This window comes from Pelodiscus sinensis, chromosome 3 (genome assembly GCF_052426305.1).
Source record: "Pelodiscus sinensis isolate ZL-2025 chromosome 3, ASM5242630v1, whole genome shotgun sequence".
NCBI lineage: Eukaryota > Metazoa > Chordata > Testudines > Trionychidae > Pelodiscus > Pelodiscus sinensis.
The window spans coordinates 77806101-78094458 of NC_143054.1; the positions used below are offsets into that span (position 1 = coordinate 77806101).

Here is a 288358-nt window from a genome sequence, read left to right on the forward strand (position 1 = left end):
ATGGGGCACTGTGTTCCCCTCAGCCTGGAGAAGGACCAAAACAACCCCCTGTCTTACCCAAACCTTGCCCTTACTCTGCTCCGCCACTTTCTCTATCAAAGGCATCCTGAGGGACTAACTAGACACCCCACCCCTGTCACTGACAGCAGGGAGAAGGAAAGCACAACAGGATGGCCCCAGCTCACACTGCTCTCTAGCCATGCCACTCGGCTTCCAGGAAGTGCTGGGTCAGAGGGGACACAGACTGTTGCTACCAGCGCTGGCCCTCCAGCATCACTAGTCCAGGGCCACCTCAGCTGGAGGAAAAGGTTGCTATGTCACTCCAGGAAATGGGCAGGACTGGAAGCAGCACAGCTGGAGAGCAATGCAAGCTGGGGCCACTTTGTTACACTTTCTCCTGCCACAGCGCTGCCAGAGAGTACGGGGAGGGGGTGGGGTATAAATCATTGCTGCCAGCACTGGCCCTTCAGCTTCACTAGTTCCCCCTACCGACTATTGGCTGGTCCCTCCCACCTTGGGAATGGCTGTTACTCGTCGTACCCTCCCCACACGTTGTCCCTGTATGGCAGGATGATGCGCCATCTAGATTAGTAGAGCTTTTAGCTCTTTCCCCATTGGTTGGGGTCAGGCTTGCACCCCTATCAAACAAGAATTCCAGGAAAATTCTATGAATCATAAACGTGAAGTTTCCTTGTCCATGTGCATCATAGGGGAACAATCTGGTTAATAGAATATGATGTACTTGCAATTCTGTCTTGTAGCCACCAGGTGTCTATCATGCTGTTTCCATTAAAGTTTGACTTGCAGAGTTCAAACAGTAAGCAAAATTACAATTGAGTTTTGTGGTATTAGCTGAACAGTGGATATCTAAAGGTATATGTAGCTGTTTTTCCAAATTTAACATTTTTTTACTTTAAAAAAAATTTCTTAATTTGATGTATTAAGGTTTTATTTAAAAAATAGCTGTTACATTTATGTGATGGAGTAAGATTCAGTATTTATAATCTATTTCTACACAGAGCTAGCACATACTAAATATAGGTTAGGGATGTAAAATCCCATTTAATCTGCTAACTGGTTAAACGTTATGTTTAATTGTTTGAGCATTTAAATGGGATCCTGCGGGCATGACATTGCTCCGGCCAGGCCTGGCCTGTTGCATGTGGAGGCTGCCCTGGTTGGGTTGGCGCATCCTCCATCTACAGCGAGCCTGGCTGGGCTGTTGGGTAACCAGTAAGCATCACCCGGTAACCACTGACATCCATAATATGGGCCAATATAGACAAAGACAGGGCAAGAATGTGATTTTGGTTAACACACAGAGGTAGGACACTCAAGAATGGTCAGTTCCTAACTCTGGAAGGGTATGTCTACACTAGCCCGCTAGTTCGAACTAGGGAGGCTAATGTAGGCATTCAAAGTTGCAAATGAAGCCCAGGATTTAAATATCCCAGGCTTTATTTGCATCTTCCCGTCCGGGCGCCATTTTTAAATCCCCTTAGTCCCAACTAACTGCCCGCAGCTACACACAGCAGTCAAACGTTAACTCGAACTAAGTCTAGACATACCCTAAGAGTCCCTCAGCCTGTAGGTATTTGCCTACCTCATAAATCCTAATACAATACTCAAATCAGACAAACATAGGCATTCCCAACCTTTCTTACTTACGGGGCCTGATATTATGGGCATGCTACATAACTCCACAATGCCCTTTGTAGGTGACACACAGAATCTGTATCTTAGGCCACATCTCCATTTACCAGAGGATCAACACTCTGGAGATCAATCTTCCATGCTTCCATTTAGCAGGTCTAGTAAAGACCCACTAAATCGAATGGTGAGGGTGCCTCTCATCAGCGCTGGTACTCTTCACTGTTGCAAGTAGTTAGGGTAGTCAACGGGAGCATTTCTCCCATCGACCTCCCACTGTAGAGATGGCGCTAAGCTCGGCTTAAGGTACATTGACTCCAGCTACGTTATCTATGTAGCGGGAGTTGCATACCTTAAGCCAACCCTCCACCCACCCCTACCATGTAGACCTGGCCTTAGTTCCCCATCTGTAAAATCGGAACAATAGGTCCTTATTCCATGAAAGTGTTGTGAATTTTAATTCATTCACAATTGTAAGGTACTGAGTACTAGGATTATGTTATCTAAATACCTACATGGATAAAAAAATAAAATCCCTCATACATCACCTGAATTCACATTCCTATTTGCAATCTCAACAGAGACCAAAAAGGGAATGGAGATGGAAACTGAACTACTTTCTCACCCTTACTACCTCCAGATCCAGGTTGAAGCAAAATGGTAGGATTACATCTCTTTTGGCTAAAATGTGTGCCTCTTCCGTGGCTTAACAGACAATTGCATTGTCTATAGCAATTAGCCTGGCACCTCTGCAGGTATTCACTAAAAATATAAAATATGTGAATAGTGAAAAATTGACAGTCCTTGAGAAAAAATAAGAACTCTTGAACTTAGAAAAGCTATACAAAGAATCTCAAATTGCTCAGTCAACACTAATGCATTAAGCCTCACAACATCCCTTTGAGGTAAATAAGTTAATGATGATCTTAAGACCAATTACACAAAATTGGAGTCAGCCATAACAACTTAACTGACACAATTGGGATTCAGTTGTGAAACTCATAAGCCTGATAGTACTGGACAGAACACTACATAGTGAAAAACTCCTTAATCAATTCATGTAATAAAACCATTTACGAGAAGAGGCTGCAGTAATAAGAAGGATTATCATGTGGATATTTGAAGTACTATTTTTATTACATTCTGACTGAAAGATACAGTGGGATCTGAAGCCTAGTTCATGAAGTGCCTTAGTTACAATCTTTTATTTTATCCTTTTAACATCTGTCCAATCTGAACCAGCCATAAAAAAGCATTCAGCAAGAGGACAGAACAGGTAAAGCTATCTTTATAGTCTAATAACCTCACTTTTTCTGTCAGACTGAGAAGCAAGTTTAAGCATGATTGTGAGGGTTTGTCCTGCTCCCCCTCCTCTTCTTCCCTTTTTGTCTCTTAGTCACAATCCCCTTTTTCCCGTGTCGGTATGCCTACAGCCATGGAACTGCGGGGAGGGGGATCCGGGCCCACCCTCTCTCCCGGACCCCAGCCCAGGGTCCTAAGGACAGACTCTCAAGGACCTGTCCCACCGGAGGGGTAACGACCCTCAACCCACCGGTGCGCCAGCTCCTTGCCCTGCCCTGGGCTACTTCCACCCCGCTTGGCTTACCTCAGCTTCACCTATTCTTTCCTCCTGCTCACCCCCCCCCCCTTCTCTTCATTCCCCCCCTTCTCGGCTCCTCCGTTCCTCCATTTAAACTCCCCGCGGTTGCGACGGGGACATCTGACATCACCGCTGTCGGCTGACGTCAGCCCCCGGGGCCCCGCCCCCCTTTCACCTCCTGCTGAGAGCTCCCTTGCGGCGCCCTCTGTTCTGCCGCTCAGTTGAGCTGCCGCCGCGCTACAAGGCGCGCATGCTCCTACCGAGCCCCGCACCGCCCCCAGGAGTGACAGGGCGATCGCGGGGTCAGTGCGGGGTGGGCCCGCTTCACCGGGGTATGCGGGTCCCGCCCCGTCACAATGATCTTTTCTCTCATACAAACTTTTTAATATCAGGCTAGTCTCTATTTAATTATATAAATCATCCCCTAAATATATGTTATTTTCTGCTGTTACAGGATACTGGTCCTTTTAAAAGAGAGTGGGATTCAGTGTTCCTGGGCTGATTTTACTGGCTGCACAGTAGTACTTAAAAGGATGGCACCTGGGCTGTATAAAGGGGAGACAGCAGCAGATAGTTGCTAGCCCATGTTTACAGAGAATAGGAAGGCTTCTGCTAGGCTATGAGTGAGCAGATGATAGGCCTGTGGAGTAGGCTAAACTCTAGGTAAGACCTTCTGGGAGAGCAGGACGATAGACCATCAGTAAGGTGGGATGGTGTGCAGCTTGGGAGACACCAGACCCCTGTGCAGGAGAGGGGAAGATCTAGCTCCAAGCTGGGTGGAGACTTCATAAGTTAAACTGGACTCAGGAACGGGAAATATTTTGAGTATCTGGCCTGCATGGACTTCTTAAGGGGCTATGAGCAATGGGAAAATGGAGGCAGGTCTTAGCAGAGTCACATTTAACCAGGAGGGATTGCTACTACAGAGCAGGCATGCCGTTTGCATCTGCCCATTTTGAAAAGCGTATTCAGGAATGGTATTCACAGAGAATCAGCTGCCTTAGTGTGCATTTTCTACCTGACTTAAACAACACTTCTTTTTCTTATGTAGTGTTATAAAAACTAGCTCTAGTGTAGCTCTAGTGTCTTGATCTAGGGAAGTACTTAAATACATGCTTATCTTCAAGTATGTAAGTAAAGTATGTATTTGTGGAATATCGCCAAGCGTGGAATATCGCCAAGCCTCATTTGCATACCTAATGAGCCACCACTTTGCAGAAGGGGCTCTTGAGCCAGAAGGAGCTGTCTACACTTCCCCTTCTTGCGCAAGAAAACCCTCTTGCGCAATGCCACTGCTCTGATTATTTTCAGGAATAATGGCATTGCGCAAAAGGGTTTTTCTTGCGCAAGAAGGGGAAGTGTAGACAGCTCCTCCCAGCGCAAGAGCCTCTTCGGCAAAAATGGCTGCTCATTAGGTATGCAAATGAGGCTCGGCGATATTCCACGCTTAGCTTCATTTGCATATTTCTTCAAAGCCTATGGGTTTTTTTCAATTTATTTAATTGAGAACAAGTGTGATGAATGGGAGGGGTACTACCCTCTGTCCCTCTTTCCTCCACAGCCTAGCCTATTCAGACAGGAAAGCATGGAGGGAGAAAGAGCCCTACAACTCATGGCAGGTCCACTCTATTATAGTCTATTCGTATAATTACTTGTGAGCAAGATTTCATTGGAATATTGTTTACCAATGCACTTAATCTTTTATTCTAAGATGAATAAATACAATCCTACATACAACTCTTGAAAAGTTGCAATCTCTGGCTAGTGGCCAGTTTACTAGAGAGCAGACACCCAAAACATTCTTTGTTCTGCCACGATTAAGGCAGTGCCTCATCTGGCCAGCCAGAAAATAGAATTGAATTCCACTAAGAAGTAACTGAAGTCACAGCATCTTTATGTTGTGTATTACTTCTAGTTATGTGCTAAAATTAACATAGTTTTATTCATTTTCACTTGCATTCGGGTTAACAATTGGTACATCACATTTAAAAACTCTAGTTGAAATAAGCAGCTTCACAATAAAATGTTTGGCCAGAGACATGGGTGGTGGTAAATGGAAGGAACTGAATATGCAAACAGGGGACACCAACATTATAAACTGCTCCTGGTCCACATCAAACAATCCAATGCTGATAGTGCCAAAAGGCTTCTATTAAGTTTAGGCCAGATTTTTCCACTAATCCTCATGCTACTTTACTCAATGGCTACGTCTAGACTGGCATGATTTTCCGCAAATGCTTTTAACAGAAAAGTTTTTCCGTTAAAAGCATTTGTGGAAAAGAGCGTCTAGATTGGCATGGACACTTTTGCACAAAAGCACTTTTTGCAGAAAAGCGTCCGTGCCAATCTAGACACGGTTTTGCACAAGAAAGCCCTGATCGCCATTTTCTCCATTGGGGCTTTTTTGTGCAAAACAGTTTTTAGCTGTCTACACTGGCCCTCTTGCGCAAATACATTTGTGCAAGAGAGCGTTTTCCTAAACAGGAGCAGCATAGTATTTGCGCAAGAACACTGACAATCTTACATTAGATCGTCAGTGTTCTTATGCAAATTCAAGCGGCCAGTATAGACAGCTAGCAAGTTTTTCCGCAAAAGCAGCTGCTTTTGCGGAAAAACTTGCCAGTCTAGACGCAGCCAATGAAGTAGCCACTTTCTCAATGGAATTATTTGCAGAATAACTACTACTTAGTGAGAATAAGGTTGGCAGAGTCTGGCCCTTTCATATTGGCAAAATACTTTAATAATCTATCGGAGGGATAGCCATGTTAGTCTCAATCTGCATAAACAACGAGAAGTCCTGTGGCACCTTATAGACTAACAGATTTATTGGAGCATAAGCTTTCATAGGCAAAGACCCACTTCGTCAGATGCAGAAAGCTTATGCTCTAATAAATCTGTTAGTCTATAACAGTCTCGTTGTTTAATAATCTAGCTATTCTACTAGTGGCACTAATCTAAGAAATGGAAGGTAGACCATCTTCTACAGCAGAAAAAGATCGAAGGTCAAGTTAAGAGTAGCCTCCACTAGCTAATTCTCAATTCTGCTTCACAAATCAATTCAGACCCTTATAAAAATGAAACACCCTGAAAATCCAGGTTCTGACATTCAAGGTCACAGAGCAAATTTAGAAATGTTTAAATGTTCATCAACACACTTCTTGTGAGCGCTCTCATAACATCTGCACCGGACATTATTGTTCAGCAATGGAAAAACTCTTCTGACACGTGGATCACTGGGTTAATGCTATTCTTATGTTTTATAATTTGAGACACGTACATAACCCAAAACAAAAGGATGGACTCCTCCCTAAGTATCTGAAACCCTTTGAACAATTTTTTTTAATTAGAATGAATAAGCAAGAGCCTAATTTAAGCATATTATCCAACACCAGTAACATATTATAAGGAGTAGTAATAGAGAGGTAGCCGTGTTAGTCTGATCTTGCTAAAACAAAAGGAAAACTATGTAGCACTTGTATCTTGGTAGTCTTTAAAGTGCTACATAGTTTTTCCTTTTGTTTTATACTATAAGGAGTTGAGACTTGCTGGAAGTAAAGTTCCCCAAAGTTCTAGTGTGTTGAAACAGATAATAAATCCAGGTTTTAAATATTATGTGAAAGTTTTTATAAACTAAAGGTAGCACTTTAGGGTTGTCAAGAGCCCACTGTTAAATTTTACCACAAAACTAAATGATTTCATTGTCTCTGATGCAGTTTATTCCCTCTCTGGATACTAGTCAGTAATCCATGCTAGAGACTTTTCCCCTTATTCCAGAAATATAAAGACATTTGTTTGTTTGTTTTTTGGTTCAGAACTGGGCCAGAATGCATTAAATGACCAGTATTTTCAGAAAGTTTAGTTAAGCTGAAGATTAAGGATGTCAGCACGTAATCAAGTACATGATTAACCAATAAGCCTAAACTTAATGGTTAATTTTATTGAATACATGCATTCCCCACCCTTGCTGCCTCTTTATTAGAAGGAAGGGGAGCAGAAGCTGGTACTGTGGGGAGCCGGCTTATAAATTGGCTCCCCACAAACACTGTGAGTGAGCCATTTCCATCCTGACTTGATTAGCCTCATTTACACATGTACCCTCTTTCTTCTGTTGTCTTTAGATACATACATGCCACTGTAAACTCCACTCCAATTCATTTGATGAAGTGGGTTTTACTCACAAAAACGTATACCTTAATAAATCTGTTAGGGTATGTCTACACTAGCCCTCTAATCCGAACTAGGGTGGCTAATGTAGGGATTCGATCTTGCAAATGAAGCCCGGGATTTAAATATCCCGGGCTTCATTTGCATGTTCCCTGGCGGGCGCCATTTTTAAATCCCCTTAGTTCGAACTGACTGCTTGCAGCTACACGCAGCAGTCAGAAGTTAATCCGAACTAAGCTCTTAGTTCACATTAACTGTTACTCCTCCTGCAAAGGACTTAGTTCAGATTAGCTGTTACACCTCATTGCAGGAGGAGTAACAGTGTAGACATACCCTTAGTCACTAAAATGTCACAGGACTCCTTGCTTTTACATAATAAGAGTTGTGTACGTGTAACAGAGAAGAAATATAACAAACCTGAAGATTTGAATTTTATGCAGATTTGTTTTGCAAACATAAATATTCTTACATTCCTCTGAATAAGGAGACTTCTACTTAAAAGAATAATGACAGTGAGCAGCACAACCGTCTTTTTAATTCTGAACTGCACTATTGAACCAAAGAAATGAGTGAAACAAATTCATCCCTTATTGAGTCCACTGACAGTAGTGAAGTCATACCACAGATGAATTTGATCTGAAATCATAGTTATGAATTTTGAATCGATGCATTCTTTTAACAGGAAACTGTGAACTGTCTGCTCCATGTAGTAACTATCAGATGTGATAAATACATAAATAATGGGCAGGAATCTCCACTGATGTAAAATGCCATAGCTCTGTTGACATAAATGGACCTTCATGATTTGTACAAGATATTTATATCTACTGAGGCATGGGTGGGTGAACGCTCAACTGGGGAAGGCAAATGCCTAATCCCACGCATTCTGCATGAGGCCTGCCCCTTTTGCAACCTCCCCTTCCCAGGATACTGCCCCTAGCCCCCTGAACATCGATTTCCTCCGCACCCCCCCCCCCCCGGTGAGGAAGAGAGGGTACTTCAAAGTGGTAGTGTCGTGTGGAACACAGGGTCAAGTGGGGACACCCTAGCTGACCCTGGGCTCAGTGCAGCATTTCCAAGGAGCCCGGGGGTCAGCTGGGGAGTCCCCCGCTGACCTGAGGCTCCATGAGAGCACTTTCTCTTTGAAATGCACAAGAGGCCCTGTTGGGCAGCCATGCTGTGACCTCAGTCCTCCTAACCGGCTGCAGAGCCAGGCAGCTGTGCCATCGCCCCAGCCCTTCCGGGTAGCCAGAGAGCTGGGTGGCCCCAGTGTTCCCCAGCGGCTGGAGAGCTGGCGGAGGGGGCAGGGAAGCAGTCCAGGCAGCAGTGGGGGCTGGCTGCCCCAGCCCTGCCCTTTCTGCCCGAGGCCCCACCCCTTCCACGTGTGTGGAGCTGGCTTCCCCCCTTTTCCCAGGAGCCCATCAATCCTATCAGCTGCCCTTGGTGTGAGATAGGGTTGGGCTCTTGCTGGGGTGCAGGCTGTCGGGATGAGGGGTTTGGAGCTTAGGAGAGGACTCGGGGTTGGGATGTAGGAGAGGGTGGAGGGTGCCAGGACAGAGTTTTAGGGAGCGGGGCCAGAGCACTGGGGTGCAGCTCTGGAAAGGAATTATGATGCACAAAGGGATCCCAACCTGGTACAGGAGGTTGGGGTGCAGGAGGGATATTGGGGCATGAGCTCCAGCCAGGTGGTATGGACCTCAATTGGCTCCCAGTAAGCAGCACAGCAGGATAAGGCAAGGTCCCTGCAGCTCCCAGGAGTGGACGGTATGCCAGGGAGCTGTGCGTGCTGCCCGTAGCTTCCATTAGCCATGGTTCCCAGTAGGGATGTGAGTAAGTAGTCAACTACTCGACTACCAGATAAGCACAAGCTTATTGGGTAATCAAACGGAGCACTTGACTACTCACTTCCCCCCTCCCTCCACTGCCTCTGTATGAGAGGCAGCAAGGGGGGGAAACATGAGCTGGTGCTGGGGGGAGCCGGTTTAAAAGCTGGTTCTGCTAGCACCATCTCCGTGATGCTGCCTTTCCTTCGCCCCACTGCTGCCTCTATCTGATAGAGGAGGCTGCTGTGAAGGAGCCTCTGCCTGTGGTGGGCCAAGGCTCACCATGGGCAGAGACTGTTCCAGCAGCTGCCCCTGTTCATGGTAGCCCAGCCTGGCCAGGGGCAAGGGCTGCTGTTGGAGTAGGCCCTACCCACACGCAGTACGGGCCACTGTGAACAGGGGCTGCTGGACCCGGCACGAACCAGGACCAAGCAGTCCCGACTTGTGCCGATCCAAGACCACTGCACCTTTGCATTTTAAATGTAGTAAAAGCTTGGGGGCTCCAGGAACCATCTGTGCTATGGGTCTACATTGTACATGTAGTAAGAGCCCCATAGCTCCTACCACATTTAAAATGCAGAGCTGCAGAGTTCCAGAGCTTGTGCAAGTCAGGACTGCTCAATACTGGCTTTGAGCTGGTTCTGGGAGCTACCCCTGCTGTATCAACTACACGATTAGCCAAAGAACCACCCCTTAACATCTTTAGTTCCTGTGGCGCCAGTGCAGGCAACACATGGAGCCCCTCTGATTGCCTTCTGCCCAAGAGCCGCAGGGGCCATCCACTTTTGGGAACTGCGCAGAGCCAGGGGATGTAAAAAGCCTGCCTCATCCCCGCTGCACTGCCAACCGATCTTTTAATGGCAGAGCTTTTTTGCGCAAAACAGTACTGTGCTGTCTACACTGGCTCTCTTGTGCAAATGATTTGTGCAAGAGGGCTTTTGCCTGAACGGGAGCAGCACAGTATTTCCGCAAGAACAGTGACAATCTTACATGAGATCATCAGTGTTCTTGCGGAAATTCAAGCAGCCAGTGTAGACAGCTGGCAAGTTTTTCCACAAAAGCAGTGATTTTGCGAAAAAACTGGCCAGTCTAGACACAGCCCAACAGTTTAGGGAACCAAATAACATCATGAACAGGTGAGAAAGAACAACCACCATTTTAACTCTCCCTTTGCTCCTCCTTTGCCTCCAACAGCTTTAACCCTTAAGCAATTCCTACATATCAGCAGAAATATGTAGGAACAGCTCTGCATTTGCAGACTCATATACTTAAGTGATAGAAATGTAGCCGTGTTAGTCTGGTGTAGCTGAAACAAAAAATAGGACTATGTAGCACTTTAAAGACTAACAAGATGGTTTATTAGGTGATGAGCTTTCGTGGGCCAGACCCACTTCCTCAGAAAGTGGGTCTGAGGAAGTGGGTCTGGCCCACGAAAGCTCATCACCTAATAAACCATCTTGTTAGTCTTTAAAGTGCTACACAGTCCTGTTTTTTGTTCCATGTACTTAAGGTGTCAGTTGCAGATTCACCAATACCTAAACAGTTTACTTAAGACTCGACAGCACTGAATTTAATCAGTGTAGATTCATATCCTTTAAGTATTTATTCAGTCATACTAGCATATAAATATTTAGTTTATTACTATTTTTCTATTTAGACTGTATATTCTTGAAGGCAGGGACCCGTCTTCTTCCATGAGCTTCTAGCACATCTATGACTGTAATAAAACAACAGTAAATTATTCATATTTTGTTGCTAAAGTCTCTAATGATAAAGCAAATATTTGTAAGAATTTTCTGTGTATGTGAATCAACTAGTTCTTTTTTAAAATTTCCAGAGTAGCTTCTGAATTAGTTATTTTGAACTAAAAGTAGGAGACATTTCAAGTCCTAAAACAAGCTATTTTGGATAATTAAAGTCCCTAACTAAAAGGTGAAAACTTGTTAAATATAGTTTATCCTATGATTCAAAATTAGTATAATTTATTTCAATCTTAAACAAAAATCCTTCTCTGACTTAAAATACCACGAGAATCTAAAGAATGACAGAAGAACACTAGTTAAAACCAAAATTATGAGATAATAACCATGGTATGATAGAACCCCAAGTACAATATATACATTAATTACAAGGAAATAATTTGAAAAAATGGGAATGAAAATAAGAAACAAAAAAAATATTAAAAGTACCATAAAATTAGTCTCTCTGTACAGTATATAATATAAGGTGATTTATAAGAAAAAACGAGTTTTTTCTGAACATAAATTAGGCTTTCACTCAGGAAAACATTGAAGCAAGTATTTAATTTCAAGATGTGCCTAACCACTTTCCTGAATAATGGCCTTACTCTATAAATATTAGGTATATATAGGCTATGAACAAATTATTTGGAAGTAGTGTGTGCAATTTTTGATGTTCCTGTCAATGTATCATTAAACTGCAAGAACACAACAGAACTTGAAATGAAATTAGAATGGCAATATTAGAATTTAGGAATATTTCTTATATCCAATTATCAGAGGGGTAGCCGCGTTAGTCTGGATCTGCAAAAGTGACAAGGAGTCCTGTAGCACCTAAGGGTATGTCTACACTACAGAGTTAGTTTGAACTAACTGACGTTAGTTCGAACTAACTTTGATAGGCGCTACACTAGCGCTCCGCTAGTTCGAACTTAATTCGAACTAGCGGAGCGCTTAGTTCGAACTAGGAAAACCTCATTTTACGAGGATTAAGCCTAGTTCGAACTAGCTAGTTCGAATTAAGGGCTGTGTAGACCCTTAATTCGAACTAGTGGGAGGCTAGCCCTCCCCAGGTTTCCCTGGTGGCCACTCTGGCCAACACCAGGGAAACTCTATGCCCCCCTCCCGGCCCCGGACCCCTTAAAGGGGCACGGGCTGGCTACGGTGCCCGTGCCAGGTGCAAGCCTGCCAGCACCCAGCCAGCAGACCCTGCACCTGGCACGGATCGAGCCACCCACCCGATGCCCCTCCAGCCCTCCCCCTCTTCCCAGGACCAGGCTGGCGGCTCCCGGGAGCTTGTCCGGGACCGCAAGAAGCGGGCACCCGCCTGGGCTAGTGCGGACATCGTGGACCTCGTCCACGACCTCCGCACTAGGCACAGGAAAGTGGCCGGCTTGGGCAGGAGAGCTGCCAGCCTGGCCACCCAGGAGCAGGTGTGCATGAAGATCAAGGGGGTCCACTGAGACCCCCGACCCTGAGCCCTGAGCTTACAATGGCCGTCCTGGGTCAGACCAAAGGTCCATCTAGCCCAGTAGCCTGTCTGCCGACAGCGGCCAACCCTAGGGACCCTGGAGGGGATGGACCGAAGACAGTGACCAAGCCATCTGTCTCGTGCCATCCCTCTCCAGCCTTCCACAAACCTTGGGCAGGGACACCACTCCTACCCCCTGGCTAATAGCACTCCATGGACCCAACCTCCATGACTTGATCTCACTTCCCTTTAAATTCTGTTCTAGTTCTAGCCTTCACAGCCTCCTGCAGCAAGGAGTTCCACAGGTTGACTCTTTGCTTTGTGAAGAGCAACTTTCTGTTACTAGTTTGAAGCCTGCTACCCATTCCTTTCCTTTGGTGTCCTCTAGTCCTTCCTTAGGGGAACTAATGAAGAACTTTTCTGTATGCACCCTCTCCACCCAACTCCTGCTTTTAGAGACCTCTATCCTGTCCCCCCTCCATCTCCTCTTTTCTAAGCTGAGAAGTCCCAGTCTCTTTAGCCTCTCTTCATATGGGAAGTGTTCCCAACCCCTGATCATTGTAGTTGCCCTCCCCTCTCCCAGCCTCTCTCTTCCCCTCTCCCACCTCCTTTTCCCAGTCTCCCCCAGTTTTGTTCAATAAAGAGAGATTCTATTTTTGACCACAATTGTCCTTTATTTTGTACTTCAAGAAAAGGGGCTAGGGAAGGGTAAGTGGAAGGAGGTGAGGGAGGAATGGGGTACGCGCCCCCGATGGGGAGGACTGGGCTGGCTCTGCGGGCTTCTGGGGGTGGAAGCTCTCCTGCAGCCCTCCAATTGCCCCCTCTCCCCAGATGGCAGCCTGCGGTATGTGCAGCCGGTCTGATGGCCGAGTGGTGTGATGTGCCCAGTGTGGGCACTCCAGGCACTCCAAGCCAGGACTGGTTTTCAAGCGGGGCACCCCTGAGAACTGTCTGTCCGGGGTGGGGGTCGGGTCCCTTTAAGCGCAGCCCTCGGCTAGCCTGAGGCAGCAGCTCCACACTCTAAATCCTAATCTGATGCCCTGCCGGCACTGCTTCCGGCCATCCTTAAGCCCTGTTCAGGGTCCGACATGCTAGTTCGAATTAGCAAAACGCTAATTCGAACTAGTTTTTAGTTCTAGACGCGTTAGTTCGAATTAGCTTAGTTCGAATTAACTAATTCGAACTAAGCGACGAGGAGTCCTGTGGCACCTTATAGACTAACTGAAGTGTAGGAGCATAAGCTTTCGTGGGCAAAGACCCACTTTGTCAGATGCATGTAGTGGAAATTTCCAGAGGCAGGAATAAATATGCAGGCCAGGATCAGGCTGGAGATGACCAGGTGGATCCAATCAAGGAGGATGAGGCCCACTTCTAGCAGCTGATCTGGAGGTGTGAATTCTAAGGGTATGTCTACACTACAAAGTTAGTTCGAACTAACGGACGTTAGTTCGAACTAACTTTAATAGGTGCTACACTAGCGCTCCGCTAGTTCGAATTTGAATCGAACTAGCGGAGCGCTTAGTTCGAACTAGGTAAACCTCATTTTACGAGGACTAACGCCTAGTTCGAACTAGCTAGTTCGAACTAAGGGCTGTGTAGCCCTTTAGTTCGAACTAGTGGGAGGCTAGCCCTCCCCAGGTTTCCCTGGTGGCCACTCTGGCCAACACCAGGGAAACTCTATGCCCCCCTCCCGGCCCCGGACCCCTTAAAGGGGCACGGGCTGGCTACGGTGCCCGTGCCAGGTGCAAGCCTGCCAGCACCCAGCTAGCAGACCCTGCACCTGGCACGGCACAGAGCCACCCACCCGATGCCCCCCAGCCCTCCCCCTCTTGCCGGGACCAGGCTGGCGGCTCCCGGGAGCTTGCCCTGGACCGTAAGAGGCGGGCACCTTCCTGGGCTAGTGCGGACATCGTGGACCTCGTCCACGATCTCCGCACTAGGCACAGGAAAGTGGCCGTCTAGGGCAGGAGAGCTGCCAGCCTGGCCACCCAGGATCAGGTGTGCATGAAAATCAAGGGGGTCCACTGAGACCCCCGACACTGAGCCCTGAGCTTACAATGGCCGTACTGGGTCAGACCAAAGGTCCATCTAGCCCAGTAGCCTGTCTGCCAACAGCGGCCAACCCTAGGGACTCTGGAGGGGATGGACCGAAGACAATGACCAAGCCATTTGTCTCGTGCCATCCCTCTCCAGCCTTCCACAAACTTTGGGCAGGGACACCACTCCTACCCTCTGGCTAATAGGACTCCATGGACCCAACCTCCATCACTTTATCTCACTTCCCTTTAAACTCTGTTCTAGTTCTAGCCTTCACAGCCTCCTGCAGCAAGGAGTTCCACAGGTTAACTATTTGCTTTGTCAAGAACAACAACTTTCTCTTACTAGTTTCAAGCCTGCTACCCAGTCCTTTCCTTTGGTGTCCTCTAGTCCTTCTTTATGGGAACTCAGGAAGAACTTTTCTGAATGCACCCTCTCCACCCAACCCCTGCTTTTAGAGACCTCTATCCTGTCCCCCCTCCGTCTCCTCTTTTCTAAGCTGAATAGTCCCAGTCTCTGTAGCCTCTCTTCATCTGGGACCTGTTCCCAACCCCTGATCATGTTAGTTGCCCTCCCCTCTCCCAGCCTTTCTCTTCCCCTCTCCCACCTCCTTTTCCCAGTCTCCCCCAGTTTTTTTTCAATAAAGACAGAGTCAATGTTGGAAGAAACGTTATCTTTATTTTGTACATCAATAAGAAGGGGGGCTAGGGAAGGGTAAGTGGAAGGAGGTGAGGGAGGAATGGGGTACGAGCCCCCGATGGGGAGGACTGGGCTGGCTCTGCGGGCTTCTGGGGGTGGAAGTTCTCCTGCAGCCCCCCAATTCCCTCTCTCCCCAGATGGCAGCCTGCGGCAAGTGCAGCTGGGCTGATGGCCGAGTGGTGTGATGTGCCCAGTGTGGGCACTCAGGGCACTCCAAGCCAGAACTTCTTTGCAAGCGGGGCACCCCTTAGAACTGTGTGTCCGGGGTGGGGGTCGGGACCCTTTAAGCGCAGCCCTCGGCTAGCCTGAGACTGCATCTCCTCGCTCTAAGTCCTCCTTTTATGCCCTGCCGGCACTGCTTCCGGCCATCCTTAAGCCCTGTTCAGAGTCCACTCAATGTGGACTTGCTAGTTCGAACTAGCAAAATGCTAGTTCGAACTAGTTTTTAGTTCTAGACGCGTTAGTTCGAACTAGCTTAGTTCGAATTAACTAATTCGAACTAAGTTAGTTCGAACTAGCGCTGTAGTGTAGACGTACCCTCAGAGAGCAGAAGCTGCTTTTGTAGTTAGCAAGCCATTCACAGTCTTTGTTTAATCCAGAGTTGATTGTGTCAAACTTAAAGATGAACTGTAGCTCAGCAGTTTCTCTTTGAAGTCTGGTCCTGAAGTTTTTTTGCTGCAGGATGGCTACTTTTAGATCTGCAATTGTGTGTCCAGGAAGATTGAAGTGTTCCCCTACAGGTTTTTGTATGTTGCCATTCCTAATATCAGATTTGTGTCCATTGATTCTTTTACGTAGGGACTGTCCTGTTTGGCCGATGTATATAGCAGTGGGACATTGTTGGCACATGATGGCATATATTACGTTGGTGGATGTGCAGGAGAATGTACCAGTGACAGTATGGCTGATCTGGTTAGGTCCTGTGATGGTGTTGCTGGTGTATATATGTGGGCAGAGTTGGCACCGAGGTTTGTTGCAAGGATTGGTTCCTGAGTTCGAGTTATTATGGTGCGGTGTGTAGTTGCTGGTGAGAATATGCTTCAGGTTGGCGGGTTGTCTGTGGGCAAGGACCGGCCTACCTCCCAAGGCCTGTGAAAGCGAGGGATCATTGTCCAAGATGGGTTGAAGATCACTAATGATGCGTTGGAGAGGTTTTAGCTGGGGACTGTAGGTGATGGCCAGTGGTGTTCTGTTGGTTTCTTTCTTGGGCTTGTCCCGTAGCAGGAGGCTTCTGGGTACACGTCTGGCTCTCTCAATCTGTCTCCTCACTTCCTCGTGTGGGTATCGCAGTTTACAGAATGCTTGTTGAAGGTCTTGTAGGTGTAGGTCTCTGTCTGAGGGGTTGGAGCATATGCGGTTGTACCTCAGTGCTTGGCTGTAAACAATGGATCGTGTGGTGTGTCCGGGATGGAAACTGGAGGCATGCAGGTAAGTATAGCAGTCGGTAGGTTTTCGGTATAGGGTGGTATTGATATGACCGTCACTTATTTGTATCGTGGTGTCCAGGAAATGGACCTCCCGTGTAGATTGGTCCATGCTGAGGTGCCCAGAACTGAACACAATACAGGCAGTCCAGATTCAGCCGCTGGCCCCCCAGCAGATCAGGGAGACGCGGAGCAGCTTTTCTCGCCCCGGAGGATGCAGGCGGCGGGACCGCGGCGCGTCTGGGTGGTCCTGCCGCCCGCGTCCTCTGGGGTGAGAAAAGCCCCGTTCATACGTACGGATCCGACATAAGTCGGATCCGCGTAACCCGGGACTGCCTGTACTCCAATTGAGGCCTAACCAGTGCAGAGTAGAGCAGAAGAATGACCTCATGTCTTGCTCACAACACACCTGTTAATGCATCCCAGAATCATGTTTGCTTTCTTTGCAACAGCATCACACTGCTGACTCATATTCAACTTGTGGTCCACTATAACTCCTAAATCCCTTTCTGCCGTACTCCTTTCCAGACAGTCGCTTCCCATTCTGTATGTGTGAAACTGATTGTTCCTTCCTAAGTGAAGCACTTTGCATTTGTGTTTATTAAACTTCATCCTATTTACCTCAGACCATTTCTCCAATTTGTCCAAGTCATTTTGAATTATGACCCTATCCTCCAGATTAGTCGCAACCCCTCCCCCCCCAGCTTGGTATCATCTGCAAAATTAATAAGTGTACTTTCTATACCAATATCTAAATCGTTGATGAAGATATTGAACAGAGCCGGCCCCAGAAGAGACCCCTGCAGAACCCCACTTGTTAAACCTTTCCATCAGGATTGTGAACCATTAATAACTACTCTCTGAGTACAGTTATCCAGCCAGTTATGCACCCACTTTATAGTAGCTCCATCTAAGTTGTATTTACCTAGTTTATTGATAAGAATATCATGTGAGACTGTATCAAACGCCTTACTAAAGTCTAGGTATACCACAGCTACCGCTTCTCCCTTATCCACAAGACTCGTTATCCTATTAAAGAAAGCTATCAGATTGGTTTGACATGATTTGTTCTTTACAAATCCATGCTAGCTGTTCCCTATCACCTTGACACTTTCTAAGTGTTTACAGATGATTTCCTTAATTACTTGCTCCATTATATTCCCTGGCACAGAAGTTAAACTAACTAGTCTGTAGTTTCCTGGGTTGTCCTGATTTCCCTTTTTATAGATGGGCACTATATTTGCTCTTTTCCAGTTCTCTGGAATCTCTCCTGTCTCCCACGATTTTTGCAAGATGATAGCTAGAGGCTCAGATACCTCCTCTATCAGCTCCTTGAGTATCCTAGGATGCATTTCATCAGGCCCTGGTGACTTGCAGGCATCTAACTTTTCTAGGTGATTTTTAACTTGTTCTTTTTTTATTTTACCTTCTAAAACTACCCTCTTTCCACTAGCATTCACTATGTTAGGCACTTGTACAGACTTCTCAGTAAAGACCGAAACAAAGAAGTCATTGAGCATCTCTGCCATTTCCAAGTTTCCTGTAACTGTTTCTCCCTCCTCACTGACCAGTGGACCTACCCTCTCCTTTGTCTTCCTCTTGCTTCTAATGTATTTATAAAATATCTTCTTGTTTCCCTTTATTCCCGTAGCTAGTTTGAGCTCATTCTGTATCTTTGCCTTTCTAATCTTGCCCCTGCATTCCTGTGCTGTTTGCCTATATTCATCCTTTGTAATTTGTCCTACTTTCCATTTTTTATGACTCCTTTTTTATTTTTAGATCATGCAAGATCTCGTGGTTAAGCCAAGGCGGTCTTTTGCCATATTTTCTATCTTTCCAACACATCGATTCGCTGGCTTTTGGGCCCTTAACAATGTCCCTTTGAAAAACTGCCAACTTTCCTCAGTTGTTTTTCCCCTCAATCTCGATTCCCATGGGACCTTACCTATCAGCTCTCTTCTTACCAAAATCTGCCTTCCTGAAATCCATTGTCTCTATTTTGCTGTTCTCCCTTCTACTCTTCCTTAGAATTGTGAACTCTATGATTTCATGATCACTTTCACTCAAGCTGCCTTCCACTTTCAAATTCTCAACCAATTCCTCCCTATTTCTTAGGATCAAATCTAGAACAGCTTCCCCCCTGGTAGCTTTTTCAACCTTCTGAAATAAAAAGTTGTCTCCAATGCAGTCCAAGAACTTTTTGGATAGTCTGTGCCACGCAGTGTTATTTTCCCAACATATATCTGGATAGTTGAAGTCCCCCATCACCACCAAATCTTGGGCTTTGGATGATTTTATCAGTTGTTTAAAAAAAGCCTCATCCACTTCTTCCACCTGGGTAGGTGGCCTGTAATAGACTCCTAGCATGACATCATCTTTGTTTTTAATCCCTTTTAGCCTAAACCAGAGACTCTCAACACTTCCGTCTCCTATGTCCATCTCCACCTCACTCCAAGTGTCTTAATTTTTAATGTATAAGGCAACACCTCCTCCCTTTTTTCCCTGTCTATCCTTCCTGAGCAAGCCGTCCCCTTCTATACAAACATTCCAATCATGTGTATTATCCCACCAAGATTCTGTAATGCCAACAATGTCATAATTGTACTTATTTATTAGCACTTCTAGCTCTTCCTGCTTATTTCCCATATTTCTCGCATTTGTATATAGGCATCTAAGATCCTGATTTGCTCTGACCCTCCTTTCTCTCTGCCATTGTAGCCCACGCTTCCTCCCATTTCCGACCCATCTCCCAGGTCTCCATGTTCTACACTTACCTGTGGGCTTTGCTCACCTGTCCCCGTTGAACCTAGTTTAAAGCCCTCCTCACTAGGTTAGCCATCCAAATAGGGTCTTCCCCTTCCTCGAAAGGTGAACACCATCCCTGCTTAGCAGTCCTTCCTGGAATAGCCTCCCATGGTCAAGGAAGCCAAAGCCCTCCTGGCAACACCATCTTCGCAGCCAGGCATTCACCTCCAGGATGCACCTGTCTCTGCCAGGGCCCCTACCTTCGACAGGAAGGAGTGAAGAGAATACCACCTGCGCTCCAAACTCCTTCACCCATACTCCCACAGCCCTGTAGTCACTCTTGATCTGCTCAGTGTCACACCTCGCAGTATCATTTGTGCCCACATGGATGTGTAGCATGGGGTAGTAGTCAGAAGGCCGGATAATCCTCGACAATGCCTCCATAACATCTCGGATACGAGCCCCCAGCAGACAGCACACCTCCTGAGATGAAATGTCAGGGTGACATATGGGCGCCTCCGTCCCCCTCAGAAGAGAGTCTCCGACCACCACTACCCTACATTTCTTATTTGCAGTGGTGGCAGAAGACTTCCCAGTCTTGGGGGTATGGGGCTTCTCCTCCTCTGGTGTAGGGGGTGATTGCTTATCTCCTGTATAAAGAAGAGCATAACGGTTTCCTAATACCACGGAGGGTGGGTTCGGAGCAGGGGTGGAGCAGTGCCTGCTGCCAGAAGTAATCAGCTGCCACTGCCCACCCTGAGCCATCTCCTCCTCCATCAGTGGTGTGTCCACAGTCCTGTGTACCGGGACAGCTACCTCAGTTGTCTCCCCATGAACACGGTCCAGGAATTTCTCATGGATGCGGGTGCTCCTCAACCTAGCCGCCTCCTCCTCCTGTTGTGTTTTTGCATCTCACTTGTGTGGTCCCCCACTGATTTTTCTGTGGGTCAGTGACCCCTGACCCAAAACAGGTTCCCTGCCCCTCTTATAAATGCTGAAACATTTTGTGTTGGACATAATATTTTATTTAAAAATGAAGCCTGGCCAACAAGCCCCCAATTGGGGCCAAGCCCACATCTGGCTGACACATCATAACACTCATGCACCCCCACAGACCCCAATCCTGAGCCTATCATACATTGAATTCCCTGCCTTGAGCCCCTCACATCCCCAAATTCCTGTACCCCCATATCCCCAGTCTTCTGCCACAAAACTCCTGCACCATCCAAACACTGCAAATCTGTCATGAGCCCATCATACTCCCAATCCCCTATCCTAAGCCCCACATGCACCCCAGCCCAAACTCCTGCACCCTCACATCCACAAGCCTGCGGCTTGCTCAGCACCCAAACTTCCATCTGACCCCAAAACTCTCCAGCCTGGAGCCCCCTCCCTGAGTCACATCCCCTTCTCCACGTCCTCCTGCACCCAAATTTCCTCTCAGAGCTTGTACTTCTCATCCCTTCCCACACCCAAATCCCTCATTCCCACCCCAGAGCCCACACCTCCTGTCTCAACCCAGTGAAAGTGAGTAAGGGCAGGGAACAGCAAATGATGGGTAGGAGGGGAACGAAGAGGGTGGAGTGCTGCAGCGCCAATCTCCAGATAAGTGTAGACCTGCCCTATGTGGGTTTGCCTTAATTCACAGCAACTACATGGCACTTTTACAAACATTAATATCCAATCCAAGTTCAGACACAGGCTCTGTACATAGCAAATATTTCATGTTTATATAAATCTATATTAACTATGTAGATAAATCAAAGAAGCATAAAGGTACAAATGTTGTTGGAAGCATTGTGAGTTTTAAAAGGCACAATTTATCCTTTTGCAGAGGGTCCGAATAATGGTAATTCCTAATGGCTGGGCAAAATATGGCCTGGGGACCGGATCCAGCCTGTAGGCCACCTTGCCGGAACCCTCAGCACGACAGCTGCCGCAGTTTAAAGCATAGTCCATGGGCTCTCTGCTCTGCAGGGAGGGGGAGGTTTCATGTGATCTCCCTGGCCCCAACCCAATCCTCAGCTCCTATTGGCTGGAAACAACCAGTCAATAGGAACTGAGCATTTGGTCTGGTGGCTGCGCAAGCCTCTCCCAGAGCTGAGAGCCACATGGAGGGAATAGCCTGCAGCTTAAAGTGATCTGGGGCTACCAGCCTGCAAATAACTCGAGAGCTGGAATCCATCATAAGCAGACAATGCTCTCTCTGCCAGTCCTGAATGGAAAAGATGGTGTTTGCACTAAAAAGGAGATCACAAAAATAAACCGGCAAGCCTATTGTTTTAATTAAACTATGATCATTTTGTAGGTTAAACAGACTGCTGGCATTCTGGATTTTCAGCCTGCAGTTTAAAGTGATCAGGGGCTACAGCAGGGAGTCCAGCCTGCGTTGGGGGTGCTGCAGAGATCCTGGCTAGGAGACACTTAAGTAAGCGCCTACCAGCCAGAGCCTGCCTCTGGCACCCAAGCCCTTCCTGTACCCCAACTCCCTCCCTCAAGTTACCATCCAAACTCTCTGCACCCCTCAGCCTCAGGTTACAACTCCTTCCCAGACTCTGTTATCCCTCCTACTCCCCTCCCCAAGGCCAGAATCCTCTCCTGCCTCCAAACACCCTCCCAGCCCCAGCCCCCCATTCTCCTGCCCCAAGTCATCACCCAAACCCTCTGCAGTCTGCACCGCCTTTTCCCCTTCTCTCAGGTCACAATTCCCTCCCAGACTTTGTACCTCCTCCAACAGCCTCTCCCCCTGGCCAGAATTGTCTCCTGCACCCATAATTCCTCAGTGACCCTACACCCCAATCCCCTGACCCAGGTCACAACCCCCTCCTTTACCCAAACTCCCTCTCAGACCTCACACCATCTCCTATACCCCTGTCACTTAACCCATGCGCCCTTCTGCACCCAACCTCCATTCTAGACCCCACATCTTCTCCACAGAAAAGCGTGGCTCTTGGCCACTTTTCAAAATCTTGGAGTGCCCCCAGCACCAAAAATGATTGCCCATCCTACCATTTAAGTCCTTAAAATAAGTTTGAAGTGGAACTTGAGTATTGTACAGAACTTGTGCTAGCACTCTGCATTGTGGTGAATTTCACCCAACGATAGGAGAAGATTGACTTTGGGAATGACATAGTGAGGAAAGAACTGAATATGCAGCACAGGAGGAAGCTGCCCGGGCTTTTTCTTGACGGTAATTTCTTGCTATAAACTAACTGGATGAAAAGTTAAGAAGTAAAATCAGATTTGTGTGCTTTACAAACTAGCAAAAATAAAATAGAATACAGACTAGTGTAGTTTCCTTGGAACTCCCAAACCTTGCCTGACTGACATGTTTGTACACCCTGCATGGACTTTGAGGGCTGCACCTAATTTGCACTAAGTTGAGTAAATTACTCCCACTGCAAGGATCAAGACAGAGTGTGGCATGTTGGCAGCTGTAGTCTGTGTGGGAGGCACCGACTATATTAGAAAGAAGGATGGCTCTGAGCTACACTGTAGAACTCCATGGTATATATATGGCTTGTGAGCCACACTTTGGCCTCTCCCAAAGGAGGGAGCTGCTTTTTTTGCACCTCCAAGCATATATGCTCCTCAAGTGGTGGGATACCAATGCAAGAGCCTTCTGTGTAGACAGATCTTTTCCCTTTTGGGGCACGATACCAGATTTCAGGAACTTGAGTTTATTTTGCTTTCTATGAAGCAAAGGGGCTCCTATACAAACTTTACAATGATTTCACAGCACCAAAATGGAAAACTATTTTCATAAGCTTGATTTTTGTTTTACAAATTCTATTCAGACCTCTCCACAATCAGCCACATCTTTTTAAAGGACTAGTGCTAACTGAACTCTTTACTCTGATAAAATTCCCTCTAGCTTCTTCAACAGGAATATTACCTAGCTAAGGACTGCAGGCCCTATGTAAAATAATTTGCACAAGAGTTACTAGTATATAAATGGATGAAATCCTGGCCCAGCCGAAGTCAATGGGAGTTTTGTTGTTGACTTCAATTGTGTGAGATTTCACACAAGGATTTTTAAGCGTTTCTTGATGGACTCTGAAAATGCATAATTAGAATTTAAAAAGTAAATTGTAGCCTTCATATATAGCTTATTGGAAGAGCTAAAACAGAAAATTCAGTGGTAATTTATTATGATGAATTATTATGCATACAGTGCCAATATATGTACACAATATTTTACAGACTGACAAAGCAATGTTTCTTCCATAATGGTTACAATCTATTTTTTCATTGGAATTTCAGGTTATTACATAAAATCACCTTGAAGACTAACAAAACATGTAGATGGTATCATGAACTTTCATGAGTGCAACTTCTTCAGATGTCATCTGAAGAAATGGGTTGCACCCATGAAAGCTCATAATACCATATACATGTTTTGTTAGCCTTTAAGGTGCTATTTGTCTATTGTTGTTTTTTAAGTTTTTCCTGTTACACACTAACTCGGCTACCCCTCTGAAGCTTTTGTACATTAAATCAGTTTATGGAAAACAGAACAGTGTTGATGATCCGGAATTACAGTAAGGAAGATTCAATAATTATGAGTAATTCATGCCTTCTCACGTCTAAATTATTTAGTTCCTGACACAGTTCTGAAAATTTTTAATTTTGTCTTAATGATTGATTTTAATCCTAAAATATTTGTGTAAATCTAATTATATGTTCTAGTGTAGACAAGCTAACAATGCTATCCAGCCATCCAGTTCTAGTCTGAAAACTTGGAGAGAAAAGAGGAATATCTACTTGGTGTTTTGCATCTTACTGAATAAGACTGAAGTGAAAGGTGATAGAAAACTGTTAGCCAAAGAATCCTGATCCACTGATTTCTAATCCAGCAATTCTCAAACTGTGAAGTCAGGATCCTAAAGTAGGTCCCAAACCCATTTTTATAAAGTCAGCAAGGTGGTGGGACTGAGCCAACTCAGGCTAAGTTTGAGAATCCGATTGATTTATTGCATACTCTTTTTTGGAATTAATTCAGTGTAACTATTGCAAAACTAAATTGGGTTAGACAAAATCTACTGATTTGGTTCATGCACATAAATGTCAAAAATGTCATTCTGACTTGACCATCACTTTAGTGTTCATAAATAACTAAAATCTATGGCTTTCCTTAGTATCTATGGTATTCATAAAATTATTTTGGAAAGAAAAATGACTATTTCTTCAAACTAAAGTTTGGATCCTATCCATATCAGAAAATAAGCTTAATTTTCAGAAGTGCTTAGTGCCCACAAATCATAATATGTTTAGGCCATTTCGCATTTGAAAATCAGGCCATTTAACATTTAGGTGCAGAGTTACATCTAGGCCTGGGTAACTTCAAAAATTTTGGCCAATGTTAAAAAATAGCTAAGTCTGTTGGACAATTATAGTTCCCACCAGCCTAAAGCACTAATAGTAGATGATAAATAAATCTCAAAGTTGATAGATTTGGCAGTCTCATTTGCTATCTTCAGTGCTCTCTTGTGCTGCAGAGCCAAATCTCTTTATCTTGGGTGGTAGAAACTTACCTTGTGTGTACAGTGGTGGAGCAAGCTGTCAGAGCACTCGTTGCATAAGCGAGTGACACAGGGACCTGGGCAAACGGGCTCAGCAGACAACAACAAGATAATATATAATTTGCACCCTACACACAGGTAATGCAAACCTCTCCCTTCCTGTGCAATAGACGGTGGCTCTGCTACTGTGCTGCTTCTTCAGTGGGGAGGGGTTTAGACGGCGGTGGTTTGAGAGGAGAGAGGCGGGAGCTGCCTTGTTAGGCAAACAAACAAATCAAAATCAGGAAATCGTTGCAGCTCGCTTTGCGCTGCGGGACAGTTGGGAACCGCAGTGCCTGGGAGAAGACGGGGAGGGCGGGGTTTGCAGCATCAGCTGCTGCGAGAAGCTCGGAGCTCCTGGGGCAGCCCAGAGCTGGTCCTTAGAGGGTGCTGCGGCTCCCACCCGTCTGCGCGAAGGCAAACGGACTTCCCCCGCCCTCACTCGCTGGCGACCTCCCCGCCAGCCGCGCTCGGCATGGAGAAGCGGGGCCTCCGGCGGCTCGGGAAGCTCTTCCACTGGAGCGAGTCTGAGGACTCGGAGCCGGAGATGGGCGCGGAGCCGCCGTCCCCGCAGCGGCAGGGCGGGAGCAGCCCCTCGGAGAGGGAGCCCAAGAAGCGCTCGGCCTTCAGCCACTGGCGCCTGAAGAAGCAGCAGCCGCAGCAGCAGCACCTGGGGCCAGGGGACGATGACAGGTCTCCCCCTTCAGCCCTCTGCGCCAGCGCGGAGCCCGGGCACGCCACAAGCAGGTATTGCGCGTCCTGCCCTGCCGCTCCCCCCCCTGCCCTGCCACCCCCCCGCCGCTCCCCCCCTGCCCTGCCGCTCCCCCCCGGCCCTGCCACCCCCCCGCCGCTCCCCTCACCTACCGCCCGTTCGCACCCCTCCTCCCCGCAACCTACCGGCTCCCTCCTGGGCAGCCGCCCCCAGGCGCTGCGGAGCCTCACCCTGTGTGCCAGTCCGCCTGTCCCCTGCGCACCCGCGGCCGTGCCTCGCCTCGCCTCCATCAGCCCAGAGCCTGGCATGGGGAGAGAGCCCACCCGGGGCTACAGAAGGAACTTTGAATCGCCCGTAGTTCGGTCGGGCAGCGCCCCGCCGTTGTGAAACTCAAAGCTGGTTGTGTGTGTGGGGAGGGGGAGGTGATCAAAATACTATTTACAAGTGAGGGTAGGTTGCTTGTTTGCACAATGTTCATATTTACAAATACAGCTGGCTTCTCTTGGCTCACATTCAGATCCATCGAGTCACATACACCTTCTCTTCCAGAAACAAAGCCCTTAACATTTCATCTGAAAGATAGTTGCCTACTTTCAATAATCCCCTGCATAGAAACAGGGACTGCTAGTGTCAACATGTTTTGTGTGTAAATCAATAAATTTATTAATGGGCATAAAAGTAACAGTCACCCTGTGCCTGCGGCAGAAAGAAACTTCCTGGGTAAAAAGGAGTTCATAAAATGCACATGATGTGTTTTCAGTAGCTGCCTTAACTGTTGGTAACTTGCTCCACATTCGTGCTCTAGTTCTTGGGCTCAGCACGGAAATGGGAAAGGAAGAGAAAGGGGTTTAAAACCTTTTTTTTCATGGCAGTTCCTCATATTTTCTGCCTGCAGTGTGAGTTGGGGCAAGCTTCAGGGCACCTCCAGCCCTCAGAAGGCTGCCACTGGAGAACAGTCCGAGTGTGGCATACTCCAGTCATGCCCCCCTTCCCTGTTTACTGGAACATCTTTATGATGGAAATATTCCTTGGAGCCACTTACAGCCCCTTTATGCTGCTGGAGTTGTAGGGTAATTGAAAATCAGGTCTCTTATGTATTTAATGAATTTGTGGGCAATTACTGTAAATTTGAGTGAGTGCTCCAGACAATGCTGTTCAAATGAGCTCTAAGTCTGAAATTTAATGTCTAGGCAGTTGAGAATTAGTAGTATTAGTATTATATGGATTCAGAAGTGTCTAAAGTTAAATATACATCTCTTAATTATAGATAATTCAAAATCTTAGTTATGTTTACATATGGGAGGAGTTTGTCTTTGTACGTGTAATATTTTTACAAAATTAAGGGTAGTCCAGTGTATGTATTAAAATATTAATTACAGAAGTTTGTATATGAGGGTGTGTCTAGACTACAGGGTTTTGTCGACAAAAGTCCACTTTTATAACTATACCTGCGTCTACACTTCCGCCGAGTTCTGTTGACATAACGTGGACAGAACTTGGCAGTTTTGTAAACCTCATTCTACTAGGAATAACGCCTTTTGTCAACAGGGTTGTTGCATCTACATTGTCATTTGCGTCTACACTCTCATGTCGACAAAGCAGCTTGCTTTGTCGACAGAACTGGATGTAGTCTAGACGCTCTTTGTTGACAGAAGCTTTGTCGACAGTATCTGTTGACAAAGCCTGTAGTCTAGTCGTACCCTGAATGTGTATATGGAACAACTTTCAATATTTTTCATATATTTATACAAATTCTAAAAAGTCCCTTGCAGAATGATTGAATTTTAAAACTAATGTGTTCTATAATGCTTTTTGACAGCCAAACTGAACTTAATGTTCATTGATGAGAAACACTTGCAACAACACATACTGTGCTCACTTTCTTTCACTCCACCTCCAAAAGGCAAAACCCTAAATACAGCTATTTTATAACCAGGGAAAGAAGAGTAAAATATTCAATGACAGCAAGTCCCTTGCTATGAGAAGTGTACAGGTAACAGGCTCAGGGATACCAATACAAAGCCCAAAGAAAATAAATAGATGAGATTAAAAAGTAGAAACACAACAGTTAGGCTCCTAATATCATATACCTAGCAAAGTCAGTGAGAGTTTAGCCTGCATAGTAAGTAAGGAACATGATAATGACAAAGCATGAACAAAACTCACTAATTACTACACTTTGAAATGACAGGTTTATGAATATCACACAACAGCACAGCTTTTTGTTTTCAGTTCTTAGGCCACTAATTTTTCTATTGAGTGCAGTGTGGGACAGATTGGGTTTGTCTACACCGCAAAGTTATTTTGGAATAATGGCCATCATTCCGAAATAACTATTATTTCATTATTGCAAAATAATTTTGAAATAATTAACAGCTTATTCTGACTTCTGCAAACATCATTTTATGAAGAATAACGCCTATTCCAAAATAGCTATTTTGAAATAAAACGCTCCACTTCTGCTATTTTGAAATAGCCCCTCACCAGGGCCATTCTAAGTTACTCCTCCTGGGGCTCTAACTCGAGATAGCACATCTATATTAGGGAAGCCTGCCTCAGACTAATTTTGAGGCTTCCCTGCAGTGTAGACGTGCTATTTTGAACTAAGCTATTTTGGAATAACTATTCTGGAATAGCTTGTTCCGAAATAACTGTTCAGCGTAGACGTAGCCATTAGGTCCTTAGACATTGCAGAGCTACTAGGAAAGATTTTTTGTAGACATCTTTTAATAGAAATGTACATGTTTATGTCGACAACACTTCCTGAAAGAACATGGACTTTTAGAAGATTCTAAATACTTGTTCCATTAACCTGTAGTTTTATATCATCACCACACCAAAAAAGAAAAAAAAAAAAAGGAGGCGTGGGGGTGAAGCAAGGAAATTGTTATAATTTTGAGTGGTGTTGCCTAAAATGTATTGCTTTTTACAATCTGTCTCAATTATAACTTTTGTTTTCAATATATTTTGTGCAAGCATTAGATTCTTATTAAGTATATTGGTTAGCCATGAAAGGTATATCCACAGTAGCCTAAATGGAGACTTTATATATTTCATTAAAGTATACATTAGAGCTCATTTTAAACATTAGAATGCTTAGCAAACTGTCACATTTTGGTATGATATGCGTGTTCATCCAACTAACTACAAATGTGAAGGCTTGATGTTCAAAGGTACCTATTCAAATAAGCATGGGAAGTTTACAGTTAAATCTAGTTTAAAAAAATAAATAGTTGAATGGCAGTTGCAAGGAGTGTTATAATTGTGCACAATCAGGATACAGAAAAATGTTAATTTTTTAATGATTTTTGCTTAGCTATAATTTTTTCTTACTTGGGTCATGTCTACACGGGGGGGGGGAGGGGGGGCGGATTTAATATAAGATACTCAACTCCAGCTACGAGAATAGCATAGCTGGAGTCGATGTACCTTAAATTGAATTTCTGTGGTGGCCCCACTGTGAGAGGTCGATGGGAGAGTTTCTCCTATCAACTTTCCTTAGTCCTTGCAAACCAGTACTGGGTCAACCGGTGCCATTGGCATTTGATTTAGCAGGTCCTTTCTAGACCTGCTAAACAGAACCCCAGAAGATTGCTTTTTAAAACCCCAAGGCGGCAGCTGCACAGCTGATCCTTTAAAACGCCACTTCTGTGGGAATTCAAAGGGGGCAGCCCTGGAGCCTGGGGTCAGCTGATCCTGGGGTCAGCTGAGCCTGGGGTCAGCTGAGCCTGGGGTCAGCTCCCCACGGCATTTCCCCGGAACCCAGGATCAGCTGGGGAGTCCTCAGCTGACCCAGGTTCCACACGGCACTTCCCTGGAACCCGGGGTCAACTGGGAGTCCCCAGCTAACCCCGGGCTCCATGGCTGCCCCTTGGAATTGTGCAGAGGCAATGTTTTAAAGGAGCAGCCTGCCACCTCCACGTGATTCAAAGGGGCAGCTGCAGTTGAGCCCGGGCTCGGCTGGGGACTCCCAGCTGACCCTGGGCTCCCCGCAGCATTTTCCCAGGACCTAGGAAGTATCACATGGAACCTGGGGTCAGCCCAGGCCCCCCTGTTCCTCCTCTGAATCGCAGGGAGGCGGCAGTTTCAAAGGGGCAGGGGAGCCCATAACATGGAGCCCGGGGTCAGTGGTGGACTGTGAGCCCCTGCTGACCCCGGCCTCCATGGCTTTGAAATGCACAAAAGCCCCTGCTGGGGACTTGTGTGCATTTCAAAGCTGGCACTCTGCATGCAGCCTGGAGTCAGTGGGACTTCCCAATGGTCCCGGGCTGTACGCAGAGTTCTGTGTTCCTCCTTTGAAATGTACAACATCCCCAGCAGGATTTCAAAGGAGGAATGCGGATGTGCCTGTCAACTAGTGGATGGAAATTCCGTCAACTAGTCAATTAACCGCATTTTAACCTCCTTAGTAAGGAGAGGACAACTACAGAAGTGGATATGTGACAGTTGGTTCAGATAGTACCAATTCAGAAGCTTGAATGGAAAAAAATGCTAGAGAACAGTAAGTCTTACTGTGTATGAAGAAGAATGAAAATATTAACAAACCAAGCTATACTAAGAAGTCTACATTTGCTTGGGAGTACTGCAACTGTGGAGAGTACATAATGGGGATGTAAATAGTTAATTGGTTTTGGTAACTGTTAAGCATCACTCAGTGATGCTTACCGCAAAATGCAGGACAATGTAGCACTTTAAAGACTAACAAGATGGTTTATTAGATGATGAGCTTTCGTGGGCCAGACCCACTTCCTCAGATCAAATAGTGGAAGAAAGTAGTCACAACCATATATACCAAAGGATACAATTAAAAAAATGAACAAATATGAAAAGGACAAATCACATTGCAGAACAGAAGGGGGATGCGGGGGGGGGGGGAAGGGGGAGGAAGGAAGGTAAGTGTCTGTGAATTGCTGATATTAAAGGTAGGGAGAGTGGGATGTTTGTGAGTTAATGGTATTACAGGTGATAATTGGGGAAACTGTCTTGGTAATGGGTGAGATAGTTCAAATTCTTGTTAAGTCCTTGTTGGCAAGTGTCGAATTTTAACATGAATGACAGTTCAGAGGATTCTCTTTCAAGTGCAGATGTAAAAGGTCTTTGTAGCAGAATGCAGGTGGCTAAGTCATTTAGAGAGTGTCCTTTCTGGTTAAAGTGGCAAGAAACTGTTTTCTCTTTGTGATCTTGTCTGATATCTGTTTTGTGGGCATTAATCCTTTGGCGAAGTGTCTGAGATGTTTGTCCAATGTACATAGCAGACGGACACTTTCGGCACATGATAGCATAGATTATATTTCTGGATGCGCAGGAATATGTGTTCTTGATCTTATAACTCACTTGGTTAGGTCCAATAATGGTATCAGCAGAATGAATATGTGGACAAAGCTGGCAACGGGGTTTGTTGCAAGGGAAGGTACCAGGGTTGGTATTAGTGTGGTATGTCCTGTGGTGGTTGGTAAGAATCATCTTGAGGTTAGGTGGTTGTCTATAGGAGACTCTGGGTCTGTCTCCTAGAGCCTCTTTGAGTATGGTATCTTGTTCCAATATAGGCTGTAGTTTATTGATAATGTGTTGGACAGGTTTAAGTTGGGGGTTGTAGGTGATGACAAGTGGTGTTCTATTGTTGGTTTTCTTGGGTCTGTCTTGAAGTAGATGGTTTCTAGGTATTCGTCTGGCTCTTTCAATTTGCTTTTTTATTTCTCTGGGTGGGTAGTTGAGATTTATAAATGCTTGGTAGAGCTCCTGAAGCTTCTGGTCTCTGTCAGTGGGATTAGAGCAGATGCGGTTGTATCGAAGGGCTTGGCTATAGACGATGGATCGTGTGGTGTGTTCTGGATGGGAGCTGGATGCATGTAGGTAACTGTATGAGTCGGTGGGTTTTCTGTAGAGAGTGGTGTCTAATTTTCCATTGTTGATTTGTACGGTGGTGTCCAGGAAGTGGATCTCTCGTGTAGAATGGTCCAGGCTGAGGTTGATGGTGGGGTGTAGGTTGTTGAAATCTCTGTGGAATATCTCCAGTGTTTCTTGGCCATGCGTCCAGATCATAAAGATGTCATCGATGTACCGTAGGTAGAGGAGGGGTGAAAGGGGACGGGAGTTGAGGAAACGTTGTTCTAGGTCAGCCATAAAGATGTTAGCATACTGTGGGGCCATGCGTGTACCCATGGCTGTGCCGCTGATCTGGAGGTATAAGTTGTTCTCAAACTGGAAATAATTGTGGGTGAGAACAAAGTTACATAGGTCTGCTATCAGGTTGGCATTAGTGTCCTCTGGGATAGTGTTTCTAATTGCTTGTAATCCGTCTTCATGTGGGATGTTGGTATATAGAGCTTCTACATCCATGGTGGCAAGGATGGTATTATTGGGGAGGTTATCGATGTTTTGTAGTTTCCTTAGGAAGTCAGTAGTGTCTCGGAGATAGCTGGGGGTATTGGTTACGAAGGGTTTGAGAAGAGTGTCTACATAGCTGGATAGACCAGTAGTGAGCGTGCCAATACCAGAGATGATGGGACGTCCGGGGTGCCCAGGTTTATGGATCTTGGGAAGTAGATAGAACGATCCTGGTCGGGGGTCAGAAGGTGATTCTGTGAGGATTTGTTCCCGAGTAGCTGTGGGGAGGCTTTTAAGGAGACAGTGTAGTTTCTTTTGGTAGTCCAAGGTGGGATCAGAGGGGAGAGGTTTGTAAAATGTGGTGTTCGAGAGTTGTCTGGTTGCCTCCTGGTTATAGTCGGCCTTATTCATAATGACCACAGCACCCCCTTTGTCAGCTGGTTTGATTACAATGTCCAGGTTGTTTTTGAGACTCTGGATGGCATGGTGTTCAGCGCGGCTAAGATTGTGTGTCGCTTGTTGTCGTTTGCGAATAATGTCAGTCTGTGCGTTGTTGCGGAAGCTGTGTATATAGAAATCCAGATTGTAATTCCGACCGTCAGGGGGAGTCCATATAGAATTATTTTTCCTTTGGTTTTGGTAGGGGGGATCTGGTAGGTCAGATTGATGTTCAGTGGTGGTTTGGAAATATTCTCGGAGACGGAGGCGGCGAAAAAAAGCCTCAAGGTCACCACAAAATTGTATCCAGTTTGTGGGGGACGTGGGGCAGAAAGAGAGACCCCGGGACAAGACAGACTCTTCTGCTGGATTGAGTTTGTAGCTGGAGAGGTTAACAATATTATCCGGTGGGTTGAGGCAGTTGCTGTTGTAGCCAGTGGTATGGAGCAGGTTAGAAAATTTATTGTCTTTTCTTTGTTGTAGGGAATAGAAGTGTGTATAGTAGATTTCTTGTCTGGTGGAACAAAAGTCTTGCAAGGTGTCAGTCGGTGTGGATGTTTGTCTTGAGATGAGACGATCTAAGTTAGAAATGTCATTCTTGATGGTTTTCTGTTTCTTGTATAAAATACTTATCAGGTGGTTTCTTAATTTCTTGGATAGTGTGAGGCAGAGTCTTTCACTGTAGTCAGTGAAGTATGTTGATCTTAGTGGATTGTTCACTTTCAGTCCTTTGGGTACGATGTCCATTTTCTTGCACTTGGATAGAAAGATGATGTCTGTCTGTATCTGTGCGAGTTTCTTCATATGGTTGATGGATTTCCATTCCAAACGGCTAAATGTAGTGCCTTGCATGTAGAATAGTGATAGAAATGTAGCCGTGTTAGTCTGGGGTAGTTGAAGCAAAATTTACCGGTTACAGTTAACCAGCAGGGGCTGGAGCAGTCCCCATCTGCGGCAGGCCCGGCCCAGCTCACCATGGGCAGCGGCACTTTAGCTCTCCCTTGTTAAATCAGTTAACCAGTTAAATATAATGTTTAACCAGATAACTAATTAAATGGGATTTTTTATCTCTAGTAGATATCCAAGGCTACGTCTAGACTGCAAGCCTCTTTCGAAAGAGGCTTTTTTGAAAGATACTTTCGAAAAAGCCTCTTTCGAAAAAGAGCGTCTAGACTGCAAGTAGTACTTTCGAAAAAGCAAGCCACTTTTTTGAAAGAGAGCAAGCACCCAGGCAGTCTGGATGCTCTTTTTCAAAAAAGCCCTGTTTGCATTCAAGAACGCCTTTTTTCGAAAGAGCACTTTCGAAAAAAGGCGTTCTTCCTTGTGAAATGAGGAGTACCGCCGTCGAAGGAAAAGCCACATTCTTTCGATTTAATTTTGAAAGAACGCGGCTGTAGTCTAGACGCAGGTGAAGTTTTTTCAAAAAGAGGCTACTTTTTTCGAAAAAGCCCTGCAGTCTAGACACAGCCCAAGAGATGACAGGGGGTATGTCTACACTACCCTGCTAGTTCGAACTAGGAGGGTAATGTAGGCATACCGCACTTGCAAATGAAGCCCGGGATTTGAATTTCCCGGGCTTCATTTGCATAAGCGGGGCACCACCATTTTTAAATCCCCGCTCGTTCAAACCCCGTGCCGCGCGGCTACACGCGGCACGAACTAGGTAGTTCGAACTAGGAAGCCTAGTTCGAACTACCGTTACTCCTCATTCCACGAGGAGTAACGATAGTTCGAACTAGGAAGCCTAGTTCGAACTACCTAGTTCGTGCCGCGTGTAGCCGCGCGGCACGGGGTTCGAACGAGCGGGGATTTAAAAATGGCGGCACCCCGCTTATGCAAATGAAGCCCGGGAAATTCAAATCCCGGGCTTCATTTGCAAGTGCGGTATGCCTACATTACCCCGTTAGTTCGAACTAGCGGGGTAGTGTAGACATACCCAGGGTTACTATCAACTCTTAGACATTGGATAGCAAAAATGACCTTATTTTTATAGAGATTACAGAATTCCATCTCTGAAACTGATTAGGGCAGAGAGTGACTGAAATATCTATACCATGACAGAGGAAATAATTAAATGAATTTTCTTTAGCCTATATTAAGCATCATTAGAAAATGCAGCTAATCAATTCTGAATTATAATACAGGCTAGCATAATAATTGGTCTAATGATTCACTGTTCATGAGGCAGATGCTAATTAGAACATACCTGCTCAATATACGTTATTTCTGTCGTGCTTTACACTTCTGCAATTTAAAACAGCCTTTATTTGAAATAATTTGAATGAATGTGTTTTGCATATCCTTTCTGAATGAGGATATGCTGAGGTAGATACAATTGCCTGCAAAAGTGTACATTTGCATATTTTAAGGATATGAGCACACACAAAAAACTTGCTTGGGAATTTGCAAGGCATCCATCATTTTTAGCATCCTGGTCCTGGAATAGAAAAATGTATAGTAGCATAACCCTGAATCCCAAAGGTACCATCCAGCTGTTTGAAAGCTCTTTTTCTACTTTCTAATGTTCTTTAGTTACTGTCACTGAAGAAGTGTCAGTGCAAAAAAGTAAATTTTGCATCCAGATCTTAAGATGGTTGGACATGGGCTCAATCCTCATTAAGTAGGGAGTTCCACAGAGAGAGCCTTTATTGAGAACATCTGTTTTCCACATCACCCCACTCTGAGTAGCAATCTCTTTGGGTCTCAACAGAGGGCGTGGTTTGTAGGGAAGACTGATCCCAGCACACTGAAAACTTTAAAAATCAGGAACCAAACCTTAATATGACTCAAAAGTAGACAGGGAGCCAATGGAAATCATGCACCCTTGGTGTTGTGACTGTTTGGCAATGTTGATAAATGGGCCAACAGATAATGCACAGACTCTGAAGTTTGTGTCTGGCCCTGATTGTCAGCTGTAGGTATGAAGACTTACAATAGTGCAGTTATGATCCAACAAATGCCCAGGTTACAGAAGCAAGGGTCTTTTCTGAATGCAATGGAAGTAGTCATTTGCCAAGTTTGAGGAGTTGAGATGTTACTGCTGTTACTTCACACAATGGTAACTTATAATAATAGAGACTTAATGGTGTATTGACAATTTCAGGGTAGATAGAAGTCAGAAATCTGAGTAGCTTCTCTGATTGTTTGCCTTTCTGGTCTATTACTTCAATTTTTATCTAAATTAAGCTTGATCCAACTGGTCTTTGTCTAGGTGCTGAATTCTTGCAGGAAGAGTGGCATCTGTCCATATGTATGGAGAGGTCATCCCACAGTATCTTGACAAGGAGAAAAACAGTTAATTAAGGTGTATTAATGACATGAAATTAAGTAAATGAAAACTCAGGCCAAATATCACGAAAAATATTCTAAATTTTTAGATTATGGAATATACTTTACCCCAGAGAAGAACAACAACTCAGCAACATATGTAGGACTGTCAATTAATAGCAGTTAACTCATGTGATTAACTCAATCTGTTTGCCAGAAAATGGGAATGAGTAATAGAAAATGGATCACTTGATCTGTTCTGTTAATTCCTTCTGAGTTACTTGTTGGAAGACAAGATACTGATCTAGATGAACCTTTGGTCTGTCACAGTACAGCTGTTCTTAGGTTCTTAAATGTATCTAAGCTTGTTTGTTTGAGTGATTGGCTGAAGAAGTGAACTTGTAGGCTCTAAAGATTTTACATTGTTTTGTATTTGAATGCAGTTATTTTTGTACATAATTCTATATTTGTAAGTTCAGCTTTCATGATAAAGAGATTGCTCTACAGTACTTGTACAGTAATGAGGGAATTGAAATGTTTTTTACAGTGCAAATTTTTGTGATAAAAATAAAGTGAGCATTATATACTATGTATTCCGTGTTTAATAGGGATGTTACATTTTGATTAATCAACTAATTGAGTAATTGATGGTATTTCCATCAACTACTCGATTAGTTGATAAGGGGAGCACTGGCTATCTCTCTGTGCCTCTCCCTTTGAAGTGTACAAGAACCATAGGCAGCTTTCTTTACCCTCTGCCTTCTTTACCCTACCTTTCAAGCCATCTCACCCCAGCACCAACTCCTGCTCTTCCCTGATAGAAGCAGTAAGGGAGGGAAGCGACTAGTCGACTCACTACTTGACTCGACTAGTCGCTTACAATCCTAGTGTTTAACACATTCTGTTATTGATTATCAGCACAATTAATTGTATGGTGAACCATGATTAATCGTGATTTTTAATCATATGATTAATTGTGATTAACTTTTTTAATTGCTTGACAACTCTAGTTATATGGAGAAATTCTGTACTGGCAGAGGGAGACAAAATGATCTAATAGTTCTCCATATACAGTAAACTTCCGATAATCCGGCACCTTTAGGACCCAGGGGGTGCCGGATTATCAGATATGCCGGACTATCAGAAGGGGGGGCTATGAGGGGTCTGGAGTGGGGTGGGGGTATGCTACCCCAGACCCCCTCATAGCCCTCCCTTCTGATAGTCCGGCTCTGCCCCAGGAGTCCCCGATTCAGCCGCTGCTGGTCAGTTTCAGCAGCGGCTGAATCGGGGACGCCTGCAGCAGAGCAGCTGGGGTGCTGCTGGGTTGGTCCGGTAGCGCCGACCCTTGGTGCCGCGAGACCAACCCGTCAGCACCCCAGCTGCTCTTGGGGACGCCTGGGGCAGAGCAGCTGGGGTGCTGACGGGTTGGTCCCGCAGTGCCGCTCCTCGGCGCTACTGGACCAACCCAGCAGCACCCCAGCTGCTCTGCCCCAGGTGTCCCCAAGTCAGCCGCTGCTGATACTGATCAGCGGCTGACTCCAGAAAGCCAGAGGCAGAGCTGCTCTGCCCCGGGCTTTCTGGAGTCAGCCCTGGTCAGTTTCAGCAGCGGCTGAATCAGGACGCCTGGGGCAGAGCAGCTGGAAGGCTGCTGGGTTGGTCCCACAGCGCCGAGGAGCGGCGCTACTGGACCAACCCAGCAGCACCCCAGCTGCTCTGCCGCAGGTGTCCCCAAGTCAGCTGCTGCTGAAACTTATCAGCGGCTGACTCCAGAAAGCCAGAGGCAGAGCAGCTCTGTCTCGGGCTTCCTGGAGTCAGCCGCTGGTCAATTTCAGCAGTGGCTGAATCCGGGACAGCTGGGGTGCTGCTGGGTTGGTCCCGCAGCCCCGAGGGGCAGTGCTACTGGACCTACCCAGCAGCACTCCAGCTGTTCTGCCCCCTGCTTCCCAGATTCAGCGCTGGTCAGTTTTAGCAGCGGCTGAATTGGGGAAGCTGGGGGCAGAGCAGCTCCAATGGTCCGGCTGCCCGGAGCACTTCCGGGTTCCTGATGGTGCCGGACCATCAGGAGTGCCGGACCGTCAGATGCCGGACCATCGGGGTTTTACTGTATAATTTATTTAACTTAACTTTTTACTATTCTTTGCTTTACCATCTGTGGAGAAGTGTGTGAACCATGCTTCAGGATATGTATATTATATAGCATTTGTTGATTAATTGGAGTTTGTTACTTGCTGACTTTTACCCTTATCTTAAACAAGAAGTTTTAATGATACAAGTCTTTTTACTGATTGCAATTTTAATAAATTGTAACACTCTTAACGTTAAACTAAATATAATAAAATGTATCCCTAATTCTGCAAACATTTAATGAGGCATGTAAAATTACATTGTGACTCATCCAATTGCAGTCAGTGAAACTATTCACATGAATAAAGTTATGCATGTACTTGTTTGCAAGATTGGGCTTAAATGTCTAAAGGTGTTCCAGTTATGTTCACTTTGCAACACCATGAGAATGAAAAAGGGATAATTGTATAATAAACTATTCAGAACCATGCCAAAGTATGCACAGTGCTTTGGTAATACAAATATACTGCTAGTATTGTCTTATAAAGGAGGGGAAAAAAATCAGTTCTGATAAAATGTCAAGATATATCTCATGAATCAAATACTTCATTTTTTCCCCAAATATAGTGTAATGTTGTCACTGGGTGAAGCATGTATGCTTTTAAAATGCATGTTTCTGTAGAAAGATACTAAAATAAGGGGCAAGCTGGAACAAGCGCTCATTACCTTCCATACAGTAATAATTGGACTGAATTCATAAAGGGTGAAATGTACCCACTTGTAAAAGACTTTTGTAAGGATGCCTGTGCCTTGACACCCTGCAGTAAGCTTTCACAGGATCAGGATCACATGGGGAGAATGGCCTTGTGTAGAGGCTTTTATGCCTCATTTGTGCTAGGGTTAGGTTGTACAGTGACCCTGAATAGGCTAGTGGGAAGTGCAGCATGATGCTTTTGACTTATATTATTTAATTAAAATTGGCATTAATGTTTGGTATTTATTCAGTGGGGGGGTGCTTTTTTTGTAAATGTGGGCCGCAAGTGTGTGAATGCACCCCTATGGTCCCCCAAGTAAGCAGGAAAATCAAACCGCAGCCTTCCCCCAACCGGCCACACCATGAGGGACAGAGGCTCGGGCAGCATGCCATTCCTGCCTTCCCCTGGCTGGCTGGAGTACGCTTATTTGGGAGACCATGGGAGGGGGTGCTTTCACACTCTTTGCACACACCCCCACCCCCACCCCCACATACAGGCCTGCCACGTCAATGGATCTTAATCTTGTAGTTGTTTTTTGTGCTGTTAACCTGTTAGTCAATACTGCAAGCACATTTTTATGCATATTTAACACCAACAAACCCTGGTTGTTAGGAGGAATTGAACCTGGGAACCTCCAAAGCAAAATGCATGAGCTTCTACTACATGAGTCCTGTGAATCTTCTGTAGAAGACTCATTAGTCCCTAAGGGTCTGTCTAAACTACAGGGTTTTTTTCAAAAAAGTGACCTTTTTTCAAAAAAACTTCCCCTGTGTCTAAGACTGCTGCCGCATTCTTTTGAAATTAAATCAAAAGAATGCAGCAGTTTTTTTCGACCGCAGTAAACCTCATTTTACAAGGAAGAATGCCTTTTTTCGAACGTGCTCTTTTGAAAAAAGGTGTTCTTGAATGCAAACAGGGCTTTTTCGAAAGAGAGCATCCGGACTGCGTAGGTGGTCTCTTTCGAAAAAGCAGCTCACTTTTTTGAAAGAAGTGGTTGCAGTCTAGACACTCTCTTTTGAAAGAGGCTTGTAGTCTAGACGTAGCCTAAGTGGTCTCGGTACTACTAAAGGATATTCACCAGCACACCCAGGAGATGAGTGAGTTACACTCACTTGGCCTTTATGCAAGTTGATGAGAACTAGGATGACAATCTGGTTCCACTAAAATGAATAGGAGATTTGCCTTTAACTTCACTGAGGCGAGGATTTCACATGTTTAGGTGATGGGGCAATTTTTGTGTTGATTTGATTTACTATTAACATTCCCTGAGACAATCACCATTTTTGCTTGCTTCAGTTTTGGAAGTGAGTTTCTCTCATTCTTTCTTCATGAGAAGGTGCAATATTTGGACAACAATCTGTGGAACTATAATTGCAATGTGAGGAAGTCCAGACTTCTCCTTTTTTGACATAACCATTTCATTATATTCCCCTTGGAAATTATCTAATTCAAATACCCTACTCTTTTCTGTTATTTTATAAAAAGAAAATATTTTTTTAATCTCAAAAGTTGAGCTGTATCAGTATAGGACTAAACTGATTTTTCTAAACAAGGCTGCTCCTTTCATCTCCACAAATTTTTCTTTTGAAAACACTGTACAATTTCATTCATTATATACATACATTTGAAAGATAAACAAAAATTGCCCTATGTTAAAAGAATTAATTTACAAAGTCCAGCCCTTAGAAGTTAAGAAGTGCCTGAATTAAGTTGCCTATGGACCCTTAATGAGACCAGACCCCATTGTGCACATACATTATGATAAAGCTTTGTCTATAGAATCAACTGCTTCTTTTGTTACAGAAGCTGGAAGGTATGTGGTGAGTGAAGCAGTGAACTGCAGGTGACTGTCGCGTTATTGGCCAGTGTGATCGGATCCCTAGGGACCACTGTGAACTGTAGGCAGAAAAAGGATGGTAATTGAATGCAATAATGGAGAATTGGATTCTACTTTGGTCTCTGCTATAGAGTTCCTCTATGATGCTGGACAAATCATATAATCCATAGTTTTTACTAATGACCCCTGTGTGTTCCTAATTTTTTTGCACCCAAACTAAGATTCATGCTGTCTGATTTGTGAAAGTACTAAGCACTCACAAGTATAATTTGGATCAATAGAAGCTCTGTTCTCAGTATATAAAATGTTATAAAATACTGAGTATGCCATAAAATCTAGTCCATGTCAGGTGTCTGCATCAGGCTAATATTTAAGAGTAAATGGTATCACCATTTTTCAAATATATTATGGGGGAAAATTAGGGGGCACTTAACAATTTTGGCATTAAACTCTGCTCCCAAGCTGTAAAATGGGAACAATAATATCACCTCAACTCACCGGAGTGTGGTGAATATTGATTAATTAATGTTTGTAAAAAATGAAGATACTATGATGAAAACACCATTAAAAAACCCACAGGGAAATTAATAAATGTGTATTAAGTGCAGGGTGTGGATGGTTTGTTTGTAAATAACCGAACACTAAGGATAAAAAAAATTAAATATCTACCTATCTTGTGAGCACTGTCCAGCCAATGTCTTCCTTTCCTTTCTGCTCCTATCTGTCTCCTATCTTTCTCTCCCCTTCTCTCACCTCATATCTCCCTCCCCCTCAACGCCTCCTATCCTTAAGCTCCTTCACCCCCTTTCCCTCTGAACTCTGTGTGCAAACAGGGAGAGAACTGATAATACCAGAGAGCCTCCCTGATCTTGGTCTCTGTGCCTTGTGTCATATCAGTACCTGGCAGCCAAGAAAACAGTCATAGAGAGAAAATCCTGCTCAGTTTCTGTACCCCTGGGTAGACTAAGCTTAGTGCAGATGGAATCTTCAGAGAACTGAGCTGTCAAACTCTAACAGATTCCTCTACTGAGCATGTCCCAACTGTGATTGTTTTTTCAGTAGGTCATCAGGTGTGTAGACAACTTTTTTGATGTGGAGGACTAGATACAATATATCTTTTCAAGTATCAGAGGGGTAGCCGTGTTAGTCTAAATCTGCAAGAACAACGAAAAGACCTGTGGCACCTTGTAGACTAACAGATGTATTGGAGCATAAGCTTTTATGGGCAAAGACCCACTTTGTCAGATGCATGTAGTGGAAATTCCAGAGGCAGGTATAAATTCCAGAGGCAGGTATAAATATACAGGCAGGTAGAAAAGAGTTCCAATCAAGAGTAAGGCTAGAGATAACGAGGTCAGTTCAGTCAGGGACGATGAGGCCCACTTATAGCAGCTGATGTGGAGGTGTGAACACCAAGAGAGGAGAAACTGCTTTTGTAGTTGGCTACCATTCACAGTTTTTGTTAAAACCTAAAGTGATAGTATCAAATTTGCAGATGAATTGTAGCTCTGCAGTTTCTCTTTGAAGTCTGTTCTTGAAGTAGTGAGGGATCATTTTCTAGGATAGGTTGTAGATTGTTGATAATGCTCTGGAGGGATTTAAGTTGGGGGCCCTAGGTGATGACAGATGGTGTTCTGTTGTTTTCTTTGTTGGGCCTATCTTGAAGAAGCTGATGCATGGGTACGCGTCTGGCTCTATCAATCTGTTTTTTCACTTCTCTGGGTGGATTTTTAGTTTTCAGAATGCTTGATAGAGATCCTGTAGGTGTTTGTCTCTGTATACGGGATTGGAGCAATTCTGCTTGTATTTTAGGGCCTGGCTGTAGACAATTGATTGGGAAATGTGTCTTGGATAAAAGCTAGAGGCATGTAGGTAAGTGTAATGGTCAGTAGGTTTCCAGTATAAGGTGATGGAAATATGGCTGTCGTGTAATTGTACTGTAGTGTCAAGGAAGTGGATCTCTTGAGTGGACTGGTCCAGGCTAAGGTTGATGGCGGGGTGGAAGTTGTTGAAATCCCTATGGAATTCTTCAAGAGTCTCTTTCTCGTGGTTCCATATAATGAAAATGTCATGTAGAGTATGTAGAGTAACAGTGCTAGGGGGCGAGAGCTAAGGAAATGTTGTTCAAGGTCAGCCATAAAGATGTTGGCATATCGTGGAGCATGCAGGTGCCCATAATTGTGCGGCTGACTTGAAGATATAAATTGTCTTCAAATTGGAAATAGTTGTGGGTGAGGACAAAGTCCCAGAGCTCTGTAACCAGGTGTGCAGTGGCATCATCAGGGATAGTGTTTCTGACAGCCAGTAATCTATCATCGTGTGGAATGTTGGTATAAAGAGCTTCTATCCATGGTGGCCAGGATGGTGTTTTCAGGAAGATTACTGATATTCTGTGGTTTCCTCAGGAAGTCGGTGGTGTCTCGAAGATAGCGAGGAGTGCTGATAGCATAGGGTATGAGGAGAGAGTCAATATAACCAGATAATCCTGCTGTAAGTGTGCTGATGCCTGAGATGATGGGTCATCTGACATTTCCAGGTTTGTGGCTCTTGGGTAGCAGATAGAAAACTCCTGATCAGGATTTGGGATAGTGTATATGTAGATTTGGTCCTGAGTTGTAGCAGGGAGTTTCATGAGTAGGGTTACCAGGTGTCTGGTATTCACCCAAACAGTCTGGTATTTTCGCCTCCTGTCCAGTAAAAAAATTCAGAGAATACCAGACACCTAAAATGTCTGGTATTTTCTGATTTTTTTCCCCAGCCAGGAGGCAAAAATGCTGGGCACCTGGCAACCCTCAGTGGCTGGCCTTCCCCCCCGCCCTGAGTCCTCCCATGGGGTATGACTACACTACAAAGTTAGTTCGAACTAACGGACGTTAGTTTGAACTAACTTTCATAGGCGCTACACTAGCGCTCCATTAGTTCGATTTTAATTCGAACTAACGGAGCGCTTAGTTCGAACTAGGTAATCCTCATTCCACGAGGATTAAGCCTAGTTCGAATTTACTAGTTCGAATTAAGGGCTGTGTAGACCCTTAATTCGAACTAGTGGGAGGCTAGCCCTCCCCAGGTTTCCCTGGTGGCCACTCTGGCCAACACCAGGGAAACTCGTCTGCCCCCCTCCCGGCCCCGGACCCCTTAAAGGGGCACGGGCTGGCTACGGTGCCCGTGCCAGGTGCAAGCCTGCCAGCACCCAGCCAGCAGACCCTGCACCTGGCACGGCTCGAGCCACCCACCCGATGCCCCCCAGCCCTCCCCCTCTTCCCGGGACCAGGCTGGCGGCTCCCGGGAGCTTACCCGGGACCGCAAGAGGCGGGCACCCGCCTGGGCTAGTGCGGACATCGTGGACCTCGTCCACGACCTCCGCACTAGGCACAGGAAGGTGGCCAGCTAGGGCAGGAGAGCTGCCAGCCTGGCCATCCAGGAGCAGGTTTGCATGAAAATCAAGGGGGTCCACTGAGACCCCCGACCCCAAGTCCTGAGCTTACAATGGCCGTCCTGGGTCAGACCAAAGGTCCATCTAGCCCAGTAGCCTGTCTGCCGACAGCGGCCAACCCTAGGGACCCTGGAGGGGATGGACCGAAGACAGTGACCAAGCCATTTGTCTCGTGCCATCCCTCTCCAGCCTTCCACAAACCTTGGGCAGGGACACCACTCCTACCCCCTGGCTAATACCACTCCATGGACCCAACCTCCATGACTTGATCTCACTTCCCTTTAAACTCTGTTCTAGTTCTAGCCTTCACAGCCTCCTGCAGCAAGGAGTTCTACAGGTTGACTCTTTGCTTTGTGAAGAACAACTTTCTGTTACTAGTTTGAAGCCTGCTACCCATTCCTTTCCTTTGGTGTCCTCTAGTCCTTCTTTATGGGAACTAATGAAGAACTTTTCTGTATGCACCCTCTCCACCCAACTCCTGCTTTTAGAGACCTCTATCCTGTCCCCCCTCCGTCTCCTCTTTTCTAAGCTGAGAGGTCCCAGTCTCTTTAGCCTCTCTTTATATGGGACCTGTTCCCAACCCCTGATCATTGTAGTTGCCCTCCCCTCTCCCAGCCTCTCTCTTCACCTCTCCCACCTCCTTTTCCCAGTCTCCCCCAGTTTTGTTCAATAAAGAGAGATTCCATTTTTGACCACAATTGTCCTTTATTTTGTACATCAAGAAAAGGGGCTAGGGAAGGGTAAGTGGAAGGAGGTGAGGGAGGAATGGGGCACGAGCCCCCAATGGGGAGGACTGGGCTGGCTCTGCGGGCTTTTGGGGTGGAAGCTCTCCTGCAGCCCCCCAATTGCCCCCTCTCCCCAGATGGCAGCCTGCGGCAAGTGCAGCCGGGCTGATGGCCGAGTGGTGTGATGTGCCCAGTGTGGGTACTCTGGGCAATCCAAGCCAGGACTGCTTTGCAAGCGGGGCACCCCTGAGAACTGTCTGTCCGGGGTGGGGGTCGGGTCCCTTTAAGCGCAGCCCTCGGCTAGCCTGAGACAGCATCTCCACGCTCTAAGTCCTCCTCTGATGCCCTGCCGGCACTGCTTCCGGCCATCCTTAAGCCCGGTTCAGGGTCCACTCAATGTGGACATGCTAGTTCGAATTAGCAAAACGCTAATTCGAACTAGTTTTTTAGTCTGGATCCGTTAGTTCGAATTAGCTTAGTTCGAATTAACGTTGTAGTGTAGACGTACCCATGGCTCCCAACACCCCCTGTCTCCCGACCCCGGCTCCCATGCTTACCTGGTTCCGCAAGGCTGCTGGCACAAAATGGCTGCCGACCAAGGGGAAGCCTTCCCCTGGGTCTTAGTGCTCAACTTCTCCCATGCTCCTATCCCTGCACTCACTCTTAAAGGGGACATGCTGTTTTAATGCTATTTTATTTTATTTTATTTTATTTTTGCTTAAGTCTTGGAGTCCTTTTTTTTCTCAACAACTTTGGTCTCCGCCCCCTTTTTTTCCCCTTTCGACAGAATTTTTCACAGTGGTTTTTGTGTGTGTGGGGAGGGGGGGTGTTTGGTATTTTTGTTTCAACCATCTGGCAACCCTATTCATGAGCATATGGTTTCGGGGATTTTTTTGGTATTCTTTAGTGGGATCAGAGGAGAAAAGCCTGTAGAATCTGGTTTTGGTGAGTTGTCTGGCAGCCTCCTGTTCATAATCTGTTCTGTTCATGATGACTACAGCATCCCCTTTGCCAGCCTCTTTGATTATAATGTTAGAATTGTTTTTGAGGCTGTGTATAGCATTGCATTCTGCATGGCTGAGGTTATATGTTACGTGTTGTAGTTTGCTGACAATGTCAGCCCATGCACATTTGAAGAAGCAATACAAAAACATTTTATGTTTATTCTGTTCTTATTGAGCAGACTTGGATTAGAGTCCAGCTCTCTTCATCTGCACATACTTCCTGATAAAGGAGAAAGCACACAAGTTATACTAATGTTACAAAAAGAAAACTGCTTTAAAAGAATATTGTTTATGTTGCCAAGTCAAGCACTAAGAAGGTAGAAAATGCCAGATTTAAGGTTGCCTGTACCCTCTGGTGCATTGTAATTAAGGACTGTATCGTAGTATGTTATTAGAATTCATTTAAGCAAGCACCACCCTCACAGTCACAGCCTGAAAAGTCACTCCCACACTCACATTTCCTCCCTTCTTTCCAGATATGTTTGTGGGATGTTTTACCAACGTGGTGTTGTGCCTAAGATTTCTGATCCAAATTGCACTAGCATAAGTGAATATCTTTCCATTCTTTGTAATAGGAGTTGATCAGGCATAGGCCAATAACTCAGGAGAGGATGTTTAATAGAGATGATCCAGTGGATACTATTATTTTCCATCTGCTTTATGGTCTGCTTCAGGTTGCTACAATGACTCACTGCTCAGGAACTGTGGCAAAGTCACAACTGAGTCCTAAGTAATAACAATGGGAGCAAGAGCAGGACTACATTTATCAATAAGAATTTCATTGTCATTTGTGAGGAAATATTGCTTAATTTTTCCTATAAAAGTCTCACTGAAAATCTGCCTTATCATAGCCAGGGGATTGAAGTGGTGTCCCTGGCCTCTGTTTGTCGGAGGCTGGAGAAGGATGGCAGGAGACAAATCGCTGATCATTGTCTTCGGTCCACCCTCTCTGGGGCACCTGGTGCTGGCCACTGTCGGCAGACAGGCTACTGGGCTAGATGGACCTTTGGTCTGACCCAGTACGGCCGTTCTTATGATACAACGCAATGTTTCATAGTAAATAAAGTAAAAATGGTGGCCTTCCAGGTATTCATGTAGTGGGGCTGTTCTGGCAGTATTCCTAGAAGGTTGGTCCTTGGTCTTACATTCTTCATATGCTTATTAATGATATAGATGATAATAATATAGTACCTTTGCTGGTAACATTTTCAGATGACAACAAAGAATAGTAAATAATCAGAAGGACAGATTGCTGCTACAGACTGATCTGAATCACATGGTTAATTGTTAGAATCTAACAAAATCTTATCTATCTATCTATCTATCTATCTATCTATCTATCTATCTATCTATCTATCTATCTATCTATCTATCTATCTATCTATCTATCTACTTTAGAGTGCATCTGTTTGCCCATTTGTTTATGAACTTCTCCTAAACCGCAGGAGCTAGGACCACTAAATTTGCAATGCAGCTTCCTCTTACACTAACTTAAATCAAGGTCGGGGTTGGTTGTGCCTGGAAAATGGCAAGTGCCAGGAATGGGAATATTTCCCATAACATGGAAAGGGAGGGGGCAGAGAGAGCAGGAATGTGAAAGGGAGGGGCACAGACAGGGGAGGGATGCGATACTGACCACTGGGGGCAGCAGTAGCAGCAAAAGAGTGTCCAGCAGGGCTGGAACTCTGCCATCATGCCTGCCAGCGCACCGATAAGGAGCCCCCCTGCCCCAAACCTGGAGCCTGCCCCTTCTGGGAGAGTCAGCGGGGTGCTGGAGGAGGGTGCAGCCGCCGGAGCCTGGCCTCTTCCTAGATAGCCTGCAAGTCACAAAGGGCTGTTGGAGGAGGGGGAAGCCCCCAGAACCGCAGGCCGCAGCAGCGGGGAAGTTGCTGCTAGAGAGGGCAGCCCCTGGAGCCTCGTCTCTCTCCAGATGCCCTCCCCATGGCTTGCAGGCTCACTCGGGGAGCCCACTGGCAGGGAAGCCCTACCCTGTCCCTCTGAGAGGAGTTGCCGCTGGAGCAGCACCACCCTCGCTGCCACAGGTAGCCCCATAAAGCCTCCCTCCCCCACCCTGCATCCTGCACCTCCCACCTGCCTTTACTTCAGCACGCCCTCACCCTGCCCTGAGCCCCTCACACTTCCCAACCCTCTGCCCTAAGCCATCTACTCCCTGCCCCTCCTCACTGCCAATTCTAACTCCAGCCTTCATTTTCCTTCATGTTTTTTGTATTTTTTTAAAAATAGCCATTCAAATAACACATGTATATTTTTCATTTATTAAAAAAAAATAAAAATACCTTCAGTTACATAACCGAGCAACGCCGGGTACATCTGCTAGTTAAAATTGTTGTCTGTGCACATGTTATTTGGTCTCTTCTATCTGGTAGAAGTGTTTTGATGGTCAACCCTAAGTCCCTTGTTGTGTTCTGGTAAAAGGTTAAGGATTTTTTTTCAGTGTCATACTTATTTGTTTTAGGCTGTCCTTGACAAAATTGCTACTGTGTATCTTATTTGTGATTATTCCATTGTTAAGTGCAGAAGATCAAACAAAACTGAAAGGTAAATGGGAATTGACCTGCTTGAAAGTCAATAGGAGGAATCTCTCCATTCAGAGAATATTTGTGTGCTTTGCTGGTGACACAGAGCTTGTTTATATATATTACACAGAAGAAATGAGAACTGGGCACTGTTTAAACTAGACAGGCATATTGTTGGTTTCTGTGGAAATTCAACATGCACAGTTCTCAGGTTACTGTTATGGGATCCTCAGGGTTTGTAGGTGGATCCAGTGGTTAATTCCATGGGAATCACTTTTCTCTGCCATCTGCTAAATGGGGACTTTCTCTTACATGTATATCACAATGGAGCCCCAATTTTGACTAAAGCCTCTACATACTATTGTAATGCAAATAATATTTAATAACAATGATTTTGGTGTTCACGGCTGTTAACCCGGCACTTTTTACAAGCAAATATTTGCACAACATTTTATTTAAAAATGTGTCTGATTAAAAATAAGAAATTCATCAAGTTTTGAAATTTTTGTATAATTTTAAAAGATATTTATGATACAAGGTGGAGTTGGGAGGCAAGAGCTTCAGACCTGTATTAAATTCCCGAAAGCAGACATGCTTTTGTTAACAGTGCATTTGATAAGCCAGTTACTTACTGATGACAAGTCTGTTCATGTGAAATGAGCCATGTAGTTCTTGCTAACTGACCTAATACTCCAATGTGGTGAAAATTACAATTCCTGTGTCATTCAGTGTGGCTTACAAATGCTCAGCTCCTTGCATAAGATACTCAACATATCCCCTATTTGGACATATGTCTGGTAATGTTTTAAGAAAACGAAAGCTATCTTCAAAATATGATTTAAAAACAATAACATCCCTCCAAATTATCAGGAGGATTTAATTATTGTGTATAGTGTGGATCAGAAATAATCCTGTAGTGTGCCGCATGTATTGTTTTTAATGGATTGTTACTTTCCTAGGAAAACTAACAGTGGAATGCAAATGCTTGCAAATTGATCTGCTTGAAAGTCAATAATTTCACTCTGTCCTCTTGAGGAACATGCTTATGCTTTTCTGGAGACTAGGAGCAAAGGTTATTGTACGTAAAATTTCTCAGCAGGGGTAGAGATGTTAATTTAGATTAACTGGCTAATCGAATAGTCGATGCAATTTGCATCAACTATTTGATTAGTTGATAAGGATGCCTCCACCTTTGAAGTGCAGCAATAGCCTGGAGGCTGTTGCTACACTTCAAAGATGAAAACGCTCTGGGCACCATGAGGCCAAGCAGTCCCCAGTGGCCCCATGCTCCCTGTAGCATTTCAAAGTGCAGTCCCTCCTTTTCAACCCCTCCCCCTGCTGCCTTTTTCCGACAGAGACAGCAAGGTGGGGGAAGCAACTAGTCAACTAGTCATTCACATCCTTAAGCAGGGGTGAGAATTATGCAATAGAACTATTAAAATTGATCAGCCTTACTCTTATTTTCAGTGAAAGTTCAATATGCTGATTCATCAATTAAGCTAACAAGTTATAAATTAGAACTGTGTGGGATTACCATATTCCTTTTAGAGCAACCATAAAACAGCATTATGGTAGGAATGGTTTCCTTCAGTGTGAGTAAGAAAAGGGAAAAGCTTTTCATGCAAGCTCTTGTGGATTTTAAATTAGCTAAACTTCCTGTTGGACCAAACTCAGTGGGACAAAGATGGTGTTTTTACTGCAGTTTGTTAAGAATGGAATAGACAAGAGTGGGTAGGGAGATTTCTAGCTGCCTCGCCAAATTAATTTACTTGAAAATAGAAATATAATTTAAAACCTAGATGTCAGTTTTTTTTAATCTTTTGACTGCTTCTTGTTAAACCGTAGCATCTTAAATAAGTATTTGTTAGTGCCAGAGACTCCAGTTTGTCCACTATTTAGTATATAAAGTGGTCCACTATTTACCGTATTTTCCGGCGTATAGGGCGACTGGGCGTATAAGACGACCCCCCTATCTTTTTAATTAAAAGATAGGGTTTCATCTTATACCCCAGCGCCCCTCCGCCTCCTTTGCTCCCGGTGTCCCTGGTCTGCTGGAGATGGTCCCCAGCAGACCAGAGGCACCGGGAGCAAAGCCGCAGCAGCTTTGAAAGCCTTGGGGGAAGCCGGTGGGGGGGCATCCCAGGCGCGCCTGGGCTGCTCCCCGCCGGAGCCCCTCCGCGGCTTTCAAAGCCTCGGGGGAAGCCGGCGGGGGGGCATCCCAGGCGCGCCTGGGCTGCTCCCCCGCCGGAGCCCCTCCGCGGCTTTCAAAGCCTCGGGGGAAGCCGGCGGGGGGGCATCCCAGGCGCGCCTGGGCTGCTCCCCCGCCGGAGCCCCTCCGCGGCTTTCAAAGCCTCGGGGGAAGCCGGCGGGGGGGCATCCCAGGCGCGCCTGGGATGTATACCCGGCGTACAAGACGACCCCCGATTTTTGGGGGATGGTTTTTAACATCAGAGGTCGTCTTGTACGCCGGAATATACGGTAGTATATAAAGTGTTTAGTATGAGTCAAAACAAATAAGAGTTCTTGACCCAAACAACTTGTGTGTGTGCTAAGGCTGAATGACACATTTATAACCCTTAATAATTACTTCTTTGTTAGCAACAAGAAACATCTTCTATGAAAAATAGTAATGGTGCTGTATTTACTTTACAATAAGGCTACCCTTGTTAAGATATAGTTTACCCAGGTAACTCATCTTTATCATGTAAAAATAGAGTATTTTTCCTTTATTTCCCATAAGGAATAATAAACATAGTGATATAATAGGCGTTAGATTTATAAACAAAACAATTAAGTAACTCCAGCTCTAGTATACTGCCTTTATCAATGTAAAATGAAATTAGTATTGCAGTATGACAAGGGTACAACAAAGGCCTAAATATTTTATAAATGATTTTTTTCATAATTGCATTTATAAAGCGAATGTTATATTTTTAAGTACATTTTTTGTGATGACATATTATGTTACATTGTATAAGAACCTAGATGGGTTATTTTATTTTCAGTGTTGTCTGCACTAAAGAAATACGCAGGTAGTAACTGAATTAAAGGGATTGCACTGGTGATAACAGCAATGGTGTAGTGCTCACACTACAGTATTTTACTGATGACCAAAGCAAGTTTTGTGATTATTTAAAGGAAACAGAGCTTCTGCTGCTGTAATATAGCCTGGCTGTATTCTCTAAGTTAGTTTCTGCAACTGGTGCCCTACTATGTGTGTAAGAGTCTGAATGAAAAGGATGTGTGGCAACTTTAGATTCCCTGACAATGCTTAACCCTTGTGGCATGCCCCCCTTACATTCCCTGTCTGAACATGTTCTAGCTAGCAAATACAGTGATTGAACATTACATAGCTATATTTTTATAATAATATAAGCTATTAGTATTATGCTTATTTTATTATGCAACAGGAATTTGTTCTTTGCTGTTTCGGGAGTTATCTGTTGTAGAATCATTAGTAGTCTGTTTAGTCTCTTCCATGTAGTCTGAAATAAGATAAGTCCATAAAGAGTCCTCGCCCCCATCCTGTGCATCAATTCTCAAATCACTCTCCTTGTTTAGCTGCTCATTTTCTTCCTTGGGTGCGTTCTCAGGTACCTCTACAAGGTGTTTGTTTCCTACTTTGGTGTTGACTAAATATGAATGAGATGACATTTCTTCAATCATAGCTTTTTTGGCAGTGACTGTCTTGTGAAACTCCAGCATTCTTTGTTTCTTAACTTGTGTATTTCTCTTGTCTAATCTTTTATCTAAGATCAGAGTTGTCAATATATATATAAATGTGTATAGGTATGTTTTACAGAAGTTCTACAGTGATTTTCAGAAGTTTACAGTGACTACAGGTTGTACCTGCATGGTCTGGCACCCTCAAGATATGATCAATTCTGAACCAGGAAATCTGCTGCACCAGAAGAGGTCAATAATTCCCCCTCTGCTGCTGCCGGCTGCAGGGCTCCACTTTGGCAGCAGCACAGGAGTCAGCATTGACTGAGCAAGAACTGGATGGGGGGATTAGGTGAAGAGGTAGGGTGACTTCTGAGCCCCATGGCTGGGAGTCAAGAGCACAGTCCTGTGGGGCTCCACAGCCATCTTGCCTCTTCCCCTTTCCCACTCCCGTCCCTGCATCTCTCCTCCCTCCCTGATCTAGAGCACTTGTAGACATGTTTTTAATGAGTTTCGTACAACACCTGCTACAGTGAGGCCCTGATCCCTTATTGGTGTCTCTAGGTGCTACTGAAATGTAAATATTAAAAATTAAATACTAATACTTTTCAACCATTAATTCCTGTTAAAAACTTTATTCATCACCACTTACCTTCCTGTTACATTGTAATGGCTTGACTTGTGGAACTCTTCACACAAAATCATTAACTCTGGTTAGCATAATAAGGACATAAAGGCACAAGCACAGAGCTCAAAAGTTTTGATTTGTACAATTTTGCCCCACAATGTTTGCACAAGTTCACAGTTTCTACAGCTACTTTCCCCTTCCTCCAAAAGTAACAAATGTACATTATTTTTCAAAATCACTTTTAGAGTTCTTAAAAACATTGGTATCTATTGTTAGGGCAAAGTACAAAGTGTCTCTTTCCATTTTTTTAAGAACACCTCTGCTCATCTGCTGCCCCTGAGAAACCTCATTCTTTTCTCAATATCATCACTGTAACGCTTTAAAGCTACTTCCCAGTGCCTGGAACAATTTCCCTTGTCTAACATGCCAAGCAACTTTGCTGTTCTGTAAAGTTCTTCTCAAAAACCTTTTCAGATAGCTTTCTACTATCAGCACTTCTCTCATACCTCTCCATAGTCCTTTAACCGAGATCAGATTAGAATTTAATATTTGTAGGGAAAAACCCACCTCCTTTTGGAAGTAAGACGATGCATGTCAGACATAAAATTCATGTCAGTCACTTTTCCCCTTTCCCTATTGTTGCCTATAGTTTTGTCTGTTTAGAATACAGGCATTGAGAATGGAACTTTGCACTGTACACAGATGTAACAAGACATTCCACAGCAATGGCACTGTATAAATAATCCACCTTTTATGTCTGAGATCTGGAATGGAGCCTTGCTTTAATTAAATCTTCATGTTTTTTTCCTGGGAACTGGCAAAGTCTTTATAACAAAGGTAACTTCCTGAATGTCTGCCAAGGCTTCTGTAGAAAGTCTACTTTTAAAGCCAACTCTTGATTGTTTGCTTAGTACAATTGTAAAATTAATGACTGAATAAATAGAATTAGGTTAAAAAACAGCGGCGTTGAATATAAATAATTTATTTCCATCTCATTTCTATTTCATCCATCTTTAATATTGCAGTGTTGTAAGAAACCACTTACTGATCTCTCTATATATAATGCTTAGGTGGCTATGTTGCTTTTATTCATACACTTCATTTTAACAGACAGAATGTTGCTTCTCATTATAGTTTTATTTTTTATTTAAATATTATGCTTATGAAAATGTAAAGGACTTGCAATAATATAATGGGAAAATAAAGTTTTCGGTGGAGGGCTCCATTAGGACATTTTGAAGTAACAGGTTTGATGTGAAATGAAAGTTTCTAATTCCGAATTTCTGTGTTTAAAAGCTCTGTTGCCTGACTTGTGGGGGCATTTATTACATAAATCAAGGATTAACTCAGTTTTCACCAGCTCTTGTAGCTCACCTTTAATGGAGGAGGAACAGGAAGGTCTAGTTACATAAATAAGGGCAGTGGACACACCTTCATTTTTGGGACAATATGGTCCCATGCACAGTCATTAATTGTTTTCTAAGTATATATAAATGGGAGCTAGGATGTTAGACAAGCTAATAAGCAAAGTCAAAGATATTAATCAGCTCCTGTGTCTTTATTGTACTGTAGTGTCTCATCAAATAATGTAAGTAGATTCTGTTACTTTTTCCTTCTGAAAGAGATTTGTAATAGCTCAGAGTGACATTCCAGATGGGAGTGTTATCTTCTGAAACTTTACTCTGATAAAGGATTTCAGTGCAGTCTTTGTCTGTGTGGAAGTGTTCTGCAGAATAGTGTTTTAATTTTCAGATCTTCAATTTATTAACCTAGAACATCAAAATAAATAAAAGAAGGCTTAACTCCTGAAAGATGGTCCTTATTCATTTAAAAATTAATAATCACTCGTTTGCTCTATTTCTGGTTTTGTACCTCCTTTGAGTGCTGTTACATAAAAGGACAGGTGAACACTAGAATCTCCATCACAGGAGATATTTAAGAACGGATTGGATAGACATGTCACAGGGATGATCTAGATCAGTGGTTCTTAACCTGGGGTGCATGCACCCCCTGGGGGTTTGAGACATGCCAAATTATTATGATATATCTTAGGTTTAAATAACTGACCTACTTCAACGATTTTTAATAAGGGATGCGAGAACATATTTGAGAACCAAAGGGGTGCTGGCTGCAGTAAGGTTAAGAACCACTGATCTAGATGGTGCTTGGTCCTGCTATGAGGGTAGGGGACTGGACTTGATGATCTGTTTAGGTTTCTTCCAGTTCTAGTATTCTATGATTCTGTTATTCTAGGAAAAAAATACAATTCTGTGTTGCATCTAATCAGTATCCTTTTCAACAGAGATTTCAGAGACTGACCTCTCCAAAGATAGTCTTGCGTGGAGAAATTTGCAGCCTTAAAGGGATGTTGTCAGGTTAAACATATTTCAAAATACAGACTATGTTATTTATAACAGCTTTGAGTAATAAGCCATGTCTGCAGTACAAGATAAGGTCGAATCTATTACGGTTGATTTCTGAGCACCTGATTTTGCAAAGTTGAAGGTCCATGTCCTCACTGGGGGGAAGAATCGAATTTAGTCTGAAGTAATGCATCCCCATTAGAAGCCTGCTGTAGACTCAGAGAGCAATGCACTGTGGGTGGCTTTGCATTCTGAGCGATGCTCCCAGTGCCCTCTGGGACCAAAACTCTGCAAGGGGTAATTCTCCATTGTGCTGCCTCTTCAGAAAGATGCACAGAGGAAGTGGCAGAAAAATCAGAATCGGAGAGGCGGAAAAATGCCTATTGTGATCCTTGGCGACTTAGCCTACCTTTTGCTCCTGTGGCTTATGAAGCCGTACACAGGCAAGCAAGCCGTACCCTAGCAAGGAGCATTTGAACTACAGGCTGAGGAAATACAGAAATGGTGGTTAAATGTACATTTGGACATTTTAAAGGGCAGGTTTAGGAGTGTCCTGACTTGGTCTGACCTCAGCCTGTTGTGTGTTCCATAATCTTTGCAAGAGCATGGTGCAAACTTATCTGGCAGGGTAAGGTGCTGAGGCAGAACAACTAGTCAGAGAATTTGAGCAGCTGGACGCCAGGGCGAAAAGGAGAGCAAAGTGCGGGGCAGTACAAATCAGAGGCCTTAAAGGACAGTTTTATGAATGGACATTTTTGAGACACTTTGACATTGCTCTCAACAAGTTGCCCCTGCATTCCCCATGTTTGTCTTTAATCCCATATCCCACCCCTGCAGTACAAGCAATAAAGAGAGCATTGTTAAAAAATGAGTTTTTATTTACGGAAAACAGCAGGGAAATGAAAGAAAAGGGAACCTGACGTGGGAGGGGGATTCAGAAATGTGTGAGGGACAGCCTTTTGCCTCCTGAGGTCCTGGAGGGGAAGGCTGTTTTTGAGTCCCCCTGCTCCATGTTCTGGGACCCTGGCAAACCCTGGGGACCATTGGGATAGAAGCAACAGAGCTGAGAGAGGAGGGACTGGTGTTGTCATCAGGGCAGACATGGTTCTGGGAAGAAGCCCTCTCCAGATATGCAGCCAGGTGCTCCATCACAGCTGCCAGGGAGGCAAAGATGGTCTCTTGCTGCCTTGCCTGCTGCTCCCTGCAGGCTCTCCTCTCCTGGTGTTCAGTGATCCGGTCCTGGCACTCTGCCCTCATCTCCTCCACGGGGGTGTTCATGCACTCCATCTGCTCCCTGAACATGTCCTCCCTTGTGCCTTTTCACCTGTGGATCTGAGCCAGGCAGACAGATGATGGAACAGGGGAAGTATTCAGTCAGCTGGCTGCAGTTCCAGCCACAATGAAAAGTTATAAGGACACACATTACAGGATATATATTGTGTTAAACTTAATGCTAATCTGTTAGCCTACACCAAAGGTCTCTCTAAAGACAAGGAAGATGTGTTCTGTGCAAGGCCAAATTTTTGCTTTTAAAGCAGGCACCATACAGCAGGTGCACAGAGTTCTCAGGGGAACATCTGGACTCGTGTTCCCCTGAGAGGATCCAGTAAGGCCAGGAGTCTTCAGGCAGGAGGAAGGGGGATAGGACAGGATGGCTTTCCTTTGTGCCTGGCACATACTTGGTCTGGCTTAGCTTTCCGGGATAGTGCTACTTTCCTAGCCCACAAGTAGGGAAGGGAAATGCATGTCTGACACACACAGTCTCCCTGGGGGTATTTTTGTCTGGCACATGCAGCCTCCTGGGGAGACTGCTAATAGCTTCCCCTCCTCCTTCATCCAGGTTGCCTTGAGTGATACCAATCTTCTCCAAATCACACAGAGTAATCAGGAGTGGATGCTGACTGAATGTGGCCTATCTCTGGATATTGATCACGTTTACTTTTTTAAAACTTTTTAAAGTTTTCATGAGTCCTATTGTTGTGATTGTGCTTTGAAAGGTGGTCAGAATAAAGTGCTTTCTAACCTCACACTATTTGATAGGACCCAGCTATGAAAAATGTCTTGCCCCAGATCCTGAGTGGCTATCTCTGGGTTGCTCTAACTATGTTGTGGCATGCAGTTGCTTCAGATTTTTCTTTTTTTTCGTAATACAAGTTGATATATATGATAATCTGGTTGTAGTCTACTGATGTAAAAATATTTTCAGAAGGTTAAAAGTGGGTTAAAGAAGGGTTTAGAATGGAATAAGACATGCAGCAGATAACCACAGAGTTTCTAACAGGAGACTCCATAACAAGCCATTCTAAATAATACATTTTAGAAGACTGCAAGGGTGGTCTTGTCTCTGGCTCTACCATTACCCCGATAGTTTTTATTCTATTGACATTTCACTGATAAAACTCATGCTTCATAGCTCATCTGTTTTGAAACTGTGGCTATGTCTAGACTTTTCTGGGAGGTATCCCAGAAAAACTCGACCATATCCAGAGAACTCTTCTGTTCTTCTGACTTTTTTTGCATGCCACGAGGAAGAAGGGTCTTCCGAAAGAGGAGGTTTTTCCAAAATATGGCCCAGTGTAGACAGGCCAAATTTCGGAAAAGCCTCTTTCTACCAAACTATTGGAATAGGCATGTAGCCCACGGCCTGTTTGTTTGCAGTTTGGGTACATATAGTCCGTGGGTAGGAGCCAAAACAAAAAAAGTAGTCAATATAATGGTCTTCTGATGATATGCGTTTTAGTAGTTAAATTCATGGACTGTCATTGCTCATTAAAAGTGCTGTCATGTGGTTGGAAATCAGGTAAATACTGTATTTTATTAATATCAGCAGAACTGACTTAAATGGGGCTGCATGATGTGTAGTTGTGCCTTAATCTATGTATTCATGCATGTCAGTGTGAAAAAATCTATTTGCATATATTTGCATATATATTTGCATTAATATGTAGCCACGTTTAAGTCGTGGCCCTCGGCATGTGCTATAAGTATCATTGTGGCTCCTGGAGCTTCCAAAGTTGAGTAGCCCTGTGGAAGACCAACTGAAAATTCAGTGAAAAAGTATACATACAGCTTTCTTTCTCAGATTCCTGAAGAAATACACCCTTTTGATCACTCCATGCATATTTTAAAATTCCAGAACGTTTACATGACACATTCGTTTATGAGCATAAGTGGGAACATGAAAATACACAACAATATTAATATATCTACCTCTTTTGGATTGCTCATTCCTTCTTGTTTTTTTTACCACATTCCTTAATTCCTTTTTCCAGAATTCAGTCTAGTTTTCTCTTCAATATTAGTTAATTAATCCTTCATCCACATCATTTATTTTATTTAGTATGATGTGGATCTTCCTGAGTTTTCATTTCCTTGTTTCCGAAATTATAGACTAGTGTTCAGAAGGAGTAGGCCATGACTGTGCATGTGTAATTTAAAAAGTGTGAAAGCTAGTGATCAAATTCAAGGACTCTCTGAAAAAAATATTCCACAAGCCAATTCCATAAATACACAGAGAAGGGTTGGAACTTCACTTCATTCACAAGTTTAATTGTTATGCAAATGGTATGAATAGGGACATCAGCTGGCTAGCACACTACCTCCCACATCCTAATGACTTAACCAACCAAACCAACAATGGAGGTGCTAATTGTTCTTATCAGCCTCTTGAAACTATTTGATCCATCTACTTTACTGTCTCTCTTTTTTCCCTCCCCTCCTTTTTTTCTCCTTTTTTCCCTTCTCCTCTCCTTCCCCTTCCCTTATTTATTCTTGGATCTGGACTTCTAATACTACTGTCATCTGAAGAAGTGGGTTGTGCCCATGAAAGCTCATGATACCACCTACATGTTTTGTTAGTCTTTAAGGTGCTACTAGACTATTTGTTGTTTTTTAAGTTTTTCCTGTTACAGACTAACTTGGCTACCCCTCTGAAACCAAAGGAACATGCAAGACACCCCATCATTTATAGGAATCCCTTCTCATGGAAGTTTGTGGATTTTGCTGCATCATGTTGCAATGTGTCACTTTGCAACGTTACGTTTATCTGGAGGTTGTTTTCATTATTGTTTAATATCCATCTACTGACAATTTTTCTGGGTGTTGACCCTCGCTGGTTTCGATGGGATTTGTTATCTTCACACATAGGAAGTGCTTGCTTCTAACTTCAGGGTCGTCAATCTGCTCTCATCATAATGGGAATGTTTATATGATCTTGTGGTTCCTCTGAGATCCCAACTCCCCTGTCTTGGTACATCTGAGTCTAGAAACAACCTTCAAATGTATCTAATTAATACACGCATTCTCCAGTCATACCAAAACACTATTACTACACAGTACAGAATTGTTTGTAATGAAAAATCACAACATTCTATAACATCTGTAAGTTACATCGGCTAACCCTGTAACATATGGTGACCATAATTAGTCACTAGGGCTGTTCTGGTCTGTTCCTGCCTTGACAACAATAACAGACACAGACAACCTGTTAGTTGCATCTTTACTAATGGCACTATTCCGTTCCTTCCTGTTAATCAGAAAAGGTGGCTGGCAGAGTACACTGAGGCACATAACATTGCATAAGGCTTATTATATTCTTATACAAACACTAGACTACTACATTTTAACTACATGGCTGGAGAATTTCTTTTTTAGTAAAAGGCCTGAAATTACTCGAATTGGTATTTGCTAAAATACGAGGATTAAAAACTTATATTGTGAAACAATGTCATGGGATCTTTTAATAACCACAGGTGTTGAGGATTATACTGTTCAGGTATACTATCTGAATCATGGTAAAAAACATTAAATTGCATTTATTCAACTAATCAAGTAGTTGATAGAATTTCCATTGACTGCTCGATTACTTGATAAGGGGGGCGAACCGCTGCACCTCTGCTCTCTTCTGCCCCTCCCCTGCAGAGATGGTGCTGCGGGGAACCAAGTGATAGAGGCAGCAAGTAGGGAGAGAGAAGCAACTAGTTGAGCCTAGGTTTATCAGCTAGTTGACTATTTGACTAGTCACTTACATCACTAAATCATTGTACCTTCAGCAGTACAATGTCACCTAGCAGTTTGCCTGACTATCGGTTCAGTGATGAAACACTTTACCGGCTTATCACTGGTACAGTAAACGGCAGACACCAACAAACACTTTCATCTAGGACAAACAAGGCCGTCTATTAACAACAGAAGAGGAACAAGAAATGTGCTGGACAGAGCATTTCAAAGAATTGATGAATGGGGAGCCACCGAAAGAGGAAACAAACATCCAGGAAATAGAAGATCTTGATATCAACAGACACTCCAACTAAAGAACAGATCCTTCAAATCCTTAAAAAATGGGAAAGCTTTTGGCAAGGATAACATAAATGCAGAATTGGTCAAGGTAACTCCTGAGTTAGCAACGTCTATCATGGCCCCTCTATTTATATCAGTTTGGGAAAAGGGAAAAGTGCAAGATGAGTGGTCCAATGGAGTTGCAGTGCAGATACCAAATAAAGGGACTCTCAGTAATTGTAATAACATAATCCAAAGCTTCTATTTCAACTGTACATACAATGTTGATCACAATGAGCTCAGTTTTGAAGTCAAAACAGAAATATGTCAGGGGTGTGTCATGTCTGCAATCCTCTTCAATGTTGCCATCAACTGGGTAATGGAGTGTACAACAGAAGACATGACAAGAGGCATTAAATGGAGACTTTTCTCTTCCTTGACGATCTGAACTCTGCAGATGATCTTATTCTCCTGTTACACATCCAGTACCACATACAATAAAAAAACAACTTGACTCAATGTATTCAGTCTGCAAATTGGACTGAAAATCAACCACAATAAGACATATATAATGGCCATTAATATTGCCTCACCATCACGAGTAGGGATTGAAGACTATGTTCTCATCAATGTAGAAACATCCACATACTTGGGCAGCACCATAAGCCAGGATATCTGGAACAAAATAAAAAAATTCCAGGCACATCTTCAGAAGCTTAAATGCAGTCTGGAAATCATCAAAATACAACACCAAAACCAAACTCAAGATTTATCAGAGTTGTGTACTTCCAATATTACTTTGTAGTCCAGAATGCTGGGGAGTGAGAAACTCTGACATGTCTTCATTCCATACAACCTGCCTCAGAAAAATCATCTGTGTCTTTTGACCCGGAACCATCTCAGACTAGGTGCATCCTAGAACATTTGAGTGCCATCATTGCCATGAGGCACTGGTGATGGATTGGCCATGTGCTTCAAATGGAAGTTGATTTAATCACCAGAGTAGCAATAAATTGGACACCTGAAGGGAAATGAAAATGAGGCCACGCGAAAACAACATGGTGAAGAGTGGTGGAAGCCAAGCTGAAAAAACTGGGGCACGTCTGAGGAACCATTGCGAGACTTGCCAAAAACGGAGAAGAGTGGTGGAGCTTCATCATTGCCCTAAATGCCATGGGCGTAATGGGAACATGGTAATAATGATGATGAGTGTTACTTAATGAGTCACCAACACCATTTCCTTCACCTGTTGGGTTTTCCTTCAGAGTTTCCAGCTAAGTGCTGATCAGGTCAAACATTGTTTATTAGATCAGAAGTATTTATAGCCCAGGGTAGCATGGCTGAAGGCCAGTGAGAACAAGTTAACTCCCTTAAAGATATTCCTTATAATTTAGATTCTTTTTATCATTTTCATGGTTCCCTTCTTCACCTTCTCCTTAACAGCAATATACTTCCTATAGCATTCTGAGTGAAACAACCAATATGTCCAATTCATCTCTGTATGTATTTGATTCCTAAGCCTGTAGTTTGTTAAATCAGAATTGTGGAGCTGTCTGTCTTATGCCAAGAACTATAGCTACACCACAAAACAGACAATGCTTTGCATATGAGCTCACAAAATGAACGGTCACTTAGCCCTCTAACAACACAAAAGATGAATTATTTCAGGAGTATGCATTTGTTTGCCAAATGAACAAGGACAATGGAAGAACCCTATGAAAGTTGTCAGAGATGAATGTAGTTTTGGAATTGAATTATTAAGGAAGGAAATAAATTACTTAGTACCATGCAGTCTTGATAAAAAAACAAAGTAAAACATGCACATTGAAACAGTGTAGAGAATTTATTTCATGTATTTATTTATTTGTTTATATCAGTGACAAGAGGAGCTAAATCTGAATTTGGTCTCAAAAGATACAGTGTTTTCTCTCCTATGAGTAGGTTAGTTTCAGAAGCAATTCTGATCAGCTCAGATTAAAAGAATGGGTGAGTCTGAAGGTAACAGCTTAACTCTTATAGAACGCATAAGTAATTTTGTTGCTTCTGACTTTGTAGTCACTGTAAAAAGAGGTTTGTTTTTATATCAAGATAGCTATCTCACTGTAAAATCCTAGTGAAGATGAGCCATCGTTTTTCAATTCAGTATAGCTAATTAAGATAATCTAGAGCTGGGGTTATTAGCTATTTGAGGTCAATCTTTATTGAAAGAGTTTATATCTATGCCTTATATACAATACTACTTTACACCAAGATAGCCATCTCACTGTGAAGCACACTTTTTTTGTGTGTGTGAAAGCAATACCTCTGTTTACTTTCCTGTGTAACTGAAGTTTAGCATAATTGACACAGTCTCCATCCCATGTACTTAATGTAATTTACTTGTTGGTATTTCCTGTTCAGAAGATAATTATTGTGTTCAAGCATGAATAAACCTAGGATAAGATGTTTATAACAAATAGTCCCTGAGATAGAATGCGTCTGAATACCTTAGAGTTTATTAATCCAGAATAGGGCTATTCTTTTGTTAACAGGAAGCATCCTTAAATTGTTGTACTGGTTTTATTAATGAAACATTCACATTTTTAAATTACAAAAAATTGCACTGTGAGCCTACTGAAAAACAAAGTTAATCTTTTTCACTTCCCCTTTCCCTTCCCCAGCCAATATAGGTCATTTGAAATAACTATTTCAAAATAGCAGTAGCATGGAAGCTCCGGTGCTGCTATTTCAAAATAATTGACTCCGGAGGCCTCTCACCTCTACCTGCTCTGGCCACACCTGGCATCTCCACTGCTCCCCTCCTCCTGCGGAGCTTAAAAGTCCCAGAGCAGGAGAAGGGCTTCTCACACATGGCCAGCTTTGAATGCCCCGTGCGAGACAGCACCATCAGAGGCAGCCATGACCAACCCCAATGCTCCCTCAGACCCTCCATGGCTGCCAGCACTCCCATGGTTCCCTTGGCTGCCACTGCAGACCAACCTCCAGGATCGCCACACCAGGAAAAGGAATACCGAAATCTATGGCCAGATCGCCGCTAGCATGGCCGACAAAAGGCACACCTGGACCCTGGACCAGTGCCGGATGAAGTTCAAAGACTCTACAGACCTACCTCAAGGCCAGGGAAAAGAGCAGACATTCTGAAGAGGCACCCCAGAGCCGTTGGTATTATGTCCATCTGGATGCCATCCTGGGAGGGCGGCCAGTCACATCCCCCGCTGTCGTCATCGAGTTCAGCCAAGACAAGCCCAGCATCGGCCTTCAGGAGGATGGGATGGTGGAGAAGGAGGAGACCAGCCAAGCAATCATGCCTGTCAGCCAGGAGCTGCTCCTCACTCTGGAACCAGCCCCTCCCCTTCACCCCAGGATTGCTTCTGAAGTGTAATCATGACAATTTAAATCAAATAACATTTAGAGCTTCGGAGTCTACAACTCCTTATTTCTTTCATCTAGCTCCTGCTCTTAAAGGCCTTTGCTGAACAGATATGATATATTCAAACTTTGCTGGTTTTCGTTTCCCCCATCATACAGTGAATACTTTCCATGATTTTTCCCAACTCGCTATTCTTTCATGCTCTAGTTTAGGATGTCTTTTGTCTCACTTTAAATGGCCAATAGACTATAGGAAATATGAAAATGCATTTTTAAAAATGGAAAAAAATCCAAAATAGATTTGTCTCCAATATCCAGATTCTATTTGAAAAATAGAAATTGTACTGAAATAACTTCTTTAAACATAGCAACAAATATGTAGAACAACATAGTGTTTACGTATCTATGGTCATGAGGCTTTATTCTGAGCTTGTCCTCCCCAAATTGTTTTGAAGTTTTGTGTTTTAGAGAATTGTCATCTTGTTAATGCTAGGGTACAATTCAATCTTCATACAAAAATGCTTAGCACAGAAATACGTAGAGAACTTGAATTAAAGTAGCTAGTGGTTTATCAAGCCAAAGTTGTTGTTATATTTTTTTTTACAAATTCTTACTAAAATCTCTACAATTGATAATATATATCTAATGCCAATATCATGTCCATATGTATAAAAGTTAGGCAAATACAACAATGCACACTATTTTGGTGGTAAAATATGTTGTTTAAAATCGGCAATCAAACAATCCATTATAAAATCTGGGACCAAGAACAGAAAAGCAGTATAGTTTATATTGATTACTGTCATGGTACCTGAAGATTATGTATTATAAAAACTGAATATGTAATTTAAAAGTTTACCACACCACATTGTAATAAATTTTTTTTCCCACTTAAATCTCAGTGAAGTCTTAATAGGCAACTTTTGAAAGCTAGATTTCCATTTCTATATTATAACTGATACCTTTACATATCCTGGCATCCATGAAAAAGAGTATTTTAAAACTCTTTAAAATTTTCTAGTGTGAATTGGAATCGTTTTCTCAGTATTCTAAATGTCTAGATTACTGAAGTTCAGAAAAGTAGTGATTATCCTTTATTTACATTCCTCTTGTTGTGATGCACAATTCACAATTAAATTGGTGATAAAATCACACTCCCTGTTTCAGAACTTTGTAAATTATTTTCTTGAGGCAGACAGCTCTTTTTTTTTTTTTCCTGCCGAAGACTTGGGTTTCAGTTGGGCCTACCCCAAATTCATCACATCATCTCTGTGCAGAAGAGCACTGTCACTGAAATAAAAGGGTGTTGCTTATCAGGATGTTGGCGCATTGACAAAGTGATGTGATAGTCTTGCTAAGCACCTGCCCACACACTGGCTCCCATGCAGTGTGTATCATCTCACTTTCTCATAAGCACTTACATTATTATAAGAACTTAAGAGTTTTCTGATTGCTCTTGGTACTAAAACAATTTTAATGGTATCCAAATTAATGTGATTCTGAAACTGGACTCACTCTAAGCAAAAATAGTTACTCTCAGAAGTTTTTAAAGAATACAGTAATTCAGATACTAGTTTTTTAGCTACCCATTGCATTTTTAAAAGGTTCAAATAATATTGCAGAGGGAAGGAATTTTGTTTGTGTGTCTGTGGAGGTTAAAAATCAAATGAACATCTTTTCTGACCTTAATGTCTTAAGACACATCACTGATACATAAATATCTACTCAAATATATCCCTGCATATAGGGGTAACTTGATCAATGGAGGGGAAAAAGTACAGGAAGCAGTACTACTATGTGGTATAGTAGGAGTAAAGGTGGCATTTCTAAGAATATCATCGGATCATGGCTGATCAGTAATACAAATGTGAAACAGCATAGGTTACAAGAATAGGGTTTCCAGGTGTTCGGTATTCACCAGGACAGTCCGGTATTTTCACCTCCTGTCTGGTAAAAAAATTCAGAGAATACCAGACACCGGAGATGTCCGGTATTCTCTGAATTTTTCCCCGGCCAGGAGGTGAAAATGCTGGGTGCCTGGTGACCCTACAAACACTCAGTACCTGGCATCTCCTCCCCCCAGTCCTCAAGAGCCTCAGCCCCCATGCTTACCTGGTTCCCCAAGGCTGCCGGCACAAAATGGCTGCTGGCCAAAAGACCTAGGGGAAGCAATGCTTTCCCCTGGGACTTAGTGCTCAACTGCTCCCATGTTCCTATTCCTGCACTCACTCTTAAAGGGGACATGCTTTTTTATTTTATTTTATTTATTTATTTTTTTAGCTTAAAAAGTCCTTAGAGTCTTTTTTCTTTTGCTCAACAACTTTGATCATCTGCCCCCCCCCCTTTTTCCCTTCAACATAATTTTTTCCCGGTGTTTTTTTTGGGGGGTGGGGTGGGTGGGGGGTGTTTGGTATTTTTGTTTCAACCATCTGGCAACCCTATACAAGAATGAGTGAGAAATTTGACTCAGAACTCCTGACTAGGGATGTAAAATCCTGTTCAACTGGATAACTGGTTAAAACGTATGTTTAACCGGTTAACTGATTAAAGGGCGAGCAGCCCCGCTCTGCTGCAAACAAGGGCTGTCCCGGCCAACCAGTTCAAGGAGCCCCTGCCTGCAGCGGGGGTGCCGGGGCAGGCCTGCCACAGAGAGGGTCTTCTCTGGTTGGTTAGTCGGAGCAACACCTGCCTGCAGTGGGCCCTGCAGGGCTGGAATTCCAACCCCTATTGGTTTACCAGAACTAGTAAGCTTCACCCAGTAAGGGTGAAGCCTACTGGTTAACCATTCACATCCCTACTCCTGACTCCTCTTTCCTTGGTAAAATTACTTCACCTCACTGCCTTAATTCCTCCATATGTTATGTTGAGATATTCCTCTACCTAGCCTAGATTGTGAAGATTATTGTTCATACAATGCTTTGAACATATAGCGCACCATGAACTTTTCAAGATTATTATTATTATGATATCCAAGGGCTGTTGAGTGTAGATTTCTGCACAGTTAAAGTATGATGATTTACGTTAACAAATGTAAAGAGCAGGTACAAGTGAGCTCTGTAGATGGAGGAATGTATCTTATATAGCTATTTATACATTGCCTAATACTTAGGGCTCTGACCCTGATTGGGGCTTTTGCATGCTAACATAAAAAGTAGTAATGCCAAGAAGGACTCCAATTTGCTTTATGCCTGCAACTGGTATTAATTCATTGTAATATCTTCAATATCAAGACATTTGATTATAGCAAATATAGAACATTTTCTAGATAGCTGCAAATAAACTTTCGGATAATTTAGTTTTCGTGCACTTAAATATGATTTGTTCTCCCCAACATTGCAAGTAGAAAAATTACAATAAAAAATCCACATGTACTTGCAAGAGTAGTTGAGTAACTAAAAACCTCACTGCAGACACCTACTCATTATCTCTGCCTCACCTAAACTGAATTGTACTTAATAAGGAGATAGTGGAATCACGTGGTTGTGATACAAGGGGAATGATGGTTATGGATAGGATTTATGATATGGGTAGGATTTGGATAAATCTTGCACCACAGTGAATGTGCCACCCAGTGGCAAACTTTGTAACAAATCTATATATTGAAATTCAAAAATCTAACTGAGGATGTAGAGAAGAGAATTTTGGATACGCAGAACATTGGAATGACTTCTGGGATAAGAATTTTTTCATTGGATGGTCATTACTGAAAAATAGTAACTGATAGGGTTTGTTAGGTGGACTTATAGGGGATAAAATGGAAGGCTGAACTAACTCAAATAGTCTGCTAGAGAATATTAGATAAAGCAAAGATTAAAGAAGTCATGTATTAATATTTTAAAGTATTTGTACACTAAAGCAAAGCATATAGGAAACAAATAAGAACTAGAAATGCTACTAAAGGATGCTGATTATGGTTTGATGGCATAAATAGAAATCTGGGATGGTTCTCCTAATAAGAAAGTCAATATAGATTTGTAAAGTCTATATAGTATAAAGGGAAGAAAAGGTGCAGTATGATGTTATAAGTGTGCGCAATTTGCAATCTTTTATTGCAATGGTAAGAGCCTAATGCAGTTTTTAATTGCATACAAAAAAAATCATGTAACAGAGAAAGAGGTAATAAATCTTCTATATAGAATTGATATGTCTGCACCTAGAATATGTGTTAATTTCTGGAACCTCAGTACTGGAAAGATATTGACAAATTGGAGGTAATTCAGAGAAGAACAAGAAAAATGGAGATGAATCTGGAGCAATTAATTTACAATGGAAGTTAAAGAATTTGCCAAATGGCGAAACATGGTTAAAGTCTACAAATATTTTTAAAGTGAAAATTCAACAAGCAGGAGGAATAGTTATTTGAAGTTGCATAGTGGAACATTACTAAGAATAACAACATGAAATTAAGAACATGTAGGCCAAGTATCAGGAAAAGCTTAATGGTGTGAGTTCTATGGGCAAAACACTTTCATGTGACCAATAAGAAATTACTGTGCCATGGCAAGGAAATGAGATCATGGGTAGTTTTCATTGGTGCTTTACAGCTCTCGGTTCTTTGAAAAGTGAACATAAAAAGTTATGAATGGTCCTGTAGCACCTTAGGGTAGGTCTACACTGCATGGCTATGGAATCCCGAAATAGCTACTCAGCATCTACCCAAGCTATTTGGCCATCCCTGTAAACCTCGTTGCACGAGGGTTAAGGGATGGCTTGAAATAGCATGTTATTTCAAAATTTGGCGCTGTGTAGACATGCCAAATTTCAAAATAAGCTAATTTGAAATAGATTCGAAACAAGATATGCAATTTGCATAGCACAAATTGCTTATCTTATTTCAAGTTTAGGGTGCTGTGTAGACGCACCCTTAGACACTAACCAAAAAATATAGATAATATCATCATGAGCATTTGTGAGCACAACCAACTTCTTAAAATTGTTTAATTACAGACTAACAAGGTTATCCCTCTGAGACATAAGTAGTTATGTTTATGAATCTACAATGTGGCCAGTAGGTGGCAGAGTTCTGGCATAGAGTGTTTATACTTTACTGTGACTGCTTGTTAATATTCCACTTTGGAGTTACAGTAAAACCAGGACTCATACAAACTAGAATTTTATGTCTCTTACTTAGTTTTCCTTAAACAAATAAATATAGTAAGCATCTGTCATTTATGCTACAAAACTGGTATGCCTAGCACCCAATTATTTATCATTTCAGGACAGCTTCTCTTACATTTTGCAAATTATAAATACATTCAGCCTTGAGGCGATAGTGGTAGAGGTGGAGAGAGAAAGTGAGTTTCTTTCATGTTTCATAAAAATCAATCCAGATTAGGAGTTAAATATGCAAAAAGATCTAGTGGGCATAGTCTGAAGACTGTGCTATTAAATAACAGACAGTAGGTGGAAGAGTGATGTAAACAGGTAATCCACCTCTATAAAAATTGTGACAGTTGCTAGCCTATTAAACATTATTAATTTATGAGTAAAACCGTGATCCAGTTTTTTATACTGAACAGTGTGCCATGTGTTTTGTTGACAGTATATTATCAGTCTTTTCCAACTGCGAATTTACTTGTTTGAATAGTGTTCATGTCTATTATCTTAAATACTTTTGTTCACTGTTAAATTTTCTTACAAAACAAAAGAAAGGTAGTAACTGCTAGGCTGAAGGGCATTGTCTCTAACATATACCTCTAATTTCAAATTGTATTTAATGACTTTTGTCTACTGTATCTGTTGTCAGCTCTTCCATTGTTCAGTAGTAATTTCTTGGTAAACAGAATCTTCTGCCTCTGCATCTCACATCTCCTAAAGCCTTTAGAGACTAGTGTTTCTTCATGCTTTGCACCGCTGTCATGCCACCCTATGGCAAAGTTGTTCTTCCTTTGCTCCAGCTCCACTGTTGTAAGATTGATTGAATTGTATTTTTATTATTTTGATTAACTGTGCAACCAGATGTCAGCCTATCAATAATGTCAGTGTAAAGGGCTCAGATAAGCACCCATCCCATGCTCCGGTTGCCTTTAGAATAATTAACTTTACAACCTTATCTTCAGACATATAATAGCAAGTAATAATGGCTCACCATCACCCGCAAACACCTTGTCCCCCTGTCTCCTGGTTAAACTGCCACCCTGGGTGTCTGAGGTAATAAATGGGCCTTGCAAACAACTATGAGGATTTAGTAACCTTCATGACATATTGCAAATCCTATTTTTTCTTTCAGCCATTTGGTATTTTGACATACCAAGACAGGAAGGGTATTCCAGAATTGAGGTGATTTTTGGAAGAATGCTCTGCTACCTGCTTCCCCCCTGTTGTTTTTTTAAAAGGATTGTTGCTTGACTATTTTTGATTATCTAAGCTGTGACTGTGTGGCATGGAGAGAGAGGGATCATTTCCCATGTCACCTGGTCTTTAAATCACTCTGAGATTTAAAAGTTGTAAACCATAACTTTATATTCCAGTCAGAAACTCCTAAGAGCTTGTCTATACACTAGCAAATTACTGTGCTATAACTTTCTCACTTAACTTTGCTGTGTAGACACACTCTATTTCGGAATAATGGATGTTATTCCAAAATAACTATGTGAGCGTCTACACAGCCATAACATTATTTTGAAATAATTTCGAAATAACGGGAGGCTTATTCCAACTTCTGTAAACCTCATTCTACGAAGAATAACACCTATTCCAAACTAGTTATTTGGAATAGGGGCTGTGTAGCTGCTCCACTTCTGCTATTTCGAAATAGCCCCTCTCCAGGGCCATTCTAACTTATTCCTCCCCAGTGCCTCCAGGGGCTCTAAATCGAAATAGTATATCTACATTAGGGAAGACTGCCTCGGACTAATTTTGAGGCTTCCCAGCAATAGCTATTTTGAAATAAGCTATTTCAGAATCACTGTTCTGGAATCTTATTCCAAAATAAATGTGCAGTATAGATGTAGCCTTAGAGTGTGGAAAAAACACCCCCACTCTGACCATAGTAAATTACAGTGCTATAAAGTGACAGTGTAAGCAGGTTCCCGGAGCTGTGAGATGTGCTTCCAGCACTGTTAGCTCCTCCCCTCAGGGAGGTGGTTTACTTAGAGTGCTGTAAGAGCTCTCTCCCAGCACTCTTACCATGACCACACTGCTGTGTTTAAGCACTGCCATGGTAGTGCTTTAAATTTGAATGTGTAGACAAAGTTTGAGTATAGTTCTTGAACAGATAAACTGTGTACTCCTGGCGTGAAGCTCTGTTCATTAAGATTGCTGCCGTATTTTCCACCAGCTCTAGTTTTTGAGTGGAATAAAGATGAATCCCTAGGTATTTGTCTGGAGTTTAAATGGTATCTGAAATAAACTCAGTTGCCTCATCAATAGGTGATAAAAGGACCTAAACATCAAACCTGAATCACAAATGGTGACTTCCCTCATGCCAGGAGTGTACTTGTTCATTTTTCCTGCTGTTCTCATTAATGCCTCCTTAATGCTATATTGGGCCTTAGCCAGTTAGTCTGCATCTAGATCCTGATCTCCTACTGACACTGGGTCTTCTGTTCTGCTGCATTAATAAGATCATTTGGACATGAAGCAGAGTGGCACCAGGGTACTGAAGACATCTTGCACCATATATCTGGAGTAGCCCCACCAGAGGCCTCATATCCATGGTAAACAAAAGTGGGGCATAAAAGAACCTTCTAGCATCTGACATGAGTAGACCTTCATCCACATGAGCAGTTGCCCTTGATCACCTTCTGGATTGTCTCTTATAGTGAGTGGAGCTAATTTAAAGTAGTTAAATGCTGTGGGCAGTAGGCATGTTAAAATAATAGAATTTTAGGGTTAGACGGGACCACAAGGATCAAGTTGAACCCCCTGTCAAGATACAGGATGTATTGTGTCTAAACAAGGGATGTGAAAGGTTAACAGGTTGATCTTATGGTCACTTGAATGGGTGATGCTTAGTGCTTCCAGTTAACCAGTGTGGGCTAGAGTAGCTCCCACCCACCATGGGGAGTGGGCTGCTCCAAACCTGTGGGGCCAGCCGTGGACAAGGGCTGCTCTGGATGGCTGAAGCAGCCCTGTCTGCAGCAGGAGACTGGAGCCAGGCTGGAGCAGCCCTTCCCACCAACACTATTTAATCGGTTAACCTTAAACATTATGTTCAACCAGTTAACCAATTAAACATGATTTGTCATCCCTAGTCTGAACCATTGAAGACAGATGGTTACCCAGCTTCCTTTTGAAAACATCCAGTGAAGGAACTTCCATGACCTTCTGAGGCAGTCTGTTCCATTGCTCTGCTGTTCTTACCATTAGGATCTTTTTTGTGAGAGCCAGTCTAAATCTTTTATGCCGTTGCATCTTGTCCTGCCCTCTGTGGCAAGAGAGAGAAACTTTTCTCCATCTATTTATATGGCAGTCTTTCAAGTATTTAAACACGCTATCATGTCTCCTCTCGATCTCCTCTTTTCTAAACTAACAGTGGTGCCACTTTGAAGGAGTTCTAGACACCCCCAAAAGAAGCAATACATGGGGACCACAAAGTGTCACGTGTACCCTCGTCCAAATCCATGAGGGGAGAGGGGCAAGCGCCAGTAGCTGTCAGGAAGTGTCCTGTTTGTCCAACTGCTTTCAGCCCAGTGCTTTGAGGGGCCTTGCTGGGGCCCAGAAGACTTTAACAGAGGGTCTGGCACTGGCAGTAGGGGTCAGCCCCTCCACCCACATTCACTGGTGGTGGCAGGAAGTGCAGTGATCAGGTTCCAGTCCACTCCACTCCCCTGGGTCTCAACCATGTAGCTCTGCATCTCGCTGTTGGTGAGTACAGAAGGTCCTCTCAAGTTCTTTGCCCTAGCAATATGGCCTGGGAGAAAAGCAGGGGAGGGGGGCCTGTTGCAGGCTGCAGGGGTTGGGAGGCCTCCCGCACATTCCAGCAGTGGGAAGGGAAGTGACCCAGTCCCAGTCTTTTGACGTCAGCATCACTTACAGAAAACGAGCTTAAAAAAAAAAGGAAAAACAGACTAAACATTAGAGTTTCTGAAAAAAATCACCTATATTCTCTCCCACACCTGTCACACTTGGGAAGGGAAACTTTTATTTTGTTGATAAAGCAGCATAATTGCAGAATCTGCTGATATCCAAAGGCTAAGGTGTGACTTTGCTGTAAGCCCAAAGAATGAAGCATTGTTTCACAGCTCTAGGAGCAACTTGGACAGAAGAGTGACTCAAAAGCATCACAGTCTCCTTCTCAGTTCCTATACTGCTCTGAGGCAGGGACAGGAGGAGGAGGGAGTAAACTCTGCCAGGTATAGACAAAGCACAGCCTGTTACACCAAGTGCAACTGTGCTGACTCAAAACCTTCTTGCCCTGCATAGAGGGAACATAACCACTCTGTGAAGCTCTTTCCTTCCTGCCCACACAGGGACATATGAGGGTGCCTCACTAGCCAGATTCCAAAGATGCACAAAAGCATCTCATGTTACATGAGTCACATGTTTTTATGCTGAATTTATTTCAATTTTTTAAAATGTCTCATTTCTCCTTTAGTGGGGCACGGTGAAATGAAATGTAAGTCCTCTTGGTTCAGAATTTTGAAATCAAGCTAATGATATGGGATGTAAGTATACTGGCAAAATTGGGTCCATTTAAGTTTTATATTTTATTGTATGTGAAACTGAGTCACCTGCTTGGTTCAGTTTTTACTTTACTTTATGACCATGTGCACAAATGACATACCATCATGCTCATCTTGGGCCAATCTCTCTTCACGTTAATAGTCCCACTTTTTGATGAGACTGCTTGTAAGAGTGAAGTGAGCAGAATGTGCAGTGCATGATGGATCCAAAAGCCCTGTGCAGTGTTGTGCTGTGTACATAGTGGTCACATCACAGAACAAGGAGATAATGTTTCTTCTCAGGTATGACTGCCTCCACTGAATATTGCAGTCACTTGTAGGCATCTTGTTACCAGAAAAGTGATAGAAATGTAGCCGTGTTAGTCTGGTGTAGCTGAAACAAAATACAGGACTATGTAGCACTTTAAAGACTAACAAGATGGTTTATTAGATGATGAGCTTTCGTGTGAAATGTGATTTGTCCTTTTCATATGTGTTCATTTTTTAAAATTGTATCCTTTGGTATATATGGTTGTGACTATTTTCTTCCACTATTTGATCTGAGGAAGTGGATCTGGCCCACGAAAGCTCATCATCTAATAAACCATCTTGTTAGTCTTTAAAGTGCTACATAGTCCTGTATTTTGTTACCAGAAAAACACTGATGAATTAGAAGTCCAAAGATGAGCAACCAAAAATTATGGGCTGATGGGAATACTTTTGAGAAAACATTAGAAGACTTAAATAAAAATGATTTCCTTGGCTAAAAAACAGCATGGAATGTACAAATATCTGAAGGATGTAAACAGTAACAGGGATAAAAATTATTTTAGCAGGCTGTATAAGAAGGCATATTTTAGGGTACGTCAACACTAAAAGCTCTACAGCGACAGAGCGGCAATGTACTGCAGGTTTTTGCGCAAGAACTCTTGCGCAAAGAGCGCGTCCACACTGCCACGTGCTTTTGCACAAGAGATGTGCTTTTGCGCAAGAGAGTCCATGGATGCTCTCTTGCGCAAGAAAGCTCCCATGGCCATTTTAGTCATAGGGGTTTCTTGTGCAAAAAGGCTCTTGTGCAAAAAGGCTTATTCCTCATGAGTGGGGAGAAGAATAACTCTTGTGCAAAAAGCCCTCTCTTCTGACTATCTACTGCAAACTTTCTTGTGCAAGAAGGGGCTTGTAGTGTGGCTGCTTTGCAAGTTTTTGTGCAAGAATGGCCATTCTTGTGCAAGAAGCCTGTAGTGTAGACATAGCCCCAGTGTAGACCAGCTATGGACAATCTAGGTTAGTGAGTGGGGCACGTGAGTGGCTCTCCTTCATCTCAGTGGGCTATAAGATTGTTATAACCAAAATGGTCTCCTGGGATAGGGTAGTTTTGCTATCTGTGTCTGCATATCTAGAATTTGTGTGCCAGTTGATTCATGCCAGTGCTTTGACTGGATGCAGAGGGAACATATGTCTCTCACAGTCACTTTTGTATGAAATCAGCATGCACTTCACTTCACATGCATGTCATTTTAGTAATACTGGTAAGCAGGGGCAGATGACGATTTTGCGGGGCCCAGGGCAGCACAATTTCACACCCCCCCCCCTTTGACACAGCGCATGCGCGGGGCTTCTTGAAGCGCAGGGCCCGGGGCGACTGCCCCGCTCAACCTACCCTATATCCACCCCTGCTAGTAAGAAAAACATCTGTGTGAACTGAAACCAGCAGAATCTGGCAACCTGGCCCTTGGGCAACAGTAAACAATATATTTCACATGTCACACATAGGTGGGCTTCATGCAGCCCACAAACTGCAGGTTGCCCACCAGTGGTGCAGACATTTTCTTTAATGACCAAACCAGTTTTTCTGTCATAAATTTACCCTCTTGAGAGGTGGAAGCTAAATCAACAGAATTCTTCCATCATTTACATAGAAGATTAACAAATTCACACTCGAGACGTGTAGTTGTCATATCCAGCAGTGACCTGGATAGGTCAACCTACATTTTAGATGTAGACCAGGCCTAATAATAGAGCAGAGGAAGTATATCATGGACTTTATTTTATTAGCATTTATTAAAAATCCAATGTTTTCTCTCCTTTCAGATATTCTGAAATATCAAATAAGCACTATGTTGCTCAAGACAACCAGTTGTCTTCAATACCATATCCAGATTCCCAGTCTTCTCCAACTCCCTCAGCAATTTCAATATCTATCACTGCACTACCAATAATGTCAAAAAAGGTAAGGGGGCATCAAAAACATTTCACTGGAAGGATGATCATTTGGGGGAAGAAAGGATTATAATATTTAATGTTTTCTTAACTTTACTGTAAAAAAGAAACATGTTTGTGAACTCATCGGCTAACTTGCAGAAGTATTATACATTGTAATAATCTAGGAACAAATGTTGTTGGGGAGAGGGGGGTGAAATGGCTTGAGGAGATCTTCCATAGAGAGACACATACCATATGACTTTTTCTCCTTTTAGATTGTATTTTCATGAAATATGTATAAGCCAACAAATACAGGTATAGTAAAGTGGCACACTTGCAATAATGCATTAACTAATTGGCATGTATTGTTTCCTACAAAAAAAATTTTCCAGGGAAGGAAAGTAGGGAGTGTATTTGCTTTTTCATGTTCATTTCTCCAGTAGTGTTACTCATCTGCTTGTCATGAGTATTGTTGCATGCCAGCAAGCTGGTGGAAAAAAAAGAAGCTAATTATTTCTGTCTAGTGTGAGAACTATATCTCAGCTATTAGATTACAGTCAAGATTGTGTAATGCCTTTCTTGTCATAACTTATTTTAAAACTATCTGGCTCAGCAGAGAAATTAATTTTCCCATAGCCAGAACTAAACAGCAGTCTACTACTTGAAAAGAACTGAATTTTCCTAGTTGTAGTACTTATATGTATTTATTTAAAATTCTAAAATTCATAGTGTGTGTTTTTTAAAGTCCAGAAACAGCTATTTTGATCAGCAGGCAGAAAAGAACGTCACTACTTGTGGCGTCACTGTCTTTGTTTTCTATGAAATTAGTACGCTAAAATCTCTCTTACTGTGAAATTTACATATCAGATTGCTTTCTTGCAGGATGAGAGAATGATAAAGTTTTAATATTTAATACGCATTTTTTACATATTTAAAAGTTTGTTATTTTTCCCCTTTATGGAACAGTGCTATAACTAGATATGAAAACTGTCAAGTTAGTTGTTAATGCCTGGCAGGATATCAGTTAAAATGTTGGCGTTTCATTCTTCACAGGAACTCAATCCTGTATTTTAAAACAAAAAACCACCCTGCAGCTGAAACACCCTAAAAAGTTACAAAGCAGCTCCATAATTGTTATATAACAAAATGAAGACATAAAAAAGCAAAGTCTGACTTTTGTAATTTAAATTGCAGAAGTCAAGAAATTAATTTTTTTTTGGCAGGAGTCATGTGTATGTATCTAACAGTTCAGTATTATTGAGGTTGGCCTTTAAATGTTACTAAATACATTTTAATATATTAAAGAAAAGCATGTTTTATTCAGATTTCATTTACAAAGGTGTAAATCAGGAATAATCCAGTTGAAATTAATAGAGTCATACAAGAGAAAAACTAGCGAGAGATTAGAATCATATTCATATGCTTATGGGAACTATCATCTGAATTTTTTCTATTCTACATGGAGTTGTTAACAATGATGCTGGTGTAACAGTTTGTCAATGATTTTCCTTTTAAAAAAATCTCAAAAAATCCAGCATGTGATTGATTGTATATAAAGCAACTATACCAGACTCCTTGATTCCAAGAACAAAGATCTCACTTGTACAGGTACAAGGGGAAAGGAGCCAAGCAGGCAAGTGGCAAAGAGTAAGTTCATCAGTCAATAACATACTATTGTTTTCTGGGCTCCAGTTGAACCCTAATGACAGAATGCTAGAGATATCTTTATCCATTAAGCCTACCTCCCACCTTTTGTTTTTCCTATGGTTCTTGGCAAAGCCAAGAACTTTATCAAAATCAACGAACAGTACATTGAAATTCAAGACAGCAACTTAATAAATTCAGCAACTCAGAATAAATTTAGAGTAGGCATAATGACATAGAAAATATAAAGCTTTCCAAAAAATACTTCACTTTTTGTCAGGAAATCATTTTCTTGATTAAAAATAAAGGTTATTTGAATGCTTTATAAGCTAATTATGATCTGGAGAAAGGGGTAAGCAGTGAGGTGGTAAAGCTTGCGGATGATACCAAACTGTTTAGGATAGTCAAGACAGAAGCAGACTGTGAGGGACTCCAAAAATATCTCACCAAACTGAGTGACTGGGCAACAAAATAGCAAATGAAATTTAATGTGGATAAGTGTAAAGTAATGCACATTGGGAAAAACAACCCCAACTATACATACAGTATGATGGGGGCTAATTTGGCTATGACAAATCAGGAAAGAGATCTTGGAGCTATCGTTAGGGCTCGACAAATATACTCACCTGCTCGCCCGTGGTGAGTAGATTTTACCAGCTGATGAGTGGAGGGGCGGACTGATGCGGTGGGCTGTTGTGATGGGCTGGCCGAAGCCCGTACTATGGGTGGCGCAGCCACATCTGATCCGCCGGCCAGCGGAGGAGCAGAGCGCCGCCGGGGAGGGGGAAGTGCAGCGATTCTTGCCACCAGGATGCCTGCATTAGCTCTGGCGCGAGGAGGCGGGGTGCGAGCCAGAGGGTGGGACGCCGGCAGGACATGGCCCCGCCGATTTTAAAGGGCCGCGGCAGCTCGGATCTGGCCGCATGTCCCTGGGAGCTGGCTGCGGCGCCACGGCCCCAGCCCACTTGCTGGCGAGAGACTGCTCCTTGTCAACCTCCCGGCTTGCTGTGCCTGCTCCGCACCCCTTTGTCTCCGCACCACCTGTTCCCCATGCTGCCTCTGCTCCCCTGCACCCCGGGCCCCCTGCTCTCCCTCTTCCCTGCAACTCTCTGGCTCTGTACCACCCTTGCACCCTGCTCCCCCCGATCCCTGTCCCCCAGTTCTGTGCTGCCCGTTCCTTGCACTGCCCCTAGACCCCAATTCCTCTGCCCCTCCCGTTCCCCGTGTCCCATTCCCTGAGCCTCCACCGCATCCTGCCCCCGATCCCTGCCCCCCCCAGCTCTGTGCTGCCCGTTCCTTGCACTGCCCCTAGACCGCGATCCCTCTGCCCCTCCCGTTCCCCACATCCCATACCCCGTGCCTCCACCACACCCCGGACCCTGCTCCCCCCAACCCCTGCGTCCCTCTGTGCCTCCTGTTCCCTGTGCCACCCCTGTACGCCCCCGCTGTTCCCTGCACCCCTCTGGCTCTGTGGCTTCCCTGCCCCCCCTGTGGGTCGGGAGTGAGGAGTGCTTGTCCATAGGGAGGGGCTGGACAGGGCAGGGAAAAGGCTGCTGTGACCCAGCAGCAGTGAAAGGGGAAGTTCACTTGAAGCGCCTTTGCCTTTATGGAAAAAAACGAATGAATATGCTATTTGCTATTTATAGGGCTAAAAAGGGGGCTGCCAAAAAATGTTTTGCTTGGGGCAAAAAACCTAGAGCTGGCCCTGGGGGAGGGGAAGGGGCTGGGCTGGGCTGAGGGGAGGGGAGGGGAGGGGAGGGGAAAAATATGGGGAAGGGGCTTGTGCTGAGGGGAGGGGAGGGGGTCAGGAGAAGAAGAAGAAGAAAGGGGAAGGCACCAAGGGATAGGGGTACAGGAGAGACAAATCCCAGGGATCCGAGTGCAGACAATTAGGAAAAGGGCAGGAGTGGAGGTGGAGGTGGGAGGGGGGACAGGGTGATGCTGGGAGAGGAGAGGGTAAGGGCACTGGGGGCTAGAGGGGAGAGGGGGAAGTGCTGGAAGAAGGCTTGAAAGAAGGGGTGGGCATGAGGAAGGCAGGGATGGAGCAAGGCATGCGTAAGGACACAGGGGCATGACGGGAATGGGGGCAGAGGGTGGTGAGGGGGTGTGTATCAGGGAAAAAGAGGGCAAAGGGGGCAGAGGCAGTGAGGGAAGGGGGAGGCACCAGGAGGGTGCAGGTGCCAGGGGATTCTGGGGGTGAAGCAGAAGGGCAGACACCTGCAGGGGAGGGACCAGCACCAGAGGAGAGAGGCAGGGCAGGTGTGTAGAGGGAGGTGTTAGGAGCGGGGATGAGGAGGTGTAGCTTGCATGATCAGAGTGGGACTACTGGAGGAGTGGGCACAGGGGGGAGAGAAGGGCTGGTGGAGCGGGGCAGGTCTCAGGAAGGCTGAGGGAAGTGAGAAGGGCAGGAGTCAGGACAGCAGAGGAGGGTGAGAGGTTGGGGGGCAGCAGGCACCAGGGGAGCTGATGGAGCAAGGGGAGGAGACATGGCAGCAGAGGGAAAAGGTAGAGGTTTATAAGATATTTATTAATAACTTGGGTAATATTTATTAATAACTTATTAGTAATTATTGTTCTTATTCTTATTAGGAATTTATGCCATTAAAAAACACTTTTTGGGGGGGAGGGTGGCGAGTCCCTTTTTTGTCTGGTTTTCCATAATTTGTTGAGCCCTGGTTATCGTGGATAGTTCTCTGAAAAATTCCACACAGTGTGCAGCGGCGGTCAAAAAGGCAAATAGGATGCTAGGAATTATTAAGAAAGGGATAGAAAATAAGACACAGAATATCTTACTGCCCCTGTATAAAACTATGGTACGCCCACATCTGGAATACTGTGTACAGATGTGGTCTCCTTACCTCAAAAAAGATATTTTGGCCTTGGAAAGGGTTCAGAAAAGGGCAACTAAAATGCTTAGGGGTTTGGAACGGGTCCCATATGAGGAGAGGTTAAAGCGACTGGGACTTTTCAGTTTAGAAAAGAGGAGACTGAGTGGGGATATGATAGAGGTATATAAAATCATGAGTGGTGTGGAGAGGGTGAATAAAGAAAAGTTATTTATTAGTTCCCATAATAGAAGAACTAGGCTGTGTCTAGACTGCAGGCTTCTTTCGAAAGAGGCTCTTTCGAAAGCATCTTTCGAAAGAGCCTCTTTCGAAAGATCGCGTCTAGACTGCAGGCGGATCTTTCGATAGAGGAAATCCGCTTTTTCGAAAGAGAGCACCCAGCGAGTCTGGATGCTCTCTTTCGAAGACGGCCTCTTTACATTGAAGAACGCCTTCCTTCGAAAGAGGAACTTTCGAAGGAAGGCGTTCTTCCTCGTGAAACGAGGTTTACCGCCATCGAAAGAAAAGCCGCGTTCTTTCGAAATAATTTCGAAAGAACGCGGCTTGAGTCTGGATGCAGGGGAAGTTCTTTCGAAAAAAGGGTACTTTTTTCGAAAGAACCCCTGAGTGTGGACACGGCCCTAGAGGACACCAAATGAAGTTAATGGGTAGCAGGTTTAAAACTAATAAAAGAAAGTTCTTCTTCACACAGCGTGTAGTCAACCTGTGGAACTCCTTGCCAGAGGAGGCTGTGAAGGCTAGGACTATAACAGAGTTTAAAGAGAAGCTAGATAATTTCATGGAGGTTAGGTCCATAAAAGGCTATTACCCAGGGGATAGAAATGGTGTTCCTGGCCTCTGTTTGTCAGAGGCTGGAGAAGGATGGCAGGAGACAAATCGCTTGATCATTGTCTTCAGTCCACCCTCTCTGGGGCACCTGGTGCTGGCCACTGTCATTAGACAGGCTATTAGGCTAGATGGACCTTTGGTCTGACCCAGTACGGCCGTTCTTATGTTCTTATGTAATTCATAAATAAAAAGAATAATGCACCAGAAAATCTATTTTTTCATGATGCTTATGTTGTCTAGTGATGAAAGTATAGGTTGTGTAATTCTGTGCATGCAAAAGGCAAGGTTTAGGTGACTGAAAATGCATAATGCACACAATAGATCTTAAAGTTTGTGTGTAAGTGGGAGCTCCATTGAAAATTAATTGCAAGTAAACAATCCCCCCACAAGGGTAAAGTGCCTTTTTATTTAGTTTGTTGACTGTACTGTAAGTTGATTAAATTACATGATAGTATTTGTTTTATAAAATTAGTGAAGTTTTAGTAAATACAAGACTTCCGAAAAAGACTAATCTTTGCTTAGATATAGGGCAGTTGGCCTTCTACCATTTTTGTGCAAATAGAATGTGTGGATTAGGGAAATCCTACTGAATACAACATTTGGATAAAGTAGTAACATTCATTTCTAGCTGTCAGTCCTACAGACTATTCCAGGAGTCTGAAAGTGAAGCTGGGCAATTTCCTTTCCTTACATCACCAGTAATAAAGATTCTTCAGATCGAATTCTGCACTTTGATACCTCTGTGCAATCCTGTTTTGTTCCCTGGATTGCACAGGAGTGGCTATTTGTTTTCAGTGAGATTGTACAGAGCAAAGTAGGGCAGAATTTGTTCCCACTTATAAGTCTTTGAGATAAAATCTGAGTTTTCTGGACATTAGACCACACATGCTGGTAAAAGCTGTTCTGCATTTAAGTTGACTCATTTGAACTAATCTGTATGGAAACCAAGGGCTCATGTAGACAGTCCTTTAAGATTGCAGGATCTGATCATCTTGTAACCTACGCTATATGAAATTTACTGTTCTTTCGATATTTTTTTCAAAGATCATAGGAACGGTGTGGTTCATTGTAAATAACATAGACTAAGAAAGAACGCCCTGAATGTTTGATTCACTCATATCATTCCTGCTGAAGAATAAATCGCCTCTAGGACCGTGCCATGGATCAAAACAAGTTATTTTCAGTCAAAGTTAACTCAGCAGTGACAAAATGGTGGCCACGTAAGAACATGAAGACCATACTAGGTCAGACTAAAGGTCCATGTAGTCCAGTATCCTGCCTTCTGACAGTGGCCAATGCCAGGTGCTCCAGAGGGAATGAACAGAACAATCAAGTGATCCCTCCTCTGTCACCCAATTCCCAGCCCTCACAAACAGCGGCTAGGGACATAATTCCTGCTCATCCTGGGTAATAGCTGTTGATGGGCCTATCCTCCATGAAATTTATCTAGCTCTTTTTTGAACCCTGTTAAAGCCTTGGCCATCAGAATGCACCTGGATAATTAGGGAGCTGCATCCTAGCATAGGAGGGAACCTAGGTTTATATAAGCGACGAGGAGTCCTGTGACACCTTATAGATTAACAGATTTATTGGAGCATTAGGTTTTGTGGACAAAGACGAGGCTTAGGTTTATATAATGACCAGGTCACATCATCATAAAAATGTTAAACTGTTAAGAGGGAAGTTGTAATTGAGTTCACTTAACTTGACTGAAAAGGTTTTTTGTTTGTTTTTTTAGTCCACATAAACCTGGTCCTACAGGGGGCTGATACTTCATTGGGAATAAAATGAGTACATTAAGCATTCAGAGAATTCTTCCTGAGTCTTTCACAACATGCATAAGTTCCTGTTCAGTTTGAACAGAGATTGCAGAAACCATAAACTGAGGCAGCTGCACCTTAAGCACTCCAGTTGACACACCTAGTTCTGAGCAACTTTTTCTAAGTAGCCACTATTTGCCTCCTTGTACCATCCCCTCTGTGTTAATTTCCACTGAAGACTGGTATCAGAGGGGTAGCCGTGTTAGTCCAAATCTGCATAAACAACAAGAAGTCCCGTGGCACCTTTTAGATTAACAGATTTATTGGACCATAAGCTTTCGTGGGAAAAGACCCACTTCGTCAGTTGCATCTGTCAAAGTGGGTCTTTGCCCACGAAAGCTTATGCTCCAATAAATCTGTTAGTCTACAAGGGTATGTCTACACTACCACCCTAGTTCGAACGAGGGTGGTAATGTAGTCAACCGGAGTTGCAAATGAAGCCCGGGATTTGAATTTCCCGGGCTTCATTTGCATGTTGCTGGGTGCCGCCATATTTAAATGTCCGCTAGTTCGGACTCCGTGCCCCATGGGTACACGCGGTACGAACTAGGTAGTTCGAACTAGGAAGCCTGCACAAAAAAGTAAAAATTCTGAGCAGGATATTTTACATTTCTGCAAAATTTTGCACATTTCATTTATCAAAACAACATAGTATAATCATAACATTTTCAGTTATTTTGATGGTTTTTCAAAATACCTGGCAGCAAGCATGTCTGTACTAACACAGAAAGGGTATGTCTACACTACAGCGCTAATTCGAACTAACTTAGTTTGAATTAGTTAATTCGAACTAAGCTAATTCGAACTAACGCGTCTAGAACTAAAAACTAGTTCGAATTAGCGTTTTGCTAATTCGAACTAGCATGTCCACATTAAGTGGACCCTGAACAGGGCTTAAGGATGGCCGGAAGCAGTGCTGGCAGGGCATCAGAGGAGGACTTAGAGCGTGGAGATGCTGTCTCAGGCTAGCCGAGGGCCGTGCTTAAAGGGACCCGACCCCCACCCCGGACAGACAGTTCTCAGGGGTGCCCTGCTTGAAAACCAGTCCTGGCTTGGAGTGCCCAGAGTGCCCACACTGGGCACATCACACCACTCGGCCATCAGCCCGGCTGCACTTGCCGCAGGCTGCCATCTGGAGAGAGGGGGCAATTGGGGGGCTGCAGGAGAGCTTCCACCCCCAGAAGTCCGCAGAGCCAGCCCAGTCCTCCCCCTCGGGGGCTCATGCCCCATTCCTCCCTCACCTCCTTCCACTTACCCTTCCCTAGCCACTCTTCTTGATGTACAAAATAAAGGACAATTGTGTTCAAAAATGGAATCTGTCTTTATTGAACAAAACTGGGGGAGACTGGGAAAAGGAGGTGGGAGAGGGGAAGAGAGAGGCTGGGAGAGGGGAGGGCAACTAAAATGATCAGGGGTTGGGAACAGGTCCCATATGAAGAGAGGCTAAAGAGACTGAGACTTCTCAGCTTAGAAAAGAGGAGACGGAGGGGGGATAGGATAGAGGTCTCTAAAAGCAGGAGTTGGGTGGAGAGGGTGCATACAGAAAAGTTCTTCATTAGTTCCCATAAAGAAGGACTAGAGGACACCAAAGGAAAGGAATGGGTAGCAGGCTTCAAACTAGTAACAGAAAGTTGTTCTTCACAAAGCAAAGAGTCAACCTGTGGAACTCCTTGCTGCAGGAGGCTGTGAAGGCTAGAAATAGAACAGAGTTTAAAGGGAAGTGAGATCAAGTCATGGAGGTTGGGTACATGGAGTGGTAGTAGCCACAGGGTAGGAGTGGTGTCCCTGCCCAAGGTTTGTGGAAGGCTGGAGAGGGATGGCACCAGACAAATGGCTTGGTGACTGTCTCCGGTCCATCCCCTCCAGGGTGCCTAGGGTTGGCCACTGTCGGCAGACAGGCTACTGGGCTAGATGGACCTTTGGTCTGACCCAGGACGGCCATTGTAAGCTCAGGGTCGGGGGTCTCAGTGGACCCCCTTGATTCTCTTGCACACCTGCTCCTGGGTGGCCAGGCTGGCAGCTCTCCTGCCCAAGCCGGCCACTTTCCTGTGCCTAGTGCGGAGATCGTGGACAAGGTCCACGATGTCCGCACTAGCCCAGGCGGGTGCCCACCTCTTGCGGTCCCGGGCAAGCTCCCGGGAGCCACCAGCCTGGTCCCGGGAAGAGGGGGAGGGCTGGGGGGCATCAGGTGGGTGGCTCGATCCGTGCCAGGTGCGGGGTCTGCTGGCTGGGTGCTGGCAGGCTTGCACCTGGCATGGGCACCGTAGCCAGCCCGTGCCCCTTTAAGGAGTCCGGGGCCGGGAGGGGGGCATAGAGTTTCCCTGGTGTTGGCCAGAGTGGCCACCAGGGAAACCTGGGAAGCCTTAGCCTCCCACTAGTTCGAATTAAGGGTCTACACAGCCCTTAATTCGAACTAGCTAGTTCGAACTAGGCTTAATCCTCGTAAAATGAGGTTTACCTAGTTCGAACTAAGCGCTCTGCCAGTTCGAATTAAATTCGAACTAGCGGAGCGCTAGTGTAGCGCCTATTAAAGTTAGTTCGAACTAACGTCCGTTAATTCGAACTAACTTTGTAGTGTAGACATACCCAAAGAGAGATTCAGGAAATGGTATTTGACAAAGTTTCCTTAATAGTATCTTTAGAACATCTGTATGGCTACACAGAGCAGATAATGCTAATATACCTATGTATGTCAAGCACAGAACACTTTAAGGGTCTCCCCAGCAAAGAAAACCCCACAGCTGTCCCAAGCAGTTTGACTAACTGGTTGTTTAATTGCTGTGCAGGCTTCTGGACTCAGATTAGAGCCAAAGTTCTGAGATCCTCCCATCCTTAGATGCGTCTTAGATGCATGTCCAGCCCTGCTCCTCAATGCAGATATGGGGCAAATAGGCTCAGCCTGGCAGGATCCAAGTGTGGAAGGGCTTTGTGTGGAGGAGAGATTCAGGGTGGTTGAAAAGGTATGTGTGAGGCAACCTGGGTGTGGACAGCTTGGTCTTGAGATCTGGAACTCGGGTGGGGATTCCAGATGAAGAGAGTTTGAAGCTCAGCAGTGTATTTGACTCCCTAGTCCTCCCTACACATCACCAATGATTGTTACCCTTCAAAAATGGCTCATCATGATTAGTTCTCTGAAAACTTGTAGCCAGACAGGAACCCCTCCCTCCCCCGTAACATCAATCTTTGCTTGCCTGGAAGCATACAAGGGCACACAGTGCAGTAAGATCAGCATAGTCTTTGAAGCCTTGACAGGAGGCCCGGATATGCTGGCTGCTGTGACCCTGGATGGCTGTAAACAGAGATATGCCAATTGTTGACCTTGAGGCTGCGAGAACTGCCTTGACTGAAACCCATATTGATATGAACACACACTTGTCCGGGGGGAGGAATCTCCCACCCAATAAAGAATGTCCAGTACTCACAATTTAGTTATCTCTCTTGCAAGTGTAAATTAAGTGGAAACTCCCTTGTAAGAACTGGCGTCACAAAGACGGACCAACACAATTTGCCATCTTAGATAAGAAAGAGGATACGGGCCCCTATGGGTATAAAGATGGGTCCAGCAGCACACTTACTCTGAGCATTTACACTGTCATTTAACAAAGTAGGGTTCTCCTAATGAAATTAATAGGCAGCAGGTTTACAACAAAGGAAAGGAAATACTTCTTCACACAAGAAGTCAGTCAGTGGAACTCATTGCCAGGGAGTGTAGTGAAGGCTAGAAGTATAACAAGTATAACTTAAAAGCTTCAGAGGGGTAGCTGAGTTAGTCTGTAACAGGAAAAACTTAAAAAACAACTAATAATCTAGTAGCACCTTAAAGACTAAATAGTTACAAGAGGTTGATACGATCCATCAGTTTGCACTTGGAAAGGAAGGTGACCATCACCAGATTCTACACAGACATCAAGAACCATTAGCACCTTCATTGGTTGGTTGGTTAAGTCATTAAGATGTGGAAGATAACGTGCAAGCCATCCGATATCCGGGTTCATACTATTTGCATAAGAATTAAACTTGTGAATGAAGTTAAGTTCCAACCCTTCTCTGTGTATATGGCTTGTGGAATTGGTCTGAAACAAAACAGCGACTTGGAGATCCATTAATGAGTGTCCAGGAAGATTAAAGTGTTCACCATCAGGTTTTTGTATATTGCCTTTCGGATATCTGATTTGTGTCCATTAATTCTTTCCCGTAGCGAAAATAACTCTATGGGAGTATAACTTAGTTCAAAAAAGAGTTGGATAAGTTCATGGATCCATGAATGATGATGATAGGATATCACTCATTGCCAAGTCTGATCATCTTCCATGCAAGTTATGGACCCTCAGGTGACTGATAAAGCTGCTCCTTGAACCACACGTTCTATTACAGTGAGGACAGATGTTTCCAGGTACAGCAGGAGGTTGTTGACCATGATTAGAAACCAGTCTCTCTTTCCTCCTGTGTCTCTTCTCCTCTTCAGCATGCAGGTGGGAAAATTCAAAATGCAGGGAGCCATCGCGTAGGACAGTTTGAGAGATCCTGGGTGAGTGTCTTCCAAGTGTCAGTGTCAATGTTGCATTTCTTTAAGTTATCCTTTAGCATGTCCTTAGAACACTTCTGTTGTCCTCCCATGTTATAGTATTCTTCTTTCTTTTGAGAAAATAGGACCTGATTTGGGAGGTGATGGTCTGGCATCCAAACAACGTGGTCCAGTGAAGTTGCTGATAGATGATCATTGTTTCAGTACTGGTGGTTTTTGCCTCCTCCAAAACACTGATGTTAGTGCACTTATCTTCCCATTTGATCTTCAAGATCTTGCAGAGGAAGTGTTTGTGATACCTCTCAAGGATTGTCAAGAGATGTCTGTAGGTTGTACAGGTTTCAGACCTATATGATACTGCTGGGAGAATGATGGCTTGATAGACAAGAAGTTTGGTGTCTGTTCAAATGCCATGAGCTTCAAAAACCCTGTGGGCTACGTCTAGATTGCATCCTTTTTTCGTAAAAGGGATGCAAATTAGACGTATCGCGATTGCTAATGAAGCGGGGATTTAAATCCACTGCCACTTTTTTTCAGCACGGAGCTTTGCCGGAAAAAAGTGCCAATCTAGACGCGGATCTTGCGGAAAATAAAGCCTTTTCTGAAAGATCTCTTATCCCTCTTAAAAATAAGGGATAAGAGATCTTTCAGAAAAGGCTTTATTTTCTGAAAGATCAGCGTCTAGACTGGCGCTTTTCTCCGGCAAAGCTCCTTGCTGAAAAAAGCGGCAGCCATTTTTATGCTAATGAAGCGCGGGAGATTTAAATCCCCGCTTCATTAGCAATTGCGATACGTCTAATTTACATCCCTTTTATGCAAAAGGGATGTAATCTAGACGTAGCCGTGCTGTAAACAAACGAAGGCTGCACTGGCACAGCTCAGACGATGTTTGATTTCTACATTAGTATTTGCCTTGGAAGAAAGATAACTTCAAGGTAGAGAAAATGATCAACATTCTCCAATGCTTCTCTGTTGATTTTAATAGATGGGATGCATGGTTCCTCATTTGGAGAGGGCTGGTGGAGCAATCTGATTTTCTTGATGTTGAGGGTGAGACTAAGACATGCATAAGTATCAGCAAACACGTTTAAGATAGCCTGAAGATCTTTCTCAGAGTGGGCAAAAACTACATTGTCATCACATACTGAAGTTCCACGATAGATATGGCGGAAATCTTACTCTTGGCTTTCAGTCTGCTAAGCCTAAACAGCTTTCCAGCCATTCTGTAGATGATTTCAATGCCAGTTGGGAGCTTCCCAGCAGTTTGGTCGAAAATGACAGTAATAAAGACTGAAAACATGGTTGAGGTGATGATACAGCTCTGTTTGATTCCAGTTTGTACTTTGAAAGGTTCACTCTGAGAGCCAGTGCTGCTCAGAACAGTCATTTTCATGTTGCTATGAAGCAACTTTAGGAGATTGATGTATTTATCACAACATCCAATCTTCGAAAGTACAGTCCAAAAGGCACAGCGATTCACTGAGTCAGAAGCTTTAATTAGATCAATAAAAACCATGTACAGTAGTCGGTTTTGCTCCTGACACTTTTCTTGCAGCTGCCATGCAATGAAGATCATATCTGCAGTTCCACAACATGGTTGGAAGCCCCTCTGTGACTCTGGCAAAATTTCTTCTGACAGGGGCAGAAGATGGGTTGTAAAGACCCAGGCCAGGACTTTGCCTGCACAGCTAGGAGAAAGATACAACTATACTTTCCACAGTCTGCTTTATCCCCTTTTTTAAAGAAGGTAACAATCAAGGCATCCCTCATTTCACTGGATATCTCCTCCTTAATCCAGATTTTAAGGATAAGCAGGCTAAGGTACCAAATTAACTCTGGTTCACAGTCTTTAAAGATTTCAGCGGGGATCCTGTCTGGACCTGTTGCCTTTGTTCTTCATCTGCTTAATGGCATTGTATACTTCATACAAATTGGGAGGGTCTGTGAGTTCATCCGTAAAAGGTTTTTGGAGAATTTGCTCAGGAACTTCATCTGCAACCATGGAATTATGAAGATCTTCAAAATGTTTTTCCAGTAAAAATTAATGACTTCATTGTCCTTCAAAAGTGTGGTTCCATCCTTTGAATGAAAGGGGTTCATATCATGACAAGTTGGCCCATAAACATCCGTAATAGCACTTAAAAAACCTATGTCTATTACGGTTATCCACAAAATGTTGGAATTCTTGTGCTTTCTCAGTCCACCATTTCTTCTTGAGTTCTCCGTTTTTATGTTGGACTTCTACTTTCGCCTTAGCATGGACTTCTCTCTTTGTCTTGCAATTTATCATTCTGCCAAGCACGAAATGCCATTCTCTTCTCACTGATGGCGCTGCTCCATTTCAACATCATTCTCATCAAACCCAGTCCTGATGCTGTCTAGTGTGGTAGCCAATAGTTTCCTCACAGTTATTGATGATTGCTGCTTTCAGCTGGCTCCAACGTTCCTTAATTTCTTCTGGAAACTCTGATGGAAACTTTTCTTCTAAGACTTCTTGGAAGCTATCATGCTTAATAGAGTCCTTCAGACCATGAACATTCAGCTTGTGCCTGATCTGTTTCTTTTGCAGCCTCCATTTAGGACTGATCTTAACTTTCATTGTGGATCGAATGAGGCGATGACCAGTCCAGCAGTCATCAGCACTTGTCATTGCTTTTGTGAGAAGTATGTCACTACGATCTCGAGGACAAATAATGGCACAGTCGAGAAGTTCCCAGTACTTTGAACATGGGTACCTCCAAGATGTTTTTAACTTGTTCCTTTTTGTCAAAAAAGGGTGCTTGTGATGATACGTTCATGTTGAGCACACTTGGTCAGGAGCAGGATTCCATTTGAGTTGCTTTTTGCCAAGTCCTTTTTTCCCAATTGTTCCTTTCCACAGGACTGAGTGTCTTCCAACTTGTGCATTGAAATCTCCCAGAAGAATTATCTTATCCTCTTTATGGGTCTCTGATAAAATGATTTCCAGTTAACAATAGAAATCTTCCTATACATCCTTATCAGCATCCATTGTTAGTGGATAGGCGCTCACAATAGTTACCTGTTGGTAAGCCTCAATCAGAATGGCATAAGCCGCCCATTGATGCCTACTGGCAGCTCAGAGAGGCACCTTACGAGGCACCTTGTTCTTAATAGCAAAGTCACCCTATTCCATACAATTAAGGTTCATCTAAAGGTTTTTCCCTTCCATAAGTAGGTGTATCCTCCTTTCTCCTCCCTCAATTGTCCTTCATCAGCTCTTCTAATTTTGGACAAGGCAGCTATATTGATGTTAAACCAATTCAGTTCATGAACAATGATAGTTGTACATTGGTCTAGTCACTGAGGGTATGTCTACACTACCACCCTAGTTCGAACTAGAGTGGTAATGTAGGCATACCGCACTTGCAAATGAAGCCCGGGATTTGAATTTCCCGGGCTTCATTTGCATAAGCCGGCCGGCGCCATTTTTAAATGCCGGCTTGTTCGAACCCCGTGCCGCGCGGCTACACGCGGCACGGGCTAGATAGTTTGAACTAGCAAGCCATTCCGAACTATCTGTACGCCTCGTGGAATGAGGTGTACAGATAGTTCGGAATGGCTTTCTAGTTCGAACTATCTAGCCCGTGCCGCGTGTAGCCGCGCGGCACGGGGTTCGAACAAGCCGGCATTTAAAAATGGCGCCGGCCGGCTTATGCAAATGAAGCCCGGGAAATTCAAATCCCGGGCTTCATTTGCAAGTGCGGTATGCCTACATTACCCCGCTAGTTCGAACTAGCGGGGTAGTGTAGACATACCCTGACTGTTGTTCATCAGGGTACATATGTTCCAGGTTCCAAAGTTGAAAATTCCGTACATTTTTGACCACTGGGGTGGTGATCCTGCTGGATGCAGATATCCAGCCAGGAGAGAAAGAGGCTAGACTACTTTTAGGGCACTTTTTCTAGTCCCCTCCCCACATGGGGTGAGCAGAGTGGGTGCTAAAGAGGACTGCTCAGTTATGGGTGCAGCAGCCAAGATGCCAACCTGCCTCAGTCCTCGAGCAAGACTGAATCATGCACCCACTGCCTGCGTTTCAGTGACTAGGAACTTCCAGATCTCACTATCCTGTTCCTGTTGCCACTGGACTTTTGACTTGTGCAGGTGTTGTTTTCCCAAAAATTGGAAGATGCCTGTGCGGGACTTCTTTTAAAACAGGGAGACTAGTGCACAACAGTCACCATTCTGTCCTTGACAGATAGAGGGCTTGAAACCAATGGCATAGACACCACAACGATTGGAGCTTGTCTATCTGCTGCAGTCTTCATCCGCCTTTACAGCCGCTGTAACATTACACAACAGTTTCAGCTCCGCTGTGCAGTTGTCCTCTGATGCTCTTCCATTGAGGACTTCTTGGATCACACTTTGTCTGGAACCTCGCCCTTGACCGTTCTGCCATGGGTGACCCTAAGGGAGTAGATGACTCCAGGCAGGGCCACTCTCCAGGGTCATTGGAACACGCAAGCCTCTCCACCACTACAAGGTGATGATTGATGGAGAGGAGGTCCATGAATAGCTTTTAGCCAATATAGTAACAGGCATAACTCCATGATTGGGGTATTCCTAAACCTATGATTGCCAGAAACTGAGACTGGACAACAAAGGATAGATCACTTGATAGATTTCCCTGTTCTGTTTATTACTTCGGCAGCATCTGGCATCAGCCACTGTTGGAAGACTGCATGCTGCTCTAGATCGGGGTGAGCAATAAGCGGTCCATGTGCCAGACATGGTTCACCAGGGTTAGTTGGTGGTAGGCCACCAGACACTTTATTTATCTTAGCATCTGCAGGTATGGTCGCTTGCAGCTTCTGTTGGCCATGGTTCATTGTTCCCAGCCAATGGGTACCATATTCCCTTGTTAATGGAGCGGAGCAAAGGGGGCAGCTGCCCTGGGATCCAGTAATTTAAAAGGACCCAGTGTTCCTGGCTGCTGCTACAGCAGCCACAGCAATGGCATAGCTCCCAGCCCTTTTAAATTGCTGCTGGGGTCCCTGGCCATGTGATCCAGGCAGTTCAAAAGGGCTGTTGTTGAGAGACTAGCCCCAGCCCACCCCTTCTGGAAGGGCCCAGAGCAGGATCCCCCACCTTTTCCAGAGGCCTGACATTTCCTGTCCTCACCGGTGGTGCTTTATAGCAGTGCATATTGCCTTATGCTTCCTTCTTTGCACACTGCACTATATTGGGACCTGTGAATGTATGTGTAATCTATCACTTTGTATCTTTAGTTGCAATAAAATAATCACAACGAAAGGATTGCTTGTATTTCCAATATCCATTCCAGTCTCTTGTTATGAAAAAATGATTGATCTTCATGTTCTTATTCTATTCACTTGATAACTGAACTATTACTTTATAAACAGAGTACATTTTCATTTATTTCTTTGAAACAAATATATTATGTGTCACTGTTGAAGGCATGCCCCGAGACATTCTTTCTAGTCCTCATTTGACATAACATTTCCTAAATTATTCTTTGAGTAAGATGTCAAAATGGGGATGGTGATGAACAAAAGAAGGTTCTTGGATACAAGAAAATCTCCTCCATTGTTTTGTTCATTAAGATAATTTTCAACATCTTGACAGGCAACAATTAGACAGATAAATAGAGGCTCCTAAAATCAGTTTGTAACTACACAAATCTGTCCTTAAATCAGGATTTAACTTTAACATAAATACATTTTGCGATGTAAACCTAGTTTTATTTGATCAGAATAATTGCATCATACTTTCTTGTAAATTACATCCTAAAAATGCATTAATATGAATCTGACTTTTCTCTTTATTGCTCTCATTCTTACCCATTTTTCCTTTAAGTTTTCTTCATTTAACATAATTCTTGAGTGGGAAAGCTGTTTCTTTTTGTGTCTTTAAGTTTAAATTCACTAGAGTGGGAAATCATTGTTTTGGTGCAAAGAATAAGTAGATTGGCATGTGAGATTTGGTGTATTATCATTGAGCCCCCAAAGATGGCAGTAATAATGGTAATGGATTGCAATTGCCATGTCTCCAGGGATGTAACAACACTTTAGAAACATGAGAGAATTTTAAAAATTAACTTGTGCCAGTTAAAATATTTTAAACGTTTGTTTCGGATTTGGAGAGGGGTTGGTTTGGGTTTGGCTGGTTTGTTTGTTGGAGAAGAAGTTATGTTTTTGTTTTTGTATCTTTAGAAGTATCAGTTCAATCAAGCTTTCTGCTGATTTTAGGGGAGAATCACTTGGGCATCTGAGATCTGAATTAAGGAACCTTAATACCTTTATAGAAGGATTAGGGTGATAATTTTTTGACAAAAGCTTCCTTTCTCCAGAGTGCTGTTTACTTAATATTATTGAATTTTATTTGCTCAGAAAAACAGCTGGGAATAATACTCCTTGATCTGGACTCCTCCTTGCTTGAATCACCAAATCAGACCTGCAGTTTATATAAATTAGTATCATGACACATATATATTTTGTAAGAACTCTGTGCTATCTTTGTTAAAACAAAAGCATACTATTTTCTTATGCTTTTATAGTTTCAGAATGAAAATGTTTATTTTAAGCTTACAGAGCTTTGTTTTGATTTTGGGTGATTTGGGAGACTGGTTAATGGAATGCAGACTTTTTCCTCTTATGTTATCATTTAGATCCAACACATACACATAATTCCCTCCTCCTCCTAAGTGATAGTAATCTCAGTCCAATTTCTAAAAGAATCTCCCTACATTTATTTAATGTATTTATTTAAAAATAATAACTTTAAGCTAATACAGCTTTTGAGGCCCTGACTCATACTTTTTGAATTGGCAATACGGAAACATATCTTTAGAATAGACTATGGTTTGTTGGTTTGTTGGTATGTTTGTTTCATTTTGGGAGTTTGTATTGTTTGGTTTGATTTTTTTTTTCCCTTCAGCCTTAAGAATTCATTTTTAAGAGTGAATTTTCTAGCCCTTGCAGTTGCAAAGCTAGCCTCCAATGATGACTAAGTCAATCAATGAAATGCAGCATCTCTGAGGTAAAGTGACCAGATAGCAAGTGTGAAAACTCAGGACAAAGGATTGGGAGGGGGGGGGGAAGGGAATAGGCACCCATATAAAACAAGGTCTCGAATAGCAGAACTTTTTCTATAAAATCAGGACATTTGTAAGGATGTCAAGAGGTAGGTAATTGACTAATTGTGTAGTTGATACAATTTGTATCGGCTACACCAGCATTTCCCAAACTATGGGCCGCGGCCCGCTACCAGGCCGCGGGAAAAAAATACCGGGCCTCAGCATGGCTGCTGGTAGGGGAGCAGAGCGGGGCGGGCTCGGAGGAGGTGGCGGCGGGGGGAATGGAGAACCGGCCGCCGGGAAGAAGGGTTCGGGGCAGCGGGGCTGTCCGCGAAGATCAGGGCAGGCGAGTGGGCGGCCGGTGGAAGCAGGGTTAGGGGTAGCAGGGCTGTCCTGTGGAGATCTAGGTGGGTGGGCGGCGGGCGGCGGAAGCAGGGTTGGAGGCAGCGGTGCTGTCCCATGGAGATGGGGGGGGGGGCAGGCGGACAGGTGGAGGAAGCAGGGTTGGGGGCAGCAGGACTGTCCTGCGGAGATGGGGGGGGCAGGTGGCAGAAGCAGGGTTGGAGGCAGTGGGGCTGTCCAGCAGAAATCGGGGAGGGCAGGTGGTGGAACCAGGGATGGATGGGGGGCAGGAGGGCTGACCAGGGGAGAACAGGAGGAAGATGACGGGAGAACCAGTTGCAGGAAGCAGGGCTGGATGAGGGCAGCTGGGCTGGTTGGGGGGAGGGGTCGTTGGGGGAGCAGGGCTGACCGGGGAGATAGGTGGGGAGTGAGGGGAACTGGCCGCTGGAAGCAGGGATGGACGGAGCAGCAGGGCTTGACTGGGAGATCAGGAGGAGAAGGGGGAGGGAGCGGTACTGACCTGGGCACATGCAGATGCTACAGACCCTGGCAAAGGAGTGAGTCTGCCTGGGGATGCCATTTTGCCCCCCTCCCCCCATCCCATACTCTCCCTCTAGTAGTTGCGAACTGCCTGGCAGGTAGTCACATTCAGGCAGCGTGAGCACATCTTCTATCCAGGCAGTTCGCAGCTAAGGACTGATACACCTGATTATAATAAAACTTACCTAATTAGAAAATACCAGACATTTTATATGTCTGGTAATTTCTCAATTTGTTTCTCAGGCAAAACCCTCAAATAGCAGATTGTCCGGTACAAAACCGGACACCTGACAACCCTACCCTTCCTTGCACCCTCCCTCCTAGACAGCTACACTACCCCCAGTCTGCTCCTGCTCCCTCCTCCTGGAGTGCCCATGCAGCGCCGGGTCCCCCAAGCCCTGGCCCAGACTGGGTGGAGGATGCAGCTGGGTGAAAACTGAAAATGTATTCATTTTTCATTCTTTTTTTTATATGTGTTTATATTTTTGGGCTGCAAAAAACAGTACTAAAAAAACTGGGTTCCAACTAAAGTAAAAAGTTTGGGAAACCCTGGTCTAGCCAGCTTTTTATCCATCTTACAGTCCATTTATCCAATCCATATTCCCTTAACTTGCTGGCAAGAATATTGTGGGTGACTGTAGCAAAAGCTTTGCTAACGCTGGCACTGGGGGCTTTGGGAGGACCAGAAACAACTTATTTGAATATTCATCATTTGCTTAATGAATATGCAAATATGCAAATGAATGCTACTGGTCCTCCAAAAGCTCGTGAATGGATTTACTGGTCCCCGTGTCAAAAAGTTTGGGAACCCCTGGGCTACACTATTAGTCGATAAGGGAAGGTGCTCTGTCCCTGGGCTCTCACCAGTCCAGGAGCTACCCCTGCTGTGGCTCTGCAGTTTAAATGGTAATGGGAGCCAGTCTTACTCAGTCCCGGCTTGCGCTGGGTCCAGCAGCCTCCTCTACCCTCTGTGCCCCTGATAGAAGCAGCGGCATGGGAGGAGGGGCAGGTGGCACTGCAGAGATGATTCTGCGGGGAAACTGGCTTTTAAGCTGGCTCCCCCAGCACTGGCTCCTGTTTTTCCTCCCCCTTGTTGCTGCTGATACAGAGGCAGCAAGGGGTGGGGAAGTGAGTAGTCGAGTAGTTGACTTGGCTACCCAATAAGTTTAGACTTATCTGGTAGTCGACTACTTGCTTACATCCCTAGACATCTGGTCACCCTCCGAGGGTAAGCTACAGTTCCAGCTCTAGTATGGACATCACTTGCTTTGGCTTTTCTAAGCAGCAGCACAGGGGAATTGAAATGAACCAGCCTGGTCACTGATGCTACTGAGAGCCTTGTTGAGAGCTCTGAAACTGATAAAATATTTCAGTTTCATTATTCTGGGGCTTGGAAAGCTGAGAGCAGCAGCAGAGGCCTGCACTGAAACTATTCACAGGGCGAAATATTTTTTTTAAATGTTAGCTGGAGGTGTTGTGTAGAGGAGGGCCTGCAGAGTACCATTTAAAGTTGGAGGGCCATAGATTTCACCACCGTCACCTGAGCCTCCACTTCTTCCAGAGGCCCATCCCTCCCCCACAAACACCCTGGCCCATGAGAACCTGCACCCACCCCCTCCATATCTGAGTGAGTGGTGCTGTGATGCCCCCTTGCAATATCACTCATTCAAATTTAGCCTTGTTGTCATAGAGGGGCTACCAGGCCAAACCTGAGTGGCGCTGCCACCCCAAAAGGCAAATTGCAACACTCAGATTTTTCCTAATTATCCCCTATCATGATGGAGGGGCAGCTAGACCATGGCCTGGGTGCCCCCTTCCCCTGACTATGACGCCTATAGTTAGGCATGGCAGATTTCTGTTTCTATTTTATAATTTTGATGGATAATGACTATTTAAGAGGCTTTTTTATATTTTGACTTATTTAAAAGTTTACAGTTGTGCACAATTATGGGGCAATAATTACTTAATAAGAGTAGGTTTTGAGAATCAATATATTACAGATTTATAACTGTTAAAACACAAACTGTCAGAATTGTTTCACAGTATTCAGTAAATATCCTTACATCAAACTTTAAAGTTCTCAAGGAGCATTTTTCTTCCTTTGCTCGTCTGTATTCATTATCGATGAAAACATTTTTTGTTGGTGTTTGGGAGTATGATAAAATTGATGTTTACTGGGGATGTTAAATATTGAGTAACTGAATAATCGAATAAAATGCATCGACTAGTCGATAGGGCACCTCCGCCTTTGAAGTGTAGCTGTCAAAGTCAGACACGGTACTCACAGATTTGTCCAACCGCTCTATTTATTAGCAAAGCCGCTCTGCTAATACACCCAGAAAATGTGAGTACCATACAAGGCTCAAACCCCTTAGATTTATACAGTCAAAAGAAAGCCAACTTAACAAGATTAAAAGGTGGCAAAACTTCACATGATTAGTATGAGACTAGTCAAGTATCTTCATTTCCACATCAAGCACACAGCAATCTCCTGTCCATATCTCCCTGGTTACCTCAATTACTTTCTGCCTAACACCTAATGTTCCTTTTCCTGTTATCCCAGGCACACCTGGCTTCGTTCTGATCTGCATACCTACAAACATATTACAGTATAATTCATCTTTCTCTTACAATATAATTCTTTCTACTTCCACACTACACTTGAAAAGCAAAAGCGCCACGTGGCGCCTGAGGTCAGCTGGGGACTCCCCCACTGACGCTGGGCTCCATGCGGCTCTGCCACTTTTAAATGGCATTAGGCTGCACGCGGTGTTTCAAAGCGGCAGGACTGCACGGAGCCTGGAGTCATCTGGGGACTCCCCAGCTCATCCCGGGCTCTACACAGAGCTGCACGCGGCATTTCAAAGTGGCAGCGCCGTGTGAAGCCCCAAGGTCTGGTGCCAGGCTCCACACGGCGTTGCCGCTTTGAAGTAATCCCTCGTCTGCCTCCCCCCTTTGCTGCCTCTTTCTGATAGAGGCAGCAAAGGGCGGGGGGGTAAGCGACTAGTTGACTAGCCTGTTGACTAGTCATTCACATCCCTAATGTTTAACATTTTCTGATAAAAATCTAATGCTTGGGAGGGGGACAGTAGTGTAGTAGTAAGATGGTACCTACACTTTCTCCTCCTAGCAGTTAGAGAAAAGACAAAATTCAAATGTATTAGATGCCTGCTGGTCTTCAGTAAGAATCCCAGCACCCTCCCCTTTCTCAGCAGCTGAAGGACAGAGGGATTGTGTAGGGTTTACTAGAGTGTTGTCCTTGAGCCTTGCTCCCCTTTAGCTTATCAGGTTCTCTTGAATAAGTGTCTAGGAAATACTTCAAGCCATGCAATAGAGCTGTGGTAGTTAGAGCAATATTTACTCAATTATGTTGACTCTAAGGATTAACTTAGAAGTTAACGTTGTAATGCCTTTTGTTGTAAACGACAGAAGTTAATGCTGATCCAACAATATTTTGTGTTGCTTTCCAGCTAAAACTAATTCTTATAAGAAATTCAAATGTAACACTAATCTGTTCATGGATACCAACACTCCCAGAAAGTATCAGAAATGCATATATTTATTAATCTACAGGTTGAACCTCCCAAATCTGGGATTCTCTGGTCCAGCAACACCTGTGGATGTTGTTGGACCAAAAGGGAGCAGAAACCAACCCAGGAGAAGGCAGGGCTGGGGAGACCCAGCCTGGCTGGGGAACCTCTGGCATCAGCAGGGCCAGGCGGGGTTCTGGAGCTCCGCGCCAGCTAGAGAACCCCCTGCAGCACCAGGGCCAGGCAGTGGCCAAGCACCCCCGGGCCAGGGAACCATAAGGGAAAGGATGTTAAAATGCAATTATCTGGCTAATCGTATAGTTGATACAATTTGTATTGACTATACATTTAGTTGATAAGTGCTGCTGTGCAGAGCTGCAGTGGAAGTAGCTCCAGGAGCCAGCTCCAGAACCACACACACTGCTACTCTGCATTTTAAATGCAAAGGTGCAGCAATTCACATCAGCTGGGAGTGCTCGGTCCCGGCTTGCATTGAGTCCAGCAGACCCTGTTCGCAGTGGATGGTGTTGGAGGAGTCTCTGTTCATGGCGGCCACCACGGCCATCGCAAACAGACTGCTCCGGCACCAGCCCCTGTTTGCGGCAGCCAGGGCAACAGAGTTCAAGTGGGGCTGTCGGTGGCTGGGCAGTGACAGTGACAATCTCCAGTGACAGTGAGGCTAGGGTGGCTAGGCAGCCCCGGCCAGAGAACACCCGGTGGCAGCGGGGCCAGGTGACAGTAGGGGAGCTGTGGCCTGGGAGCCCTGGGGAATCCCCAGCAGCAGCAGGGCGGCAGAGTCTAAGTAGGGCTGGTGGTGGCCAGATGGCCCTGACAGGGGAACACCTGGTGGTAGCAGAGTGGGAGTCCCAGCCGCAGAACACCAGCAGCAGAGTGGGAGTCCCAGCCTTGGGAGCCCAGGGTAGGGCAGCCAGCAGGGGAGTATTGACCTCCCCTGGTCTGGCAAACTCCCTGTTTCAGGACTGCTCAGGTCCCGAGGGTGCCAGACCAGGTAGGGCCAACCTGTACTACATTCCTGCATTAGTCTTCATTTGTAAGAGGTGCAATCTTGATATATGGGAACACGTTAGAATGTTCTTTAAAAATAGCAGCTGGGAATGTGTAGTTTATATAGCCTATCCTCTGATAACACTAACGAGATCTTTAATACTATTGCAAATTAATATTTCTCTAGCACAGGGGTCTCCAACCTTTTTAAGCATGAGATCGCTTTTTGAATTTAAGTGCAATCCAAGATCTACCTCAAACCCAAATACCTTTTCCCTGCCTCCTTTGTTCCCCTTCTCTGAGGCTGGTTCACTCTATCCTCCTTCCCTTCCTCATCCTCCCTCACTTTCACCAGGCTGCGGCAGAGAGTTGGGGTGCAGGCTCTGGTATTGGATTAAAAGGGATTTGGAGTTTGAGAGGGGCTGAGCTTGGGGCAGGCAGTTGTGGTGTTGGAGGGTGTTCTAGGTCCAGGCTCTGGGTAGGCGTTTGGATGCAGGGATGCTCGGGGCTAGGACAGGGGCTTGGGGTGTAGGAGGGGTTCATGACTGGGGTAGGGTTTCGGGACGTGGGCTCCAGCTGGGCATCGCTTACCTCAGGTGTCTCCTGGATGGTGATGCAGGGGACGCTAAGGCAGGCTCACCCCTGTCTTTGCCCTGCACCAGTCCCAAAAGCAACCAGCAAACTCCCACCCAAGTCCTGTTGTGCCCCCTCTCTGCTCTGTGGAGATAGGATATAGAGTGGGAAAGGGGACACCTTGACATTATCACCTCTCCTCTCCCCCCTTGCCCTGCACAGAAAGCAGGAGGGTCCTGAGGGGATAGCTCCAAGGCAAAGGGCAGGATATGTGCAGCATTGAGGGGAGGGGCAGCTGAAGTGCCGCCACTTGATAGCCTCTTGACCAAACCAATTGAATCACCTGTCAGAGGCTCCAAAATCCACCCATAGATCCTGAGCTACTGGTTGGTGACCGCTGCTCTAGCAAATAACATTCAGTAGCCAATACTTTTTTACAAATTGCTAATTTAAGAGTCTTAATTGCATGAAAACATAAATAATAAGATCCATAATTTTCTTCAGCTCTAAAATAATACATATTTCCAGGAGACAAATGCATAATTTATTCTAATATATTTTTCTATTAATTTTTTTTACATTTTATACACACACACACACACACACACACATCTCATAATGCATAAACATAATATTATTTGTATGCTACTTGTGTGTGTTTTGAGGCATATTTTATTTTTGGCTAACAGTATGAACACATATTTTTGCAAAATTTTGTGTTAGAATTTTCCATTATTTTATGGTAAATGCTAGGCACTATTAATCTAATTTTGGGTCTCTAGCATTTTTTAACATTTCTTTGGAAAAATTTCACATAGGAGTATTCCACATGAATAATTTTGTCTGATTGGAAGGAAGTCAGATCCTTGAACCCAGATCCCCCCCCCCCCCCAAAAAAAAGTAGGTAGGCTCCTAAACCCCAATTTTAGGTGGGCAGCTGATCCAGTCCCTACCAGTTAACCAGATCCAGTAAGCCTCACCCAATTCTAATTTATCTTTTTTGAGATGGGGCTACCAGATCTGCTTATGCTTATCATAGTCGACTATTCGCTTACATCCTAGTTGCTTACATGTTTACCATGGATGTTTATGGAGGCAAAATAATATCATTGCAAGATGGATAGATGGATGTCTTTACAGATGCTGTGGGGTTGCAGGTTTATAGACCCAGGTTCTACACCCAGTGTACCTTACACGGGGTAGGAGATATTTATCCTTTTTGTCCTGTCAAGTGTTTATTGTGTGTACCACAACTATGGTGGAGACTTATTTATATTGGTGAACCAGATGCCACACAAGGAGAAAGCTACAGGGGAGGAAAAAAGAGCAGGAACATCTCCTGTTTGAGTAAAGGGAATAGGCGTTGAAGATATAACTGGGGATACTGAGGTACACCCTGTATCCATCACTAAGGAGACATCACTTTAAGGAGTTACATATCTATAGTGAGAACTGTTCAGAAAGTATGTAAGTTGCAGGTCATCAGAAGATGATAAACAGGTTCTGTTCAAGGAGTGCCATTGTCCTGACGACAGCAATCATGCTATGACCTCAGGTCAGAACAATGTCAAACCTGAGGCTGGGAGTAGCAAAGGAGTTTATAGTCAGATTCTAAGCCAGGGTTGAGGTCAGCGTACAGTTTTGTACTCTGGTGCAAATGTTATGAGTTTGGTATGTGTATTGTGTTGCTGTAGGTGTCTGAAGTGCATGAGCCTTACTTAAGGAGGGGAAGAATCCAACTGACTTTACTGAAAAGTATTTATTGGCCAGTTTTACTCATGCTTACAATTTTTTAACTGACCCACTTAGATTTTTAATGGCTTTTTCTTGTTTTTTCATTCATAATTATTTACAATAAATTATTCATTCCTTTGTCATAATAAATTGATTACTGGTTGCTTGGGCAATAAACTGGTGCCTCTCGTGGGTCTTGCAAATCTTCTGAAATGCTGTAAGACCTGCTCAATATATTTTCAGAATAATTACATAGCTGCATTGACAGCAAAAATTTAAAATGGAGGGGATAAATCAGCAATGGCTTTGATAGGTTCCTCTGAAAGAATGTTTCTAGTGAGTTACAGATTACTCTTTAGTACAGACATTTATACTTCACAGCTTTAAGAGATACCTATTTTCCTACCTTCCTGCCTATAAAAATTATACAAATTGGTTTTCTTTGAAGAGTGCCATTTTTTAAAAATGGGACTGAATTAGACTTCCTGCTCTAATTCCAGACTAAAATTATGTTGCTATTTTGATTTAAAAGCTTAAAATAAGATAATGTAATCTCACAAAATGCAGAAGAATGAAATACCTGCAGACAGCAATATAGAACACATGTGTATTAGATTCTTTGCCACCCCCTGATTTGTATTTAGAATTATGAGGGAGATGGATTGTGTTTAATGGATCTGTCTTAAGGTATATCATCAGACTTAGGATTTCAGCCAAGAACATTCAACGAAATGTTTTATTAAATCTGCCCTGTCTTGTTTCACAGGGTGAATGTTTAAATAGTTGTCTCTTTTTATAGAGAAAGTACACTGAGAGAGATTCTTTTTCCCTTATTGGATCAAGAGGTTCTAATATTTACTGCAGTCTTTACAGGAAGCAAACTTTATGTATATTTGTTTTGCCTAAAGAAGTGCTAGATAATCTGACACACAGATAGTTAATGTGGTTTTTTTGGTTCTGTTGTTTGTTTTTGTTTTGGGGTTTTCTGTGTGTGTTTTGTTTTACTTTTTCATGTAGGAGCTACTAAATGCAGTAATTGTTCAACTGTTATTTTTCTAGTAAAATTTTATCTCTGGAAATCTTAAACTTCACTGGACTTGAAATATTCCCCTAGTTTCATTTCTCTGACTTTGCATTATCCTTGCTTCTAGCCATATTGTTCCTGTATTCTGCTTTTTAAATTCTAATACTATATTACTTGGTGGTGGTTTCCATTAGACCATGGAAAAAAATATGTATCTATTGATATACTTATTCAGGAGCTGAATAAAAATGGATGTCAGTCTGGCTCAATCTCTTTTTGGACAAGGGCATATGTGCCTTAAAGGGAGATCAGTAAACTTAAATCAAATTTGTGAGAACAAAGTTATGTTTTTTCCCCTTGCATTGCATGTCTGCATTCTTGTATCTGTAGGCTAATTAATAATACATTTAAGGATCTGAGAAAATGCCTCCTTAATTCTTTACAGTAGGTCCTGCCCTTTTTGATGTTACACCTATGAAGGGATTCACCTCCTTAATTAACCCTTAGAAGCCCAAGTGTCACAATTGTAATTGAGTCGCTCACACAGATGTCATTTTCTGCTTGCCAGAAGAGCTCGGTCCAAATATTATTTTCTTTTTAAAAACTGGATACTCCTAAGACAAAGGAGGAGTACCGGGGAGGGAGAAAGTTAAGGTGTGAGACTCAGAGAGAAATAGAATTATTTTAACATATACAGGACTTCGTCTCATAGTCTGCTTGATCTTTTGTAAAGATCTAATCAAAAAAGGATTATCATCATCATGGTAAGGCAAACAATGTTTTATTTTCTCTCTTTTTTTAAACTTCCTTTGGGTTAAGATGTAATCAATTTTTTATTTAAATTCATTAAATCAATTTGAAGCTTGGCACTCGATTTGATTCTGGGAGTCTGCCTTTAAAAATCAAAAGCTGCTGTTGGCAAAATGGGGGATAAGAATTTCAGTATGGTGAAATTCTTTTCTTTAGGGATGAGAACAGGCATGTTTTCTTTTTCTGCTGTGTTTGCTGTTTTGTGTTCAGAAGCCTTTCCCAAACGCTTACATAGAACAGGATCTGCTTAATTTTTATCCATACTTCACATGTACTGAACATTTTTGCTTCGTGGAAATACTTAATAATTTTCAGCTCTGTGAAGTTTAAAAAATTCCTGAGTCCTATGTCTTTGACTTTGCAGAATCCCTTCTTCCTTTGTCACTTTGTGTGTGTGTATTCCAATCTGTAAAACTTTCTGCCTCACACTTAGGACAGAATGTAGAAATTGGACCCCATGTTCAGGCTTCTTGAGCAGGGCTGGTCTTATGATGAGGTGTGAACAGAGGTGGCTGCTCAGGTGCCAGACTGGGGGAGGGGGGGACACTAGGACCCAGAGTGTAGAAAATTGTGTCTGCTGCTGGTGCATATGTATTCTCTCTGTTCTAGATGCACAGAGATGGTGGAGTGCCATGAGAGGAGTAGAACAGGAAGAAGGCAGAATTGAGACCTTTCAAAGTTTTGGCCCAAGCCAGGAGGCATGGGGGCATCATTTGAGCTCCCCGCCTCCGGTGCCAAAATGTTGTGAGCCGGCCCTGTAATTGAGATTTGCAGTTTCCCTCCAAAATTCAATCAAACATATATGCTGTGGGATTTACATCTAATTTCAGTAGAACATAAGCCCTGTGTTCTGCTGCGTGGTGTTGTTACAAAAATCTTTCTACTGTGCACATTCTATAACTCATTTTCATAAGCTGAAAAAACATAGTTCTAGTAAAATAGGTTATGGGGAAATTGAGAGGTTTTGGAGATGCACGTTTCTTACCGAAAAAAGCCCGAAATACTAGAAACGGAGAAACTGAAACTTACAAACCAGTGACCATAAAAAATGTGAAAGTTGAGAACTTCTAGTTTATCTGCTTCTTTCTTTCAGGAAAAAGGTTGTCAGAATGTATTTCTAGAAGTGTAGCTCAGAAAAAAAATGTGTTAACAAAATTTCCCCAAATACTATAATTGCATTGCATGTTTCCAGAGTTCAGAGAAATGTAGTAGTTGTGCCCTAGACCTTATGATGATTGGTGTAATCTCAAAGTGGAGGATGATGGAGAAGGAAAAGACCTACAAGGGAGTTTAGTAATGTAATTGTTGGAGTTAGAGCTTGTTTTGCCTACATATCTGAAATGGACTCTGTCAAACTGAAACCTAGTCCATTTTAAATAGTTAAAATATTATGTACAGCACCTGTCCCCAAGTTCCACCACTATTTCTGTTGGATTTTTTTTATAACTACGCCTTCCAGTTGTCTAATATAATATTCCTCCTAGATTGCTTAATGAAAGACAAACTGCTTATAATGAGCAGCAAAATTAAGGTGCCAAATGCACAAAATAAATAAAACCTCAAAAATTGCTCTAATTTTCACTTATAAATGTTGCTTTTGCAATAGTTGGTTAAAAATGGTTCAGTACAGGTTTCTTGCTCTTGTTATCTTTAATATTTTTCACTTTTCTGCATTTACATTTAGTTTTTAATTAACTTTTCAATGTTTTCTCCATATTGTCATTCTGTTATCTCCTCTCTCTGCATTATACTTTATCCATTTTTTATCTTTCCCCATTATACTGGCTATTTTGATTTATAATGTTGTGTTCCCTTAGATTTTTTTTTTATTTCATTCTTCCTGTGTCAATTTTTCCACTCTCCAGTAGAGGCTCCACACTGCTTCAATAGTTGCTATGTCCTAAAAATTCTAGTACTCTAGCATTTGAATAGTTGAACATCAATCACAATAAAGAATGGAACAACTCATTCCACTATGGCCACTTCTGTGACATCACCAGAACCCCATTCTGATGCTTTCTGTTTCCCACATACTTTTAGCATTGTGACTTGTAATTTAAAGGTATCCAAAACCCCATAAACCACCTGTCCTGATCTAAAAATACACTCCGTTATATAATTAGAATTGTATTAGATAAAGATACATTTCTTTTTACTGATAAAACAAATTGAATTTTAAAGAATTGTGAAAGTCAAATTTAGAGTTTGCAGCTTATTCTGTTTACTTTTAAGGTAGTGCGTAGGGTTTACTTCAACCAGCTAATGTGTTAAAACTATAAATGTCTTTTCAACACTTTGATTTTATGATAAAATGGTAAAAATACACCTTTTCCCCCAAGTATGGACATGCTGTAAGAGGGCTTGTCAATCATATTAAGTTAACTCAATTAAACATCCCTTTAGTCCCTTAGTTCTGGGTTCAGCATAGCATTTTAGCATGTGCTTAAATTCAACTGAAATCAAGATTAGCAGATGTAAGTGTTTTGCTGAATTGGGATTTGGCTGTATTGGCTCTGCATTGCTCAGTCTAACAGGAGTACTTTTGATTAAGAAGGTGGCAGTTTTACATAGTCTTCAAACCAGAACTAGGGATATAAGCAACTAGTTGAATAGTGACTTGACTAGTCACTTCCTCCCCCTCTCCCCCTTGCTGCCTCTATCAGAGGGTATGTCTACACTACCCTCCTAGTTCGAACTAGGAGGGTAATGTAGGCATACCGCACTTGCAAATGAAGCCCGGGATTTGAATTTCCCGGGCTTCATTTGCATAAGCGGGGAGCCGCCATTTTTAAAACCCCGCTGATTCGAACCCCGTGCAGCGCGGCTACACGGGGCTCGAACTAGGTAGTTCGAACTAGGCTTCCTATACCGGTGGAACGAGGTGTACCGGTAGTTCGGAATAGGAAGCCTAGTCCGAACTACCTAGTTCGAGCCCCGTGTAGCCGCGCTGCACGGGGTTCGAACCAGCGGGGTTTTAAAAATGGCGGCTCCCCGCTTATGCAAATGAAGCCCGGGAAATTCAAATCCCGGGCTTCATTTGCAAGTGCGGTATGCCTACATTACCCCGCTAGTTCGAACTAGCGGGGTAGTGTAGACATACCCAGAGAGAGGCAGCAAGGTGGGGGGAGCTGGAGCCAGCACCAGGGGGAGCCGGCTTAATAACCTGTTCCCCCCAGCATCATCTCCGTGGGGGTAGGGAAGGCAGAATTTCAGGGGACCACGTGTGTGACGGGAATTAGCTGTCCCGGCTCACGCCCTGTCCCCCTCATTGCACCTCTGCCTTCTAAAATGTATTAAGAGCTGGTGGAGGTGAGGGGAGAATGTGCATAGCCAAGAATCATTTGATTCCCTGCTCATGCCTGGTCCCTGAGCTACACCACAGCCTCTTAAATGGATTAAGAGCCTGGCATTTAAATGGATTAAGAGACTTTTAAATCCATTTAAAAGGCAGAGCCACAGTGGGGCTAGCTCCCGAGGCCGGGAGCTAACCCTGCTGCAGTTTTGCAGTTTCCCCCCTTTTCAACTAATTGAGTAGTCAATGGCAATTCCATCAACTACTCAGTTAACTGATTACATGCAAGTTAACATCCCTAAATAGAACATCATCTTCATAAAAAATGCTTGCAGTACACTTGGAAAAGCCTCCCGCTCCCTATGCAGTGTGGTCTTCAGTTCACCTTCAAAGTCATTCTAAAAACATATCAGCTTTCCTGTGGTTCCCTTGCCACTAATTCCATCTTTGATCCGGGTTTTAAAAAATTATTACTGATTTTGGGTGCCTGTTTTTCGATGCACTGAAACACGTTAAATGGACCTCATTTTCAGAGGCTGGGTTCTTAGTACTTTCTGTAAACTAGCCCCCTCTGTGGTGTTCCAAGCTTTGTACCCCAAATCATTAGCTATTATAAAAAACTATTGCCTTTTAGGTCTTCTTGAATTTCACTGTTGTTCTACATATTCTATTTGTCTGAATTAAAATATGAGTTTTTCAGGGCAAGAACTTGGCCATAACATAAAAAGTAGGGGTCACCAAATGAAATTAATAGATAGCAGGTTTAAAACAAACAAAAGGAAATATTTCTGCACATAGTTAACTTGTGGAATTCCTTGCCAGAGGATGTTGTGAAGACCAGAACTTTAAAAAGGGTTCAAAAAAGAACGAGATAAATTCATGAAGGATAGCTCAATCAATGGCTAATAGCCAGGATGGATAGGAATGGTGTCCCTAGCCTCTGCTTGCTAGGAGCTGGGAATGGGTGACAGAGGAGGGATCATTTGATTACCTTTTCTGTTAATTCCCTATGGGGGCACCTAGCATTAGCCACTGTCAGAAGACAGGATACTGGTCTAGATGGACCTTTGGGCTGACCCAATATGGCTGTTCTTAGGTTCTTGTGTTCCTTGAGTGTTTTGTAAGTGTTGTGTGTAACTGATGCTCTGTTACTTCAGTATAATTAACACGGGGTTTGTTTTAGGGATGTTAAATATCAGTTAATTGAATAGTCGAGTAACCTCATGCATTCTTATCGGTTAGTCAACTATTCTATAGTCCCTGGGGGTGGGGCTGGCAACAGCACAGGGTGCCAGGCAGGAGCTAGTCTATGCGGGGAGCCAGTTTAAAAACCAGCTCCTCTTGCGGACCGGCTGCTTGTCACTCTATGCTGCTGCCTCTGCTAAAAAGGCAGCAGTGCGGGGTGGCAGCAGCCCCTGTTTGTGGGGGGCAGGTCTGATCTCCTGGACCTAGCGCAAACTGGAACTGAGCCAGGCTTCCTGCCCACCTGACTCCTAATACACTTTAAATGTAGAGCTGCAGCAGGGATAGGTTCCGGACCCAGCGTGAGCCAGGACTGAGCAGGGCTGCTGGCCTGACTGCTAAAAATTTACTGGTAGGGGGTGGAGAGGGAAATGCATGTAGTTTATAGCATTAACCTATAAGCTTTTGCTAATCAGTTATTTGACTAAACTATTGCAACCCTAGTTGGTGTTTCAGGATCAAGCAACAGTTTTCTTGCATATGTGCATCTGTTTATCTAGACATGAAACAAATTCAAACTTTAGTAAGAGAGTAAAACTAGATTTTGAAATACTGCATGTCAAACATATTTAGCAAGTTATGCAAGATAATTGCACATAGCAGTTCTTCACAGGTACAGTCTTGCAAACCAACTCAACAATGGGACTTAACATGCACTACAGGCAGTCCCCGGGTTACATGGATCCGACTTACATCGGATCCCTACTTACAAACAGGGTGAGGCAACCCCGCACTAGCTGCTTCCCCCCAGCAGACCAGGGAGACGCAGAATGGCTTTTTTCAGCAGACACCTCAGCTTGAGAATAAAGGACTGAGGGAAGTGAGGTATGGGAGAATAAAACTGAGCTCTGGAGAAATGTTTGGCTAGAGTTTCCCCTACAATATGTACCAGTTCCGACTTACATACAAATTCAACTTAAGAACAAACCTACAGTCCCTATCTTGTACATAACCCGGGGACTGCCTGTATATGAAAACGTAACCCAGAATGCTTTTCAATAACTCAGAAATCTTTTTTCATGCCAATACATTATGGAAGTGCTACCATGACTCAATAGTTAAGGTTGAATTTAGCTCTTTTTAATGCATGAATAATATAGCATATAAAAAAATAAAAATGACCGGACTGAGTCAGGTCAAAGGTCCTTGTAGCCCAGTATCCTGTCTGACAATCACCAATGCCAGCTGCTTTGGAGGGACTAAATAGAGCAGGTAATTATAGAGTGATCCATACTCTATTACTCATTTTCAGCTTCTGGCAAACTGAGGCTAGGGACACCATCCCTGCTGTTTCTGGCTAATAGCCATTAATGAACCTATCCTTCATGAACTTAACTAGCTCTTTTTTTAATCCTGTTATACTCTTGGCCTTCACAACATCCTCTGACAAAGAGTTCCACAGTATGACCGTGTGTTGTGTGAAGAAATACTTCCTTTTTCTGTTTTAAACCTGCTATCTATTAATTTTATTTGACCCCTGCTTTATGTGTAATGGGGAGTAAATAACACTTCATTTCCTTTCTTCACTCTGGTTTTATAAACCTCTATCATATCCCCTTCTTGTAATCTCTTTTCCAACCTGAAAAGTTTTAAGTCTCTCTCAACTCTCCTCATAAAGATGCTGTTCCATACCACTATTTTTTTGTTACATTTTGTATCTTTTACATTTCCATTATGTCTTTTTTGAAACTGGGCAACCAGATCCACACACAATATTTATGATGTGAGTATGTCATGGATTTATATAAAGGCAAAATGATATTTTCTAACTTTATTGTCTTTCCCTTTCCTAATGATTTCCAAAAGTCTGTTCACTTTTTTTGACTGCCGTTGCACATTGAGTGGATATTTTCAGAGAACTATCCACAGTTACTTGAAGATCTCTGTCTTGAGCGGCAACAGCAGAGACAAAGTTTCTTGATACCTTAAATGACTGCTTCTTGGAGTAGCTAGTCCTAGAACCTACAAGAGGAGAGGCAATTCTTGATTTAGTTCTAAGTGGCACATAGGATCTTGTCCAAGAGGTGAATATAACTGAACCACTTGGTGTAAGTGACCCTTACATAATACACTGTAATATGTGTTTGTGGGGGAGGAAGGAAATTCCACAGAAACCCACCCACCATGGTGCCATTTAACTTTAGAAAGGGGAACTACACAAAAAAAGAGGAAGTTAGCTAAACAGAAATTACAAGGTATAGTGTCAAAAGTGAAATCTCTGCAAGCTGCATGGAAACTTTTGAAAAACACCATAATAGAAATTCAAATTAAATATATACCCCCTAATTTAAAAAAAATAAAGAACCAAAAAAGTGCCACCGTGGCTGACCAACAAAGTAAAAAGGCATCTGTCAAAAAGTGTTATTGTAAAGGAAAATCATGCCTCATCGAGCTACTACAATTCTTCGAGAAGAACAATATTGTGGACAAGGGTAATTCAGTGAATATAGTATACTTAGATTTTCAAAAAGGCTTTGACAAGATCTCTCACCAAAGACTCTTAAAGTAAGCTGACATGGCAAAAGAGGGCAGGTCCTCTCCTGGATTGATAACTGGTTAAAATACAGGAGGGAAAAGGATAGAAATAAATTATCAGTTTTCAGAATGGGGTGAGGTAAGTAGTGGTGTCCCCCAGGGGTTTCTACTAGGGCCAGTACTCTTCAACATAATCATATATGATCTAGAGAAAGGGGCAAATAGTGAGGTCGAAAAATTGGCAGATAATACAAAACTACTCAAGATAGTTAAGTCCCAAGTAGGCTACAAAGAGGTACCAATGGACTTCATATAACTGAGGACTGGGCAACAAAACGGCAGATGAAATGCAATTTGGTAAATGCAAAATAATGCACATTAGAAACATAATTTCAATTATATGGATCACCTCCAAATTTACAGCATTTTCTTGTTAAGTACAGAATTAATTTTCAGAGACCTAACAAGCAAAACTGCTAGTAAATTTCATTTAAATTAATTTAAAATGGGCCTGATTTCCAGTGTTTCAGTTTATCTCCCTATAGCTAACAACTATTTTGTTACTAGCCCTTCACTCTTTCCATGTAGTTATAACTAATTGAAAATACATTTAATGTTTATATTTGCACAAATTAGGTCATAATTAGGGCTGTCAATTAATTGCTGTTAGCCCATGTGATTAACTCAAAAAACTGTGATTAAAAATTAATCCTGGTTAATTACAGCTTAAATTGCATTTTAAACAATAGAATATCAGTTGAAATTTATTAAATATTTTGGCTGTTTTTTCTGTAATTTCAAATATACAGTGCTCACATTAAATTTTTAATGCAAATACTTGCTCTTTAAAAAAACATAAAAGAAATAGTGTTTTAGAATTCACCTCATACAAATACTGCAGTGCAGTCTCTATCATGAAAGTGCAATTTACAAATATATATATATATTTTGTTAAACAACTGCACTAAAACACCAAAAAGTGTAAAACTTCAGAGCATACAAGTCCACATAGTCCTACTTCTTCAGCCAACCACTAAGACAAATGTTTGTTTACATTATGGGAGATAATATGCCCACATCCTATTTACAATGTCACCTGAAAGCAAGGCATTTACATACCATATATGCTCAATATTCATATGCCCCTTCATGCTTTGGCCATCATTCCAGAGAGGACATGCTTCCATACAGTGATTAAAAAATGTTAGTTAAATTTATATTTCATGTTTGAGTAATATCAGATGGTGACCCAGATCATTCTGTTCATTTTAAGAACACTTTCATTGCAGATTTGACAAAACTCAAAGGAACCAATATGAGATTTCTAACCATAGCTTCTTGTCGGCTCTAACGTTTTATATTGTTTTATTTATTTTGGAATGAAGTTATTTTGGCACATAATTCTATCTCTATGATAAAGAGATGGCACTACAGTACTTGTGTTTGGTGAACTGACAAATATTTGTGCTACAAAAAACAGAAGAAATATTTTTCATCAAAAATAAAGTGAGCCATGCACATTCTATGTTGTAATAGAAATCAATATTTGAAAATGCTGAAACCAGCCAAAATATTTAAATAAATTGTATTCTATTATTTAGTATGCTTATTTGCATGATTAATTGCAATTAATTTTTTTAATCGCTTGACAGCCTTAGTCATCATCAAGCCACTTTATTTATTATAAACTGAACCTTTGTGGTCCAGGACTTGTTCCAGCAACATCCATAGGACCATGGATGTTGCTTAACCAGAGAGCCTCAGTGGCAGAGGTTGCTGGTGGTCGGGAGTGGAGCAGACCAGCGAGACAGTGGAACCCGCAAGGCAGCAGAGCCCACAGCTAGCAGGGCAGCAAAGCTGGTGGGGCTGCAAAGCCTGCAGGGCAACACCTTCGGGGGGCTGACAGATCTTCTGAAGCTCACGGGACTGGCAGGGCTGCTGGAACACTCAAGGCCATGGATCTGGTAGGGCTGCTGGGGCGCACTGGGCAGCAGAGCCTGCAGTCATTGAGGCAACAAAGCTGGTGGGACCACGAGGGCAGGCAGGGCTGGGGGCAGTGGAGCCCAGTGGCTAAGGAGAGGACTGCCCCTGACCCCAACTAGGGAAGTAAGCAATTAGTCAATAAGCAAAAGCTTATTGGATAATCAACACACTAATCGACCAATCACTTCCCCTCCACCTTGCTGCCTCTATCACAAAGAGGCAGCAAGAGGAGGAAGAGAGAGGTGCTGGGGGAAGCCAGCTTAAAGCCGGCTCCCCCCCCCCACCCAGCTCCAGCTCTGTGGAAGGGGGCAGGGAAGCAGCAGCGGCATTCCAACTTTGAAAGTACAAGAGTCGCTGCTGGGGCTCTTGTACATTTCAAAGCGGAAGCACTGCAAGGATCCTGGGGCCAACAATTTGGCTGTGGCTCTTGTACGTTTCAAAGGCAGAACGCCATGCTAGTCTTTATTGTCTGATTGAATAGTCGATGGAAATCCCATCAACTAGTCGATTAATTAACTAATCAAAATTTAACATCCTTATCCCCAACCTCGCCAGCAAACTCCTTTGTCCAAGACTGATTGGCTGTGTCTACATTGGCACCCTTTTCCGGAAAAGGGATGCTAATGAGACACTTCGGAATTGCAAATGCCACGGGGGATTTAAATATCCCCCGCGGCATTTGCTTGAACATGGCTGCCGCTTTTTTCTGGCTCGGAATTTAAGAGGAATAAGGGATCTTCTGGAAAAGGCTTTATTTTCCGAAAGATCCCATCTAGACTGGCGCTTTTCTCTGGCAAAACCCCGAGCCGGAAAAAAGCGGCAGCCATGTTCATGCAAATGTCACTGGTGATATTTAAATCCCCCGCGGCATTTGCAATTCCGAAGTGTCTCATTAGCATCTCTTTTCCGGAAAAGGGTGCCAATGTAGACACAGCCATTAAGTCCTGAAGGTGCCAGACAAGGGAGGCTCAACCTATACTAGAAGTTTTACCTGGCATTCCTCGGGTCCTTAATTCATTTTTGTTTTTTGGGGAAAAAAATAAAATGAAAATGTCCATGCTCATTTAAATCATTGCTGTGGGATGGGGTTGGGCATGAAGGATTCAGTATATAGGCTGCCCTAGGGCAAAGAACTACCCAGTCTTCTCTCACTGCAGTAGCTTGGGGCCAGGTGAGAAGCCCATGGCCATAGCTTCAATGGGCACAGTCAGGAGAGGGGAGCGTGTCCCCCAGCTGGGACAGGTCTGGATTTGTATGCCCTTTATGCTCCCCAATCAGAGTGAGGAAAGCAGCAAACCATGCACTTTCCCCTCCCTCTGACAAAGGGGAACAGTCACCGGTGTTCCTATACAAATCAGGGGAGGGGTTTCAGCCTCTTGCCCTCCTTAACAAGCACCTGGAGCATGGGAGGCTGAGGGCTAGGGCTGTCCCAGATGGAGGGGCATGCCCCCAGCAAGCCCCTTTCACCTGCCTGGTGATTATCTCTTTTCCGTATGGTTTTATGAGAAGCAGTCCCATTCCAGGCACATCCCATTTTCCTAGCACAACCAATCACTCACCTTGCTTTAAATTATGATAAAAGGAAGCTATGTTCCAAATTTGGAGGCATTCTTAAACAGACAAACTCTCTCAAATATACAGCAGATTGGATCTGATAGTTATGTTCAGTGAGGCTAAATCAATAACTAAGGTCACTAAGTAATGAAGAAAAGCTCTATGTAAGAGCTAGGTATTGTTTAGGGATATAAGTGACTAGTTGAGTAGGTAACTGCTTGTCGAGTAGTCAAGTGACTACTCAAATAGTCGATACCCCCTCTCCCCCCCCCCCCCCCCCCGCTGCCTCTGTATCAGTGGCAGCAAGGGCGGTAGAGGGGAAGCAGGAGCTGGTCCTGGGGAGAACTGTCTTAAATGACAGTTCCACCCAGCACCATGTCTGCGGTTTGGGGGCAGGGGTAGAGGGATACCACCCCCGGGACTGCTGCAGCTCTGCACTTTAAATGTGGCAAGAATCTGGCAGGCTCTTACAACATTTAAAGTGCAGAACCACAGGGGGAGTCCCCCATATCAACTTATTAAATAGTCATTGGACTTTCCATTGACTACTCAATTAGTTAATTAACCCATACTTAACATCCTTAGCATTGTTTATATCAGAAGCTACTCAAATAATCACTGCCATTCTTTTGGTCTGTGAAGTGAGGACTATACATCTCAAAAATTCTCATTGGCAGATGTGTACAGCAACTACTAGAGACATGATCATAGAACTCTTTAAATGACAATTGCAAATTGAGGGTCCAGATCTATAAAAGTATCAGATACTTTGGTCCACATCCCCAAAGGTATTTATGTAATTGTAGGGGCAAAGTTAAAATTTACTTGGAGTGTTTCTTATGAAGAGCTTTCTATAAATTGTGGATTGGTTGCTGTACAGTATATTTGACATAAGCATGGACTCAGGGCCAGCCCACAACATTTTGGTATCTGAGGCAGGAAGCTCAAATGATGCCCCCTCACTGCACCAGCAGCAGACAATTTTCTATACTCTGGGTCCTAGTGGCAGCCTCCCCCCCCAGTCTGGCACCTGAGGCAGCTGCCTCAGTTTACCTCATGGTAAGGCCAGCCCTGCATGGATTTTATTTTTCATATGTGGGTGGTTGTACTTTATGGTTGCAAGATTTTGTTTGCTTGAATCACATCATTTTAAGAAAGAGGTTTTCACTTGTGCACACAGGGAATACCTATAGCCCTAATGACGTGGGACTGCAATCCTGAAAACATGTATGTACTGACCTAACTTTATTCTTGAGTTGTCTTGATGAGGGTTTTATTATTTAGTCTGTTACCAGGATTTCTTCCTATTTTTATGCTTTATTGAAACCACTCTTTGGTCTCAAATTTAATTTACCCTCTGGGTGCTGACTCACATCCCCCAATAACACATATTCTCCTTGTAGAGACTGTGGTAATAGAACTATATTCATTAATGCACATTCAGTTATTCTCTTTTGGCTTTACGTTCTTGCTAGTTAGCCCTGCATTTCTTCACTGCTCAAATTTCTGTTCCTGCAATTAAAAGGCGTTGAAACAAGATTTTAACTAAAACATGTTTTAGTAACAGGCTAATATCTACATTTTGAGATGCTAGACCCGTTGAAAGTCAAGTAGTTTGAATCCATCTCTTCACGGGTGCGGATCCCTTCTATATTGTTCATTGAACAAAGCTACGGGGCAGGACGCTACTGCCCTGCTATTCCGCACGCTAACAAGTTGGAATCTGTACATGATCTTTCCACCTAGCAGAATAGCTGATAGTCACCCAACCATTAGGATAATTAGCCAAGCACGATGCTGCTTAATGTATCCACTTACACCACTCCCCACCCCCACTAATCCCGGGCATTTGCTTTGTACAAAACCGCTTTGAGGATTTTAAGCCCGGGTTTATCACCAAAGCCGCGTCGTAGGGCTGTGCCTGGAGGGGATAGCGTGCCTTCCTGCACTGAAGTCAGTGCTTTTTTTCCTCCGACGCATCAAAGTGTGTCGGTTTTGCTCGGGGCGGCTTTTGGCCCTGGATCGCTGGGACTCAGCCCTACTACGGCAGCTGTTCAAGTTGTTCAGACATGAGCTGGTAGCTCCAGCTCCCCTGCCGCTGTGAGCAGGCCGGCGTTGGCTCCTTGCGTTCCCAGTGTCCCGGGCTGCTCCCTCCAGAGCCGCGCACTCCTGGGCTTTAACCCCCCCGGCCGCCTCCATGGTGTCCTGCAGTGCTGCGCCTCAGGGCGTCCCTTCCCCGCGCCCCGCCCGAAGGCTCCTTTGCCCCCGCTCGCCAGGCACGCCCCCGCCGCATTGCCCCGCGCCCGGCCGGGCCCCGATCTGCGCAGCGAGTCCAGGGCGTGGCCGCAGGGGGCGGAGCGGCTGGAGGCGGGCGGCAGAGTCAGACACCTGGCGCCTCTGCTGCGGAGAGTAGCGGCGCGCGGTTTTCCCGGCGGCTGCGCTCCCACGCGGGGCACCGGCTGGGTGGCTGCCTAAGGAAGGGAGCGTGGGGGCCGCCTAGCTCTCGTGGTGAGTAGCCTGCAGGGGCCCGGCGCGGGAGAGTGGGTGGGGGTGCTGAGGGGGCTCTCTCTTGGCTTCCCCTGCCCTGAGTAGTAGCAGCAGCAGCAGGAAGGAGGCGGGAGCATAGCTGAGGGATGAGTGTGCGAGGCTGTGCGCACCCACCTGGCTGCCGCAGCTGGGATGCCTGTGCAGTGCACTCGGGGCTGAAGTCCGCATGGGGCGCAGACTGGTCACGCCAGGCGTTTCCTGCATGGAAATCCTCGCGTTCCCCCTTCTGGCCAGTGGTCGCACATAGGTATGGAAAGGGAGCGGGCAACTTGCTGAGCCTTTGGAGGCATAGGGGCTCAGCTGCCCTCACTGCTGCCTTCCACAGCTTTGCTGTTCAGCATCCAGTTGCGTACCGCTCCCATGGCTTCACCGTTGTGTTACTGGCACCAGTAAACTCTGATGCTGCTTTCCCCCTAAGGGTTGGGAGGGAGAAATAACAGGAGCCGTGTGCTTCAGGTGTTTCCCATAGGGACAGTGAATCACAGCGCTTGTCATATCACTTTGTGGGGCCAGGGAGCAACCTTTTTTCCCCCACGTAAAACCAACAAGGAGCCGGTGGCACTTCAAAGAAAAAAATATATTAAGATCTTGAGGCATTTCCCACTCTGTCGGTATACTTAAGCTGTTCAGATTTAGATTTTTTTGTATAACTTTGACAGCTGCTATTGTTTAAGATTTTTCATTTGTATTGATTTAAATTGTAACAGTTGCACAGAATTGAGTTAAGCGTTTATTTTTATAATATTGTTTACAATTTTGCAAACATATGGGTCGTCAATTATTTAATGGAGGTAGATCCCATGATTTAAAAAGTTAAAACTTTATAATTTGTAAAACATAGATTGTAAAATATATAAGGTACATAGAAACGTAAACTCTTAATTTCACAAGCAGCATTTTCTTTCTTGGCTTATCTGTACATTTTTATTATTATCAATGGAAATATTTGGCAGCTTCTGTGTATATGGTGAAATATATGCTTACCAGTATTTACTGATTAAAATCTAATCCTTCTAGTCCTAGTATTAAAGAAAATATTAGTCCCTTTAAAAATAAAATGGTATAGTTTACTCTGAAAAGATATAGATGATGTAAACATTGTGAAAGAGTCTTTATTTTGCTCTGATTTTTCAGCAAACAATAGTGACTTGTAAAGCACTAATCACTTTAGGAAGGAAATATTGAAAATGTTTCTGTGCTCTAAAGATTTTGTAGTGCATTATACCTGCTTTTTTAAAAAAAAAGTGTTCAAGTTACTGACAAAGATATTTAAAATATAATCTATTTCTCTGGATAACTTCATGATTTCCTGATGGACAGGTTAATTTGAAGTTGTAGGGTAAAATTTCACTCATAAGATGAAATTCTGTCTTCAGTATGCTAATATGCATAGAACCCAGTGATGTGGCACCATTTTACTAGATGACTGATTTTTGTTCATAGTGCAACACAGCTAATAAAGTAAACTACCTTTCCAAAATAGCTATGGGAATTTTATCCTCTCATTTAAAAATCTATGGCCCCATCTTCATGCTGATGAAAAAAACTGAAAGCATGTTTACAAACGTTTGAAGATTTGAGACTTGTATTATCAATAATACAAAAGCAAGATGTATGTAAGTAGAAAACAATGACATGACGACAAAAGTAAAGCATTTCTTTTCTAAGAAGGCCTACTGTTTAATAAATTGTTTAGAGTCCTTTTGTCACCCTTGGGCCCACAAATGCTTATTGATATGTTTGCCGAAGAAATAACTTATACATTATCCAACCTTTTTTCCCCCCCCCTCCCTGATTTTGTTTAGTCCAGAACACAGTCTCCAGAGTCTTCCAAAGAAGAGAGCAAAAAGAAACCAGTTTTGGGAAAGCTTGGAAATTTGTTTAGTACAGGGAGGAGAAAAAATGCCAAAAACTCAGTAGACCCTTCTACAAGTCCAAATATCAAAAGTGGGATATCAGCTTCACCTCATAAGGATACAGCTTCACTTAAATCAATAGAGAATGAAGACCTAAAGAAAGAAGAATGTAGAGCTTCACAAGTGCAGGAGGCAAGAAGTTGGAATGCTCTTGCAGAAACACAAGAATATTATGAGGAAATAACATCTTTGAGTGAGGATATTATTAAAGCATGGAGCAGCAAGGAAGCCTTTTCTGATATTGAGAGGTCACCTGATTGGAACAGTAGCAATGAAGAAATAAACACATTATCTGAAAGTGACCTTACAGTGGAGACATTGGAACTAAAAAAAGAGCCTGTTGTAGACATTACTAATTCCACAACACCAGATTTCATCAAAAGTTTGAATAATTTATCTAGTGAAGACTTAGAAAAAAACATATTAAATCATAAGCAACTAGTTAATTTGCAAGGATCTGCACAGCCTGAGTGTGCGGTATCAAAGGAATTACCACACTGTTTGAAATCCAAATCAGCTGAGCATGTACATCCTGCTAGAATTCTAACATTGGATATCTATCTTAGTAAAACAGAAGAAATACCTTCTGATGAATCTGTGAGTTTATCAGAAGAAGTTTGTGGTGACACAGATACAATGGATAAAAAATCTGGTAGGAGATCTGGAAGGAGGAGGAAATCTCAATCCTCAAGTGAGACACTAAATGGAGAGAGAAATCAGACTGAGAATACTGCAAAAGAAGATTGTGATTTTGCTGGTGATGTTCCTTCTGAAGTGGCTTCAGAAAAGATAATCAACTCAGAAAGAAAAGTTAAATCTCCTCCACAGACTCCTGAACGGAATTCTTCTTCGAGTAACCAGGACTTAAAAAATGGATCTAACCACAGGGGGCTGCCTAAAACTGAATCTGAGAGAGGCAAACAGCAACTCCCAACTTCAGCCCCTTCCAGGAGAAGATCACTTAAAAAGAATCAGTCTGATGCAGTCCCTGTTTCTCCCACTGGCTTGAAGAATCCAGTAAAAGATTCTTTACCGAAAAAGCAGTTAATACAACCTGTGGCATCAGCAGAAGGTGGTAACCCAGCAACTAAAAGTACTTCAGTGGAAAGGGGAGCTGTAGCTGTACCTTCTGGTGAAAGGAAAACAGAGACCTCCACGGTTTCCTCTATCAATGACAAAGAGAATACCACTTTACTTTCTGAAAGTAAAACTGAATTCAAGACAGCAAAACATGTCAATAGCTCTGAAGGAACAAATTACTTGCATACTGAAGGGATTCACAATGGAGAACTAAGCAGATCCACAGAAAATGAAGCAAGTTCTGATGTAGACAGCACAAAGCTAAGAAATTTATGTTTGGATGTTTCAAGATCTACAGTTACAACAAAAATTAACCTGTAAGTAATTTTATACTTTGCTCATTGTAACTTTTACCTTGACAAAATATAAACTTTAATTTGACACTTTTTAAATACCTAGATTGTTCTCAGTTAAATGACACTGGGAATTTGAAAATCATGCTTTTGTCAAATTTTGAATGTACCATGGTAAGTAATACTTAATTCCTGTAATTGAAAAGCATTACTAAAATGGCTTTTTTTTCCCAGTTTTTTCTTTGTGCTTTTGACAGCACTTTGTCTTGTAGTCCATGACTGAGTGCTACTGTATAGCCATTCATGTTCTTCTTTGCTGGAAAGACCCTTATAAACATCAGCTGGAGAGGTGAAAAGCTAATACTTTGTACTGTCAAAAATGGAATTTTTAAGTGTAAATATTAAGTAAATGTCAGATTGACACAGTTTCCCATATTATATTATTGAGGTGATAGTTACTCTTGTATCAGAGCAATAGGAAAAAAACCTGCAGTTAGATGGATGCTTAATTTGAATTCAAGGTGTTGAAAGTAGGTCTTCTACAATGCTTAATGTCAGAATTTGACCCTGATATTGAAAAGTTTGGCAACAAAACACTTTTTCTTGGTTATTGTTGATTGAAACTTGGCGATGGGTATGAGTGGGCTTTCTAATCAATAAATATTCAGGTTTGATGAATGAAGAACCTAAGCTATCTCACCTAAGGCCTGATTTATTTTTTTTTAATGCTTGGTAAACCTGCCACTCCTACTTACTTTAGTAGAAGTTGAGGTTTTATGCTTATAAGCACATGGGATCTTTTTTAGGGGGAAAAGGCAATACACTGCACCCATTGCAAATACAGCATAGAAATCCACATAAACACATCCTGAAGCTGGTGTTATAGTGACCAGTCTTATTGCTGCGTGTGCCAGACTGGTGGCCAATTAGGCAAGTACGAGGAAGGAGCTGGGTTCCGTTGGCCCTGGTCCAGTGCTTCGAAGTTGTCTTCACCGGGCAAACCCAAAGCTCCATGGTTACAACACCCCACTTTTATAAGTCCCAACTTTAGCCTGTTGGTTTTGCAGTATCATCCTGGAGTCATCTAATTGTTAATTGGTGTTTTGCCTCAAGGCTGCTTCCACTGTTAATGTTCCATCAGTACTTGGATGAATATCCTGGGAATGACTGCAGCTGGTTTATCTCATTCACAGGTGTAAGCCTTTACTTTAGGGTCACCAATTCTGTCCCTTTTGGGCCATCCTGAATTTGAGCAAAGCCTGCATTCATATCTACTTGTTAACCATTCTGCTGGTGTCTTCTGTCTCTTGTTTTAACACATTTCTCACATACACAAAGGACAATTCATTTCAGAGAAAGCAGTTTCTCTTACAAAGGAACAGGCAGGATTTCTTAAAGACTTATGAAGTTGAAAAACAATTTATTCTATAAACAATTTCTTACTGATTTATAATACCTAATACAAAATACATTTTAATACCTATCAGCTGTTATAAAACACAGCTCATGAAACAAAATCTATATAACTACATAAAACAAAGCTGTACAATAAAGATTATGTAACTACTCCTATGTGTCAGGCCTACAAAAGGTTAACCTCTCTCTCTGTCCCTAGCCCACTAAATCCACACGTTACTAAATATGGCTGTTAAAAATCCAGGAGACTTTGCTTATTACATTAGAAACCTTTTTAAAGGGGTGACTGTAAGGCCCAAGTGACCTGAGTCTACCAGTAATGAGGTTAGAACTAATCAAAATCAAGACATAAGACAGGGGTGGCCAACCCGTTCCAGATGAAGAGCCACAATAGCAGTGGAGATGGCATGAAGAGCAGGGGCAAAGTTGTTGAGTGCAAAACAAAACAAAAAACTCTCTGCTGCGCTGGGGGAAAATGGGTGCTGGTACATCTGTCCCAGAGCACAGCTTTTTTGTTAACAATATGTTTCGTTAGTCTATAAAGTGCTACCAGACCATTAGTCTGTTACAGGAAAAAAAACAACAAACTCGGCTACCCCCTGGAACTTTTCCTCAGGTCTTCGCAGTCCTGTCCCCCCGCCCAACAACTTGCCCCAGCTCTTCACGGTGTCTCCACTGCTATTGTGGCTCTCTCCAAAAAAAAAAAAAAAGCACTGGGAAGGGGTGAGAGGTGCAAGCTCTGGGAGGGAATTTGGGTGCAGGAGGAAGTAGAGAAGAGGATGCTGGCTCAAGGAGGGGGCTCCAAGCTGGGGAGTGTTGGGGTCAGGTGGAGGGTTGGGGTGCTTAGCAAGCCGCAGGCTTGTGGCTATGAAGGTGCAGGAGTTTGGGCTGGGGTGTATGAGGGGCTCATGGCACAGGGAGGCTGGGAGTTTGATGGGCTCAGGACACAGATTTGCAGTGTGTGGATGGTACAGGAGTGTTGTGGCAGAAGACTGGGGATGTGATTGGGGTGCAGGTGTTTGGGGATAAGAGAGGCTCAGGACAGGGGGTTCCAGTGTATGATAGGCTCAGGTTTGGGGTCTGGAGAGGGTGCAGGAGTGTTATTATGCTGCAGCCAGATGGGGGCTTGGCCCCAATTGGGGGCTTGTTGGTCAGGCTTCATTTTTAAATAAAATATTATGTCCAACACAAAATGTTTCAGCGTTGTATTTATGAGAGGGGTGGGGTCCCTGTTTTGAGTCAGGGGTCCCTGACCCACAGAAAAGTCAGTCAGAGCTACGTAAGTGAGATGCAAAAAAACAACCTCTCCAAAACCCCCCAAGCCTCACTAATGTGGCCCCAACTGTGCAAGTGGGGGCAGGATTCTCGTGGGGGGGGGGGGTCTGCCCAGGAGGAGGGGACAGAGACAGTTGGGGCCAGTACCTGGGGATCCCAGGTCTCAGGAAGCGCGCTGGCTGCTCTTCCCTCCCCTCCCCTCCCCTCCCCCAGGCACTCTCCCTGATCTAACCCAATCCCCCTCCCATTCCCCAGAGCCAGATACACACAGCCCTAACCCAATTCCCCCCAGAGCCAGGCACCAGCCTCCCCCCTCAGCCCCCCACTCTAACCTAATTCTCAGGTCCCAGAGGCGGAGCCGCTGCTACAGCCATGCACGTCTCCCTCCAGGCACTGGGGTGCGTGCGCTGAGCAGCTGGCCTTGGGATGTGCTGACTGGGACGCTGTGCGCACTCCTCCCCCCCCCCCCCCCCGCCCAAAGTCAATCTCTCTCCCTTCCACTCTCCTCCCCCCCCCCCCCCCCCCAGCCTAATTCTCGGGTCCTGGAGCCGCCGCTGCCGCTACAGCCACATGTCTCCTTCCAGGTGCTGGGACATGTGTGCTGAGCGGCCAGCGTGCCCTGAGCACCTCTGTACCCACCCAATCCCTCTCTCCCTCCCCTACTAACTTTATGCCCAGGTCCGCCAACGCACCCGGAGCCTCTTTTGCTGCCTGTGCTCAGCTGCCTGCTGCTGGCACGTGCAGGCTGGGAAGCTGTGTACGATCCGGCCTGCATATGCAGGATATGACATAGTGTGCTGGGGGTGGTGAGCAGAACGGTGCGGGCCGTGAGCACGCATGCGGCCCCCAGTGGGCCGGCTGTGAGAGCGGCTGACCTGAGCAGTTCTGGGTACCATCCCAGTTCCGTCAGGAGCTGCAATTTTTTTGAGACTTGCGAGCCACGGGTTGGCCACCCCTGGCATAAGATATGAAACTTGGAACAATGTTTGTATTCTTTAATGTGAGTCTTGACCTCAGTTTTGAAAGGTGATGTTCAAACATTGGTTTGTAGCTGCTTGCATTTGTGCCCATTTGCTAAATTAGCTTGGTCTGTTATCACCGCATTTTTTGTTTTGCTTGTGTCAGCCTCTGATGTTCTGGTACTGGTGCAATTTGTGAAGCTTGTCATTTTTGCCATATTTTGCTTATGTGCAGGGCTCGACAAATTATACAATCTACTCGCCTGTGGCAAGTACAGGCAGTCCCCGGGTTACGTACAAGATAGGGACTGTAGGTTTGTTCTTAAGTTGAATCTGTATGTAAGTCGGAACTGGCATCAGCTGCTGCTGAAACTGATCAGTTTCAACAGCCGCTGAATCTGGACACCAGTTCCACTTACATACAGATTCAAGGTAAGAACACCAGGCGTCCCCAAGTCAGCTGCTGCTGAAACTGATCAGCAGCTGATTCCAGGAAGCCCAGGGCAGAGCAACTCTGCCTTGGGCTTCCTGTAGTCAGCCGCTGGTCAGTATCAGCAGCGGCTGACTTTGGGACGCCTGGGGCAGAGCAGCTGGGATGCTGCTGGGTTGGTCCAGTATCGCCTAGGAGCGGTGCTGCGGGACCAACCGGCAGTGCCCCACCTGCTCTACCACAGGCCCCCAGCTTTGCTCCACGTCTCCCTGGTCTGCTGGGGGGGCACTAGCTGCGTTCCCCCCTCTCCCCCTCCAGCAGACCAGGGAGACGTGGAGCAAAGCTGCAGAGGACCCTAGCCGAACCGTGGCGCTTCCAGATCAGCGCCGCGGTCCAGCCCGGGTCCTCCGCGGCTTTGCTCAGCGTCTCCCTGGTCTGCATACCAGGAAGACGCTGAGCAAAGCCACGGAGGACCCTGGCGGACCCGCGCCTTCCAGATCAGCTGAAAGCGCTGCGGGTCCGGCCCGGGTCCTCCGCCGCTCTGCTCAGCACCGGGGGCCGGACCCGCGGCCACTTCCAGATCAGCTGGAAGCGGCGCGGGTCCTGCCGGGTGCTCCGCCGCTTTGTTCAGCGTCTCCCTGGCAGACCAGGGAGACGCTGAACAGAGCGGTGAAGCACCCGGCAGGACCCGCGCCGCTTCCAGCTGATCTGGAAGCGGCCGCGGGTCCGGCCCCCGGTGCTCCGCTGCTTTGCTCCCGTCTCCCTGGTCTGCTGGCTCTGCCAGCAGACCAGGGAGACGGGGAGCAGCTTTTCTCGCCCCGGAGAAGGCGGGCGGCGGGACCAGGCGTCCCGCTGCTCTAGTTCTCCGGGGCGAGAAATCCCCGTTCTTAACTGCGGATCCGACATAAGTCGGATCCGCTTAACTCGGGGACTGCCTGTAGATTGTAACCCGGACAGCGCAACTGGCGAGCGGGGCTTGCCGCGGTTCGGCGAGTCCTGCTTATGCGAGTCACCTTCCCTATATGGCTACATTGGAGGAGGTGTTGGCTTGCTTCTTTAGAGTGGCTGCATGGTAGCAGACAAGTGTGTCAACTTTAAAGGGGAATCCACTGGTATCTATCTTGGGGTTTCTCTACAATTAAAACACCGTAGCAGCAGAGCTGCTATAGCACTTTGAGGCTGTCCACACCAATGGGAGGACCTCTTCTGTCAGTGGGCCGTCTGCTTTCCCAAGAGGCGGTAACTAGCTTGACAGAATTCTCCCATCAGCCTAGGGTTGTCTACACTGGAGGTTAGGTCAGTTTAGCTGCTGTGTGGGTTTTTCACACCCTTGAGCAATATAATTATGACAACTTAATTTCCTAGTATAGCCCAAGCCTTATACCTGCTCACACTTGGCAAACAATTTGCCAGCTCAATAAATTACATTCTGAGTTGCATTGCTTAGTGTGTTATATGAATTAGGCAGATTGAATGAGTTCAGAAAGCAAGTTTGCATGGTAGAGTAGATTAAAATCTATCTTCCGCTATTCCCCACATGAAACTGTATTTCAAGTCTACTAACAATGAGCAAAATGTCCTTTTTTGTTTTTTTTGCTTTTTACATAAGACGTTTATCCAATTTTAGTAAAACTTATACTGGTGCCTCATGCATAAAGATGTCATTTCTCAAAGTTCATTGCATTTCTCTGTTGGGAAATGGTTCCTCAAAAGTTCATATGTAGTGTGCACACAGAGACCTCTTCTTCAATAGTTTCTTTTCATTCTTTGAAAAAAGTGGTTTTAACCTGTTGCTGTGCACATTGTTTCTTTTAATGAGTGCTAACTCAGATTAGGGATTTAAGCGACTTGTCAAAGAGTTGACCATTGGATAAGCATAAGCCCCTCGGACAGTCGAGTAGTGACTTGACTAGTCACTTCCATCCTCTCTCCCTTCTCTCCCCCCGCCCCTGCTTGCTGCCTCTATCAGACAGAAGCAGCAAGGGCGGGAGCAGGAGCCTGTGCTGGGGGGAGCTACCGTAAAAGCCAGTTTCTCCCAGCACCATCTCTGCTGAGGCACAGGAGGCAGAGGCACAGAGGAAAAACAGCATGAGTGGGGACTGAAGCAGTCCCTGCTGATACCGGTTCCCACTGTAGCTCTTCAGCCTTTGAAATGTAGCAAGAGCCTCACGAAGCTCTTACCACATTTCAAAAGTGGAAGCACCACAGGGTGAGTGGGTCTGCTTCAGTCCCCACTCATGCTGTTTCCCCACTGTGCCCCTGCCTCTCCTGCCCCCCACAGCATCGGGGGGGGGGGGGAACAGGAGCTGGTGCTGGGGGGGGGGGGGAGCTGTCTTAAAAGTCAGTTCTCCCCAGCACTGTCTTTGGGTTGCCATCTTTCTCTGCCCCTGCTGCCTTTATCAGAGGGAGTGAGAGGGGGGGGCAAAGATAGGGGAAGCTTCTGCCAAGCAGCCCCTGTCCACAGGGGTCCCTGTGGGGAGCTGGGCCTCCCATGGATAGGGGCTGCTGCTGCCAAGCAACCTCTGTTTGCAGCAGCTGGGGCTGTCCGCCGTGAACAGGGGCTGCTGGACTCGGCACGAGCTGGGATCGAGTAATCCCTGCTCGTGCTGGTCCGGGACACTGCACCTCTGCATTTTAATGTAGTAAGAGATTGGTGTCTCTTAACTGCTTTAAAAATGCAGAGCTGTAGCATAGGTGGCTCCAGGAGATACCCCCGCTGTGGATCTGCAGATTGGTCCTATTGACTAGATAACCACAATTTAACATCCTTAACTCATATGTGCTCATAATAATTTAAATGTCAAAATAGAGTGCTCATCAAAGCATGTAAGAGAGGAAAAGAAGGATCTTATTAAGAAAACTACACTAGAAGTGCCTGAAGTGTGGGGTGGACTATTGGCCAGGCGAGGGAGACATGGAAGATAGATACCTTTAAATTAGTCTTCCTACAGTTCCAAGGGGTAAGGTGTATCTATATTGCAAGTGGACACCCATGCCAGGGAGCTTGAGCTGTGGGTTTTTTCATTGCTGTTCTCAAGTCTGATCTTATACGATCCTGTGAGATAGGAGCGGTCTAGAATTCGGGCTGCGTCCTGAGCCCACAAGTCTACACTGCAATTAGGCATATCCACAGACCGAGGCAGCCAGCATGGGACAGCATCAGGTTTTTAATTGCAATGTAGACCTGTCTTAAGTACCTTTAGAATCTTGCCTATGAAGCTGTTTTCTTCCTTGTTCCGTTACCTTCCTGGAAATATACGGGGAGTTGTTTTCTGTTTCTTTTTTTTTTTTTTTTTTTTAAACTTTGCAAGGTTTGTCTATTTTAGGAATTAATGTTGGTATAACTACATCCATACCCCTGAGTGACATAGTCACACTGATCTAATCCCCAGTGTACATGCTGTATATCTATGGAACTGCTTCTACCATTTAAATTGCTGTGACCTCTCAGTGGTGGACTTCCTACGCTGGCGGAAGAAGCTCTCCTGTCAACATAGGTGGCATTTGTGCCAAGTGCTACAGCTGTGCCACTGGAGTGCTGTAAGCATAAACCAGCTCCAAGTGGTTTCAGTTGTTGCTGAAATACAACCTGACTAGGGGTCAGTTAGAATTGTCCTTAAGTTCTAATATTTTATTTTTTCTGCTGGTCTAATGTTCAACTAGGATGATCTGAGGAATGGAAATCTTTATGAAGGGAGACTCAAAGAGCCCAAGCAAAAGAAAGCTGAGTGGAAATACAAATACATCAGAGGGATGAAGTTCTTCATTGCCAGGGTGGACACAGGAATTAATAGATGTAAACTGGTTATCATATTAGATGAAGGTTTCTAACCATCAGAGTGAAGTTCTGAAGAGCCTTCCAAAGGAAGCAGCGGGGGGGCAAAAACCTTACTGGCTTCAAGACCTGAGCTTGATAAATAGTATGATGAGACTCCGCTAGTATTAAATATCTCCACTGGCCAGTAATGGGTCACTAGATGAAAAGGGCTCAGTTACTACAGTGAGCCCTTTTCTAGGGGTCCAGCTGGTGGATCTTGACCACATATTCAGGATCCAACTCATTGCCATATTTTGGGTAAGGAAGGAATTTTTTCTTTGGTCAGATTAGCAGGGACCCTGTGGGGTATTTGCCTTCCTCTGCAGCATTGACATGGATGACTTGCAGGTTTAAACTTGAAGTCTTTAAATAAGAGATCTCAAACTCACAGACCATCTGCAGCTTGAGCAGTTGCATAGTCTGGTCTAGGAGTATCCTCACTCTCCCATGGTACCTTGTCCCCGGAGGGAGCAACGTCAGGGACTACTGGAGCGGGAGGTTGGCACCAACATTCGGTCCCTGTGAACTCCCTGCCTGGATTGCCTTCTCTCCTACCCTCCTCCGTTTTGCCAGTTTCATACATTCAAAATGGGAAGTCACTCTGTAGGGAGGAGTACGGCAGAAGGGGATTTAGGGATCATAGTGAACCACAAACTAAATATGAGTCAACTATGTGACACTGTTGCAAAAAAAAAGCAAAACCTGAATCTGGGATGTACTAACAGGAGCATTGTGAGCAAGACACGAGAGGTCATTCTTCTGCTCCACTCTAGGCTGATTAAGCCTCAATTGGGGTATTGTGCCCAGTTTTGGGCACCACATTTCAGGAAATATGTGGAGAAATTGGAGAGGGTCCAGAGAAGAGCAACAAAATGATTAAAGGTCTAGAGAACATGACCTACAAGGGAAGACTGAAAAAATTGTGTTGGTTTAGTTTGGAAAAGAGAAGACAAAGAGGGGACACGAGAGCAGCTTTCAAATATCTAAAAGTTTGTTACAAGGAGGAGAGAGAAAAATTATTCATCTTTATCATCGGATGATAGGACAAGAAGCAATGGCCTTTAGCAAGAGAAGTGTAGCTTGGGCATTAGGAAAAACTTCCGAACTGTCAGGGTAGTTAAGCACTGGAATAAATTGCTTAGGGAGGTTGTGGATGTAAATCCCCGATAGATGCCTATCTAACCTGCTCTTCAATGATGATATTGGAGATATTTGAGATATTTAAGAGCAGGTTAGATAGGCATCTATCGGGGATGATCTAAATGGTGATTGGTCCTGACGTGTGGGCACAGGATTGACCTCTCTAGGTCTCTTCCAGTTCTAGTATTCTGCAAGTCTGTGATTAGTAGGGTTGTGAAGGTTTAACCGATTAGCTGGTGGGGCTGCAGCAGTTCCCCATCTGCTGCAGACAGTGGCTGCTCCTGCCTGTGGGGCTTCTTGGCCCACTACAGGAGAGGCTGCTCTGGCATCCTGGCCAGAGCAGCCGCCATCCACAGTGGGCCCAGGTGCTCCACAGCCAGGGGCTGATCTGATCCAGAGGCTGGAGTGGCTGCCCCATTTGCCCCCCTTTAATCATTTAATTAGTTAAAGTATACTTAATTAGCCAATTAAATAGGATTTTACATCCGTAATGATTACTTGACCATGGTCAAATATTGTCACATATTCCAGCAAGGACGTCGGTGTCAGCAACCTACCTCTTTCATTGCAGTCTTAAATTTTTTTAGAACTTTATTTCATTGCGTTTCTCATTTTTCCGAATTAAACTAACTTGCTTAAATAACTTGGTTTTTGTAATTAGGCATAGCTAATATACCTAAGCCTATTAAAGATCATAGTCTTATTCTTTTAGTTAATAGTCTAATAAATACGTGTTAACATCAAAAATGGTCAAATAGTTTGACTAATATTTGTCTGGTTGCTTGGTCCAAAAATATCTGATCAGTCAAATGCCGCTCCAAATGACTGACAGTGTGAAATTCTTTATTCCTAACTTGAGTTGGGTTACTTTTGGTAGCAGAGTTATTTCTTTCTTTTTACGAAGTCTTTTTGGAATATTGAAAATTAACCGAATATTGATATTGCAATAAGGTATTATTATGAAACTCTGTTTTGTTTGATTATTTTTAAATTGATAGAATGATTCTGCTTAAGAATACATTGCAAAATAACTTTCTCTGTGTTTCGTGCAGTCCTGCCAAGCCCAAGAATGTAGACCTGAATTTTAAAGCTCCTAAAAGTCCTGCAGACCTAGGAAGTAAGCACGATTCTCTTGAAAAACCAGTTAATAAAATTAACAGCAGCATTGCCAACAAAATTTCCTTGTTTGAAAATAAACATGCTAATCAGTGCCAGCGACCCACTGATGTCCCTGCTTTGAAAAATAACACTGTATCAAATACGTTCGTTGGTAGAGCAAAGCTGAAATTTGGAAAACAACCCCAGGAATATAAACAAATGGATAAAATAATTAATAAACAAAACAATCACCAGAAGTTACCAGAAAATGCATCACGGACTAAAGAGATCTCAGCAGAAATAAAGACCAAACTTGAAGAAGGCTCTCAAGCAGGAACTTCAGTTAATGAGAAGGTTGAAAAGGCACTAGAACTTACAAAAGGAAAAGTTGCAGGATCTCCTTTTAATCAAATAAGTAAAGCAGATGCTAATGCTTGCTCTTTAAGACAAACTGATGTAGACTCTACAACAGTTATAAAAGACAGTTTGTTACCTATAACATCTTTACAACACTCCAACAAAAATGAAATTTTAATAGATGATGCTAATGGAGCAATTAATGGAAACTTAGAATCCTACCACCAAAGTGAAGAAAAAATATTATTGCCAAACATTGAGCTCTCCTCTCCTTCTAAAGAAAACAGTCCCCTAAAATCTAATGTAGATTCCAAAGAATCAGAGCAGAATGTGCTTTCTCAGATACAAAATGAATGGGAAAAAACAGAAACAGGAGAGCCAATCTATACAAACATGCAGTGTAACAAAGGCAGTGTAGAAAACATACAGACATTAGAGCAAAATATTATCAATATGCAGCAAAGCCCAAGTAACACTGGGAATATTTATCCTGGTAATGATGAGAATATTTCTGATTCCCCTTCTGACATGAAAACGTTTACTGAAACTATCAAAAATCTAGACAGCTCAGTTTGCATACCCCAGAAGAAGAAAAGGCCAAAGCTTCCAAAGTCCCCTGCGCCCCATTTTGCAATGCCTCCAATTCATGAAGACAACTTAGAGAAAGTATTTGATCCCAGTGTATTTACATTGGGTTTGGGAATAAAGAGGGGGAAAACACAGGATCTGGCACCGGCGCTACAACTTAAAATGCACAACAGGGATAGTACAGATGGTGAAATTAAGAGGTCCCGTCTGGAAAAGAGCACAGTTTTCTCAAGCTTGCTGTCACCTACAGTTAAAGAAAATATCTTTACTCCCTCTGTAACCTCTGTAAATACCATCACAACGACTTTTGCAACGGACTCTACACGGATGCCTGCTTTACAACTTGATGCAGCCAAACCATTTGACGTGCCTCAAAACTCGGAGGTAATAAAACCAAACAAATCAGAAAATTAAACATGAAATCCTGCCTTTCTACTGCTAAAAATCCTTTATTTTTATTTTTCAATTCAGTCTCTTTCAGGTATAAAAGTCCCAAGTTACACGGAAAAATCTTTGCAAACAGATGATGTGAAAGAAGAACTTAATTCACAAAGGCCAAACTATGGAAGTACTGACACAAATTTCTTAAGCTGGTTAAAGCCTAACCCGTATGAATCAAATATCCCTTCTAGCTTGCTAGGTGGGGAGGTGAGTGTGTTGCAGCTCTTTTAACTGGTTTGAAAAGTTGTTTGGCTTTCATGCTATGTTCTGATCACACAATTTGATTTGTTTTTTCATCCATGTGGTAAAATACATAAATTGTCTAAACTCCCGAGTGAGTAACTAATAATTAAACACTAGTTCTGTTTTGAATCCTCACTTGCCCATTTTTTAAATAAAGCTTGTTTTGATTACTTTTGTAAATCAGTAGTATACTTTCTTGGCCAATTCTGTAGACTTTTGAAGACATATACTTCCTTTTAATACTCACTGCTTCTCCCCTCCTCCCTCACGTGTTCATGTGAAGCATCCACACAATATTAACTTGACTTTTAAGATTAATTTTAAGGGCAAACCTGCTTGTTCTTTCAGTAAAATTGACTTGATCTTAACGTGTAGTGCAACAGACTTTTCTATAGTCTGATCTAGGAATAAGTATGCAGAAACCGCTATTTCTGTTGTTACAGACCTCTTATTTTCCACCAGCACGAAAAAGACAAAGTGTGTTCAGTAGGTGGTGGGAAAGAAGGAGAATAGCAGAGCTGTGAGCTCACAAATTTAATGACCTTCTCAAAATGGTGTACAGATTTGAGGGAGAATGCAGGAAACCAGAAGCTACTTCTCAAAACGAAATAGTTTTTCTGCTTGTCTTTGGTGTATCTATCACAGTGCTTAATTATTTTAAAAAATAGTAGGTTGGGACTTTTGGAAGGCTATTTCATAGCTGTTTCTCTTCCTCCTCTCCCCAAGAAAGCAGAAAGTGCTGTCCTGCACTGTTAACATTGGGTGTTTTGTCTCAGAGTTGAGATTTCTGTCAACTGTGTCAAGACTAAACATTAGTTGGAATGTGTCAGTAGTTTGGATGTCCATGGCGAGGAGAGGAGGAACTTCCTCTGATCTTTTCTAATGTGGTGGTTTCAAAAATAGTTTGTAAAGCTCAGTAATTAAAGATATTTCAATGGCTACTTACCATAGTTGTCTGTTATGCTACTCATGGGTTAAATGGAATATTTTTGACAAGCATTTGATTCTCATCCTGCAAAAGGCACATGTAATTTACTACCATGGATTTCATAGGACACCATACATCTCCCTTTGCAGACTAGGGCCTTTTTTACTTTGTGTTCCAAAGGAGAGGGGGACAACAGTAGTTTTATTTGCATGAATTGGACCTATTGTATGTTCTGTTGACTAAGCTTGATTTAAAGTTAATAAGCAGCATAAAGGGAAGAATATAAGGACAGCAACAAACCATTACCTTAAAAATGGGGCAAGTGCTGATTGGAATTTAATCAGAAGCTAGAAAACCAGTACTGCCATAGTATTTTCATAATGATGTCTATAAAAAAGAGTAATCATGAGGCAGCGGTGTTCTGAGACTAATGCACCTCTTCAGGCTCACCAGTATTGCCATTGTTTCCTTGCGATAGTCCTTCCTGTATTCTCAGTATCCATCAGTGGTATTTTTAAGGGCAGAAACTGTATTTTTGTTATGTATGTCCATTTCTGAAGATGATAGTATCTTGGTCCATGGGTTCTAGTATAATATGAATAAATACATTAACATGTTAACATTTTCTTCTGTTTTTTAGAAACACAATATATAATCACAGCTTTATTGCATATTCTTCATCACTTAGTTCAATATTGGTTTAAAATCAATTTAAATGATACCAAATGAGAACACAATTTCTTTATGATTTTGTAATGGACAATTTACTCTCTATTAAATATCTACTTGTATCATTTTCTCCCTATCTCAGGCCTTTTCAGGAAATAGCCAAAATAAAATCAATCCTAGACCTGGCAAGGTATGGCTTTTATTTTTTATTTTTTGTTGTGTGACATTATAGCTTTTCTAATAGATTACTGGTCCCTGTTGGATTAAAAGTAGTGAATGTAATGCTTATGTAATTTTTTTAATATAGATGGTGATCTATAGTGACTTAAACTCTAAGAAGAATGGGATAGAAGTTTTTAGTGATGTTTTGGATTGCAGCTCTTGGGAGCTATCATCAATTATTTTAGTTAAAGTCGTCAGAGGATGGTAAGATGGGAATTTTTCTTCTTGTGCATTTTTGTGTGTGTCTCATACACGCAAGGTTAAGAAGAAAAGGAACATAACCAATTTGTAACTCCGTTGCACTATTATTTCTGCTCTGTCAATGTAACCATACTTAGTTTGGAAAATGCAATAGACAAGCAAAGTCAAGAAACAATATTCTAATGCTTGACTCTACCTCAGCTAGTAGATGGCTTCTAAACTCGTTTTGATACTGTGCCCATTGTTAGCCTAAGTTGGTTTTATATAATATATGCAACTGTTTTAGCAAATGAAGCAAAATGCAGGACAATGTAGCACTTTAAAGACTAACAAGATGGTTTATTAGATGATGAGCTTTCGTGGGCCAGACCCACTTCCTCAGATGTGGGTCTGGCCCACGAAAGCTCATCATCTAATAAACCATCTTGTTAGTCTTTAAAGTGCTACATTGTCCTGCATTTTGCTTCAACTACCCCAGACTAACACGGCTACATTTCTATCACTGTTTTAGCAAATGTGATTGCTGATCCAGAGTAGGCAGGCTCTTTACATGTCCCTGTAGGCAGATTCCTGCATCAGAGCTCCTCTGAAGCTAAATGATATGTAGCAAGGAATTAATTGTAGGCAGTTGTGGGGGGGAAGGGCGGTTCAAGGCAAGGATATAAGTAAGAAGTCAAATAGTCGACTACCTGATAAGCCTAGACTTGTCGGTTAATCTAGTTGACTATTCACATTTCCCCACTTCTTTGCTGCTTCTCCCTTCTTCAAGTTCAGTAGCTGAATATCATCATTTGTTAAAATTTCATGGAAAGTATGAAGGAGAAAATGTTGGTTTTTTTTAAGCTGGATTCTCTACGAGAAGCCAAATTTTGAAGGACCCTCTATCCCACTGGAGGAGGGAGAACTGGAACTTGCTAATATTTTTGATGAAAATACTTCTGAAGAAAATGATGAAGAAAAATCTGCTAAGCCTACAGTGATTGGTTCAATTAAACATGTAGTAAAGGCAAGTATAATCTATTCTTGTCAATGCATAAATATTTTTCAGCTTGTTTCCTCTGTTGGCATAAATAATTCTGATGTCAAGAAAATGATTTATTAGCATTCCACACTTATCTTTACATAAAGGGTGAGTGTTTGAGACATTCAAGTTTTTGAGTTGATTCTGTTGATTAATAACAAAATAAGTAGTGGTATGTTGCTTATCAACACTGATACTATGCACTAATAGGGTGGGGGAGAAAAGAGACCTACTCTTCCGAAATGTATCATTACTCAAAGGGATTAAGGCTACTATAAGGTGGGTACGTAACTGGCTGGATAACCATTCTCAGAGAGTAGTTGCTAACAGTTCACGATCATGCTGGAAGGGCATAACAAGTGGGGGTTCTGCAGGGGTCTGTTTTGGGACCCATTCTGTTCAATATCTTCATCAGTGATTTAGATGATGGGATAGAGAGTACGATGATTAAGTTTGCAGATGATTCCAAGCTGGGATCAAGTTCCAAATGCTTTGGAGGATAGGGTCAAAATTATCTGGACAAACAGAGAAAAGGTCTGAGGTAAGGAGGACAAATGCAAAGTACTCCACTTACGAAGGAACAATCAGTTTCACGCATATAGAATGGGAAGCGACTGTCTAGGAAAGAGTACTGCAGAAAGGGATCTAGGGGTCATAATGGACCACAGGCTAAATATGAGTCAACAGTGTGATACTGTTGCAAAAAAAAGCAAACATGATTCTGGGCTGCATTAACAGGAGTGTTGTGAGCAAGACACGAGAAGTCATACTTCCTGTCTACTCTGAGCTGATTAGGCCACAATTGTAGTATCGTGTCCAGTTCTGGACATTGCATTTCAAGGAAGATGTGGAGAAATTGGAGACCATCCAGAGAAGAGCAACAAAATCATTAAAGGTTTAGAAAACGTGACCTATGAGGAAAGACTGAAAGAAATAGCCTGGTTTAGGTTAGAAAAGAGAAGGCTGAGAAGGAGACATGATAGCGGTTTTCAAGTATCTCTTTAAAAAGTGTTACAAAGAGGAGGGAGAAAAATTTGTTCTCCTTGGCCTCAGAGAATAGGACATGAAGTAATGGGCTTAAATTGTAACAAGGGAGGTTTAGGTCGAACATTAGGAAAAACTTCCTAACTGTCAGGGTGGTTAAACACTGGAATAAATTGCCTAGGGAGGCTATGGAATCTCCATCACTGGAGCTATTTAAGAGCAGATTGGACGGACATCTGTCAGGGATGATCTAGACATTGCTTGGTCCTGCCATGAGAGCAGAGGACTGGACTCGATGACTTCTCAAAGCCCGTACCAGTTCTACGATTCTATAAAGCATAGTAGAAATTTAAAATGCAGCATAAGCCTTGAAGAGTGGGAGACTTTGATAAAAATAAAGTTAAGTACGTACATAGGATCTAACATTCTTTTTTATGGGCTCCCAGTTTACACACACTCACGTTCTAATGCTCACCCACAAACCCTATTTTACCTTAGCAAATATCTATATTCACACAGATTGTGGGTTTTCATGCGTATATTAGCATGCACAACATATGTATGTTTTTAGCATGTCATTCAGAAGTCTGCTTTGAACGCTGCCAAAATAGGCTATAAGCTAGTAAGAATGTTTGAAAAAGATGTATACTTGATTTGTCAATACAGCCGCTCCCCGAGTTGCGAACGGTCAAGTTATGACCGTTCACACTTATGACCAAAGCTCTCATGGAGCAGTCGTAAAAGCGGTCCCTGAGTTACGAACAGCATGGTCACGTGTAACTCAATGGGGTCCGAGTTACAAACAGATCGAGTTACGGCCAAGTGTTTGGTCCATAATTCATTCATAACTTGGGGAGAGGCTGTACTCTTTTTAAAATAGGGTTCATTAAATAATTTTCTGTTTGGGGTTATAGTCATTTTAATTAGACAAAATACAGAAAACACTGAAGGAAGTGTATGCCTGCACAGAGGTGGCAGAAAAGTTGGGGATAAAAAGTTAGATTTGAGAACCACAGAGAGTGTTTTAAAGACATGGAGAGAAGAAGAAATATCAGCCTTGACAAATTTACGTAAAGTTATCAGAACAGCTGTAAATTAGATCAAATAAGGTAAATGGCTTATGAGCAACAGAAGCATTTTAAAAACTGATTTAGTTGCAATAAATTATGAGAGCAATACAAAATGGTGCTACGGTTACAGAATTACCATTTTTTCAGGATTACAGGGTTTGCCAAATTGACTTATACACAGCACCAGATGGACTGGGAGTTGTAACTTCATTTTTTGATGATACTGAAGAAACGGGTATATTTGGTACAACACAGAAGACTTGTTCTATGAAAGTACATTGGGGCATGTAAGTATATAGTTTCATGTGTATATATGGGCTAATATACAAGGAACTTGTTTTAAAATTGTTGGTTATAACTGTCAGTCATGCAAACACATAATTTTGCTTGTGTAAAACCCTGTGGGTTTTGCAGATGATGCCTAAGATTTTCAGAAGGGTCCGTGCATCCATTGAACCTTATTTAGGGGCCCACAAATGAAAAAGTGCTTAACAGGTTAACTTTTGAAAGGCTGTCCTGCATCCAGATACAGTGCAATCACATATAGAGATATGCACAAGTACATACTATATTAATTATTATAGAATTGGAATTAATTAATACCTTAAATTACTGAGCACAATTCAGTTGCCCTTGATAGAGATGTGTGTCTGTTGTTTTAGTGCTATATGTCTATCACTGACTGTTGTGGTTCTTTGAAGGAAACTTCACTACAGGTCACCCCCACTACACTCTAAGCCAATGTCTGGGTCTCACCAGAACCGCCACAGCCACACACTTCACCCTCCAAGTACTGGGGCACGTGCACAGAGTGGCCGGCTGTGAATAGTCCGGGTGTGCAGCTCCAAACTAGCAAGAGCCCCATTTCTTGGAGCAAAGAGCCGCATGCAGCTCGGCCACCCTTGTCTTAATGTTTCACACTGCATTGGTTCAAATTCATTTAAAATAAATTTTAAAAACTGATTGCTCTCTTTTTAGCAAGAGATTGATGATGTATTTCTGTTCCTTTCTTAAATGCATGATCCCTATTCTGTGCAAGTTGGAACTGCAATGGTGGACTCTTGTGGCCCTGGTGGTGGCAAGCCAGAGCCACCTGACCTCAGATATGTGGGGTTAGGTGAACTGGAGAACTAATTCGACCCAGTGTCCACGCTGCTGTTTTTAAGCACACTAGCTTGAGCAGATCTAGCGTGACTTTCTGACCATGCTGGGAATCATTCCTCCCAGTGATATTGGAGTCCATAATTCTAATTTCTGTTGCTACTCTTGGATACCTTTAAAAGTACATAAGAAACTTTGAGATAGAAAAGGGTGATAAATGATACTAGAGGGGCGTTCTATAGGGTTTTTTTCTGTTTTTTGGTTTTTTTTAATCAATAGAGTTTGAACCTCTCTAGTCTGGCACAGTCCAGGACCTGACCGATAATTGACCTGACCTGAAACAGATAATTCCGGTTCCTGGGGATGAGTCAGCCTGGCCTTGCTGACCCCACACCTGCTTTTGTAGCAACTTCTGAGCCTTGCGTTTCCTGGCCATAAAGAGCTGTTCCCTCTTCTTTAGCAAGCCAGACAATGCCCCTACTCTCTTCACTTCAATGTGCAGTCATTATCAACTACAGGTTGAACCTCTCTAGTCTGGCAGCAGTGTCAAACCAAAGAATTAGCTGGACCGTAGGCAGTCAATATTATTGAACAGCATCGCTAACACTTCCACTGCTTATTGGGCTCTTAAAAGACATTTAGGAGTAAATTAGAACTAAACAGCACAGAACACAGAGTCAGGACTGGTGGCTGTAAACAGATTTTATGGGACTTGGTCACACTCATAAGTGGACATAACATCATGCCGGACCACGGATGTTGCCAGATCAGAGAGTTGACAGGAAAAGACCAGACCAGATTTTATTCTGCACAGGCATAAAGTGTGTGCTAGCGTATTTGTTTTCAGGCTGGAGGCATGATAATAAATGTGGTTCAGTATTTATTTTCTTTTAGTGGACATTGGCATTTGTTTTGAGATACTCTATGAGCCTTACGTTGATGTTTCTTGTAATTCAGTAACACTGAAATATTTAACTGTTTTCTGTCTTATTTAGATGGCTAATTTATGAAGAACCTGGTTTTCAGGGAATTCCTTTAATGTTGGAACCTGGTGAATATCCTAACTTAGCATTTTGGGAGAAGAAGGAAGCATACATTAGGTCCTTGAAACCCTTGAAAATGGTAAAATTAATTTCACTGCTTACACACTATGTAGCTAAGAGATCTAGTGCTAGTATGTTAAAAATAACATTAATATCACAAGATTCTGCAGGGTTCACAAAAATAAACTATAAAATATCATTTTAAATAACTTTCAAAGTAGTATAAACTGCCCGTTGAAGGGTCTTTGGACTCTTATACTTAACGATACCCATAAGAGTTTAATCTTCTTGACTTTGATATTGTGGCCTTTAAAAAAATTTCATCTTAAAGAAGATTGTTTTTGTAAAATACTGATACATATGTAAATATTTTACAAAAACAGAGTTGTTTTTATTTTTGCACTTTTTTTCAGGGTGGCCGCAAAGTTGAATCTATTGAAGAGCCAAAGGTAAAAACCAATTGATATATTAAATGTAATGTAATCACCAGGAGAATAGCTCTTTTAAAACTGGAAACATGGCAACCAGACTCATACACACACATTTACAATGTGAGGTCATAAGTACTGATGTGGTGGCTGGGCTGTGTAAATACGGGGCTGAAACAGCATGATACTACAACGTTTGTCATATCTGAATACCAATCATTAATCGTATCTATGATGGCACAGCAATCACTTGTATAGTGCCTGGATAATAAATATGGGAGCAGACCCCTGAGCCGCCTAGAGATGTTAAATATCGGTTAATTGAATAGTCGATTAGCCTCTTGAATGCTTATCGGTTACTCAACTATTTTATAGTCCCCTGGGGTGGGGCCTCAGCTAGTGTGCTCCGGCCTCACTCCCAAGGATCCCCTCCCTTGCCACTCCGTGCTGCTGCATCTGTATCAGAAGGAGCAGCATGGAATGCCAGGAGGGAGGTGGTCCACGAGGGGAGCCAGTTTAAAAACTAGCTCCCCCCACGGACCAGCTGCCTGTCACTCCATGCTGCTACCTCTCATACAGAGGTAGCAGTGTTGGGTGACAGCATTCCCTGTCTGGGGGTGGGCACAGAGCTCCCGGACACAGCATGAGCCTGAACTGAGCTGGGCTGCCTGCTGGGCTCCTCATACACTTTAAATGCAGAGCCACAGCAGGGGGTAGGTTCCAGACCTGTTGCAAGTCAGGACTGCCTGCTAAAAAATTTACTGGTGAGGGAGGGAGAAATGCGTGTAGTATATGGCATTAACCTATCAGCTTTTGCTTATCAGATAATCGACTACACTATTACATCCCTAGATCCAGTATAGAACCACACTGATATAGTCTGATTCTTTGTTCATTTGTGCTAGTCAATCTTCTGTCAAAACTTGTGACTAATGCACTTTCTCTGCAACTCCTCTGTAGATCATCATTTATGAGGAGCCTTTCTTCACAGGGAAGCACATGACACTGGCATCAGAAATACTCTCTCTTACTGAGGAAGAAAAGGAAAAAGAAGAATCTGGAGAAACTAAGGCACTGCCATTTTCATCAGTGGGGTCTGTAAAAGTGTTGGAAGGAATGTAAGTAGAGGAAAATGACATACATAGTTCTTACAGAATGAAGGGAAGTCTGGTACAAATAATAACTCCATAGTATTGGAAATTGGGTTAGATCAATGCAAATAACTAACAGGAAGGGCCAGTTTCTGTGGTGCATTCCAAGCCTCCAATGGTGCTCTGGTATCACAAAGCAGGCAGATCTGGCCAGCTGAGATTTCCCCAGATGCAGGCTGATGTCCCCAGCATCTGTGCTGCCACCTTACTCCATTTCCAGGTGGCAATGGCTAGAGCATGCACTGCTCTAGCTGGTGTAGATCAGAGCGGCGCCATATGCTTCTATAACCTACCCTAGGTACTGCACACGTACAGCCCAAGAATAGGGGAGTGCCCCTTTCTGGTGTGTCGTCAAAGAGTGACTCTGAACCTCAGTCTCCTCAGTTCGTCTACCTCAGTGTTTCTCAACCAGTATAAGGGTACTCAAGAGAAGTCTGGGAGGGTACGGCAACACAACTGAAATTTGGAGAGAACTGAATTTTTGGTTTGTTTTACATCGCTTTATTATTTTTGTACTTTTTACACCCAAAAATTTCATCACCTGCCCAACTAAACAAATGTGCTGCAATGGTAGAAAAAAAAATGTGTGTCTGAAAATTGTAGGTACTGGGGGTACTTTATAAAAATAAAAAAGGTTGAGAAACACTGATCTACCTTCTGAAAGGTTTTATTCAGGTTCTATCTCACTTATCCCTTTTCCACTGGGTTGATCAAAAAGCTAGCTTCCTTTCAGCGGGGTTAAAGTTCAGGAGCTCCTTGCGAAATGAAAGAGAATTCATATATTAGTTCAGTAGTGGTTGTTTTGAAGGATTATGGGATAAATGCAACTCTGTGTATTAGTAGCATGGTTCCATTCTCATGTGCTTTTTTTCCCCCACCCAATATTTAGTTGGGTTGCTTATGAGAAACCAGGATTTGCAGGTCATCAGTATTTTCTGGAAGAAGGAGAGTACCAGGAATGGAAAGATTGGGGTGGTTACAGTGAAGAGCTTCAGTCGCTGCGACCTATTCTAGGTGTAAGTTCCAAGAAGATCTAGTATTTCCTACTGGAGTGCAGTGAAACATTTTATTACATTTTCCTTTGTTTTTGTTTGCTCCAACAGGATGTCTCAAATCCCCATATGATAATGTACAGTGAAAAAGACTTTAGGACTAAAGGTCCCAATATAAATGTGTTAGGAATTATTTCCAATTTGAAAGACACTGGATATGGACTGAGGACCCAATCCATACACGTGTTGAGTGGAGTGTAAGTGATATGTTTAATTACATTTTTTTCATGTTCATGATCCTTTTTAGAATAAATTAGCACATGATTTATTATTTTATTGCTCTCTGCTTTAATGTTAGTGAAGAAATTATTCTGCAAATATACTTCTCTATCTGATCACGCAAGGCAAGGAAGAATGTGGCTGTTTGTAAATAAGTATACTATGAAATTTTTCTTCCATAACTTAACCAGATGTTTTTAGGAAACCTTTTAACTGGCAAAGAATGAATGTATGCAAATTATTTGTTCATGAGAAATTAAATACTGTGTGATGTCATTGTTTTTTGCTATTTTGACTACAACTTTGAGTGTTGTTTGAGGCAGATCATAATAGTTCTGTCCCTCACTTCCCCTTAATACTTAACAAGCTCACAGGTGTGTTGTCAGGATAAATACTTGGAAGGCATTTGTGTGATGTTATGTCGGCCATAATACATTTGTGTTTTTCAGTATATCTTTGAGATAGGACACTTTTTCATAGTGAATATTTGGGGGAGGGGAATATCCTGTTCAGTTTGGATTTGTTCCTCTTTATGATATGTATAAGAAGAAATGTATCTACTTGCAGTTCAGATTATTATGAATCCTTATCAAACATATTCATATAGTCCCCAGAGGACTCAGGTTAACTTTGTGGCCCTACATAAGTTCATTTTGTCACTAAAAAGAGAGTAATAGTTCAATTATCTATTAATGAATGCATGTTTAAAGATTTAGAAAACTGGTGGTATTTCCCAATGTAAAAGTTTAACCTTAGCTTGCTGCTTTCTAATTGGAGCTCTCTACAGGGAGGATTTTACTCGTGAGTCCAGGAGTGCTAGAACAGTGGGGGGGGGGGGTTATAATAGGGGTGCTAAAAGCTGTTGAACGAAACTGGAAAGCTGGTATGTGATGGAATCCAGTTCAAGCAAGGGATTGTTGCAGTACCCCCGGTACCAGCACCTATGCCTGAGGCTTCTGAGCTCAACAAGTAGCATGACAAATTATAAACATTCCTCCTACTTAGTTTGACCACATGTAAACTGTGGGGGAGGGTTTGATCCGTTTGATATCTTAAGTAAAATATTTTTATTTTAGTTGCTATGGGAAAATAAAATAAAAATTGAATTAAGGTTTATTTTTCACTCTATGCTTGTCTTTTTGGCTAGTATACAATGATGCTTTCCTCTGGAAATATAATTGCTCTGCTTCAAGCCTTCAGGCTAATCCCTTGCTAGGACAAGTATTTTCTACAGCAGTATGTTTTGGAAAGACAAACAAGGGTTAGTTGGAATGTTCCAAGATACGCTGAATTAATGTGAGCGATAGCACTGGAGGAATTTCAGACACACTAGTGCTTGATTCTCCCACCCCAACAGATAGCTAATTTGCATTGAAAGATCCCTCCTGAAACTCAGCCTGCACTATCTTTATGAAAGCAAAACTCCTTTTTGATATAAGTGTGAATTCTGCAAGTATAAGGGCAATAGAATTGAGCTCACTGACTTAGCTGCAAGCATTGTTTTTAAGGAATGCATTTTTTTTAACCATTTTAGATATTGTTGCAGCCCTTTTTACCTGACAGGTTTTGCACCCTCTCAGCCCCTTTTGTACTTTTGGGTACGCAGAGGAATAAAATATGAGAGCCAGTCTCCTCCATCCTAACCTGGATTAGACCTCCAGTCATTGCCTCTCCACAGCCACAGGGTGAAAATCTGATCTCCTGTGCAGTAGGAAGGGACTCCTCCTGACTTCAGCTTTTCACCATTTTTAGCTTTTTAAGAATATCTCCTATTCTGTTGAGGAAAATATTGTTAACCTCAAATACAAAGGTTTTACTGTCTCAGATGATGGGTATGCAGGGGTAGCTGTAAACTAATTTTTATCACATCTAGTTGCTGCCAACTCCTCCTGCAATCTCTCCCATGCATATTCTGTTCATCTAAATAACTACTTAATACTATTGAACAGTTAATTCAGATACCATGACTGTTACCAAAGGGCTAGCAGACTTTTTTTTGCAGTTACATACATATTGTTTCCTATGGATAATAGGGTGTCCATGGGATTTTTTTTAACTTGCTAAACTACTACAAGTTGAACCTCTCCATTGTGACACACCCGGGACCTGATTAGTACTGAACCAAAGAACTGGCCACAGGAGATCAGTATTGTCTAGCAGCATTACCAACACTTCTACCACTCACTGGCTTTTAGAAGGTATTTGGAGGTAAATTAGAGCTAAATAACAGCATAGAATAGTGAGAGCCAGGACTGGCAGCTGTAAACAAACTTTATGGGTCCACGGAAAAGTTGGCAATACACATAAGTGGACAGCTAACTAAAATTTTGCCGTACCAGAGAGTGCTAGACTAGCAAGATTTAATCTGTAGTAATTAACATTTCAGATGAACACTGCAGAAACATTTTAAAAAAAAATAATCTTCAGTAAACCAAACCATATTCGTAATGAATATTTGTTTTATAAAGTATTAGGTATCTTTTTGGGAGTACAGATTATATTTCTTCCCTTGCAAAAAAACTATTATTTTATGGCAGTGGTGTAAAATATGAAATATGGGGTACATGAAAGCTGCTAAATTCACTTGGTTTTGAATGTCAGGTTGTCCTACCCTGGAGAATGTACAGCTGGAAAACAACCATTTTCCCATACTTTTACTCATTTGCTTCAGATCTGAAAACCTGGAAGAAGCACATTTAATTGAACAGTGTGCAGTTCATCTTCGGGCCTAGTGAATCAATATATGTATTGAGACAGCAGACTAAGGTGTGCATCAAATGCAAACATGTGGGCATTTGTCCACTAAGAATTCAAAGCTGCCAACTCATTTCACATAGGCCACTGAACAGATAGTAAATGGTAACAGCTTTTGGCCAAAAACCCCTTCCAAATTTGAATCTGTATCTCAAAGACCACGTTGTTTAGCTATGTCAAAGGCAGAATAAGAGCACTTGGACTGGTTTAATCAGGCTGCAGTTTTATATTAGATGAGGGACTGTCTGGCAGAAAAAAGTGAGCTTTGCTGGCAGATCCATCTTCATTCAGTATCATCTTGGGGGAGGGCTTCTGCCAGCCCCCCTCTTTTTCTATATTTGTCCCTCAGCTCTTCTATTGCTGGGACCTTGTCTTTACCTCCCCTCCCCCACCACACTGACCAAGGGTTATGGTGGGCTATTGGAAAGAGGGGTTGGCTCCCTGTCATACCAGACATGAGAACACCTAAACTACCTGCTCCCATTTAACTTTTAACACCTCCTTTTAAGTCCTTTACCAAGCCCATCACTCTCCCCTTTCCCTGTGGAGCACCTGCACTAGACATCCACCCTTGATCCACACTTGATCCCTTCCCTACTCACCGTGGCAAAATCCCCTTTGAGCCAGCTGTAGAGGTTGTGAAAATCCCCTCCCTGCACACTCATACTACCTAAGGTGGGGGAGGGAGACTTTTTTGGGTTGGGGGCTACTGACCCACAGCAAAATCAGTTGGGGGCAGTACACAAAAAAAAGGGGGGGGGGAGGCAGAACCTCACTGTCATGGCCCCGACTGAGAGAGACATTCCCCTCACACACTAGAGCCCACAGGAGCCCAGTCTAGTAGATTTTGTGTGCTCCAGCCCCGTGATGGGACAGTGGGGTGGCTGGAGTGCCAGTGCCAGCTCCCAATGCTGGGGTTATGGGGCCTGAGTCTTGGGGACTGGAGCCAGGCAAACTGGGGGCCTCCTGAGGTGCCCTACCCCTGACCTAAGGCAATCTGGAGGTGAGGGGAAAAATTCCTTGCCAGCCCTCCTAGAAAGGAACAGCTAGCTGAGCCCATAGCAAGTAGTGACCAAACCTGATACGTCCTCCACTCAGGAGGAAGGAGAATGGGTATTGCTCCACCTGATCCAGGGATAAGGAGTTTCTCCCTTCTAAATTCCCTCTTTTGAACTTCCTCCTTTTGAACTTCTGGTCCTTGGTGATGAATCAGTCCGGCCATGCTGACCCTCTCCCACTTTTTGTAGCAACTTCTGAGCCTTGCTCCCTCTCCTGGCCATAAAGAGCTATTCCCTCTTCTTTAGCAAGCCAGATAATGCCCCCACCCTCTTCACTTCAATCTAGCAGTTCACGATCAACTAGCAGTTTTCTGGGCTATTGAAATGGAAATACCATTAATTAGGCTGCTATGCTATAGATGCAGTTTGTTAAACTTTTAAATAGTTCTAATACCTTTTTAGAGTAAATATGTAATTTTTGTAAACAAAGATGCAAACATTTCAGTGTTCTTAAATAAGTTTTTTTCAAGAATGACATGTAATGTTTTCAGTTACGCTGTTCTCAAAAATTACATGTCTGTTTCTAAAGTTTACTTTCACTGTTGCATATACTATACTGTAAACAAATTGGAATAAAACACCACTGTTTATTGCATGCTTCAAAAACAAATAATTACTGGATTCATTCATTTTCCAAAAACCATCCCAGCAAAATGTGTTAGAAAACCCAGGAAATAACTATTTTGTCATCTGAAAAGAGAAACTTTATTAAACTAAAAGTTCCACTTTGCTTTCTTAAGTGAGCTTTGCTATCTGTTTCCATGTTGGCAGCTACCCAGTTGGCTGAAAATGGAAGCATTTAGCTGCAAAAGGTAACACCCTTAAAACAAGTTTAAACAGATACTAAACGAGTTTCTTGCGAGTGTACAGTTTTTCTAATTTCCTGCTTAGTTTGTACTCATCAACCTCACAATCAATATTTGTTTTAAAAATAATAAAATTAACTTTTTATTCAGTCTTATTTATCAAATACAAAGAATTTAAAATAAGGTTTATTTGAAGTGGTTATTGCTCCCTAGAAAGGTTTTTATTACAGACTGTTGTAGGGATATAGGAACTAATCCTGAGTGGTTCACAAGGACCCACATTTCTCAGTCAGTTACCCATGATGGTTCTTTTTTTTTTTTTCATTCAGGTTCGCAACCTGAGGTTCATGTTATATTCCCAGCTACTTCTGGGCTATCCAGACCCAGTAGCTGCAATGTATTTTCTTTAATACTATGCTTAGAAACAAAGTCCTGATGACTTTTTTTTTTTTTTCTTTTTATGCTTTTTTTTTTTTTTTGCATATAGACCTTGCCCCAGTTATGTTGGGCTTTGTAATTTTGAGACTGGAATACTGTGGTGCACCTTAGAGAGTGATTTACTTGAAGATCACTCAAGCTTCAGCTAGTGCACAATATGTACTTCCAATGATCATGTTACTCCCCCTCAGTTTGCACTGGATTTCAGCTGATTTCTGAGTGTTCTTAAAGGTGTTTGTTTTGATCTGGAAACCCACTAATGGGGCCCTGATTCAGAAAACCACTTAAGCACACAGGTAGGTCACTTCCTGTTAAGCACAGCACCGATTTACTCAAGTCCCATTGACTTCAGAGGAACTTAATCATATGCGCAAAATTTAAGAACATTAAGTGCTGCCACGAATAGGGATGCTTCCCTGAATCAGGACTCTGGTTTGTTCTTGGATACTTCATGTGAGATACCACGATGCCAGCTGATATGCTAAAGCATACAATCCTCTTTACCTGCCTGGGAAATGGAGGGGGAGTAGTTTTGCAATAGTATGGAAAGATGTTCAAGAGATCTGACATGTATTAACACTCCCACTTAGATTTAATATCACACATACTTATTTTCATGATAGTAAATTTAGCTTGAAATAACTTGACATAATTTGAGAACATTTTAAAAAATGGGATAATTCATAAAGTTTAGTGATATCCAGATGTTTGTGTAATCAAAAGGCTAGTAAACATCTGTTTGAGAAATTGGCCTAGGCAGTTTCATTTTCAAAGCTTTTGGTATATGTGACCTATAGGTACACCCTGTAAACATTATTAACCTTGTGGTTAGTTTACCATACATATCTATGCCACTTTGATTAAATAATTTTAAAATGACTTGGGTGTTTATTCTGGAATATTCCTTAAATGGTTCGTGAATAGCATGTTAAAAGACTCAGTTATAGATGAGTCAGAAGGAGAGGTAACGTAAAGGATTATACAAATGTGCTCACCATGGACAAAGCTTGTGTACCACCAGTTTTATGTATTTTGTTCTCCTTGTGTCAAATCCTCTGCTGGGAGAAATCAACATGACTTCATTGAAGTCAGTGGAGCTGTCCCACTTTACATCTGCTGAGAATCAGACCCCTTATGCTTTGAATAATAGCTCTGTCATTAGAAACCATAAAATGATTTCCCTCTACTGAAGAACGGAGAAATTGCATATAATAGAAGTTGCTTTACAGTGAAGTAAATGTAAATTCCTTATTTCAATGCATGATGGTATGAAAACTGCTGGTTTGGGCATTGTGACTTGGTGAAATTCTAGGGAAGGGGTCATATTCATAAGTAGGTTTCAATGCAATTGAACATGAGCTCACAGTATGATATGCTAAGAGTGCAAAAGCAATTTTGGGATGTATAAACAAGTACTGAAATGTAGGGCAATGTTATTACCATTGCATACAGTTTTAGCGAGGCTGTTATTGGAATACTGTGTCTAGTTCTGGTCTTGCAGTTGAGAAATGATATTGACAAATAGAAAAAGGTTCAAGAAAAGGTTTAAAAAATTATTTGCTATCTGGAAAATCTGCCTTACACAAAAGAGAATTTTTTTTAGTCTCTGTCTTATAACAAAAAGAAGGTTAATAACTGCAAGTGCACATCATGGGGAGACATCTTATAGTAGAGGCTCCTTTAATGTAGTAGACAAATTAATAACAAGATTCAAGGAAGCTGGATGTATTCAGAGAACAAATAAATTGCACATTTTTTTATCAGTGAGAGAAATTACCCAATGGAACAACTTGTGCATATGGTGGATTCCCCATCACTTGAATTCTTTAAATCAAGTTTTGATGTCTTTCTAGAACATGTTCTTGCTGAATTAGAAGTTATAGGCTTGAAGTAGAAATCACTTGATGAAATTCTGTGCTCTTTTATATGCATGTGGTGGGACATAAAGCCTTTGAATCTGTATTTCACTTTGTTAGTGTGACATAGTGGGGGTACTTGCTGGGCTGTGGTGACCTCTGCTGTCTGGAGCAAGACCCAGCAGGGAAAACCTCATTATGCAAAGGTGACTCAAAAAACATGTCTGACCTGCGGCCCCCCATGGGGAGAAACAAAGGGAGGTGGAATGCTGCCCTGGCTGTGGGCAGGGCTGGAAGAGGGGAAGTGAGTTCCTGGCTGGAAGGCAGGGAAGAAGGAACTGGGGAGGGGGCTGGGACTCCCCTATCTCAAGGGAGGCACTGAGGCCTCTTAGCCCCAGTTCCTGTAAGGAGATTACATCTGTGCTGCGCTGTGCTGGAGGAACAATAAACAACCTCCATTCTACTGGCTGGTGAAGTCTGTTCATGCCATTTCGGGGTGCAGGAGATGGGAAATCCCGACGCGTCGTCACAGTTAGCAATTAGTTTTGTGGGAGAAAGTCATTCCTGCTTGGGAGCCTATGCCTTAGCAGGAAGGAGACTGTACTCTAGCAGAGTTTTGTAAATGAGCCATTTTGTTGGGTCTGGTGTCATGTTAAAAAAAAACCTTATTCAGTCAGGTTCATTTTTATTAAATTCATAATATGTTATTGCCTCATAATATCCTTAATGCTTCTGTTTGACATGCAAAAAATTGCTACCCAAAATTCTCACATTTTACAAGAGAAGAACTAAGATCATAAATACAAATTGTAGAAGCAGCTACATAATAAAAGCTTTCAATTTGAAAAACCTCAACATATTCTCTCTGATTGGGGACAATAGAATTGAGCATCTCACCAGACTTAAAGTCTTCTGTGTCTTGCAGTAGCTAAGTTGAAGAGAGTGTTGAAATTTCTTGTTTTTCCCAAAATCTTACATATAGCACGTCCATAGTGCAAAAGCATCAGCATTATTATTATTATTGGGCACTTTTTAAAGTGTAATACCTCTTTTGAGTTGCCTGGTGCAATATGGGAGCCTGATTCCGAGTGCTGCCAGCAAAGTGTTGAACACTCTGAGCTCTCAGTGAAACCTGCAGTAGCAGAAAGGGCTCTGCAGTGTGGTCCTGGGCAGTTAAAATTGTTGAGGCAATGTACTATTTCTTTTAATTTTGTTTTTTTACGGCATACCTGTTAAATACTATTAAACTGTTTAGTTATTTAACAGTGCACCATTTGCCTTTTGGAAATACCAATAACATTAAGGCTACGTCTACACTGGCCCCTTTTCCGAAAGGGGCATGTTAATTTCACAGGTCGTAATAGGGAAATCCGCGGGGGATTTAAATATCCCCGCGGCATTTAAATAAAAATGTCCGCCGCTTTTTTCCGGCTTTTAGAAAAGCCGGAAAAGAGCGTCTACACTGGCCCCGATCCTCCGGAAAAAAGCCCTTTTCCGGAGGATTTCTTATTCCTACTTTGAAGTAGGAATAAGAGATCTTACGGAAAAGGGCTTTTTTCCGGAGGATCGGGGCCGGTGTAGACGCTCTTTTCCGGCTTTTCTAAAAGCCGGAAAAAAGCGGCGGACATTTTTATTTAAATGCCGCGGGGGATATTTAAATCCCCCGCGGATTTCCCTATTACGACCTGTGAAATTAACATGCCCCTTTCGGAAAAGGGGCCAGTGTAGACGAGCCCTAACTGTTTCTTGTATTACTTGATGATTACCTGTTCTGTGAATTCCCTCTGGAGCACCTGGCATTGACTGCTTTCATAAGGTTGAATATTGGGCCAGATGGGCCTTTGGCCTCACCCAGTGTGGCCATTCTTATATTCTTAAAACTTTAGACAATAATGAATATTCACCAGTGTTCTGAAAAACAATTTTTGGTATCTCTTTCAGGTGGGTGCTCTATGAGAATCCTGACTTCACAGGAGAGCAGTACATACTTGATAAAGGACTGTATCCCAGCATTGAGGCCTGGGGGGCCAAGAATAGTAAGATCTCTTCAGTTCAGCCCATAGTTGCAGTAAGGAAAGATTTTTTTTTATTTTATTTTTTTGGTATTACTGTGTTTCATATAAGGATGTTGAATATTGAGTAATTTACTAGTCGATGGAATTTCCATTGACTAGTTGATAGGCACTTTCGCATTCCTTCTTTGAAATGTCTGAGAGCCCCCTGACTCTGGGCTGCACACGGGTGCCAGCTTTCAAATATACAAGAGTCCCCGGCGAGGACTTTTGTGCATTTCAAAGTGGAAGCGTCCTCATGGAGCCTGGTGTTAGCGGGGGACTCAGAGTCCCCTGCTGACCCTGGGCTCCATTCTGCACTGCTGCTTTGAAATGCTACGTGGAGCCGTCCCCAGCTGACCCCAAGCTCCGTGTGGCATTTCCCCAGAACCTGGGTTCAGCTGGGGACTCCCCAGCTGACTCTAGGCTCTGCGCTCCACGCTGGAACCCGGGATCAGCTGGGGAGTCCCCAGCTGACCCCAGGCGCCACGCAAACGCCACAGCGATGTTTCAAAGCAGTGCCGCACGGAGCTCACCCTGGGCTCCATGCAGCACTGCCACTTTGAAGTACCCCCTATTTCCCAACCACCTTTGCTGCCTGTATTTAATAGAGCAGCAAAGGAGAGGGGGAGGGAATTGACTATCCAATAAGTATTTATTTATCAGCTAGTCAACTAGTCTTTAACATCCGTAGTTTCATATATTTCTGCCAAGCAATTGTAGTTATTTATCCTCTTTTTCTAATGAAATTTAAGTTTGCTTAATTTCATAAAGCCATGCATTTTATTAACGCCTTTGCATTATTTCATCACTTTTAATACCTGTTTTTTGTTTTCTAAATGTTTTAGGATACCATTGGTAGCCAAATGGGGAAATTCAAGGTAATCCCTTTTCTAAATTTGTAAAATAAATATACTCTAGCTGTCATGTGTAATGCATATAAATAAAAAAAATCAGTCATTCTGTCAAATGGTAATTTGATCAAATCACTAAAATATCTAAGCACCCAAGCAAATGGCTGAGATGTCAGAATAGTTGATTAGAATGGAGTTTGCTACATCTCATCAAAGTTTAGAGAACCTGTAAGGTTGAGTAGCTGCCAATACTAATAGTTGCATACCATTGTGTTCCTTTTTATGAGAGAAGTGAATATTCTCTGGCTCCATTATCTTTAGCTCCTCATTTCTGCTTAGCTTTCCCCCTGTGCTCTTCTACACTCATGCTGTTTATTTGATTTCCTGACCTTCTAGTATTTAAAAACTTGAGGCGCAAAGGGGCTGTTGGTGCAATATCACGTATTTTAAAATTAAGTACAGAAGTCAGGAAATGCAAAGTTAATACAACATTTCCTGATTTCTGTGAACTTAAGTTCTGAATATTAACAGTGAATTAACAGTTTCTTCTTTTTGATTCAGTGCCCACTAACTTAAAACTTCGTAAGAAAAATATTACAACTGAGTGAAAATTGAAGGGAGAGGAAATAGAAACCCTTTCTCATCCATAAATAAAGCATAGTGTTAGCTATTTTTAGCAAGCAATATTAGAAAAAACTTGCCTTTGGCACTATGTGATGCAACTGATCAGTCTTAAAAACTCTTCCTTTGCTGCTTGAGTGTTCCAACTTTTTTCAGTATCCTGAAAATATACCTTGAAAATAGTTCGATGGATTAGTACCCTAGTTCAAATTTTTGCAACCCCTACCCTCTCAAATTATGTCCTCAGTGGAATTACACAGATGAAACAGGCCATAAGCTGCAGGTTGCAGAACTAGACCTGGAATTAGAATTTAGGTAACAATTCAAGCTATGAGGGAATCTAGGTTGGAATCTTTCCGTCTCTCATAGCTCTCTGGGGCTATCCTACTTTAAAGAGTAGTAAAATCTTTGTGTCGGAGGGGTAGCCTTGTTAGTCTGTACCTGCAAAAATGACAAGTCTTGTGGCACCTTTAAAGATTAACAGATTTATTTTGACATAAGCTTTCATGGGTAAAAACTACTTTCTAAGATGCATAAAATAAATAAAATAAAACTTTGTGACTCTGAAGCAAGGAGATATGACTCTGAACATGCAGAAGATACTTAATGGATTTCAGATGGCTTTTAAAAATGAAAAAAAATGTTTTCGTCCTTTTAATAAAAAGAAATCATGTACAGATCAAACTTGAAAAAGTTTTTAGACTAAATGCTGAAATAGCACAAAGTCGTGGGTTGGTGAGAGGAAGAAGTCTTATCTGATATGATTTGCATCTTTTGCTGATATTGTGCCTTATCTAAGCCCTGCTGAATACAGCTCTATTTATTTAGCTTTTAGGGAAAGAAATATCCCATGGATTTTTATTGCCCAGCCCCGTGCACATTTTTGAAAAATTGTCTGCATCTGCATATTATATTCATCTAAACAGATTCTTAAGTGAAATAAGGAAACATTGGACATATGTTTTCTTTGGGGACGTAGTCTTTTTGTTGCACATTATATTCCTCTTGTGAGAAACTTCTACGTGCCTGATGTGTTCCTGTTTTAAGTGTGAATAAATTTAGCATAACTATTATACGGATGATTTCTGTGTGATTAGGTTAAATTATTGGATCAACTATCTTCCTACAGTAATTAATATAAATAAAACTCTGTGTGGCTTTCAGGTTAGGGTGAAATTTTAAATAAGATAAAGGTTTTGTAATATAAATTACACAACTGCATCTAGAGCAGTACAAATACAGTCTTTCTAATCTGGGAATTTATACCCATCATCGTGGTATCTGTGCCTTCCAAAGTTCATATAATGCTTGTATTCTCAGAAATCAGGTTGTTTTGACATGTGAGTGAAAGGGAAAATGTATTTCTAAGATTAAGCTGAATAAAGAACTAGGACAGATGAGCTTATAGACCATTTATAATTCTTACCTTACAAGAAAGTTTTAAAAATCTACTCTGGCACATATTTAAAGAGTTTCACTGTTTACTAATAGTTGTTAAATTGCTTTTCTGAAAAAGACTGTGAGGTAAACAGATTGAAAATTATTTTCTGCGGTAAGTCATTCAGCAACATACAAAACAATTCATGTGGATGATAAAATATGTAATGTTAATTTTGCAAAACTGAAGGCTTCAGGATTTTTAAATGCATTTGAATATAACCATGAATGAAGGTAATGTTTGACTTATCTAGTTGAATGTGTTGAATCGTTATTAAATACCCTGTTAATCCTATGCTATGATTTTTAAAGGTCCAGCTATTTTCAGAGCCAGAATTCAAAGGTGACAGTCAAATATTTGAGAAAAATACCAGTTATATTGATGATTCATTTGCTACAAAGTCTTCAAAAGTGTTGGGTGGCAAGTAAGTACAGAATTGATTTTTGCAAAATCATTGAAATAGTAAAGAATTTTTAAAATCACAATATTATAATTTTCTGAAATGGGAAGTAGGTGAAGGATCCAGTTTTACATACTAACATTGGAGTTAAATGAAAAAATGTTTTGCAGTTAATCATGTCGATTTTTAATGCTCGGATACCTCTAAAGTTTGTCATATTTCAGCTTACTTCTATTAAACATTTCAATGTGATTTAAAATGAGTGCTTATTTACATGCTAAGGAACATTGGAAAGCATTGGCAGATTTTGGTTGAGGTGGAATGCTTTAGTTATCAGACTTTTTTCTTTCTCTTCCTGCAGTTGGATTGCTTATGATAAAGAAGATTTCTGTGGTAATCAGTATGTGTTAGAAGAAGGAGCCTATCCTAATCTTTCTGCAATGGGATGTGCACCCCAAACAAGCCTTAAATCTCTACGTGTTATAAACATTGTAAGGATAACTGAACAAATACACACACACAGTGGGAGTATATAACTTCTCATTAATGCATGTAATCTGTAGCATTAATCAACTTTTGCTTATCAGTTAATCAACGACACTTTTACATCCCTAATCTAGATGTATGTGTAAGCTCTACTGGACTTTACTAAGTGACAGTTCATCATGGGAAAGCTGAGAATTCTGTCAATGTTTTAGGCCTTAACAATCATTTTAAAGCTGCTTTTTTTGTGTGTTCGAAAGTCAGAATTCCCCAGTGATTTTCAACTAAAAATGGTTAATTAAATCAATGAGTTTAATTAAAATTTGTCTGAAAACACAGTTGAGTGCATAGAAACACACGAATTTGTGCATATGTATTGCCACAAGAAGAAAAAAATGGTTTTGGAATGTCTAATCTTCAAATCTGCAAGAGTGTAGGGAATCTTTGTAGTTTAATGTTCATGGTGACAATCTGAAGTGCTGTAAATGTGTTAAATTGGACCCTTTCTTTTAATACAGGAGCTTTCTGAACCATGCATAGCCCTCTTTGAAAAGGAAGGTTTCAAAGGGAAGAAAATGGAGTTCACGGCGGAAGTCTTAAATCTCCAGTTCCTAGGATACAATCCTCAAGTAGCTTCTGTTGAAGTTTTTGGTGGCACGTAAGTTAAATGTATTACTTTTATGGAAATTAATTACACAATAAATAATGAAAAAATCCTTTGAAGTGAAAACCCATTGCAGTATTAACTTTACAATACATTGTTAATCTTATTTCTGTTTACTGAGCTGAGTGTTAAGGCCTACTTGCTACAAATATATATATTTATACAAGATAAGTTTATTGGACTGGAAGGGCTTTGCATCTTGTAGGAAGTAGGGATATACAATCCTATTAAAAATGGAAACTGGTTAATTATATGTTTAACCAGGTAACTGGCCCGCGGGTGTGGGCTGCTCTGGCTGGGCCAGGTGCTGGTTAAATGATTATCCTAGTAAGCATACCAGTAAGGCAATGCTTACTGGATAACTGGTTTAACTGGTTACCCCCTTTACATTCCTAGTCAAAAGCAGGACTTGAGTTCATATAAAATATTGATATAAGAATGGCCACGCTGGGTCAGACTAATAGTGCATCTAACCCAGGAACCTGTCTTCTCACAGTGGCCAGTATCTGAATGAACAGAGCAGGGTAGATGTCACATGATCCAGCCCCTTTTATCCAATCCCAGCTTCTGGCAGTCAGAGGTTTAGGGACACTCAGAAAATGGGGTTGCATCCCGGACCATGTTAGGTCCATCAATAGCTTTTAGCCATCTTCCATCAATTTATCTAATTTTTTTATTGAACCTAGTTATGCTTTTGGCCTTTACAATGTTCCCCAGCATCAAAAGCCACTAGTTGACTGTGTGTTGTATAAAGAAATACTTGCTTGTGTTTGTTTAACTATCCTTCCTGTTACTTTTCATTGGGTGACCTTGTTCATGTGTTCTCTTAAGAGGTAGATAACTCTGCCTTAAGCACTTTTTCTGCAGTATTCATGATTTTATAGACATCTATAATCAGGGCTCGACAAACAATGTAATCTACTCACCCGTGGCAAGTAGATTACGCCCCGGAAGAGCTGGCGCAGAGCAATCCGCGCATGCGCAGAGCTCAGAACTGTGCGGCTGGCGAGCAGGGCTTGCCGCCGCTTGGTGAGCCCTGTCTATAATATCTCCTCACCCTTTGTTTTCTAAGATGAATAGTCTTTAGCTAATTCTGAAGCTAACAGCTATCCTAGGTGAATACCATTTGGCCTGGTGGCTTAATACTGTTTAATTTATCAGGTTGTTCCAAAACACCCTTTATTGTCAGCTCAGTGTGGAACAGTCTTTGGATTCTTTGCCTAAAGAATAACTGAGGTATAATAGGAATCTTTTCCCTCACTGTGAAGACTAATGTAAGAATTAATTTAGATTATTTGCAACTTCTCTAAGAGCTTTTTAGCATCTCAGCCATTTAGTCGCTGCACTAATTAGTTACTAGGCTTCCTGTTTATGTACTTTAAAATAAAATTGTGCTGATAGTTTTGATGTTTTTTTGTTAGTTGCTGTTAATTTTTTTTTTTTTTTGGCTTGCCTAATTATACTTTTATATATGATCTGGAGAAAGGGGTAAACAGCTGACACAATTTGCAGATGATATTAAACTGCTCAAGATAGTTAAGAACCAAGCATATTGTGAAGAGCTTCAAAAGGATCTCACAAAACTAGGTGATTTCACAACAAACTGGCAAATGCATTTTAATGTTGATAAATGCAAAATGATTTAGATACAAAATTATGGGGACTAATTTAGCTATAACCAGTTAGATCTTGGAATCACTGTAGTTAGTTCTCTGAAAACATCCACTCAATGGTCAGCAGCATTCATAAAAGCAAATCGAATGTTAGGAATCATTAAAAAAGGAATAGAGAATAAGACAGAGAATATCTTATTACCTCTTTATAAAACTGTGGTATGCCCACATCTTGAATAATGTGTACAGATGTAGTTGCCTTCTCTCAAAAAAGATATATTGACATTGGAAAAGGTTCAGAAAAGGGCAACAAAAATGAGGGGTTTGGAACGGGTCCAATATGAAAAAAGAGATTAAAAAGACTGGAACTCAGATTAGAAAAGAAGATACTTAAGGGGGAATATGATAGAGGTCTATAAAATCCTGACAGGTAAGGAGAAAGTAAATAAGGAAAAGTTATTTACTTGTTTTCATAACATAAGAACTAAGGGTCTCCAAATGAAATTAATAGGTAGCAGGTTTAAAACAAATAAAATGAAGTATACAGTGCACTGTAACCTGTGGAATTCCTTGCCAGAGTTTGTTGTGAAAACCAAGACTTTAAAAGTGTTAAAAAAAGAACTAGATACATTCATGGAGGTTAGGTCAGTCAATGGCTGTTAGCCAGGATGGGTAGGCATGGTATGGTGTCTCTGGCTTCTGTTTGTCAGAGCCTGGAAATGGATGACAAGAAAGGGATCACTTGAGGATTACCTATCCTATTCACTCCCTGTGGGGCATCTGGCATTGGCCACTGTCGGAAGACAGAATACTAGGCTAAATGAACCTTCGGTCTGACCCAATATGGCCATTCTTCTCTTCTTACTTGACTTGCCAGAGTTTGTACCTTTCTATTTTCCTCCATGTGAGTGAGTGAGTGAGTGAGTGAGTGAGTGAGTGAGTGAGTGAGGGTGAGAGAGAGAGAGAGAGAGAGAGACTGTGGGTGTGATATATATTTTTTCTTATTTGGGATATATGGGTAGTTTGAGCATCTATTATGTTTTTACAGAATTTCTGTGGAGCTTGCAGACATTTCACTCTTGTGATGGTACCATTTTATTTCTGTTTAACGAGCCTCTTTATTTTTTGTTTAATTCTCCTTTTTGAAGTTAAATGCTGTTGTGGTGAGTTTCTTTGGCATTTTTTCCCTGCAAGGATGTTAAATTTAAATACATTATGATTGGTATGACCAAGCAGTTCAGCTATATTCACTTCTTGGACAAGATTTTTTTGCACCAATGAGGACTAAATTAGGAATTGCCTGTCCCCTCTAAAAAGCAGTTATTAATGGTGTCTAGAAATGTTATGTCTGCATCCTGTCCTGACATGTGTTCCTAGGCAGTATAGGGTTAATTGAAATTCCATTATTGTTGGCTCTTTTGGGGTTTTTTAGTCTCTCTAACTTCTCTAGCATTTCACCATTAGTGTCGCCATCCTGGTCAAATTGTAATGTGTAAGGTAATTATCATCTAAATTAAGGCCCATTCACGATGTGTCCAATTTTAGCATAAAAGAAAGAGTTCTGAAGTCTCTCTCTGTAATCTGGTGTTAAAGTCTCTTTGTAGTAAGATGCATGTTGTTAGGTCTTTAAGGGAATGGCCAGTTTCATTAAAATGTAGGCTGGCAGGCTTTTCTGTGTGGAGATATCTGATTTGTGAGTATTAATTCTCTGGCGAAGTGACTGACCAGTTTGTCCAATATACACCACAGAGGGACATTGTTGGCACCTTACGCATTACAAAGACAGCCTCTCCACCTTTTGATATTCGTAGTAACTCCAGTTAAGCCACTTAATTGACGCTTACAATAAGCAATTTCTTCCTTCCTTGTCACTTCCCTCCCCCTCCTCACCCCCACATTCTGTGCTGTGTATCTGATTCGTTATTGAATATTTTGTTTGTTTTTTCATTGTATCCCTCTGTTGCATAATAGTCATGCCTATTAACATAAGAACGGCCGTATTGGGTCAGACCAAAGGTCCATCTAGCCCAGTATCCTGTCTACCGACAGTGGCCAGCACCAGGTGCCCCAGAGAGGGTGGACCGAAGACAATGATCAAGCCATTTGTATCCTGCCATCCCTCTCCAGCCTCTGACAAACCGAGGCCAAGGACACCATTTTATCCCCTGGCTAATAGCCTTTTATGGACCTAACCTTCATGAAATTATCTAGATTCTCTTTAAACTCTATTATAGTCCTAGCCTTCACTTTCAGAATATGATGCACGAAAGCTCATCACCTAATAAACCATCTTGTTAGTCTACAAGTGCTACATGAGTGTTTTTTTCATTTAATCCATAACTTGACATTTACATCTGTTATGCAATTCCCTTAATTATGGCTAGGTGAAGGGTCAGATTTCCATAACAACCAGGTGATTGCTTCATTCTAAAATATTGAAATGAATGGAATGGATTGTCCAGTCTGAATGGATGGATTTTCTTTTTCTTGTTTACAAGACCACCTCTGAGGCCAAAAGCTAATCTGTTTCTTGGCCAAGGAGGAGGAAGTGGTGGTAGTGATTCAGTTAGTGGAAGTATACGTGTACTCCTTAATCTGTTATATGTCTCTTTGTTCCAAATGTTGTCAGCGCTTCCTATCTATGTGCCGTACATTGTATAAATAACTGTCAGCTACTGAACCACCAACACTAGCTTTCTTAGTATCTCCCACCTACTGTTCCTAGCCTCTTGAACAGAGTGTTTCTCTGCACACACTATCTATGCTGATGGGAGAGTTCTCCTGCTGGCATAGATGATCCACCTCCCTGAGAGACAACAGCAAAGTGGACAGAAGAATTCTTCCATTGATTTAATGCTGAATGACCAGGAGTTAAGTCATCATCGTTACTTCTCTTAGGGATGTGGATTTTTCACATCCTGAGAAACGTAGCTATACTCATGTAAACCCCAGGTGCAGACAAGGTATCAGAGTGGTTCATTTTAAAATTAAATTATCTAAGGGGTAGATGGGTGATGGGCTAAGGAGGCACTTAGAAATTAAAGCCGCATTCATTGTACACATTTCATGGGATAGCTATGGCTTCTGAGGAGCCAGTCAGAGTGCAGACAGTGGAGAGAAATGTGCATAATCACTGAAAGGTTATTGAAAAATTATGCCTGTCAGTCTCCTAGCTAAACAGAGCTTAGGAAATTGTTCCTGAGAGGGAACTATACAACTGCCCTGCACTTTGGACCATTCAGAGTAATACAGAATAATAAACACATTCACACCTCCAGTTTTGTCTGTTAGTGTTTTTGCAGCCATAAAGGCAAATCCTGACAGGATCCTGCAAATATAAGACTGCCAGAAAATCTGTGCACATTCCATAGAGTGCCAGGCAGAACTTTTCCATTCCAATTATGTCACGCTCCTACTTTCCACCTTTCCCCTGCCCAAAAAAACAAAACAAAAAACCTGGAGAAGGACATGTTGCAATAGGGCATAAGTGACAGAGATCTGTGTGTGCTTGTGCTTACAAGTACCCCACATTGCAGTTCTCACCTGGATGAGTTGTGGATAGGAAGCTCTTGCAAACCATTATAAAAGTACACAACACAACTGCTCTTGTAGCATATTTACACACCCCTTTCAATTGGCTTCTCTATATGTTTCATGAAATGGCATCACTAAGCGTGAAGTACAATATTTTATGTAGTCTCTAAGGGTATGTCTACACTACAGCGTTATTTCGAAATATCTTACTTCAAAATAGTTACTTTTAAATAGCTTATTTCGAAACAACGCATCTACACACAAAATGCATTTTGAAATAGCGCGTCCACATTGAGTGGAAGCTGAATCACATTTAAGGCTGGCCGGACCCAGGTCCAGCAGGGCATCAGGTCAGGAGTTACTTTGTGTGGCTGCTGCCTGAGGCTATCTGAGACCTGTGCTTAAAGGGACTCCCCTTTGTTCAGCCGGTTCTCAGGTTTCCCTGCTTGCTTGCCTACTTCAATGAGGGACAGCAAAGCATTTTGTCTCTGCGTGCTCTGGTTGCTCTCACTTGGCACACCACAGCACTCTGCAACATGGAGCCAGAGCTGCCCCTGGGCACTCTGGTGCTTCTCGTGGATGCGTTTCTGCGAGCCTGGCTGCACTTTCTGCAGGCTGCCATCCGGGAGGTCCATCTGGGGGCTGTCAGTATCCAGGAGGCCCTGCAGGAGAGCTTCCACCCTGAGGAGCACTAAGAGCCTCCCTGGTCTGCCCCACTGGGGGCTTATGCCTCATTCTTCTCCCTCACGTCCTCCCTCTCTAGCCCCCCCCCCCCATGTCAAATAAAATACATGTATTGTCATGAACACAACTCTATTTAACAAAACTGGGGCAGGAGGGAGAATGAAACTCTGGTGAGACTGGGGAAAGGAGGTGGGAGAGGGGAGGGGGAAACCTGGGAGAAGGGAGCTAGAAGGGGGAAGCAAGGAGCCGAAGGGGGAGAGGAAGCTCAGGGTTGGGAGTGTCGCTGGACCAACTTGATTTTCATGCAAACCTGCTCCTGGGTTCGTATGTGGCCTTTGGTGGCCAGGCTGGCTGCTATCCTGCCATAGACGGCTGCATTCCCCCATGTAGTGCGGAGATCATGGATGTTGGGAGCATCCCCCCCAAACCTGAATAAGGTCCATGATCTCCACCCTGGACCAGGAAGGCACCCACCTTCTCCAGGCCCTGGCAGGCTCCTGCCAGCTGGCAGATTGCTCCTGGGGAGCAGTGGAGGGCTGACTGCCAGTGGTTTGCTGGCTCATGTTTTGGGGCCACTGGGTCAGGGGCAGTGACTGCTGGCTCTGGGCTGGCAGGCATGGAGCTGGCACAAGCACTGTGGCCAGAGTTAACCCCTTTAAGGGCTCTGGGGAGGGAGGGGAGTGTTCTTGGTTGAGGCTGGAGTGGCCACCAGGGCACCTTGGGAAGGCTGAAGGCCCCCTATTTTGATATAAGTGTCTACACAGCACTTATTTTGAAATAGCAATTTCAAAATTGGCGTTATTCCTCGTGGAATGAGGTTTGCCAAATTCGAAATAAGCGCTCCGCTATTTCTAATTTTGAAATAGCAGTTTGGCTGTGTAGACACGAGTGAAGTTATTTCAAAATAACTTTGCTGTGTAGACATACCCTAACCAATTAAAATTATTTATTTCTTTTTAGTATGTAATTTATAAATGAAAAGATTTTAAAACTTGTGCACAAATTTTCCAGTGCTCAAAATCAGATGAATTTATTATTTTGGAGACCACTTGAGAAGAAATATGGTCCTACTTGTTAGCACTATTAACTTAAGCACTATATTTTGGTAACACAAATGTGTCTAAAATATCACTTATTTCAGAAACAGTATTTAATTGGCATTAATACAGATGATGTTTGACAGTTGATAAACGTGAAAGTGTATTTTGTTTTTTTCAGATGGATAATCTATGAATACAGTAATTACAGAGGGCATCAGATGTTGTTGTCACCAAATAAAATCTCAGACTGGCCTAAATTAAGTGGCTATCACCAGATAGGTTCTCTGCGACCTTTATTACAGGTGAGAGAGATGGAGATCTACTTCAAGGTCGGAGAGTTTTCATGAGATCCTCTTTATAGACTTCATTTTTATTGCCCAGTTTCTCATTTTCAATCATTATTTCTAGTACTACACAGTCAAAGGTAACATTAAACATCAGGGTAAAAGAAGGTATTCTTGAAAATTTTGTCTTCAATAATATGCTGATTCTGATGGTACCATTTGGCTTCACAGTACTGCCTCCCAAAATCTGAATTGGTCAGTATGCACAAATTAACCTAAATATGTTATCTTTAAGAAACATACTTTGACTAAATTATAACCATCAGTCAGGATTCTGAACTTCCCACTGGTCACAAGCATTCTGATATATGTATTGTCATGTGCTAGTCTCAGAAATTTGGGGAAATGAAGCTGTTAGTTTTTTGCATACATCAGCCAGAGGCTCTTTCATCTGTGTCAATGGGGAAAAAACCTCAAATCCATTCTCTGTTTATATTATAAACTCTTAAATGTGCAAATTGATTTGTGAATTTAATGTATAGGGTGGAATCGTGATTTTTTTAGAAGGATTAGCTAATTTGAGGGTTTAGCCTGCTTAAATTCTCATGCCTGACTGTCCTGTTATATGCTAACACCAGCTATGCATATTGAATTAGTTTTTATTAAGAAATTAATTCTTCAATTCATGAATCACTTACAATTTGAATAATTAGAAGTGGGCTAGAAATTAAAGTGCCTGATACTGAACAATGAATGTACTGGTTCCGTCTCCTAGAATTGTCCTTGTACAGGCATCAGGCTTGCTTCTGAACTACTTATCATTCTGCAGAGCAGGGATACACATATTTTGATTGCCCTATGACACTGACACAGATTGCTCTTAGCACCTGTTTTTTCTTAGACATTTTTTAAACGCCCCCAGAGAAAATCCAAAATCCAAGGGCCACAGACCCTACCTTACACCAGTGAGTAGTGTTTACTCTACGGTTAACCAGAAGCACTGTTCATTCCTGCAATAAATAGTGTAACTAAAGAGCTCTGTTGTTTTCATAGAAACGTGTATACTTCAAACTTCGAAACAAGGAAACTGGAAAGTTCATGTCGGCTGATGGAAATGTGGATGATTTGAATCTTCTCAGAATACAAGTTACAGAAGATAGTAAATCAGATAACCAGATCTGGGTTTATCAAGATGGATTCATCAAGTGCAGGGTAAGGTTTAAAGTTAGTTGATTGAGGTTGTTTTAAGCACCCAGCCTGATGTTTCTGGATGACCATCATTATAGCTGGTATGACTTGTGATTCAAAATTCTTTTCAGGCTTGACAGAGGCATAGAATGTTTAATTTGAAATATTTTTGTTGATTTCAGCAGTGAATAGTTCCCACTGATGGAACTCTGCCTATCTGTGGATATCCACAGATTCGGATGCCAGCAGCACTCCGCCTGGCCGCCAGGTGGGGGTAGGGGGTCACTAGAGCAGGCTCCTGCACTGCCACTGGGGAAGGGGTGAAACAAACTCCTAACGCTCCCTTCACAAGGGCTGAGTGCCAGCTTTCCTTCCCTCCCCCCCTTCCCCCAGCCAGGTGAGCACTAACCTGCGAGAGCCCCCATTCTAGCTCAGGGACACATGATGTCACTACACACTGTTCTGTGCTGCCAGCTACTGCAGCAGGGAGCATGTGTCGGGGAGGCAACTGATTTCTGGGAGAGGAGGAGAGATCCAGCAAAGCAGCGAGCTGCCTGGCTCAGGAGGAGGGCAGAGAGCCTGGCTTTGTGGGACTAGGGCTAGAGCTGATGCTGCCGGGGCAGCACCCTGGGTGCCCCTCTGCCCTGCTGTGATCTGCCAGAAGTTGCTGCCGCCGGGTGCTATTGCTCTTGAGTTCCTGGCGGCAGCAGCACATAATGCAAATCCATTCTCTTGCCCCCAACCCTTCTAGAGAACCCTTATATTGCCCCCATGCTGCTCCTTACTCTGCCCCCCACCCCACCCCAGTCCCTGCTCTCATGCTGCCTGCCTCTTCCCTGCAATATTGCACCGTCACACTCACTCATCTGTGTTCCCTCCCTTACCCTCTCATCTGCATCCGCACAGCAAGCCATCTTGAAAATAAAATCCAGATCACAGATTGCAAATTGTATGATGAGTTGAGGCTGGCGGATGTGGGTCAGATGCAGGTCCACGTTTTTGTATCTGCATAGGGTTCTACCCATTGAATAGTTCCTCTTTAGTTATTTTTTTTATTCAACCACATACTCTTTACTTTGCAAAATTAATTTCTTCTGTGTCTTCCTTCCTTCCTTTTTGCCATGTCTCACTCTTGTGCAGTTCAGCTGAAACATAACTTTTTTTCTCTTTTATCAGTCCTTTTTTGGGTGATGATAATCTTCTTTTAACAAACAGTATATCAGCAAATAAGAACATATTGCATTTTTCTTTAACTGAGTTAGAACATTCTAGATATGTTAGTCCAACATGTTTGATTTTGGGTTTTTTAACTTGTTTAAGAACATTAAGGTCATATACAGGCAGTCTCCGGGTTACGTACAAGATAGGGACTGTAGGTTTGTTCTTAAGTTGAATTTGTATGTAAGTCGGAACTGGTACATATTGTACCCCAGATGTCCCCGATTCAGCCGCTGCTGAAACTGACCAGTGGCTGACTACAGGAAGCCCGAGGCAGAGCTGCTTTGCCCCAGGCTTCCTGGAATCAGCCGCTTATCAGTTTCAGCAGCAGCTGACTTGGGGACACCTGGGGTAGAGCAGCTGGGGTGCTGCCAGGCTGGTCCCCGCAGCACCGAGGTGCGGCGCTGCGGGGACCAACCCGGCAGCGCCCCAGCTGCTCTGTCCCAGGCGTCCAGATTCAGCCGCTGTTGAAACTGACCAGCAGCGGCTGAATCGGACACGCCTGGGGAAGAGCAGCTAGAGTGCTGCTGGGTTGGTCTGGTAGCACCAACCCTTGGCGCGGCGGGACCAACCCAGCAGCACCCCAGCTGCTCTTGGGGTCGCCTGAGGCAGAGCAGCTGGGGTGCTGCTGGGTTGGTCCCGCACCTCGGCGCTGTGGGAACCAACCCGGCAGCACCCCAGCTGCTCTACCCCAGGTGTCCCCAAGTCAGCTGCTGCTGAAACTGATCAGCGGCTGATTCCAGGAAGCCTGGGGTAAAGCAGCTTTGCCTTGGGCTTCCTGTAGTCAGCCGCTGGTCAGTTTCAGCAGCTGCTGACGTGAGGACGCCTGGGGCACAGCAGCTGGGGTGCTGCTGGGTTGGTCCAGTAGCGCCGCACCTCGGCGCAGTGGGACCAACCCGGCAGCCCCCCAGCTGCTCTACCCCAGGCGTCGGCAAGAAAAGCCTGGTCTGCTGGGGGGGGGGCGCACTAGCTGTGCCCCCTCCCCCCCCCAGCAGACCAGGGAGACGCGGGCGGCGGGACCGCCCAGACGCGCCGCGGCTCCACCGCCCGCGTCCTCCGCAGCTTTGCTCTGCGTCTCCCTGGTCTGCTGGGGGGGGAGGGAAGGGAGACGTGGAGCGGCTTTTCTTGCCGCGGAGGACGCAGGTGGCGGGACCGCAGCGCGTCTGGGCGGTTCCGCCGCCCGCGTCCTCCGCGGCGAGAAAAGCCCCGTTCGTAAGTAGGGATCTGACGTAAGTCGGATCCACGTAACTCGGGGACTGCCTGTATAAAGTTCAGTCTATAACGTCATGTCCTTGCATATTGCTTTCCCTTTGTCTGTGTCCTGTTTTTCCCCTCCATAAAAATGTCAATTAACAATATGTAAACAGGCAAAGTTCTAAAATATGGACCTTCCTGATAGTTTCCTGTTGAACCTCTCTAGTCCAGCTCACTCAGACGTGACTTTGCTGACCCAGAGACTTTGCCAAACCACAGTAGGTCAGTATTGTCTAGCAGCATTACCAACACTTCCACTGATTACAGGGTTCTGAAAAGAATTTAGGGGTAAATTAGAGCTCTCAGCACAGAACACTGAGAGCCAGAACTAGTGGTTGTCAACAAACTTTATGGGACTGTGGGAAACTTGGCCACAGTCATGATAGGCGAGCATCCATCTAAATAAAATCTTGCCAGACCAGTGTGTTGGACTAGAGACCTGTACATCCTTATTAAAATTATGTTCAGAATTATTTGGACAGTATTGTGTTGAAGATTACATTTAGGGGTTAAAATATTTGGCATTCCAGCAAGATGAAATGACAGAGTCCTAAAAATCTTCTTGGACTTAACTTTGTACATGATAAGTAGAGTCTTTGAGGTCAGTAGCATTACTCATAGTGCAGAAAGTTAAACGTGCATTATTTTGTGCAAGTCTAAAGTGAATCAAGTTAATTGAATACAGTGAATCTGTTTGAGTACACTGCAAAGAATCATGTGACCTCTTTCGCAAGGTTGTAAAAGTTCGAGAGAGACATTTTGCAAAAGGAACAATTTCTCTCCATAAACTGCGTCAGTTATGCTTGAGGGACAAATCCTCCTCTTTTCCATTAACCGAGGTACTGTTTGGACATGCACAGGTTAGACGCTCTTGTAAAAGGAAATTATGAAGACTGTAAAAACGAGGCCAAGTGAGCAAACAGTTTTAATAACATCACATGCAAAATACCTTCCTCATGATGGTAATTTTGTGTCTCACTGAAGATATTACTACTTGGGCAGTGTTGTAATCGAGTATGGATGGGGCTATCTTGCTCCTTTCATTTACACAGAATTAGCCATTTGATTTGTTCTAAGTAAAAACGTATGGTGCACAGAATTCATGGGGCTGCAGCTTGTGCTATGCCACAGTCATGTAGCTTAACTGGCAAGAGCTTAGAGTAGCTATATTATCTGCAGATGACTAAACCATGAATGAGTTATGCCATTTCTCTTAGGAAAGGGCAAATGAAACTTTATATCAGGATGGGCAATAATTTTTAAGAGGGCCACTTCATGAATTTCTGAAGTGGCCTTGGACTACCCCAGAAGGGGTGGGGCCAGGAGACTTCTTATGCCCCCCTCCCCAGAGCCTGATTGGTGTGGGGAAGTGTGTGAAGGCTCCCCCCTCCCCCGAGATAATTTCCTGCTGTTTTAAAACAGCTGGTGGTTTCCTTTAGGTGCGGCATGGGAAGAGCCCTCACATGCTCCCCATCCCCAAGCCTGGGGGCAGGGGAGTGTGTGAGGTCTCTTGCCCCCTGTCCCCGCCCTGCCAGGGGCTCACGGCAGCTAGAGAGAAACTTTGCATACTCCTCTGTCCCCAGGTCTCAATTGGCCTGAGGGCGGGGAAGCAGCAGAGCGGCCACAGGCCAGATCCACCAGCTTGGCAGCCTGGATCCTGCCTGCAGAGACTCCTTTGCCCATCCCTGTTTTATACAATACTGCCTGTAATAGGAAGAGAGCCTGAAACACAAGCCCTTGTATTAGAGGCCTGATAGGTAGCAGGACATGCTTACAGAGTCTGCCAAGAATTGGGCTGATACTGCAAAAATACACTTTCCTAAGAAATGCTAAGTACAAAGAGTCCTCTTGCAAACACATCCTGATACTAAGTGGTACCAGAACATCCCAATATCAAGGACGATACAAAAACATTCCCCAAGGATAACAAACATACCGACCCCTCGTAAAAGAGAAGGTCAGGATGGCAGTAGGTAATTTATTTCAGGGTATAAAGGTGCATCCTAGAGGGACTATCTTTGGGCAGCCTACGGGGGAGCGGAAAGTCTTGCTGCTAACTGAGCTGTGTTCATAGTCACAAACATACATGTCTTAGTGCTCTTGTAGGGCCTGTCAGGTGCCATTACCGTGCTTCGTCAACAATAAACCTAGCTGGGTGCCTTCATAGCTTAATGCATCTTGTGGTCAATGGGCGGTTCACTCAAGGTCTGTGGTGCTGGCTGTCTGCACGTGCAGCCAGACACCTGACCACACTGCCAATATGCTCTCTGACACACATTGAAAAACAAAGGCTCATAAAAAAAACTGTTTGAGTTCCTGTAAAGCTATGTTGCCTTATACCCTGAGTCACAATAATGATCCATGCCCATGGCATCTGGAAAGCAGTTAGGGCCTTTCCTACCTAGCTAAGTGACAACTAGTGAACTGCCATGAAACTCATTCCCCAGTAGCTGCAGGGAGCAGGAGAGTATTTTACTGACTCACATTCTGGCTGGCAGAGTAAAAAGAAGGAAATGGTGGCTAAATGAAACTTTTGTGCAAATGTTGAATCTTTGGAATAGTAGGGAGAAATTTAATAGATTTTGTATCTCTGAGTTTTTTACATGTACTATAATGAAGTACATTTATTCCCAGGCCTGCAATTTATTCTTAGCCTCTAAAAGTAAAGTAGCTAGTAGTCCATGCTGTCAGGCCCACATTGTGATAGAGTGAATCACAGAAGTCCCTGTCGGGTTGTCCCCTGGTGTACTGATCAGGACACTGCTGCCTTCCTGCTCTCTCGGGCTCCTCACTACCCTGTACTGCTAGACTAGATCCTCTGGTCTCTCCCAGCCAAGGCACAGAGTTGGGGTTACTGCCTTGCTGCAGAGCAACACAGACACTGAACCAGGTCAGCTCCAGGAGGACTCTGTTCTAAAGGGCTTTGCACCCAGAAAACCAATGCCCAAAAAAGGACTAAAACCCCCAAATAAATTCCTCTTAATCTGTATAAAAGTTTACATGGAGAACTTGAAAGTTCACCTTCTTATCAAATAGAGATATGCACAGTGGTTGTTCCCCCCAGGTTACAGTTATTTTCACTGAACTTGATAATAAACAAAAGTGTTGTTAAATATTAAAAGTAGGATTCAAGTGATTGCAAGTGAAAACAGATCAAAGTAAGCTACTAAATTAAAATGAACAAAAAACTATTAACTAATTCTAATCCACCAAGAGACTTATTACATGCAAATTCCTACCCTACACAGCTGTTCTTATTTCAGGCACAAGCTTCAAGTCAAAGTTGATCTTTGGGTCTACAGCTTCTTCAAAGTTCTTTGTATCCTCTTAGGGTGTGGCACGCAGTTTCAAAGGCCAGATGAAAACAAAAGCTGATTGCTTCCCATTGCTTAAATATACTGATGGAGGCTGCCATCAGAAAGGATTAATGAGGGGGAAATAATGGTGTTAAACCCTTTCCATTACCAACAGAGGGTGAATGATGACAACCACAATCTCCTGCCGATGTCCCCCATTGGTGACCAGTAAACCTGGAGTACAGATATTACTGTAGCTGTAGAAACAAGGCCCTTTAACTAACTTCTTTTGTCTCTTCAATAATACAGATGGCTGAAGACTGCTGTTTGACAATTGTAGGAAATCTTATAACTCCAGGCTCTAAACTAGGCCTATCATTCGAGCAGAATGAAGACAAGCAGAATTGGTGTGTTAATCCTGATGGCAGGATCCTTAGCAAAATGAAACCAACGTTAGTTTTAGATATCAAAGGTAAGAACACGTTGCCATTCAATGTGATTTTAATTAGTCCACTGTAAATGTTGCATATATGCTGAAAGTGTTCCTGTAGATTAAGGATGACTTTATAGTTCATAGACTTTAATTTGGGATCTGAAGGGTCGGTTCTGATCATCTAATCTGACCTCATGCATTGCAAAAGATATAGGATGTCACCCAGTTATTCTGATATCTATCTTAAGAACCCTTGGGAATTATCTGTCTTGTGTTTCTTTATGTCCCCTAGTGCATGTGTAAGTATTCAGAAATCCCCTATTATTCTGACATGTTTAACTTTGATGATGTACATAAAGTACTTCTTAATATAAAGCTGTGATTTTTTTACTTTAGCATATTTTTCTTTTCATTTGTATGGCATGAGTTTTCTAACACATGCAGAGTTGAAATACAAAAAGGACAAATAACTTAAAATAGTTGTTCCGTTATTATGATTAGTACTAGATCTGAGATTTGTATCCCTTACTATATATTTTACAGCTGCTTTTGTTATAAGTTTGTTTCATTTAGATGTTATCCTTGTTTTTGTAATTTTTATAAGATGAATAGTAAAACCATAGGTATGATAAGCAGCAGAATGAACAGCTCACTACTGTTGTGCTTAACCAGTGTTCTCCAGTTTACTCGCAACTTCTCTTTTAAAAGCAAACACTGTCTCCCTCAAGCCCCTCATTTTAAATGAGTAAAGTTAAAACTAATTTTGTAGTAGTTTTGGGAATAGTCTGAGTAAACTATTATTGCTTTGAGACATATTGGCAAAAATGTGAGAACAGGCTTATGCAGCGTTTGCCTATATAGTTCCTGTCACAAATAAACACTAATTCTTTTACCTCCTGTGCATACTAAAATTAACTCACAATTTTAACTGTGTAATATCTAATCCTGCAACAACCCAGATGGAGGAATTTTTATTCCCCGAAAGAAAACGGTGTGATGATTAAGTAATAATCTATCAAAAAATCCAATTTAGGAAATGTCTTTATTAAATAACTACACTGTGCAGAAGTGTTTGTCTTAATTGAACCACTGTGTAAAAGGCAAAAAATATTAGTGTGCTGGCTCATCTTCAGTGAAAGACCTTAAACATAGTGGGTGTGTCTAGACTGGCAAGATTTTGCGCAAAAGCAGTGGCTTTTGCGCAAAAACTTGCCAGCTGTCTACACTGGCCATTTGAATTTGCGCAAGAGCACTGACTTTGTAATGTACAAAATCAGTGCTGCTTGCGCAAATACTTTCCCGCTCCCGCTCGGGGAAAAAGCCCTCTTGCGCAAGAGGGCCAGTGTAGACAGGGAAGAACTGTTTTGTGCAAAAAAGCCCCGATGGCTAAAATGGCGATCGGGGCTTTCTTGCACAAAATTGCATCTAGACTGGCTATGGATGCTTTTGCGCAAAAGCACTTTTTGCACAAAAGCATCTGTGCCAATCTAGACGCGCTTTTGCGGAAATACTTTTAATGGAAAAACTTTTCCGTTAAAAGTATTTCTGCAAAATCATGCCAGTCTAGATGCAGCCAACATGTACTTTGAGTGAATATTTGAAAACTATTTTCAGAATATCAAACTGAATAGCTTCAAACAGCAAAATGTAGATTGAGAGACACATTGATTCAACAGGCTAGCTTGCATTAGAAAATGCAGTGTCTGTCTGTTTGTTCGCTTTCTGATTTTAACTGCCAGGCTCAAAAGTAGAAGGGCAGAGAGCCTTGAACATTTTGTTGGAGGAAAAAAAAGTTTTAACATTTGTTGTATATTTAAATGCAGGACATAACTGCAGCTCTGACCATTGAATAGTAATAAAACGTAACCCAAGACACACCAGTGTAAAGTAGCCCAACTCTGATCCCACACTGGCTTAAATTGGGAGGAACTTGCAGTGAATCAGAATTGGTCCCAAGACTACCAAGTACAAGATTAAAAAGGAATTTATCATGAGGTTCTGCAGGAGCAAGTGAAGTTGGTGAAGGCGCTCGAGCTGACAATGTCAGGGGGTTATCATGGTGGGCAGAGTGTGTCATCTACTCTGGGAATTGCTTTCTTGCTGGATCCAGACAAAGCCAGATTATCCTGGTCTGCAGGCACGGTGCAGAGCCTGTCTCTTTTCTCAGACATTTGCCTGGGTGGATGGAATGTAGACTCTGGAATGTTGTCTGTAAGGGGTCCTCTTTCCCTTTCTACCTGTGAAAGGTGAAGTGGTGTTTGCTATATGCACTGTTTGTAGACATTAGGGAGTAAAGACGGGTGAGGTGAGGTGATGTTTACTTGGACCAACTTCTGTTGGTGAGAGACAAACTCACCTGCCTGGTTCCCCCCTCCCCCCCCGCCCCCCAAGTATTTGTTTTCATGATGTCCAAGTGCTTTGTGAAGGATCTGTTTTATATACATCTGAAACATGAATAAATTTAGTGTTGCTTGTACAGGTAATTTAATTTTAAAAAATCCTGTATCTAGTCCTTCTATGTTGCTGAACCACCATTAAAGCTAAATAACCAACCATCTATTTTTAGCCCCAACATGTTCTTTAGCAAATGAACTTGTTCAGAAATTGTGATAATGGTGCCATCTTGTGGGTGTTCAGAAATAGTTCATGGCAGTGATATTTGCCCATAGTAATCACACACTTAAACATTTAAATGTCTGGATTTTCTTCTATTTCAGGTACTGTCTAGGGATGTAAAAAGGGTTTAAACTACAAACTGTGTAACCGATTACAGTTCCATCGGTTACATGGTTAAATGGATCCCAGTGCTGCTGATCATGTGGACTCTTAACTCTGCAGCAGAGCCTTGTAGGCTGCCAGAGCCACAGGCACCCAGCAGCCCCATTGGCCCCTAGGAGTTTAACCATTAACTTGAACCAATACACATCAGCTTATCAATTAACTAGTTAAACTGTTACACCCCGTAACCCTGTCTCTCATACAGTTGTATTCCAGCAGGCATAACTTTAAGAATAGTTTGCCATGATGATTATTTATGAACTGTACTTAGAAGCACTTTTTAGTTATTTCCCGTGGCCAAGATTGATTGATTATTGTAGCCCATCCTGTGCCTCAGCACAGTAACAGAACCATCTCACTGAACACAGCCTGACCAATTTCCCCTCTGCTCAAGTCTCCCTTTGCTCTGACAGTGTAAGTCAGGCCTGGGCAAAATACAGTCCGCAGGCCAGATCCAGTCTGCCAAGCCACCAGATCTGGACCGCAAAGGCAGCGGGGAGCCCCATGAAGGCTTCCCCCCCCCCCCTCAGCCCAGCATGCCCTACAGAAAAGCAGCTACAAGGCTCCATTTCTGTTTTAAAACTGGAGGGAAGGGGGGAGGTTTTAGGAGCCATCCCACCCCCAGCACATTTCCATGGGCTGGTTTCTGGAGTTGGCTGTTGGGAGTACCAGACAACCAAGAAGAACCATGCCTCCGCTCCTGGGCTCAGTTATTCATGAAGCACGTGGCCAGGCAGACTAATTTGGCAGCTGGCTGGGGAACATTTTAAGCTCTGCAGGCAGGCCGGCTAGTTTGGCATCTAGCAAGTTAAGTCTCTTGGCCACAGCCTGCTTCTGGCACCCCAGCCCTTTCCTGGCCCAACTCTCTGCCCCCCCCCCCCCCCAACATACCCAAATCCTCTGTCCCCCTCTTACACCCATACCCTCCTCCCAGATCTGGCACCCCAATCTCCTGCCCCAGATCACAATCCCCTCTTACCCTAGGTCACATCCCAAAACCCTGCACTCCAGTCCCCTGCCCTAGGTCACAACCACCTGCTTCATCCCAACTCCCTCCAACACTCCAGTATCTCTCCTGCTCTTCAGTCCCTTATCCCAGATCCCACACCTTCTCCATTAATATCCTGGAAGAGTGCGATCCTCGACCACTTTCCAAAATCTTAGTGGCCTCCTGTCAAAAATGATTGCCCACCTCAGAATAAGTCTTATCTCTGCTGCACTACCTTAGGCTGGTCCCATGCCATCCACCCTAGGTAGGGTGGTGGGGGGGAGGGAATTGCTGCTGTTGGATAAGGCAGGAACTTGTTTTTCTCGTATCACAAGTTCTGCTTCACGTAAGGCAAGACGCCAGCATGAGCAATGGACAACAGCCCTATCATGCAGAATTGAGCTCCCACAGAGTGATTGCACAGGGGAGAGACCATTCTAGGCCCAGGGAACACTTTTGTATTCTTGCTCTTTGTGCCAGCTCTTGGTCTTTTCCCCACATTGGAAAGCATAGAGCCCTGAGCTTGTGGTGCTTGCTAGGGAGGTGGAAATTGACATAACTGCCTGAAGGCATTTCTTTGTCTAGAAGAATGAATCTTTGTGAATAAGAATAGACTCTTTTTCAGTGAATGGACATTTTCTTCATTGGCTGTCAGTTGGCTCAGACACCCCCTAATGACAGATCTAAGACATTATATTAATGCAGCATGAAAGACAATAAATAAATGCTTGAGTACTGTGAAACCCTGGTCGGTTTCATGTTTTCAGTGACAAACTTCTTTGTCCTAGAAGCTGAGGTTTTCCAGCAGTGGGAGCTCTAGACTGATCATCTGCATTAGTGATACCACATGTAACAGACAGTAAAATGTAACAGTCCATTTACTAATTTCAGGAGAGAGAAAAGGTCAAGTATCACTGAAATAATGCAGATGTAGGTGCATGGTTTGTGTTGCAGTTACCAGTGAGAGGTAGAGGTGGGGATATAACATATATAAATGTACATGAATCCTATTTCAATGCACTATAGTCTGAGTGCACAGAAACTATCTGATTGTTTGAGTAATGACAACGTAAAGGCATTTGGGATTTATACTGATACTGCTATATGTTCTGCTGGCCAACAGCATTTCTTTTATATTGAGTACTCCTTAGCTAGCCTATGGAGACCAGTTAATCACTAGATAGCTAGCATGTGAGGATTGTGGTGCAGCATTGTTTGTCGGTAGGTGAAAGTCCTGATCCAGTCAGCCTCACCTGACATTCTCATCCTATTGTCCTTCTGCATTGCAAGAGCAGGACCTGGAGGTTCACAGCAGACCAGCGTTAAGGAATTTCAGGCACCAAATGGGGACAGAGAGAAGTTTAGAAGAAAGCACCCAAGGGAGTAAGGTGGCAGGATAGGAATGGGGGCGGTGATGTACATCTTTACCATGGATCATCAGAATGTCTCTGAAACATTTACAGCACTGACTGTCACAGTCCGTCATTTTCAGTGATTTTCTTCACATTTAATTTTCTTTTTACATTTCTTCTCAGGGGGTACACAGTATGATCAAAATCACGTTGTTGTGAACACGGTCAATGAACGGAAGCCAACCCAGTGTTGGGAAGCATTAGTTCTATAAATCCAAACAAGTCCATCGATTGGAGAGATTATACCAACATTCCAACTAATGTGGCAGTCTTCAAAGAAGAGAGAAATCTGTCCTGTGGCCTTCTCAATCATAAGAACAAGCAACAGTTTCAGCTCTAAGTACTAATTCTATAAGTTTGAGAGAGATACTGGTTGTTAACCTACTACAACTATGTTGATCACCTCTTGTAACTGTTCCCTGCTGTTTGTTTGTTAATAGTTTTTTAAATGTTAAAGTCCTCCCCTACCCAGCAGCAGTTTCATGTCAGTGATGAATTGCTAATTCAGAATTTTTTATTATTGCTACAGGTGTTTTTATCAGAAAAAATATAAAATTATCATACAAAGAGAATTAGGTAAAGTTTATTCCACAAAAAATTGAAGTGCAACATATGAGAGGAGATCCAAAATAGATTGAACTTAGTAGTAGTATATCAGAGTATTTATCTCCTCAAAATTAACATGTAAATAATGCATTGGTACCAAAAAAAAAATCAGTCTGTTGAAAGCATTTAAAAACTTTAGGGAAATTTTTACCAAAATTACTGCAAGTGCTGTGCAGATATATTTTAGTAAATTGTCATTTTAAAGTCTGTATTTTAATAAGCAATCTCTTCTAGTTTTTCTATTAGAGGATACAAATCTGTAGATGGTTTTTAGCAAAAGTATTGGGCAGCAAAAAAGGTATGTCCACTGTGAAGAATTTGCCCATTTTCTGTTTCTACTTTAAAAAGATGCCTTACTTTTTTACAGAGTTAAAAGTGTTATTTACTTACCTGCTTGGGGCAAATATTCAAACTTTGCAGTAGCTCTATTAAGTGCGGTTATTACTGCTCTTGGAATTTAACTTAATACTTTTCTTTCCTTTTAGTTTTAAAAATCATCACTAATCACAGTGGTTCCCAATCTCTCCACATACTGTCCTAGCCACTCTCTCTATCCATAGAGTTCATTTCATTCTAATCCATCATGATCTTAGCATTCACCAAACATTTCTGATGAAGTCCAGGAGGGTTAGATCAATGGTGCTAGGCTGTTACAGCAACACTATTGTAGCTATGCACTGGTGCTGAAGACACAAGCTTATTGCTGAGGTAGGGAAAAGAACTTGGAGACATTCATACTACAAGGGTAAGTGCCATATAAGAATTTAGATACCTTAGTTCCAGTGATGTATACTGTAGGATAGGAACAACACCTTAGCACAAAGCTTGTTTCAAGAGAGGACAAAAACAAGTGATGCACATGAAGTAACTTGTAGGTTGTTCTTGTGTATTAACTTTTGCCTCTCTTGGCCCAGTATTAGAAATGTGGTTTTATTTTATATCATTGGCAGAACAGAACAGTGAATGTAAACTCTTGTACCATGCTGCTATATTTCATTCTTGCTTAGAACCAGTGTTATGACAAACCACTCCTAGTAGCCTCTGGGGGCATTTGCTAGACTTTGTCTTGCACAGTAAACCTAAGAGAATGTAACTTTCTTTACTGTATGTTGCCTTGCAGGATACTGTGCTCTATTTTTTATCATTACCTGTGGGGAAGTCTTAGTGCCTTCAATCTAATTTTAAGTGTGTGGGTTTTTTCCACTTGCTGTACAGACAACTGCACTAATCAACATTCAAATACATCTTTCTCTTTAAAAAAAAAAAATCGTGGTTGTAAAATGCTTTTTATTCCTTCCTAAAGAGTTAGTTTTGGTTCCAAGGTGGTAATTCTGTGCTTGTTTTGTATCCACAGTGTGTTAGATTTAGCTGAACAAAATTGTTGAAGTACATGTGATTTAATGAAACTATAGGCAGAGTCTCATTGTTACATAGCTGTAGTTAAGCTCATCTGTACAAGTGTGGTGCTGCCAGCTTCATTGTGCCCCAAGTCTGTTGTGAAAAGATCACCCAGGTTCTGCTGTCCTTAGTGTTTCCACTATGGATTGCCTACAGGGAATGCAAATGTGGTGGACACAGTTGCTGCTGCTGTGACAAGAACTGCACTAAGATCACTTCTAAAGAGGGTATTAAACACTTTATGGACCCTTAGGCACTTAAGCTGTGTTGTTCCTGTGATGTTCCACTCAGCCTAATCACTTGCACCCTACAGCATGAGTGGGGAAGAGATGAGTACATGAGGCAGGGAGTTGCTGTAGAGATGCGTGTCCTAAGTGACTTCCTGCAAGAGAAGAAAGATCTAAATCTAGGCCACAAGGAGCACCTCTCCCTGCTCAGCAATCCATTAATGGGAACCACTTGCCTAGAGGTTAACTCTTAACTAGTTCTTGCATGAAACTACAGGCAGTCCCCGGGTTACGTACAAGATAGGGACTGTAGGTTTGTTCTTAAGTTGAATCTGTATGTAAGTCGGAACTGGCGTCCAGATTCAGCCGCTGCTGAAACTGACCGCCAGTTCTGACTTACATACAGAATCAACTTAAGAACCCCAAGTGTCCCCAAGTCAGCTGCTGCTGAAACTGATCAGCAGCTGATTCCAGGAAGCCCGGGGCAGAGCAACTCTGCCTTGGGCTTCCTGTAGTCAGCGCTGGTCAGTTTCAGCAGCGGCTGAATCAGGACGCCTGGGGCAGAGCAGTTGGGGTGCTGCTGGGTTGGTCCAGAAGCACCCAGAGTGGCGCTGCGGCACCAACCGGCAGCGCCCCAGCTGCTCTGCCACAGGCATCCGGAGAAAAGCCTAGTCTGCTTGGGGGCGGGGGGGGGGGGGGTACTAGCTGCGCCCCCCCCGACTCCAGCAGACCAGGAAGATGCGGGCGGTGGACCGAGACGCACCGCGGTCCTGCCGCCTGGGTCCTCCACGGCTTTGCTCCCAGTCTCCCTGGTCTGCTGGAGACCAGCAGACCAGGGAGACGGGGAGCAAAGCCTCTGAGGACGCTGGCAGCGGGACAGCCGCGGGGCGTCTGGGCTGTCCCGCTGCCGGCTTCCCCAAGGCTTTGCAAAGCCTTGGGGAAGCCGGCAGCGGAGTAGCCCAGGCGGCCTGGGCTGCCTCGCTGCCCGAGCCCCCCCGCGGCTTTGCAAAGTGTAAAGTCGGATCCGCGTAAGTCGGGGACTGCCTGTACTTGCCTTGCTCTAACAAAACTAAGGGTACGTCTAGACTACAGGCTTCTGTCGACAGAAGTTTTGTCGACAGATACTGTCGACAAAACTTCTGTTGACAAAGAGCGTCTACACTACATTGAGTTCTGTCGACAAAGCAAGCTGCTTTGTCGACATGGTAGTGTGGACGCAAAGGACAGTTTACATGCAATAACACCTTCTGTCGACAGAAACTCTGTTGACAGAAGGTGTTATGCCTCGTAAAATGAGGTTTACCAGCGTCGACAAAACTGCTGAGTTCTGTCGACGTTATGTCGACAGAACTCAGCGGTAGTGTGGACGCAGGTATAGTTTTGTCGACAAATCCCTATAGTCCCCTGGCAGCCATAGCCCTGAGCCTCCCTGCCTCCAGATGGCCAGAGGAATCCTGGGGCAGCCCAATTCCTCTGCCCCACCCTTGCTTAGAGGAGTCCTGTGCTGGCCACAACTGCATCTCCCCTTTGCAAACCCTAAGCTGTGTTCCTTCCCCCGCCTCCCTGGAAAACTCAATCTCTTCTTTCTTCCTGGAGAAGTACCTGAGCCTCATTCCAGTCCATGGGAGGCAGAAGAGGCACTATCTGTTACTCAGCCTCCTGGCTGCACCATTAAGCTCTCTGGATTTCAGGGAGTGTGTGAATGAACCCAGGACCTGACTAGCAGATTCTCTCTCCTCAGCTGCCCTGGAACCTGCATGGTGGATAAGCACAAATTTTCCCTGCCAAACCTGCGACTGGGGCCTAGCAGCAGTGACTGTGCTAGAGGATGCTGGGCCCCCTCTAGACTATTATACCTGCCCCCCATACATAGAATTGGTGGTGCTTCCCCAAAGAGTGGGGAGGCTCTATGGGCTGTAAACACCCTTCCCAGAACCCCAAAAGGAAAAATGGATTTGAAGTGGTGCCTCCCACATCTCAGAAGAGAGCTCTATCTACAAGCTAATGGGACTGCCTGAGATAAGGGTCCTTCAGCCTTTCCTATTGAAGCCTTTATTCCTGTTATGAATAGTCACTGGAGCATGGGGTTAGGGATTGCATCTTGGGGTTCCTTTCAATCCAATTTATTGCTCAACACTTGTTTACAGGTCAGCAAGTACTTCCTTTGCAAACTCATTCACAGGGCATTTGGGTACATATAGCGCACAGCCCTGTGGAACTAACAATTAATAAGGCTGTCAACTTAGCTCCTGCCACCAGAAGGATGGTTATCAGTGTCCATATGAAGAATTACAAATTCTCTTCACTCATGGCTATAATTTAGCCACGTTAAAACAGAGGAAAGGCCAATGCCTGTTCTCAAAAGTTTTACAAACCACAGTAGGAAGGTCTCAACTAGGTTTTTTATATGGGTAATTTTATATTCATTTTTTAAAGTGAGAACTTTCATACAATGCACACTGGATTCATGGCCTGTAACACTTTTAGGAGCATTTTAAACGTAGAACACCATTTTAAAGAGACTTGTAAGGAAAAGATAGTAAACTACACCTACAAATCTGTGTCCAAATGCAATAGACCACTACAACAGACTGCAAGCAAAACAGAATGGCTTTAGAAGTTATTTTTTATTAATTACATTTATTACTGTTTTCCCACGTGCATGTCCTTCTTCTAGCTTAAGAAAGGCCTTTGGAACTTCAGAAAGAGAGAAGACTTGCTCAACCACTGGACGGATCTATGAAACAAAAACAGGGAGATGGTATCACTTGACAGGGACCAAATGAGCATGGTTCTAACATCATCTCCTTGTCCATGCGTCAAAGTTCTGTGTAATATGGAAATAATATACCAGGCCATATCTTGTCACTAATACAGTCATCTACTGTTCACAGCTCTTATCTGCAGGATACAAGGATTCTACCTTGTGTTCCATACAGTGACATTCACGTTTCTTATTTCATAATGAACCCATCACGTACACCAGATTCAAAGCTCCATAGGGTCACATTTTTACAAGGTATTTAGGGACCTTTTGGGATATTTGAAAGCTTTTACCATGTCTAACTCCCACCTGACTCAGTGAGACTTGGGTACTGAGGTACTTTTGAAAATGTCACAGACTCCACCTTTAAAAATGCCTTATGAGCACAAGTATGGGCTTTATATTCCTTACCTGCTGATAACATTAAAATTCAGACATCAAAATAGCTGTTGATCTATGTAAATTATGCCTAGATTTTTAAAGGGATCAAGGTACCTAACTCCCACTGGGTCCACTAGCAATTAAGACACAAACACCTTTTAAAAGCTGACCCTAAGTCACTTAAGGTTGTCTTTGTCTTAATTGCTAGTGGACCCAGTGGGAATTAGGCACCTTGATCAGCATTGCTTTACTCTTATACATATTCCTCCAATGCCTCTTGCTAATGGCCAACATTCCAGCTGTACCAAGGGAGGCAGAAAAGCAACTTCTTTTGAAAACACAGCTCATTGACAGCCAAAAGGAATGCTAGAAATGGCATCAGATCTAGAGCCCTCCTCCCAGAGCTCTGCAAGAACACTGCTCTCAGAGGTTGGTGTCATCTTGATGCAATATTCTTGCATCACGCGGCTGGCTATGATCATTTTAACATTAGCTGGTTTTGTATTTAGCTGTTGTTGTGATCAGTATTTAAATAAGAGTCTCTGAATGTCCTATTTATTCTGCTAAAAAGCTGCTTATTTATAACTCGAGCCCTGCACACACAAAATTTAGCCACATCCATATCCACAAAAGTGAACCATGGATATTTACACTGACATCTGCAGATGCAGATACCCACAAATACAAAGCAGATAAGTGCATTTTTGTAGGTTTCTATTTATAACACACTGTTGATAATCACAATTCTCCTTTGGGAGAACCTGTTCATTTGTCCCAATCTATCCAGCTGAATAATTAAGTTGATAAATACTCTCTCAAGCTACAATATTATTCAACTGCCTTGAAATACCAAAGGCATAATGCAGTAACCATAGAATCATAGAATAATAGGACTGGAAGGGACCTCGAGAGGTCATCAAGTCCAGCCCCCCGCCCTCAAGGCAGGACCAAGCTCCATCTACACCATCCCTGACAGATGTCTATCTAACCTGTTCTTAAATATCTCCAGAGAGGGAGATTCCACCACCTCCCTTGGCAATTTATTCCAATATTTGACCACCCTGACAGTTAGGAATTTTTTCCTAATGTCCAATCTAAGCCTCCCCTGCTGCACTTTAAGCCCATTACTCCTTGTCCTGTCCTCAGAAACCAAGAGGAACAAATTTTCTCCTGCCTCCTTGTGACACCCTTTTAGATATTTGAAAACCGCTATCATGTCCCCCCTTAATCTTCTTTTTTCCAAACTAAACAAGCCCAGTTCATGAAGCCTGGCTTCATAGGTCATGTTCTCTAAACCTTTAATCATTCTTGTCGCTCTTCTCTGTACCCTTTCCAATTTCTCCACATCGTTCTTGAAATGTGGCGCCCAGAACTGGACACAGTACTCCAGCTGAGGCCTAACTAGTGCAGAGTAGAGCGGCAGAATGACTTCACGAGTTTTGCTTACAACACACCTGTTGATACAACCTAGAATCATATTTGCTTTTTTTGCAACAGCATCACACTGTTGACTCATATTCAACTTGTGGTCCGCTATGACCCCTAGATCCCTTTCCGCCATGCTCCTTCCTAGACAGTCGCTTCCCATCTTGTATGTATGGAACTGATTGTTCCTTCCTAAGTGGAGCACTTTGCATTTCTCTTTATTAAACCTCATCCTGTTTACCTCTGACCATTTCTCTAACTTGCTAAGGTTATTTTGAATTATGTCCCTATCCTCCAAAGAAGTCGCAACCCCACCCAGTTTGGTATCATCTGCAAACTTAATAAGCGTACTCTCTATCCCAATATCTACATCATTGATGAAGATATTGAACAGTACGGGTCCCAAAACAGACCCTTGCGGAACTCCACTTGTTATCCCTTTCCAGCAGGATTTAGAACCGTTAACAACTCTCTGACTACGGTTATCCAGCCAATTATGCACCCACCTTATCGTGGCCCTATCTAAGTTATATTTGCCTAGTTTATCAATAAGAATATCATGCGAGACCGTATCAAATGCCTTACTAAAGTCTAGGTATATGACATCCACCGCTTCTCCCTTATCCACAAGGCTCGTTATCCTATCAAAGAAAGCTATCAGATTAGTTTGGCATGACTTGTTCTTCACAAACCCATGCTGGCTATTCCCTATCACTTTATTACCTTCCAAGTGTTTGCATATGATTTCCTTAATTACCTGCTCCATTATCTTCCCTGGGACAGACGTTAAACTGACCGGTCTGTAGTTTCCTGGGTTGTTCTTATTCCCCTTTTTATAGATGGGCACAATATTTGCCCTTTTCCAGTCTTCTGGAATCTCCCCTGTCTGCCATGATTTTTCAAAGATCATAGCTAAAGGCTCAGATACCTCCTCTATCAGCTCCTTGAGTATCCTGGGATGCATTTATGTAATATTTACATTTTATTTATGTAATAAAATAAGCAGTCTGCAAATTTCAAAAGCAGTGTCTCTTTTTCAAGGTTCCAAGCAAGCAGTCTCCCTTCCTCACCTCCACCTTTGTCAAACTGCAAAGGTTTTTTTGGAAACAGCCTGGGAACTGAGTGCATGACATCTACCAGCGAAGGGCTCCATCTTCCCAAGCAACATTTTGAAAACTGTCCACAGAATATATCTGTCCACTACTGCCAGCAGCTGCAATATTGCAGCTGAAAATCCCACTGTAAGGTCCTTCACTCCTTCCTCTGCATATTTTCGATGCATATTGTTGATATCAAACACCCTAGAACCATGGTGTCCGACACGCTACCACTAGCCACATGTAGCCGGTTGAGTGTGGCTAGTTCACTATAGCATGACACCACGGCTCTAGAGCAAATCCCAAATGCTGCAATAAGCCAGGACATTAGTAATCAAAACAAACTATTATGACAGAATAATCACCTGATTTTTTCACCTGTCACAATGCTTTTTGAGTCAGAGAAGTCAAATCAGCAATGCCAAGCAGAAGAGCCTACATAACTGGGGCTATGTCTAGACTGCCATGTTCAGGGAACATGTGTCCACTTTTTCAGAACAGTTTACAAAAAAGCAGGAGCGTTCTTTCGGCATCCCTGTATTCCTCATTTTATGAGGATTAAGGGATCTTCCGAAACACGAGGGTTTTCTGACATTTGGCCCCATGTAGATGGGCTAAATGTCAGAAAAGCGTCTTCTAAAAAAACAAGCGGAAAAGGGTACACAAATTGTGGGTCGCAATTTGTGCAACTTTTTAAAACACACACACACAAAAGTGTAGAACTTGGAAGAAAGGATCCAAAATAGTATATTTTGATTCTCTCCTAAAACCAGTGTGTTAATATATATTCGTTAGCTGCATCAAGTGTACATACTCTCGAGTGACAAAGTGGGTAAAGGCACTAGACCAAATTCTGGATGTTGACACACAAACTTTCAAGCTACTCCACGACCTGGCTCTGCATAGCTTGAAAACATCTCAGCATCTGAAGTAGGTCCAATAAAAGACATTATCTCATCTACCTTGTTTCTCTAATATCCTTTGACCATCAAAGCTACAAGCACACTGTATACCACACTCTGAAATGTAAGTTTTACCTGGCTGAACATGGGGAGCACCCCAATCTATGTGGTTCTTTGCAGTGGAATGGAGAAATGGCAGGAGGGGCCAGTCCGCTGCTGCACAGCACTCACTGCTACCTCATGATTGAAGCAATTCTGAGTTGAAGACAAACTTAGCTTGGCTGTGCTGGTCAGTGCTGCCCTAATGATCAACAGCATCATGGAGAGGGAGGTAAAGCAATGCGCTCTGAATGCAGTAATGTCTTTAACTGTGCTTATGGAGTGGCTCTACCACCTGCTGTGATTACTGGCAAGGGAGATGGAGTATCAACCAGCAACCATAGCAGTGGCGGTTCTCCATTGCTTTAGCACCAGCAATGAGGAGGGAAAGCAGGGAGCAGCAGCTGATTTGTACAGAGCATGGCTTAAGGAAGCCAAACTACCTATTGAAGTAACAAGATCTATTTTTGCTAAGCTTCAGTTTAAAACAAAACCAGGGTAGACTGTTCAGGAACACGAACGAACGAACGAACGAACGCGCGCGCGCGCACACACACACACACACACACACACACCCACACACACACACACACCCCCCCCCCCCACCCCTTAGCCCAGTGGGAGGGTGGCCTGTGGCAGGGTGAGCATATCAAAACAGTGATCAACCAAGGATGGAGCTCAGTTATGGGCCCTAGGTGGAATCACAGAAGAGCCATTTATGAGAAAAGGCGCAATAAGGATAATTCCAGACACCAACACTGGTTATACGAAGACTAAACAAAAAAAACCAAGACTGCTACCTGCCACAGGCCTAACACATATTTTGAACTACTTGTGATCACTTGTATCAGGTTATGGGCTATATCAACAACAGATCTATGTCTTAGAATCTCAATATGTTACATAATGTTCCTAGCACAACATTTTTAAATTGGGATTCAGAGGAACCCCTTCCCCCAGCCCAACCTGACTGAATACAAAACACCATGTGTGTCACTGCCACCAAATGCTCAGAGCTCATATGCTCCATTGTTAGAAACCTCTGGTCTGATTTAAACACTGGCCCTAGGCAATGTTCTAGAGACATAAATACTAAATTGATGATCCTGGCAATCTAAGGCATTAAAAACTGAATCTGGCCGGCTGATCAACCCATTGTCTGGATAACCTGAAAGGGCTGACCACCTCATAACACAATGAGTCATTCGACCCTTACCATAAACAACTGACTGAGATAAAATCTCTTCCTGTGAACTGGCAGGCCAGCTGGGGGGAGCCTCGCTGTTTGCTGAATACATGATATAAGTGGAGATTAATTGGATAATGCAAACACTGCTTATTTGCTGCCACACATCAGCCCCATGTCAGGGGCACTTACTTTGTTCAGGGAAAAGGGATTAAATACTAGAGGTTGGGGAGAGAAGGGATTACACACACCACTACAGAACTGTTTATCTGAGAGGGTTTGAATATACTCTTGCTCTCCAATCTTAATAATGCAGAATAATATGGATATGGGCTCATGGGACTGCATATAGAAGAAGGGTTGGTATGAGCTTTGCATGCCACTGGACAGGGATGCTTTGGATGGACTTATTGATAAGGGGCAAGAATAGGAGCAAGGTTTGAAGTGTCATGGTGATCCCGTGTAGACTCCCCCAGCTTTCCATCCTTTGCCTTCACGGTTCTCCATGGTTTCCTACCAGAATTGTTTTGGCTCTTACTGTGTGCTTACTTCATGCTACAGGAGAAAGCATGAGAAAAGGGCTTTACAAAATGTTCCTAGCGATTGCTTTTGGGCTCTTCAATGAGCTCTCTACATGTTTTAAATTGGACAGAGGACAGAGACGGGAAACCTATTTGCTGATGTTAAAAGAGTGAAATGTATCAAATCCAGCTCTGGAATCAACAGGCTATGACTGAAATACTGCATCAGCCATCTTCAAACTGTTGGCCAATATGAATTCTTCCTTGCGGGTCTGTATTTCTCTGGTAAGAGAGGTGCAGTGGCCCCTTCAGTTGTGAGGAGGACAGAAGAGCCTAAAGTCTGCAGTCCTTACTCAGGTAAAACTCCCTAATTGCTTTGAGCAAGAACTGAAGAATCAAACCCCAAAAGCATATAGCAATGGTTCTCTTCTGGGTTTCCATTGCACCCAGCACACTGATCCTGAGTAGAACTTTAGGGACAAATATAAATATTGACTATTAATAACACACGGCATACAAATATGCACGCTTATCCACAAACTTTACGCAATATGTATTTTAGGTTCAAATACACACAATAATTCTGAGACGCGCAAGAATGATTGTATTTAGCTCAAAGGCACTTGTTCTGTGGAAAGGGCCAAATTTCATTTGCAATTATGGTTCATGAGCCAAGGTATAAATGGTAGGACTCAATATTCCCCTCCCTCCATCCACAGTGAATCTCCCCTTATGTCACTGAGAAGTTTGCACAAAGATCATTAGTAGATTTGGCTTTGATATTACCTCTAAAAATTTCATTTTTGACACTTCATTGTCACTAAGTGGACAACAGGCTCACCTTCAGCAACACCACTATTTCTGCCTTTTGTTTCTCTTCCTTCCCCAGCCTCCTTTCTGTTTCCCTCTTCCGTGCCTTTGTTTTTCTCCTTTCTTGTGTCTGCATTTCCTTCCCTGCTGCATCTCTCAAGTCCCACCTTCCATGGCCTTCACTCCCACCCCCTTTACCACTGAAATGATATGCAATGAAATAGTTAATGCTGATACTTAATATGTCATCAATAGGCTCTAGACTTAGCATCACAGTGAGATTAACGGGAGAAGAAAGGTCACACCTCTTGTAGGCAGGGTTTGAAACTACTGGCAGACTCAAATATGGCACTGGCTGGCAGTGATTACTCGGGTCAAGTATACAAGGGTAACTTTTGAACCCAAAAGGCTAGTGACAGGGTTTTTCTTCTTAATGAACCCATAGAATCTCCACAATATGAATATTATGTGCACAAAAATACATCCAGCAGTTTGACTTCTCTTGCCTTGATCTTAAGTGACTACCTAATTTCAAACATACCTAAGAAAAAATTTTAAAAAATTAAATATGAATACATGCAGAAAGGGACAATGGTCTGGAAGTGAAGACCCAGAAATGGGGCAGGCAAGTTTTGGATTCTGTTCCCAAACTTTACCATGGATTTCTTATGAGAACCTAGCTCAGTAACAAACCGTTCTCTGCCTTACTTTCTCCATTTGTAATATGGCAATAATATTAAGGGGTCGTATGAATAAATAAAGTGAATAAGGAAAAGTTATTTACTTATTCCCACAATATAAGAACTAGGGGTCACCAAATGAAATTAATAGGCAGCAGGTTTAAAATGAACAAAAGGAAGTTTTTCTTCACTTAGCGCATAGTCAGCCTCTAGAACGCCTTGCCAGAGAATGTGGTCAAGGCTAGGACTTTAACAAGATTAAAAAAAAAAAAAAAACCACACCACCTACCTACACGCTAAATAGATTCATGGAGGTTAGGTTCATCAATGGCTAAAAGGATGGGTAAGAATAGTATCCCTAGCCTCTGTTTCTCTGGAGGTGGGCGACAGGGGAAGGATCACATGACAATTACCTGTTGAGTTCCCTCCCTCTGGGGCATTTGGTATTGGCCACTGTCGACAGACAGGATATTGGGCTAGATGGATCTTTGGTCTGACCCAGTATGGCCATTCTTATGTTTCTAATGTAGATTTATTTTGACAATCTATTTTTAAGGTGTCACAGGACATCTCATCATTTTTGAAGATACAGACCAACACAGCTACCCCTCTGATAATGATAACAGTATCTAATTCACAAGGTGACACAAATGAGTTATGCAAAGACACACACAATTGCTACTCTTTTGGTATCTTTTAAAGAATTCAAAAGAGCCATATTATGTTTCTGCAAACAATACTGAATACCTGCTCCTGTCTGACTGCAGTTTTCTATAGCCCCGGGATATATGATTAATATAATCCTGACAGCTGAATCCAAGTGAATCCAGTAATGTTTGGGGGTTTAAATTCCCAAATACAACCTGTTCATCATTAACAGGATCAGCTGGAGCAGTTTCCAGCACAGTGAGAACAAGAGATGAGCCAGCCCAGGAATTCTTTGGGCTTGCCTTAGTAAGCAAGCTAGCTTTATCCAGCTCACTTTATTCACCCACATTAAACACACTGGACTATGCAGAGAAATGATCTAAACCAGGAGCGGGCAAACTACAGCCCATGGGCTGCATTCGGCCTGTTGGATCTTTTAATCCAGTCCTCAAGCTTCCTATGGACAGTGGGATTGGGGGCTTCTTTCGCTCTGCTCCACAAGGTTTCCAGAAGCAGGGCAGCCCAGGTTCTCCACACGCTGCCCTGGACCCAAATGCCAGCTCTGCAGCTTTCACTGGCCAAGAGCCACGGTCAATGGGAACTGCAGTGATGGTACCCTATGGATGAGGCAGCACACAGAGTTACATAGTCCCACCTCCATGTGGGAGCCAGAGAAAGGCAGGCCACCACTTCCAGGAGCCGTTTCAGGTAAGCCCCATCCAAATCCTGTGTCCTGAGCCTCCTCCTATGTCCCAATCCACTTCCCCAGCCCTGGTCCATCTCCTTCCCTGCAAGCTCTCAATCCCAGTCTGGCGTACCCTCCTGCACCCCTGTGCCTTCCACCCTCTGAACCCCTCAGTCTTAGCCTGAAACACCCTCTGGCACCCTGAACGCCTCATTTCTGGCTCCACCCCAAAGCCTGTACTCAGGCCAGAGCCTTAATCTCCTCCTGGCCCCCAGCCTCCAATTTCATGAGCATTCATGGCCCATCTCAGTATGGAAATTGCATGATGTGGCCCGAGGGCCACAAAGTTTGCCCACCCTTCCTCTTTAAATTGGTTAGAGAAGTGGGCTACTTCCCTTGAACTTTCTAGTCTCGAATCAGGCAGTGGAAGCTTTTCTGCATTGTGTCACACTCCACTGTCACATGTGCCATTAGTTTAATCTGACTGGTGTTATAAATCCCACACAAACAAGGGAGAGATGTTTGTGAAGCTGTATCTCCTATTTATGCTTCCCCCTCTCCTGCTGGAAGAAAGCAAACTCAAGAAAATGTCTCCACTAGAGGACCTGCTGCAGGGTTTCCACACTTCTAGGGGCAAGGGTTGAGAAAACAAAACACCACACCAGGTTCAGAAGCTATTTGGTTCACCAACCTTCCCTGCTCTCCTGTAGCAACTTTTATTAAAATGTAGGTGTTTTTAGCCATAGCTATTTTTAGTAAATCTAGGTGTATTCTCCCCTTTCACTCCTCCCACACCAAGACAAGATCCCTGAAAGTCAGTGTTGATTAACCACAGAATACACAATTACACCAAGCTAAGCACCTCATCTCCCAGCATGGGGAGAAAGAAGGGAGACTAATTACACTGTCAGGAGGAGCCTCCCCGTCCTCTCTTGCAGACCATTTGTAACAAGCTCTTCAACATGGAAAAATTGGGAAAGCAATAGTACGCCTCTTTCATTGTGCCCCTTTTCGGATTCCACTGTGGAAAGTTTCAGACAACTGGTCACCTAAAAGCCCGCGGATCCTGATGAAATTATGTGAAAGTTTCAGTGAATTTTACACTCCTAATAAGAGAAATAATTACATGAAAGATTCCCCACACCACTCTGCTAAAACATGTCAGCCATGACCAGAAAGACCCTAAATCTTCTAGCACTGCACAAGTCTGGGGGAGTCAGGGTATACAGATAGAAGAAGCAGTCAAGTTTATTTCAACTGGAGAAGCAAACCAGGTGTCTCTACTATCCCAACACCCCTTTTTCATTGTCACTGTCAGAGTTCAGGCTAAGCAATTACTACCAGTGGCAAAAATCACCCAGTTTCCCAGTTAAGTGTTACGTCTGAAAAGAGGGGAGTATCCTATTAACAACCCAGTAGGAAACACCAATGTGTACATTCTACATACTGGGGAGAGAACTAAATGAGCAAAAATTAACACTTTCACTAAAAAACTTGTAATGTTTTATTCCTTGTGAATTATACCCTGTTAAGCCAGAACAGCATTTATTTCAGCAATAATACAGCGGGTTAAATTACTGATTCTAACATACCTTTCCTGAATCAACCAGTTCTGTTATTTCATCCAAAGATTGGCCACTCGGTGTGAAAAATGCCCATCGATAATGGACTCCTTTACAGAGATGCTGAAATAGACAGATCACACACACACACACAAGGAATTACAGAAGAAACTCAAAATGTGAACTCAACATTTAAACAAGGCAGTCAGAGCCCAGAAAGATACCTTACGAAAAATGTGGGAAATATTTTCTGGTATCTAAATGTCATGGAAGCATAGGAACTTTTGTATATACACAGATGTTGCACTGTCACAATAAGATCACAGAGAAATCTAGTATCCAACTGTACAAATTAGCTAGTTGTGATGTATAGATAAAGGTTTCTAACTTGCATAAGAAACAAATGTTTATGTGTGCACACACGCAAAAACTGAATACAACCTGAATTCTGCTGGGGATTCAGAGACTTTCACATCTAAGTAATCCGTTCAAATCCAGCACAGGGTGATGATGGCAGAAAATCATTACTGACTGATGACTAAGTTGGTGGCCCATCTGAAGCATGCGGGTGTTGTCAGTTCAGCTCTAAGCAGAAAGGCATATTCATGCACTGTCACACAGTGGCAGTGGCCATGGCTAAGAACCAAGTCGACCTCAGACACAGAGTTGAGGCATATTAGGGGAGCGATGTGAAAAAAGTTAACATTGCTGCTCCACATCACGCTCCATGAAGAGCCAGCCACCTTCCATCTCTGAAGCTTCAGTCTAACGTCATTCACAACTGTTAAATTAACTGAATTATCTACTATACATGTGAGAGAGTTTATCTGTTTAAGTGAGTGAGTCTGTTTAAGTGAGAGTCTGTCTGCTCAAGAACTCCTCCCAAACAGTAACCACCACATTTGATATGCAGTTTCCTTTTATCATACGTTAAAGCAAAGTCAGGGTTTGGTTGTGCCAGGACAATGGGACGTGCCTGGCATGGGATTGTTTATCATAACATGGAAAGGGAAACAGCTGCGAGCAGCAACCGTGATACTGTGTAACACCACAAGGAGGCAGCAAAGGGCTAGGTTCAGACTGGGACAGCTAACACTCCATTGGGCCAGCAGAGGGTAGGGGTGCAAGTAAGTTTCTCACCTGCTGCCTGGACAGCACAGACCCTGCCATGGCCAACCTTGGGGAGTCAGCCCCCTCACAAGCTAGCACAGCCTCCCTGCTGCAGTCAGACCCGAGGAGCCAAGCCCCTACCCCGGCCAGCACAGCCCCACTGCAGCCAGTCCTGAGGACCTACTGCTTGGCCCCGCCATGGTCAGCCCTGAGGACCTGCCACCCAGCTACCATGGCCCCCACTGCACATCGCCCTGACTCCCTGACACCCGGTCACTGTGGCCTCTTCTGGCTCCTGCACCTCCCAGAGCCCCAGCTCTGAGCCCCTCCTCACCTCCAAACCTGACTCCAGCACTCCCACACAACCTCCTGCCCTGACACCCTCCTCATACCAACCCTGACTCTTACACTCCTCCAGCCCCTCTGCTGAGCCCCTCCCCCCCATACCTGACTCCTGAACCCCCTCACACCTCCAACCCTCTGCCCTGAAAGATCTGATCAATGCCAGGTAAATCTAGTATTAAATATATATAGAAAGTAAACTATATTATACACACACAAATATATGCAGTCTTATACATATAATGTGGGTTCTGCAGTCAAGTCAGCTTTCTCTAGCTCAACTTCATTGACAGGGATATAGATTCTGCAGGCAACTTTTTATTCTTGGATACACCATGCAAAGACAGAACTGAAAGATTTGCTGAAAAAAGTGGTGCCATTTTTAAAAGCTTCATTTTAAAAGCTGACAGATAGGGGACTTACTCCTATCAATTTTTCTAGGGGAAAAAGGTACAAAAAGGGATTTTGATTCAAGATCTCACATTAAACCATGCAAGTCAAACTCCCATTGACTTCAATGGGGCCTGGATTTCATCTGTTGCATTTACTGTGATCATAACAACAGGAATTAATATAAAAAAATACAGTAAACTTCCGATAATCCGGCACCTTTAGGACCCAGGGGGTGCCAGATTATCAGATATGCCGGACTATCAGAAGGGGGGGCTATGAGGGGTCTGGAGTGGGGTGGGAGGGGATGCCACCCCAGGCCCCTCATAGCCCCCTCTTACGATAGTCAGGCTCTGCCCCAGGAGTCCCTGATTCAGCTGCTGCTGGTCAATTTCAGCAGCAGCTGAATCGGGGATGCCTGCAATAAAGCAGCTGGTGCTGTCGGGTTGGTCCCGCAGCGCCGAGGGGCGGCACTATGGCACCAACCCAGCAGCACTCCAGCTGCTGTTGGGGACGCCTGGGACAAAGCAGCTGGGGTACTGCCCGGTTGGTCCCGTAGCGCTGCCCCTCGGGGCTGCGGGACCAACCCGGCAGCACCCCAGCTGCTCTTGGGGACGCCTGGGGCAGAGCAGCTGGAGTGCTGCCGGGTTGGTCCCGCAGCGCCAAAGGACGGCGATGCGGGACCAACCCGGCAGGACCCCAGCTGCTCTACCCCAGGGGTCCACGATTCAGCTGCTGGTCAGTTTCAGCAGCAGCTGAATGGGGGAAGCCTGTCCGGCTGCCCCAGCACTTCTGGGTTCCTGATGGTGCCGGACCATCAGGAGTCCCGGAACATTGGATGCCGGACTAATGGAGTTTTACTATAGAATGAAAAAAAATCACAACTCAGAGGCACTCAAAACACTCCCACACCAGCCAGACAAGATACCAGTATCACTCAACTATCACCAACCCAACACAGCTGGGAGAGCATGAACAAGCCTAACGAAGCATACAGGAATCAGGCAAAAAAACAAAAACAAAACCATCTGTACCAGGAGTCTGACTACATCTAAAGACCTTATTACAAAAAGTTAAAGTATCCATTTTGTTACTGTACCTTTACAGCTTTGGTTCCAATGGTAACTCCTGTTTGTAGCATGCCATCAGCTACTCCAAGTCTGTCTACATTCAGTAGAAAGGGTGTAACCAAGGTAACGTATGTGGCTCCTGACCATTTCTTGAGGAAATTTGGAGACCAATTTTCTGTGGCTCCACCAACATTATCCAGGATGAAATCAAACCTGGAAACAGGGGAAATGTGTTTGGAAAGCACATCGCGATCAACGGGTTGGTGACCACGGACTTAGAGCTTATTTTCAGGCCTGCTATAGGGACACTGAAAACAGTATCCAAATAAGCTTTTGAAACCCTGTGAGAGGTATGCAAACACGGTTCATTTTACAGGTAGGGAAACTGAGGCACAGAGCAATTAAGTCTGAAGAAGAGCTCTGTGTAGCTTTCCAACATAAATTGGTCTAATAAATGATATTCCCTCATCCACCTTGTCTTTCATTAATGTTTATGTGTTTTGAGATCCTTGAAGGGAAGCTGATATAGTTATGGAAATCATTACAGAGCTGGGTTAAAATGAGTGTCTCTCTTCCCCACTGATTTAACCTATTTTTCTGGACTTAATCCTGCAGAGCAGGTATTTATGACACTTCACAGAGGGGAAAGAAGGGACCTTGCTTTAGAACTGGGCTACTCAATGTTGGAAGCCCTGGGGGCCACAACGATACTCACAGCACATGCCAAGGGACGGAACTTAAGTGTGATTGCATATACGTGCAAATAGCTTCTTTCACACTGATGGGCAATCTTTCATACAAAGATTAAAGAAAGACTACACAACACATAGGCCCCATTTAAATCAGTTCTGCTGATATTAATAAAATGCAGTATTTACCTGATTTCCACCCATATGACAGCACTTTTAATAAGCAATGACAGTCCAGGAATTTAACTACTAAAACGCATCTCAACAGAAGGCCATTCTATTGACTATTTTTTTTGTTTTGGCTCCCAACCGTGGGCTGCATGTTGAGCCCTGTGTAAAGCCAAACCACGCCACCAACCACAAACAAATGGGCCACAGGTTGAGTAGCCCTGCTTTAGAAAGCAAGGCTTTGCAGACTGAAAGACTCAAAATGCCAGAGGCTAGTCCATATTAATTTAGCATTTGAGCAACCCAAAAGGTACATGCAACTGAGCCTGCTTGCTGTCTATGGGCACGTCTAGACTACGTTTTTCTTTCGAAAGGAGATATGCAAATTTGGTGCAAATTTACATATCGTCTTCCGAGTGCTTTTTTGAAAGAGGTTTTTTTGAAAAAGCAAGCAGTCTAGAAGCAGTTCTAACAAAAACCACCTTTTTTCGAAAGAACCCTTCTTCCTCAAAAGATGAGGTTTACAGCGTTCTTTCAAAAAACGGGAGGGAGGAGGTTTGAAAGGACCACATCTAGATGGCTTGCTTTTTCGAAAAAGCGATCGGAAGAAGATATGCAAATAGCACTGAATCTGCATATCTTCTTTCAAAAGAAAAACGTAGTATAGACGAGCCCATAGTCCATACTGTATTATATAAATACTTAACTATATTAGTACATACAATGGTAACATTTTCAGTTGCTCTGCTACATCTCCAGATTTGTAATCAATCACATGATCTGCTCCAAGCTTTTTCACCAGGGTACTGGCATCCTGAGAACAAACTGCTGTCACGTGACCACCCCAAGCTTTCATTAACTATAAAAAAAAAAATTAAGACTTCAAAATTATTTAAACAGAGAAAACACTCAAGACCACCAATATCTCATTATCAACAGATTCCAAATAAACATTTGCAACAGAGTGGGAGCTGACTGCTTAAGTATGCACCTGGCTTCTAATTTACAAAATGCAAGGTGGAGAAAAATCAATGATTTTTTAAAAAATATTGTAATCAGATTTGTAATTCAAATAGATGTTTTTACTTTCTTAATAATAAAATGCTTTTCTTTTTAAAAGTAAACCTGTTTAAAATAAAAACATTTTGTACTAAATTCAGATAAGTTGTAAAGTTGCCTTTTAACGTTTAAATAAAAAAAAGCATGCTGACTCCCTCACCCTCTATCACAAACTGAGTTAAAGGCTCTTCTTCTAGCTAAAGAGGATAGGGGTGGGGGGGTAAGAAAGGGGGAAATCTAGTTCTTGACCTTAAGCTTTGTAAATACATCAGAAAAGGTCATGAACTCTAAAGACTTGTTTTATTTAAGAAAAATAAGATGTATATGCTATTTTGTATGTTAAATTAAATCCCAGTTACTATTCTAATGCAGCTCATCACAAATCCCAAGCAAAAATTTTAATATCTAGTAAATAAGCAATATATCATTCACCATTTTCTAACATACTAAAAATAAACAATAAGAATCTATACAATAAGAATCTGATAGAGGCAGCCGGGGAGGAGGGGGGAAATTGACTAGTCTATTGTCCCATAAGCATTTGCTAGTCGACTAGTCCTTAACATCCTTAGTTCTAGGCTGGGGCAGGAGTGTGGGATGCAGGGTCAGGGAAAGAATTGTGCCATAGTTGTGAGTGCAGTGCTGATGGCAGGGACAGCGCACACAGCTGCCTTGCCTCTGCCCAGGGAGTGCACAGACTGCACTAGCAGTGGGCCACTTCCGCAAGTGGCATAAGGTCACAGAAGGCAGGCAGCCTGCCTGAGCCTTGCCGCACTGCTGGACTTTTAGTTTTTTCAGAAATTCAGGGTTTTTTCAGGAAAATGCTGCCTGCAATGGGGCAGCCAAAGAGCCACGTGCAGTTCTGGAGCCGGAGGTTGCCAACCTCTAGGCTGAGATAACCAAATACGGTAAAACCTGTGTTATCTGGCACTCCTGGGAATTAGGGCGTGCCGATAACCTAAAAATTCTGGACACGGGAGCCTTGCGGGGGCTGGGATGTGGCCTGCTAGTGGGGGCCACGAGCCACTGGGGGGGGGGGGGAAGATACGGCCTAGTATGGGGGGGTGGGATGCAGAGATGGCCTGCCGGGGGAGCCAGGAGCGGAGATGCTTGCTGCTTGCTTCCAGCTGACATTTGCCCCTCCCCCAGGTACGTGCTGCACGCTCATCTGAGAAGTGGCCCGGAACTTAAAGGGCCAGTTCCTCCTCCTTTTTTTTTGCTCTTCCCAGAGTCAGAAATTTGACAATTTCTACAGTTTTCCGGATAGCGCAGGTTTTACTGTAGATGGAATGATAAAACTCAAAACAATTCTCTTATCTTCGGGCTTGCACTGAGATCTTTCAATAGCTTGCTAATTCACCACAAACTGCCCCACATCCTCTTTCTCAAACTTAATCACAGGGTACTTTTATAAGGACTAATATAGGGCTTATTGTAATACATCACCTGGATAGCAAAGGTACCAACTCCACCTGAAGCGCCGAAGATTAATATTCTGTAAATCAAGAACATTTCCCGTTGATTAAAACTGACTGCATACCAAGACAATTTCATCATGTTAGAATCCACATGAACAAAACTAAAGAAATAGCCAATATACACAAAGATTCCTTGATGATCTTTATACGTGAGGGGAGAGTATAATAACACAGAGAGGAATATTAATGTAAAAGAGAAGTGGTAGCTAGAACACTATGGCTATGATTAATCCAGCATTGCAGCAGCCATAACAAATACATATCGTTATATTTTAGAGGAGGTGCCAAAGTGTTATAAAAGTCAAAAATTTTAATAATATTCTACTTTCCTGTTTCTTATAGATCTCAGATACTAGGCTATGTGAAATTAACAGCTGTTTCTCTTTCAAAATTGGTGCTTTGAACAGTTAACCTTTCAGATAACTAAAAATGAGAGGTAACACTGTTGACTTCTATGCCAAGACTACTATCTTCCAGTACAAACAGACAGCTCTTGGCCTTGCTCATATGAGTTTTCCAATAACCAGCGGTGGTACCATAGGCCAATAATATATTTTAATCAAAAGACAACTTAGAGAAAACACTATATCCACCCTTTCTCCCAAAAAGAACTGAGTAAGTGTAGCACGTCGTAAACTTGGACTTCTTGCACCAAATGTGCACAGGGCTTTGTGCTGTGATATTTACTTAACAGAAAAATCAATTGTCAATTAGAGATGTGAACACGTACCTGGTTACAAGATTAACTGATGAGCCAGGGCTCATCAGTTAATCCTAACGGATACATGCAGTCCCCTGTCCCTCTGTATCAGAGGCAGGGGGGAAGGCAGGAGCCAGTGCATATGGGGAATTGGCTTTTAAGCTGGCTCTCCTCCCTCCCCCCACCCCGCCTCTGATACAGCGGAGTGAAGCGAGAGATAGGAGCCAGCACATACCGAGAGCCAGCTTTCTATCTCTCCTCCACCCCTGCTCACAGAGGCAGCAGCATGGGGAGCACAGGCGGGGACCAGTGCTAATGAGGTATCAGCTAAAAAGCTGGCTTCCCCGAAAACTGGCTCCCATGGAGCTGCCTTTCCCTCCCCCCCCACCCCAAGCTGCTGCCTCATATAGAGAGGCAGCAGCAGCATTGGGGAGGGGAGCACAGGCAGGAGCCAGTGCTCACGAGGAGATGGCCTAAAAGCCAGCACCTCACAAGCACTGGCTCCCGCCTGCCACCCCCCTCCCACCTCATGTAAACACTGTAAATTTCAGTGGTTACAGGATTACAAAAATAAATGCATTTTATCACTCTATTGTCAATGTAAATTTAAGAGAAAATATTTGTTTAAAGAGGTGGTCCACGGACGCTGATGGACCAAAGAGCCCCAGGAGCAGGAGTCAGCCAAGAGAACATGGGGTTTGCGGAGTCCATGCTGGGCTAGCTGCAGCTAGGCAGGGAAAGCCTGGTGTCAGCAGGGCCAGGCAGCATTAGGGAGTCTCCCTGTTGCCAGGAAATCCCAGTGTCAGTGAGGTCAGGTGGCTGGAGAGCCCGACAGTGGGATCCGTGACAGCCGGGGACCCCCGAAACTCACCTGGCAGCAGCAGGGCTGGGATGGCTAGGGAGCCCTGACTGGAAAATCCCCAGCAGCAGCAGGATCAGGCAGTGGCTCAGGAGCTCCAGCTGGGGAAACCCGGCAGTGGGGCCAGCAGTAGCCAGAGAGTCCCGGCCCCAGCAAGGGAACCCCAGCATCAGTGGGGCCAAGTGGCATCAAGGAGCCTCCACCCCTACCGGGGATATCCTGGTGTCAGTGGGGTCAGGTGGCTGGAGAGCCCCGGCAGCAGGGCCAGCAAACCCCTGGAAATCCTCACTGGCAGCGGGCAGACCACAGCAGCAGGGCCACAAGCGGCTTGGTGTTGGGAAACCCTGAGCAACCACCAAAGGTAGCAGGACTGGTGGTGATCAGGTAGCCCTGGCTGGAGGAACCTCCTTGCAACAAGGCAAGGAGCCTTGGCCAGGTCAATGTTAGTGGGGCGGCAAGAGGGCAGGGAGAGGAGCCATCAGTGGGGCAGCCGGCAGGGGAACTTTGACCTTCCCTGGCAATTCCCTGGTCTGGGACAGCTCAGGTCCCGAGGGTGCCCGTCCAGGGAGGTCCAACTTGTATCATCAAGCAAAGGTTATTTCTAATTTAAATCCTCTCACCATGCTATGAAAAAAATGCTTTTGCAATTCAAGATCGTAGTACTGCATACCGTCTGGATGTTGGATTCAACATATTGGTTTAAAAAAAAAACCAGACACATACTTTTGCCATCAAACACTTTGCCAGTTTTCTTCCGAACTTAAAATTTACTATTTTCTTACTAAGCTTTTGGAGAAAGCTACAACCAAACGATTGAAAATTCATCTTTTGAACTGTGGCCAAAGTAAACTATTTCAGTGAAAGTTTGGAACAGCTTTGATGAGAGTTATCTTTTTATTCTAAAAAGACTTTAGAATACATGGGTCTTCCTCAGGCCCTATCAGAATGGGGTCCACAAGAAAGCAGAAAATACATACAGGTCCATTATCTGTCTACCAGAATACAAAATGAGTTTATTGAGCTGTGTGGGACTTTTGTGCAAACAACAGTTCTTAAAGAGATACAACATACGAAGTACTTTTCAATGATTATTGATGCAACTCCAGACTGTGCTCAAAGAGCAGATAACCTTGTTTGTTTGAGATGTTACAATTGCAAGAAGTTCAAAAGTTTCAACTGAAGAAGGATTCATTTTGTGCGGTAATTTCACAAAAAAACCCTGAAAAAGTAATCACCACTCATGTATTAGAAATTCTGACAGGCTTCAAATTAAATTTTGAAGTCTGTATTGGCCAAGTCTATGACAATATGGCTGGGAAGGACAACGAAGTACAAGCAGTCCTTGAACAAAAACCAAATTGTATTTTCTCCAGTTGTGGCAACCACACACTAAATCTTGTTGGCGATGATTGCGCTGAATCATTTAAGGAAGCAATCACATACAGTACTTTGAAACAATCCAGCAATTACATAGCCTCTTCAGTAGCAGTCCTCAAAAGTGGGAAATTCTGAAGCAGCATCTGCCCGTTTCCCTTCATGGCATGTCAACGAGATTGTCAGCACAAATTGATGGCATTAAACCAATTGCACACCATTTGGACTCTATGAGAAAGGCTTTAAATGAGCTTGAATTATTTACTCTGACAGCACAGGCTCACACTAGGGGTACGTCTAGACTATATGCCTCTGTCGCCAGAGGCATGTAGATTAGGCTACCAGGCATAGGAAAATGAAGCGGCGATTTAAATAATCGCCGCTTCATTTAAATTTACATGGCTGCCGCGCTGAGCCAACAAACAGCTGATCAGCTGTTTGTCGGCTCAGCGCAGCAGCCATGTAAATTTAAATGAAGCGGCGATTATTTAAATCGCCGCTTCATTTTCCTATGCCTGGTAGCCTAATCTACATGCCTCTGTCAACAGAGGCATGTAGTCTAGATGTACCCTGAGCTTAAGTCAATTCAGAAGTATATTTCCAAATGTAAATGCATTTTAATGTCATCCATATAGCTGAATCTGCTAAAAATGATCCACGTTACTAACCTTGTACTGGAAGCATGCAATGCTACACTAGATGTTAAGAAGGATAACATCGAATGACTTCTTAAATATATTCAAACAATCTGTGATCAGTGGGACGCAATCCTTCTGAGTCCAAATCAGTAGCACAGGGTATTGACATGTCATCTGAATTTTCTACCAATCACAGCCTAACATCTCAATCTAATGCAGAAAGAAACTATCAGGTCAATTTTTTTTTGTTTTTTGTTATTACTGACTCCATCAAATCTGGTCTTACATCTTGATTTGAGTCACTGCAACAAATTGTACCCTTTTTTCTATTCCTTTGGGAGTTCAGACAACTAAGTGCTGAATCTCAATGTATACATTCCACTAACTTTAAATTGAGCTGCAAGTCAAAAGAATGCGTCAAGAAATATTCAAATCTCAGTTTGTCAACTGTATTTCCTAATTATGTATTCTATTATGTATTTTTGTCAATCTCCCTGCATCCATGGCATCAGGTGAAATTACATTTAACGTGTTAAAACAAGCAAAGAACTATCATCATTCTACAATGGGACAAGAGTGTTTGGATGGGCTCACAATGCTTAACATTAACACTGATGTTGCACGCAAATTAGACTTTTCTTCAATTATAAACGAGTTTGCATACAAGGAAGACAGAAAAGCATTCCTAAAATGAAGAGTTTGGCTTGCAGTGGAAACTCACAATTAAAGTCACGTTTTAAAAAGACATGCTATTGGTATAATGACTTAATTGTTAATAAATATCTCAAGTGTTCATTTTCATATACAGACAGTCCCCGACTTACGCAGATCCGACTTATGTCGGATCCGCACTTACGAACGGGGCTTTCTCGCCCTGGAGGTCGAGGTAGCGGATTGCTACCTGCGAGCTCCGGGGCGAGAAAGCCCCGTTCGTAAGCTGCTCTGGTGCCCCTGGTCTGCTGGAGACCGTCTCCAGCAGACCAGGGGCACCGGGCGGGTTCCCGCGCTTCTGTGGCTTTGCCAGAGCAAAGCCTCAGAAGCGCGGGAACCCGCCGCTGCTGGCGCTTCAGTCCAGGTGCCTGTGGTCCCCAGCAGACCACAGGCACCCGGACTGAAGCGGTAGCAGCGGCGGTTCCCCGCGCTTCTGAGGCTTTGCCAGAGCAAAGCCTCAGAAGCGCGGGGAACCGCCGCTGCTGCCGCTTCAGTCCCTGTGCCTGTGGTCTACTGGGGACCGTCCCCAGCAGACCACAGGCACCGGGACTGAAGCCGCAGCCGCGGGGGGTTCCGCGCTTCTGAGACTTTGCCAGAGCAAAGCCTCAGAGGCGCGGCACCCTGCTGCCGCTGCGGCTCTGCTCCCGGTGTCCCTGGTCTGCTGGGGGGGGGGGTGCGGCTAGTGTGCCCCCCCCCCCAGCAGACCAGGCTTTTGTTTTGGACCCTGGAGCAGAGCAGCTGGGGCGCTGCCGATTGGTCCTGCAGCGCCGCTCTGGGCACTACTGGACCAACCTGGCAGCACCCCAGCTGCTCTGCCCCAGGTCCTGATTCAGCCGCTGCTGGTCAGTTTCAGCAGTGGCTGAATCAGGACGCCTGGGGCACAGCAGCTAGGGTGCTGCTGGGTTGGTCCAGTAGCGCCGAGGAGTGGTGCTACTGGAGCAACCCAGCAGCACCCCAGCTGCTCTGCCCCAAGCGTCCCCAAGTCAGCCGCTGCTGAAACTGACCAGCGCTGACTACAGGAAGCCCAAGGCAGAGTTGCTCTGCCCCAGGCTTCCTGGAATCAGCGCTGATCAGTTTCAGCAGCAGCTGACTTGGGGAAGCTTGGGGTTCTTAAGTTGAATCTGTATGTAGGTCAGAACTGGCGGTCAGTTTCAGCAGCGGCTGAATCTGAACGCCAGTTCCGACTTACATACAGATTCAACTTAAGAACAAAGTAACAGTCCCTATCTTGTACGTAACCCGGGGACTGCCTGTATTCTTTTGGTTTTAGTATGACCCTGTGGATGAGAAGTTAGATATGTTGGGGGGTCAGGGCCTCTAAACTTAAAGTGACCCAGGCCTCTGTCATTCTCTGAGGGAGCCCGGTCTTCCTTGTATATGAAATATATATATTCCTTACACCCGAAGCAAAGAACATTAAGTAAATTTCCAGAAACAAAATAATCTGTCAAAAAACTTTCATTCCCTAACCCATGGGCTAACCACAACATGCAGTTTGCAACCCAAATGATAAACACTGGAAACAATTTACACTATTCATCAAACAATGTGTAAAACATAAGCGTATACAAGTAATTATTAGCAATAAACAGAATATGTAAACAGTGACTGATTATGTGGAAGTAAAACTCACTGTTTTTTCGTTAGTATGGTAAAGATACAGAGATGAGACATATGACTGAAAGTTTACTTTCTTAATTCAGGTCCTGTAGTGTTACCTTTTATTCTGACAAATAGTCCTGTTAATTTTAGTGAGGCTATTTGCTTAAATAAAGCTTATATAATCAGATCCTCAATTGTTTTTGATGTGGAAAACTCACTAAGATGAAGCAAATACAAAAATAAAAGTATAAGTAAAAGAGCTTTTTTTTTAATTTAAAAAAAAAAGAGCTTTCAATTTTAGGTATTTTTTGTAACCCAGGTAGGGCATTTTTAATGATTTTTAACCTAAAGAAACCTTATTTAATAATATTAATCTCATTAACATTCAACAAATTAACAACAATTATCTTAAATATTTTAAAAAAATAAAGGGGAAGATATGTAAAGTTCTGCTGATTGTTATGGTAATAGCAACATCTTCAAGAGCAGAAGTAATTTCAAAGAATAATTTATTTTCTCAAAATATAGTTGATCTTTAGAACGAACATTTGCCTAATATTTTCATGATGAAATTTACCATGGCACACAATATCCAGTTACTTCAATATCTTCCAAAGCTTTTCATTAAATCCAATGTCCTTTCAAATACATTTTAATAAAACAGTAATATTGCATGGAGACAGGAGGTCAGATAAGTACATTTCTACCATCATATCATTAAATCTAAACTTTGGCTGCAGCATAATAGTTCTGGTGATTATTTTTCATTCCTAAGTTTTTTACTCTTTTCCACATTTCTAAGTGCTTGTTGTTTACAGTTTTATACAAGAACTGGGCAGAAGGCCACAATAACTGCAGATTTCATTATGATGGGGAAAAGTATCTGCTCCAATTTTTGAAAACTTTTTTCTTCTCTGTCCTCCACCTGCCACTATCAAGTTACAGGTTTATGTTAGTCCTGAATTCTTTTCCTCTCTTCCACCTTCTTGCTTTCAGCAAGACGCAACAGCTTGTGCTGTCTATAAAGTAAAGATAACGAATAGTTATCCTCCTCTTTTTCTAAAACTCAACTTAGATGAAGATGGAGCACTGCATGTAGGACCCTGTGTTCTGGCTGAGCCCATACATTCCTACCACCAGTGAGGGTGCAAACAGTCTGTTCAACTGTATGAAAACTAAGCCTTTGGACTCCATGCAAATTGTCAATGTAACCCCTGTATTGGGTAAAGTGCAGAGCAGATACTTGTAACAAAAAGAAAGGTCAAGATTGCGCAAATATGTATGCACATTCTTCATTTTTTTCGTATGAGTAGTTCCACTGTTTTTAACAAACTAATCACATAACCAGAGTTAAGAATGTGTGTGTTTACAGAATCAGGACCACATTGGATTTTCTTTCGGTTCAGAAGGAAAATGAGGAAGACCTCAATTGTTTTGATGTGATAAGATGATCTGATTCTATAAGCTTTATTTAAGCTAATAACCCCACTAAAATTATTCTGACAAATAGTCCAGTTAAAAAATAAAACTGCAGGACCCGAATTAAGAAAGTAAACTTTCAGTCATAGGTTTCATCTCTGTATCTTTATCATACTAAAGAAAATTCAAAACCTTTACTACTTGTGTATATAAGAATGATTCTGCACTAAGGATGTTAAGGACTAGTCTACTATCAGATAAGCAAATGCTTATCAGTTAGTCAGTCGACTAGTAAATTAACCGATATTTAACATCCTCACGCCGCACAGTCATTTTTTATTTTACCTATCTTAAATATTTAATGAGCTCACTACACAAAAATTAAACACACAAAACTTATTGCAAACATTAGCAGTAGGATCAGTTACCTACCGTTTCCCACTGCAATTATCTTGGTTCAGTCCCCCAATTTGCTTCATAGCAGACCATGCTGTTAGACTGACAAAGGGTAAGGAAGCAGCTTCCGTGTGACTAAGAGACTTGGGCTTGTGAGAGACCTAAAGCAGAGGAGGAATAATGTCTATATCACAATTAATTTGTGGACGACCAGGGTTTACTAAAGTAATTTGTAAATATTTATTTCAATAAAAATTCAAATTATTTACATTAAATACACTCTTAATTTAAAAAGACTCTTTTCTACAGTCTATTATAATCAATCACTTACATGAAATAGAAATAGTATTAAGCAGTAAATGTATGCTGCAAAACTTTCAAAAAGAGTCATACTATTGAACTGTGTAAAGCCACTATCTAAGAACCTGGAACTAGAGTTTGCTGAACTGATAACTCGGCATTTGAATGAAAAAGCACTGACTGCAGAAGATTAGAGACTATTTTCTTATTTCAGTTTACTGAACTAATTCAGCATAATGGCTAGTTCATTTAAAGTTAATAAAACAGCTTCAAGCTGGAAAAAGAGGAAAAGCTTGTTTTGCTCTTCCAATCTATGAATACAAGCTAACTGTGCAAGGATGAGATCCTCTAGTTCTAGAATTTTGAAGGATATGTTGACCAGAAACAATCCATTCAATTAATAATAACAATGTTTAATACACCAACTAATTAAAACATGTTTTATATTTGCATTAGAAATTAATTTTTGTATGTATCCAGCATGAGGTAGTTTTGTTCAGCTACTGAATATTAATACTGATTTAGTGCATTTTAACTACATTCTCATTTCCATCCAAATAGAGCTCTCACAAATTACACAGCTATGTATCATTCACTTTTGTTAAAATAAAATGCAAAAAATTAAGAATCCGAATAAATGTATTTAAGTATATATGTGGCTTAACATACATGTACATAGAGAAGTCTCCTAATATGTACCATAATTACTATGAAGGCTAGATTTAGCTGAAAAACAAGTTGCTGTATTCATTATCAGTGAGAATCAGCCTTCATTTGTGAAAAATCACTAAAAAATACAAATATAAAACAAAATTAAAATTGAAATAAATGTTCCTTGCCTGTTAAATTACTTTTACAATTGGGAATTTAAATCACTAAATTAACTCAACCCATCAAGTAGAATACACATAAGAACGGCCATACTGGGTCAGACCAAAGGGCCATCTAGCCCAGAATCCTGTCTGCCAATAGTGGCCAATACCAGATGCCCCAGAGTGAGCAATCACAACAGGTAATCTTCACGTGATCCCTCCCGTCACCTGCATCCAAAGAAAAAGAGGCTAGGGTAGGAATGGCTAGACACCATTCCTATCCATCCTGGCCAATAGCCATTGATGGACCCAACCTCCATGAATCCATCCAGCTCTTCTTTGAACCCTGCTAAAGTTCTAGCCTTCACTGCATCCTCAAGCAAGGAGTTCCACAGGTTGACTGTGCACTGAGTGAAGAAAAACTTCCTTTTGTTTATTTTTGACTTAATTTCATTTCATGACCCCTAGTTCTTTTATTGCGGGAATAAGTAAATACATTTTCCTTATTCACTTTTTCCATACCAGTCACGACTTTATAGACCTCTATCATATCCCCCCTTAGTCTCTTCTTTTCTACACTAAAAAGTCCAAGTCTTTTTAATCTCTCTTCATATGGGACCCGTTCCAAATCCCTCATCATTTTTGTTGCCCTTTTCTGAATCTTTTCCAATGCCTTTTTTTTTTCTTTTGAGATGAGGCAGCCACATCTGAATGAGATATTCAAGATGTGGGCATACCATGGTTTTATATAGAGGCAATAAGATATTCTCTGTCGTAGTCTCTATCCCTTTTTTAATGATTCCTAACATTCTATTTGCTTTTTTGACTGCCGCTGCACACTGAGTGGATGTTTTCAGAGAACTATCCACAATGACTCAAAGATCTCTCTTGAGTAGTTGTACCCAAATTAGTCCCCATCATATTGTATGTATAGTTGAGATTTTTTTTCCAATGGGCATTACTTTACATTTATTAACATTAAATGTAAAATTTTCCATTTTGTTGCCCAATCACTTAGTTTGGTAAGATCTTTATGAAGCTCTTCACAGACTGCTTCGGTCTTAACTATTGAGCAGTTTGGTATCATCTGCAAATTTTTCCACTTCACTGTTTACCCCTTTCTCCAGATTATTTATAAATAAATTGAATAGGATTGGTCCCAGGATAGACGCTTGGGGACCCCACTAGTTAGCTCTCTCCACTCGGAAAACTTACCATTTATTCCTATCCTTTGTTTCCTGTCTTTTAACCAGTTATCAATGCACGAAAGGACCTTTCCTCCTATCCCATGACAACTTACTTAAGAGCCTTTGGTGAGGGACCTTGACAAAGTCTTTTTGGAAAACTAAGTATATCTATCTCCACTAGATTCCCCTTATCCACATGTTTGTTCACCCCTCTCAGAGATCTCTAGGGCTACATCTACACTGCAGACTTCTTGCGCAAGAACAGCCGTTCTTGTGCAAAAACTTGCGGAGCGTCTACACTGCACACGCATTCTTGCACAAGTAAATTTATAGTAAAGCATCGGAACAGAGGGCTTCTTGCACAAGAGTTATTCCTTTCCACACGAGGAATAAGCCCTCTTGTACAAGAATGCAGTGTGGAAGGGGCAACAGGGGTTTCTTGCGCAGTGTGGATGCTCTCTTGTGCAAGAAAGCGCTGATGGCCATTTTAGCTAACATGGCCATCAGCACTTTCTTGCGCAAGAGAGCATCCACACTGCCATGGCACATGGTAGTGTGGACCCGCTCTTGCGCAAGACCTTATTCGCAAGAATTCTTGCACAAAACAGTTCTTGCGCAAGAAGCCTGCTGTGTAGACATATCCTAGCAGATTAGCAAGGCATGATTTCCCTTTACAGAAACCATGTTGACTTTCCCCCAACAAATAATATTAATCCATGTGTCTGACAATTTTATTCTTTACTATTGTTTCAACTAATTTGCCCAGTACTGACGTTAGACTTACCAGTCTGTAATTGCCAGGATCATCTTTAGAGCCTTTTTTAAATATTGGAATCACGTTAGCTATCTTCCAATCATTAGGTATGGAAGGCAATTTAAAGGATAGGTTTCAAATCATAGCTAATAGTTCCACAGTTTCCCATTTGAGTTCTTTCAGAACTCTTGGGTGAATACCATCTGGTCCCGGTGACTTGTTACTGTTTATCAATTTGTTCCAGAACCTCCTCTAATGACACCTAAATCTGGGACAATTCCTCAGATTTGTCACCTAAAAAGAATGGCTCATGTTTAGGAATCTCTCCAATATCCTCAGCCATGAAGACTGAAGCAAAGAATTCATTTAGCTTCTCCGCTATGACTTTATCATATTTGAGTGCTCCTTTAGCATCTCGATCGTCCAAGGGCCCCATCGGTGGTTTAGCCAGCTTCCTGCTTCTGATATATTTAAACATTTAAACATTGTACACTTTTTGAGTAGCTGTTCTTCAAACTCCTTTTTGGCTTTTCTTCTTATATTTTTATCCTTAATTTGACAAAGTTTATGCTCCTTTCTATTTTCCTCTCTAGGGGTACGTCTAAACTACATGACTCCGTCGACGGAGCCATGTAGATTTGTTGTTTTGGCAAAGTCAAATGAAGCCGCAATTTAAATGACCGCGGCTTCATGCAGATGATACCAAACTGGGTGGGGTTGCGACTTCTTTGGAGGATAGGGACATAATTCAAAATGACCTTAGCAAGTTAGAGAAATGGTCAGAGGTAAACAGGATGAGGTTTAATAAAGAGAAATGCAAAGTGCTCCACTTAGGAAGGAACAATCAGTTCCATACATACAAGATGGGAAGCGACTGTCTAGGAAGGAGCATGGCGGAAAGGGATCTAGGGGTCATAGTGGACCACAAGTTGAATATGAGTCAACAGTGTGATGCTGTTGCCAAAAAAGCAAATATGATTCTAGGTTGTATCAACAGGTGTGTTGTAAGCAAAACTCGTGAAGTCATTCTGCCGCTCTATTCTGCACTAGTTAGGCCTCAGCTGGAGTACTGTGTCCAGTTCTGGGCGCCACATTTCAAGAAAGATGTGGAGAAATTGGAAAGGGTACAGAGAAGAGCGACAAGAATGATTAAAGGTTTAGAGAACATGACCTATGAAGCCAGGCTTCATGAACTGGGCTTGTTTAGTTTGGAAAAAAGAAGATTAAGGGGGGACATGATAGCGGTTTTCAAATATCTAAAAGGGTGTCACAAGGAGGAAGGCGAAAATTTGTTCCTCTTGGTTCTGAGGACAGGACAAGGAGTAATGGGTTTAAAGTGCAGCAGGGGAGGTTTAGATTGGACATTAGGAAAAAATTCCTAACTGTCAGGGTGGTCAAATATTGCCAAGGGAGGTGGTGGAATCTCCCTCTCTGGAGATATTTAAGAACAGGTTAGATAGACATCTGTCAGGGATGGTGTAGACGGAGCTTGATCCTGCCTTGAGGGCGGGGGGCTGGACTCGATGACTCTCGAGGTCCCTTCCAGTCCTATTATTCTATGATTCTATGATTCATTTAAATTTACATGGCTGCCGCGCTGAGCCGACAAACAGCTGATCAGCTGTTTGTCGGCTCAGCGCGCTATTTTGGACGCTCCCCTGCCGACATCAAAGCCCTTTGTCGGCAGCCCCGGTAAACCTCATCCCACAAGGATGCCGGGGCTTTGATGTCAGCAGGGGAGCGTCGAGACTAGCGCGCTGAGCGGACAAACAGCTGATCAGCTGTTTGTTGGCTCAGCATGGCAGCCATGTAAATTTAAATGAAGCCGCGATCATTTAAATCGCGGCTTCATTTGACTTTGCCTATGTGTCTAATCTACATGCCTCTGCCGACAGAGGCATGTAGTCTAGACACAGCCTAGGATTTGACTTCAACTTTTTAAAAGGAGTCTTTTTATCTCTCAGTGCTTCTTTTACCTGGTTGTTAAGCCACGGTGGCACTTTTTTGGTTCTCTTAATTGCATACCCCAAATTAAAAAGCAAAGTAAGTTGGGCCTGTATTATGGTGTCTTGGAAAAGTTTTCATGCAGCTTGCAGAGATTTTACTTTAGGTACTGTACCTTCTAATTTCTATTTAACTGACCTCCTCATTTTTGTGTAGTTCCCCTTTCTGAAATTAAATGCCACAATGTTGGGCTAGTGAGGTGTTTTTCCCACCACTGGGATGTTAAATTTTATTTTACTATGTCACTATTTCCAAGCGGTCCAGTTATATTTACCTCTTGAACCAGATCCTGTGCTCCACTTAGGACTAATTCAAGAATAGCCTCTCACCTTGTGGGTTCCAGAACCAGCTGCTCCAAGATGTAGTCATTTAAGGTATCAATAAATTTTATCTCTGCATCCCATCCTGAGGTGATGTGTACCTAGTCAATATGGGGATAGTTGAAATCCCCCACTATTATTGGGTTTTTTAGTTTGATAGCCTCTCTAATCTCCCTTGCACAAGGCTGCAAAATAAATAAGCTTTACTAAATCTCAGCTGTTGAATTTTCCATGTTTTAAAATATCTTGATTACATAAGGATAAACAATATTTTAAAATAAATCTATACAATATTAAAACTGTGAAACAGCAATTTAATAAATTGTGGAAGAAACAAAGTCTGATGAAATTTTTGTTTTTATATCAAAATTTTTGCATGGTTACCTCATTTCCACTAGCTACAACAAACTCTGACACAGTGCCTTGCTTCCAGGGAGGAATTGCAGCCCATACCTAAATCCAAAGGGAAAACATATTTAAAGTTTTATTATGTCCTTAATATTGTATTTATATTATAGAAAAGTCATTTTCCAACTTCCAGAACAACGTCAGATCTGTCATAAGCAGAGGTTCATTAAACAGAATATCAGTTTCACTATTTCTGAGTACAGTAATAAAAAGGTTTAATTTGCTCTCTTAAACCAAACTACAGAGGAATGATTAATAGAAGCACGTATGGGTCATGTAACTAAGATGTATTGTACTGTGTTAAATACGAACTTTTGGAAAAAGCAGATTATAGCTTAGTGGAAAGCTATGAGCAGGTACAATACCCAAAAAAACAATTTCTCCAGTAAAACTGAAAAAAGTTAAAAACAAGTCTTATAAGATTTGTGTAAGGCTCAAAAATGTTCTGGCTCTTTAAATATGTCCAAGTTTTTGGTATTATAAGGTAAAAATGGTTTATCCAAGAGAAATTTCCAGTTACAATTCTAGTTTCGATCAAGATGAAGAAGCTTCACATGCTTTTTTTAAAAAAAAAATATATATATATATAAGAAACCCCCATCCTCAGCATTTTAACAGATGCTGACTCGATGGATACTACATATCAAGAAATGGGGTAACTATTTTTAAACTAATATTTGTAAAGCATAAAAAAACAAAAAAAAAGTTAAGAAAGATTAATGAAACCCAGTTTTCATTTTGGCTTCAGGTAGGCAAGGAAAAATTAGTTATTTGCAAAGAAAAATAGTGACTTCACAGTACATTTTCAACATACATAAAAGTTAGAAAAATAAGACTAGTTACATCACCTCATCTCCAGGCTTGAAATAGGAAACATTTAGCCCACATTCCATAATTTCACCAGATACATCTCGACCAAGTATTAGAGGAAATTCACTCCCTGAGCTTTTCAATTTCAGCGGATCACGCTTCATATTTAAAGCAGCTGCTCCATAGCCATCTATAAACATGGTTTAACAGAGTAGGATTATTTTTATCATACTGCACAAATCAAACCAGTGAATAAGGTGTTTAATCCATGCATAACGCAACTTTGAAATTTGCATTTCCACCCCTGAAATTTTATTTTTACTATTCTGAAATGTTCTCATATCTAAAAAACTAGAATCAATTAGAACAGTATTATTTTATGTTTTAAAAAAGTTTACACAAGTATCAACATTTTAGTCTTTTATATTTCTTTTGTTCCCTATTTGGTGCATAATACAAAACTATTAAGTATCATAAAACCATTTAGCTATTTAGAACATATTAGATATCATACTGACAGACATTTTATTATTTCATGATCAAAACAGTAAGTTAGCATGTGATAACACGCAGCACTTTATTCTCTTTAGAATTTCAGTTGACAACATAATACTTAATAGTTTATGACACAAAAGAATTACCAAATGTGTCCTTTTTCTCTTGAAGGGAAGGATGACATCAGCACCCATATAAACATGGAAATCACTAATGGCCTTACACAAAGAGGTACTGAGCAATTCTAAGGTCCATTAAATAAATATGACTGTTCTGGACATCTCATGGTCATGCTCCAAAAACAATAAAATCCTGTTAGAACTAAACATTTCCTATTCATTAGACGGTTGCTCAGATGTACAGGGCCTACCAAATATATAGAAGCAGAGTGCATAACTGTCCTATTATTTAAAAAAAAAAAAAAAAAAAAAACCTCATAGAAAAATGAGCAATCACAATCTTAATTATGCAATATTATAATAAAGAACCCTGAAGGAACACTCAAACATAAAACATCCTCTCAGAATGAAAATACGGTCCTTTATAATGTAGGGATGCTGAAAAGCTCAACCATTACATGCACCTGCAACAGGCCATCAGACAGCTTCCCAGGAGTTGGTGCATGCCAATGCCAGCTTTTAAGCCAGCTCTCCTGACATACTGGTTCTTGCCTGCCAACTTGCTCCCAGGGAACCAGCTGCCACCTGCACTGCAGCCTTTGGTACAGAGGCAGCAGCGCAGGGCAGCAGCCAGCTCCCCAGGAACCGGTGCATGCCAGGACCTGGCTTTCTAAGCCTGAGCCTAACACGCATTGGTTGACCCAAACCCCACTCCCAGGGAACTGGCTGCTGCCCCCACACTGATGCCTCTGATAAAGAAAGTTCCTTCTGATAGTGAATTTTAAAATTTTAAGTATGTGAAAGGCTGCAACCAGCTGCTTGTATTACTAAACTGAAACCCAGCCTACTTTTGCTTTATTAGATGCAGAATAGTCTAAAATGTATTCAGCACTCATCATGACAATTTAACAGAAAACGGTTCTGTAAGACACTCTTCCTACAATACTCATGGAATTTTTTCCCCAAAAAGCACTGTTTAAAAACTATTGTAGCCAAATGCATATTTTGGTCTATAACTTACAACAATTTAATAAAAATAATATAGGTATAATAAATTAATTTATCGTATGAACCAAGAATTTAATGCTAAAATACACAAAAATATAATTCCTACTCAAAATAAATCACTTACTTCTCATATTAACATCTATCGGGTTTAAACTTGCAGCATGGACTTTAATAATTACTTCATTTGGAAAACGTATTACAGGGAACAACATACTATTTGAAAAGCGAAGCACATCGTTTCGCCCATATCTGTCTATTATCCATGATGTCATAACTGTATATCTCTGGCAGGAGAGGCTGATATTTCTACATAGACTGGGCTTGATTAAACTTTTGCCTCTTCTAAGGCAAGTTGCAATTGAACCCCGACTAAAAACCAGGCCACTGTATGCTGGCCTATAAAGCAGATGCATCTTTAAATACATTATTACCAATGCATATAGTGGGATCTTAATTTGATTCTGGCTAATATGCTAGTTGTGGAAAATGCAGTCCACACCAATGCTTCCCATCTGCCCAGAGATAATTTTTAGCAAATCAAATCCATGTATGTTTGCCAGCTTAAATTTTTTAAATCTTCTCCTATTGCTCTAATTCTTCTATTACAAAGTGGGGGGCAAGACTCTTTAGAATCAACTTTATCTACAAGGTGCGAAGGAGGATGACCAAACAATCTGACTTTTTCCCCACGAGCATCACAGCCCCAAGGGGTTCGTAGTTTGAAAGATGGAAGAAAACGGGGATCGCTTGGGGCCCCCCCAGGTCCCCCTTATTGCAACCGACCAAATCTGAGAGCAAGATCAGCCACCCACTCAGCTCAGCCTCCACCCACGAGAGCCAGCCCCCCCCCCAAAACGAGGGAGACCGGCAGCCCCCCACCTCCCTCCCTCCCTGCCTGCCTGCCTGCCTGCCTGCCTCTGTCTGTCTGTCTGTCTGTCTGTCCCCCCCCGCCTCCTCTCAGCGCGTCTCCCTGCCCGGCCGGAGTCTCCTCCGCGCAGAATACCCCGGCTGAGGGTCACTTTCCACTGGGACACGCCCACCCGTCCCACTTCAGCCAATAGCGACCCGGCATCTTGCCAGGCTGAGAACGCCCGAGCCAATGGAGACGCTCCTTGTTGAGCCGTGCGGCGCAAGATGGCAGCGCCCAGGCACGTCTGACGCTCTGGCTGGGGCCGTGCGGGCTGCTCCTGAGTAGATCAGCGCGGACAGGATGCTGCGCGTCTCTCTCAGAGAAGTGAGCGGGCTCCGAGACCCTCCCTCGGTTCCGCCCGGGGGCTCCCGCCGATGGGGCGGAGGCAGAGCCTCGAGCCGCCGGGAGCCCCGCGCGCGCCTGTCGCCGGGTCTCGGGAGTGCCCGGTGCAGCCGCCCGGACTCAGGCCTGTGCAGCCGGGTTTAAACCCCCTTCCAGCCTAACGGTGCTGCGACGCTTGTCTCTGTATCCACAATACACGGATGAGCGGCCTGATCCCATAAGCACCGATACGCCTGATGGGTGCGACAGGGACCCCTCCCCTGCTTAGACGGGTTTCGTGTTACCGCAGTGTTTGGAAACAGCTCAGGACCTGGCCGGAAGAACAGCGGCAGAGCTGAGCGAGGCCCAAATGCTCTGAAAGAGTTGCATGTGACAGCTGGGGATGGGCTTTGTTAGCTAATGCTTCTAGTCCATCATAGAATCATAGGACTGGAAGGGATGAGAGGTCATCGAGTCCAGCCCCCCGCCCTCAAGGCAGGACCAAGCTGTCTACACCATCCCTGACAGATGTCTGTCTAACCTGTTCTTAAATATCTCCAGAGAGGGAGATTCCACCACCTGGCAATTTATTCCAATATTTGACCACCCTGACAGTTAGGAATTTTTTCCTAATGATAAAAGTACTAAATGCAGGGTTCCCTGTAAACGTGTACAGCTGCTTGGGAGAGATTCCAATGATGCCTAGCTAATTAGCAGAGCGTCCACAGCTAGGGTTTGTTTGTTTGTTTCTACCAGTGGTGCACATTCACAGGGATGTAAAATCCTGTTTAATTAACCGATTTGGGGAGAGAGGCTGTAGCGGCCTCCCTACCCTTGGCAGGGGCTACTTCAGTTTGGGCAGCATGCCTCAGCGCGCCCCCCCCCCCCCGTCATTAATCATTAAGGCTATGTCTACACTTGTGGCTTCTTGCACGAGTAATATGCAAATGAGGCTAAGCGTGGAATATCGCCAAGCCTCATTCGCATACCTAATGAGCCACCATTTTTTTCAGAAGAGGCTCTTGTGCAAGAAGGAGCGTCTACACTGCCCCTTCTTGTGCAAGAAAAACCCTCTTGCGCAGTGCTGTTCTTCCTGAAAAGTAATAGGTGTAATGGCATTGCACAGGAGGGTTTTTCTTGCGCGAGAAGGGACAGTGTAGACACTCCTTCTTGCACAAGAGCCTCTTCTGAAAAAAATGGCTCATTAGGTATGTGAATGAGGCTTGGCGATATTCCACGCTTAGCCTCAATTGCATATTACTCGTGCAAGAAGCCGCAAGTGTAGACATAGCCTAAGGGTGTGGTTAAACAGATACCTAATTTGCACATAAATCTTTATTCACACATGGATGTAAAAAAATCTGCACATGGATGGAAAAGAATGGAGGGAACATTGACTACATCTATCAGATTTATCTCCAATATTAAGGGATGGGGGTGGGAATTAGTCTTATGAACTTGACTGAAATAATTGTTGCAAGTCATACCAATTATTTGTAACTATGTCCTTGCAATTTTAAAATGGAAACTGTCCTTTCAGATCTCTGCAGCACTGAAAGAAGGCCAAGTGAGTCCAACAGAGCTTTGTCAAAGATGTCTCTCCCTTATCAAAGCCACCAAATTTCTTAATGCTTACATTACTATAGCCGAAGAGACAGCATTAAAACAAGCTGAAGAATCAGAAGAGAGATATAAGAGAGGTAAGTTTCCTAGATATATATGTAATTGCTGTTCTTCCATAAAATTATTTTACTGTGGTGGATTGAACCTTTTGTTAAACTGAGTGAAGTCTGCTGTTTATTTGATTGTCTGTATGGAACAACCATGGGGTCAATTGAGACTGAAGGCTCTGTGAACATATAGGCTACGTCTAGACTGGCATGATTTTCTGCAAATGCTTTTAACAGAAAAGTTTTTCCATTAAAAGCATTTGCGGAAAAGAGCATCTAGATTGGCATGAATGCTTTTCCGCAAAAGCACTTTTTGCGGAAAAGTGTCCGTGCCAATCTAGACACGGTTTTGTGCAAGAAAGCCCCGATCGCCATTTTCGCCATCGGGGCTTTTTTACACAAAACAGTTTTTAGCTGTCTACACAGGCCCTCTTGCGCAAAAACATTTCTGGAAAAGGGCTTTTGCCCGAACGGGAACGTCAAAGCATTTGTGCAAGAAGCACTGATTTCGGACAGTAGATCATCAGTGTTCTTGCGCAAAATCAAGCAGCCAGTGTAGACAGCTGCCAAGTTTTTGCGCAAAAGCAAGCGCTTTTGCGGAAAAACTTGCCAGTCCAGACGCACCCATACTGATTGTAAATAGGATGAATATGAGGTGAATAGGATGAAGCTTGATAAGGACAAATGCAAAGTATTCCACTTAGGAAGAAATAATCCATTTCACACATACACAATGGAAAGTGACTGTGTAGGAAGGAGTACTGCAGAAAGGGATACAGTGAACCCTAAGCTAACTATGAGTTAACAGTGTGACATTGTTGCAAAAAAAGCAGACATGATTCTGGGCTGCATTAACGGGTGTGTTGTCAGCAAGACACAAGAAGTCATTCTTCTGCTCTACTCTGCACTGATTAGGCCTCAGTTGGAGTATTGTCTAGTTCTGGGCACCACATTTCAAGAAAGATGTGGAAAAATTGGAGAAGGTCCAGAGAAAAGCAACAAGAATGATTAAAGGTCTAGAAAACATGAGCTATGTGAGGCAAGGTTGAAGGAATTGGGCTCCTTTAGTTTGGAAAAGAGAAGACTGAGAAGGGACATGATAGTGCAGGGGTGGCCAACCTGCAGCTCTTTGCTTAGAGAAATTCGGCTCATGACCGCTCTGCACACACGCCCCAGGGCCTGGAGGAAGAAGCTCGTTGTGATGGCGGTGGCAGCTCTGGTGAGACCCAGGCATTGGGTTAGAGCTGGGGATGGGGTAGTGGTGCCTGGCTCTGGGGAAGGGTGGGTGCATTGGTTAGAGCAAGCAATCTGGGGGTGCCTGGTTCTGGAAGAGGGGTGGGGCATGGGTTATAGAGCAGGGGGGCTGAAGCACCTTAAACTCTAAAGTCTTCATGGATGTGGAATAAGGCAGCCAACACAGATGTCAAATTAAAATCCAGGGCAAAAAAAGAATCAGCATGTACCTGGTTTACACTGTATTTCTTTAAAGAAAATTCAAAGGATGCTATATTGTTTGCCAGGCTGAAGCAATTCATCTGAGAGATGAGTCTCTCCCTTATTGTTTTTGAATCTGTCATATTTGCAGTCTGAGACAGACCTGAATTTTTAGAACTATAAAAAACCCATAATCTTCATAAATTAAAAAAAAAAAAAAAGGAAACCATGTCAGAGATTAACAAGTTGGAGTGAAACAGGCACTTCAAATTGTGCTCTTGTCCAAAATGTTCTGTAATGTTGTTGTTATCACTATATTGTGTGTATTGTGTATATATATATCTAGATAGGTAGATAGATTAAAATATATAAAAATAAATATATAATGTGTGGCTCTTTGTACTCTATCCACAGCAATTTTGGCTTTTAGTCTCTAACTGGTTGGCCACCCTTGTGATAGCGGTTTTCAGGTATCTAAAAGGGTGTATCAGAGAGGAGGGGGAAAAATTGTTCTCCTTGACCTCTGAGGATAGGACGAGAAGCAATGGGCTTAAACTGCAGCAAGGGAGGTTTAGGTTGGACTTTAGGAAACACTTCCTAATTGTCAGGGTGGTCAAACACTGCAATAAATTGCCTAGGGAGGTTGTGGAATCTCCAGGGCTCGACAAATAATGTAAACTACTCGCCCATGACGAGTAGATTACAACCTGGAAAAGCTGGCGCAAAGCGATCTGCGCATACGCAGAGCGCAGAACTGCACGGCTGGCAAGCCATGGGAATCTCCATCTCTGGAGATATTTAAGAGCAGGTTAGACAGACATCTTTCAGGGATTATATACACTGTGCTTGGCCCTGCCATATGGGCAGGGCACTGGACTTTGATGACCTTTTGAGGTCCCTTCCAGTTCTAGTATTCTATGATTGCACTTTAGGCAATCGCTATTTACAGAAGATGAGGAATGATGTGGCAGGGGAGGAATTTCAGCCTAATAAATCTGCCGTACCATCTCATTGCTTCAGCAAAATGCCAGCCAGTATGTTCCAGCTTCTAGACGTTTAACCACTTTGAAATTCTTCCCTCGTTAACTAATAGCCATCTACCAATTACTAGAGCACAGTTGCTGAGCATCAGAAGATAGAATCTATGACTCTTGGTTTGGGAGTGGAGTAGACTTAAGCAGCTTCTTTAGATGAAATAAGCATTACATTGCCAGGTGGTAAGCATCTTTTTTGAATAATTTATCTAGTTGAAGCTGCTTCTTCAATTGCAGAGAATATGTAGTATGAGTGTAAATCTTGGTCTGAGTAAAGTCCTTAAATGATGATGTCAAAACAAAAGATATATTGTGAAAAATATAATTTTAAAAGCATTAGAGTATAACTCATAAGTGAAGCTAAAGAGTAAAATAAAATGTCATTGCTAAGTAACAGACAGTTTGTTTTAATACTAGATTTTCCTCTGTTGTCTTTGTGCCAACTTTGTACCAGGTCAGATACTGGGGGATTTAGATGGAGTTCCTGTAGCAATAAAAGACAACTTCAGCACAGCTGGAATTGAAACAACATGTGCATCAAACATGCTGAAAGGTAAAATAGCGTGTTGTAATCAAAATAAACACCATTTTGAAGCTCTGGTCCTTTTCTCTGAAGAAGCACAGCTTATTTAAAGCCTAATCATTTCAAAAACTGAATTACTTTTAAGCACAACACTTCCCTTAACTCCATCTGCCAAACTTTTGTGCTCTTTGGGGTCATATTTTTAAATAATTGTTAATATTGTAACAATGTAAATATATGAGAAGATCGATGTTACCTATAAGCAGTACATTAAAATGTTACTGCAGGTCCCTGGCCCGACACCTTGGGGACCTGAACTGTCCAGGACCAGCGAGTTTGCTGGACCAGGGGAAGTCAGTGCTCCCCTGCTGGCTGCCCCACTCCCAGACTCCTTTCTCTGGGGCTCCCTGCCCTGCCACTGGCTCCGCTAAAGCTGGCCCACCATGGCTCCCCACCTTTCTGCCTGCCCACTGCCCCAGGATCTCCTGGGATTCCTCGCAGGGACTGTCTGGCTGCTGCCGGTCCTGCTGCTACAGGGTGTTCTCTGGGATTCCCACCTAGGGCCACCCGGCGTCCCGCCCACTACTAGGGCCACCCTGGTGCTGCCGGGGATTCCAGCTGCCTGCCTCCACTAGTCCTGCTTCAGTCAGGAGTTCCTTGGCAGACTCTGCCTGGTCATCCCAGCCCCGATGCCATGGAGGGTTTCTGGCTGGGGAATCCCCAGCTGCAGCTGAAGGTTCCCTGGCTGGAGCTGAGCCACATGGCCCCGCTAACGCTGAGGGTTCCCCGGCCCGGGTGGGAACTCCTGGGCTGCTGCCTGTCACTGCTGATGCCAGGGGTTCCCTGCTTGGGGCTGGAGCTCCCCAGCCACTGCCTGGCCCCGTTGATGCTGGAGGTTCTGGGCCAGGGCGGGGGCTCCACATGTGCTGCCTGGCCCTTCCAGAGCACCGATGTTGTTGGAGCAAAGAGTCCCGGATTTGGGAGGTTCAACCTGTAGTTTATAATCATCAGGTTATGTTTTGCTTTGTTACAGGCGAATAGTCAATGTTTTTTAAATCGTCTTTTTATATACAGGCAGTCCCCGGGTTACGTACAAGATAGGGACTGTAGGTTTGTTCTTAAGTTGAATCTGTATGTAAGTCGGAACTGGTGTCCAGATTCAGTCGCTGCTGAAACTGACCAGCGGCTGACTACAGGAAGTCCGAGGCAGAGTTGCTCTGCCCCGGGCTTCCTGGAATCAGCCACTGATCAGTTTCAACAGCGGCTGAATCTGGACGCCAGTTCCGACTTACATACAGATTCCACTTAAGAACCCCAGGCATCCCCAAGTCAGCTGCTGCTGAAACTGATCAGTGGCTGATCCAGGAAGCTGGGGCAGAGCAACTCTGCCTCGGGCTTCCTGTAGTCAGCGCTGGTCAGTTTCAGCAGCGGCTGATTTGGGGACGCCTGGGGCAGAGCAGCTGGGGTGCTGCTGGGTCAGTTTCACTAGCTGCGCCCTCTTCCTCCCCCCCCAGCAGACCCCCCCCCACCCCCCAGCAGACCAGGGAGACGGGGAGCAAAGCCTCGGGGGACGCCAGCAGCGGGACAGCCGCGGCACATCTGGGCTGTCCCGCTGCTAGCGTCCTCTGCGGCTTTGCTCCCAGTCTCCCTGGTCTGCTGGGGGTAGCCCCCCCCCCAGCAGACTGGGGAGACGCGGAGCAGCTTTTCTTGCCCCAGAGGACGTGGGCGGCGGGACCGCGGCACATCTGGGTGTCCCGCCGCTCCCGTCCTCCGGGGTGAGAAAAGCCCCGTTCGTAACTGCGGATCCGACTTAAGTTGGATTCGCATAACTCGGGGACTGCCTGTACAGTAAAACCTGTGTTATCCGTCATGCTCGGGGATTAGGGCATTCTGGCTATCTAAAAATTCCGGTTATCTGAGGGTTCCATCAACCTAGGAAAAACTAATGGACAATAATAGTAAAACTCAAGTTTTTAATATTGGTAGTTTTGTAGTGTGAGACTGTTGGTCTCACATTTCTATTTTGAGTTAAAGATGATTAGTACGTCTTAAATAAAAAAATGTTAAGCCAATCATTGTAAACCAAGCCCGACCTGTGTGCCTGAAGATGTGACAGTATTGTGGCTGGTGGCAATGCCGGTTAACAAAGTTTTCTGGTTAACAAGGTTTCACTGCATATCACATTGCAAACATAATATTTGTTGTGTTTGTAGCCATTTGTTCCTAGTTCTTGAACTCAATGGTTGTCTTATATTTAATATGAAAGTCATTATTTCAAATTATGTTCTCTGGATTTTTGTTTCATAGCAATTTTTTTTCCTTTTGAATACCCATAGCTCATTTCACTCAGTAGGCCCATCAAGCTGTCCATAGGATTGTACGGATATGTTTCATTAGTAAAAGCACTAGTATTATCCTATTTGGGGGAAAAAATCTCACATAGCTGTATTAGATTTCTACAAACAGCGAACATTAACTAATGAAGGGAAAGAGTAATGATACAAAAAGAAGTAAACTGAAAAAATTGGGGACTAATCTTGCTAATTGATTTCAATTAGTGTTATTGTGTTGTTTGTAATAATGAAAGGGGGAAAACTGACTATAACCTGACCATTGCTGGTTAGTTGGTATCTCAGACTGCCTTTATACTGCATGCCACCAAAGCAGGGGTAATTGTGCGTGGGTGAGAGTCTTGAAGGTGAAATTCTGATATAGGCTCTAATAGCTTTCTCAGAAAAAGATTTCTGCATCAGTATTGGTCAGAACAGCTGTTAGAACTCAGGCTGCAATTAGGGATGTAAAATCCTTTTTAATTAGGTAAGCAGTTAAACATTGTTTTAACCAATTAACTGATTGAACAGGGACGGGCTGCTTCAGTCCTCCCCAGTTAACTGTAACTGGTAAGCAACACCAGGTGATGCTTACTTGGTTCTCATCTCCATGTGAACAAGTCTGAGTTAACTATACTAACTATACTGTTGGCTCAGTCTCAGGAGAAGGAAGTCTCTAGGAAATAATAAAAGTGCTGATTAAGGCTTATTCCCTGTTTATTATCAATACATTTTGATTATCACTGCTACTGTCATAAAGAAACTTGGTAGCACTGCACAGTGACAGTTGCCATGCAGAGATGATGACTTTGAAAGTCCTCCAGATGACATCAGACAATTTTTTAACCAGTCTGATTTTTTTCAAGGTTATATTCCCCCTTACAACGCTACAGTAGTTCAGAAGTTATTGGATCAGGGGGCTGTGCTTCTAGGAAAAACAAATCTAGATGAATTTGCAATGGGGTAAGTTATATTACATATTTAATATTGTTTCATGGATTATAATCAATTTCTAATCCTTAACGGCTGGGTTTTCATACATTTGTGTTATGGTGGGAAATTCTCTCCATGAGTATCTAATGACTGTCTGTGAATTTCTCAGTGAATATTTATCCAGTTATGGTGTGTATCCATTGTGGTGAGATTTTAAGAAAGGAAGGCCAGACACTGTAGCAGCTGTGCATGATAGGATGGTACTGAGGGATTAATTGTGTAGTATTTAATTTCAAGATGACTCCAGTTTTCTTGGTAACTGAATTACCCTCTGATCCATCACCTAAGCATGAGAATTATCACATTGCCTCTGTACTCTACCTCATCTTGGAAACCCTAAAATATTCCAGGAAGGGCTGTGCTTTCTACAGAACAGTCTACATTCCCACCATTGTGTGACTCTCTCTAATGACATGCTATTTCAACCAATCTTTTGTGGTTCTCTCATACCTAGGGTTGGCAGTTTACTGTATCTCAGGCTTAAAGATCTTAATTTTGAAGCAGACTCATCATTTAATTTGCCTGTCGCTTACATGGTTTGAATCCACTGACTTCAGTAGAGTTGTACTTAATTTAGGGTGAGTTAGGAGAATTTAGCCTTCAGTCTGCTCTGTAGAAAGGCGTGAAGGTATAACAATAGGTTTTTAAGCTTTCCTGCAACTCTTAATTTAACAGCATTGGGTCAACTTCACAAGTAAATCTATACCAGCCTTTCCATAACACAGTCAGATTTGCCTGAAGGGTCAGGAGTAATAGTTGGAATTGGAAAAAAAACACATATTAATAATGTGAAGTATTGAAATATAGTTGTCTATGTTTGTCCTATCTGAATTTCTCTTCTCAGATCTGGGAGCACAGATGGAATATTTGGACCAGTCAGAAACCCCTGGAGTTATTCAAGGCAGTATAGAGAAAAATGTGTGCAGAACACCCAGACTGAGAATGAAGACTCCAATTGGCTGATAACAGGAGGAAGCTCAGGAGGCAGTGCTGCTGCAGTGTCTTCTTTCACATGTTTTACGTAAGAACCTTTATGGAATTATTAACTGCATCATAACAGTGTGTGCCCTTTTTTCCTCCATGCTTCCTTTGTTTTATAGAATTTTCTATGAACTAGGTTACTAGTGAAGTGCCAGGAGAAGGGAAGATAATGTTTTTGTTTGAAACTATAGGATAATTTACACTGTATTGAAGAATTAGTTCCGCTAGGGAAAACATAGAGGTTCTGAAATGCAGAACATAAATTATCAGTGATTTACGTAAAGGTAAGCTTTAGTCTGTTCATTCTGAGTATCATTCAAAATATTGCCAGGAACATTTTGCACTGCTTGACATTTATGGTGGCAGCAACAAAGAATGTTGCTGTTATCATTCATACCAACTCTGTCTCAAAATGTCATGGGATCCATGGATGCCACCTCCCACCAAAAAAAGGGGAAAAATCTCGATTCTGTGCTGTCTAAAGATCTCAACTCTTAAATTGTAATATTCCTTCCTCCAACATACTTCATTTATGTGTCAGTGTTTGCCTAATAATTCAGACATAGGATTTGGGAACTAATAATCTTCAGAACCCAGATATACTATAAACAACCAAGTTATGCAAACACTTAGAAATTCTTTTTTTTTTCAATGTAGATTTGAAAAGAGATGGGTTTTTGTAGAAGCTAGTATTGGTTTATGATGATGTTGTAAAATGCTAACATTTTGTGTGAAAATATAGATAAAATGTATTATGTATATGGAGTAGCTTTTAGCTGTAAGATAAATATACAAAGTGTGCAATTTCAGGATGAAAGGTTTATCTTAGTATTTGCAAGGGGGAATTCTACACCACTGCACAATGCAGAATTTTGCAGAAATTAATATTTTTTGCATATAATTTCCTTTTTCCCCCGCAGAAGTGGGCTGCAATGCTGTTGGCTGCCAGTAGGACCAACTGGACCCACCAGAGCCCAGTTCCCACATACAAAGATACTGCTGGGGAAGGAGGGAGAGCTAGAGAGATCCTAGCAGCTGCAGTTCTCAATATGCCTGAGGGGAAGGAGAGGGCAGTACACAGGAAACACCGTGCAAGCCTAGTACCAAGAATCAGGCTCTCTCTCCTTCTTGGGCTCTGAGAATTAGGGGACATGTGTCTGGGAGGGACATGGCTGGGATCTGAGGAGTGAGAGGGTGCAGGAATATGGTTAGGCGGGCTCACAGGGCTGGGAGGACATTTAGCTGTATTGGCTGGAGGGTCTCCATGGCAGGGATCTGGGGAAAGGAGATGTGAGTGTCTGATCTCCCAACTGGACTCTGGGATAGACGGGAGTAGCAGGGCTGGCCCACAACATTGGTCTGGCAAGCTCACAGATATTTCTGGACCAAAGAGCCTGGACAGCCAGGAACGTGGGACTGGGAGGCCAGTCGCAGCAGAGCTAGCACCTCAGAAAGCGTAGTCCTGGCTACTGGTGGAAGCAGAGCCCGGTAGCCAGGGCTGCCTCCAGGAGCAGAGCCAAAGCAGAGCTGACAGTCGGAAGAGGAGCATTGACCTCTCCTGATCCAGTAACCTTCCTGGTTCAGGACTGCTCCAGTCCAAAGGGTGCCAAATCAGGGAGATCCAACCTGTATTGAAATTTTGACAAATAAAATTTGCAGAATTTTTAATTTTGGAATGCAGAATTTTTGGCTGCAAATTTTCTCACCAGGAAGATATAAGGATATAAATGGTAATTTGTGTAAGAGTTTGAGTTATGTAGCAATGTCTGCTAGTTGTATAGAAGATTCTAGCTGCTTTTATTTAAGAATACTCATTAGCTAATGGTTTTGTTTGCCTATTAAATAGGAGCTGAGTGCCTAAAGGAAGATGTACTTTAACTTATTCTCATATTTGTGCATTTGAAAAAAATCCCATTTATAAGTCTGTGACTTTTAAGAGCAGAGACAATTTGGATCTGTTTTGAAGTATCAGTCCTATTAATGATGATTCTATTTAAACCATAGGGCTTTAGGATCAGATACAGGAGGGTCCACCAGAAACCCAGCTGCTCTCTGTGGAGTAGTAGGTTTAAAACCAACCTATGGACTGATTTCTCGTCATGGTCTCATTCCATTAGTGAACTCCATGGACGTACCAGGAATTTTAACCAGATGTGTGGATGATGCAGCGATTGTATTAGGTATTATTAGTGCCCGTCTTTATATACATTTTTTTCCAAAATCTTTGGAATTCAAGAGCCCACTGTACTACTTTTGAGTTTCACAAGCCTTTTTTCATCTTTCAGGTGTGCTTGCAGGTCATGATCCCAAAGACTCTACTACTGTGCAGGATCCCTTTAAGCCGTTTGAACTACCGAGTTTTATAGATGCCAGCAAGCTCTGTATAGGAATACCAAAGGTAGCGTTTCCAACTTTCTTTCCAGTGATAGAGTATAAAGTTATACGTCTTGCTCCCAAAGTCTTCAGTGATTTGGATCTATGGAGACAGCATGTGGAACTGAAAGTGTGTGTATTTCAGGATTTGCTGTTTACCTCTTCAGGCTATTATAGGCTATTTGCTGTTTACCTCTTCAGGCATTGACTCTCTCTACAGAGTTCTGTCCAGTCTTTGGAGGGAATATTATCTAGAAGTTGTAAGGAAATGAGGAGCCTGAGCTCCGTGGCTTTAATGTTGGCTCTTTCACTGACTGCCTATTTGACTTAAAGGAAGTCACTCTTTTCTTGGTGCTTGAATCTGTGTCTACACTGCAAGCTAGGGGTGTGCACCCTCTGTTTGTGTATACATGCGGTAGCTCAATGACAGCTAGCCTGAGTACAAACATCAGTAGCACATGTATCATAAGCACGGCAGAGCCATCCTGCATGTAAACCAGCTTGAAACTGGGGTGAACATTTTTGGCATCACTCAGCTATGGCTTTGCTGCTGCTTACTGTGCTACCATGGCTACATTGCTGTTGATACACCATGCTAAGCTCTAATGCTACAAGTACATGTGCATGAGTAGGAGAATTGTTTCCCTAGCTTACAGTGTAGACATAGCCTGAGTGTAAAAGAGGGGTAATACTTCACAAGACTGTTTATGGAGTGCTTTGAGATCCTTGGCTGAAAAGCACTACGTTAATGCAAAAGTTTCTTATGCTGTACAAAGAAGGGAATCGCACAAAAAGAGTTCTAGTTAGGGATCATGTACCTAAGATTTAAAATTTGTTTTGCTTTTTTTAATTAACATTCATAGAAGCTTTTCTATTAATAGACACTTTCAGTGAGATAATGGGAAAAATGGTTGGATTTAAACTCCCCTTCACTAATTGCAATCCAAGTATTCTGCTAGTACAGGTGAACCAGGAAAATTTTAGACTGAGTGACACTGTTTGGTTATTTTTATTGTCTCAGCTGAGTGAAATGCAAAAAGAGCAGATATAAGATCATGTAAGTTACTAAAATTGAAAATATTTAACATACATAAAATGATGTAAATAAGAAAAGACTAGTGGTATTTCTCCTGCCAGTAATGCCCCTTTCACAATATTATGAGTTTTTCTCTGTGTAAGCAACACTGTTAGTACTAGGATGTGGTCAAGTTCACAGGATTGGATCCATATTTTGACACTGAACTAATAGGTAGAACTGTAGCAAGTGTTGCCAAAAGTGAAAATGCAACTAAACACCATTAGTAACTTAAACTAACCAGGCTGTCTATCAGAGCCTCCTTGTAAGGGCTTGTCTACATGGGAAAGTTAATGCACTTTAAATTTACATCCTAGCTAATTCTGCTGTTCCTCAGTACCTCACTGCTCACTCAGTAGCTATGCTAGGCAAATCTCCCCACATTGGCAAATCCTAAGAGCATACACAGAGTGAGGCTTGTCACCAACCCCCCTGTTATGACACTCACTCTGATTTAGTGCTGTCTTTGACATAGGTATGACACTTGCCATTCATGTACTTTAGCCATTCTGCTCATTTAACATAAAAGCCTGGTATTGTGGTTTAAATTTTAATATGTACTGTACCTGAACTGAAGCTCAGTGCAGCACAACCGCAGTTAATAGACTCTGAAGGGGAAACTACCCGTTTGTCAAATTACAAAATAGAAGCAAGACTTGCATAGTGATATATTCTAACCTGACCACCTGAATAACAGAGTAGGACCATTATGATCATCTTTTTGGCCTTAAAATCTGTGAAAGAAACCTATTAACTGAATACTATTTAATATCCTTTAATGTTCCACGCAAACGTAAGTCTGTAATAAGTCATTTTAAAAAGAATGTTGAGATGAGGTCTAATTTAACTGTATTTGCATCTAATAATATGTTCCATAATTTGGCCTGTTTGCAGATAATTAAGAATCTTTGAAAGTAAACCCATAGAAAATTTTTTAAGATGGTTGTGCATATGATTAATATTCTAACTATTGTTCTCTAAGGAATACCATGCACCAGGATTATCAAGTGAAACTCTGGCACTTTGGTCTAAGGCTGCTGATCTCTTTGAGAATGCAGGTGCCAGAGTAAAGGAAGTGAGTCTACCCCACACACAGTATTCAATTATCTGCTATCATGTGCTGTGCACAGCAGAAGTAGCATCAAATATGGCTAGGTTTGATGGACTAGAATATGGTAAGTTAAAGTTTTCAAAGGAAAAAGGGCTATATTTATATAAAAATAAGCATTCACTTTGGTTATTAAATTGTATAAAGATTCCTGCCAAAGGTGTATGTGCTATGATGACTTAACAGACACGGTTACCTGCATTTAATGGTTGAATGTTTGGCGTTACGTTTTTTCCAACATATAATAGAGTCTATTATATACTCTATTACACATATTCAGGTTTTGAACTAGACTGAGTGGTCTTTGTGCATCTGTCCATGGGTCACAGAATTGAGCCATTTGCCAAACAGTTAAGCAAGTGCCATAAACAAGTTCAGTTTAATTGAAAAATGAGTGGAATTTCGCTGCTTACATCAGTGTGAGTGGTGCTGAGTTTTGGGTGTGCTTTAAGTTATGGGTAGATAGGGCCTGATCCAAAGTCTATGGAATTAATTCCATTGAATTTCAATGAATACCATCGCTTAGGATCAAACCCCTGTAAATAAGTCGTTGGCTTTTCATTTCTGCAAGCAACGTTTGTTTGATTTTGTTTAGACTGAGAGAAACTGTATTTTAACGCATGTACTCTGCAGCACAAACCATGCATGCATTTTTCAGATCAGTTTTTAGACTCTGCTCAAAATAAACTGAAGGGTGAGCTATCGGTATTACTGAAATATTTCTACATATGCATTTCATGAAGGATGAGAAGAGTTAGTTCTCTCTACCTTCCCTGTCAGATTTAAATGAAACATAAGAGTGTTCATATTAGGGATATGAACAGTTAACCAGTAAGCATCACCCTTAACTGGTTAACTGCTTAACCCTTAACTGATAGAGGCTGCACCATGGGCAAACATTGCTCCATCCCTATGAAACCCACTGCAGACAGGGGTTGCTTAGGCTGTCTGGAGCAGCCCCTGTCTGCAGTGGACCTGGGGGGACCACAAACAGGGGCTGCTCTGGGCAGGCTGGCGAAGTCCCTGCTTGTAGCAGGATCCCCAGGAGTCAGGCTGGAGTGGCAGTCCCCCTTTAATTAAGTGGTTAAACTTCCCATTTAACCCATTAACCAGTTATGTAGGATTTTACATCCCTAATTCATATGCAGCACTTCTTTCATTGTACTTTTCATAATGGATACAAATTTCTTGAGACCCCCCCAAATGCGTAGTCCCCAGTATAATTCCAGAATTAATTTAATATTTAACAAGTTTTTAGCTTGTGTGCAAAAAAAAATGTTAATATCTGCCACACTTGATGTACTATGTCATCATGAAGATAAATATTTTATATTATTTTCATGGATCTTTGGGATTTGTTTTAAAATTACTGGTGATTTACCTTTAGGACACCGTTCTAGTATGGACAAGTCCACAGAAGTCATGTATGCTGCAACACGACGAGAAGGGTTTAATGATGTTGTCAGAGGAAGAATTCTATCAGGAAACTACTTTTTGTTAAAACAGTAAGTTCAGCACATTTCAAATCTCAAATGTACAATATCAATGACTTATTTCTAAAGCAACTCAGGATGAAATTACTTACATTGGGCAAATTCTTTGTTGCTAAGGCAATATCTATTTATATTGATTTAACTGTATAATATGAGACACCCGGATTTTAATGCCTACAAATAAATGCTTTCCTACCTTCAATTTAGGAAGGTAGAACAGCATTTTGTGCAATGGGTACTTTGAGTGCCATATTGGTACTCCTTGGTTAAGCCATGCAAAAATTTAGCCTGTGGTGTTTTAGTGATTGCAGAAGTGAAAGAGGGCCAGTACGGCATACTGGCCCGTACACACCTGACATTAAAATTCTGCTGTGGCACATTGCTGTACTTTCTGCTCCCCCTGCCCTGAACTGCCAATGGAGAAGAGGGAACAAAAGGGGCAGCTGCCCTAGGGCCTGGCAATTTAAAAGCTCAGCTGGATGAACTGATCAGAAAGAACATATTTATTTCCCACCCAATCTCAATCTGTCTTCATTGATGACTGTTATTGGAGAGCATATTACCCCTCTAACTTTGTAAGATTTTCACTTTCTCTGCCTCCACCCTGTTGGGTTCCAACCAATGAGGATTTCCACTCTGCCACATTGTATTAGAAACATTTATGTACTGTTGTTCTCTGCCTTTAAAGATAAGTCCCAAAAAAGGAACAGTATGCTAATTACCTGCATTTGGAAACTCCAAATCAAAGACCTATGAACTGTTCAATAGGTGAATTGAGCTGAAGCTGTCTGAACTCCCCTAGCCAGTGGAAAGCTGCAAGCTGAGAGGGGGTATCTTCACTGAGCCATAGCAGGAGGATACAGGTGCAGTTGCCCTGAATTGTGACACTGAGTGCACATAAGAATATTCCTACTGCTTTAAAGTTTTACAGAGCTAATAAAAGCCATATGTCTTCAAGTTACAGATGACATCAGCATTTGGGCCCTTTGAAATCTAAAATTTAACTACTCGGTCTTTTCTCCTCTTAAAAGCAGTTGATATAAAATTTTAAACCAGGAAAACTAGTTGAAGACACTTAGTCTTACATGAGTCTTGAACATTTCCATTAGTTCTGCAACTCTTAAAATGGATCAGTTGTATCTTGATGTTTACAATCATTTTGAAAGACTAAGAATCAGGTTCTCTTGTAAATGCTTTAAAGCCTTGAAAAGTTAAGACACTTTCAGATTTGTTTTCATTACAACTTTTCAGCAAATTGGATCTTCAGAGTGATGAGCTGACAACTATGTATTGGATAATCTGAATTTTTTTTATCAGACACCACACTGGTATTTACTTACAGTTGATTTACAAAATATTTGCTGTTTAACCAGAAAATGTTTAATACCAGTTATTGACTAATTCTTTCGAAACTGAACTTCTAAACTTGACATTAAATCCTTAAACTTAGGGTAATGCTGCAGTAGGAAATATAAACTGTTTAGTTTGTTTCTGCTTCAGATATACACCAAAACAGATGAAGAATTCAGAGCCTCCTTCAGTCTAAATTGCTGCTTACATAAAATAAATCACTCCGGAATTTTGAGCAAAGACCTGATGTGGTTCTCTGGAATATCAATAAAAAGGACCAGATGTAGCAATGTCATTTATCAGTCATTTTCCAGACATCACTCTTCCATCATGCAATGAAATTCAGGGATAATTGAACAGTAGACTTCCAGAAAGAGACTGGGTCACAAAATATCTAGAGCCTACCCTTCACATGGCTTGTGTTTTCCTTTATTTATATTCCCTCTCCACTCTTCAGTGACACTTGATCCTAGTTCTTCCTGCATGTGTTTCATGACTCATTTTAAGAACATACTTTAGTGCCATTAGGGCATCTGCAACCATGCTGCTTTGATGACTGAGTTTGTGCTGTTGAAAACCTAGGTGTTTGAAGCGATGCAGTCCTTCAACTCAGAGGGAACACTGGGTTTGTTTTTTCCCCACTGGTGTCTCATCCATTTTAATTATTGATGGTATTAAACTTAATTTCTAACTCCAGTGATTCTTTGTTCCTAGGAACTATGAAAATTATTTTATCAAGGCCCAAAAAGTTAGACGACTCATCGCCAATGACTTTGTGAATGTTTTCAATGGTGGTATTGATGTTTTGCTCACTCCTACTACTCTAAGAGATACAATACCATATGTAGAATTTATCAAAGAAGACAATAGAACCCGCAGTGCACAGGATGATATTTTTACACAGGCCGCAAACATGGCAGGTAAGTAGAGAAAGAAGTGCTTCTACTTAGAATATTCCCCTGCTAATCTTCAATTTAGTATCCATTCTCACTAGCTGACTGCCTTCTTTTTATAGGATCTCTGTATAGAAAGCAACTGTCTGAATCAAGTTGTCAGCATGTTTCTCTGAGTAGCAAAGCTTATATTGACCATAAGATGGTGGTAATGTAATGTGAGTTCATTCACTAAATGTGCAAGAATTTAATATATAATTACTCTTGGAGGAATTTTGCACTAAAACATTTTTAAAAATCTGAACCAATAATTAGAAATTCTGCACACCATTTAAAAATTCTGTATATTTGGTTTGTCAAAATAACACAATATAATTACACTTCACATTATTTTGGTAATTTATTTCAAAATCATGTCAGTATATCTGTAACAATGCAGACAATAAAAAAGAATCAGGAAATTTGTTTTGACAAATAGATTCCTTACTAGGCACATTAATGCAGAACTTTGAGTAATACTTACAGTACAGAAGAATGGTGGGCAACCTGCAGCGCATGGACTGGATATGTCCCATCAAGGTTCTATGTGTGGCCCACAAGATATTTTGTGAACTGTTGCTCACGCACAGGATTGCCAGATTCCACTGGCTTCCATCGACAGAGTTTCTTTCCTACCGATATCACTAAAGTGACATGCATGTACAGCAAGGGCATAGTAAGTGAGGTGTGTGCTGATTGCACACAACATTGTGAGAGCCATGTGCTCCTTCTGCATCCAGTCAGCATACCCCACAATTTCTAGATATGCAAGTACAGTTAGCAAAACTACCCTCTCTCAATAGACCATCTTGGTTATGACAGTCTTGCGATCCACTAAGATGGTGGGCCACTCATGCAGCCCACTCACTAGCCTAGGTTGCCCCTCACTGTTATAAAACCATATTTCACCTCAGAAGCAGAGCAAAGGCTTGGGGAATCGGGTAGGAGAAGAGCTGAGGGAAAAGAAAGTAATTGCTGGAAAGGAGCCTGGGAGTGTACCTGGAGTATTGGTGGATTTGGGTGGGAGAATTATGCAACAGGTGCTATTTGGGGGAGGGGGGGGGTAGGAGGAGGGGAGGAATTGTTAAGGAATTGAGGAGCCTCCTCCTCTTCTTCCTCCTCCATATGTAGAACATGCATGACCCCAGCTTCTCCTAGTCACTCAGGCACATCTGCCTTGTCCCTGTGTGGTCCTGTACCCCCTTCCCATTCAGCCTCTTGTGTTACCCCACTAGCTCTTGTGTCCCCAGAGACCCCTCAGCAGTCCTCTGTGTCCCACTCTGTCCACCACTACCCCATCCTGTGCCTCCTCACCTAGTCCTGTAGAGGAACCCAGCCTCTGCCCTCTTCATATCTGCAATTGGCTGTTCCAGTTCCTGAGCAACTACCCTCTTTCTGGCACCACAAGCCCCTAGCGGGTAAAAAGTGTAACTGCAGCACCTCTCTGGCAGAATGCATTTTCTACAGGTGCAGGGAATATGCAGAGGGTATGAATTCTGTGCATTTGCACAGAATTCCCCCAAGAGTAATAATCTTGGTTATATGACTAAGATTTTTAACTTTAGTGTCTTTGCTTACATGCTTTTGTTTTGGTTCCCTTTCCTAAGAGTCACTTTTGTAATAATTAATGTAATAGCTAATCTGCCACATATGATGTTTTAATAATTTTGCTTTTCCCTCCCCCCTCAGGGCTGCCAGCCATAACTGTTCCAACAGCAGTTTCGGAGAGAGGTTTGCCAATTGGGCTTCAGTTTATTGGCCGTGCATTCCGAGAGCAGCAGCTTCTTACTGTAGCCAAATGGTTTGAAAAACAAGTACAGTTCCCTATGATACAATTACAGGGAATGATGGATCATGGTCACATTGTGTCTCTCCATCAGAAATCCGCCTCTCTTTCATAACACAATACTTGGTGGCTTCATTAGCTGAAGTAAGGAGGATTTTAGAATATCTCAATCACTTTGTGCTGTTTTCAAATTGAGAAGAAATGTAATCCTTCTGTTTTTGTACAAAAGGATGGGTTGAAAAATCTAAAAACATCTATATTGAAGCAGCATGCAAAAGACAAGCAGGAGAGCTGGTTAGTGTGCAGTTAAACTGAAGTGAGGACTATGGTCTGTTCCCTACAACTAAGAACTGCCTGTATTGTTTATACTTAACATGAAAAAATATATTCAACGTGTATATCTTTATAATTATAGAGCAGCTTTCCCCTCTTCATTCAAGGCAACCTGCGGTACTTGAATAACATGCAGTCTTCCTTCAGAGTATAGTCCTAGAGTTCTGGTCTCCTGCTTCCTCCCAAGTTGTGTGGAACCAAGCTATGGAGGAGTCTTCAACCATAGTAGGCCTTAGTGAAGGAGAGTTATGCAAGAGCCTTGAGGCTGTCACCTGATAGGCTGATCATACCACTGAATTTGCCTACTTGCCCTCAGGGGTGCCCTACCACCCTTTCCTGCTATTCCAGAACCTGTAGTCATATTCAAAAAAATTTCCATAAAAATATGGAAGTGCAGTATTACACTCTGCACTCAAGGTTGGAAAGAAAGAGATGAGGGTGTGAAATTTCTTGTTCATTTCCAATCTCCTCAAGAGCAAGCACGTATCTAAACCACATACAGCACAGAAGAGCCATCTTTGTACAGAACCTGAAGGTGGCTGTGGTATTGAGAGCCTTTCCACAACAAGAACTAATTTGTAGATGTTTCCTTTCAGAAACAACCTTCTAATTTTCAGAAATTACTCTTCTGCTTGCTCCCTCTGTTTTTGAGGCATATATTATTTTCCTCACTGAAGACATTGCAGAAAGTTAGTCTTCCTGCTGAACGTTATTTGACACAGATGAAATGTTATGCATTTCCAACCCAGATGTTAGAATGTAAGATTTAACAGCCAGTAACATCTGCAAAATTTACCCTCAGAACCATTGTTTTCCATGTCACCAACCAGAGTGCTTATTTCTTTGTAACTCTCAGGTTTAGAGGCTCTGTTTTCTTCTCTCAAGGGATGATGATAAGAAATGAGGTAATTAAGCTGAGGGACCACAGCATTGGTGGTTTTCATGAATAGGTTTGACAAACACCTGACAGGGATAGTCTAGAGATTTAGTTGATCCTATTTCAGGAGAGTGGGAAGTAGATTACTTCAAGGTCCCTTCCAGCCCTACATTTCTGACTGCATGTGACCCCTCTTGTTCAGAGTCCACTCACTGCATCCCTTCCTACTGACACAGACTGTCCTTCACTCATCCTTCACTGAGGTGAGAAGGGGTGAAGGCTCCAGCTGGGGGTGCAGACTCTTGGGTGGGGCCAGGAGTGATGAGTTTTAAGTGCAAGAGGGGGGTCCTGACTGGGGCTAAGGCATTCCAAATGTGGGAGTGGGCTCTAGGGGTTGGGGTGCTGGCTGTGGGAGGGAGGTTGGGTCCATGAGGAGGCTTAGGGCTGGGGTAAGGTGCAGAAGGTGATGTGGGGAGTAGGCTGAGGGGGGCCTCTGCTGAGTCAGAAGAGTTGTAAGAGGAAGCGGGGGTGCAAGAGGGGATGTGGGTGCTGGCTCCAAGAGGAAGTTTGGGATGGGGGGGTTGACCTGGGGCAGGAGTTGAAGAAGTGGGAGGGATATCAGGGCACAGGCTCCAGCCAGCTACTGCTTACCTCAGACAGCTCCTGGTCAGCAGTGCAGAGGGGCTAATTGTGTGATTTCCAGAAGAAGCCAGCATGTCCCTATAGCCCCTCAGAGGCTCCAGGGAGCTCTGCATGTTCCCACAGGCTCTGGGGGCAGGGCATTGCCACACTGCCTAGGAGCTGCAGGGACATGCTGGACATTTGCAGAAGCTGCACGGAGTCAGGGAGCCTGTCTTAGACCTGTTGCATCACTGACCAGACTTTTTACAGCCCTGTCAGTGGTGCTGGTGCCTGGCAACCCTAGCACTCACTGAAATTAAGCCTGTAAAATATGTACACTAGCAACCAAGTTACCAATGCACATAAAGTGATATCTAATTTGTTTTTTTTTTTTTTGTCTGATTCCAACTCAGTCACATAGGGGAAAAATCATTGGCAGGTTAAAATGGCAAACAATTTCCATGGTGCTTTAATTAAAAGCTTAAAAACCTTAATTACATGCAGTAAACAAGACAGTTTCCTATAGTTAGTAAAGCAGTGGGCCATAAGGGAATATGGTAGGTTTGGTGTGGGGGGAGGAAGGGGGGAAAACGGAGGAGAGGAAGGTGAATGGTGATATATAGTTTCAGCTAGTCTGTTACAGACAAGGCAGATTCAGTCAGGATGCTGTTGTCACACTGACACCCCAGCCCAATGGTATATTCTATGAATAATTTCACTAAGCTCATTCCAAATGTGCACTCTTGGATCATTAGACCAGTTTTTAACATGGAGTTAGTTACAGGCAATCCACCGAGACTCTCCAGCCTATCTTGCCACCCAGACAAACTGAACACAGTAATGAGAACTGATTGAAAAACTATTCCCAGAGAGTACTTATCAATGAATGGTTCACAGTCAAGCTGGAAGGGCATATTGAGTGAGGCCCCGCTAGAATCAGTTCTGGATCCAGATTAAAATTGCAAGTGATCTGGACAAACTGGGGAAATGGACTGAAGAAAATAGGATGAAATTCAATAAGGACAAATGCAAAGTACTCAGGAAAGAAAAACCAGCTGCACCATACTTACAAGATGGGAACTGATTGCTTAGGAAGAAATACTGCAGAAAGGAATCTAGGGGTTATAGTGAGTCCCAACCTAAACATGATTCAGTGTGATGCTGTTGCAAAAAAAAAAAAAAACAAACCCACACACACGCAAACATCATTCTAGGATGTATTAGCAATAGTATTGTAAGCAAGACATGAGAAATAATTCCTCTGTTCCTCTCTGTGCTTATTAGGCCTCGATTGGGGTATTTACACATCAATATAAGAATGCTTTGACACGATTCATGGCACTGGATGTAAACTGAAGGAAGCAAAACATGGAATTTTAGAACATGTATCACTTGCCATTTCTCCATGAAAGGACTAAGAAATAGTGACTTCCTGTCATAGCCATTTGTGTCAGGTACATGTGCACAGTAGTACTTCCCTGTAGAGTGCTGGCTGCAGATTAGCACATGGATGTTATGGCAAAACTATGTATTCCCTCACATTACTACAGTGATACTTAGCCAAGAAAGGGGAGCTGAAACCTCTGTCACCTAGCATATGTCTAACACAAATCCCTGCGCTTTTCTGCCTCAACACATTGCTTAAATGCCTCAGAAATCTGAAGCCATATTTCAAATATGCACCACAGAGTAACTTCTAGCAACAACCAAACATGATAGCAAACTATGGCTGACCAAATGGAAGACTGAAGTGGGAATAACAGTTATCAATCTAAAAGTGTAACAGCAGCAAATTTAGGGAATCTAACTCCTCAAATGCTAATTTACTTTGTAAGAAGACTTAAAATGGTGTTGTGGTGGTCACATTACTGTGGTGTCTCAGTGATCCAAATTTATTCAATAGAGAGATGAAAGAGTCAGTAGAAAGGCTCCTGTTGAGTTCAGCAGGCACTGAATCAGAGTCTTTATAAAAAAAAACCACACTTTGGCAATCAGGTGATCTTTGGTCCTCTGTGAAAGTGATCCCCTTAAAAAGGCTATTGTATATTGGGGCATCATACAGGCAAGGATGCTATAGGCTGTGCACTACTTGTTCTTTGTAAATACAGGACTTCAATCTCTAATGCTGCCAACCTGCTATCTTTCACTGGCACTAAATTCACTTTATTTTTAAAAATAAATATTCTTGCCTTAAGTGCAAGAATGTGATTTTAAAATATAGAATTCACTGACCACCCAAAGGAAAATAGCTCTAACTACTGTACATGGATGTACTGTTACTCGGGGCCTAAAAGTTTTAGTCAATAACCATAATATATCTACATGCTTATCTCACAGATGTGTGCAAAATTCTCCATCTCCTGCCTCTCACTGAAAGCACAGACAGTTCATTAAACTGTCACCTCAGGGTTTCATGAGCAAACTCATTAAAACAAATGTCACATTACCATGCTGTCCAGTTCTAGGAGACTATGCATGCTGATGAATTAACTTCACACTGAAGCCATTTCAGAACATATTTTAATCTTATTTAAGAGATGGAAACTTCACTTAAGCGCTGATTCTCAGATACAGAGTGTGCTGTCTTTACTGCTTTTTTAAAGAAATAACAGTGAGTTGGCATATTTAAAAAAAGTGAATTTTATCTAGCTTTTCTATGCTAAGCTTTTCTAGCACCCGCTTGTAGCCCTATTGCTTCAGGTCTTTGCTGATGTAACACAGAATGATCTTGTGCAATTTAGAACTCTCAAGATATGTGGGTGAATTTTTGACAAATTATTCCTGAATCTTTTATGAAGATTAACATCTAATATGTTTAATTATGCATATTCCATGTGTTAAAAACTACCTCAGTTTTATATATTGGATTTTCCCTGGTAATATGCAATTGCCTATGGCTGAAACAGCTAGACAACATAAGATCTGTACATCATTTAAACCTACTACAGCCCAGCATTACACATCTCTCCTGTTACAAATTACTCATTATCATTACTGGAATACAGTAGACATTGAACCAAAAAAACTATGCTCTTAAGGGAACTTTTACTCTTAAAGAATGCAATACAAATAATATTGTCAACTGCTTTTTCAGCTATTGAATAGGTGGAAAATGCAATTTATTGGAAGTAATTGTGTCTCCAGATGTTTACTACTTATAAGTCTGTCCCTTTATTATCTTACCAATGCACTAGTGCAATGCTTCACTTGCCTGCCCCAAGTTTTATGGGAATACTCAAATTACTGTATCCCCTTTTAGCATACAAATTTCAATTGTGTATTCCACTACTCTCAGAAGAGGAATTATTCCCTGTTAACCTAGATCTTTTAATTAATGGCCAGGCCTTCTGTTTGAGAGATCTTACCTTGTCCTGGCAGGATCAGATCATCTTTTTAAACACAGGCATAATGGATAAATATTTATGCAGCTATTTACAAGTGTGGAATTGTTTCATAAAAAACAATGGACTTAAAATAGTAACTTTGGTGCTGAAGATGTTTATTGCATGCTCTATAGCCACTTCACTGAGGCCGGGTATCATTTGTATTTTACAAAGTCAGAGTGAGGCAGGGGCACTGGGCTGAGTGACAGGAGGGAGGGATTTAGGGCAGGTGGGGTCACTTACCCACAGTTGGTGAGCAGCATTATGGAGAGTTCTGTCCCAACTAGGGATGTAATAGTGTTGTCAACTAACCGATTAGCCAATAAGCAAAAATTTGTAGGTTATTGTTATAGACTACATGTATTTCCCCTCCCCCTGGCCAGTCAGTTTTTTAGCAGGCTGGCCAGCAGCCCAGCTCAGTTCTGGCTCATACTGAGTACAGGACCTACCCTCACCGTGACTCTGCATTTAAAGTGTATTAGGAGCCAGGCAGGCAAGCAGCCTCTCTCAGTTCTGAGCTTCTCTGGGTCCAGGAGCTCAGACCCCGCTCCCCTGCAGACAGGGGCTGCTGCCACCCCACACTGTTGCCTCTATCAGAGCAGCAGCACAGGGCAACAAGCAGCTAGTCCGCAAGAAGAGCTGTTTTTTAAACTGGTTCCCCTCATGGACTGGCTCCTGCCTGGCACTCTGCGCTGCTGCCAGCCCCGCCCCCAAGGACTATAGAATAGTTGACTAACCAATAAGAATTCATGAGGTTACTTGACTATTCAGTTAACCGATATTTAACATACCTAGCCACAACTGGTCAGTCTTTTCCAGATGTGGCTGCTCCCCGTGGTCACTCTGCAGGATAAATGTCTCCTGCACTCGCTGCTTCTAGTGGTCATTGCAGAACATAACTATCCCTGCTCTCAGCCCCCTCCCTTTTTGTATTATGGAAAACAATCAGAATCCAGGCACATCTCATTTTCCTGGCAAAACCAAACCCTGGCCTTGCTTTAAGTTAGGATAAGAGGAAGCGGTATACCAAATTTGGTGGTCCTAGCTCTTACCATTTAGGAGGAGTACTTGAACAAAGAGAGATAGGATCCCTATGGTGTGATACCACTTAGGCCTTGTCTCAGTGGGAAACTGACTGGCATAGCTACTGTGGAATAAACATTTCCCGAATAGCTCCCTACATAAGCACCCCCACTCCAGAATAAAAGTAACTTCGTAAGCAGAGAGTCTCTGGCTGAGATTTCTAACTGTTCGCACTAGGTTGGTCAAACTATAGTGCTAATTACATTTTAAGATGACATTTACTATTTCCTTATTCAGAACCTTATTGTATTAGCTTTTGCAAAATCTCTATGGTTCACTTTTGGTAATTTGTTCTATTACAAATGTCACTAAAATGTGAAAATGTACATGGTTTCGGATAGCTAAGAGACCAATATTTAGTTGATCTTATTTTAAATGAAATGATGCCCTAGAGTTCACTATTATATAAACATACTTTGAAAGGAGAAAAATGAGTAACTAGTCTATTTACTATCAAAGAACAAATTTTAAAATACAAAAGGTGCTTGTGAGACCTTACTGAGGAAAGAAAGGGAAAGACTAACTGAAATACAGTGCAAATGTATTCCAATTACCTCTAGACTAAAATTTCAAAACAGTGATTTGCAAAATATCACATCCAGTTGCTGAAAGGCATCCATGAAAGCCCATGCCAGACTGCAAACAAAGAGAAAGTTAGCTGCTGACTTTGCTAACATACACTTGAGGTAATGCAATTATCTTATCTTTCACTAGAGTATCAAGTATTAGAACAGGAAGAATGCTCTTTGCTAGAGTATAAAGTAAAAGCAATTAAATTAAGTTCTCTTTCTTTAAAGAACACATTTACTCCAAATAATTGAAAATGCCTATGATGAAATGGATTAGTATTTTAGGGTTGTCAATTGTCGCAGTTAACTCACATACTTAACTCAAAGCATTTATCATGATAAAAAAAATTTGTTGTAATTAATCAGTTTTAATCACACTGTTAAACAGAACACGCATTAACATTTATTAAATATTTTGGATACTTTTCTACTTTTTCAAATATTGTACATTGATTTCAATTAAAACAATACAAGTGTACACTGTTCCCTTTATATAATTTTTATTACCTTTTTACAATGTACATATTTGTAAGAAATAGTATTTTTCAATTCACCTCCTACAAGTGCTGTAGTGGAATATCTTTATTGTGGAAGTGCAACTTACAAATGTCAATTTTTTTTATCCATAACTGCACTCAAAAACAAAGCAATGCAAAACTTTAGAGCCTCCAAATCCACTCATTCCTACTTCTCGTTCAGTCAATCCCTAAGACAAACAAGTTTGTCTACATTTGCGGAAGATAATGTGGCCCATTTATTATTTACAATGTCACCCGAAAGTGAGAACAAGTGTTCACATGAGACTTTTGTATCTGAAATCGCAAAGTATTTGTGCGCCAGATATGCTAATCATTTTTATGAGCTTTCATGCTTCGGCCACCATTCCAGAGGACATGCTTCCATGCTGATGACACTCTTTAAAAAACAACAATACGGAGTAGTTAAACTTGTGACTGAACTCCTTGGGGGAGAATTGCATGTCTCCGACTCTGCACATTTGACAAAACACAAGGAAGGTACCAATGCGAGAGTTCCAAACAAAGGTACAGCACTTGATCCAAGGTTTAAAATCTGAAGTGTTTTCCAAAGTCTGAGAGGGAGGCGTGGAAAAAGCTTTCAGAAGTCTTCAGTGAGCAACACTCCTATGCAGAAACTACAGCACCAAGAAAGAAAATCAACCTTCTGCTCCTGGCATCTCACTCAGATGATGAAAATAAACACCACATTGGTCTGCACTGCTGTGGCTGGTTATCTAGCAGAACCCATCATCAGCATGAATGCGTGTCCTCTGGCACATGTGTGGAGCCTGGGGCAATGCCCTGCAGGGGGTAGGGGCAACCCCTCTGCCCTGCCCACTGCAGGCCCCATCCCCAGCTCCCCTAAACCATGTCCTTTCCCAAAGCCTCCTTCCCCAGCCAGGGCCAGCTCTAGGTTTTTTGCTGCCCCAAGCAACCCCCCCCCCTTTTTTTTGGTGGCTTTTACACGTTTGCACTTTGCAATGTTTTCTGTTTTGTTTTCATTTTTGTCCCAGCATTTTAGCCCTATAAATAGCAAATATAATTTTAATTATTTTTTTTCCATAAAGGCAAAGGCGTTTCAAGTAAACTCCCCCTCCCCTTTCTCCCGCTGCTGGGTCACAACAGCCTTTTCCCTGCCCTGTCCAGCCCCTCCCTATGGACAAGCACCCCTCACTCCCGACCCAAAGGGGGTGCAGGGACAGCACAGAGCCAGAGGGACATGTGGACCGGGAGAAGCAGGGGGACTGGGATGCGCAGAGCCAGAGAGGTGTGGGGGATACAGGGGTGCAACGGGTAACAGGAGGCACAGAGCCAGAGGGATGCAGGGATTGGGAGGAGCAGGTTGCGGGGTACAGGGGAGGCATGGGGAATGGGACACGGGAAATGGAAGGAGCAGAGGGATGGGGGTCCAGGGGCAGTGGAGGGAATGGGGGGCACAGACCCAGAGGGGTGCAGGGAAAAGGGACTGTGAGGTGTAGAGGGGGCACAGAGCCAGAGGAGTGCGGGGACCAGGGTGCAGGGGCAGCGCTGGGAACAGGCGGCGCAGAGCCGGAAGGGCACAGGGAACAGGGAGAGCAGGGTGCAGGGGAGCAGAGCACAGGGGCGAAGCGGGGAACGGGCAGCACAGAGCCAGAGAAGCACAGGGCGGGGCGGGCACAGTGAGCAAGGCAGCCAGCAGGGAGTGGTCTCTCACTGGCTAAGGGGTCTGGGGCCGCAGCAGGACTGGAGCTGGCAGGGCGGAGCCTGGCCACACTGCTCTGCAGCCAGCTCCCGGGGACACGCAGCCAGAGCTCCCAGGGACACAGCTCTTTAAAATGGGCGGGGCGGGGCCGGGCATTGCCGGGGGCAGCTGCTTACCTGGAAATGCCACCCATGGAAATGTGCCACCCCAAGCACATGCTTAATTAGCTGGTGCCTAGAGCCAACCCTGTCCCCAGCAATACTAGCCGGAAGATTACCAGTGGGCCTGGTGCAGGGCAGCAGCAAGGGTCAGTCTCCTCTCCTGGTGCCCTCCTCCAGCCTATTGTTCTGCACTTCAGCATGGTAGTAGGAAGTGGAGCACCCTAGGGCTAGGGTTCTCTGCTTCCTGCAGCCACAGCGAAGTAGAGCACAGTGGGTTGGGAGAGGGCAACAGGGTGGAACGGAGAAGCTGCCAGATCACCTGGATCCTGCCACTGAGTTCATGGGGGAGAACAACCCCTGCTGCCACCCTGTACCAAGTCCCCCAGTAATCCCTCAGGTCACCCTAAGACCTATCCATAGGATGGCTGAGGCGGCTGCCCAGGACCTCTCTAAGTGAGGGGTCTAGAGTGGCTGACCTGAACCATTCACTTATCCATTAGCCCTGCTGTACTGATCATATTCTAAATCCCTGAACATCCTCAGACTGCTGCCAGAGGAAGTTTTTTTTGTTTTAAATCTCATTATGAGAGATAAATGGTGGCAGTGTGTGGTAGAAAATTGCTTCTAAATTGTCTAAAAAGTTTGTGTTCTTTTTCAAAAGCAGACTTGAAGAGTTTTTTTAGATGCAGTATTTCACTTGAAAGTTCTCTGAAAGATCCAAAGGACACTTGGGACCTGCTCCTTTTTAACTCAGATCTGCTTAAGTTCATCAGGGGAAGTTTGAGTCATAAGATTTGAGATCATAGAATCAGAGTTGGAAGAGACCTTGGAGGTCATCGAGTCCAACCCCCTGCCAAAGCTGGACCAACCCTAACTAAATCATCCCAGCCAGGGCTTTGTCAAGACGGGACTTCAAAACTTCTAGGGATGGAGAGTCTACCACCTCCTTAGGTAACCCATTCCAGTGCTTCATCACCCTCCTAGGAAAACAGTATTTTCTAATATCCAACTTAGACCTCCCCCACTGCAACTTGAGACCATTCTCCTCATTGTCATTTGAACAGCTTAGCTCCATCCTCTTTGGAACCCTCACCCCCCACGCCTCCGCCTTCACATAGTTAAAGGCTGATATCAAATCCTCTCTCATTCTCTTTTGTAGACTAAACAAGCCCAAATCCCTTAGTCTCTCCTCATAAGTCAAGTGCTCCAGCCCCCTAATTTTTGTTGCCCTCTGCTGGACCCTCTCCAATGTGTTCACATCCTTTCTATGGGGTGGGGGAGGGCAGAACTGGACACAATACTCCAGATGTGACCTCACCAGTGCTAAATAAATGAAATGGGAATAATCACTTTCCTAGATCTGCTGACAATGCTCCTCCTAATGCACCCCAATATGGCCTTAGCATTCTTGGCTACACGGGCACACTGTGACTCATATCCAACTTCACATCCACTGTTATACATTCAGCAACAGAAAATGACTAGAGACCAGGCAAGTACATTAAACTATACTTCCACCGTTGACAGATTCCGATATGTAGTTCAGGACCACACTCAACTGGATACTGATTAAATTCAGAGCCATATTCTGATGTCAGATCTATGTTTTCAAATTCTACTGAAATCAATTAGGGATGAAGCAAGTGCATCCAAAGCCAAAGTATGGCCTTTAAACAGACTGAGTCCCTACTCCATCCTCAATAGAATATACAGACATGAATTATTAAGGAGTATCCAAACTGATCTCCTTCCTTGATTGTCATTATTAGTATCCAAACCACCATCACCAGCTTCAGCCTAAGCTTTGTCCCTGAAGTTGGCAGCCCTTAGCAGTTCCCTCTAGAAACATCAGTCCTCACCTCCTGGCTCCTTTTCCCGCCCAAGAGAACGACTTTCCCCTCAGAACCAGAATGTCATTGACAAGTCACCCCTGCCAGAAAAAGGAGTTGAACTCAAGTAGGTTTATACTGTGTTCCCAATTCGCTAATAGGTTGGATTAGTATAAACCAAGCAAAACCTGTCTGGCTTGTGCACCCTCAGGAACCAGCTAAAATTTAATCTTCAGATGGCAGAGAAACAAATGAGTCAGGTAGAACCAATAATTTTCAAGTTTTTAAACGTGTATCAAAGCAACACATTGGGGACCATTTTTGTCAGGTTTATATAGTGCCTAGCACATTGGGGCTGTGGCCTTTAGGCATTGTTGGAAGTTATTAATAGTAAATGAGAGTGCGAACTTAAGAAAAACTAGAAGAGAAAAGAGCAGCTGTGGTCATCTCTACAGCAGTGAGCTCAGTGTTTTGGTTCCCTTTGAAAACATAACAGTTCTAATGAAGGGGCAGCATTCTGTCAACAATGCCGTGTACAGATGTGTGTGACAAGCAGCTGTGATCTGTAGCCATAATATCAGGCAAAGCTTGCATTGCCACCCGTGTTATTTTCTCCTCACCTGTAGTCATATACTAGGGAAAAAACTGAATACCGGGCTCACAATCTCACAGCTTTTCAGGGGGGAAAAGATAATATTTTACATGAAAATGGTTTGGATACCAATGACTTTTAAGGAGAAGATATACAGTTACAGTGCTCTAGGAAGTAAGTATTTCCTCAATACAGTCTGCATATGGAAGGAAAACAAAAATTAGCTTCAGCTTCCAAACTTTGACTTGTTATGCCTTTGTCTGCTAGGTTAAAGAGCTATCTATTACCCAAACTCTTCTCCACATGTAGGCATGCGAGACAGATCATATCACTTAACCTTCTCTTGCATACACTAAATAGATTGAGTCCTATAGCGTCACTGGACAACTGTTCTTGTAGCTCCTGTCAGAACCCTTTCCGGTCTGTCAACCTCCTTATTAAAGTGTGATCTCCTGGACACAATACCCAATAATGGTCTCACTGATGCCATGGTAACATCATCTCCCTGTTTCTAATCAATAGTCTTCTGCTTATATGGCTAAGGATAGCTTTTACTAGGAGAGCAAATGAGTTATATTTTCCCCCCTGTTAGTTCAGGTTATACCTCTAGAAAATATCTTCACAATTTGGCTAGGGGGAAGGAACTCTGGGGTTTCCCATTCTCCTGTTCGTGGCCAGGAGAAGGGTGAGGGGAGGACAGAGAAATAGAGCCAGAGTGTATGAAGAGGAGCCCCAGTGCTCCTTTCTCCTGCCTCAAGCAAAGGGCATGGCTCTGCACGTGCACCTTAGGGGAAACATTGCAGTCAACCCTGCAGATTCACTCTGGGCTCCTCTTCCACACCATGAGGAATAAGTCTGTAGGTCAGATTCTGCCCTTAGTTATGTCTACACGCCCACACATGATTTTACATGGAGTTGCACAGGTATAGCTGAGGGAAGAATTTGCCTTGGCTCAGAAGGTGGAATTAACAGTACAGTTCAGTCTAGCTTGTGCATAATTGAGTCCAGCTTATTCTCCCAGAGCTCTGTCAGCTCTGCAGGGTGAGAAGCCATTAAGACTTATTTTTAATCAGAAAAATAAAAATATTTAAGGGCGTGGATTTCCAGAATGCTGTCCAGCCTCTTTGTCCTTGCGTTTAATACAACGTGGGTAGCTGCAGTTTTCAGAAAACTCTGGCCCTGACTGTGCACAAGAAGCCAATCATTTGAGTGAAAAGGTTCCATTCTTATGCAGTGATCTTTTGGGTTTTTTTATTTATAGTGGGAACTACAACATATCAACTACATTAAGGAAAGCAGGTAAGATTACAGTTACAGTGTAGTAATATCTTCAAAATACAGAAAAAGTGTAACTTTGTGTAGGAGTCCTGCCAAGACTGAGTGGAAAGCTAAAGGTGAGACAGGTTTGACATTACTTATGCGTCTTTCAGCAGGCTTACAAGGAAGTTGAGAACAACCAGAAAATCATCCTGACATTGGGCATACAAAACGTCTTTTAATTTTTAGGGATAATTTATCAAAAACATAAGAACAGCTATACTGGGTCAGACCAAAGGTCCACCTGCCCCAGTAACCTCTCTGCCAACAGTGGCCAATATCAGATGCCCCAGAGAGAGGGAACACAGCAGGTAATCATCACATGATCCCTCACCTGTCATCCATTTCCAGATAAACAGAGGCTAGGAACACCATTCCTACCCATCCTGGCTAATAGCCATTGATGGACCTAACCTCCATGAATTTATCTAGCTCTTTTTTGAACTGTGGTAAAGTCCTAGTCTTCACAACATCCTCTGGCAAGGAGTTCCATAGGTTGATCGCGTGCTGAATGAACAAAACTATAAGATACAATCAACCATAGTAAAATTCTTTAGCCCTTCATCTTGAATAGCATTGCTTCCCTTCTCCACCCCACAATATAGTGGCGTTTAATAACATTATCTGGAATGATCAACAGTAAAGGGGAAATTTTGGATCATTTGTGGCAAATGTAAAATTTGACAGGAAGTCAGACTGATGCATAGAAATGTTGCCACTGATACAGACTATAAAACACTTCTCCCCCCTCCCTTCTTGCTTGGGGAATTCTGCTCATTTTAGGAAATATATAAGCCTTCTTGATTTTCTGTACTTGGTTCATTATTCTGTCATGGTCAGTAGTTAATCCTAAAGTAACAGTAATTGTTCTAGCAAGAGCATAAAACTATAAAAAGTGCACTTTGAACATTTAATAGAAACAGAACAAATCAAGAATTGTAAGAGATTAAAATTAAAGATTATTCAATAAGCTTCATTAATTTCATCAAAACAATATGCAGACCAATATTATTTAACTTTGTAATATTTTCCCCAATACATCAGGATTTAATGTGATTTGGTTTATTAAAGATTTTATGCTTTCAACCTGCGCTTGTGATTCACTCTCTCATTACTATCATTCCGAACATTTAAGAGATTCAACTCATTGCAAGGTAAGAGGTTATGCATGCACCCACCAGAGTGATTTTGAGTGTGAGGATAGTTGTTAATCAGCACCAGCTGGTTATAGGGGCTGACTACTCTCTCAGGAATCCTTTGAAACTGTGATCAGTAAAGGATCAAGACACAAAAATCCCTTTCTGCTAACAATAGGTGAAGGCATATCCGACAAGGGCAGTGAGGTGAGACCCTCCGACCAGAGGCCCATAGCTCAAGCTCCTACTGGAGCACAAATGTCTATACCACAATTTGACAGCCCATGCAGCTGGATCCGCTGACAAGGGACAGACACAGGCATAAGCACCAACTCTGTGGATGTTCTGAGGTGGGAGCATCAATAGAGAAAAGTTAGTCGGTGCTCAGCACCCACTGGCAGCCACGCTCCCCCTTCAGCCCTCCAATGCTTCTCACTTGTCAGTGGACCCCTGATCAATTCCTCTGCCCTCCTTCCCAGCCCTTCACATTCACTAGGAACAGTTGTTTTGCAGGCCACAGGAGGCTCTTGTAGGGAGAGAGAGAGAGAAACAGGGTCAGGTCATGCTCAGAGGATGGGATGGAAATCTGCAAGGGGGGACAGGAAGAAGCAGGGTGGAGACTGTGGGGGAAGGCATGGAATGGGGTCAGAGTAGGGGTGGGGCTTCGGGAGGAGGTGGAGTAAGGGTGGGGTCTGAGGTGAAGGAGGTGGGTTGAACACCTCCCAGCTAGAGGGAAATTCGGGCCAGTGTCTATCATCACAGGTGTTCAATTGCACCAGAGATATTCTGAGCGCTCTCACCACAACTCTACAATATCTTCTCTACTGTGTTTCTTGAACTCCATGCTTCTAAAACGAAACTGGCTTTTATTAAAGAGAATATTTACAGAGATGCTGCAACTGGTATTCGAGCCATGTGCCAACCAGCCAGACTTCACTGTCCCCTCCAAATGCTTCCCTCCTACAGTCTCCGTTCTTCCCTCCAAGGTCCATGCAAGCGGTCACATATCAAGCTTTTCTCCTTACCCTGTTGCCTCTGCTTGGAAGAGGTAACAAGGAAAAAAGAGGTGATAGAAACCAACTTAGAAACTTGAAGGGACTTTGAAAGCCTGCTAGTGTTATTTCTCACAAGACAGTTGCCATGAGCAGCAGGTAACATAGGCAAGAGAAGGCATTGCCTTTCCAAACTGCCTATGCTTCCGGGTCGCTCAGAAGGGCTGTGGCTGCAAGGATCCCTGGCTGCCCGGCCAGCCAGGAAGGATCAAGCTTCAGGGCTGGGGTCGGGTGGAGTTTGGCTCCGAAGGAGGAGGGAGGTTGAAGGGGTGAGGCCTTGGATGGAACGGGTGGCCCTGGGGCTTGCTTTCCCTGGCTGGGCCTTCACCCACTGCCCATGACAGTTGCTTTTTTTGATATGGTGCCACCTCTTCTCTAATATTTCAAATCCCATCTTTCCACCGAGTTAATGTAAAATCAGAAATGGTAATTGTGACAATTGCCAAGAAACTGATTCACTGTTAGATATAGGAGTGACTAAGAAATCAACAACAATCTAAATGGCACAATGGGTGTCTGTAAGTCTGGTCTCAGAGATTCTTAGGATGAACTGACCTTTGCAGGTACAAATGCTCCCATTGTGATTGCATTTGTTCAATTCTTTCCTCTTCCCTGTTCTACAAGGGCTGCCGCTCAAGATAATCATACCTTTATGTGGCATTTCATGTAGTTTATTACTTGGTACCATATTTGTTTTCCAAATAAATCATGCAAAAACTCAGAATTTGCTTGCCCTGTTGGCAGAAGAGATATTTGTTATTGTAATTTGATAATTTTACTAGAGGAGTTTGAGCCTGTCCAAACAGGTCTCTGCTAATTGCCACCTTGCATTTAATTACTTCTCATCCCACTTCAAACCAAGTAGCATATCCCAGTACCAGCTACCACTAGTGCTTTCCCTTCATCTTTTGAATGGTTTTCTCCACTGAGAATAGGAGGATATGGAATAGGAAATCCAGGGCAACTAGTACTAAAAATTTATGCTCCCGCTTATCTCTCTCCCAACAAAGGATTGAGCAAGTGTTTCAATTACCAAAATAAATAAATAAATAAATAAAATGGAAACGCCATCTTTCAGTATGAGTCCATATGACAGCCTTGTACCAAACAGTGTTTATGTACGCCTTGCACAACCCCTCCTCCCATACTGACATGGTGAAGGAGCGTTCCTGGGCATGGATGATGAACATTTCATATTCGTTTACAATATGCTCACCTGGAGTTAGTCTGCCCTGTATAGAACTGGGTAGCACTTATTACACAGAAAGGAAAAGCTCTGTTGCACTTTCAATATCTTGGCTGTGAAAGGTGGTCACCATCACAGACATCTGACGACTCCTTTGGGTCTGCTGAACACAAAACTGTCTTCTCACCATTTTTCCTTTATCAGTTTTCATAATTATCAAACTTCTCTTAGCAGCAAAACATAGATCTAGTTTCTCCACACCTGCCTCTTATTTTTATTTGCCGCATTGTAGGCATCTTGATCCCAGGATGAGAGACACAAGGTCGGGGGAGGTAATATCTTTTATTGGACCAACTTCTTTCCACTGTTTCTTTCACCAACAGAAGTTGGCCCCCAATAAAGATATTAATTTCTGTGCCTTGTTTGAATGCAAACAGTTGAAATAGTTCTGCTTCCAGGAATGAGATATAGGGAGACAACCAGCTTTGTTTTCCCTACAGCATGAACAGTAATTAGACATCACAGTGTTAGTTCATTCTGGCAAATAAATTAAATATTTCTTTTCAGGCACTGGCAGAATGACTCACATCATTAACAGACATCCTTATTAACTACAGTCTTTCCTTTCTTGGCATAAGGCAGACTAGATGATCAGCTTCCATATGCCTCTAGGGATAGAACATTTCTTCTATTTACAGCTCTAGATCTCAGACTTCCCAGTGTTTAGGGCCTGCTGCTGCTCTCAGTGCAATCAACAACAAAAATCCCATCAACTTCAATAACAACTGTGTCAGGTTCTTAATCAGGTAGTCATTTTCAGCTTTCATAACAGGCAGCTGTATGAGCAATGCCAAATTTCACACCCCAGTGAGATCTGCTGGAAATTCAATTAAGGCCTGATTTTAAGGTGTTTTTATATAAACAGCTAGAAAACATTTGTCATGGGCTGAAGTTAGAGGACTCAGTCTTCCAAATAGTTACCCACACAAGTAGGCCTTAGCCACAGAAGCCGCCCATGGTAGTATTCAGGTTTGCAGGGCTATGTTCTTTGTATGTCTGTGCCTTACACACGGCTTTGCCCGCTTGCCCTTCATCACCCAACATAAATTAATCGTTTTACATTCCTCTGGAAAGTGCCAAGTAGGAGTTGCTTTTTAACACTCCTCTGCAGAAGTCAGAATCAAAACTGGACTCTCAGGATATACAAGAAGTTGAAGTTTAGACCATTAGTTTGAATTCATCTTGGTTTCATATACATACTGCCAGGATGGCTACACTTCATAAATCACTATCCTGAAGTTTTACAGAATAGACAATCAAGCTTCTTGGAACTGAAAAAAAAAAAAAATCTGCTTCCTCCTGAACTCACAAAGGATAAGTCTACACAGCAGCATTATTTCAGAATAACGTTATTCTGAAATAACAGCGCGTGTCTACACTACAAGCCTTTATTAAGAAATAATGTCGATCTGGAGGACTTCTTACTCTGACTTACGATAACTTTCATTTCATGAGGAGTAAAGGAAGTCAAAGGAAGAGCATTCTTCCTTCAACTTCCTGCTGTGTAGACAGTACCAAAATTAAGCTATTTCAGCCTAAGCTATGCAATTGACGTACCTGAACTTGCATAGTTTAATTCAGCTTTAGCTGTGCAGATATACCATAATAGGGCATCTCAGCTGCTCCAAGTGAGGCACACTTTAAAATGAAACTCATTTCAGATAGGGTGCATCTACACTGCAGCATAGCTTGAAATAAGATCTACAATTTGAGCTATGCAAATTGCATATCTTATTTCAATCTTATTTCAAAATTTGGCCCTGCCTACACAGCTAACCTGCTATTCCAAAACATCCCTTACTCCTCATGGAATAAGGTTTACAGGGACGTCAGAATAGCGAGTCCATTATATTTAAAAAGAAAGGGCTTGCTGTTAAGACGCAGGTGTGATGGGCTCCCAGAAGCCTGCGGTAACAGGCTCCCGGAATCCCGCACTAAGCACGGCGGGACCCCGGCCCTTCGACTGGCAAGGGGGCGGGGTGATGCGGAGCCGGAGAGGAGCAACCAGCAACTGCCAGCACTGCACCGCCGACAGACGGCTGCGGCACGCGAGGGAGGGGCCCCGCCACAAGCCCGCAACGCTTCAGAGCAGAAGGATGCTGAGGAGGCGGGGCAACGTCCTGCCATGTCCGGCAGCGGGCCATTTGAAAAGGCAGCAGCGCGGCTCACTGGGCAGGAGCCGCCAAACACCTTGCAGGGGGCGCTTTATCCCACCCCGGTGGAGGAGTGGTCAGCGTTTCCCAGAAGCCCGGGATCATGATGAAGGAACTGGAGGCAGCAGCGGACCCATAAGCCTCTGGGAAGAACCCAGAGGGGGCCGAGAGACCCCAGGGATTTCTCCCTCCCCCAGACTTTGAAGACGGTGGGCTCACTGAGCCCCTCCCTCCATTTGGAGAGTTGGGGCTCATGCCCATAAGACCGTCTCCCAGGCGATGGGCTCGCAGGGCCCCACCCTCCTGCAGGAGAGTGGGAGCTCACGCCCGTAAACCTGCTACAACAAGATCGTTATTTCAGGATACTCCAGTATCCCGAAATACTGTTGCAGTGTAGACATAGCCTTATAGGTCTAAAATCTTGTGGTTTGGTCTCCTCTTCAGCTGCTAAAATAAATAAATAAATAGAAAGGCTCTAAAATGAGGGCTCATTTTTCCCAGGCTTGAATAGTTATATTCTGCAGGGTACTGGGAAGAAAGCCCAAGAGTCTGGCTAGAAACTATGCCATTATAAGAGATTGCCTTCTAGATATAAGCTAGGTAATCTTTAGTGTCGATGTAATGGTGTACAATAGGTGCCCTGTGGATTTACCATTCATTGGTGACTTAATGAGAGAGGGCATTAAAAATTTTAATTACGCTGGGAAGAAAAGTGACCTCAGGATAATCTTTAAAAAGGTATATTAGTTATCTTCCACTGCCCTCCAACTCCCTCCCTCTCCTCCTCCAGAGTACACCCTCTTTAGTTTTATCTTACCCCAAATATCTTCCAAAATCAAAAATGCCTAAAAACTACCTTGAATTTGGAGTGAAAAGTAGTGAGGTCTATGATGGCCCATTAATGTTCCTGGGGGAGTTAATTCCAGTATCTCGGCGCACACTCAGGTTGTCTGGCTTCTGCTTAGAAGAGCGTTAGTTTTAATTAATGAGAGTCCCATTGTGCCAGAAGAGCATAGCTGTCAATCACTGTCTTCATCTCAGTGCTACAGATGGTTTTTGTAGATAACCTGGGCCCAAGTGATAGGGCACATGGAAGAGAAGGACTGAGACTTTCAACATAATTCACAAATCTGTGGGAAGCCAGTGCACTGCACGGAGTAAAGGCTTGCAGTAGCCTGTATTGCTAGAGACACGCTACAGAGTTCTGAACTGGTGGGAGTTTAAGTACAAAAGGCTTTATACCCAGATATGACACTGCTATAATCCCTCTGAGTTGTTCATTCCTTCATCGCCACTAAGCAATGTTCCATCTAATCTTTTCCATTCATGTGTGGAATACATTTTATGCTCACGGAGATGTGTGCAAACTAATAGAAACAAAATCCTAGCTATGGATGGGACAAGACTTAATCAGCTGGGCAGCATTTGAATCTCTATTGAGTAGTCACACAAGTGCCCAGCTTATAGGGAACACTGCCTCTGAGGTCAGGTCTTTGTCTACCAGTACAGACCAGAGTTTCCTAGTGTCAAAGTTAGACAGGACTCACAGATTTGTCAGACCGCTCTGTTTATTCAGCAAAGCTGCTCTGCTAAATTAACCCAGAAAATGTGAGTACCATACAAGGTTCAAACCCCTTGATTTATACAGTCAAAAGAAAGCCAAGTTAACAGGATTAAAAGGAGGGGCAAAACTTCACATGATTAGTGTGAGACTTAGACAAGTATCTTCATTTCAACATCAAGCACACAACAATCTCCGGTCCATATCTCCTTGGTTATTTTAATTGCTTTCTGCTTAACACTTAATGTTCCTTTTCCTGTTAACTCAGGCCCACCTGGCTAGCACATTGATCTGCATACCTACAAACAACATTAATATACTTTTCTTCTTCCTGTTCAGAGACAAACAGTATTCCTTCAACTTATTCAATTACAGCACAATTCATCTTTCTCTTACATTATAATTTTTTCTACTTTCACACTAGCCAAGTGGAGAGGGCAGAAATCTTTATTCATGGATGCTGTTATGTGAGAGCTCAGCATCAGCAAGGAACCCAGGCGTGCTCTTAGGCTATGGATAGCATCAAACAGACACAAAATACAGGACTATGTAGCACTTTAAAGACTAACAAGATGGTTTATTAGATGATGAGCTTTCGTGGGCCAGACCCACTTCCTCAAATCAGATAGTGGAAGAAAATAGTCAGAGCCATATATACCAAAGGATACAATTAAAAAAAACAACACATATGAAAAGGACAAATCAAATTTCAGAACAGAAGGGGAATGCGGGGGAGGGGAGAAGGTAAATGTCTGTGAGCTAATGATATTAGAGGTGATAATTGGGGAAGCTATCTTTGTAATGGGTAAGATAACTAGAGTCTTTGTTGAGACCCCCGCGCAAAGTGTCGAATTTTAGCATGAATAGCAGTTCATTTCAACCAGAAAGGACATTGTCTCAATGACTTAATTACCTGCATCCTACTTCAAAAGCCTTCTAAAACTACACTTGAAAGGAAATCCTCTGAAATGTCATTCATGCTATATATGGTTGTGACTATTTTCTTCCACTATTTGATCTGAGGAAGTGGGTCTGGCCCACGAAAGCTCATCATCTAATAAACCATCTTGTTAGTCTTTAAAGTGCTACATAGTCCTGTATTTTGCTTCAGCTACACCAGACTAACACGGCTACATTTCTATCACTATCAAACAGACAGACTGCACAGTTGCAGGCCACTGCGCTTTATCCAAAAGCTGGTCTCAATCAAACACTTGGCCACTTAGGTGCCAAGGGGGTGGTCATTTGTGGTTAAAGTGTCAGGAGTGAAAGCCTGCAGCCAAACCTGGGACTGGTTAGGCCAAGCATACTGATGAGCACAAGTGAGCTACAGCAGAATAACCTGACTAGCTAAGGGAACCTTCAGGCATGCTCAGAAGCCCATCAGCAGCAGGTCAATAGCAGCTCAACAGTTGTAACCGCAGAAGCGATCGCTGCCACACCTGCCTTGTTATCCTACCCAACTTGGGTCCTGACTCTTGCTTCCAACCATGAGGCCTGAAAGTTACAGCTCTGACCAACAGGCATGACTGCCTACATCCTAGTTCATGACAGTAGCATACATAAGAGAACTGTCATCTGCATATAGTTGGTGAACTGGTCCCACATGGACTCATGTGCCTAGTAGTTGCACATAGATGTTGAAAAGGACCAGAGGAAGACTTGAGGAATGCTAGAAGCAAGGGGATTAGAGGGGAAGATGCAGTTTCCCATCATTACTCATTGGCTGCATCTACATTGGCATGATTTTTGCATCATTACTCATTGGCTGCCTGTCTACACTGGCGGGGAGTTCTTGCGCAAGAACACTGACGTTCTAATGTATTAAATCAGTGCTTCTTGCACAAGAACTATGATGCTCCTGCTCAGGAATCAGCCCTCTTGCGCAACTGTTCTTGCGCAAGAGGCCAGTGTAGACAGGCAACATGAATTTCTTGTATAAGAAAGCCCGATGGCTAAAATAGCCATCGGTGCTTTCTTGCACAAGAGAGCATCTACACTGGCATGGATGCTTTTGCACAAGGTCAGTGCCACTAAATGTCTGTGAGCTAATGATATTAGAGGTGATAATTGGGGAGGCTATCTTTGTAATGTCTAAACAAGGACATTCATTATCTTACCCATTACAAAGATAGCCTCCCCAATTATCACCTCCAATATCATTAGCTCACAGACATTTACCTTCCTCCCCCTCACCCCCCTTCTGTTCTGAAATTTGATTTGTCCTTTTCATGTGTGTTCATTTTTTTGATTGTATCCTTTGGTATATATGTTTGTGCCAATTTTCTTCCACTATTTGATCTGAGGAAGTGGGTCTGGCCCACGAAAGCTCATCACCTAATAAACCAACTTGTTAGTCTTTAAAGTGCTACATAGTCCTGTCTTTTGTTTCAAATGAATAGAATAATTGACTAAGATTTCCTTGCCAACTTTCCTCGTCGACGTCTATAAGTGGATCTTCTTTGGTTGACAGTAGGGGTCCACTTAGGGAGGCAAGAGTATTGTTGATAAGTTGTAATTGAAAATGTTTTCCTTCGTAAAACCAGAATTTAATATACTAGAAGCTGAACTCCCAAATGCTTGAAGTTACTAGTTACTTAACTGCTTTCATATACTGCTCATGAGCTTTGCTCTCACCTTGTTTCTCACTCAGGAACACATGTACCCCTGGGGTATGCAGAGGTTGTCTAGGGAGTATTCAACTCATCTAGGTCATTTCTCAACCTAGTGATTCCAGCACCCATGGGAGTTGCAGGATGGTTTTAGGAACCTTGCAAGCGCAGGGCCAGTGTTAGGTGGTGGGAAGTAGGGCATGTGCCTGTAGCCCCAATCACATAGAGGCCCTGATAAGTTACTTGTGTCAGCCCCAAGCAATGGGGCTTGGGCTTCAGACAAGGCACACTTATTCCATCTGTCCTGGGCAACTGCTTTCTACTCTGCCCTAATCTAGCTGCAGATTTTTATTGCATAATAATCAGTGTTCTTACAGCTTGATGAGAGCATTTTTATCTGGTAACCAGTGAAAAACTAGCCCCCTATCAGCCATGAACAAGCTTTACATTCAAGCATAAAATAAGGATATGTCTATACTACAGAGTTTGTCGGAAAAATGGCCATTTTTCTGACAAAACTTGAAGAACACAATCGCAGTGTGGACCTTCCTCCACAAATAAAAAACAAAAAAAACAAACAAAAAAAACAGAGGGGTTTTCTGGCATTGGTAATCCTCATTCTATGAGACAGAACCCTTTTTCTAAGAGAGCTCTTTTGCAAAAAAGGGTATGTGTGGATGAGGAAGAGGGAATTCTTTTGGAAGAAGAGGAAAGAAGAAAAAGCACAGGTGCCCTGGTGGCCATTCTGTCCATAGCAATCACAGCTTACATGCAAGAGAGCGTCCATTCAGTCTGGACACACTTTCAAAAAAGCGGTTCGCTTTTTCAATGCACTTTTGCACTGTGGATACTCTCTTTTGGAAAAAGATTTTTCAGAAGATCTCTTCCAAAAAAAGCTTCTTCCGAAAGAAGCCTGTAGCCTAGATGTAGCCTAAACATGTATATTCACCAAATTTGGATGAGAACATGGTCAGACTATACCATGTAACATACATTTGCAGGCTCAATCTCCAAGTTATGTTTTATTTTAGTATAGATGACCAGGTCAAAGCAAGCTCTCTTTTCCAGTATCTCTAACTTTTACATTCTTATTGTAGTACAGTCCAGGATCTCTTACCAGTTTCCATTTGCTAAAATATTGTTAAAAAGATGAGCTGTTTTCCAAAAAATACCAATTAAAAAAGGATTACCAACTTTGTGGACTCAATGCAGAGCCAGGAGCCATTTACGATTAGAAAGCAGAAAGCTTACATTTTGCTCCATTGCTCTGTTTTCATGAAATGTTTTCAAAGTGTTGGTAGACAAATTGTATTACTTGAAGGAGAAATGGAAAAAATGCCATTAAAAAGCCAGACGTGTTCACTTTCAAAAGAAGCTTGAAGTTTTAAAACTTTAGATTCCACTTTGTCATCATTCAATAAACAAAATTCATTATAATATGCACCAATCTATTTTAATTAGCTCTGTATTCTAGCATTTTACTTGAGCTGTGTAAGAACATTGTGAATTCACCCAACTTGGTTGAGGAAATAAGTTTCCTTAGACTTCTTCATGTGCTATTGTTTTTATATGTAAGTGAAAAACAAAGATAAACAGAAAATAAAATACTCACAGATACCCACTGTTGAAATCCATACAGCAGATCAGAACAGAAGGTTATTGAAAGAGGAAACTGACTCTTCAGGTACTGAAAAAGTATTCCGTCTATGTTTGGCATCTTAAGTAGTTACCAAAGAGGTGGTCAGCCAGATTGTACCAAGAATCTCATTGCCATTCAAAACATGGCTAAAAAGCCACATTTCTTTAGTGCTAGAAGAAGGGTAGGATAACAAATTTGCAGTTCTTTGTTACAGTACTAGTTTTTCCAGTGATTTCTGTCTGCCCTGGACAAACCCAAAATGCCATTCACAACACGTTCCCAAGATACAAAAAGAGATGGACAAGGAATCTTGAGATGCTGCTGCCAAAGATTTTTTAGGCCCTGTGATGGGCTGATGGTTAGTGTGAATATACTGGTTCTCACAGGGTTTGGATTTTCTTTATTGCTTATATTTTACAGAGCAATGCCTTCTGTTCTCATGGGAGAGTCTGGATTGAGGTACGTCTAGTAGCATTATTAATGAACAGGAAAAGGCTGAATAATAAGTTGATGTTACATTGCCTAATTTGAGACCCTTATTGATTGCTAGTATAGGAAAAAATGCATTAAGAAGTTCTTATTCATAAGCCTACTGCACAGTCTAATTGGCTGGGACAAGTTACAGTTTGGTAAGAAAGATCACATAGAGCTGACTTGCTGAAACAAAAATGAGTATTTTACATATGTAGTACTTTGTCATGGACTTAATACAATACTTAGCATACCCGCCAACACTGCCAGTTTGGGCATTTGCAGTAGTGTATTTTTTGGAGATGCAGTAAGATTCAATAAACAGTGCCTGACACCAGGATTCAAAGACCTATATACTATTCCAAATTCTTCCACTGGGTAAGTCACTTGGCCTTTTTTGCCTCAGTTTCCCTGTTTGTAAAATGGGGAAAAGAATTTCTTACCCTCCTTTGCAAAGTGAGATCTGTGAATGAAGAGGGCTATTACTAGGGTTCTCAAGAGAGTCATGTGACTTCAGGCACTGCCCTTGCATGTAAAACTGGAGAAGCACAGAAAAGTCAGGTATTTATCACAAAATGTTATCAGTGATGTGCCCTGCTGCTGTTTCTGGTATTCGCGACCATCAGCTCTAGTTGACAGCTCTGCTTAAGAACTTTAATTTTATTAAAAGTCATCTAAAATTAGAGAATACAGAATTTTAAATTATATAAACTACATGGTGGAAAAGCCTGTTTGTATTATAAGAAATCTATCTAGTCAGTCCTGCACTACTTAGCTTTTGCAGCTCTGCTAATGAGAGGAGAAAATCTCAGAATATCAAGCCATGGGTGTTTATGTTCTGAAAGCAGGATGCTCTTTACTGTCAATCAAGAGCAATGGTTACTTTAGATAGTACATTTCCTCTGAGCATCACAAAGGGTGAAGTCCTGGTCCCATGAAGTGAACGGGAGTTTCATCGCAGAAACCAACAGATCCAATGTTTGGCTCCAAATACTTTACAAGAGTGGCAAAGCTTGGTTGCAGATGGGGACACTGAGGCAGAAAAAACTATGACTTTGGAAAAATCACAGCCTCATTCCCAGATCTACTGCTGAGGCACTTTTTGTCCAGGCTTTAGCCTCTGAACCATGTTGCCTCCTTCTGAAGCATTCATAGATTTCATAATTGCATCAACTAATGAAAGATTAAGTCAGAAACAGGACACCACAATGGAATGGAAGGAAAATAGAAGAGACAGTCTTCCAGTACAGAGTCCTCTGTTTGCTATCCCAACAGTATATTATTAGGGAATAAGCAGCAGAGCCAACAGCCTCCACAGGCCTCTGAGCAACATGGGAGAGGGCCCCAATTCTGTGCTCCTGGAAGGGGTGAGGCCAAGAGCAGAAGGGGCAGAGCCAAGGACAATTTTGCCCAGAGTGTGGTGTATCCCACCCCCGCCTTTAGCTCTGCTCCGAGGATGCGGCCTGGAGCTCTGACACACTGCCCCAGTGGTGATTTAAAGGGCCAATTTAAAGGGCTTTGGCTGTCATCACTGCTTGAATTGTCAGGCCCTGGGGTAATTTCCCCCTTTGCCCCTCCCCTCCATCAGCGAGCCTGGGAATAAGAAATACTTCAGCCATGATGTTTATTAATGGAGAAATACAACTTAATGCTGAAAAACTATCAAAAAAGTATTATCGCCATCACAGCAGGCTGTCATTGAGGGCAACCATTAAACTCAAAGGCTGCAAAGCAAAAACTTGTTATTGTAGCTCAAAATGTTGTAGCCAGACAGGAACCCACCTGTAACATCCATTTTTGCTTGCCTGGAGCATACAGGGCACACAGAGCAGTAAAAGCCTTGAACAGAAGGCCCAGATATGCAGGCTGCTGTGACCCTGAATGGCTGTAAACAGAGATACGCCAATTGCTGGCCAAGAGGCTGCAAAGGAGTGCTCTTGACTGAAACCCATATTGATACGAACACAGGGGGGAGGAATCTCCCGCCCAGTAAAAAAAAAAAAAAAAAAAAAAAATGTCCAGTACTCACAATTTAGTTCTCTCTCTTGCAAGTGTAAATTAAGTTGAAGCTTGCTTGTAAGAACAGTCACCACAAAAACGGACCAGTACAATTTGGCATCTTAGATAAGAAAGAGGATATGGGCCCCTAGGGGTATAAAGATGGGTCCAGCAGCACATTTACTCTGAGTGTCAATCTACCATCTATCTGCTGGTCAGGTTAGGTGTTTGTCCTCCTGAGGTTCCATGGGGATGCCCACCTCGTATTTGTCTTTCCTAGGAATTGAGGGACCGGCCCTGGCTTGACCCGCTGGAGTCGAGAGGCACAGAAGGGGGTAAAAATTGTACCTGGATGTGGTCCTTTGTCTTAAGTGTACACATAGACTTAGAGCTCTTTAAAGATTAAGCTGTCACTTGGTACCATTATTTCTATTTTCTATCTTTATTTTCTTTGTAACCATTTTTAAGATCTATATTTGCTAGCAGTTAAGAAATAGAGTAATAGCCATTGTAACCATATGATTTATAAGCTTCTTTAATAAACCTGTAACTGTTTAAGCTTTAACCTGACTCCTTCAGTTGCTGTAACAGAACCAAGCACAATTTAAAAGAACTTCAGCCGGTCATAAGGGACAGGTATAGGAAGAGCTTGGGTGTTTTGGATAGTGTCACTCCCAGGTGACAGATCCGTTGGGGCATCTCTCAGTCTTCCCTAGACTGCCCGCTGCAAAGGGATCCTGTATCCTAGCAGCTGAAATCTGAGATGTAATGAGCTCTCCCTATAAACTCTGGGGCATCTGTCAGCCTGTTGGCTGCCCTCCACGATGGGACCCCAGTCCTAGCGGTAAAGGCACGGACGTTAAACCTTTTCCCGGTAACTAACACACACACACACACACACACACACACACACACAGCCCTGACCATCGGCTGACAAATGTTTACAGTAAAAAGGAATGTCCCAGATTATCTTGATATAGCAACACTGTCTCCTTGTTCTCTACTCCCACCTCACCTGAAAGAAATGCAAACTGACCACTGATTTATAAAAGGCAACAGAAGCCAATGCTAAGTTTCCAGTTTCACATCTAAATTTGCCTTTTACAATGGTCCCTCCAGAAACTGTTTAATAGCTTCATTTTATGTATCTTCTGTGCTTTAGGAAGAGCCACTTTTTGGCTCAGTATTAGAAAGCTGCCAGCTCCTCAGGGGGAAGAGATCAGGGCTGCATGTTCCAGCCCTGGTTTCTGACTCTGAGGAGGTGGGGCTGTGTGGCTGGTCATGGCCCTGTCAGGTGCTGGGTGGGTGGAGCTGCATGGGCACTGCAGCTCTTGGGGCAGGGGCCATGCAGGCTGTCCCCAGCTGCTCCTGGTGAGAGGAGGCCAGAGATGAGCTGGCCAGCCCTAGTGGTGCTCAAGGGGAGCCTGTGCAAGTGGGGCTGCTGGCCAGCACTGGGGTTGAGCGCTGAGAGAGGGATTTGGGGTGGGGGGCCATTTAGGGTAAGGGCCACTTACCCATGCTCAGTGACCAGAAATATGGAGAGCTCTGGCCCCCGGCTGGCCAGTCTTTTCCTGGCATGGCTGGCCCCCTGCCCCTCTGCAGTATAACTGTCCCCTGCACTCACTGCCTCCAGTGGTCATTGTGGAGCAAAGCTGTCCCTGCTCTCAGCCCCCTCCCTTTCTGTGTTACAGAAAACAATTGGATCCCAAGGCACATCTCATTTTCCTGGCACAACCAAATGCTGGCCTTGGTTTAAGTTAGGATAAGGGAAAGCTGCATACCAAATTTAGTGGTCATAGCATTTACCATTTAGGAGGAGTTCTTGAACAAATGGACTTAGATGGACAGAAGGACTCCTGGACAGTCAGATGTACAAACTCTAATATATAGATATGGAGAGAGATATGGAATCCACCATGAGTCTTTGATAACTTAAATATCCTTTCCCACCCTCTTAAAGAAACCCAGTGAAAGAGTTAAGTTCAACAAGGTGCCTTCTGTGGAGCCAGCAACTGCCTGACGGCATTCAGATGATAGGTTTCAGAAGACTTTGAAGTGCTTTTTCTACACCTTTTATAAAGAAGAGTCAATTTTATCTAATTGACTTTCCATCTGTAAAGAAACATTAAGGAGCTCTTTGCCTTCTGCTACCTTCATATTGAGTGCCAAGAGTGAATTTGTTTTAAAATATTATTGCAATCTCCTGTGGAAACAGAGTTGTGCTTAAAACTTCCATCTTCTGAGTGGCTTGGACACTGCTACTTACTTCCGTCTTAGTTTTTCTGCTTTTGTAATTTCTTAACAAAATCAAATAAAAGAACCATAAAATACATTTAGTGCTGGCTAAAGCAGCCAGATTAAGAAGACTCATAATATTTCTCTATAAAGTAGAGCATGGACCCAGCAGTGGAACATGTCTCAACCTTGGCCTGAAGAAAGAATGGAGTTCAGGAATAGATTTTAAGGCCAGTGGGGACGTTACAATTATCTTGTCAGACTAACCACATAATACAGGCCAGAGAATTTCCTAAGTAAATTTCTGCATCACTCCATTCAATCCAGGAGTTACTCTCTATCAATAGGGATGATAGGTTTTATGACACAGAAACCATTCCATTAGAAGCTAGATGGATAACACAAGCCATTGGCCAGTCACCAGACAGGGCTGCCTAGTATTTGTCTTCTCATTAGTGTGTCCAACTTACAGCACTTTGGATTTTACGGTATTACTGCTTCAGTGTTGCTAGCAGAGCCACCATTCTGAAACTCAAATAAGCAGCCTTCGGAACAATTAGGTCTTCTGATGCTAGTCATCAGTTTGCAGTGTGGATTTACAATGTATGTAATGTACGGAAATCAGAAAATGGAGTTCAAACAAGCTTTTGAAGTGTATGACAGCTAAGCCATCTTCTGAATTTCAGTCCTCATTTTTAATAGACAAAGAAAAAATCATGAAGACAAACATGAAAAAAAAAAAGAACCAGCTCAAACTAGTATTTGACTGTCTAGTCACAGCTGTGGTATGCTTTTGGGATCTAGGACTAGTGCGAAACCAACACAACCTGCCCCAGGTTACACTCAGCCAATGAGAACACAGAGTTGAAACTAAGTACAAGGAGAATACTGACTTAGCCATGCACTAGCTAAACTACAATCCTAAGCACAAACTATTAATTGCTGCTTTTAATGGGAACCCCTTGTTACCTTCATTCATCCATTCCAAAAAGTAAGTCAGAGCCCTAGGCAACCTCCATATGGAGGTTGATGGGTTTGATGGTGAAGCCTTTCAGCAATCGCCTGTGCCAATAGAACTGTGTTCCTGAATAGAAATGCCTTCAGTATATTATTCTCCTCTTCTAGAGAGCTCCCTTTTGTTTTTTGTTGAACTAGCACAGTGGTTCCCAACCTGTGGTCCACAGACCCCGGTGGTCTGCAACAGTATTGAAGGGGGAAAGTTTAGGAAAGGAAAAGTAAAGTAAGGATTGGGCCCACTGCGAGACTGGGACTTTCCACCAGGTGATTGTTACCCAGGTCTTACTGTTCGCGACTAGCCACACACACGCTGCCTCCCGCCCTCAGGATGGGATCTTGATACTCCAGAAGGCACTATCCATCCTCCCACCACCAGCTGCACTGCTGTTTACACTCCCGCCCTCTCTCTCTTCCCAGTCCTGCAGTAGATCCAATCCTTACTTTGTTTTTTCATCCCCTACGACTCTGTGCCCAGCCAAGGGCAGAGTTACAGGACAGGAGCTGCCTTTTGGCCCTAAGAGTCCCCTTGCCGTAACCTTCATGGATGGGTAGGGGACAGAGGGGGTGGGAGCTAAGCAAACAGCATGGACCAAGGGACATGGTGAACACTGCCTCCGTGGAGGGGGTGAGCACGGGAGGGGTGTCTGAAATTTTAGCAGATTGAAAAGGGATCTGTATGCTTATCTTTGGAACTTTCTAAATGGTTTCAAAATCAAAGATGATGCTACCAGACCATTACCCATCAGCCTGCTGAGATTATTAGATAATGATATACCATCAATCTGTATGCATGGAAATGGTCATCAGCCCAGTCATCTTAAGCACAACAACGATCTCACCATTTGCTGTTCAAATTATACCATTTAGTCTAAGATTACAGGCAGTCCCCAAGTTACGCGGATCCGACTTATGTCGGATCCGCACTTACGAACGGGGCTTTTCTCGCCCCGGAACTCGCCGGCAGCGGGACCACCCAGACGCGCAGTGGTCCTGCCTCCGTGTCCTCCGGGGCAAGAAAAGCTGCTCCGGGTGTCCCTGGTCTGCTGGGGGGTGGGGGCGCAGCTAGTGCGCCCCCCACAGCAGACCAGGCTTTTGTTGTGGACGCCTAGGGTAGAGCAGCTGGGGTGCTGCCGGGTTGGTCTTGGGGGGACCTACCCGGCAGTGCCCCAGCTGTTCTGTCCCAGGCTCGAGATTCAGCCGCTGTTGAAACCGATCAGTGGCTGATTCCAGGAAGCTGGGGGCACAGCAACTCTGCCTCGGGCTTCCTGTAGTCAGCCCCTGGTCAGTTTCAGCAGCAGCGGCTGAATCTGGAGCCAGTTCCGAGTTATGTACAAATTCAACTTTAGAACAAACCTATAGTCCCTATCTTGTACGTAACCCGGGGACTGCCTGTACTAAAAAAAATTATTTTGCTTCAATGTATTCTAAAATATTATGAGATAGAAGTCAACCCAGTACAACCCAGTTTGCTGATTAACTTAAACTAGATTATACAGACTTTATCTTAAATCATAATTCACAGAGTGATTTGAAGGAATCTTGCCTGGTAAACTTCCTGCACACACAGGTAAACTATTTAATTCAGATCTGGGTGTTCTACCAACCCAAGATGAGAAGAACCTAAATGCTTGGAGCTGAGAAATATCTGGTTTCCAATTACTTCAGCATATAGGGAAAGGAAAAGACAACCATCCTACAGCAAGAATATACTTTTATATTGAAGTCTATATAAGCATTAAATGCCACAGTAAGAGTTTGTCTATTTAAGTAATATGAGGTTGCTCCAGGAAGTAAGTTAGCTCTTACGCCTTCTTTTTAATTCAGTGGAAGAATTTTAACCAAGGCTTCAGACACCCTACTGAGAAACTATCACATCACTGATCTAACCTAACAACCTTCCTCCTCTACATTCTCCTTCTTCCTGTTAGTTCCTGCCAAATCTGATGGTACCTCTGACCCCAGTGCAGTGAAGCTTACTGCCATCTCCAATCCTGGCTCCATTGCTTCAGAAGACTTTGCCATCTGTTTTTCAGTGTTTTGTTTTGCTGCTCCCAGAAATGGAAATGGAGACACAGAAGAGAGTCTGGGAGAGATATAGCCAGTGACAATCTCTTTTCTAAATACTACACCCAGAGAACTGTGCCATCTGGTAGTTACAGTAGAAATGGGATGCAAATTACAACCCTTTCTATGGGGCAAATGTGTCTCAGAAGGATCAGAATTGTTTTCACCTCATTCCTAAGGCTTGCAATAATAATGAACATCTAAAAAAAGGTAAACACTAAGGGTGTGCCTACACGGCACAGTTATTTCAAAATAAATTCAAAACAGATGGCTTATTCGGACTTCTGTAAACCTCATTCCATGAAGAATAATGCCTACTCTGAAATAGTTATTTTGAAATAGTTGTAGTGTGAACACTCTACTGGGGCTATTTTGAAATACCTTCTCCCCAGGGCCATTCAAACTAATTACTGCCCAGTACTTCCTGGAGCTCTAAATCGAGATAGCACATCCACATTAAGGGAGCCCATCTGGGACTAATTTCGAGGCTTCCCTGTAGTGTAGACGTGCTATTTTGAAATAAACTATCTTAGAGTATTTCGTCTGGAATAGCTTATTTCAAAATAAGCTTGCAGTGTAGATATACCCTAAAACGTGCTTCATGAATGACAGTGGAAGAAAGCTAAAGGTTATGGAATCATTTATTCCTGCTGGTTAATGTTAACTTTCTCTCATTCCTGTCAGTTATCCAGCTCATTCTAGGCCATTTCAATAAAGATTTTCTTCCCAGATGCAATCTCTTAAAAAAAAAATCTGCTCTTGTTCCCAGCTAATCTGAGACACAATACCTAGCAATCTGGTACAGAAATGCCCTCTAAGATTTTCCTTACCAGCACCTCCTCCACTTCCAGCTGAGGAAAGTAAAGATGCCTGGCAATGACCTCATTTTCAGCTTTGTTTATTACATCGGTAATACTACCAGGCAGGTGCTGTCTAATGTTTGCTGGGTAGCAGCCTCCTTGCTATCACAGTGAGCTTGTTAGGAAAGCAGACTCTGCTTTGTTATGCATGAGTGTATGGGGTTCCAATTACTGGGGGGTCTACTGCACAGATAAAGTCAAAGACTTGAGTGGACCCTAGACATGCTGAAAAGCCCTGGTAGTTCCTATGCTTACAGAAGAAATTCCACCAGAGCTTGCTTCTGACTGCAGCTTCACTGCACTCTAATTACTTATTTTTGCCATTAAGCAATGGGCCAACAAGTTTTAATGTAGTTCTGAGCTGGTGATTAAAATAGTGTTTTATTTCCTGAATGTCAATACAGGAAAGTAAGCATAAGAACAGGAAAACAAGTGTTCAACTACTTCTGTACTGACTGCAAAGCACAAATAGATGAGCTTTTGAATGCTTTTGCATTGGCTTGAAGCTTTACAGCATTAAAATTGGCAAGAATAATTAGTTTGTCTTTCAGAAGACAGACATTGGAGTCTTCCTGAGTCCTCTTGGGGTTAGCAGCTTCTGGCTACCGCATATTAATTTTGAGATTCTTCTCTTGATGCCTGTCCAGCATTTCACAGTGTGTGCAATGGCCCAAAACACTTCAGTGATTTTTAAAAGTTCTCTATAGTGTGAATGTGTTAACGTTGTCTATGCAAGGGACACGGGGCTTTCATTTTTCCATCGAGCACTTCAATGAGTTAAGTGCTTTAGCATGTGTACCAGAGTCTAGAGCAGAGTTGTTTCTGACCGGTCCACTACCTCAGTCAGAAGTGGCAGGTTTGTTTGTATAGTTTTTGGTAGTGCTCAGAGAGGGTCCAAGTGTCTCCCTCCCATAAAAATAGTGTGGGGGGTGAAGGCTCTGGCATGAGTGTGAGGGCTTTGCAGTGTGGAAGGGGCTCAAGGCTAGGGCAGTTGGTTAGGCTCTGAGGTATGGATGAGGGGGCAGTGGGTTAGGCTCTAGGGTATGGATGAGGACTTTGGGAGGGGCTGCAGCTAGTACCCCCAATGATCCTGTTCTCCTTTCCTCTCCTCCCCCCAACACATTCATTTTTGGCCGCACATCCACTCACTCAAGCTCCAGACAGGAAGGACTCAGCTACAAGTTGACTAGGAGGAGAAGAGGGGAATGCCATGTGCCACCTCCTCCCCTGGCAGACGCAGAAGACTGCTGCTGCTCCCTGTAGCCAGGTTGTGGTGGCAGCAGCCAACAAGGGAGAATACTCCAAGCAGAGCTGCTTGCTGCAGCAAGTCTCAGGTCAGGCAGCCAACAGGGATACCCAGGGGAGGTTCACAGGGACTGACAGGCAGGGCTGGGGAAGAGACCCAGCTTGGGAGCCTAGCTCCACCACTATCAGGGTCCTGATATTGGTGGAGCCTGAACACCACAGACCCCTACAACTTGCCACCTATGACCTCAGCTTCCTTCACTCTGGTCAACCTGCTGTCTTCCCCCAGCTCTCAGAAATATTGGGCCAGTAAGATGACCTAGCTCTCCAGCTAGGTCAGGAAAACACCTTCTGGAGTTAATCGAATTCCAGAATAGAACAGAACAAGTCTTTCATCCCAGACTCTCACCTGATCCGGTCTTTCCTCTCAGATATTGGTCCTCTTCCATGATGGTCTCTAGCCCTTGTCTGAGGCCCCACTCAGCCCCTTCCTTCCCACTGTGACAGGGGTACTTGTATCACCACCTGCTACAGGTCCCCAAAACCAATCTGCCCTGACTGCTCTTATGTGAGCAGACTCCCCTAGTGGCCTAGTCCTGGTTAGTCTCCCACTTCAACAGAAAGTTCATTCCTCTCTGACCACAGGCTGCCCTTGTCTCCCCCTTACCGTGACTAAGAATCAGGCCTATGTGCCCCATCCACCGACTCTTGTCCTCATTCCCTCTGGCTGGGGAGGTGGGTGAAATCTCACAAAGGTGAGGCTGCTCCACAGCCCCCTTAAAGGTTCAGGTCACCCTGTGACAAGAGATTCTGGCATCCTCTTCAGAACACTGTCCTCCAGCAGCACCCACTCAAGTGACTCTCAGGCCCTGCAGCCTACATACTTGCCTGGCCAGAGCAGCCCCTGTTCTATCTCCAGAAAGCCTCCTACTTCCCAAGCAGCTAGGTCCCTCCTACTTGCTCTCTAGGAGCCCTTTTTTATATAGCCCTCAGCTTGGCCCTAATTAGCAATAACAGCCTCAGCTGGGGCTTTGCTCTCAGCCCTGCTCAGGGTTAGATTTTGCCCTCTCCCTTAAGTATCTCCCACGGGGGAGGGCGTTGTACCCTAATTCCCAGCACCTCCCTGAGCTGGGCATAAAGGGCGTTTTTCTCCTTCTGCAGCTTCTCCACTCTCTGGAGCAGCTTGCTCCCCTTTTCAATGGTCTGGGTCCCCACAGTGGTCTTCTCTACCCTAGTGAAGGTCTCTCCCTGTCTGGGTCCCCACTGAAGCACCCGCTGCTCCCAGGTGGGTCCACAGAATCATCTTGGGCCTCTTTGCCTCAGACACTCTCTTACTTGAGGCTTTTTCCCTCTCCACTCCCTCCTTTGGAGTAGGCATGGGCTGAACCTCCTGGTCCCCCACCCTTACCCCTGGGGGCAGTGCCTTTTGATACAGCCCTCAGCATGGCAATGGAAACACCTCTTGTGCCTTCCCTTTGCCCAGGCCCTCCTCCATGCCATTTGTGGCTTAACCCTTCCCTCAGGGCTAGCTGGGGCCTTGCAGGTCCCCCTGGTGCGCTCCCTCTTAAAGTGTCCAGGCTCCCCCCAAGGCTAACATGTTTGAACCCCTCCCCCCATACCTTCACAGGGGGCACTCTCTCATTGTCCATACTGTCTGGGTGGAGCCTCCCTCCTCATGTGTTCCCTGCACCCAAAGGCACAACAGTTTTTAGGTCCAGACACCAGTCCCCTCTGCTGCTCAGCAAGCTGGGCCATCTACACCCTCCAAAACACATCCATTTTTATCCTCCACCCACAGTTTCTCAGGTCTCTCCATGTGGCCACAGTTCCTAAAATAGCTCCCTTGTTTGCAGGGTGGCATGGCCCAATGGCCAAAATCTAAAAGTTACCTTACTTAGTTATAGGCAGCCCAGCCCAATGGCCCAAGTCTCTCAAAGAGTCAGTGATATTTTCAATGAATTTTCTTGAGAAGAGAATGTTTTGTTCACAAAAGTTCTTAGCTGTTTGGGTTTAGAGAGAGCGAAATAAGAAAAATATCGGACAGTTGCTTGTAAAATAACTAAAATATAGAGGAGAAAAACTAAAAGTTAGACAAATCTAGTTACTTTCTATCATATTACAAAAATAAAGGGGCACTTAATTATACTGAAAGGCAGACCATTTAAAATTGGGAAAAGGAAGTACTTTATTCTTTTTTGTGTGCATAATTAACTAGTTGAATGTATTTGCACCATCATTAAGGCCAAGACCTTAGCAGGATTAAGAAAAGGATTAGATACGTACACAAACTAGAACATCTCCTGTTATTTAAGATAGGATTTTAAAAAATCAATATGGGTCTAAATCTTCAGGCACCATAAGCCAACTTGTAATTGGCAGAGGTTAGAAAAAAGTTTCTCCTTCAGTTTATTTGTTCTAAAATTCATTAGTGAGGTTGCTTGAAACATATGTTACTGGCTATTATCAATGACAGAATGTTAGACTAGACCAGGGGTCTCCAAACTATGGCCCACGGGCCAGATGCGGCCCGCGAGGCCCTCTCATCCAGCCCGTGGAGACTATGACGGGGAAGAAACTCCCCGCACTAACAGCCCCTCCCCTGGAGAAGCGCCGAGCGGCGCAGCGCCGCGGAGCTGGGGCGGGGAAGAAACTCCCCACACTGACAGCCCCTCCCCCGGAGAAGCGCCGAGCGGCGCAGCGCAGCAGAACCCAGGGGAAAGCCCACGGGGAGGGGAGCGAGGGCGCACAGCCGCAGGCGCGGCAGGCGAGGAAGGCAGCAGGACCCAGGAGGAGAAGGGGCAGGGACGCCAGGGTGAGCGGCACGCCCCGTGCGTGCCGGCTCAAAAGGGGGAGGGGCCGGAAGGACAGGGGCGGCCGGCACTCACTTTCTTTTGGGCAGGCAGCCAGGAGAGGGAAGCCGGAGGAGCCAGCGGGACGGAGGAGGGACTCTGGACCCGCGCAGCCCTTGCCCTGGGCAGCGAGACTCCCCGGCCGGGGGTGCGGGGGATCGGAGCCGCCAACGGACGGCCACACGCCCTGCGGACCGACGGCCGAGCCCGGGCTCTGCGCGTCCCTCACAGCAAGAGGGGTTGGGACTTGGCGTGGACAATTGCTCCCTATTGGCCAGTGCGTTCTTATCCTATTGGCTAGCTCTCTCATGAGGTCACTAGTGGGCTGGGCTCTATTTTGGCATCCAGGAAACAATTTCACCATTCACACTAATACAGGTGTTCATGTGTAGTGTATCAATGGGTTATTAAATAATAACTGAATAAAATAATATTAAATAAATAATTAAAAACAACATCCATGTTTTGATTGTTTTTTATTTGGACCTCAAGTGTGTAGTCGGCCCCCGAACTGCTGTTTGATAGTTAATGCGGCCCTCGGGCAGAAAAGTTTGGAGACCCCTGGACTAGACAAACCACTGGTCTGACCCTGAATGGCAATTGTGATGCTCCTTTGATATCCATATTTCTATCAGCTCCCTCCAAGATCACACACCACCCATAGGCTCTGACTCTGTGGGTGCTCCATGGCTGGATCAGCTATTCTGTGGTATACAGGAGCCACTGAGGGGAGAGAGCAAAATTGGGAGGGAAGAGGTGGGTCAAGGATGGAGGAATGAGGAGAGTAGGGGTAGAATCTGGTGTAAAGTGGGGACGGGAAGAGGTGTGGTGTGGGAGGGGACTTGGAGGAAGGGTGTGTATGGGATGGGGCATGGGCCAGAGTGCAGGTTGAGCACCCCAAAACAAGGAGGAAGCCAATGTCTGTGACATCACCTGCTAGAGTTATAATACTGACGCTGTTAGCTGGCTGGACAGTTTGGATGTCCAACTTTGACAAAGAAATAAAGCGTTGAACACAACATTCGAAAGAAAAAAAGAAAAGACATAAATTGCAAATCAATTTTTACATACCACTTATTTTCCTCATCCAGTGAGAGAGAGAGTGAGATAGCGTGCTCTGTCTACCTTATTGATCATTATCACACAAAGGCATGATGCTAAATGCAAAGCAGCAGAGGTGTAAAACTGTTGTGTCTTTGATCTCCACACTAGATTAGATTTGTTTATCCAAATTTTTAATTAAATGTCTCCCAGACTATTTAAAGAGATACTTCCCAATTCCTGTACATTACATAATGGTCTACTAGTTCAAATAAATGAATATTTAATTTGCCATATCTTGGATTATGTCACCATTCCCCTTCCACTATCTAGCAGCCCTTTAGGAGTTGGATCTACTTCCCTTGAAGGGGACAATAACTCTGTTACATATTACAATCAAGTCATTGTTTCAAGCAATTGTATTTGTCTTTTTACCTTATTGAACTGTGACACCCACCAACAGAACTGAATTATGAAGTTTTTGTTTAATTTACTAAACCTTTGCTAAGGGTAAATGTGGGGTGGGAACAATGTTACATTCTTCCAAGCCCTGAAAAAATGTCTGTTGCAGTGTTGTAGCTTCCTTGTTCCCAAAATAATAGACAAACAAGGTGGATGAGGTAATAGCTTTTCTTCGACAGACCTGTTTTGATGGGAGAGGCCAGCTTTTGAGTTGCACAGAGCTCTTCTGCAGGTCTAGGAAAAGGATACAATGTCACAGCTAAATACAAGATGTAAATCTTTGGCAATCTAAAAATGTTGGTACCAACCTGACGCATTGAGATCAATGCCCAAGCCTGAGACAGCTTGGCAAAGTTCTGATACAAAATAATTCGTCTTCCATGCTGTGGTATCAGGGAAATTGTAGATACCATTCCCACTGCTTTCATCCTTTGTTTGTTAATAGGTGTTCTATACATTACTTCCAAACTTCCCCAGACTAGGTTAGCACTAACATGTGTCATATGAGTCAGACCATAAGTTTAGGGTCTAAAGCCTACTCCATGTATTCTAAAGTAATTTTCCTTTCCTGCCCTAGACAAAGGAATGTCCCCATGCCATCATATCATTTAGGTTCACCTGTCCCTCACTACTCAATCTCCTACCTGATAATCTCTCCCTACATCTTGCACTCTGCCCTGGATGCCATAGCCTCTCTTTCTCAATCAGAACTTGCTGCATTGTCAGGTGTTTAGTAATAGGTGTGATTCTAAACTCAAGATTTTTCTTGGGGGAAGAGTTTGATATTATGCTTAGATGCCACAACAACGGGCATCAGAAATATAGACTAGATTGATTTTTAAACAGGTGTAGAGCCTACTTTTACCAATTGCTCCTACAGTAACTTTATAGTGAGATAAACCAGTTCCCTCTGTGACGTGGTGCAGTCCCAGAAGACATAACGTAAGAGTGGACATACTGGGTCAGACTAAAGGTCCATCTAGTCCACTATCCTGTCTACCGACAGTGGCCAATACCAGATGCCCCAGAAGGAGGGAACACAACAGGTAATCATCATGTGATCCCTCTCCTATCATCCGTATCCTCAAAAACAGAGGCTAGGGACACCATTCCTACTCATCCTGGCTAATAGCCATTGATAGACCTAACCTCCATAAATCTATCTAGCTCTTTTCTGAACCTTGTTAAAGTCCTAGTCTTCACAACATCCTCTGGCTAGGAGTTCCACGGGTTGACTGTACACTGAGGCTACGTCTACACTGGCATGAATTTCTGGAACTGCTTAAAATGGAATACTATTCCGTTTTCAGTTTTTCCGGAAAAGGAGCATCTACATTGGCAGGCTGCTTTTCCGCAAAAGCCCTTTTTCCGGAAAAGCATCTGTGGCCAATGTAGACGTGCTTTTCCGGAAAAGAGCCCCGATCGCCATTTTCGCGATCGGGGCTTTTTTCCGGAAAAGACTACTGGGCTGTCTACACTGGCCCTTTTCCGGAACAGTGTTCTGGAATAAGGACTTATGCCCGAGCAGGAGCAGAATAGTTTTTCCGGAATAGCAGCTGATTTTGTACAGTAGAGCATCGTTGCTTTTCCGGAAATTCAAGGGCCAGTGTAGACAGCTCGCAGCTTATTCCAGAAAAGCAGCTGATTTTCCGGAATAAGTGGCCCAGTGTAGACACAGCCTGAGTGAAAAAAAAAACTTCCTTTTGTTTGTTTTATTAATTTCATTTGTTGACCCCTAGCGTAATACTTTCCAATGCTCTAACACTGATGCCTTTGTGATCCATCTATTATTTACACATTTGGTCAATAATTAAAGTGCCCTGGAATGTGTATGTTACAAAACAGCTGCCTTTGTTCTTTAAGATATCCTGCTGTTGTTGGTACAATTACATGTTTAAGAAAATCTAAATAGGAAAATTGAAATGCAGTTCAATGTATTGAGTTTAAACAGGCTTCTATACTTCAACAAAGTTATCAATGAAATACAGTAGGAATAAGCAGAGATTAGTAACGTGGCAGCATTGTAACTCCAGATTTAAATCAATTTGCTACAATTAAAATAAATCAGCTTAATTTAAATAAGTGACATAAAGACCAGGAAAATAAATATTAATGGCATGCATCAGCCGATTCATGTTTCTGTTAGTTTCACTTCAGTTTGGAATAAATCCAGGGATATGACTGATCCTATTACACCATTGCTATGTAAAAAAAAGTTACCTTGTTAATTGCTCAATCCTGAAAGGGTTTAATTTCATCATAAGACCTTCACGCCCATCACTCAAAATCCCACTAAGTATCTTGCAGTAGAAGGTTGCAAAGCAGTACTTATAATTCACAGAAGGTACTTTTATCTTCCTACCCTTCTTGTTCTGTTATAAATTGTGAGGGTCCCCCCTTTTCTCTCCACTCTGCTCATCTGAGGAAGTGGGTTTTGCCCATGACAGCTGATGATCCTATATGTATATTTGGGATGTCAATGTGTATTCAACTATATGATTAACCAATAAGCCTGGACTTATTGGTTAATCTTTTCAACTACACATATTTCCCTTCCCCTCCTTGCTACCCCTGTATCAGCTGGGGCCCACCAGCACTGGCTCTGCGGTACCACCTGCCCGCCTGCCCCTATGCGGAGTGTCAGGGGACTCCCCGGGAGTTGGACCAGGAGCGCACTGGTTGCCATCCCCGCCCCCAGGACTATCGAAGAGTCATGTAACTGGTAATATTTTGTGCAGTTATACAACTATTCAATTACACTATATCTAATATTTGTTAGTCTCTAAGGTGCTACAGGACAATTCATTGTTTTTTTAGTTATAGACTAACGCGGCTACCCCTCTGGTACTTTAAAAGGGTGTACACAAAACTGAGAAATTAAATTATAAAGATTTTTAACAATGTCCCTAGACAATAAACTCATCAAACTATTAAGGAGGTTATGTATTGGCTTACTTTACTTTTACAACCATGACATTGTGAAGATGTTTAGGTTAGAGCAGCAAAACGATTTTTAAGAATTAAGAGGTGGCAAACTAAGTTATAAACAGAACCAATTCTTCTCCTCTCCAGTTCCTTCAGGTTGGAAAAATCTGGCTCAGTATGTCTCTATGGGAAAGGTGAGACCTGGATTACAGCTTATCTGCCCTCCCCGTTTTTGCAAATATAATATTTCCATCTGAAAATGGTTGAGTTTTTAGTTGATACTTATACTGTGCATCAGTGGGTAACCTACAGAATTACTCCACATGTCCTGATCTCAGTAAAATAGATTTGTGATACCATCACTCAGTCTTTGTGGGCTTCCAGTATATTTACTGTTGCATCTTTTAAAAAATATCTAATTTCAACTGGCCAGAGATCAAACTAAGGGACAGCTCCTGCTTACCTGGAGAGAAGGAGTTTTGTCTTTTATTTCCATGTGATCAGAATTTGATACAAACAAAAACCAAACAAACCAAACAAACAAATTCCAATCTTCAACTATAACATACTGAAGGATAAGAGTAAGCAAGCATAAGAAAGCTACAAATGCTTTTGATTAAGGGTCAAGTATTGTGGGAAGACAGAAGGCACTTACCTCATTTAGCAGAAAAAATTGTTTGATTTCTGTATTGTTACCAAGTAGAGAGAAAAGAAACATTTTTCACATGCAGTAATGCTATAGGAAACAAGGCCTTTTATCCTCCAGTAGGGAGGGAAGAACAGGATGAGGAAGCTGCAGGGAGACCAGACTCAGAGGAAAGACAGTTACGGAGGACCTGTCCCCCCTCTCCTTGTAAAAACACATGATGTGATCTATAAATCATGTGGGAAAGGGTAAATAAGAGGGTTTGGTGAGAAGATGCACTGCTACACTCTTTCCCTCTGTAAAATGCAGGTGTCATGCCATACCCCTTCACAACGATCACAGAGCTGTAGCTGAGCATGCTGCTTGGGTACTGTTGGATGAGTGGATAGAAAGTGTCTCCCTGCTCCAGATTGGGCATTATAGTTGTTGGATATTCCTAACCCCTGCCTCCACCACCATGTCGGGTGTCCTTACAGAGCTGTGAGCACCAGTATTTGATTGTTTACTGCCCTCTGCTCCCAGCATGATTCCCACACTGAAGGGTAATATGTCAGCCCAAATGCTCATTGCCCCATTTGGAGCTTCAGGGGGTAGCCGAGTTAGTCTGTTACAGAAGAAAACAACAAATGGTCTGGTAGCAGTTTATAGATTAACAAAACATGTAGATGGTATCATGAGCTTTCGTGGGCACAGCCCACTTCTTCAGATGACCGGAGTTATGAATAGGGGATATGAAAACTCGACGTAAATAGGAGGGGGAGAAAAGGAAAAAAAGGAAAAAGGAAGGGGTGTGTGAAACAGGGCATCATTAAGTATCTGGAGAATGGGTACTTGAATCTAAGCAGATCAAAGTAAATAGATGCTAAGACAGGAAGGCAATGGCTTGGTGAGCTGGGCTCTTTGCTAAAGTGAAACCTGGATGCAGTAAACACACTGTGGTAATGTTTGCAGCCTTTCACCCATTGTTTCATGAACTTTACTGCGGCCGTTTTGTTCACGATTAAGGGAAAGTGTCACTACTAGGAGAAAGGTGGTAACTGTTTCAGAATGCTATTTCGCTTTACATCGCATAGAAAACCGTCCTCAAATAAAGTCGCAATGGAATAATAATTACCCCCTACAAAGGTATCTGTGCAGGTCACACTACCTATGAGAAGTCACTTACTATTAGATTTCCAAGGTGCTGCAGTGATTATATGGCTTGGCTATATCATTGCTCCCTGGCTGCTAGTCCAGAATGCTGCTGGCTAAAGTCCAATCTTCACACATGGCCTCTTTTGACATATTAATATGGTAACGTTTGGGAGCCAGCACACAGAGATGCCATTCTTCGGATAAAAATAATGTCAACCAAGGGTGACATAGGCTGTCTCAGTGACTCTTCCTAAGCCACCCTTCTTCTAGACTGCCTAGGAATTTGCCTCATCAACTCTTCTGGAGTTTGCGAGGACAGGTGAGTACAAGAGCACTCTGCTGCTGCCAGTTCCTTCTATGACAGGCAGGCATCTATGTCACATCCACGCACCCTTTTCAGGCAGCCTCTATTCCTTATCAGATGCATGGCCCTTCACTCTTGGCTGCCCATCCCCCATCCAACCTTTTTTATTTCTGGCTGCCAATTCAGGGGCTCCAGTGCAAACAGTTTCAAATCTATCACATCAAGTGTCTCCTAGCATTAAGAAAGTTAATCATTTTATAAATCCAGGAAGTAGGAGCCAGTGAGGATACTGGAGTTATGAGGCTTAGGATATTCAGGGAACTAAAGTGAATGTTTGGGTACTTTTCCACCCAATGACTTCTGTATTTTAGAACTTTTATGGCTGGCTTATTCCAAAGTGACATTACGTGACTGGCCATGTATTATATCTCCTGATCTGATCACCTTTGTTTATTTTACTAATCAGTCAGCCTTTTGTTCAAGACTCAGTCTAGTCCTCTATTCCCTTTGCTTCCTCCCTTTAAAAAAAAGTTAGGCACTAATGTTACACAAAGTTTATATCTCAGATAAGATTAATACAAAAAAACTAATGAAGATTGTCCTTATAAATCCAATTGGTAGATCTAGTGCTTATATCTTGGAGCTCTGGAGGTTTCAGTATCATCTCCCTGTAGGAGTCTTGATTATTTCTTTCCATTCCCTCTCATTCTCCACTTCATACTTCTGCCTTTGAGATGTGTGTCATGGCCATCATTTTTATGACAACAAATCCCATAAATGCTATTTCTGAGATGGCTAGGAATTCGGTGCTGTGAAGAGAGCTGATAGAAAAAATCAGACGTATGGTACAGAAGGAGCGTTGTAATAAGAAAAACACGGGAAAAATTCAGACTGTGATTTGATGTACTTCAAAACAACTTGCCTATTTAACCTTTTAGAGAAGTATGGTAAGTATTTTACCTCAAACAAGCATAGAGTTAGTATCACAAAGAGTTAGTATCAGTGACTTCCAAATAATTTAATCCATTGATGTGAAAGTGCAACCAGTTAAGATATATACCTATTTGGGACAGAAGAGTGCAATGGAACACATCACCTGTATGAAGATGAACCCTCCAATACTTTTCCTACTTGTTTAAGTTGGATTCCTAAAATTAGGAACGAGTGGAACATTTAATATGGAAGAACATTTGGGATGTTCTTCCGTATTAAAGTTTAAAAGTGTGATGTGAAAATTAAAAACCATATCTTAAGTTCAGTCTGCATGATTCTATATAAGCATTTATGCTCAAATCAGGTGAAAAATTGAAATGGCAGAGGTGAAGAGCATAACAAGGAGGCCATATTGGTAAAATATTACAGCCCATAATCAGTGTGTGTATGTTGAGGAATAGCGAAATGGCTGAGGAATGAAGAGATTATAAAACAAAATCTGTAATTCAAGAGGGGGTTGGATGTGTTGTGAGTATAAGGAGATGAAGTGAAGGTTATCTTATTACATGAAATTAGAAAGTGAATTCACATAGAACACAACTGGGGAAGTTATTGTACAACCAGTAGAAGCTAATAACGCTGCAATCTTTGAGACTAGCACCCAATGTCAAAGGTTCCTGGGACCTCTGTGAAATGTTGTGCTACTGTCATTATGGAGGCAGTGAAGATTTCAGATCCAAATTTCCAGCCAAGAAAGGAAGACAATTGTGCTAACAGAAAAAATGTGCATGGCATTTACATAATGAGTGAGCCCTGCTGTGCGTCTGCTTATTTTCAAGTAGCGTGAACTCTCTGCCTAACACCTAAAGTGTTCCCATTGAGACCCTGACAAAAGAAATAGACTCAAGAAGATGACAGCAGTATCTTTGTTTTAAAGAGAGAAATGGTTGCAAAAGGAACATTATCCTCCTGTAAAACTCCATTTTCTTTGCTGCCTGCACATCTGACGGGTCACTTATGTGGTGAGACCACTGCCATTGCTTTCTTGTACTCTTCCCCTTTCTCCTCCCCACCCCCTTCCCCTATTCTCATTTTACATAAATAGTCTCCATTCCAAAGGGAGTCTCTATTCTGTGTTTGTGCAGCACCTCGAACAAATGGGTCGTGGTCCATGATGAGGCCTTTGAAGTGCACTGGTAATACTAATAGCAGAGAAGGGTGCTTTGCTATAGAGTAGACACAAATCAATCCAATGTGAAACTCACGAAAGCAAACCAGGAAAAAGCCAAGATGAACTATCTTCTCCATGGCAACAGCAAGTATAATAATAACATTACCGCTTGTGTTCCTTGCCTCCAATTTACATCTTATTCAGTATTAATCCACATTGGCTTGGATATGCTCTGTGGGACAGAGTGAATTGACTGAATGACCATAAACAAAAAAGGTAATTAACTACCAGAGCTGTTTGAATTATTCATTGTGAATCGTTTGATTAATTTAAGCCTGTGTTTCCTGATGTGAGTTACTCACATCCTTAGGGCTTGTCCACATGGAGACTCAGGCTATGTCTACATTACCAAGTTTTGGCAAAGAAACTTATGTTGACAATCAAAACCCAACAATACAAAATCATCAGAGGGTTTTTACACTTGCTCTCTCTGGCTATGCCTTCACTGCACTGCTCTTCCAGAAAAAGCTACGCAAATTGTGAACGGCAATTTGCGTAGCTTTTTCCACTTCTTTTTTCGGAAGAGGCTTTTCTTGCATTTAGACCTTCTACACTGGGCCAAATGTCAGAAAAAAACCCTTTTTCAGAACATCCCTTCTTCCTCATAAAACAAGGTTTACAGGGATGCTGAAAAAGCGCGTCTGCTCTTCTGAAAAATTTTTTGGAGGAGCAGACGCATTCCCTGGATGCAGCAGAGTTTTTCTGGGATACCGGAAAACTCTGCAGTGTAGACATAGCCTTTATTGACAGTCATGTCCACACTAGGGCACCATCATCTGACAGTGTGAACAATGCTTTCTGGGAAGGCACAGCTAATTCCTGTGCATTTAGGAGTTCCCTCATGTTCTCCCACAGCCTCCTCAGCTGCTGGCAGCAGCATCATGAGTAGCTCTGTGAGATCTCTGTGCTGAGAAATGTCAAAGCAGCACAGCAATATGTACCACACACTCCTGCAGCAACATCCTGCCTATGGCTGTGTTCCTATTGTAGGGCAGAACAGGAGCACTCCAATGACTTCCTCTTTGTTCCGCAAATGGAGCAGCTCACTCAGCTGTCGGATATTTCCCAGAGCTTTGAAAGGGGAGGGGTGCATGCCTGCAGCAGAGATCAAAACACTGAGCAGAGCCATCAGGGCAGGCACTGGGGGATACTGGTGGAAACCAGATGCATGGACAAAACAAACAGAGGAGTCTACACGGCTTTTTGTCAACAATAAAGGGAGGGGAAAGGAAAAAAGTCTCTCAAAGGTTTTGACCATCAAAACTGGACATTTTCCTCTATAAAAGTCACATTGCAGTATGTACACTCACTGTTTCATCGCCAATAGGCAGATTTTGTTAAGAAAACTTGGAGAAAAAAAGAAAAAAGTGGAGACATAGTCTCGGACTACATTTGCATTACAAGCTCTGCTGTGAAACAACCAGAGATACACCTCTTTAGTGTGCCTGCTTCCCCCACAGATGGAAAAGCATTTTTCTGTTGATGAAGGTATTTTGCCTTAAAGGTGGTAGCTAGATCAGAAAACTTTTTCTGTTGACCTGGTGGTCAATACAGAGGTGCTCAGATCAACACAACTGTGGTGCTCAGACCATGAAAATTTTCCACTGCCTCAGCAGTGGTAGCTAGATTAATCTAATTTTCAAGTGTAGAATCAGGCATTAATTGATGGCAAGCCAGGGTGTAAAACTGCAGTGATGTAGCCTGCCACACGTTACATCACCATGTGACCCCATGCTACTGTACACTAGAAGTTCCATAGTGTTAGTATGTTATGAATCATAGAACACTAAAACTAGAAGGGACCTCAAGTGGGCATCAAATCTAGTCCCCTAACCTCACAGCAGGACCAATCTAGATCAGCCTTGATAGACATCTATCTAACCTGCTCTTAAATATCTCCAGTGATGGAGATTCCACAACCTCCCTAGGCAATTTATTGCAGTGTTTAACCACCCTGACAGTCATGACATTTTTCCTAATGTCCAACATCAGCTGGGTTAAGCCTTGCTGTGGGTTGAGTTAAAATCTCATTGAAATTAATAAGGGAACATTCACACAATATTTCTATAAGCAATTAAAGGGCACTACTCAATACAAGGCATAATGGAGTTTGCTGAGAAACCAGAAACACGTGGATAAGGGTTTCTACTGGGTATTGTCATGACTAGGTGAGGGTGCAGGTGTATAAGATAAGATAGGGTGCAGACAAACACAAGATACACAAATCTAAGCAGAAGTCAGTGAGGTTGGTGTATGACCCTGGAAAAAACTATAGAGGTTATTTTGGGGAGGGGGTTGGGTCTGATGCTGTTTGAAAAAAGCTTAGCTCTAAGCAGAGCAGTGATCCATTGGTTTCTGGTTCTTCCTGTATTTGGAGAAGCAGAATTTTTAAATTAGTTCTCAATAAACCAGATTGATGAGTGATATTTTCTCTGAAGAAATTTCTCTTCCCCACAGGAATACCCCAGGGCCCCAAACCCTAGCCCTTTCTGTTGAAGAGGCAAGATTATGAGCAACTATTAATAAGTGTTTATAGAAACAGCTCATTTCAATCATCCTGTTATTCATGATATGCAATTAGTCACCTAAAAATCACATGGTAATGTTTTGTCTTCCTGATTGGTTGACATTCTTTAGCTAGGAGAAAAAACAGTGAAATCTGCTTGCAAATGAATATTGGTATTTATGTAAAAAGCACAGAGATTCATCTGAATGAGAGCTGGCTTACATGAATATTAACAAATAGACATGGCCAAATCCAACAATTGTTCATGCAAATATTTGTAAGCACCATTTAATCCCTTTGCATTGCTATAGCGCCATGCATTCCTGTACATCTACATCAGTCCAAGGTGGGTACCTCTGTGAATGTTACCAGGCATAGCCAATAGCCTCTAGGAGAAACTCCAGATCCAGGCAGGCAAAATATGATTTTCATATGAAAATAGACAGCACTACTTCTTTGCCCGTGTCAAAGGGGGGACCCCGCAAAATTGTGCTGTCCTGAGCCCCGCAAAATCCTCATCCGCCCCTGGCCATAGGGATCCATATTCCAGATCCCTTGCTCACATGACTAGTCTTCAGAGTTGGCCAGAAAGTTTCTACAGCAGATTGAAGAAGAAAGTGGGTGGGGAAGCTAGACAAAAAAAAAAAAAATGAAATATTGTTTCAAATACCCTACTATTGGTTACTTTTCCAGCCCACCCATCTTCACATCATTGTCCTCACTAGATAGATTTGGGATTTATATTAGTGCAAAGAGATCAGATTCAGGCCCCTGAAGTGTAAGGGTGCAGCTACACTGCACCCTTAGCTCGAAGTGAGCTATGCAATTTGAGCTACGCAAATTGCATAGCTTATTTCGAGTTAATTTCAAAATAGTTTATTTCATAATTTGGCACGAATAATCCGCTATTCCGAAACATCCTTTAATCCTTGTGGAATGAGGTTTACAGGGACATCGGAATAGCAAGCCCGGGCTTGTTTCAAAGACACAGAATAGCTATTTTGGGATACCAAAAGTATCCTGAAATAGTGGCACAGTGTAGACATACTGAAAGGTGAACCAAGTCAATCTGCAGTTTACATTCAGGCAAAACTCCTTTGCCTCAGTAGTAAGTGGTTTAATGACATGAGCATCATAAGATGCAAGACCTATGAAAGGGGCAGAATTAAAGTTCCATGAACAATCTCAATTCTGATCTTCCCTAACTTTCAAACACTTGGGCTGTGTCTACATTGGCACCCTTTTCCGGAAAAGGGATGCTATTGAGACAAGTCGGAATTGCAAATGCCGCGGGGGATTTAAATATCCCCCGCAGCATTTACATGAACATGGCTGCTGCTTTTTTCCGGCTTGGGGCTTTGCCGGAGAAAAGCGCCAGTCTAGACGGGATCTTTCGGAAAATAAAGCCTTTTCCAGAAGATCCCTTATTCCTGATTTTAAGAGGAATAAGGGATCTTCTGGAAAAGGCTTTATTTTCCAAAAGATCCCGTCTAGACTGGCGCTTTTCTCCGGCAAAGCCCCGAGCCGGAAAAAAGCGGCAGCCATGTTCATGCAAATGCTGCGGGGGATATTTAAATCCTCCACGGCATTTGCAATTCCGACTTGTCTCATTAGCATCCCTTTTCCGGAAAAGGGTGCCAATGTAGACACAGCCTGCGTGTTACAACCTACATGATTATTTTATTTATCTGGGTTTTTTTTTAATGCAATTTGCACTTGTATCCTCGGTGGAGATCACGACTGGCAAGAGTACTGAGCACTGACATATCTGCATTGCTCCCATGGATGTCAGTGGAAGTAGCATTTAGCTAATGCCAAGTGCATTTTAAATCCCTATCCCTATTTATTTCATCTGGATTTCTTATCTATAACCAAAGTGTGAATATTTTATAATTTATGGACAGCTAGTGTACATCAGTAAGTATCTATTTTCACATCAGTAAGTGAGTTATTACATATCCCGTATTATGGTATTAACTGTATTTCTTCTATGCCCAAGTTCAGTGTAAGGATTTGTATCTACTTTTCTAATGTGCCTAAACCCAAAAATTAAGTTTCCATATTTTCCCAGTTAATATTCCAACTGGTTGAACTTTGAGCTGCCAAGTTAGGTATATTAAGAACTTTCTACAACACAAAAGTAATTTGCCTTTATTATTAACAGCAGCATTTCATTTGTCAATAGCTATATGTCTGAAGTTCTTTGCAATTTTACTGTTCTAAAAAAACTGCCTTATGAAAATGTTACTTTCTCAATAGTCAGTCTCACTTCCAAGCTACAATTTAAAGCAATCACATGTGTAACTTGCTCCTGCTCTTATTGAAGCCAGAAGTTTTGCCCATTGATTTCAACAGGAGTAGATCCCCACCCTTGTAGCTTTCCTGGATATTTTATTCTTATTTCTCTTTTTTCCACAATCAAAAAATAGAGCAGTGTCTCAACTTCAGTACATGTAAGGAGCACAACAAAGTAGTGCCCATCGCCCAGGGGATGATCACTACATGCGCCAACAAGTGAGCATTTCTAAGAAAAAGCAGGGTCACTATCAAGAAATCACCGACAGCTGCACAGTGTGGGAACAGACAGCAGTTTCTCCTGTTCTCACCAGAAGTCACCTTAGGATATGCAGGACTTTACTGCATGCCTGAAAATACACTTTTAAAAATTATGATTATTCTTGTCTGAGCATCATAGAACCATAGGGGTAGAAGGGACCCCAAGATGTAGGGTTTGTTTCTGTGTTCCATCATGTTTCTATGGCAAACCGCTGCAGAGACTCATGTCCCAGTCTAAGAGAAAGAGCAGAGCTTGCAGGTCACGCTGTTCCCATATTTACCACTGAACATAAACCTCACATAGTAGCATCTTGATTTAGTTACACTTATGAACTGTTTCCTTCTTACAAATGATACTCAATCAGATTTTAGTTTTATTTGAAGTAATCTGGTAATAGGCCGTCCACAGTTTCAACCACCTGCTCACACCTAAGATACATGACTGCAACACAGCCCATTAACAGCTCTTTCCCCTCTTTAAAATAGGTTTTCTATAACCCCAGAGGAACACTTTAGACAGCACATGATCTAATCTATCTATCTATCTATCTATCTATTTGGTAGGCTCTAAGTTGCCACAAGACTACTTGTTTTTAAAGTTACAGACTAACATGACTAACCACTGAGACTTTTGAGGTAAAGATGTATCATTGTAGAGTGGGCAGATAAGGATGGACCCACAGGAAGAAAACTAGACTCCACTAGACTTTGATTAAGTTGAAACTGATTATGGAAGCTCACAGACACCAATCAGGACTGAGTACTCATGGCAGATGTTGCCTATGCATGCACAACAGTCCCTGAGCTGAAGAGCTGACATCCTTAACAGATAATATAGGGAGGATGGAAGGTTTTACACATGAAAAATTGAGGCACACAGAGACTAAATAACTTACCAAAGGTCATAGAGAAGTTTGGCAAAGATGGGGATGGATGTCTCCCAAATGCTCAGGAGCATTGTTCCAAATAAAGAGCCAAATCAAGATCCAGGACAGAAGCACAGGATTGTGTATGGTTCTACAGAAACCTAGTTTCCATCTTCATCTTGGATTCACTCTGAGGAGGAAGTTCCATGGGCTCTTTCACTGATTTTAAGAGATTCATATTCAGTTTTTAAAATCTTAGGAACATTTACAACTGGAACATTGCTAACAGACTGGTAGAGAGACTGTGCCTGGGATTAGGAGAACAGGAATTTTGGATTCAAATGTCAGCTCTGCCACTGCCTTGCTTTATATAGTACTGAGAGAACCTTAAACATTCTACGCCAGCTAATGAAAATGCTCCTTTTGACTTCTACCTCCTCCAAGATTGTACTCTGCCTTAATCTCTCATGGGTGGTATGACAACAAAGCACCCATAAAGCAATAATTAGCTAGCTAAATACCAATATCCTGTCCAAGGAGCATCACTTTACAGAGCCATTGCTTACAGCCATATCACCTGTCAGTTGTGTCTCATCTCATGGCAGGCGCAGATATAGTGGTGATCTAGCCTTTTCCAGGGCACAGACGTTAAAAGCTTGAGCCTACTGCCACTGAAATCTGACAGGAGAAAGTGGAAACCAAGTTACAGCACTTTTCCCTGTTTTTATCCCTGTCCTTTTGTTTGTCCATGACTATCAACACCTCCAGTAACTCTCTTCAGCCAACAGCATGAAATTCTCCTCAGACACAATGGCTTCAAAAGCCATATGGAAAGTGATTGCAACTGTGGTCTGCAACCACTTCTGGTGATCCATGGAAGCTGAGTGAAGATGCATGCTCTCCTTGCTTTTGCACTTGATGAATTGCATTGAGAAACTAAAATACACTTCATTTTCACCAGCCCCAAACTTCCATTTTCAGTGTTGACTGTAAAAAAAAATCCCAGACATTTTAGGTGATCTTGTACTAGAAAAGAGGTAGTCCACAAAATCATCTGTTAAAATATACTTGAATGTGAAACAGTTTGAGAATCTCTCAAATTATTTCAGTTTCCTCTTCCCCATTGTGATGTAGAGGCAACAAAGGGTTAAGCATATTGCAGGATAAATGACCCAAATTCAACCTTTAGGGACATACTGTTACAGAAAAAGTTTGTGTGTTTACCTCTGTATATTGTTAGAGGTTAACAATGTAACCAAATGGTTCCCTGCTGCATTCAACTTTCTTTGAAGTGTATAGAAAATTTGTGATTGATAGAAAGCAGTTACCTTATGTTCATCTATATAATTATCAGTGATGCTCAGGAAATAAGTCTACTGGAAGTCTCCAGGGTTGCCTATTGTTCGTGTCATGGCTCCTTCCCCACTCTGGCATGATAAATGCAGAAGTGGGGGCCAGCAAGTGTACCCTAAAGCCTTATCTACCAGGCTTTGGCCTAAAACTTCCCCCAACATCTTAAAACCCTAGATCTTGGGAATAAAACTTCCGCTGCCACCACCCAAATGTTGCTAAAGAAACCAGGGGAAAGATCATTTGGGAAATCTCACCCCTCAAATAAAAATCAGGACACACTATTAACCACTGCCAGGTTAATAAAAGAAAAGAAAGAACTTTTTATTATTACAACAATATTCCTGTTGCAACATAATGACTAGATAGGGAGGTAACAAAATATACTCATGGAGAAACTCCATGGGCCTAGAACTTAGTTACAAAGAAAAGCCAAAACATCTTGTAAGCAGTGCCAGATCTCAGATCCCATACCCAATCCTTAAAACAATAAAACCTAACGAGACTACCTAAACTTTACCCTACTTACAGAAAATGAAGAATGGTGTCTTGGAGAGAGAGAGACATGCTTGTCCCTCTCTGTAGCTGCAGAGACCTCTCTCAGAGAGACAAAAGGAGCGAAGAAAAAAACCCAAATTCCTTTGTCCCAGTTTGAAAAGTCCCACCTACATTCTTATTGGTCACTCCACCTGGCTAGGTGTAGTTAACCCCTTAATCCCCAGGCTGATGGCTAACCCTCATAATCATGACATGCCCACCAAATCACAGACGGTGCTGGACAGCTTCTGGCCACACTGGCTGTGATTTCTTCCTGTAGGTCTAAGATAAAACATAGTAACTACATTATGAACACTTGACTAAATGCTTGAAGACATGAAAAGTAAGCAAATGCTTCCATATCCATAGAGTACCATCACAGCTATACAGAGAATATTAAGTAGTTGAGTCCACAAATGCCTCATTAACCAATCAAACTCTCAGTCTCAAAATCAAATTTAGAATAACGTGGGGTCTTGATCTAAAGTTTAATTGACCAGGTTCTGTGCCTCTTGCGAAATACACCACTATCATACACCAGGCCAGGTCTTGGCACCACTGAGGGTGTCAGCTCAGGGCGAATTGCTTAAAACCAGGGCTACTTACCGCCCTCAACTGGGGTCCTTTCCCAGGCACCCCTCAAATTATACCGAGCACTTCAGCTGCCTCCCCGGTCAGCCGGAAGCCTCACCAGCAAAACCCCTTAGACACTCCAGCTTCCCGGTGCCATCACCAGACTTAGGCCTCCACACACAGGTGAGAGGTTACAAAACCCACTCACCAACTCCAACAGATCCTCCTGGTCCAAAGGACCCAGCCACAGTCCCAAGCCAATTTCCACTTTAGATCTTACCCACAAGATCACGCTGGGCCAATCCTTTAGAATCTAAACTCTAAAGATACATTAATGAAAGGAAGAAAATGTCGAGAGTAAGATTGTTAATGAGAACCTTCATATATAAACATCACACATGTACACATGTCTCATACAGAGGATCAACAGTGAACAAGCTTTCATTAGACACCTTACATGGGTCCCTTTGCACAAAATGTTGCCGTGCCTCAGTTTCCCTTCCCCACACAGCATATCAATTTTGGAATGCCCCTTCTCAGGTGAGAAGCTCCAACACTAATTACAAGTATTAACAGTGAAATACCAGGGTCCCAAAGCTTTTGAACGTCCAGTGTGTCCTTGGGTACATCTTATAACAGTTTCCAGGGTTTTGGTACAAAATCATGCACAGTGGACATCGTTACCATTCTTAGTAACAGCAGTACAGTGGTTATGCAAGTTAACATAAGCAGTAGGAACACATCCACCCCAACTGTACATTGACATTTCTGGCTTTTTACATTTAAAAAGTTGCAATCTTCCTGGGCAAACACAAGTCTTGCCCCTCCCCCATGCCCTGTGGGTTTAGGTTGTGAACTCCCTCCCGCACAGACATAGGCCTGGCTGGGTGTGGCTCCCCTGTTCACTATGGCTATGGAATTCCTTTGCTCCTCACAGGATCCTTCTATCCCCAAGTCACTTTTACCCCCCTCAGGCACAGCAACCTGCTGGCCAGCCTCACCATAAGGATCCTCTTCCTTATGACTTTCTGCAAGCGAAACCTCATCTTCCCGTGGCTCTACAGCAGCATCACCCTGCTGAGCCACCATCAACTCCTCCTGTGATCCCTCTATCCCCTGAACAGGCAGGTCTTCACACAACCCCCTTTCAGGAAAACACAGACTCCTCTGGGGGAAGATCAGATACCTTCCCCTCCCCCTTCTGGGCTTCAGCTGCCCCCAGAGCTAAATCTGGGCCCACAGCACTCTCCTCAGCCAATCCAGGCTGACAGGCACCTCTGGTAGACAAGGAACTGGGAAGAAACCCTTCCCCACATGCATACCTCCCTCCTCAGCAACCAAACTGCCAGGCTCCACACACAGAGGTTGCTCACACTGAACCCCCTCCAGAATTTGATCTTTTTCCCCAACTAAACTTTCACTCTGGCCAGCCACCCCAGACTGCACCAGAGAGACACTTTCCCGAAATAGGGCAGGGAGAGCCCAAAAATCTGACACCAGCCTCTTCTCTGAGACTCCAGGCAGATATGCAGAAACCTCACTCACAGACACACAGCTCTCTCCCTCAGGCAACCATTGAGGAAAACTTTTACCTGGCTCCCCATAGGACTGACTAGCCACAGACAACTTCCCAGATTCACACTTACCCCCTTCCCAAACTTCATGCATGTTCTGGGGCTGGGTTAAGGTATCTGCCTGATTATACATACTATTCATGCCATAATCACACCCCATCCCCACATGGTTCTCCACTGAGCCCCCATGAGGATACAGTCTCTGTTGTTCTTCCACTCCCTGGACCTGGAGTTTCCTGGGATATTGAACAGGGACTGGAACATTCATGGGAGCAGGATGGTCAGTTGATGGGGCCTTCTCTTTAGCAATCCTCTCCT

The 288358-nt window shown here is 43.0% G+C and overlaps 3 protein-coding genes across 6 annotated transcripts; 2 read left to right on the forward strand and 1 right to left on the reverse strand.

The window, feature by feature from the left end:
- Nucleotides 1-25187: 25187 nt before the first annotated feature.
- CRYBG1 (crystallin beta-gamma domain containing 1) lies at nucleotides 25188-175827 on the forward strand. Of its 2 annotated transcripts, XM_075923953.2 has the most exons (23): nucleotides 25188-25660; nucleotides 75009-75147; nucleotides 118293-119800; nucleotides 129866-131240; nucleotides 131328-131504; nucleotides 133280-133327; nucleotides 133445-133563; nucleotides 134404-134566; nucleotides 136783-136922; nucleotides 138732-138858; nucleotides 139193-139228; nucleotides 140168-140325; nucleotides 141248-141374; nucleotides 141462-141607; nucleotides 150483-150609; nucleotides 151441-151473; nucleotides 153817-153929; nucleotides 154267-154396; nucleotides 154907-155046; nucleotides 162102-162225; nucleotides 163261-163419; nucleotides 169473-169635; nucleotides 174898-175827. In XM_075923953.2, exons 1-23 carry the CDS (start codon nucleotides 25389-25391, stop codon nucleotides 174984-174986), a joined length of 5613 nt encoding a protein of 1870 aa, XP_075780068.2. In that variant the 5' UTR covers nucleotides 25188-25388; the 3' UTR covers nucleotides 174987-175827. The 2 variants fall into 2 exon arrangements, with proteins under 2 accessions (XP_075780068.2, XP_075780069.2); XM_075923954.2 differs by lacking the exons at nucleotides 25188-25660; nucleotides 75009-75147 and adding an exon at nucleotides 103103-103348.
- A 3786-nt stretch (nucleotides 175828-179613) lies between these two features.
- RTN4IP1 (reticulon 4 interacting protein 1) lies at nucleotides 179614-212882 on the reverse strand. Of its 2 annotated transcripts, XM_014573686.3 has the most exons (9): nucleotides 212112-212879; nucleotides 210404-210555; nucleotides 209532-209600; nucleotides 203807-203931; nucleotides 196040-196088; nucleotides 194257-194393; nucleotides 192707-192890; nucleotides 189796-189888; nucleotides 179614-179742 (listed from the first exon to the last, which is right to left on the reverse strand). In XM_014573686.3, exons 1-9 carry the CDS (start codon nucleotides 212410-212412, stop codon nucleotides 179626-179628), a joined length of 1227 nt encoding a protein of 408 aa, XP_014429172.3. In that variant the 5' UTR covers nucleotides 212413-212879; the 3' UTR covers nucleotides 179614-179625. The 2 variants fall into 2 exon arrangements, with proteins under 2 accessions (XP_014429172.3, XP_075780071.2); XM_075923956.2 differs by lacking the exon at nucleotides 189796-189888 and having other exon boundaries at nucleotides 212112-212882.
- Nucleotides 212883-213082: 200 nt separating this feature from the next.
- On the forward strand, nucleotides 213083-235318 carry QRSL1 (glutaminyl-tRNA amidotransferase subunit QRSL1). 2 transcript variants are annotated; one of them, XM_075923955.2, is made up of 11 exons: nucleotides 213083-213221; nucleotides 214759-214918; nucleotides 217811-217909; nucleotides 221076-221172; nucleotides 222047-222223; nucleotides 224188-224363; nucleotides 224469-224581; nucleotides 226614-226806; nucleotides 228127-228244; nucleotides 230297-230502; nucleotides 232204-235318. In XM_075923955.2, exons 1-11 carry the CDS (start codon nucleotides 213198-213200, stop codon nucleotides 232413-232415), a joined length of 1575 nt encoding a protein of 524 aa, XP_075780070.1. In that variant the 5' UTR covers nucleotides 213083-213197; the 3' UTR covers nucleotides 232416-235318. The 2 variants fall into 2 exon arrangements, with proteins under 2 accessions (XP_075780070.1, XP_089633328.1); XM_089777202.1 differs by lacking the exon at nucleotides 213083-213221 and adding an exon at nucleotides 217434-217539 and having other exon boundaries at nucleotides 214780-214918.
- The last annotated feature ends 53040 nt before the right edge of the window (nucleotides 235319-288358 follow it).

Bases quoted from the DNA above. Each gene is read 5' to 3' on its own strand.
- RTN4IP1 (XM_014573686.3), bottom strand. From the start codon at position 212,412: ATGTATTTAAAGATGCATCTGCTTTATAGGCCAGCATACAGTGGCCTG. The intron at 210,556-212,111 runs GTAAGTGATTTA...CCATGTTTATAG, and splicing joins GATAGATGTTAATATGAGAA to ATGGCTATGGAGCAGCTGCT. The intron at 189,889-192,706 runs GTACAGTAACAA...TGTCTATTTCAG, and splicing joins TTGGAACCAAAGCTGTAAAG to CATCTCTGTAAAGGAGTCCA.
- CRYBG1 (XM_075923953.2), top strand. From the start codon at position 25,389: ATGGAGAAGCGGGGCCTCCGGCGGCTCGGGAAGCTCTTCCACTGGAGC. The intron at 119,801-129,865 runs GTAAGTAATTTT...TGTTTCGTGCAG, and splicing joins GTTACAACAAAAATTAACCT to TCCTGCCAAGCCCAAGAATG. The intron at 162,226-163,260 runs GTGAGAGAGATG...TTGTTTTCATAG, and splicing joins CTCTGCGACCTTTATTACAG to AAACGTGTATACTTCAAACT.
- QRSL1 (XM_075923955.2), top strand. From the start codon at position 213,198: ATGCTGCGCGTCTCTCTCAGAGAA. The intron at 221,173-222,046 runs GTAAGTTATATT...TTCTCTTCTCAG, and splicing joins CTAGATGAATTTGCAATGGG to ATCTGGGAGCACAGATGGAA. The intron at 230,503-232,203 runs GTAAGTAGAGAA...CTCCCCCCTCAG, and splicing joins ACAGGCCGCAAACATGGCAG to GGCTGCCAGCCATAACTGTT.